Source organism: Rhinatrema bivittatum, chromosome 3, assembly GCF_901001135.1.
Source record: "Rhinatrema bivittatum chromosome 3, aRhiBiv1.1, whole genome shotgun sequence".
Lineage (NCBI taxonomy): Eukaryota > Metazoa > Chordata > Amphibia > Gymnophiona > Rhinatrematidae > Rhinatrema > Rhinatrema bivittatum.
Genome location: NC_042617.1, coordinates 290394533 through 290647667, shown reverse-complemented (window position 1 = coordinate 290647667; position 253135 = coordinate 290394533). Strand labels below are relative to the sequence as shown.

At 46.2% G+C, this 253135-nt stretch overlaps 4 protein-coding genes and 1 long non-coding RNA gene across 10 annotated transcripts; 3 read left to right on the top strand and 2 right to left on the bottom strand.

Annotated features, from left to right (window-relative positions):
- The first annotated feature begins 20873 nt into the window (after positions 1-20873).
- Positions 20874-101169, top strand: AVIL (advillin). 3 transcript variants are annotated; one of them, XM_029594935.1, is made up of 21 exons: positions 20874-21174; positions 29570-29660; positions 49856-49972; positions 57819-57893; positions 61204-61400; positions 61906-62014; positions 62242-62352; positions 62477-62682; positions 62788-62866; positions 63750-63848; positions 64011-64164; positions 65699-65799; positions 68338-68475; positions 69345-69503; positions 70963-71142; positions 72732-72877; positions 82006-82150; positions 83259-83447; positions 85132-85200; positions 99708-99842; positions 100419-101169. In XM_029594935.1, the coding sequence occupies exons 3-21, from the start codon at positions 49907-49909 to the stop codon at positions 100530-100532; spliced, it is 2472 nt and encodes an 823-aa protein (XP_029450795.1). In that variant the 5' UTR covers positions 20874-21174; positions 29570-29660; positions 49856-49906; the 3' UTR covers positions 100533-101169. The 3 variants fall into 3 exon arrangements, with proteins under 3 accessions (XP_029450795.1, XP_029450796.1, XP_029450797.1); XM_029594936.1 differs by having other exon boundaries at positions 20875-21174; positions 29570-29638; XM_029594937.1 differs by lacking the exon at positions 29570-29660 and having other exon boundaries at positions 20875-21174.
- Positions 101170-102151: 982 nt separating this feature from the next.
- On the bottom strand, positions 102152-120041 carry TSFM (Ts translation elongation factor, mitochondrial). Its single transcript, XM_029594939.1, has 6 exons — positions 119878-120041; positions 119350-119502; positions 108502-108630; positions 104495-104617; positions 103545-103629; positions 102152-102689 (listed from the first exon to the last, which is right to left on the bottom strand). The coding sequence occupies exons 1-6, from the start codon at positions 119914-119916 to the stop codon at positions 102244-102246; spliced, it is 975 nt and encodes a 324-aa protein (XP_029450799.1). The 5' UTR covers positions 119917-120041; the 3' UTR covers positions 102152-102243.
- Positions 120042-120229: 188 nt separating this feature from the next.
- Positions 120230-133807, top strand: LOC115087567. Its single transcript, XR_003855540.1, has 3 exons — positions 120230-120437; positions 129772-129846; positions 129959-133807. It is a non-coding gene; the product is annotated as an uncharacterized LOC115087567 (long non-coding RNA).
- A 9652-nt stretch (positions 133808-143459) lies between these two features.
- Positions 143460-156089, bottom strand: EEF1AKMT3 (EEF1A lysine methyltransferase 3). Its single transcript, XM_029594934.1, has 3 exons — positions 155898-156089; positions 146825-146936; positions 143460-145832 (listed from the first exon to the last, which is right to left on the bottom strand). Exons 1-3 carry the CDS (start codon positions 156042-156044, stop codon positions 145447-145449), a joined length of 645 nt encoding a protein of 214 aa, XP_029450794.1. The 5' UTR covers positions 156045-156089; the 3' UTR covers positions 143460-145446.
- A 47932-nt stretch (positions 156090-204021) lies between these two features.
- On the top strand, positions 204022-251224 carry METTL1 (methyltransferase like 1). Of its 4 annotated transcripts, none has more exons than XM_029594933.1 (6): positions 204022-204088; positions 206099-206265; positions 223102-223286; positions 236297-236410; positions 236838-236939; positions 237506-238880. In XM_029594933.1, exons 2-6 carry the CDS (start codon positions 206118-206120, stop codon positions 237674-237676), a joined length of 720 nt encoding a protein of 239 aa, XP_029450793.1. In that variant the 5' UTR covers positions 204022-204088; positions 206099-206117; the 3' UTR covers positions 237677-238880. The 4 variants fall into 4 exon arrangements, with proteins under 4 accessions (XP_029450793.1, XP_029450791.1, XP_029450790.1 ...); XM_029594931.1 differs by lacking the exons at positions 204022-204088; positions 237506-238880 and adding exons at positions 204214-204450; positions 251091-251224; XM_029594930.1 differs by lacking the exon at positions 204022-204088 and adding an exon at positions 204218-204450.
- The last annotated feature ends 1911 nt before the right edge of the window (positions 251225-253135 follow it).

Genomic DNA, 253135 nt, shown 5'->3' with positions numbered 1-253135 from the left:
CCTTTAGGGATCCACAGTGTTTACTCCATGTCCCATTGAAATCTTTCACAGTTTTGGACTTCACCACCTCCTCTGGAAGGGCATTCCAGGCATCCACCACCCTCTCCATGAAGAAATATTTCCTGATGTTGGTTCTGAGTCATCCCCCCCCCCCTGGAGTTTCATTACATGACCCCTAGTTCTACTGATTTCTTCCAACGGAAAAGGTTTGTTGATTGTGCATCAATAAAATCTTCCGGGTATCTGAAGGTCTGTATCATATCTCCCCTGCATCTCCTCTCCTCCAGGGTATACAAATTTAGGTCCTTCAACCTCTCCTCATAAGTCATTTGATGGCGACCTCCCACCATTTTGGTCGCCCTTCTCTGGACCACCTCCAACCTGTCTTTGTCCCTTTTGAGATACGGTCTCCAGAACTGAACACAGTAATCCAGGTGAGGCCTCACCAAGGACCTGTATAAGGGGATTATCACCTCCTTTTTCTTACTGTTTTTTCTTCTCTATGCAGCCCAGCATTCTTCTGGCTTTAGCCATTGCCTTGTCACATTGCTTTACCGTCTTCAGATTGATAGATACTATCACCCCAAGGTCCCTCTCTTGCTCTGTGCACAACAGCCTTTCACCCCCATCACATACAGCTCTTTTGGATTACCACACCCCAGATGCAGGACTCTGCACTTCTTGGCATTGAATCCCAGATGCCATATCTTTAACTACCGTTCAAACTTCCTTAGATCATTTCTCATTCTTTCCACTCCTTCTGGCATGTCCACTCTGTTAATCTCATTAGGATTTATATGTAAACTCCAATTTATCATTGTAAACCATGACCTAGAGCCATCTAATAATTCCAGCAGGAATGAAAATATATTTAGAAAATGTAGCTGCCAGTGCAAATATTTTTCTTACTTTTTTCTGGCTTTTTTTGCGCTTTTTTTTGTTGTTTTGCTCTTTTAGCTTAACTTTTAAAAAATATTTTTTTGCCTTTCTGCATTTTAGGTTCAGATGCCAAATTTTAGGTGCCCAGGTGACTTGGCTCTCACAACTGTAGTTTTCTAGAAGCTGTTTAGATGTTGTAAGAAGTATAACGGGGGTTCCATAACAGTTCTGTTTTTTTCACAAGAAGCCCAGGCACTATATTTCTCCCTGAGATCTTGGAAGGGCCTATTGAATTTTATACCAGAAGTCTTTCCCCACCCCCTACCCCCATCCCCAAGCAGGGCAAAATTTTAACTAATGGAATTAGATGGAAATATTTTATTTTGGAGGAAAGGTTTGCCTCGTCCAAAGGAAGGGATGGGGCGATATTTTATGTTTTATAAATCTAAAGAGTCTGTCTGTACATACTTTATGGACTCTTCCCTAAGCAAACATGGAAAAAGGCTGAAACTGTCCTTATCTGATATTTGCATTATTGCCTCCTTAGAAAGAAATAAAGTTTTTTTTCCAGGACAGTTAAAGAATCCCTTTTATTTTACTCCTATCCCTTGCATGAGATGGAGTAATCGGCATTTAAATTGATATTTTGATAGACTTGTGTGGTGAGAAAGATTTCCGTAAATCCCATTATAATACATAGGATTGGAGAGTTTAGTTTGCTTTTCAGTGCAGGGTGAAAAACATAGAAATGTGATGGCAAAAAAAAGACCATGCAGGCCTATCGGGTCTGTCCATCAACACCGACCGCTCACTTCTATAATCCCTACCACTCCCTCAGAGATCCTCTCTACTTATCCCCTGCTTTCTTGAATTCAGATACTGTCCTTGTCTCTACCTCCTCCACTGGGAGGCCGATCCAGGCATCCACCACTCTCTATAAAGAAATATTTCCTTAGATTACTCCTGAGTCTGCCCCCTTTCACCCTCATCCCATGACCCCCATTCCAGAGTCTCCTTTCCATTGAGGCAAATTGATCTTTTGTAACCAGAGTATGGGACTGTCCCCTGCAGTTTCAGGACCATTATCTGACATTATGAAGCTGGCCATACTGACATGTATCTTGTCCAGATACTGACCCTGATCTTTCCGGGATGAGTAGTGTGCAGGCCTGCCTCAAGGACTTCAGAAGAGTAGCATTAGGCACATTCCTCCAAATGCTGGTCTTACTCAGCTCTGTACTTTTTTTCTGTCCGTCTTATTCTAAGGTCGTTTCTTTTGGGGGGGGGGGTTTAAAATATCTGTTAATTTTTTAATTTAAAAACAAGGCAGTCTTTGCCTATATGCCCTTTTCCAAAGTATTGTTTGCTGTGGTCACTCTTCAGCCCTTCTTGACGTATCTGGGTGCTGCTGTTGCCTTCCTTGACGTCGCTCTTCGGTTGGGTCTTGATGTTCCTTGGTGGTGCTTCTTTTGAGCTGCTCCTTCTTCAGGTGTATAAAATTTGGGCTAGTTCAAGTTTCTGGCTGACAGTAGCACCCAGAGTCCCTTGGAACAACAACGATAGGAGCTTTCAGGAACTTTAGAGGTTTATTTCTCAGGAGCAAAATAAACTAGGAAAATCTCATCAATGTTTTTGGTCTAGTTGTCAACTGAATTTCTTGTATTGTTTTTTTTTTTTTACTTCTGTAGTATAAATCTTTTCATGTGATATTTTGCTGAATTTATACCCATTGAGTTAGGATACGTTCTTTGTACTCTTCTTGCAAAGATGTCACATTTTCCTTTCTCATTTTCATTTTGTAGGATAATAGAATAATAGATGGACTAGGGGGCATTCCATGAAGTTAGCAAGTAGCACATTTAAGGCTAATCGGAGAAAATTCTTTTTCACTCAACGCAATATTAAGCTCTGGAATTTGTTGCCAGAGGATGTGGTTAGAACAGTTAGTGTAGCTGGGTTCAAAAAAGGTTTGGATAAGTTCTTGGAGCAGAAGTCCATAAACTGCTACCAATCAAGTTTACTTAGGGAATGGCCACTGCTATTAATTGTATCAGTAGCATGGGATCTTCTTAGTGTTTGGGTAATTGCCAGGTTCTTGTGGCCTGGATTGGCCACTGTTGGAAACAGGATGCTGGGCTTGATGGACCCTTGGTCTGACCCAGCATGGCAATTTCTTATGCTCTTATGTTCTTTCTTATGATAGCGATAGGAGCTGTCAGGCTCTGTGAGCTGTGGTTAAAATCCCAGTGGCCCTAAGAATAAACAATTTGCCACCTTCTCTGCCTTCAGTCCAGGTTCAGAAGAGCAGAGTCTGGTGTTGCTGTGATTAGAAGCCCTGGTGATGACCATAAAAGTTTTCAGTCATCAGAAGATACCCATTTAGCTGTTTGTCTTAACATGTTCCCACTTCCAAATCCCATATCTGGGTGACCAAAGGCCACCAGTTTCCATCAAGTGACCAGCAAGTTTTTAGAGGAGACACCTGCTGGCCCTAAAGCAGTGACTTGGTCACCACTTTTCTGTCATGGGATAGCTATGCCTATGTGGTCACCAAGCTTCAGAAGCTTCTTTCACCGGTCCAGTGCTTTGCAAAAGTGTGGCTACACTGAAAATAAATATGGCTACTAGTTTGCATCTGTTCATGGCCAGGTATGTTTTGGCATTGTATCCCTGGTAATGGCCATATATAATCTAAACTAATAGAGGAGGAGATTTCCTGTCCACGCTCTTACCCGTCGAGAAGCGCTAATTCACTGGATTCTTGTCCTCCTGCACTTAAGTTATCAAGAGCATCAGAAATATCTTTCTGCAGTGGCGGTCTCTTGGTTTGGAAGGGGCTGTCCCATTGAGTTGTCTTATTTAATTGTTTTATTTTTATTACATCGCCCTGTTGGGTGCCCCCCTCCCCCCAAAAAGGGTGTGTTTTTCAAAGTGCCATTAGAACAAAAAGGGGAAGTCCAGTGTATGCTGGACGAGCCCGGTGTGAATGGCCACCTGCAAACTCTAACACTGGTGCTGTATATTTTTCTTTCCATGCAGTTTGAAATGTGGGCTTTTTATTTCCTGACAAGGTTGTCAGGAGATGTATTCTGTCTTTTTTATTTTTTTTTTTAAATAATCTTTATTGAAGCAAATTAACAGAGACCAAAGAAAAAAACCAAAAACCCAAGCAGATACAAAATTTTTCCCCAACTTCTTCTCCAAAATAAAAAAAACATTCTTCATTGAACAAGTCTTACACATCAAGCTATATCCTAAACATCTGAACCATAGTGAGGTGTAAATAGAAAAACCCAAGATATTCTTACCTGTGGCAGATTAAATGGCCTGCTTCATTGCTTCTCAACCCCGTCCTTGGGACGCACCCAGCCAGTCAGGTTTTCAGGACCATCCACAATGAATATGCATGAGATGGATACGTTTTAATTCTTTTTTTTTCGGAGCAGACAAGCCATCCTTGTCTTGTGTGGCTGCACTTGCAGAAAGCGAACAAAGTTTTTCAAGGCGCACCGAAACAAAGCCAAGAGGACTGTGTGAAACAGATCTTATGGAATTTCCGCCTACGTGTGTCGGGCCCTGTCTCCTCCAATGTGTTTCTTATAGAATAAAAGACGCATTTTTCTTCTTTCCATTTGAAGCCTTTTTTTTTTTTTTTAATTCATTCATGGAGGGGGGAAAAATGACTTTTTTTTTTCAGTTTTAATTTCAAAAATGAAGTTATTGCCCAGTGCCACTGGCTGGTCCTCTTCTCCAGCTTGGCAGAAATGAGAGAATTCACAGAAATTCCTGCAGGGTACAGGCATGCTATTTTTTTTATAGATAGATAGATAGATCTGAGATAAGCCATGGAAAGTGATGCAGTGTCATGTGATAACATTCCTAATAAAATAGTCCTTTCTTTTTCTTCTGCTAGATTTTTCATTTTTTGTTTTGGTCCAGCAGTTTCTTCTTGCTCCTTTGGGGTGCCAGTTTAATCAGAACTGGCCTCTGCTGGGCTCTGGCACCTTGAATCTTCATCTGCAACCACATGGAGTGTTTTCTTTTTTTTTTCACCTACTTCCCTCTCCCACCTAGCCCAGCCGTTGCTGCAACGGTCCTTATCTAGGGCCCAGAGGACCACAGCTCCCTCCCGAACCTGGCACGTGTGCATCCTGAGGCTGGCCACTAGGTGTCGCCATTATGCTATGGCTAAGACTCCCTCCCTCCCCCCCCCCCCCCCCCCCCCCCCCCCCCCTCACCTCAAAAGAGGCTGTGAGCACTGCCTCCACAGCATCCCCAGCCACGGGTGTGCACAAAGGCCGGGCATAGGAACTGAAGCCAGATCTATGTGGCAGCACCCACCACTGCCACTGTGCCATCAGCTCAGCCCAGTTTATCTGTTATTTGTCTGGTTGATAGCAAAACTGGATATTGTTCAGCTGTATGTGACAGTGGATCTTAAATTTGCACAGACGACATCTTAAATTTAAGATTACCAACTGCCTGCAATTCTTTATTTCCCAGAGCAAGCTGATCCAGTCCTGGTTTCACCTTACTGCTTGCATGACTGTACCTCTGCATGTGCCAGAGATAAAACCAGGAATGGATCAACCTGTGAAACAGTGAACTGTATAATTGCATGCTTCCAGAGCATGTTTTTACATTGAATGATTTGTTCCAGTTTTCTTTGCAACATCCTTGGGTGCAGAGCACCTTGGAAAGCTGTTTTGAGAGTCCTCATGGGGAACGAATGCTCATTGCTCTAGGGAAGGGTACAAAGGAATCAAGAATTTTCCAGATTGTTGACCAATATTCACAATATTTTGGTCGGAGTCTCCTCATGCTATTAATTCTACATAAGCTGGAGATATGGACTGTGAGTCAGGGCAGCTCTTGAGTAGCAAGTTCATATTCTCCTTAAGACTGACTTGGTGTGGCCTTGGGCAAATCACAATACCTCTGTGTGCCTTATTGTACCCAGCTGCAACCCGCCTTTTTCCTCTCACCCTTGTGAAAGCATTTGTGCAGCAGAAACATGCTGCCTGGCCATTCACCCTAGAGATGGCTGCATACTTTGGAAGTGCTCCATATTTCTTATGCAATGGCTTTAGGACAGCGGCTCTAGAAACAAAATTCAAAAATTCAAAACATAGTCAGAGCCCGTTTGGACAGAGGTGCCAGATTGTTAAAAGCAAACTACCTGATATTATTGAGATGTTAGTTTGGCAGACTTGACTTCTGTAAATTGAATGTGAACACAACTGGCTCAATATCAGTTAGGCACCCCGATCAAATTGTATGTTTCAACGAATCTCTCAGTGAACAGAAGCTGACACAACCTCTGCATGGCACAAAGCTGAACATAGCATCTCTCTGCATATTGTAATGCATAATTGCTCTTTATTGGTAGTTTTTTTTTACAGATTAACAATAAGAAACTTGTGAATATGGTACATGCAAACATTTAGACACCATTCTAGTCTGTACTTTCTAACACCTCCTTTGACAACAATAACAACTTCCAAACATGGCCTGTGGCCCAGCCAAGGGCCTGATTTTAAAAAGCATTTAACTCGAGTAAAGCTGGGTTTTACTTCAGTAAATAGCTTTTGAAAATCGCTACAATATATGCCATTGAATTGTTCATAGGATTTACTCGAGGAAGTGCCTTTTACTCCAGTAAATGGCTTTTGAATATGTTACATTTAAGCGTGTAAATCCTTTGAAAAATTACCTCCTAAGTCTTTCTAGGCTTGGATTTGGAATTTTTTTCTCACTCTTTTTTTTTCCTTTTTATATTTAATCTTTATTATTTTTCAATATTAAAGTAAGACAAAAACTTACATCAAGAAAAAAAGATACAGCCTTATTAGTGATTTACCAAATTATATATATATCTCAAAACAATATTCATAAATTTGGCTAATCCTCTTTACAAAGAAAACTGAGGAGAAAAGGAAAATTTAGGAGCATTAATCAAAATTACATCATTCCATATTACATAGAAAATGGTTAGCATTATGGTAACTGAACATATATCTAGATCCCACTTAGTGTATACTAGGAGATATCACAGGGATAACCCTAGCATTAACAAATGACTTTAGTTGCTCTGGGTAATAAAACACAAAACATTCTTCTTTTCGTTGGATAATGCACCTGCTAGGATATCTCAAAACATAAGAGTAACCCAGACTTTTAACCTGTGTTCTGAATGTCAGAAAATTCTCTTCTCCTTTGCTGTGTAACACGAGCAAGGTCTGGATAAATCCTCACCCCAGCTCCATAGAAAGGAGATGAGATGTTTTTAAAGAAATTCTTCATCACAACACCCATATCATACTCTGTAGCAAATGTAACTAGAAGAGTTGCTCTATCACACAATTCTACTGATGAATCTTCCAGATATCCAGTCAAATTTTCCATAATCTCAGCCTCAGCCTTATTTTCAACACGAGATCTAAACCCTTGTGAAGATTTTAAGAAAATTTGCTTAGTGATACAGGGCAATCCTTGTTCACTAAGCTTTAAATTTTCAAGGAAATATTTCTTAAGAGTTACCTCTATTGTTTGACCCACAATCCTCGGGAAATTTGTAAATCTGAGGTTGAGATGTTTGGAATAATTTTCGAGATATTCAATTCTACGTGAAGCTGAAGTAATATCTTTAATTAACTTGGTTTGAACATTAGTATTTTTATCAAATTCAGCTTCCAACTTATTTATTCTGGATTCACTTTTTCCTAATTTGTCTTCTATTTTTTCCATCTTAATGTTAAGAGCTCCCACATTTGCATTTGTCTCAAAAAGAGCTTTACTCAAGCCAGCCACTAAGTCCCATAATGAGTCCAGAGTCACAATTGCTGGCTTTGCTGGTATCGAAAAGTGGGCTAACTCGTCCATCTTTTCAGCCATACTTTTCTCCACCATCATCAGCTTTCCCGTTCCTTCTCCCACCCCTTTCTCTGGGGTTGATGTTAATGTTACCACTTCTATTCCTCCAATTGCACCTACTTCGGCACCTTCAGGAGGGTCTGGTAGGCTGAGAGGCTCTTGCCCGTGTTCTACTCCTGCCATCACAGTTAAAGCCCCTTCGGCTATCTGCTGTCCGGCCAACACGGGAGAGCTGGTGGGTGACATCATTATTAGGCGACGGGGATCAGGAGGAGACAGAGTCACTTCCCCAAACGGCAAAGGAGCTCCTACCTCCAATGCCGTAGCGGGGATATTCTCCTCAGTAGCAGTTACCAACGCAGGGGTATAAGAAGTTATTAAACGCTGGTTTGTATTCGGGGGGGGGGCTTCGGGGGGGTAGACCCGAACTCTCCCCTTTCTTTTCGGAGGCATTTTTTTTTTAAAGGAAACTCTTTTACATTCAAACCGCTTCCTCACTGCGTATATAGCTGCCTTCTATCTCCTCTTTGGCGAGCTGCGTTGTTTCAAGAGCCTGTCCGCTCCACTGCTCCGGACTAAGCCGGAACAAGCCGGCGCGCCCCTTGTGCGCGCGCGGCTTGGCGGCACGCCGGCGTCGACGGAGCGCCGCACAGGTGCCGGTTTTATGGGCGTCCGGTCCCCTAGTAGTGACGTCAGGGGCTTCAGGGGTGGAGCCGATGTTCTCCCGGGTGCCGCGGAAAGCCCCTCAGTGTGCAAGCCAAACTCCACCGAGGGCTAGATGGATTCACCGCTCTCCGGCCAAGTCTCTCTGCCGCCAACACAGCCGCAACACCAACCTCACAGGTGCCGGTTTTATGGGCGTCCGGTCCCCTAGTAGTGACGTCAGGGGCTTCAGGGGTGGAGCCGATGTTCTCCCGGGTGCCACGGAAAGCCCCTCAGTGTGCAAGCCAAACTCCACCGAGGGCTAGATGGATTCACCGCTCTCCGGCCAAGTCTCTCTGCCGCCAACACAGCCGCAACACCAACCTCACAGGCGCCGGTTTTATGAGCGTCCGGTCCCCTAGTAGTGACGTCAGGGGCTTCAGGGGTGGAGCCGATGTTCTCCCGGGTGCCGCGGAAAGCCCCTCAGTGTGCAAGCCAAATTCCACCGAGGGCTAGATGGATTCACCACTCTCCGGCCAAGTCTCTCTGCCACCAACACAGCCGCAACACCAACCTCACAGGCGCCGGTTTTATGGGCTCCGGTCCCCTAGTAGTGACGTCAGGGGCTTCAGGGGTGGAGCCGATGTTCTCCCGGGTGCCGTGGAAAGCCCCTCCGTGTGCAAGCCAAACTCCACCGAGGGCTAGATGGATTCACCGCTCTCCGGCCAAGTCTCTCTGCCGCCAACACAGCCACCCTCACTCTTTAGCTCAGAACTATTCGTAGGTCATCCTTCCATGAACTGCAAGCTTGAGATCGTCCCACAGATTTTCAGTAATATTCAAGTCTGTGGACTCTTAAGGCCATTCCAAAACCTTCATCTTTCTTTCCTGTAAGTATTTCATGGTTGATTTTGAGGTAGGTTTTGGATCATTGGCTTTGAAAAATAATCAACCTCTTCTCAGCTTCAGTTTCTTTGCTGACGAGGGGATATTAGTTGAATCTATTCTTCCTTTCACCTGTACATTCGTTTCTGTGCTACTGGCTGCTACTCAACCCCAGATCATAATCCATTCCTATGCTTAATGGTTGGCAAGGTGTTGTTTTTTCCAAATATTTCATCCTTTTTTTCTCCAGTATCTCTTGTGTGGTTGTGACTGAACAGTTCAATTGTATTTTCAGCAGTCCAAAGCACTTTGTTCCAAAAGATTCAGGATTATCAATGTTTTATTTTGTATACTTTAGATGTTGACTTTTTTGAAAGTTCTTTCTGACAGCTCTTCCATGCAGAATGTTGTGTAAGCAACATTGTACTGTGGACAGCTAATTCAATGCCAGCTAAACTTTTCAGCAGCTCATTTGCAGTGATCTGTGGGTTCTGCTTTACAGGTCTGACCAGTTTTCAGGCAGTTCTATCAAAGATTTTTCTTGGTCTTCTAGATATTACCTTGACCTCAAAAGTTCCATGTAACATCCATTTTTTAATAATGCTTCTGACAGTTGAAATTGCTAGCTGGAAGAATTTAAAAAGGCTTCCCCCTGCTTTGTAAGAATTAATTATCTTCATTTTCAAATATTCAAGCATGTTTGTTGAAAGTCGACAGAATAACAATCAGAATGAGAGTATTTGTTGAACTGTGGAATTGTCTTCATGTGACTAATTGAAGACCTAAGGAGTCAATCAACGTTTTAATAATAACTTTAAAAAAGTTATTGAATCAATTGGAAAGGTGTCTAAACCTTTGCACGTACCATATTCACTTTTTTATTATTTTCAATGTGTTAAAAATAGCAAATAGCAATTTTGCTTTAAAAATTACAAAAAGGTATCTTGTTTAACTTTGTACCATATAGCCACTGCTTGTTACTGGCATTAGTGGCATGGGATCTATTTAATGTTTGGGTACTTGCCAGGTATTTGTGATTTGGATTGGCAACTGTTAGAGACAGGATGCTGGGCTTGATGGATCCTTGGTCTGACCCAGTATGCCATATCTTATGTTCTTATAGAGGTTGTGTCTGCTTCTGTTCATTTAGAGATTCATTGAAATATACAATTTGACCAAGGTGCCTAAACTTTTGAACATAACTATTTAAGGTATGGAAAATATGTGAGGTAAAGCCAAAGTGCAGATTTTGGAATCTGGGTGGATTTTGATTTTTTTAATTTTTCCCAATGTGTCCCATTGGTAGGACTCAGATAATATATAAAAGTAAACATTATCTGTTTCACATGGCTAGATGAGAGCACCTGTTCTGTAATGTCAGAGATAAATCAATATTAAATAATTAATCAATATTCCTGATATCGATTACAATTATTCCTGATATTGATTACAATTATGAAGAGGGTCCAGTGTTCTGACCTGGAGCTGTCAAATAACCTTTGTCCCCAGCACTTCCAAAATGTGTCAGATCCAGTAGCCCTTAGAGGATTTCAGTTTGAAGGTGCTGCAGTGCTATCTCAGCAGATCCCATAATTGCTTTGGAAAGGGTGGGATCATACAGAAATGCTGGCTTTTAGGAAACCTGGGTCTTAACACCCTTGACATGTGTCAGAGAGAGTGCGGCCAGCAAGTTCTAGGTCATCAAGTGCCAAGCTGAGTCACTTCTGAATTTACCCCCTGGCCTCTCTGGACTTTTGACAGCCCATAGAGATGCTGAGGGTAAAGCCAGGCCTGACTCAAGTCGGTCACTGATGAGCTGGAGCCGACTGGCAGTCCTAACCTATAGTCAGGGAAAAAGTTTACATGGGAGACGGTGGAAAAAAATGAATGACCTATTTTTGAGCAAGAAAAAGGAGTAGGTTGCAATCAGTAATGACTAAAGGGTCTGTACAACCATGACAAGATGAGCTCCATGATTGGTTATTGGGGGACTGGGAAATCTTTTTGAGATATATGCAAAATTGTAGTTCTCTTTTGTCTTCAGGATTTCTTAAAAAATAAATTCTGCCCTTGAAACCCCCCCCCCCCCCCCCCCCCCAAACAATCCAGAATATCAGAGGCTGGATAGCCATGGTCTCATCAAAAAGATGTTCAAGCTGGAAAGCAGAATTGCATGGAAACTATGAGCTACCAAGTGACCCAGTTCAAGGAGCCAGTTTCAGTCCAGTCCCGGGCTTCTGACAGCCCCCATCCTGATGCATTCTGGTACCGGCAGCACTGATTTCAAAAAGGCATTGGACTGTAAATCCAAAAACCAGGACTGGCCAGAAAGTCTCCCTCCTTGAGCTGGCTCGGCAGCTCTGCGTGCTTCAAACAAATGTGGAATGCTTGAGATGTCTGGCGGCCCGGGCCGTGCCTGCTTAAACCCAAGTATAGTTTTGTGTAGAAACGCATTAACCATTACCCCCCTTCTCTTCTGCCCAGACGCTGTGCGGCTGAGAACAGGTAAGGAAGAGATGTAAGCAAGAGTCGCCAACTGGCTCCATTTTACTTATCTGGACAGCCTGGTCCAGTCCTGGTTTTATTCTGTCTCCTTCCCGCCTCTACCTTGCTTGCAAGGAGATACAGTTCCTGTTTTTCCTTGAAACCCCCGAGCACAACGAGATCAGAGACGCATTGGAGGTAAAAAACCAGGCCTGGCCCAGCCTGCTCCGGTTACAAATAAAACAGAGCCAGCTGATAACTCTGACCACACCAGCAGACAAGGATGGACCAGACCCAGGCAGTGAGCATGCTAGGAACCCTCCATCCTGGCACTGGTTTTATAGTTTGCTCCTGTCTCTGCTCCGTACTGTACGGCACTGCCTTTTGCTACAGAATTTCCCTCCCCACCCCTGCAGTTTATTTTCCTGTTTCTCTTAAAGAGAAAAAAAAAACCGAGGCTTGAAATGCAACGACTGTAGTATTTGTATTATATTTTTGGAATCTTTGTATTACTTGCAATTTCAAAGGAAAAAAAATAAAATAAACGTGGACTGACTTATTAATGCAGCGTTTGATTGCTTTTCTTATAACTTTTGGAGGGTAACCTGGGATAGCACTGATCAAAATGTGAGACTTCTACAAAAAAAAAAGTTATTACACAGTGTGTGGCACCTGAAATGGATGTGTAGGTTCTTTTTTTTTTTTTTTTTTTTGACCTGGTGCTTTCCTCCTGCCCTCTTTATACTTCCGGCTCAGTTGGAACTGGGGCTGGAATCTGGTGCCATGAACCATTCCCTCCCCCCCCCCCCCCCCCCATCTTATCTCCCCTCCCAACTCACTTTGAGTCCTGTCCTTGCACTGACAGTCCTGGGCCGGGTGGGCATGCTCCGAGGCTCCTTCCAAAAACCCTGCAATCATGAACCTGAAATCTAGCCACTAGATGTCACCATTGTGTGATGTCCATAACGACCTGCAATCACCTATCTGTCCTCCCTCCCCACCCCCACCACCTCCCAGTAGCTGGAACACTGCCTCCAGCCCGGTTGGCTTCCTCTAGGCTTCTCTGATATTGCCCCCCCTCCTCCCCCCTCTCTGTTGCTGCTATAATTTGTTTTCAGCAGCTTCTAAAAATTCATGCTTGGCTGTATGTTGGCCAATAGCTGAGCACTCATAAATGTGTTGTAATAAGGTTACCCAGCTAGCCCCAGATCATCAGGCACAGGCTGAGCCAGTCCTGTTTTTTGTGCAACGTATCCAAGCAAGCAGGAACTACAAGTCCAGAGATGCAATAGTGGTAAAAACCAAGACTGTGCCTGGTGCCATCTAATAACCTGCAGAGGGGCGGTGGGGACCTTAAACTCTGCCTTCTCTTCCCCTCTCAGAAAGCAGTCAGGTCCACATTTCTGTTTGACCATGATTCAAACACAAAGCTATGGATTTCCACATCACCCCAGGTCAACCAAACAGGCTGATTCCGTCCTGCTTTTGCCATATTGCACACAAGGGCTTGTACTTCTGCTTTTGCTATTGATTTCCCTACCATATTAATGCAAGGCAAGTATCCATGGAGGTGGGGGGCTTTCAATGCCGTGCTTATTCTAACACCTTTAAATAGGTCCTGTAGAACACCAGACCTCCTTATAAGGCTGATCACAGACCTTCTCTCTAAAAGAGGGAAGCAGGTCAGAGTAGTAGCTTGGAAAATCCTCCCTCATTAAAGATTATTGGAGTAATCGTGAAGCAATCCTGTCTCTGAGTTTGGTGAGAAGGCCCCAAACTCTGTTTTTAATCGGTCAGAATTGTATTCCTCTGTGGCCACCCCCCACAGAATGCACGGCTGTACTTGTGGCAGGGGCTGCCGTCGTCAGGCCTTTGCCACGTTTGGGTTTACACAGGACAGGGGGCTTCCTTTGGCAGTCTCCTGCCATCTTTAGCTAATGGCTCTGAAATAGATCTCTTATATCACCAGCACTACAAGTCCCTGCATGCAGTGGGGCAAAACCAGGCCTGGATTAGCCTGTTTGGCTGACCTTGGGTGAGATTGCAATCCTGATAAAGCTCCAGAAATTGTAATGACAGCGTAAGGGGATGGGTCAGAGCAGGAGGGATGTAGGTGCTACCCCCACTCCTGCAACCCAAACACACTTCAGCCACTGCTTACCTCAGTTCCCGCTATTATCTCATAAAATTGAAATGGTTGCTTTCTGTCCCCCTCTCCTAGAAATGCTCCCTCCCCCATATATTCCCATGAAAAAGGCCCCTCTCTCTTGCTCCTGAAAACACTCTTTGGGACTCCACTTTCCTGTTACTGCTCTTGCCGGATTCATGACACCTCCCTGGCGAGGTGGGACTCTATTGAATGCAACAGTCCAATGCTGGAAAGGGAAAGCATCAGTCATGAATCTTTGGGAGACATCAGTGGATACAAAAAGAATTGGAACCTTAAAGGCAGGTGTCTTCACTTTATCTCTGAGAAAGCACACAGTAGATAATTTAAACCCTTGGGCTCTAGATCCTTGATCCTAATAAGTCTCCTCCCTACCCTCCTGCTAATCCCCCCAGTATTGACACTGCTCTGCATTGTTAGCTAGTATCCTGGTTGTATATAAGTGCTACATATACATTCGAGCCGATACAGTAAAAACGCGGGAGCCCGCTCTCCCATCGCGCGCACAGGCCACTCTCCTGTGCACGCAATTCAGTATTATTATTTATTTTAATTAGGGCCGGCGGTAAAAAGAGGCGCTAGAGACACTAGTGCGTCTCTAGTGCCTCTTTTTTGACAGGAGCGGCGGCTGTCAGTGGATTTGACAGCCAACGCTCAATTTTGCCGGCGTCGCTTCTCGAGCCCGCTGACAGCCACGGGTTCGGAAACCAGACGCCAGCAAAATTGAACGTCCAGTTTTCGGCCCGCAAGCTGCGAGCCCATTTTAAATTTTTATTTTTTTTATTTTTTACTTTTTGTAACTTTTGGGGCCTCCGACTTAATATCGCCATGATATTAAGTCGGAGGGTGCACAGAAAAGCAATTTTACTGCTTTTCTGTGCACTTCCCCGGTGCCAGCAGAAATTAACGTCTACCTTTGGATAGGTGCTAATTTCTTAAAGTAAAATGTGCGGCTTGGCTGCATATTTTACTTACTGTGTCGTGCGGGAATACCTAATAGGGCCATCAATATGCATTTGCACGTTGAGGGCGCTATTAGGTTCGGGGGGGGTTGGACACGCATTTTGGACACGCTATTACCCCTTACTGAATAAGGGGTAAAGCTAGCGCGTCCAAATGCCGGCTAACAGTGCACTCCATTGGAGCGCACTGTACTGTATCGGCTCGATTGTTAGCTAGTATCCTGGTTGTATATAAGTGCTACATATAAAGAGTACTCTATATTTGACCCATGGCACAACCAGTATATCCTTGTTAAGTTGATTACGCTAAACCTCTGCCTCTGGCTCTTTCAGTTTCCAAGTTCACACGACCTTGTTTTATTGTAACTTTGCTTCTTCTTCAGTATTAATGTTATATCTCCCCTGTTCCATGTGAACCGATATGATATGATCTGTATCATGAATGTCAGTATAAAAAAAGAGTTAAATAAACAAATAAATAAATAAATAGATGGGGGCGGAGCAGGCTGCTCTGATATGGAGCCTGCTACGGGGAAGAGCAGTAGAAACTGATGTAAGGTTTGGGATGTATGGTAACTTTTTCAGTTTTGTTTAGTTAGAGGGCATGTTAAGAGCATAAGAACCACCATACTGGATCCAACCGAGAGTCTATCAAGCTCAGCATCCTGTTTCCAACAGTGGCCAATCCAGGTCACAAGTACTTGGCAGGATTCTAAACAGAAGCTAGATCCATGCTACTTATGCCCAGGGATAAGCAGTGGCTTTCCCCAAGTCTAGTTGGTTAATAACAGTTTATGGACTTCTCCTCCAGGAACTTGTCCAAACCTTTTTCAAACCCAGCTAGGCTAACCGCCTTTACCACATTCTCTGGCAATGAATTCCAGAGCTTACATGTGTATTGAGTGAAAACTTATGTTCTTTGATTTGTTTTAAATGTGCTACTTAGCCAACTTCACTCTGTCCCTTAGTCTTTTTATTTTTTGAAAGAGTAAACAACTGATTTGCATTTAACCGTTCTCCTCAACTCATGATTTTATAAACTCCTGTCATATCTCCCTCCGACTTAATATCATAGCGATATTAAGTCGGAGGTCCCCAAAAGTAAAAAAAAGTAAAATAAATAAATAAATAAATAAAATTTGAATTCGGCCTGTGGCTGTCGGGCCGAAAACCGGACGCTCAATTTTGCCGGCGTCTGGTTTCCGAGCCCGTGGCTGTCAGCGGGCTCGAGAACCGACGCCGGCAAAATTGAGCGTCGGCTGTCAAACCCGCTGACAGCCGCCGCTCCAGGCCAAAAGGAGGCGCTAGGGACGCGCTAGTGTCCCTAGCGCCTCCTTTCCCTCGTTTGCACCGCGTCGCCTAATTTGCATGCTGGAGCATACTGGATAGCTCGCACCGGCGAAGGGCCGGTGCGTGCGCCGGGAGAGCGGGCGTTCGTCCGCTCTCCCGCGGTTTTACAGCATCGGGCTGTATATCTTTTTTGACCAGAATTGCAGAACCTCACCCAGATGCAATCGCACCATGGAGCGATACAGAGGCATTATGATATTCTCCATTTTATTTTCCATTCCTTTCCTAATAATTCTGTTTTATTAGCACATCTGAATGTAATGGACTAGCAAGGACTTTGTAGAAAAATTCAGTGTTCCTGTAACAGATCTGCCATGAAAGAGCAGGGACCGTGTAGGGCTGAGCTGAAACCAAGGCATATTCTGTGCCAGCACTAGATGATTTTAAAAATACCCATTACCCAGCTCCTAAGTTGCAAGATATCGTTTGCTTTTAGCGGATTGATTTTCTTTTGGCCCTCTAGAAGTAGCTTATAACTGAGGAGAGGAGAAGGCTCCTGGTTTTGCAGGCTAAAACAAATGACATCAGCGAAAACGTGTGCTTGGCCCTTCTGTGTGATACAGAATGTACCACAGTGAAATCAGTTGATCACTTTGGATTGAGAATTATTGACTATTACTCTTTCTAATATGGCCCACCAGGAAGAAAATTCATCTTGTGCCAATGAAACTTTCAGCTTGCTGGTGTCTGTTTGCACTAGGAGGGGGCATACAGGACAAAGGGAGGGAGGGGGTGTGTGAAAATACCGAGAGAACTCTAGGAAAATACAGGGTACGGGCTGAAAATACTGGAGGAAACTCCAGCAAAATTCAAAACATAGGAAGTGAAAATATCAGAGGCAACACCAGCACAATAGACTGATAATGATGGCCGTGACTGGGTGATTCCTTGGCTCCCTGCTTGGATGCAAGGTGCGCTGTAAATCCCAGACTGCTGTTCTCCGCTGGAGGAGCATATGATGACTCCTAATGTGTAAGCGTGTGAGTGGAGGAGTAGCCCTAGTGGTTAGAGCAGTGGGCTACGAACCAGGAGACCAGGGTTTGAGTCCTCGTGACCTTGGGCAAGTCACTTTACCCTCCGTTGCCTCAGCAAGCTAAAAGATGAGGAGCGGGGGGCTGGCAGCGGTCGCACCGTTGCGGTGCGATCCCTGCCGGTTTTGCACCCAATAGCGCCACCATAGGAGGTGTAGCTATTGGGAGTGAAATAGGCAGCGAAAAGGCACCTACCTTTTTGCTGTCCGGGGCGTCGGCACAGAGTTGGCCCCGGTGACGCCCCGACTCCTCCTCTTCCGGGGCCGACTCCACCCCCATCCTGGTATCGCACGCAATAAGGGACTTTTCGCATGCGAAAGGTCCCTTATCGCGTGCGAGCGGCTTGGAAAATGAGGCCCTTAGATTGTATCCTAGGTATTTCCCTATCCCCTGGGAAATACCTACAGTACCTGAATATAATCTGCTTTGAAGTGCTGAAAAAAGTGCAATAAGCGGAATATAAAGATAAGGTAGGAATCAGATGAGGAAGCAGCCAGGGAAAGATAAACAGAATGTAGAGACCTTTGGCATAGTAAACCGGCCTCAGACGCCTTCCCCTGGGTGCGTCTTCCTACTGCTGGGAAACGCTAAACTCATCTTTCCTCGGAACTGGACGCAAGTCCAAACGGCTTCACCTGGAAGACGAATCATTGGCCCTCGCCGTTCATTAACCTCCCCCTTCCCTGGTTTGCTGTGGGTGGGGGAGGGGTGCAGCTCTTCATTCTGAGCACACTGGCTTTTAATGCACATCTGTCTACATTACCGTTCCATATCCCCCTCGTGAATTATTGATTGGGCTCGGGATATGTGCTTTAGAAAAATCAATGGGAGCAGGGAGTGTGCTCCCTGGCTAGCGCTGGAGAAAGAGGCGGAAATAAAAGGGAGTTTTGAAGAGCCAGATCCTATCATTTGCCTGTTTTGAATTTGAGCGAATGGATGATTTCCTTCTCATTTGACTAGGCCCAAGCAGCGCACTCAGATGAACAGGGATTGGTCGGGGAGGGGAGGGGGCTTCTGAAAAAAAAAAAAAAAAGTAAAAGAGAGTGCAAGTCCGATGCAAACATAGGCAAATTCAGTGTAACCAGTACCAGGTCAGGGCAAAGGGCCGGGCATCTCTAAGGAGCTGTGCTGATATCTCTGCCTGACTTCTGTTAGTGCTAACTCCTGGAAATATTGGAGCCACAACCAGCAAGATCAGGTAGGTTAACTCTTTGTTGTTCTGCTTGTGAGGCTGGAGAGTTAGAGACCAGCGGATCTTCATCAGTCCACCAGTTCCAGGCTGACCCTGGGACTCTGTTCTAGCCAACTCCTGGTGCTGTGAGTGCCCACCTACTACTTTCCAGCACACACAGTCCAGCGGAGAAACAGAAAATAGGGTGGCAGATGGCTGCTCAGTCTTTCTTCACCAGCAGGAGGGTCCACTCTGTTGCCGGCCTTAGTAACATCTGCAAAAAAAAAAAAAAAAGACAGAGCTCTCCTACCAATTCTTTCGCAATGTCAGATTATGAAAATTTTGCAGTGGGAGCCCCCATCAGTAAACTGGGAAATTGTGAGGGGGTGCCCAGAGCGCCTCTCACAGGTTCACCCCTGAAGCACAAGCAGCTCTGAGAAGGAAGGGAAACAGCTGGAGAGCAAACAGTTTTTTTTTTGTGTTGGAGTGGGATGCAGAGGGGCAAACCCAGAGCAGAAGGGTGAGCTACCCTCCTTCCCTGCCAGTGTGAAACTTCCCGCTGGTTGCGTTCGTATTTGCTTACTGGGAGGAGGACGGGCAGCAGATGAAAAGAGCAGAGTTAGCATTATCACACCTGTATGTTTGTTAAATGGGCGGCTGCTCACTTGGAATCCATTGTTTATTTTATTTTCTTTGGCCTGGCTGGGCTCCTCCATCTTCTTGGGCTTCTAGCCCCAAAAGAACCTGCCTCAGGCCTGCTCAATGGTTTTTATGATGTTAGGAGGAAGACTACAAGCTTTGGGGCTGAGACACCATAGACCTTCATAAGGCCACCAGGATGTCTGTCTTAAATGAACTCCCTCCTTCCACCCCAGTTCTCACATCAGAAGCCTGCGGCCAAGGCTCACAGCAGACCACAACTCACTTTGGAGTTTATTACAAGTGCCTTCTCTGTGGGTCAGCCAGTTGACTGCGAAGACCAGTGGTCTCTCCGTCTGTGGTTGTGGTGTTGCCTCCATAGTAGTCAGGACTGTACCTCAACTCTGGAACTCACAATCGTGTTTGCGTTTTAAAAATATATTCAGAATACCGCATTTATGACATGCCCCTCCCCCCTATACAGTACAATAATTATTGCCTCTTGCTAAAGGATGTTTAATGAAGATTAAATAATTGCAGATAAATTGTTGTCAAATAGGGTTGAAGGGGCAGAGGGCATCGAGTCTAGTACCGGGGGAGAGCGTACTTACAACACTTGCTTGGATTCCATGAACTCTTGGTCTTCCTTCAACCTAACACATTACACAGCTAAGAAACTAGACCTTGAGGGCACTGCAGAACTGATGTCTGCCCATCAGGAGGGACGGTACAATATGAGGGTGAAATATCCTGCTGACAGCAGACTCCCTGAAGCTAACCACCAGCAGACTTAAAACAAACTGTAGAAGAGATTTCTCACTCCGTACACAATCAGGCTACGGAGTTAGCACAGCGAGGTTTAAAAGAGTTCGGACAGATTCCTGGAGGAAAGGTCCATAAACCCTCATCAGCCAGGTGGACTCGAGAAAACCATTGCTTATCGCAGTGTGAGGTGATCAACAAGAAATAGATCTCAGTTTTTTTTGGTTTCTATTGGGAACTTGCGACCCAAACTGGCCCCCCCCCCCTCAGAGACAGGAGGAGGCTGGGCTCGATGGACCTTGGCCTGATCCAGGATAGCACATCTTACGTTCTTATGGCTAATTCCATTGAAATCCATGTGCATGATGCACTGAGGAGGTAAAAGAGCAGATACGCTAAAAGCTGTTTTCCATGTTATTTCCATGGGGGCTTTCTATTTATTTATTTATTGGTTTTTATATACCGGTGTTCAATATAGAATATCCCAAAAGAGTGAGGCTCCAGCCTCATTTTAGAGTAACCAGTTGGCTGTTATTGGAAGGGCCAGGGACACTCCCCCAACTTTCCCCCCCTTCTCTAAAGTGCTTCAGTGAGGTAGGAAGACCAGACCTTCTTTCTCACTGGCCCCAAACTGCCCCTGAGAATAGCACTGGAACAGTAAGCACCATGCTCTCCAGATGTGGGCCACAGGGGAGGTTAGGGGTGGTCCTCAAAGGCAGCTGACAGTGATTAGTGCCAGGATGACTATGTCCCATGGTTGACAGAACAAAGCCGTATTAACATTTCTGTAGGGGTAAAATATATAGGCAGCATTCCTGAGATCTTTCTCTGTTTCTAACAGCACTAACAGTGCATGCAATGCTCAGCGAGCTCCTGTGCTCCTGGGGGGGGGTTCAGCCAAAGACTTAAGTGTATAATTTTATAGGGTAGAGACAAGATTTGCCGGCCACAATAAGCAGCCTCCACCCTGGTTAGGTTACAGAGTACATCTCCCATGGCTGAAGAGTGGAGTTGAAGGAAGGGGGAGGAGAAGGAGGAGGAGGAGAAGGTTGTGGTTAGGCTAGGACTGGAGAGAGAGAGACTTTCTAAGCCCTCTGGGTTGAAAGTATTGTGTGCTCTTGGCTTCCTCTCGGCGAGGAAGCCTCCAGGCGTGGGACCTGTGCCACGGAGCAGCACTGCGACCCCTCCCCACCCCCCACCCCCTGTGCTGCTGATGGGGAAAGAAAGAGGTCGCATCAACTCTCACTGATAACTTCCCGAAAGCCAGCACTAAGACCGGGACCTCAGACATTCAAGCTGCATCCTCGTCCTCCCGGAGACTCACACCGTGTAAGTATTTCTTTCATTAACCTCCAGTCTTTGATGGAGAGGGAGATTGATTATTATTATAAAGTGCTCTTACTAATGGGGACGCTGGGTGCAAAATGATTCTTGATTACCAGGCAGAAAAAAACATACACACACACACACACAAAAAAAAAAACCTCGACTATTTTTGCCTGAATCTGTTTTGTTTTGGTTGAAGCCTATACTTTGATAATATCCTGGGATTTACAGCACAGTAAAAGCCAGCGAAACAATGAGCTTTCTGTGCTCTCCTGCCAGAGTGGGCTGTGATTATGCGCTGCTCGCATTCCATGTGTTTGCTGTACTTTCTGTTGGGGAGGGGGCGCAGATTATATTTTGCTTACATTTCTGGCGCTTTGTGCATATCCATTTCTTAGTGGTACATTTTTTACTCCCCCCCCCCCCCCCTTTCCAATCCAGTCGGATATCTTGGCTTTCTAGCGTCGTACAATGCCCTGAACCCGCCTTTGCTTTGTCAGGCTGGAGGCTGCTCTGGGTAGTAAATCCGAAGTGCGGCTCCGGCGATTCGCACATCCGCGGTGGCTGCAGACTCGGGGGGTCTGGAATCGGGGGAGGACCCGCCTGCCTGAGCCGAGGACTCTCGCGGATCTCCCCCCCCCCCGGTCGCTATTAGTTTTCTAATGCTTGTGGGCTTGAATCCCCCTTTCGTGCCTTTCCTTATGTCTGAGAAGTCTGTGGGCTGGCAGAGCCGAAAACTCCGTGGGGGATCATTTGAAAGGAAAATGAGGGTCCCGGCCAAAAAAATAAAAATAAAATGCTGTGATGCTCAATTCAGCTGCAGGGGGGGGGGGGGGGGGCTGGGGAAGGCGGGGTCGCTGCCAGATCCGTGGCTGCCGTGCACGAAAGCCTCCGGCTAGCCCAATGGCAGGGAGGGATTACTGAGCCCCGAGGCACACCTTCTCCAGACCAGCATCCCCGGGACGGTTTCGTCTTTCCCTCCTCCTCGCTTCCTCTTGTGCTCTGCTCTCAAAGTCTCTTTTCTTTTTCATGCTAATGTGTTCTGTTTCATACGTCCCCACACTTTTCCTTTGGAAGGAGAAGCACGCCTCTCTTATTCCAGATACGTTCTCTGCATTTTGAAATGATCTTTCCTGCAGCCTGCCCTTCAGCTGTCTGTGCCGTACTCCTGCTTTAAGGGTACCCGCCTGAAGCCTGCACACTGAGGAAATCCGCGCGCTTCAGCTCTCCGTGCCGTAGGCACGCTTCAGGTGCCAGGGAAGCCAGGGTTCAAATCCCACTGCCACTCCTTATGACCTTGGACAAGTCACTTTACCTTCCCTTGCCTCAGGTACAAACTTAGTACCTGACTCACTAAGGGTTTTTTTTTCCATAGACCCAAAATGGGAGAAAAGCCGCTGAGGAGGATCTTAAAAAAGTACGCGCAACCGTCGCAAACAAAAGTACGCCGGATTTTATATGATCCGGGGTCGGCGCACACAAGGCTGCGCAAAATCGGCAGCCTGCACGCGCCGAGCTGCGCAGCCTGCCTCCGTGTCCCTCCACCTTCCCCTCCCTTCCCCTATCTAACCCACCCCCAGCCCTACCTAAATCCCCCCCCTACCTTTGTTGGGCAAGTTACGCCTGCTTGAAGCAGGCGTAACTTGCGTGCGTCGCCTCGCATCCCCCGGCACAGGCCGCAGTGCCAGGGGACTCGGGACCGCCCTCCCGGCCCGCCCCTGAACTGTCGCCATGCCCCTGGACCCGCCCTGGACCGCCCCCTGACCCCAGACATGCTCCCGGACACACCCCCGCCCTGCTGACATGCCCCCCCCCCCGGACACGCCTCCTTCCGCCCCTTTTACAAAGCCCCGGGACTTACGCGCATCCCGAGGCTTTGTGTGCGCCGGCAGCCTATGCAAAATAGGCTGCCGGCACGCGAGTGCCCTGCGCGCGTAAATCCAGCAGGATTTACGCGCGCAGGGCTTTTAAAATCTACCCCTTCATGAATATGGCCCTTAGACGGGGAGCCCTCTGGGAACAGGGAAATACCTACAGTACCTAAATGTAATCCGCTTTGAAGGGAATATAAATCAAATAAATACATAAATTAGGTACACCAGTGTGAAGCCTGCATAGAGCTTTGATGAAAATCTGCACTTCAGTTGTCTGTGCTGTTTGCATGCTTTACTCATCTCAGCGTGACCCCTACATGGGGTTCTGATGAAGATTCACTGTAAGTTGTCTGCGCTGTATTCATGTTCTAGGCATATCAAGGTGATGCCTGCATTGTGCTCTGATGAAGATCACTCTTCAGTTGTCCGTGCAGTATTCATGTTTTATGTGTATCAATGTGACACCTGCTGGATGCTGTGACGAAGATCTGCTCGTCAGTTGTCCATGCTGTGTTCATGCTTTTCAGATCTCAGTACATTGCCTACATGGAGAGGGGAGAAGGTTCTGGTGATGATCAGCACATTTGTAGCCCCCTTTTACTTAATTTTCGAAGAATGGGATCGGCTAAGTAGGAAGAACCTTAAAGAAATGTAAATGCTGAAAGTTGTTGAGGCATTCAGAAATAAGCAGCAGAATAAATGATTTTACAAGTCAACTGAATCATTTAGAAAGCATTTCTTTTGATGGTTTCTTCTACTATAAGAACATAAGAACATGCCATACTGGGTCAGACCAAGGGTCCATCAAGCTCAGCATCCTGTTTCCAACAGTGGCCAATCCAAGTCACAAGTACCTGGCAGGATCCCAAGGCGTAGACAGAGTCCATGCTGCTTATCCCCAGAATAAGCAGATAATTTCTGCAACTCTCCCTTAATAATGGTTAATGGACTTTTCCTCCTCCAGGAACTTGGCCAAACCTGTGGGGGTGCAAATGCTTAGAACTAGCTCCCCCCCTGGTACACCTGGCCCTGCTCTGCCCGCTGGCGTGGTGAGTGCTGCAGGCTGCTCCCTGCCTTTCTCAGCCAGGTATTTATTCTTCTTTACCGCTTCCTCAATTCCTTCTTGCTTCATTGTGCTTGCGGCAGGCCGAGAAAGAAATCAAGAAATTAGGCAAGGTCTTTCTGCTTTTATCTGTTTGTGCCGTGGAGCAGAAATCCATTCTGGGAAGTGTTGGAGTCACAAAAACTGCCCCAGGCCAACAGGATTTAAATTTTGCAACTGGGATCAGATCTGCTGTTTTAAAAAGAGATGGTTTTAAGTGTCTCTTCACTGAGAGATCACCATATAAAAATAACTTTTAGTTCCTCAGTGACTTCTACTTTTGATGTAATAAGTGCACTGGTTAAAATCACCTTCTTTTTATTCCCCCATGTACTCATTTACTGCACAGGGGAAAGAGAATCCAGGACTCAGGTTGTGTTTTGCCTGTAGTTGGTTAAAAATTCCAGCAAAATGAAGTACATGCGTGCCTCGAGTATATAATTATCGCTAGTGTGAAATTTCCATGTTGTGACACAGGGATATCCCTAACAAATGAAAAGATCAAACAAAAACCTTTGTTAGATCCCTGTTACACATTCGGTAGCCATGCATTAATCTTTCTGGCTTGGAGACTTAGTTATTTATAACCTTGATTTTGAACTAGATCATTAAAAGTTTAATTACAGACTGCAATAAAAATAATTAAAAATAACACTGAAAATACGAGGGTGTGGCTTTATTTTGGATCCCGACTGCGGAGATCCAAAAATTGGCACAGGCTATTCTGTCTTTTGCCACGTTAAAACCACATACATATTAAAATAAATAACTAAAAGTATTTTCTTTAGTAGGCACTAAAACCATTAGCCGCGTGAGAAATGCAATGCTGCTTTAGGCAGTAAATGCATCTACAAATAGAATGGAAAGCCAAGTCATGCAGCAGAGTCAAAGGTTTTTATGATCTTTTTTTGTTGTTGGAGGAATGTGAGTGTGAAGCATCTAAAGCAATTTCCTTCTACTGAGCTCTCATCAGTTTGTGAATTCTGCTGCACACCTCCTCACTAACCTGTGACAAGGACATGATGAGAAAAAGAGAGACCGTGGAGGATTGAGGCACTTTGGGAGGCTTGAGGAGGGGGGGGGGGGGGAGTACCTCAAGGAGTTATTAACTGGACGAGATAAGCTGGGGAAAGTCGAAAAGCAGTAAATAAAACTAAAAGGGGATATTGCAAGAGCAACAAACCCTTGTTTATTAGGGAAGTAAATAAAGGCAAGAGGAAAAAGAGGCCACTTGTTTTTCTAAAGAAGTGGCTGAAAAGGTAAGGGGGAAAATGTTAGCAGCCCTAAACTACAAGAGATCACAGAAAGGGGAAGACAGGCAACAATATCTGGAAAAGCTAAGAGAAGCTGGGAAAGTAGTCAGGAGAGCAAAAGCAGAAATGGAAGAAAAATAGCAAAATCAGTGAAACAGGGGGACAAGACTCATACGAACATAAGAACATAAGATATGCCATATTGCAGGGGTCGGGAACCCATGGCTCGTGAGCCAGATATGGCTCTTTTGAGGGCTGCATCTGGCTCGCAGACAAGTGTCGCCACACTTTCCAGTCCCCCGCTGACCCAGCTGCTCCCCGGTCCTCCTCCGCCCGGGCTTAAAATGCTGTCAGCCCGGGCGGAACGCGGCAGGACAGTTGGAGTCAGCGGCACCGGCGTGCTCTCTTCTTCCCGCCCCCACCCCCTGCGCCGCCCGGAAGATGAAGTGGTGAGCATCGGGTGTGTGCACGGGAAGTAGAGACCACGCTAGTGTGGACTCTTCTTCCCGCCCCCCCCCCCCCCCCCGCGGCCTGGAAGAGGAAGTGGAGAGCATCGGGTGCGTGCGCGACGAAAAGAAGACTGCACCGCGGCTCGAAGGAAAATGAAGAGCTTCAACCGCGGCCGATGGGACTCCGCCTCCGCGAGGGCTGAAAATGAAGGAGGTTAGCGTTGAGAGGAGGCTGCTGCTGCCGCGAGTTCCTGGGGTGGGGGAGAGAGAGAGTGAATGAGCGAGCAAGCATGTGTGTTTGAGATCCTGTGTGTGTGAGTGAGAGATTGCATGTATGTGAATGATTGAGAGCCTGTATATGTGAAAGAGAGTATGTCTGTGATTGAGAGCCTGCCTGTGAGAGAGAGAGCATGAATGTAAGTTTACCATTGGGAACCTGTATGTGTAAGTTTGTGATTGAAAACCTGTTTGTGTGAAAGAGTATGTGTGTATGATTGAGATCCTTTGTGTGTGAGAGAAATCATGTGTATGTATGATTAAGAGCCTGTGTGTATAAGTAAGAGAGAGCATGTGTGTCTGTGTGTGATTGAGAGCTGGTTTAGGTGATGGAGCATGTGAGTATGTGATTGAGAGCCTGTGTTTAAATGAGAGAGAGAGACCATGTGTGTCTGTGTGTGATTGAGAGCTGATTTAGGTGAGGGAGCATGTGAGTATGTGATTGAGAGCCTGTGTGTCAATGAGAGAGAGAGACCATGTGTGTCTGTGTGTGATTGAGAGCTGATTTAGGTGAGGGAGCATGTGAGTATGTGATTGAGAGCCTGTGTTTAAATGAGAGAGAGAGAGAGACCATGTGTGTCTGTGTGTGATTGAGAGCTGATTTAGGTGAGGGAGCATGTGAGTATGTGATTGAGAGCCTGTGTGTAAATGAGAGAAAGAGAGGACATGTTTGTAAGCATGTGAATGAGAGTCTGTGTGTGTGAGAGAAAAAGACAGCATGTATTTATGTGATTGAAAGCCTGTGTGTGTGTGTGTGTGTAAGCGTGAAAAGATAGACAGCATGTGTGTAAATGTGTAATTAAGAGCCTATATACGTGAGAGAGAAAAAACATGTGTATATGTGAGTACTGAGAGCATGTGTGTATAGGTGTGTCATTGAGAGCCAGTGTGAGAGAGCGCTGGTATGTGACTGAGAGAGGAGAAAGTTCCAAGCAAACCACCCCGCCTCCTGCTAATTCAGAACAATCTCAGGACACCTGGATATCAAATGTTCCCAGGTATGCAGAGCAAAAAAATTTTTGTATCCTTATTATTTTTCATTACTGGGTCTTTGTGTCTGCTATTTTGAAATATTTTGTTGGTATCTGGAAATGTTTTATATGAGTTTTTAATTATTGGATATTCCACTTATCAGCTGTTTCGAAATATGTTCTTTTTGTTAGTACAGTTTTACTGCTGATGATTTTATATTTCTTGATTTGTTTTATAAGGATGGGTGATGTTTCTTTTTTCCTTTGTTACACTGCATACAGAGACTCCGGCTTGTTGCAGTTTCCAATTCAGTTTTTTCTGCATGCTTCTTGTTATGCGTTTTGGTCTCTTTATTCTATGTTAGGTGAGGGACAGCACGTGATTCAGGTGAGGTTTTCTGCTGGCGTGTAGTTTCTGTGTAGGACTCTATAGCAGCCTGACTTGGTCCGTTTTCCTAATAGGAGATGTATTGGTGTCTTAAGGCCTGGTGTAATATTTTCAGAGACTTATTGTACTTTAAAAGTGTGATCTTACATAAAATGCACACATTTACTTGTATTTAGTTTTAAACATATTGTATGGTTCTCATGGAATTACATTTTAAAATATGTGGCGTTTATGGCTCTCTCAGCCAAAAAGGTTCCTGACCCCTGCCATACTGGGTCAGACCAAGGGTCCATCAAGCCCAGTATCCTGTTTCCAACAGCGGCCAATCCAGGCTACAAGTACCTGGCAAGTACTCAAACATTATATAGATCACAAGTTACTATTGCTTATTAATTAATAGCAGTTTATGGATTTTTCCTCTAGGAACTTATCCAAACCTTTTTTAAACCCAGTTACACCAACTGCTGTAACCACATCCTCTGACAATGAATTCCAGAGCTTAACTATGCGCTGAATGAAAAATAATTTTCTTCGATTTGTTTTAAATGAGCTACTTGTTAACTTCATGGAGTGCCCCCTGGTTCTTCTATTATCTGAGAGAGTAAATAATCAATTTACATTAACTTGTTCAAGTCCTTTCATGATTTTGTGGACCTCTGTCATCTCTTCTCCAAACTGAACAGCTCTAACTTCCTTAGCCTTTCCTCATAGGGCAGCCATTCCATGCCCCATATTATTTTGGTAGCCCTTCTCTGCACTTGCTCCTGTGCAATTATATCTTTTTTGAGAAGCAGCGACCAGAATTGTACACAGTATTCAAAATGAGGTCTCACTTTGGAACGAAACAGAGGCATTATGACATTCATCATTTTATTCGCCATTCCCTTCCTAATAATAACATTCTGTTTGCTTTTTTGATTGCCACAGCACACTGAGCTGACAATTTCAATGTATTATCCACTATGATGCCTAGATCTCTTTCTTGGTTGCTAACTCCTAAGATAGAACCTAACATTGTGTAACTACAGCAAGGTTATTTTTCCCTATATGCAACACCTTGCACTTATCCACATTAAATTTCATCTGCCATTTGGAAGCCCAAACTACCAGTCTTGCAAGGTCCTCCTACAATTTATCGCAATCCACTAAGATTTAACTACTCTTATTAGATAGAATTAAGCATAAAACCCTATGTATGATCCATAAGAGCATACATGGAGAAAAAACTGACTGGCTGAATACTACCATTAAATTACATATGCCCCAACGTGAGCTTAGGTCATCTAATAAAGGACTATTATCGGTACCCAATGTTAAATCAGCACATTTGAGCGAGGTGAGAGAGAGGGCTATTTTGGTTGCGGGACCGAAGCTTTGGAACGATTTACCATTAGAACTGAGAGTGCAGGATGACCTGAAGCGATTCAAGAAAGAATTGAAAACGTGGTGCTTTCAACAAGCATATGGAACCAATGCTCAGGACAATACATAATCCTGCAATCCATTTTGATAAGTTTATTTTTATATTCTTAACTTTATTAATCTTATCTTTACTGTTTAACCTGTTTTTAATTTTTGCTATGAATAGTTTTTAACTATTTTATTATTTTTATTGATATTTTATTGTATTTATTCCGTTTCCTACTATTTATTACTTGTATTATGTAAACCGTAAAGATAGAACCGTGTGTTCTGAACAACGGTATATAAGAATTGCATAAATAAATAAATAAATTGCATAAATAGATAAATTTAATGACTCTTATTAGACATATTAGTGACGGGAGGGGGCAATAGAGGGATTCAAAAACTGAAAGGTGAAAAGAGAGAAGGGGAATATGAAGAGAGCAGAATTGCCTAACAAATATTTCTGTTCACTGAGGAAGGTTTGAAGTAGGACTGCTGTTAACTGCCACAAATAGGAATGGAAGTGAAGTAGAGCTCAACCAATTTGCAGAAGACTCTATTCACGAGGAGCTAGCAAAGCTAAAAGTAGATAAAGCAATGGGGCCGGATGGCATACATCTGGTGGTATTAGGGAGGTTCTGGCAGCTCCACTGGCTGATCCTTTCAATGCTTCTTTAGAGTCGGGAGTAGCTCCGGAGGACTGGAGACAGGCAGAAGTGGAAGTAAAGAGGAGTCTGAGAACTACAGGTCAGTTCATCTGTCCTCAGTGGTGAGTAATGGTTTCATTGATTTGATATACTGCCTCATCATGTAAAATTGGAGCAATTCACAATAAAAGTTATAAAATACACATCATGGCAAAACAACATCAGCATAAACAATAGGAACTATATATTAAGAAAGCACACACTATAAGCTATAATAAATATATACAACAGTTATCCCTCTTAATCTTACTTACATCAATCCCTGTAGCTTCAAATTCAGTCACTAAAAACTCATAGACACAAGCAGCTTTATTGCATGGTCTTTCATCTCATCTGATACGACAGCTTCAGCTGGTTTAGAACACCGCTGCAAAGCTAATACTTGGAAGGAAAAATACAATCAAGATACTTCTTTGAGAAAAGATTTACATTGGCTTCCTCTTTCTCCAAGAATACAATTTAAGATTGGGTGCTGCAATGTTCCCTCCAAGGAGTGACTAGGTATATGCCAATTTTTTTTTCATGTGATCAACAATTTTTTTAAAACCAGCACTTTTTGAGCACCAGTATTAGCATTGCATTTCTGTATATATCACAAAGAAAAATGCACGTGAGCGACTATGTAAATGTACGTGCAATCGCTCACGTGCTCAGTTTAGAGGGAACTTGGTGCCTAGCCTTCCAAGCTCTTCGGCGGTGCACCTCTCCCATACATTGCATCTCACGTAGTTACTTATCGGCCTGGTTTCCAGCTTCGTTCAGCTCAGCAAGAGTTCAAGGTCTTACCATCTCCAAGGAAAATAAGACTTGAGAAGACAAGAGAGAAGCTTTTCGTACTTAGCACCTAGCCTGTGGAATTCCTTCCTGTTAGCCATTCCTCTTGAAAAAGGCTATTTCAAGTTTCAGAAAGCCTTGAAAACCCTTTTCTTTTTGAAAGTCTACGAGCCTGACAAACTGGCAGACCTGTTAGAACTATATTGGCATCTGGTCTATATACCTTTATGAGAATTTTTTTTTTTTTAAATAGAATCTGGTCTCCTTAGGAGTGCGTCATTTATATTATGCATTGTTTTATTTTCTTATCGTTCTTAATACAGTATCATGTTATCCTGTTATTATTATTATTTTTGTTATTTGAAGTTTTATTGAAGACACAATAATACACATTCAACATGTAACATTAACCCGTGGTATAAACATAGTACCATCCTCTCAGGGAAAACCTAATATACATCATATGAATCCCGTATAAGAACATTGGTAGCAATAGCTGTGTAACAACAAAGATGTATATTGGTGAAATAAGTTACAATAAAAGATCGATTAACAAAACAGTGTATCGTGTCATTTTTCTTCATGTTTTCCCATGAGCCCTCCCCCCCCTCTTCCCCCTATCCTCCCCTCCCCCGTTCCCTCTCTTTACTAGCCCTGAGGTGGTAGAAATGGGGCATTGCATCGCCACCCACGAGGTGGGTGTGAACATTGGGACGTAATGAATGTTGACCGCTATGACATTCCCTCTCTATGTTCCTGCCTTCCATGTGCAGTAGGTCTGCCAAGTTCTCTGGAACCGCCCAAGGGTTTTCTTGATATGTGCAGTGATTTTCGCTAATATGTATATTTTCCCAAGTTTGTGTTGAACTTCAACCAATGTGGGTGTTTGGGGCGATTTCCATTTCCGAGCAATTTTCAATTCTAGTTTCTGTAAAAATATAGTTTTATTTATTTATTTATTATTTTTATATACCGACATTCAATCTGAGATATCACATCGGTTTACATTCAGGTACTGTAGGTAGTTCTCTATCTCCAGAGGGCTTTACAATCTAAGTTTTTGTACCTGAGGCAATGGAGGGTAAAAGTGACTTGCCCAAGGTCACAAGGAGCAACAATCTATTTTCATACTCCCTAGTCGGAAGGAGAGAGATACCCAAGAGAGCATGGTGTGGATATATCGCCAAGGAGGCTCTGAATAACTGACTGAGCCATGCCTCAGTATTGGTCCATAGAAGTCGGATCGGTACACAATCCCACCCCATATGTAAATAACTACCTGCTATGGGACACCCTCTCCAACATTTGTCAGTTATATCAGAAATCATTCTATGGAGTCTTGCTGGATAGTAGTGCCATCAAAACAGCAATTTTAGGGAGTTTTCAATCCTATAGGCCGCAATCAGCCCTTTTACCCAGTTGTCTGAAAATGTCTTCCCATTCCCGTTGGGAGAAGCTTTTATGTAGGTCACGTTCCCAGACTAACATATGTGTGGACTTCATGAATAATTCCTGCCCCAGCAATGTATATACGATCGAAAGCAATTTAGTGGCGTGGTCAGCTTTACGACATAACATTTCAAAATCTGACTTTCCTTGTTGCAAATGACCTCTGATCATGGAAGCAGGTGCAAAAACGTCGTAGTTGGAGGTAAGGGTGTGTATCAGAATCCGCCAAGTCGTGTTTCCATTGCAGGTTCCTGAAAAGGAACCAGATCCTTAGTTCCCCACACATGCTCCCAGGTTCGTATTCCCTTTAATTTCCAAACCCTGAAGGCAGGGTTCCCATACCCCGAAGTACAAGCGCCATTCGCATACAGATGCATGCTATGATGATATTCCCTTGTTCCTAAAAGTAAGTGGCCTTTACCTATCCAAAGATGTAGAGGGGGTATCATAGAGGGAGGGGGTAGGTCCCGAGGTTGTATGCTCCACGTTTTCTTAGACTGCCATGGTACACTGGATAAAGGTACGTCTCCTAATAATTGTTGGCTGAAGTGAACCCAGGGCTTAGGATTGCTCTGCCTGTGCCAAGCCACTAACATTTTAAATTGTGCCGCCATATAGTACCTTTCCAAACGGGTCACTCAAGCCTTCCTGCACTCTAGATTTAAACATAATACGCCGAGCTATCTGAGGTCGTTTTCCTTCCCCCAAATATAGGTCATTATTCTCTTCTGCCAGTAAACCAAACCGCTTTCGAGGGATTGCAGTCGGCAAGGTTTGGAAAAGATATGGCAATTTGGGCAGAACTGTCATTCTAACAGCGGCGATCGGGCTCTGTAATCATCATCAAAATGTCACCTGCAAACAGTGACAGTTTCGATGAGTATTGCCCCACCTCTGTGCCCTTAATATCTGGATTATTCCTCACATGAGTAGCAAAGGGTTCTAGAAAGATGGCGAATAAAAGCGGTGACAAGGGGCAACAGCTCCCTTTCCAAATTTAAGGTAATTTATTTCAAGCTGCAATTCCAAGGGCAGTGTGTGTTCTACAATGCAGGAACTGGATACACAAAGGCCGTATGACACGTACCCACTAACCTAATTTATTCATGAGAGGGTATGCTCAATAGTTCATGTTGAGAGGAGCAAAGGGGTCTCACTGACATATAGGGTGGAAGTAAATCCCCCGGATATTGAGGTCGATCCCTAGAAAGGACTTTAAAGGTCAGGCAAAGACCTTTAAATTTGATCCTATAACTAAATGGTTAGCCAATGTAAATCTTTCATTGCAGCTGACGCATGATCAAACTTTTTAAGTCTCAAAGCCATCCTCGTTGTATTTTACAGCAATTGTAGGAGTCTCTTTAGAGACATTTAAAATGCCAGGATAAAGAGTTATGATAGTCTAGTCTTAAGTATAAAAGCATACCTTGGTGAAAACAAATCCACTTTTGCTAAAAAGGGTATCATCCGGCAGATAAAAAGCAGTGAAAATAAAATAGAACATGTCACTCCAGAACAATGATTAAATGTGGTCAATTTGGAATCAAACTTCACCCCTACAATTTTTCCTGATTGTTTAATAGGAATGTCACAACCTGCCATCCGGGGAATCCAAGTCACAGAATTACTCTTCCTGCTCACCCAGGGCGCGAACAAGAGTACGCGGGATTTTAATAGATATGCGCATAGCCATTAAAATCCGGGGTCGGCGCACGCAAGGCTGCCCAAAATCGGCAGCCTGCGCGCGCCGAGCTGCGCAGCCTGCCTCCGTTCCCTCCGAGGCCGCTCCGAAATCAGAGCGGCCTCGGAGGGAACTTTCCTTCCACCCCCCCGCACCTTCCCTTCCCTTCCCCTACCTAACCCCCCCCCCTACCTCTGTTGGCGCTTCCAGCAGGCGTAACTTGGAGCGCAGGAACATGGAGCGCAGCAGCCAGGCTGGCTGCTGCGCTCCATGTTCCGGTCCGGGGGCTGGTCCAGAGGCCGCGGTCACGCCCCCAGAAAGCCCCCGGGCTGAAACCACGCCCACGGCGCCGCCCCTGAAACGGCACGTCACTCGCGACACGCCCCCGAAACGGCGCGTCACTCCCAGCACGCCCCTGACACGCCCCTCCATGCAAGCCCCGGGACTTATGCGCGTCCCGGGCTTGCGCACGCCGCCAAGCCTATGCAAAATAGGCTCGGCGCTCACAGGGGGGGGGGGTTGGGGTAGATTTTCAAAGGGATACGCGCGTACCCCTTTGAAAATCTACCCCTTTGAGTCTATGCCATGAAAGTCACTCTGAAATTTGGTCTAGACAAATATTACATTTCCCCATCTCTTTACTTGGATCTAAAAAATAAGCCATGATTTTAATATCATCAGCATATTAAAAAAAACCTGTATATCCTAAATTAATTAATGGAATCACAGCTAAAACAGAGGGCAGTGCAATTTCTGGAACTGAATGGATTACAGGATCCAAGGCAACATGGATTTGTCAGATGTGCTGCGCTGGAGGTGGACCCTTGGCCTGATACAGGATTGGTACAGCCCTCTGGTCGGACTCAGAGAGCGCCTGCCACCAGGAGGTGGAGCACACAAGGAGATAGAGGCTAACGAGCTTCGCCAATAGCAGTCCGGGCTTTCCGTAGGTTGGGCCCTTAGGTACCCGGACCGCCTGGATTTAGGTGGGCCTCTGAGGGTCTCCCAGAGAGGTAGCGGAGAGGTGTGCCCATCGCGAGCAAAGGTGCACGGCTGATGAGGCAAGGATGAACTAGACCCGAACAAGGATCACAGGAAACAGGAAATTAAAGTCCTCCAGGCGAGATAGGCAGCGCCTAGGGGTCTAGCAGGCTGGTCTAGTGGTCACAGGAGGAGCGAACAGAGTATCCGAGTGGAGTGCAAGGGTCAAAGCCAGGGTTTCCGTCCGAGGGTGGTCAGCCAAAGCAAGGGTCAGTTCCAAGATCAGTCTGAGCGTAGTCAAAGGCAAGCAAAGGTCAGCTCCAGGCAGCGGTCAAGCATAGTCATAGGCAGGCAAAGGTCAGTTCCAGGCAGCGATTAAATGTGGTCAGGCAAGCAGAGGTCAGTACCGTGAATCAGTCCGAGAAGGTACTATGAGAGGAGGAACGTGGAGCAGGAATCAAGACAGACACTGGGTCACAGAGAGGACCTCGGGAACACGGGAACGCAGGAGCACCGGAACAGAAACTGGATCAAGGAACGCAGGAACAACACAGGATCAAGGAACGTAGGACAGCAACTAGCTACAACCGGAGGTGTCGACCAGATTGCCAAGGCGAGGTCCTGGGGACAGGGCCTCGCTTTAAATAGGAAGTTCAAGCGTCGTCATCAGGGCTCGCCGCGGAGGGAGTTCCCGTCGCGGACCCTTTAAAGGGCTGCGGGATCCGCGCGTGCGCGCGCGCCTAGGGGCGTGGTCTCGGCACGGGAGGACGCCGAGGCCCTGCACAATGCCCGCAGGGTGGCCTGGGAGGTCGAAGGCTCGGAAGAGGCGGACGACGCCGACGCGGAGCGCTGGGGATGGCGGTGACTGCCTGCAGCAACGGGGGACACCGGACTGGGGACTGACGGAGCGCGGGCCAGGTGAGCAGGGCCGTCAGCGGTGGAGCCACGGACGGAATGCGCAACAAGATGGAGCTCTTGTCGGACAAATCTAATTAATTTCTTTGAGTGGGTGACCAACAGAGAGTTAGATCAGGGGAGAGAACTAGATGTATTATGCTTGGATTTCAGCAAGGTCTGTGGCATGGCTGTGCCCTAAAGTGACTGACTGGGTAAAAAAAACTGGTTGAGTGATGAGTTCATTCCGAGGAGATGGGGATCCCAACAGTGTGCTGCAGAGATTGGGCCAGTTCTGATCAATATTTTCATTAGCAGAATCGGGAATTTGAAAAAGGTTTGCCTTTTAGCAAAGTCTGCAACAAGGTAAACATGAGGAGGGATCTAGTGAAGCTTGAGGAATGGTCTAGAGTCTCGACAGCTAAGAGTTAATGCTGAAAAAGGTGGTGTCATGCATTTAGGATGCAAAATCCCAAGGCAGCAGTACAGCACAGAGAGTGAAGTTCTGTGCACAAACTAGAGCAGGATCAGGGGGGTGATCATATCTGGTAATCTCAGGGTGACCAAACAAATAGACAAGGCAATGGCAAAAGCCAGAAGAACGCTTGGCTGCATAGGGAGAGGAATAAGCTGCAGAAAAAAAGGAGATGCTATTTCCTAAGTCTCTGCTGAGACCTAATTTGGAGTACTGGGTACAGTTCTGGAGACTGCACCTTCAAAAGGATATAGAATGGGCCCAGAGGGCAGCCACTGAAATGGTCAACGATCTTCATCATAAAGCATATGGAAGCAAACTTAAAGATCTAAATATGTATATTCTGGAGGAAATGGAGGTAAAAACTTTAAATATGTCCAAGAAATAATGGCACAGGAGTCGGGGCCACTTTAGCAGAAAAGAGGTTCTAGAATAAGGGGGGGGTCATAGGCATATCTGGGAGCTCTCTGGATTTCACCCAGAAACCCAGGTAATTTGCATCAATTCTTGGGTCTCTGGAGAAACTACACTAAACTATAAGGCTCCGGGCCTCCAGCTGCTCAAGCTTCAGTAAGCCTGCAGATCACAGGAAAGGAAGGGCGAGCCTGGAGCGTGTGGGGAGAATGGAGAGGGGGGGAGTGCAACGGACTCAACTCAGTCTGCAGCTGAGGCACCGAGCTGAGGGCAGAGCGAGGGCGCACGAGTCGGACAGCGGAGACTTATAGGCTGCTGGGAGCAAAGAGGGGGAAAGAATGCTGAGATTATCCCTGGAAGGAGGGAAACCAGTAGGAGTGGTGGAGAGAGAGCGCGAGAGAGAGTGTGGATTAGCAGGGCGGGGATGGAACAGAGAAAGTTGATAGGAATTATTCCTTCCTTTTTGTCCCTGCTTCCCCCTTCCACCCGCGAATCAGTAGCAGCCTCATGATGACCACAACTCAGGTATGGTCATGGGATGAGGAAGAAAGGAGGTAGGGCTCGGGAGTAATTTCAGAAAGTATTTCTTTACAGACTGGGTGGTGGACGCATGGTGGAGGTGGTAGAGATAAGGACAGTATCTGAATGCAAGAAAGCTGGGGATCTCTGAGGAAGGGAAAGGGTCTATGGAACGGAGCAGAAGATGTGGGTGGGAAGACTAGATAAGGTGTGTGGTCTTTACCTGCCAGCATGCTCTCTATATACCACCCCCCCCCCCCCCGCTTGGTCTGAAGACTGAATTCAGGGGCCCCACCGTTCCCAGAGCCAATCTCAGTACCATGGACTTTTCACTCTTCTCTCAGGCACCGTTAGGCACTGGGGCTCTGCCGGTGGGGAGGAGGTATAAACCTCTGGGGCTCTTAGTGCAGTGGGGAATTCAAAATTCAGTCAATCGCTCTCAAACAGCCTTCCAGTCTCTGTCCAGACGGCACTCACATAGGAAAGAGGTCTCATTGAGTTGAACCACTGGGAGAAACAGATCCAGCAGTCCAGTGATGGCATTCAACAAAAAAAACCCAAAAAGTTTTACGTCAGCTTAAAAAACAGAATCCATGTCAAAATAGAAAAAAAAAAAGATCATTAAGATAAAACCAAGAATCACAGCTCTTAAGGGCTGCAGTTTCTTTGCCCATAGTGCTCCTCCTCTTGACTCTTCTCCTCTGATGTGAATCAATGTCCAGTATGCCTTCCCCCTTGCAGGATGGGAAAAGTTATCCTCTCTCAAAATGGCAAGCAGGAGATAAAAATGGAAAAACCCTCCTGACTTCCAAAGCGAAGTACAAAACTTCTCCCAAGCCAGCAGTCTCTGTCCCCACTGCTAACCGGTGGCAGGTGCGAGGTAACTGGGAAATCCAGCCCTTCCAGCAAGGGGGTACTGGCCCTACTGTCAGGGAAAACAGGTCAAAACCACAAAAAAAAAAGCTCCCAGACTATCCACAAAATATCCAAGTCTCTTCACTTGGCGAGCCGTGAGGCCTCCCAGGAACCCCAGCTCCACAAAAGAACCTTCCTTGCTTCAAGATGGCCTCTCCTCGAGAGCTTGCGCTCAGCCTGCTCACCCGGGATATAAAGGGCAAGGCCCATCCCGAAAAGGGAAGGGAAAAAGGGTGGGGAGTGGGATTCAAGTAGGCAAAAAATCCCCAGAAGGCCGTCACCAGGGGAAAGTTTAATGACTACTACTACTACTACTACTAGTACTTAACATTTCTATAGTGCCACACCACATACGCAGCACTGTACAATCATACCAAGAAAGACAGTCCCTGCTCAATAGAGCTTACAAACTAATGAGACAAAACATTCAGGACAAGAGACTTGGGGTAGTTCATAAAACAAGACAACGGTTAAAAAGAAAAGAAAAGAAAGTTGGTTTACCAAGACTAAAAGCAGATAGTCAGGCATAAGATTTAAAAGCGGTTTCAGAAGGGTGCAAAGCCACTGTCACGTATGCTTCTGCTTTCTGTATAGAGAGGGGGAAGTGGAAGGCTGATGATGTAATGATTTTTCTGTCCCGGTTGACCAAATGATGACGTCATCAGCCCGACAGCAGTCAACTCTTTTTGGACAACGATGGGGGAATGGGGAAAAGCGAGGCTGCTGAGAGACCTTTATTGATTTATTTTACCAGTTAAAGAAGCTGAATTTCCTAAGCTTTTTTTTTTTTTCTCATAGGCACTGAATGGGGAAAAAAGTCTTAAGTAAATCAGGCACAAAATGCGTTTTCCTCTCCCTCCTTCCCCTCTCCTGTACATCAGAACATACCAAGACCTGGTGAGCCAGTCCTGGGTTTTTCGGTTCTTGCTCCTCAGAGTTGCTGCCTCACCACAGGCCAAACAAGCAGTCTGATTCAGGCCCGATTTTCTCCCATTGCATGCATGGATTTGTAGTTCTGATTTTCTTAGGTAAATCAATGGGAAAAATCAAAACTATGAAGCCCTGCAAGTACCGGGGCAAAAGTAGGACTGGATCAGCCTGTGTTTTATTCCATGATTAGAGTCCTTCGTTTTCAGTTTAAACAGATATTCACCCTAATTTTAAGGCTGGTTAAAAAGCTGCTCCAGAGCTGATGTGCTTCAACACCTTCAGCCACAGCTGGAAGCCAGAGTGGGCGAAAGTGCAGGCGTCCCATCCCCACCAGTGAAAGCACTCACCCTCCAGTGCCACCCATGCTGTGCTTCAAGTCCGGTTTCCTACCCCCCCCCCCCCCCAAGCAGCCAAAGTGCCTGCTGTCTGATGCCACAAATGCATTTGAAGCAGGCCCCGTCTCACCAGAGGCACTTCCCAGCAGGGTCCTTGGCTCTGTACAAAAGCAGAAATGCAGTGCTGCAGTGTTGCGTTCGGCAGTCCGCAGGGCAGGCCCATGGACAATCCACCCTTACCTGCAGCCACGAGCCCAACGCATCTCTCTCAAACACCGGGGAAGAAACCTGGAGATTTGCCCGGCCTCTGCTGTTCCTGCTGCGGCTGCTGCAGGGCCCCATTGTGGATGCACATCAGGCTGCTGCCTTCTGCCTGCTTCCAATGCCGCAGCCTCCTCGAGCTCTCCTAAGGTGCACGTGTGCCCGACCCTGTGCTTCCTAAGGGGCCAGCGGCGGGAAATGACCAGTGGCGCCTGGTGATGACATCATTACCTTGGGCCTATGAAAAGCCCACTTTAACATTTGCTCCTTGCCTCGGCAATAGGTTGACTACCCCTGGTAGAGAGAATTGCCTCAGCGTATTCCTGGTTTTAGTTCCTGTGCTCCTGGTCTTCGTCCCTGCGTTCCTTTTCCTTGTCTTGGCAGTACCTGGTCTTCCTCCCTGAGTTCTTCGTATTCATCCTGTGGTCAGTCTTCAGTTCTTCAGTGTCTTTTCCTGCTTGCCTGTGCTGTTCCTTGCCTCCCTGTCCGCCTATTCGGCTTGACACTTGACTATGATTGAACTCTGCCTGCTACTGACCACTGCCTGAGTCTCATCCACGATTGAACTCTGCCTGATTCTCATCCACGATTGAACTCTACCTGCCTCTGACCTGTGCCTGATTCAAGACCTTGCCTAAACACCACCTGCCTTGACCACTGCTCACCTCTGACCACACCTGTACTCAGGCTGCCCCTGACCCATGACTCAACTGCCTCCATGGATCTCCATCTCAGCAACAAAGGCCCACGCCTGAGGCCTGCCTGCCCCAGCACCCAAGGGCTCAACCTAAAGGAAAAGAGGGCTGGTATTGGTGAAGCTCCAGTTGGGCCTCTGTCACAGCCAGCTCCACCAGCCAACGGTGGAGACCTGCACGGCTCCTCCCTGCAAGTTGCACCAATTCTACCTCATCCCAAGGGTCCAGGCCTGCAACAGATTGCCGAGCCCACGGACTTGGTGGATGCCACAGCCCTCTAGGCCATTCCGGGCCTTGATCACAAACTCCAAGAACAACAGCGGTTCCTTGAACTCTTAGCAGCACCCCGGTATGCTGGGGTCCTGAAACAATGCTGGGTGTTTCTTAATCAATGCTATATTAATTTCTCGCTCCAAGAGGCACTTTTCCTAGAGGATACCCTGAAGACAACCTTTATTCTCTCCCTCTTTGATGGTAAGGCTTTGGCCTGGGCTTCTCTGTTATGGGAAAGAGTGGATGCACTCCGCCAGAACCTACAGCAGTTTGCGAGTGTATTCAAGATCATATTTGATAAACCAGGCCAGCTGGCCAACGTGGGTTCCAATCTTCTCCATTTGTGCTAGGGCACCCGGTCCCTAATGGTCTCCGCCATAGAATTTTGGACCAAGCTCAATTGGAGAGAGGATTGCCTCCACGGCATCTTCTTGGAGGGCTTGTTCTCCAAGGTGAGGGATGAACTGGCCACCCAGGAGCTTCTGGAGTCCCTGGAGGGGCTCATTGACCTGGCTGGAAGGATCGACTGCTGCTTCCAACAATAGGTCAGAGAGCTCTGCCCTCATCAGAGGACCATCATACTGGCTCTCTGTTTCCAGCACTCACTTACACCGCCAGCGCCAGTCCCATCTCCCTCCAGGCACTTGGATGAACCCATGAAGCTTGGACAAGATCACCTTACACCCAAGGAGAGACTCCGTCACCGCCAGTTTGGCCTGTGTCTTTATTTTGCCAGCACAGGGCACCGGCTTGCTCAATGCCCAGTTAAGCCAAGAAACTTCAGAGCCTAGGATCAGGTGGGGAGGTGATCCTAGGCTTCACAATACCTGCTCTTCAATTAGCTCTTCTAGTGACAATCACTATGGATAACCAGGACTTTGCCATCCTACTTTGGTGGACTCCGGTGCTGAGGGGAACTTCCTGATGAAAGCTCTGGTAGATAATCTACAACTTCCCACCGTTCCTAGGAAGACCCCCTTAATCATCTCCTCTTGCGGGGATCCATTGCCAGGTTGGATCACCCTTGCCACTGCATCTTTAACCTGTGTATCTGTTTTCTCCGCAAGGAACGTATCGTTTTCCACATCATAGGCTGGGCCATCCATCCAATTGTCCTGGGGCTTTCCTGGCTCCAGTTGCATTCCCCACAATTTGACTGAGCCACATTGCAACTCATTTGCTGGGGTCCACAATGCCATGATTCGTGTTTGGAAGGGGTGGAACCCCTGCTCCACTTATCCCTGGCTGCTACACTTCCGGGCATCCCTCAGCAATAAAGTGACTTCAAAGAGGTGTTTCAAAAAAAGAGATCTGAGGCACTGCCACCCCACCGGGAGTATGACTACAGACTTGAGCTGCTGCCTGATACCAAGCCACCACAGGGTAGGGGATACTCCATGTTTCTCCCTGAGATCAAGGCTATGTAGGAGTACATCCAGAAGAACATAAGAAATTGCCATGCTGGGTCAGACCAAGGGTCCATCAAGCCCAGCATCCTGTTTCCAACAGAGGCCAAACCAGGCCACAAGAACCTGGCAAGTAACCAAACATCAAGAAGATCCCATGCTACTGATGCAATTACTAGTAGTGGGTATTCCGTAAGTAAACTTGATTAATAGCAGTTAATGGTCTTCTCCTCCAAGAACTTATCCAAACCTTTTTTGAACTCAGCTTCACTAATTGCACTAACCACATCCTCTGGCAACAAATTCCAGAGCTTAATTGTGCATTGAGTGAAAAAGAATTTTCTCCGATTAGTCTTAAATGTGCTACTTGCTAACTTCATGGAATGCCCCCAGTCCTCCTATTATCCAAAAGTGTAAATAACCACTTCACATCTGCTCGTTCAAGACCTCTCATGATCTTAAACACCTCTATCATATCCCCCCTCAGCTGTCTCTTCTCCAAGCTGAACAGCCCTAACCTCTTCAGCCTTTCCTCACAGGGGAGCCGTTCCATCCCCTTTATCATTTTGGTTTCCCTTCTCTGTACCTTCTCCATTGCAACTATATCTTTTCTGAGATGCGGCGACCAGAATTGTACACAGTATTTAAAGTGCGGTCTCACCATGGAGCGATTATAGAGGCATTATGACATTTTCCATTTTATTAACCATTCCCTTCCTATTAATTCCTAACATTCTGTTTGCTTTTTTGACTGCCGCAGCACACTGAGCTGATGATTTCAAAGTATTATCCACTATGATACCTAGATCTTTTTCCTGGGTGGTAGCTCCTAATATGGAACCTAACATTGTGTAACTACATCAAGGGTTATTTTTCCCTATATGCAACACCTTGCACTTGTCCACATTAAATTTAATCTGCCATTTGGATGCCCAATCTTCCAGTCTTGTAAGGACCTCCTGTAATGTATCACAATCCGCTTGTGATTTAACTACTCTGAATAATTTTGTATCATCCGCAAATTTGATAACCTCATTCGTCGTATTCCTTTCCAGATCATTTATAAATATATTTAAAAGCAGCAGTCCAAATACGGATCCCTGCGGCACTCCACTGTTTACCCTTTTCCACTGAGAAAATCGACCATTTAATCCTACTCTGTTTCCTGTCTTTTAACCAGTTTGTAATCCACGCAAGGAAATTGCCTCCCATCCCATGACTTTTTAATTTTCTTAGAAGCCTCTCATGAGGGACTATGTCAAACACCTTCTCAAAATCCAAATACACTACATCTACCAGTTCATCTTTATCCACATGTTTATTAACCCCTTAATAAAAATGAAGCAGATTTGTTAGGCAAGACTTCTCTTAAGTAAATCCATGTTGACTGTGTTTCATTAAACCATGTCTTTCCATATGCTCTACAATTTTCCACTATTTTCCACTATTTTTCTCAGCACTGAAGTCAGGCTCACTGGTCTATAGTTTCCCGGATCGCCCCCTGGAGCCTTTTTTAAATATTGGGGTTACATTGGCCACCCTCCAGTCTTCAGGTACAATGGATGATTTTAATGATAGGTTACAAATTTTAACTAATAGATCAGAAATTTCATTTTTGAGTTCCTTCAGTACCCTAGGATGCATATCATCTGGTCCAGGTGATTTGCTACTCTTTAGTTTGTCAATCTGGCCTACTACATCTTCCAGGTTCACAGTGATTTCGTTCAGTTCGTCTGACTCATCACCACTGAAAACCATCTCCGGAACTGGTATCTCCCCAACATCCTCATTGTAAACACAGAAGCAAAGAATTCATTTAGTCTTTCTGCAATGGCCTTATCTTCCCTAAGAGCCCTTTAACCCCTCAGTCATCTAATGGTCCAACTGACTCCCTCACAGGTTTCTTGCTTCATTCGATGATGAACATCCCCAGTGGGGGACGGCTTCTTCTTTTTGACCAATAAAGATGGCTCCCTCAGGCCTTGTATTGACTACCATGGAGTAAACAGCATCACCAAGAAGGATTGGTATCTTTTACCATTAATCTCGGAACTCTTCAACTGTCTCCAAGGGACTAGGATTTTTAAGAAATTAGATCTCCGAGGAGCTTATAACTTGATTCAAATTAAACCTGGTGATGAATGGAAGACTGCGTTCAACACTCGGGGTGGCCATTACTAAAATTTGGTAATGACCTTCAGGCTATGTAACGCTCTGGCTGTCTTCCAAAAAATGATGAACGAGATTTTCTGGGATCTTCTCTATGTTTGTGTTGCCATATATCTTGATGACATCCTCATTATCAACAAGGATTTCAACTCCCACCGCCATGATGTACAGCAGCTGCAAGAAAACAATCTATACATGAAACTTGAGAAGTGCCTATTTGAAAAGGAGAGGGTCCCCTTCCTGGGGTATATTATATCCAGAAAAGACTTCCCTCTTGGATCCAGAGAAGGTTAAGAGCATCCATGACTGGCCCCAGCTAGTAGGACTGTGAACTGTACAAATGTTCCTGGGCTTCGCCAACTATTACTGCCACATCATTGTGAATTCCTCAAAGATTGTAGCCCCTCTCATGGCCCTCCCCCATAAGGGAGCTAATGTAAAGGTTTGGCCTCCCAAAGCCATAGCAACCTTTCAGGAACTAAAGGATGCTTTCCAGATCCTGCATGCCCATTCATCTTGGAAGTGAACGTCTCCACCGTGGGTGTAGGGGCTGTATTAAGCCAGTATTCACCTAAGGGGGTTCACCTAAGGGGGTTCTCCATCCTTGTTCATTCTTCTGAAAAATATTCTCATTGGTTGAGTGCAACTACAGCATTGGGGACAGAGAGCTCCTTGCAATCAAGCTAGCAGTGGCAACATTGCTTAGAGGGTGCTCAACACCGTATTGCTATCTACATGGATCATAAGAATCTGGAACACCTCCTTCATGCCCAATGACTGAATGCATGACAGGCTCCCTGGTCCTTGTTTTTTTACGTGCTTTGATTTTGAGCTGAGGTATCGTCCGGTTCTCAAAAATTATCTGGGCAGACGCCCTCTCATGCTCCTTTCAGACTAAGGACATCTCAGAACCTCCCAGGCACATAATCAATCCAGCCAGGATCCTCCTAGATGTCTCCATGACTGTGTTACAACTGTTGCCAGCCCCCAGGGAACCCTGGACCCACTTGTCCATTTGTCGAACCTCTCAGATGACACCACTGCTATTTGGATGGTCATTGACCGCTTCTCTAAGATGGCTCCTTTTGTCCCACTTCCGGATCTCCCTTCTGCCCTGGAGCTAGCATGCTTTTTCACCCTCCATGTCTTCCATTTACACAGACTACCCAAGCACATTGTATCTGACCGGGGAGTACAATTCATGGCGAAATACTGGTGTTCACTGTGTAAAATGTTTGATATCAACTTGGACTTTACAACTGCATACCATCCACAGGGAAATGGCTAGTCTGAGCATACAAACCGAACCATCAAGACCTTCCTCCGGGCCTGCACCAATGAATGCCAGGATAATTGGGCTTCCCTTTTGTCTTGGGCAGAATCCTCTCACAACTCGCATGTCTGTAATGCCACTGGATCATTGCCATTCCAAGTAGTCTTTGGAGAACAACCCTTGCATCCTTTGCCTCTCCCCATGACAGTGCCGTAACCAATGGCTCAGCTATCTGTCCAGGAGCTCCAAAAAACTCTGGACCCATACCAATGACATGTTCCAAAAGGTAGCTGAAAAGGCCAAAAGGACCACCGATGCACACAGGAGGCCCGCACTTCACTTTAAATCGGGCGCCACATATGTCTCATAATGCCATCCATGTGCCGTGCCTCATGGTACATCGGACCTTTTCCCATCCTTTGCCAAATAGGACCCATGACTTACCAGTTGAGACTATCACATACCTTGAGTATACACAACGTTTTCCATAGTACTCTCCTGGCTGTCCAGAGCACCACCTAAACGCAAGAAGTGAGCAGTGAGGGGACAGCATGATTTATGAGATAAAAGAAATTCTGGATTCCTGACAAAGAGGCAAGAGGTGAGAATACTTCATCTCCTGGAAGGGGTTTGTCCCCAAGGAAAATACATGGGAACCTGCTTCCAATATTCTGGGCACCAGCCTGCTAAAAGAATTTCACGCCTTGCACCCCAAGAAACCTAAACCCTTAGGGAGGGGGTTTAAGAGGGGGGTACTATTGCGTTCGGTGGTCCGTGGGGCAGGCCCATAGGCTGTCGCCCTTACCTTCATCCCTGAGCCCAGCGCATCTCCCTCAGATGCGTTGCATGGCAAGTTGCCACATTCTTCCGGCCTCTGCTGCTCCTGCTTACGCCGAAACAGGCCCCGCTCTAGATGTGTGTCAGGCCGCCACATTCTGCCTGCCTCAAACGCTGCAGCCTCCTCAAGCCCTCCTAAGCTGCGCATGCACCCGCTTCTTAAGGGGCTCGTGGCAGGAAATGATCAGTGGTGCCCATTGATGACATCACTACCTTGGGCCTATAAAAAGTCCACCTCAGCACTTGCTTCTTGCCTCGGCAATAGATTGACTACCCTGGTAGAGCGAATTGCCCCAGCGTATTCCTGGTTTTTGTTTCTTTGTTCCTGGTCTTCGTTCCTGAGTTCTTCATTTTCATCCTGAGGTCAGCCTTCAGTTCTTCGTCTTTGTCCTGTGATCAGTCTTCAGTGTCTTCTCCTGCCCGCCTGGCTGTTCCTTGCCTGCATGCCCGCCTGTCCATCTGTCTTCCCTCAGACGGCTCTCTGGTTCTGACTTCGGCTTGACACTTGACTACAATTGAACTCCGCCTGCCACTGACCACTGCCTGACTCGTGACCGTGCCTGAATGCTGCCTGCCCTGACCCCTGCTCGCCTCTGACCACGCTTGTACTCAGCCTGCCCTGGACCTTGGCCTTTGACTCATCTGCTTCCATGGATCTCCATCTCAGCAACCGTGGCCCGCGCCTAAGTTCTGCCAGCCCCAGCACCCAAAGGCTCAACCTAAGGGGAACGAGGGCTGGTATAGGAGAATCTCCAGTTGGGCCTCTGTCACAGCCAGCTCTGTCACAGCCAGCTCCACCAGCTGACAGTGGGGACCTGCAGGGCTCCTCACTGCAGTTTGTGCCAACTCCACCTTGGCCTAAGGGTTCACACCCGCAACATGCAGAGCACGGGAGCCTCAGTAAGCATGATGCCAAAGGAAGAGAGGAAAAGCCTGAAGCCACCACTAGTAAAGATGAATGCTGTTGTAGTGTGGAGGAGCTGGGGGAGAAGGAGATTTCTTGGTAGGGTTCAGGCTGGGGAGAGAGAGGGGCATGCTAGGTAGGGGATGGGGGTTGAGATGGGGATGCTGCAGAGTAGGTGAGCAGGAGAATCTGCTCAATATTGTTTTATGGTCCTGGCTTCTGTCCCCCAAAATAAACTCCGAAATTTACCCAGAAAATGTAGTCATTTTTTTTCAACTGATTTTCTCTTGTTTTTGATCTTGTCATAATAAACCCTGAGAAATTCCCTGGAAAAATAAAGAACAATAAAGAGAGAGCAACCCTGCAAGTGTGTCAGAGCATTCTGGGAATTCCTTCTCTGCACCACAATCCCCCCAGCCTCTAAAAAAGGAAGTGGATTAAAGTGGAAATTGGTAAAAAACAGGATGGACTGAACTATCTGATTTGTTTTTTTTATGACCTGGAATCTGGGTGTCATCGAGTTTCTCCATAACTGGGAAATTATTGCTCATTTGCCCAAAGTGCCAGACAGCAACTCTCATCCTGATGTATTTTGGTCTGTAGTTCTCCTTCCCCATAGAAATGGAGGACCATGGGTACCAGAGTCTGTTGGGATGTGAGTTATAAAGCTAGGACTAGGCCATAACCACTCATGGAAATGAAGTTGTGCAAGTGCCAGACTGCATTGGGATGGGAGGTTAGTGAACCAAGAATGTTCTAGTACTCCAGGAAAGGGATAGAATGTTGGATAGAACCCATAAAAATGAATGAGAGGCCAGCCCGGTAGCTCAGTGCACGGCTATGCAGCAGATCCCTGCTTTGATCCCCGGATTGGGTCTTCTACTCCCCGGCTTGGGTAGGAGGCCATTTACCAGGGCTCCCTTGGGAGCCCTGGTAAATGGCCTCCTACCCAAGACCATTATTGTGGAGACTGAACTAATCAAACTATGGAATGTATTGCCAAAGAGTGCAGTGAAAGCGTAGCAGGGTTTGTATTAGCAATGTAGATTTGGAAAGAATGACTGGATCTATTCTTTGGGATCTTGCTGGGTACTTGTGACCCAAAGTGGCCACTGTCAAAAAAGGATGCTGGGCTTGATGGACCTTTGGTCTGACCCAGCACAGCACTTTTTATAAGGTATGTTGGGGGGGGGGGGGGGGGGGGGGGGGATGAAGGAATATATAGAAAACTCCCTCAGACTAGCTTAAAAGACCAGGCACAGCTGTCTTACCTGGTCCTTCTTAAAATCCAGACCTACAGGGAATCCTGGGTGAAGGAAGGAGCCCCTCACCAGAGTTTAAGAACTCAGGGCCTGGAAGGGTTAAGAGAGGCCCTGGGGATCAGTTGAGACTTACCCTTAAATTATGGTGAGCTGCACTGTTTGCTTAATTTTGGTTTTCTCACTGAAAATAAACTGCACTTAAAGAACAGCCAGATCTGCCTCTTTATTTCCCTTGGCTGTTTTCTCAAGTCACAGCCATGTTACCATGGTGGCAGAAGTGGGATCTCTTCTTAAGTGGGAAGCACAGGCTACAGCCCACAGCTGCAGCAGCAGAAAGAAAAAACCCCTCTTTTCCTGGGACCTCCCAGTTCCACCCAGCAAGCAAGCTAGCCCACCTGTCTAGTCTGGGGTCAAGCAGTGAATAAGGGCTAGACAAGCCAGCAGGATTTTTTGTTTTCTTCCCCTCTCCTTTCTTCAGAGAGATACCTAGTTTGAAGGCAGCTCAATAAGCAGGGAAGATGGAACAAGTGATCCAAGTCTTTGCCACAGGGCAGCAGCAATTACAGAAGACCTTACAAATGCAAATTGATCAGCAGCATTGCAAGAGCAGGTAGTGCAGCAGCATATGGTGTTAACTCAGATAGCACAAGCTGTGTAAACCTCCATAACTAGTCCACCTCACATGACATTGACACTACTTAAGATGACTCTAGGAGAAGGCCCCAATGGTTTCCTGAAAAACTTTGAATGTACAGCACAACTGGCAGGCTGGCCAGAAAACAGTTATTCACTAAATTAATTTATTTAAATTAGGGCCCGCGGCAAAAAGAGGTCCTAGAGACACTAGCGCGTCCCTAGCGCCTGTTTTCGGACAGGAGCGGCGGCTGTCAGCGGGTTTGACAGCCGACATTCAATTTTGCCAGCGTCGGTTCTCAAACCCGCTGACAGCCACAGGCTCAGAAACCAGATGCCAGCAAAATTGAGGTCCGGTTTTCAACCCGCGAGCCGCGGGCCAATTTCAACATTTTTTTTTTAACTTTTTGTAACTTTCGGGACCCCTGACTTAATATCGCCATGATATTAAGTCGGAGGGTGCACAGAAAAGCAGTTTTTACTGCTTTTCTGTGCACTTTCCCGGTGCCCGGAGAAATTAGCGCCTACCTTTTGGGTAGGCGCTAATTTCTTAAAGTAAAATGTGCAGCTTGGCTGCACATTTTACTTACTGAATCGCACGGGAATACCTAATAGGGCCATCAACATGCATTTGCATGTTGCGGGCGCTATTAGGTTTGGGGGGGTTGGACGCGCGTTTTGGACGTGCTATTACCCCTTACTGAATAAGAGGTAAAGCTAGTGTGTCAAAAATGCGCGTCCAAATGCCGGCTAACAGTGCGCTCCATCGGAGCCTACCCCTGTCCTTAGGACCCACTCTGTCATTGCATGAAAATCTATTTTGTACCTATTCATCATGGATATCCTGAAAACCTGGCTGGCTGGGCGGGTCCTGATGACCGGCTTGAGAACCAATGGATCTAGAGAGAACAATGATGTCGAATTCTAGTCTTTGAGGGCCACAAAAGGAACCGCTTTTCTGGATATCCAGAATTTGTTAAACTAACCAGAGTCTAGAAACCTGCCATCTCCAAATAAAAGTCATTAATACTCAGTGATGATATCCTGAAAACCGGACCCATCAGTGGTTCTCCTGGCTGGAATTTTGACATTCCTGGTCTAGAACTCTTTGAAAGGTTCCCGAGGTTCCACAAAAGCTGGAAGGTCTCCTGAGCTTCTCCTTTCCTGTTCTCTCTAGTGTCTTCTTGGGATTCTCTGCTGAGGCTGGCCGAGTGTAGCAGGAGCAGTCATGTCCCTAAGTAGTGCGTTCAAGGCTGTCAACAATACGCCTGGAGTCATCATATGGAGGATTGAGGTAAGAACAAAACCTTAGTTTTCTTAATTTTGCAAGGACTTAGCAATCTTCTGCCATCCAGACGTTTGCTGTGAAATATGTGGGGGAACCCCAATTTTGTGTCCTGTTCTAGTTTAGCAAGTAGAAGATATTTTGGGTGGGAGAGCCCCTGGAGGTTTCATTGTACAAAACGTTATGTACATACAACAGCAGGGCTTACCTATTCATAAACACCAAGGTTTTTTTTTTAGAAAAAAATGAGTGAAAAAAACAGCTGATTCATACAAATACTAGAGTCAGCGATGTTTCAAGAAGTAGTGTATAAAAAGTAATCATTATTAAGCCATTAAAACACACACAAAAATAAAATGTATCATTTATTCAAAAACAAGATGTAGGATTTCTAAAACCCAAAACTTGCTTCAATATTAGTAGAAGTCAGAAAACGTTAGCTAAGATATTGTAAAGGTATATGTCAAAACAAGCCCCAACAGAGCTATAGCTTATAATTGTTTTTGAATAAACAAATTTTTGAATAAATAATACATTTTCTTTTTTAGTATTGTTAATGGCTTAGTAATGATTACTTTTTTAATAAACTACTTCTTGAAACACCACTGATTGGATGAACCAGCTTTTTTTTTCCCTAAAATATTTATCTTATGTATAGGCAAACCCTGTTGTATGTATTATTTATTTGAGTTGCCTTAATGTATTGAATTTTTTTTTTTTGCATCAAAGCTTTATTTAAAATGTATAAATGTTTGAACCTTCAGTACTGTTGAGTAACCATTGGATGGCATTTGGTGTGATGTGGCTCAATGGGAGGGGGGTCTCTGGGATATTTTAATGCCTCTGATGTTAAGGTTGTCCCCTTAAGAGAATGGGAAAGCAGGATTGGTGAGAAAGTATCCTAGGAAGGTATAAATGAAAGGTCATGTTGGTGGGAGTTGCCCTTTCTAAGTTGGAGGAGAGAGGGGGACCTCCAGGTTATAGGGAGCCTGGAGTGGCTGAGGAGGCCCAGAGGCCCCTCCAGTATGACAGGCAGAGGCGGTCATAGGGGCTGGAGTTTCACGGAGGCCCCCATTAGTAAGGCATGTAAACTCTACGTTCCACAATGGGAGTCTGGTGTTTAAAAGGAAGAGGAGTCTGAAGAGTGTGCTTCACCTGTCCCTGGTGATGGACAAGCTTGTGCATGGGAAAAAAAGGGGTACCTGAAGGACGGGGAACTTCTGGGTACTGATGTAAGCCTGCTAAATATTGTTTGGAGAAAGTTAATGGAGTAGTGGAAGGCAGGGGTATGGAAACTTCTAATGTCTGGTTCAATGTGGACTGGGAGGATGGTGCTCTGACCGTAGGGAGCCCAATAGTGTTAGTATAGTGCATGCTGTTATTCTGACAGTGTGATTTATTCTGCACTGAATGTTTTAGAATGTACAGAGTTGCTGGCTGGAAGATCCAGAAAACAAAGTCAGGGGTTTTGGTTAAGCCTGTGAGTGGCATGACCGTGTTTTGAGCCGTTGTTTATGGAGAAATAGGGGGACCAGGTTCATGGAGGGAAGAATAGGTGAAGCCCTCCCTGACTGGCTAGAAATTTAAAAAAAAAAAAAAAAGGTAATCTGCGCCCCCTGCTTCTAACAGGGTCCACTTCTCCATCTGCATGATCCCCAAATTGTCAAACCCTCCAAATAAATCAAAGAGCCTGGCCTTCATTATGATGGGTCAGCGCTTCTCAGCATTTCATGTGCCCGGTAATTGGGACTATAATTCATTTTCTGAAGCCAGGAAATATCTTGCATTTCTGATCTTCCAGGAGTCAAAATAGCATTACAGGAAGTCCTCACACTTAACTCACAATGAAGTCAAAATGACTTGCGTCGAAACCGAATTTCCTATAGGAAACAATGTTATACAACACCAAGGCCGTGACCCCACCTTCACTTAAAAATAACAGAATTTATTACTGAAAATAAGTTAAAGGCATACAATTTTAAGACCTAACTTGTGATGGTGAGATAGGCACAGGCGGCCACAGGGTCTGGCATTTCACAGAGGCCAGCTTGAGGAAATTTCACAGGAGTAAGACACTAAAATGCTGGAAATGTGAGAGGAGAGAGAACCAAAGGCTTTCACACGTACTGGCATTTCAATTTTTACATTCACTTTCTAAGGAGAAAAAGAAAGGGTGTTGTGAATGAGCTGGAATCGCGAGAGATTTAAAGGGAGAGAGGCACTGCTGCGTTCCACCCCGAGAGCTGGCTTTTTAAACGACCCGGGCCCAGCGGCAGGGTCCAGGTTGGAACGCGCTGACGTCAGGAGCAGCATCACCTGGAACCGTGCCCTGCTTCAGATGAATCAGAGGTCCGGAGCTGGGTCCAAATTCCTGATGGATGCAAATGGGGAACATTGCAACTCAGGCCATGTAACCGTGAGGATGTTCCATATGCAGTTGCCAGTTTTAGCTGGAAGGAGCTTTTATAGCCCATTGGGTGCACTGTCAACATTGTGGGCTGCGTGGCTAGTAGGAACTGGTCAGTCCTCCTTTATAGCCACAGACGGGTCTTATAGTAACCACATTTTCAGATGCCAGCTCTCCTTTGGATGAAGAAATATCTTCTCAAGTTTGTACTGGAGCTGGCCTCCAACCTACCTAGTGTGATCCCCCTCCGCCCCTCAGTTTTGAATTTTCTGTTGGGTCAGTGGCCACATGCTCCCTGAGAATGTTATTGCTCATAATAGCAACTAGAACCAAGTCTTCTCTGAGTCGTCTGTTTTCTAATCTAGGCTAAATGGGTCCGGTTTGTCTAGTCATGTCTTACTGTTGCGCGTCTGCATTTGTAGTCTCATTCTGGTACTCTTCCTTTGCTCACTGCCAGAGCGAGCAGTATTCCAGATGTGGACAGACTAGTGCCTTGTTACTGAGGATTCAATCATCTCTTGCTTCCCTCAGATACATCCTAGGACCTTCTTGTCTGCCTTTCTGGGCAGCCTCCAAGCATCATCATCGTCATCTTCAACAGCTTTGAGAATTCATCATTCAGAGTGTCAGGGCCGGTTTTCGGTAGGGGGAGGGCGACTGCCCAGGACCCCAGCAACCCAAGGGGACCCCCTTGGCAAAGATGAATTGATGTGATTGAGAGGGCCCTAGCCGAGCCCATGCCTTAGTTTCTGCTTGGGCCCTTGTTTGTCGTAATGTTGGCCCTGCAGAATGTGCTCTTTCTTATTCTCATTTGCCATCTTTCAGGCCGATGCAATATAGTGCGCTCGGCTGAGCGCGCGACTTTACACGCGCTCGGACGCTCTTTTTGGGCGCGCGTCCAAAAAACCCCCTTATGCAATAAGGGGCAGATTTTAAATACTTGCGCGAGCGCGTACAAAAGTACGCTGGATTTTTTGGACGCGCGCCCAAAAAGAGCGTCCGAGCGCGTGTAAAGCCGCGCGCTCAGCTGAGCGCACTATATTGCATCGGCCTGAAAGATGGCAAATGAGAATCAGCTCGGTGCAGCTGAGAAAGAGCACATTCTGCAGGGCCAACATTACGACAAGGGCCCAAGCAGAAACTAAGGAGTGGGCTCGGCTACGGCCCTCTCAATCACATCAATTCATCTTTGCCAAGGGGGTCCCCTTGGGTTGCTGGGGTCCTGGGCAGTCGCCCTCCCCCTACCGAAAACTGGCCCTGACACTCTGCTGGAAGCAGGCGTAACTTTGCGCGCGTCAGCAGGCAGCCCCGCTCCGTCCTCCGGTCCTGGGGGCTGGTCCGGAGGCCTCGACCACGCCCCCGGGCCGGCACCATGCCCCCGGGCCCGCCCTGGACACGCCCCCTCCCGTCCCTTTTCGAAAGTCCCGGGACTTACGCGCGTCCCGGGGCTTTAAGCGCGCCGGCGGCCTATGCAAAATAGGCCGCCGGCGCGTGCGGGCCTTTGAAAATCCGCCCCTAAGGGGATTGGCGCGTCCAAAACGCCAATAGCGCTCATCAGATGTAAATTCATGTCCATGAGGCTATTAGCTATTACCCTCCATACAAAAAAACAACAAAATGTGCGCCCGACATGCACAGCTTTACTCTCAAAAATTAACATCTGCCCTGGAGCAGGCATTAAGTCTTGAGGAGCCCCATAAGTTAACAGAAAAGCAGAAATTGTGCTAGGGATGCACAAAAGAAAATTAGGTCTTACCTTGGTTAATTTTCGTTCCTGTAGTACCACGGATCAGTCCAGAGTCCTTCTTCTGTCTCCATCTGCTAGAGGGGGGGCAAAACCCAGGAGTCTGGACTGATCCGGGTACGTACAGGGAACTTCTCCTAGCACTTCCTTTTTACCGCAGCAGCCCGTTTAAATATTAAATCAGACGCCCGGGAGAGGCGGATTGATGCGCACTTAAGAGAGTGGGTGCTCAGTCATGAGCGCCTGTTTAACGTGCGCTGATATTACACCGGCCTGAATGATCAATAGGTCTGTATCACCTGCAGGCGCTGACACCCTGTTTGTATCCTGCTTTAAGTCATTGGTGTGCAGGTCAAATGTTGACCCCCTGAGGTTACTCCGCTTATTGCATCCTTCGACCAGAAATCCAAAGCCATTTACAATGACCCTTTGGTTTCTCCAATGGAGCCCAGTCAGCCACCCGGCTAATGGACTCTCACATTTCCATTTTCTTTAGTGATCGGCTGCCTCCCGTGAGACCCTGTATCAAAAGTTTTGCTGAAGCCTAGCAGACGCTCATTGATTACATTAGTCTGGCATGATCTTCCTTCCCTGAGGCCAAGCTGACTGTTCTCATTTAGTCCAAATTGCTCACTAAGAGCTGTTATCTCACTCACTGCTGATTGTTTCCAGACCTGGCTGAATTCGCTGCTGAGGCATAGTGGGCTGTCTCTGTGGTTTCCACTGGACATTAGGGCAGGTTTTCTGTAATTGTGTCATGTTTGCTGACTTCCAGTCTCTTATTCCCTTTCTTCCCCTTAGTAATTAGCTGGAGGGCGTAGTGAGAGGGTTTCTGTCGGCTTTCTCGGCCACCTTAGTCGGAGCCCCTCTGCTCCTTACGGTGCAGCTGGGTTCAGTCCCTGTAGAATTTTGCTCACGGTCTCTTCTGAAATGTTGCCTTCCTTCGCCATATTATCCCACCAGCCAGACTCTTTCAGTAACTCATCGCCCATCCCCTCTTTTCTGGAGGCAGGGCAGCTTCTAGGTTTGTCAATGAGCTCCAGGTCTCCAGGTGCAGGCAGAAGGTCCTTGCATCTCTAGACTGGGGAGTTCACCGAATCTAAGAAGGATTGGACAATACCTACAGATGCTTTGGGGGTAAAACCAGGACTGGCTCAGCCTACCCCTCCTGACAAGGGAGCCTGTTAGTGGCCCCAGACAGAGAGAGAGAGAAAAATCAAAACCCCACCCTAGTTTGTAGTTAGTTAGATGGGTTCCTGATAGGCTTGTTGCTTCTCCTGAATTACAGCAGCACAGATCTGGAGAGAAAGGAAAGGGCTAGTTGATGTCATAATGTGCCCGGTAAGAGCCTGATGTCAGTTCATAACACTGTCTGATGACCGTGAGGTGGCAGAGTTACTGCAGACGGCTGGAAACGGCAGAAATCTCATAAAGCTCAATTTACTTGGGGAGAGAGAGAGCGACATTAAAACTGTTTTACAGTATTGGAAGAGATTTTGTTGATAGCGGGACCGGAGTTATTAAAAAAAATAAATAAATCCCTGTAATGATAAGGCATTGTGTAAAGAGGAGAGCTGCAGGCAGCCTCTTCTCTTGTGCCACTCTCAGCTCAGCATGGCTCCCGATGCTGCTTAAAATCTATTTTTTTTTTGCACCCTTCAGTTACTGCAGAGAGGAAATGGCTTATGAAGCTCTGCCTGTGTTGTGTTGTTGGGGTTTTTTTTTTGGGGGGGGGGTTTAGCTTATGCAGTTCATAGCCCTGTAATTAGAAATCTCTTTGGCATAAACATGCATGAATTGCCTTATAAAAATGATATTTTGTTGAATAAGTAGAAATCCAGCACATTCACTTTCTTTTCCGATTAATCTGAGAATTTGAGGACGTTCAAGTTTAAAACCATTTGGACCCTACCTGCTGGTCCCCGTGTGAGGGAGAGTGCCCAAGACACAATGCCAATTTTGGCAATTGGTAATTCCTCCAGAGATCCAGGGGGGGAGGCAGGGGCTGGCGTCCAGAGGGACGCTACCTCTGCCTCCTGACTCCAGGCCAGAAGGAACAGGCCAGGAAGTTCCAGCTCAAGAAGACCTCTGGCCACAACATCTCCCATGAGCATTTCGAAGTGGGACTGTCCCTAACGACCTGTCGGCGGCTCCCAAAATATAGTTTCAGAGACACCCCCCCCCCCCCGATCTGGTTTCCAGCACATCCGCGCTGAAGAGTCAGGGTACTGCGTGCGCGCGCCTTTGCTTACAGGCACCCAAGCTGATCTTCACATTTTTTCCATTACTTAAAAAAAAAAACCCCCCAAAAAACAACACCCCCCCCCCCTCCTCCTCCCGCCAGACCTGGCTAGGGGGAGTCTGAAGGAATGGGGGTGGGAAGCACCGACCCGGGCACAGGGGTTCGCGCCCTTAAACCCACCCTGGCGCGTTGGAAAAAGTCCTTCCCATGGCTGGCAAGACCGACAACCGTAGCTGGAAGCAGACAGCTTTGTTGCTGTTTATCTCATGAAGGTTTCTATAGAGAAGGGCCTTGCTAGGGGGGGGGAGGGGAGGAGGGTAAGCGAGGTCCCCTGCTCCCCACCCCCCTTCCCTGGGTACTCGGCCACCTGCTGTTCATCAGGCATCAACAGTGAATAAACAATCCTGGGGCAGAGGGAGGCGGAGGAGCAGCCGCCGCGGGGCCTGCCGGGCTTCCCTGCTGACGGCTCCTTTCCGACAGCATCCCGGCTTGTGCTTTCCAGCTTAATGCCGCGGCCTATCAGCGCCTTGCTGGCAGCAGGGCCTGGGGGGGAAAGCTGCGATGATGATATTAGGAATGAGGACACCGAGTGGGGGGCCCAGGGTCCCACGGAGCCAACGGCAGAGCCGGGCGTTAGGATCTGCGCCCCCCTCGGGCTTTCTCCTGACCCCGAGCACGTCCACGGCCCCTGGCATCTGCCTCCTCGGGGAGGACCCACGTGCAGGTTTCCCTTTCCAGAAAAGGATGCAGGGGGGGGGGGGGCCGCGGAGTCAAACAAACCCGCGCACGTGGCGCCTGTGCGCCAAAAAAAAAAACAAAAAACGTGCCCGCCTGCTCGGTGAGAGCATCCTCCCTTAGTCCCAGAAAACGAAACTGAGCGTGCCAACCTCCTAGTGGCTGGGGATTAGCACTCGAGAATGGGCAAGGATCAAAGCGGGTGCAGCTGTGTCAACACAGTTCCAGAAAATATACCTTAAAAAGGGGGGAAGTGCAAGAACCGAAGGAAAGCCCCGGAGGGAAGAGGGCTGCCAGGCCACGTAAAGACAAAGCTTCTGCGGGTGCCTCCCACGTCCGAGGGCCGCGGCTTTGCTTCCTGTATCGCACTTGCTACACGTCTAACCCGGCAAAAATTGAGGAGGAGGTGACAGGAAACGCAGGGAAGAAAAGTCAGGCACATTGCGATCGCGCCACAGCTGCCCCGGGGGCGCATCCACACCTGCACTGCAACAATTGCTTACCTTCAGTATCAAAATCCTGGGCATGATGGGCTCTGTGTCCCTGTGCCCACCCCCTGAGCCATCCTGTCCTAGAGGTAAAAAGCTCTGTACCCCTCTGTCCGTCTCCTGAGCCGTGCAGTCCTAGGCCCTGGTAGCCCTGAACCCATGGCCGGCCATCCAATCCTAGGGGTGAAGACGCGACAGTTTCTTTGTAATGTTTTTTGTTTTTTGTTTCTCTCCTTTAGAAAATGGACATGGTGCAGGTGCCTCAGAAAGCATATGGGAACTTCTATGAAGGCGACTGCTACGTGCTGCTGTCTGTAAGCAAAGCATTTTTTGTATGGCAATTTTTTTTATTAGCTCTATTTTTAATCCAGTTCCTGTTTTATCAGTATCTGTCTGCAGTTCATTCTGTGTTTGACATTCCATGTGTTCTAGTTCAGCCTGGAGCTTTCTAGCTTGATCCTGGTGCATAGTGCTGAGACAGGCAGGCAGAAAACGTGTGTGTGTGTGTGAACGCAGAAATACAGATTATATGTCTTTGTGTCTTTTATCAACAGTTAATGGATACTACACACAGGACTCTCCAATCCTGGTCTTGCCCTGTTGCAGGCACGGAATTATTGTTCTGTTCTCCCTAAGAAAATAAGAATTATAAACGCATGCCTGCAACAGGGCAAAACCACAACAGGTTCGGCCTGTTCAGTCAACCTGGCATGAGGTAGCAACCCTGCTGCAGCCCCGTACCCAGCTCCCTGACCTGGAGGAACATGTGGACGATAAGGCAAAAGTAGAAATGCTGAACAAATATGTCCGTTCAGTGTTCACGAAACGGATTGGAGGAGGGCCGCTGAGTGCTGGCAGGAATACATCTGGGAGTGGCATAGACGCTGCACCAAGGATGGAACAGAATTAAGGAAACTTGAAGTGGGCAGAGCCATGGGGCTGGATGGGACACATCCTATGGTGTTCAGTGGAGCTCAGAGAGGTTCTGACGAGTCCACCGGAGAATCAGTTCAGTAGATCCTTAGAGACAGGAGTTGTTCCGTGGGATAGGAGAGGGGGTGAATGTTGTCCCTCTTCATATGAATGGTGAGGTGGTGGGAAATTACAGGCTGGTTTAGCCTCCCCTTGGTGGAGGGTAAATTAATAGAGAATCTGCTAAACAACAGGATGGTGAAATATCTTGAATCAAGCAGGATGCAGGGTCTGAGACAGTACGGGTTTACCAAAGGGAGATCTAATGGATTTCTTTGATTGGGTGACCAGAGAATTGGATCAGTGGCATGCCCTGGATGGTGGGGGTGCTTGGATTTTTTTTTTTTGCAAAACCTATGATACTGTCCCCCACAAGAGGCTCATAGATAGACTGAGCAGACTGAGGCTGGCTCCTAAGATGGCAGGCTGGGTGAGAAACTGGTTGAATGAGTGACAACAGAGGGTAGTTGGTTAATGGCATTCCCTCTGGGGAAAGAAGGGCGCGTAGTGGAGTGCCTCAGAGACCTGTTCTCTTCAGTATTTTTTGAGAGTGAGATTGAGAGGGGTAGGAAGGAAAGGTTTGCTTTTTTTTTTTTTTGCAGACGGCACTAAGATCTGCAACAGAGTGGACCTCCCCCTGAGGAGCCAGAGAGAGTGAAAAGTAATCTTAAGAAAGTTCAAGGAATGGTCAAGTGCTTGGTGAGAGCTCATCTGGAATATTGTGACCCGTTCTGGAGGCCATAGAGAGGGGGCAGGCAACACAGAGGCAACCAGAGCGGGGCAGGGTCTGCACCAAAAGCCCTGTGAGATGAGACTCGAGGGCCTAAATGCGCCTACCCTGGAGCAGTGTTCCCCAAACAGTGTGCCAGGGCCTTTAGACCTGATCGGCTGTTTCCACAGAAGAGTCACCACGGCCTGGGCTTTGTCCTCAGCACCTCACGGCAACAGGAGTCGCCTTAAACATGTAGGAGCTCCTTTCTGAGAAAGGTGTGTGTGCTTTCTCTTCCTCGCTGCAGCCCGAGCCCTGGAGCGTGGCGATTAACGAACGGCAGCATGCAGGGCAGGGAGAACCAGGCCCCGCTTCGTGCAGCCACAAAATTGGCGGGAAGGAAAAGAAAAAACCCCCCCCATGACAGTCCACCTAGCAGTGCTCACAAGGGTCCTTTAATGCTGGAAACCAAGGCAAAAACAAACAAATACTTCCTGACTTACGGCTGTAGGTTGGGGGGAAAACTCCCCGACATAGGAAAAAGGCACAGTTTCCCTGACCCGCTAGCAGAGAGAGAGAGAGACCCAGACCAGCTAACAGTCCTTCTGGTACTGCTTTAGTCCAACACTCACTGCAAGTAATCAGGAGAAGTGCTAGCCATGGCACTTGCTTGAGGCTATTCCTTAAGCCCAGTTGGGGAACTGGAGTGAGTTTACTCACAGTCACTGGGCCTGGTTATCCCTGCCCTGCATGCTGCTCATTAATTACCACACTCCAGGCCTAGCCCCGCCCCGTACCCCCAAGCTAGCATAGCTCTCCTGGCAGGGCTCCCAGCCCACCCACCCCCCACGCAAGGGCCCAGGGTTCAAAACCCTGTGGTTCCTTACAGCAATGTACACAGCACCTTCTCATTGTGGCAGCCTTCCAGCCTGAATGAAATGGGGGGGGGGGGGGGGAATGTTTACAGAGCATTGGGAGTAGCAGCTGTGGCAACCACATCCGGCAGTCAGTGTGAGTGGCTGGCCACAGCCCGCTGCTTTCCCCCCTTCTCCTGAATTTGCATGTAGAGGGAACAGGTTCATACCTGTCTCTGCCTTTGTTTTAAAATTTGGTAGGGTTTTCCTAGCTCTTCTTTTGTCCATGTCCGTCCTGCCTGCTTCATGGAGGCTGGTGTCCCCCCACAACAATTTTATGAGTGCAGGTGTGCCTCAGTGTTGAAAAAGTTGGGAAACCCTGAGCCTAGGGGAGAGGAGATACAGAGAGAACATGGCAGAGACATTTTAAACACCAGAAGGGTAGTACTATTCCCACTCTTTATCATTTCTATAGTGCTACTAGATATCAATAATGCACAGGAAGTACATTTTTTGCATAGGAAAGAATGCTGCAGAATAAGGGGTCATGGTACAAGGTTCCATCCAAAGGAGTAGATTCAAGAACAACATTAGAAAATATTTCTTCAGGGAAAGGGTGGCGGATGCATGGATAAGCAGAGAAGGACCATAATTGCAAAGAAGTGAGAAGAAAGATAGAAATCAATGGGTCTATGGCATAGCACCAGGAAGAAAATTGGGCAGATTAGATTGGCCCAGTGGTCTTTATCTTCCATCACATTGTAAGTAAAGTTTAGAGGGACAGGTATAAGCCAGCGGGCGTCCAGGAAGCAGAGAGAGCTTGCATGGAACAGCCATAACATTAACAACAATGGCCATGGTTTGGACATGCCTGCCTACAGAGCGCATGGGGGTTGCTGGTATTGTTTTGGGTGTTTGGATTCTGTATGCTCATCTACCCAGGGGGATAGAAAGGGAGCGAGGAGGACCGCTGGGAAGACCCTATAAGTGAATTGGTCTTCATCTGCTGCCATTTCACTCTATTTCAATGACCCGTCCCTGCTGGATTCCTCACTCCGCTGTGCCCTTCTGTCTTGTAAAACACCACAGACCAGGAAGTCAGGCAACACCCTGTCCTATGACATCCACTACTGGATCGGAAAGGACTCCTCCCAGGATGAGCAGGGTTCTGCGGCCATCTATACCACCCAGCTTGACGACTTCCTGGGAGGAAGCCCCGTGCAGCACCGAGAGGTCCAGGGCTATGAGTCAGACTCCTTCAAAGGCTACTTCAAGCAAGGCATTATGTGAGTGAGACGTACGACGTACGGTACCAAGGTAATCAGACGGGTCCAGGTCATCAAGGCCAGGCTAAGTCAGTCCCATTGCAGCTTCTGCTTTTCTTAGATGCAATGGAGGTAAGACCAGGAGTGGCTCAGCCTGTCCCTGCTCCCCCTCCAGCCATCTGGTAACCCTATCACATGCGCGCCTGAAAACGTCACTCCTCATGGCGCCCGTGGCTCCAGGGACCCGAGGACTGGCTGGTCTGGACCCTTTCCCCCACATTTGGTCTTTAAAACATTCTCTTGATCTGTTTTAGTTCAGATCAGGAGTAGGTACTTTGCCTTTGCCCGTTCCTAAGTGCTGATCTTTGACCCTTTGCTGGTCAGAATGAAACCACCCAAATGAGTAGCTCGTTAATAAAAAGTTAATTTGCCCTGTTGCATCCCCCCTCTTGGGGTGCCACTCTAGGGGGATTATTTGCAATAGTCATAGAATCTGACTCTGCTGACTCTCTCCCTGTCTATTCAGCTACAAGAAAGGAGGTGTAGCCTCGGGCATGAAGCACGTGGAGACTAACACGTACGACGTGAAGCGTCTCCTGCACGTGAAGGGCAAGAGAAGCGTGACAGCCACAGAGGTAGGTGCTGCTTTTGGGGAGGAGGCTCCCTCCTGGCCCCGAACGTTCCCGGGGCTGCTTTCCCCATCATGACTTTGCGATCACCGGCCTAGCTCATCCAGGTCCTGCTGCATTGCGCTTGAGTCTCTGTGGCTGCAATTGCTTCCGCATCATGATCGGAAACGAATATCGTCCCTCCTGGGTGGGTGCTGCCTTAACTACCCCTCCCATCGCTCTCCTTTTTTCAGGAGGAGATGAGCTGGAACAGTTTTAACTTGGGAGATGTGTTCCTGCTGGACCTGGGCAAAGTCATTATTCAGTGGAACGGACCAGAGAGCAACACCACAGAGAGACTGAAGGTATGTCTGCCAGAGATGGCTCCAGCCTGAGGCACCGGCACGTCTCCTTTCCACCATACGCTGACCTCCACCTGGGGGTTAAAGGGCGGCTCTCCTCTGTGACCTGCTCTTGTGTTATTCCTAGGGAATGCTGCTTGCCAAAGACATCCGTGACCGGGAGCGTGGCGGGCGGGCGGAGATTGGGGTGGTGGAAGGGGATGCAGAACGAGCCTCCCCGGAGCTAATGAAGGTTCTGGTGAACATGCTGGGGGAAAGGAAGCAGCAGCTCAGTCCCCCCACACCTGACGAGGTCGCTGACCAGCAGCAGAAAGCTAACCTCACACTGTATCAGTAAGTGAGACCCCCTCGCATGGGGTCAGTGAACTGGGATTGTGTTTGAATGGCCAATGCTCTGCCCGCTTCCTGAAATGATTGATATCATTTCTCTTTGCTCAGTGTGTCGGACTCCGCAGGACAAATGCAGGTTAAAGAAGTGGCCACAAGACCTCTGGTCCAGGATCTGCTGAACCATGATGTAAGTGTTGCATTTCTACTTGCATGCCTCATTACAGCTACCTACACCTACCTACCTACTACCACACCTGCTCCCAACCTGGAAAGTGACTCTTTTATCCCTGCATAAATGCACGCTTGTGTACACCTAAGCTCCAAAAGCCTTTATATTCTTCCCTGAGGCATTTGTCCGTGATCAGGGTTAATGCAGTGCCCTCTGTTGAACTGGTGTGCGCACTGTGTTGAACTGATGCTTGCTCGGTTTCCATGCTTGCACTGGGTTGGGTGGGGTGTATGCGATGGCGTTGAGTCGATGTGTGATACTGTGCTGAAGTGATTCACACTCTTTGTCAGTGCTTGCAACTGGGGTTGGGTGGGGATATCCATGGTAAGTCTCCTTCCATGTTCCTGCTCTTGCTGATCTCCCGGCCCCTCGGTAACATAAGAACATAAGAAAATGCCATACTGGGTCAGACCAAGGGTCCATCAAGCCCAGCATCCTGTTTCCAACAGTGGCCAATCCAGGCCATAAGAACCTGGCAAGTACCCAAAAACTAAGTCTATTCCATGTAACCATTGCTAATGGCAGTGGCTATTCTCTAAGTGAACTTAATAGCAGGTAATGGACTTCTCCTCCAAGAACTTATCCAATCCTTTTTTAAACACAGCTATACTAACTGCATTAACCACATCTTCTGGCAATAAATTCCAGAGTTTAATTGTGCGTTGAGTAAAAAAGAACTTTCTCCGATTAGTTTTAAATGTGCCCCATGCTAACTTCATGGAGTGTCCCCTAGTCCTTCTACTATCCGAAAGAGTAAATAACCGATTCACATCTACCCGTTCTAGACCTCTCATGATTTTAAACAACCATGATTTTAAACAACCATCTCTGGTTCCTTCAGGACTGTTACATTCTGGATCAGGGGGGGACCAAGATCTACGTGTGGAAAGGAAAAGGGGCAACCAAGACCGAGAAGCAGACGGCCATGTCCAAAGCACTGGTAAGTCAACAGGTAGCCTAGCCCCCCCCCACTAAAAGCAATAGGCAACCAATTAGAATCTGACTAACCTTCTGTTCTACCTAAATGGATCTTCTACAGGGGAGGCTATAGCTTCTTACTCCTGCTGACTCTTGTTCTCTGCGCTGTGTTTTGGGGATCCAGGAATTTATAAAGATGAAGGCGTACCCCCGCAGTACTAATGTGGAGACCATGAACGATGGTGCCGAATCCGCCATGTTTAAGCAGCTTTTCCAGAAGTGGACAGTGAAGGACCAGGCAACAGGGCTGGGGAAGACCTATAGCGTCAGTAAAATTGGTAAAGTGGATTTTGCACTATGAAGCTCCATAAATATCATCGGGGGCCCCTCAGTGAACTGTAAGGATGGGCAAAATTGTACTCAGATTTGCTGATGCTCTTAAATGAAAATCCCAAGGAAAGATTAGAGCAGTGATACAGCCCCCAAACTGTTTAATAGTCTTTATTTTTATATTAACACACTTGGTCACAGAAAGTTGCAGTGCAACATATAATAATTTATTTATTTTTTTTTAGACTTCTTTGGCCAACAGTGAAAACAAGCAAAATCAATGACTCCACCTTTATCTTTCTGATTTTTTATTTATTCATGAAGTAAATTATTTATTTAAAACATTTTAAACCTGCTCTATCTATAGTGTACAATAGGACATACACAATAAAATATATTAGGACAGGCCAAAGGAGGCCTAAGAATGAGATGGAAAGAGTGCAGCAATGCCAAGAGATCCCTCAGTCCTGGTATAGGTGGGACACGCACAATTGGAGTCTCCACTTTGGCCACACGGTGGCACTGTTGCACTATAGATGGCTTCTCAGTTTCACTCCCGTGAAGGAAGGTGCCGTGAAACTTGAGTAATTAGGGATGCTGACGAACGTTGGGCAACTAGATTTACCAAATATCGGGGCCGATTGATGTAATTACTTGAGTATTAAAACTGTGCGCTGAAATTCAGTGCACAGTTTTCTTAATGCATAAACTATTTTTTTTTTAACTCCCGATGTAATAAGCTAATGGTATGCTAATGCATCAGGAGTTGAAAAATGCACACAAGCCAGAAAATGTGCGCAGAGAAAAGGCTTAGCACACAGAAAAACGTGATTTTGTGTGCATAAATCATATTTTATTTGCAGAAAACATGGTTTCTATGCACAAATCATATTTTCTGCACATAAGATCGTGCTTCTACCCATAGACTAACACAGTCGCTGGAAACTTTACTGACTGCTAATAAAATCTTGAGTTAAAGCAGCGCCCCCTCTCTGCATTGGGGGGTAATAGCTAATGGCTTCATTAGCATGGGATTTCTATGCGAGGGCATTAAGCAGGAAGCACATTTTTTTTTCTGCTCAAAATTCCTTGCTGCATCGGGAGTAACATTTGTGCATAAAAACCGAGCACACAGCTGTGGGTAAAACTGTGCTCTGCTGAGCCCACCTTAGTACATCGGGCCCATAATTTTTTAGGTGGTGGGAAGGGAGTGGAATCCAATCTTGGCAGAATTTTATCTGCACCTCCTGCCCCGAAAATATGTCAGTGTCTCCTTGTACAAAGGATGGGTAGCAGCTAGTTTAATTAGTTCAAGCTGGCCGATGCAGTGCGGGCTGCACCCCATTGCAATAATGGAGATTTAGTCTTGTGCTTCAAATGGAACCCAGATCTCCAAGCCCACACATGTTGTGGGGTATAAAACTAGGACTGAATCAGCATGCTCTGAAAACAAACAAATAAACCATAACTGGTAACTCTAGTCTAAAACTCTATCTCTAAATGAGCGCTGATCACTTACACATGTGCTACCTCCTCTTCCAGCTAAAGTCTCACAGGAGAGGTTTGATGCCAGTGTGCTGCACGCCAAACCAGAGGTGGCTGCCCAAGAGAGGATGGTGGATGATGGGAGTGGGAAACTGGAGGTAAGAAACAAGATGGCTACCAAGAACCGAAGTCATGGTTAATGCACCCGTGAACCATTTCCTACATCCCTATTGGCTGAGAATAGTCAAGTGACATTCTATTTACCCCCGCCTTCAGAAAGCAGCACTAGTGGAAGCTCCACCAGCTCACAGGGCTTAAACATCCGGGCAGCGTGACGTCATATCAGGGGGACGCCCCTGAGGTTCGCGCCAACGTGGAAATAAAGATGAGGGCGGTGTGCGCGCGCACGCCCTAAGGTACCTTGGCGAAGCATGGCAGGAGGCAGCACCAAAGCTAGTCCGGGAACGCCAGGGAGGACGGCAAACAGATGCCGCAGCAGCCAGTAGTCTGAGGTGAGCGGGAGGAGCCGCAAGTAGTGAGAGGTAGGCAGGGCGAAGCCTTCAAAGACCGACGGTCGCAACACTGTGAGAGAATCAGTTGGACCGTTAGATGATCGAGGGGTTAAAGGGGCAATTAGAGAAGATAAGGCCATCGTGGAAAGATTAAATGATTTTTTTGCTTCAGTGTTTACTGAAGAGGATGTTGGGGAGATAGCTGTATCATAGAAGGTTTTCATGGGTAATGACTCCAATGGACTGAACCAAATCACGGTGAACCTAGAAGATGTGGTAGGCCTGATTGACAAACTGAAGAGTAGTAAATCATCTGGACCGGATGGTATACACCCTAGGGTTCTGAAGGAACTCAAAAATGAAATTTCAGACGGCTTCTAGGAAAAGTAAAAAGTCATGGGATAGGTGGCGATGTCCTTTCGTGGATTACAAACTGGCTAAAAGACAGGAAACAGAGAGTAGGATTAAATGGACAATTTTCTCAGTGGAAGGGAGTGGGCAGTGGAGTGCCTCAGGGATCTGTATTGGGACCCGTACTTTTCAATATATTTATAAATGATCTGGAAAGAAATACGACAAGTGAGGTAATCAAATTTGCAAATGATACAAAATTGTTCAGAGTAGTTAAATCACAAGCAGATTGTGATAAATTGTAGGAAGACCTTGTGAGACTGGAAAATTGGGCATCCAAATGGCAGATGAAATTTAATGTGGACAAGTGCAAGGTGATGCATAAAGGGTAAAATAACCCATGCTATAGTTACACAATGTTAGGTTCCATATTAGGAGCTACCACCCAAGAAAGAGATCTAGCCGTCATAGTGGATAACACATTGAAATCATCGGTTCAGTGTGCTGCGGCAGTCAAAAAAGCAAACAGAATGTTGGGAAATATTAGAAAGGGAATGGTGAATAAAACGGAAAATGTCATAATGCCTCTGTATCGCTCCATGGTGAGACCGCACCTTGAATACTGTGTAGAATTCTGGTTGCTGCAACTCAAAAAAGATATAGTTGTGATGGAGAAGGTACAGAGAAGGGCAACCAAAATGATAAAGGGAATGGAACAGCTCCCCTATGAGGAAAGACTAAAGAGGTTAGGACTTTTCAGCTTGAAGAAGAGACGGCTGAGGGGGAATATGATAGAGGTGTTTAAAATCATGAGAGGTCTAGAACAGGTTATTTACTCTTTCAGATAATAAAAAGACTAGGGGGCACTCCATGAAGTTAGCATGTGGCACATTTAAAACTAATTGGAGAAAGTTCTTTTTCATTCAACGCACAATTAAACTCTGGAATTTGTTGCCAGAGGATGTGGTTAGTGCAGTTAGTGTAGCTGTGTTTAAAAAAGGATTGGATAAGTTCTTGGAGGAGAAGTCCATTACCTGCTATTAAGTTCACTTAGAGAATAGCCACTGCCATTAGCAATGGTAACATGGAATAGACTTAGTTTTTGGGTACTTGCCAGGTTCTTATGGCCTGGATTGGCCACTGTTGGAAACAGGATGCTGGGCTTGATGGACCCTTGGTCTGACCCATCCTCTGATGTCACATAAGCCTGCCTGTTTCATGCTTTGGATGGGCTGGTAGGTTATTATATGCTGTAGTTTAATAAACTGGATGAGGTTTCAACTCTGAACTTTTGGTATAATTATTGAGCAGAGGATAAGTTAGAGTCTTTCAAATATCAATATTCATTTTTTTGCTTCCTGGGATCTTATTCCTGGCTCTCTTATTTTTTTTTACCTAAATATATTTGATTTCTTACGCTCACACACTTATTTAAGATAAAAGGGTGTGCAATCATTTTTTTTTTTAAATCTTGCCCAGGTCCCTTCTTCAGTTGTCCGTGCTCTATTCTTGCTTTACACATAATCAGTGGGGGATGTCTGCATGGGGCTCTGATGATGATCAGTAAAGCTCCACTCCCAATTTACCTAGATTCATGACACTGAAAGTGATTAAGCTGTCTGGTAGTACATACACAATCTCCTAAGGAATGAAATAACCTTAAGTATGAAAAAGATAAGATTCTTAAATTATTTTAACTGCTCTTACGTATCTAAAGATACATTTGCCTGGTACTGCTGTCTCAAGGTGTTGGTGGCAGCTGGGCATTGTCTGCTATGGCCTGAAAGAGACATTGATGCTAACCCCATGACTTCTCTCTGCGCCTGTTGCTAGGTCTGGAGGATTGAAAACCTGGAGCTGGTTCCGGTAGAAGCTGAGTGGGTTGGATTCTTCTATGGCGGGGACTGCTACCTTGTGCTATACACCTATGAAGTGAGCCGCAAAGCTCACTATATCCTCTACATCTGGCAGGTGAGTGGGTGGCCAGCTTCCCAGAGACTGAGACACTTCTTTGTTGTGACCTCCTGCCCCTTTGGGTTTCCAGCTCAGTCAGGACCAGCCTCTGATGGGCTGTAGTGCCACGAGCCTTTGTTTGCAGTTACTGGGGGATATTTCCCCTATTTTTACAGTTTCCTCTTGCCTCAGCCCAGCCATTGCAGCGATAGTCCCCAGCCAGGGATTACAGACCACAGCTCCCTCTGAACTTCAGCTAATGTGGATCCTAAGTCTGGTCACTAGGTGGCGCTGTTGTAAAAAAGACTGGGCTTCCCTCTCTTGCCCCACCAGGGGTTGTCAGTGCTGCCTCTGCAACATCCCCAACTCTGGCTGAACCAACGGAGCAGAAGCCCAGCCTGGGCATCAAACTCAGATCTTCCACCGAGGCTCTTCTGATACACTTTTACTACACGTTTGGTGGAACTCTGTCAGAATGGGTAAAATGGAAGTCTGAAAATCTCTGGTATCTGATTGCCCATGTAGTGCAGCAGTGCAAATGTGCAACATTTCAGAAACAGGCTTGGCCCATTGTGCCGAGTCAGTTCCTGCTCTGCTGTCGAGCTTCTGCAACTCTTGATTTTTGTATTCCCTACTACTGCATCCCACGTGCCAGCACACTGCAGCTCCAGATCTTTCCAATCTTTATTAAAAAGGTGAAAGCTAAAAGAAATGCAAAGCATAAGGAATTAACATTGGTATATCCAGCTTCACCTTGGACAGCTTTACTGAGCCTGACCCGTTCTTGGGAGCTGAGGCTGTGCCGTGGCCTCTGTGGCATGAGTGGGTATAACTAGTCCCCAATCTCACCTGCTCAACACCACCTCTTTTCCCATCTCTTCTGCCAGGGTCGTCACGCTACCCAGGATGAACTGGCAGCCTCCGCGTACCTGGCTGTGCAGCTGGACCAGGACTTCAACGGGCAACCCATGCAGGTGCGAGTGGCAATGGGCAAGGAGCCCCGTCACTTCATGGCCATCTTCAAAGGCAAGCTCGTCATCTTTGAGGTAGGTTTACCTGGTTTACTGGTTAACAGTCTTCCAATACCTTTTTCTTTTCTACTGAAGTCAGAGATGTAGAAGCTATTGTAGACTCCCAGTTCTCATTAAAATCTCAGATAAGGAATGTGGTGAAAATCTCCTTTTATAAACTTCGATTGATTAAGCGACATAAATATATTCCTTTGGAAAAAAAATGACTTCTGAAACTTGGTCCAAGCATTTGTTTTAACAGTGTTAGTCTATTGTAATTTAAAATTCTGCAATGTGAAAGACACAGTTATTTAGTTACTTTGTTAGTAACATACGTACCTGGTCATACCTTCCGTTCCACTAATAAACATCTGCTGATTGTCCCTTCTATTAAGGACATTCACCTAACAAGCCTTCTTTTTGTAGGACCAATGCTGTGGAATGTTCTTCCTGATTGCATTCGAGACATTCATGATTATAAACATTTTAGGGAAAATTTAAGGTCTGATAATTTTCAGAAAGCATGTTCTTATATTTCTTGATGGCTACCTTTTTTTTTTTTTTTTTAATTGTGTTCATTTTAATTAATGATTGATTGTCATTTAGAGAATGCTATTATTAAATGTATTTATGAGGTTTGTCTTGTACTGACATTACTTACTGTTCAGTGTTCTTACCTGCTGTAGTTTGCTTAGAAAGATAATGTTTCATTATGAGCAAAATACAAGAATGTTAAAAAAAAACCAACCCCAAAAACAAAGTTAAATAAAGCAAGGGGATTTCTCAAGGTGTGTGACTTCCATCCTCAAAAGTATTCAGAATCTTTTTTGTATGCTGAGCCTGCACGCTAAGGACATCAGTGTCCCAGCATGTAATCTTACTTCCCTATTTCAGTCCTTTTTCATATCACTTCCCTATGAAACACACGCGGCAAGGGTCCCACGTTCTCGCCATCTCTCCCCAGTGGCACACACTCTGTCAATTTCTAGTTTGCATTCTTGGGACTTGAATGTGCAACCTTCTGACAAAAGAAATCAATCATTGAGTCACTGTTCTGCTCTGAGCTGATGCCATTATATAAGGAAAACATCTGCTGACATAATTTTAGGAATGAGTCACAGGTTGAGCTTTCTGTTCCAATTACTCTCTATAGTAACAAAGTGTGTAAAAAAAAAAAAAGCAAAAGTAATGACTTTGAGCAGTAAATATGACAGGCATAAGCCTGAAGGTCTCATTGTTACATGAGTGCTCCATAAGAATGTAAGTATTAGCCATGCTGGATCAGACCAGGGTAGATAGAGCCCAGCTTCCTGTCTCCCACAGATGCCAATCCAGGTCACAAGTACTTGGCAGATCCCAGGGTTAGCGATGGCTTTCCTCCATGACTGAGTTACTTGATTGCCTTACATGGTTTATTCTGGGTGTCGCTTTGTGACTCTAGGGATTCTGGCGCTCAGTAGTGCATGCCTGTGTTCTCTTTTTCTGTTATGGCTAGGGTGGGACTTCAAGGAAAGGGAACCCAGAGCCAGAGCCTCCGGTCCGGCTGTTCCAGATCCATGGCACGGACCATTCCAACACCAAGGCAGTGGAGGTGCCTGCGTTCGCTTCTTCTCTCAACTCCAACGACGTCTTCCTTCTCAAGACGCACAAACAGTACTTCCTATGGTATGGCAAGGTGAGATGGCCTGGCCCGTGCCAGGCACTAGCGTGGAAGTGTTAGGGTTCTCCCAGAGGGGCGGATTTTAAGAGCCCTGCTCGCCTAAATTTGCCCAAATCCGGGCGGATTTAGGCGAGCAGGGCCCTGCGCGCCAGTGAGCCTATTTTACATAGGCCTACCGGCGCGCGCAGAGCCCCGGGACTCGCGTAAGTCCCTGGATTTTCGGAGGGGGGCGTGTCGGGGGCGGGACCGAGCGCAGCGGCGTTTTCGGGGCGTATCGGGAGCGTTCCGGGGGCGGGCTCGGGGGCGTGGCTATGGCCTGGGGCGGTCCAGGGGCGTGGCTGCGCCCTCCGGACCCGCCCCCAGGTCGCGTACTGGCGCGCTAGCGGCCTGCTGGCGCGCGGGGATTTACGTCTCCCTCTGGGAGACGTAAATCCCCCGACAAAGGTAAGTGAGGGGTTTAGACAGGGCCGGGCGGGTGGGTTAGGTAGGGGAAGGGAGGGGAAGGTGAGGGGAGGGCAAAGGAAAGTTCCCTTCGAGGCCGCTCCGATTTCGGAGCGGCCTCGGAGGGAACGGAGGTAGGCTGCTCGGCGCACGCCGGCTATACAAAATCCATAGCCTTGCGCGTGCCGATCCCGGATTTTAGCGGATACGCGCGGCTACGCGCGTATCTACTAAAATCCAGCGTACTTTTGTTGGCGCCTGGAGCGCCAACAAAAGTACGCCTATTCGCGGTATTTGAAAATCTACCCCATAGTGTGTGTGTGTGTGTGTAGAACTTGGAGGGCAGTGGTGATAAAACCCTGAAATTACTGAGCAAATCAAGTGCCACATAGTCACATCTGGTGCACAGCTGGGAGGTGTACTGCAGAGAGGGTCCTATACTGCCCTTACAGTGACACTCAGAGGTTAGGCACACATCTTAAGATTTGCAGGTCAGTGCCCATGCAGTTGCAGCGTAAAAAAAAATAAATTTAGGGATTTTAACTAGTGAATGTAGTGCTGTGCTCAGTACTGCAAGAGGTTCTGAGAAGCTGCATCCCACTCTCATGACCACTAGAGGGCGCTGCTGAACGAGTGCCTGTGAGAATGGCGATTTTTTTTTTTTTTTTTTTTTTTTTAATGGAGTTTAGATTTAATTATTAAGCCTTTCCAAACCTGAGCTCAAGGCAAATTAAATTCAGGTACAATTGGTAGGGCCCCTCTTCCCAGAGGGCTTACAATCTAAGAGCCTGATTTATTAAGCTGTTTTTCCATAAACACAGAATGGAAAAAAAGGACTTGGTGAATCAGGCCCTACCTGAGGGCAATGCAGGGTGAAATGAGTTGCCAAGGTCACATTATATGTCAGCGGAAGAAGGGGGATTTGATCTCCGGTTTCCCCTGATTCTCAGCCCACTGCTTTAACTATTGGCTTACTGATGTGATAGAAGGGAGTAGAGTGAAAGGGGTAGGGGAAGCTTATCCTGGTGCACTACACAAAGAGGTTTATTATATCACAACTCACTTTAGCTCCCATTGTCATGTAAAAATGATACAAAGCCCTGTGCAATCAGTTCCTTCTGTATATGCAGTGTAATCAGCCCCCTCTCCTGCTTTCCTTCCAGGGCTCTAGTGGCGATGAGCGAGAGATGGCCAAGCAGCTGGCTGGGATGCTGTCCAGCGGTGCCGAGGAAACCCTGGCAGAAGGACAGGAGTCTGTGGAATTTTGGGAGCTGCTGGGAGGCAAATCCCCTTATGCCAATGATAAAAGGTATCAGCTCCTAACTCCTGGTCCAGAAACAGGAGACCTTTCTTAGTACCGGGTCCACCTTTTACTCACATCTCTTCTGTTCTTTGGGAGATGGGGAACAAGATCACCTTCCTCCCGCTCCCAGCTCTGATCACAACTTTTGGGAGCTTAAAGCTGCGCCTCTCAGTCGGTGTGTGGGGAGCGACACCGTTACGCCCTGGGGAAGTCGGGCTCATTCCTTTCTGAATGTTCTTTTCAGGTCTCAATGGAAAACCCCAAACTTCATTGTGGGCACCCATGAACGTGGGTGTTCCCCAAGGGTCGTCACTTCTTTTAAATATCTGCATCGCCCCTTTTTGTAAAACTCTTTCCAATCTTTGTGCAGGCTATAACATTTACCCAGGCGACATTCACATTTTTGTCCGTCTCCAAAATACATGGGCAGCCACAGAGATCCTTTTGAACATTTGCCAATCCGCTATCCATAAATGGCTTTCTTTTAATAAATTGTCATTAGGCAAAACAAGTTTTTTGTTGATTCAGAGAGAATTCTCAGATTTCCAGCCTAAACACATCCCTATTAATGATACCGTGTTTCCAACTGAATCCTGCATTAGCTGCCCCGGTCTCCAGCTTGATTCAAGTTTGCCTTTCTGTCCACACATTAAACCCATAATTTGTTCAAGGTTTTACAAGTTACGTGTTCTTTTCAGTTTAAAATGTCTGCTTGATGATAATGATTTCGTATTTTAGTACAGGCTTCTGTTTTGCCCCTTATTGACTTTTGTCATTGCATCTATTTGGGCTTGCCTTCTTCAGTATTGAGACCATTGCAGCTCCTGATAAAATCTGCTGCCCATATGATCTCCAGTTTAAACCGAAGAGAACACTGCTTCAGTGCTCGCTGATCTGCCCATCTCTGGCTCACTGTTGCCCATCCAGCAGCATATTCATTACAAGGTTGCTATGACGGTTTTTAAACTGTTGGCGCCAAAATTTGACCTCTGGGGCCTGTACCATCTTGCGAGTTCACCAGCTCACATGAAATTTAAGATCATCTCCAACGAGGTTTTTTTTTTATGTTCCATCACTTAAACAGGCACGCCTTGCCTTAGCTCATTTTCAGTGGCAGCCCCGTCACTCTGGAATTCTTTTCTGAAGTTTTGCATCAAGAAGAAAATTTGAAATCTTTTTAAGACAATGTTAAAGACTCAACTTTTTAGACAGGCATGTTTGTAACATTTTATCTAGCAGGTATTTTTTTTTATTTTTTCGCTCAATACTGTTTTGTCCATTTTATTATTTTAATTTTATTCCTTTTGGTTTTATGTTTTCATTTGACAGTGTGTATGTGACAATTTTGTACATTGCTTAGGACTTTTCCACTTAAGTGATTCATATATTTTAATAAAGATGAAGAGAAAGGTTCAGGTATCCCCAGAATGATCCACCTTCCTGGGCTCCGGCCCTGATTCTGTTGGACAGTGCCCCAACTCTCCTGCTTGCTGCTCCAGCCCACCCTCCTGTTCGCACAGCAAGCAGACAGCAATGCAGAAGACTGGAAGGGAGTGGCAGGAGGAGATAATCCCCACAGCTGCAGCGAATGGCAGAGAAAAACCTCTGCTTCCTGCTCCAGCCCCTCCACTCCCCTCCTCAGTGCAGTAGCTAATGTTAGAATCCTGCTGCCGTCCCCAACTCCCCGGCTTTGGATGCTCAATGTGCGGCAGGGAGCACCCTGACATGTACACGCCTAAGAGCCAGGGAAGGAATGCACAGGCATACATGCGCATCGGCACACACGGTTCTGTGCGCATTGGAGGGCGAGCTGGGTATTCGCCCTGATGACGATGCCACACATTCCAGACTACTTAGCCTGCCTGAAGTTGGACTCTTTGCCTTAGCGACAAGTTTCTTAGCCTGTTTGTGGTTCTTGTCTTGCTCACTGTGTGCCTGGTTTTTTGGATTCTGCCTGCTTGCTTCCTACCTTGACCTCAGACTGTTCTGGATTCAGCCTGCCTTGATGGTACACTGGTTACTGGATTCTCCTCGCTTGCTGTCTGCCTTGACTTCGGATTGTGTTAGATCTCGCTTGCCTTCTGTTGAACTCTGCTGCTGCGTTCTTCAGTTCGGCTTGGTTCCTGTCTCCAGCTCAGCCTGGTTCTAGTCTTCAGTTCTGCTCCTGTTCATCCGTGCATTGTGCAAAGCCATCAGCCTTGTCTCAAGCTATCAGCCTTGCCCTTGCTAGTTCTCTGCTTCAGCTGGTCTTTGTCAAGCCTTCAGCTGTACATCCTGCCTTCGTACCTACTCGTGGACTCTGTCTGATTCATGTCAGGACGTGCTCGCCTGCCATTGGCATGGGCCTTGCCATGAGATTGTGCAGCAGCACAGGAGCTCACTCATTCGCTGTTCCTGGTCATCAGTCCAAAAGGGCTTCGGAGTGGCCGGAGGGCTAAGTCTAGGAACCAGCAGAGGGCTACCCAGCCCTGACAGCTAGCCTGTGGCCAATATGGCCACTGCTATACACACCAATCACCACGGAGCACCTATAGCCATGGCTGACAAGGTGCCTCACCTTCTCCTGATACAACCTTTGGTCTTCAAGAGCTCTGCCACACCCGGAAGGAGAAGATGAACTGCTGCACATACTCTTGGTGTCCCCCGTCCTCTCCGGTCCTTCCTTGAAGAGGGAAGGAGCAAATCAGAACAAATATATCAACGCTGCCGCTCAAGTGGTCTGCGCACAACCCGCCCCCCCCCCCCCCTTGCAGTCAGGAAATTTTTGATAAGATGTAACATTTATAATGTCTCCATTTAGGCCTACTATGATCCTACTTGCTGAAGGCCCAAGGCCTGAACAGAACCTTACCCGCATTCTGATCATGGCTGCTTTGGCATCTGAGGGGGCAGTAAGTGAAATATTTTAGCGGAGCATTTGCAGCAGACTCGACACTTCCGCAGTCCCACCCTAAACAGCTGCAGTTGCAATGAACAAGGCACGTCCACCCCCCCCCGACCCTTGCGGGGACGAGAGAAGAAACATCGGCCTCCACTGCTCCAGTCATGAGTAGGAAGAGCAGCACAGCCTGTCACAGGGAAGAAGATGCATTGGTCTCCCCTCCAGTAGCAGTTGGAGCAGCGTGCCGCTCCTGCCAGAAGAGTAGTAGTCTTCCACTCTTGCCTCACAATCAGAAGCAGAAGGAGCAGCACAGCCCACCGGCCAGAAGATGCAGCTTCAATCAGGAGCAGGAACAGTGCTGACTTGAGGCTAGAAGGAGGGTCTAGTGGGCCTTGGGAATGGAGGCTGCTACTGCTCCTGCTCCTTGTGCTTCCAGAGCGGGGAAACAAGAGTGAGAGGTGTGTGTATGTGTGGGTGTTTGTGTGACTGAGAATGGCACAGTGAGAGCATTTGAGTGTGTGATTGAACATGGCAGAGAGAGAGCGCATGTGTGTGATTGAGCATGTTAGAGAGCAAGTGCATGTGTCTGTGTGTGACTGAGCATGGCAGCAAGTAAGAGTCTATATGTGCATGTATGATTTGAGTATGGCAGAGAATGAGTGCGCATGTGTGTGAGATTGAGCATGGCAGAGCAAGTGCGCGTGCATGTGTATGCATGAAATTGAATGAGGCAGAGAGCGAGTGTTTACGTGTCTGTGTGTGTGTGTGAATGAGATTGAGCATTGCAGAAATCGAATATGTATGTGCATGAGTTTGAGCATGGGAAACAGAGAGGTGAAATTTTGTGTGCAACAACCCTCTACTTTCCCCCTGTTAATCCAATACAGTATCAGGGCATATGGAAATCAAGTTCCCAGGTATGGAAAGCAGAGGATTTTTAAAATATCCTTATATTTTTTAATAATTGGGTGTTATTTGATGTGTCTGCTGTTTTGAAATATTTTATTGATGTTTGAAAAAGTTTTATGAGTTTTTACTTATTGAATGTTCTATTCATCAGCTGTTTGAAATATTTATTATTTTTATTGGTATGGTTTTACTATTGTGATTGTTGTTTTATGTTTCTTGATTTTATACTTTGATTTATGATGAATGGTGATGTTTCTATTGTTCCATTGTTGCACTGAATACAGAGTCTGGCTTGTTGTGGTTTCCAGTTCACTTTTTGTCTGCATGTTTCTATTTATATTTTATGGTCTCTTTATTCTGTATTTGTGAGTCTTTGTGTTCTACACGTATAACTAAGATGAAGGATTCTGCTAGCTTGTTGTTGCTGTGTAGGGATCTGTAGTACCTTGGCTTGTTCTGTTTTCCTACAGAAGGTGTATTAGTGTTCTAGGACCTGGTGTAATATTTTGCAGTGTTGTCTTTTCACAGGTAGGATTGTTACTTTTTGAGTGTTGGCATTTAATGCTGTTTTGGTATGGTAGGCTTACTGTATTGAAATTGTAATTTAGTATACTCTTAGCTCTCTCAGAGCCAAGCCCATACTCAACATGCATTACAATAGATAGAATACCATATGGGTCACAAGTGTCTTTTTTGCAGGATTGGCACCACAGTAGAATGTGTAACTCTAATATACATGTTGTAAGTGATATTTTTGCCTCATGAGACTGGACTTTGTTCTTTCTCATGTATTCTAATGCATAATTTTTAATTATGTGTGTGGGGAGGGCTTTAAGGGGAAGGGTGAAACCAAGAAGCAACATGCTGGGATTATTTTGAAATGTCCGCAGGTGCTTTATGATGGCAGGTACAAAGTCTGTGGGTGTGCAAGGACTCATGGTTAAGGCTGTCCCATCTTGTCCTCGTAATCCTCTCTTCAGTCCTGGCTGGTAGAAGCAGCAGTGCATAGTACCATGTCCACATCCTGTGTCCTAATGCCCTTTGCCCCAAGAATTTGCGCGCCTCCTCATCTCCCCCCAGCGTTCACCACCTTTTGCATTTCTCCCCACAGATCTGGCCTGACTGTAGCTCTGAATGTCTCCCTCTTCCTCTGCCCTCAGCAGAGTCCCGGGTCCATCATGCAGCACAGATATCTGAAGCTTGGGCAGCGACTCTCCAAGCAGACATATAGCACAGCAGAAAAGAGCCCTGTGCTCCAGGCAGGAGGCTGGGCTGGGGAAAGCACAGGAGGGGCAGTGCTGTAGCCAGGCCATTCGGCACCTAGGGCCAAGGGGACAAAGTGCGCTCTCACCCTGAGCACAACACCACGAGCTGGGAGACCCTGGTAAATGTAGGGGGCTTTTGATTTTAAGTTTTTGTTTGATCCAGTGGTTTCCTCCTGTTCCCTTGGGTTTCCAGCTCAGTCAGACCCAGTATGGGGATCCTGGCATCATGAACTTTAATTATTTATAAAAATCTATAACCTGCTCTGTCTACAGTTCTAGGCAGGGTACAAAATTAGTTATATACATATTAAAACTTATAACCATCAAAAGATTCACAAACAAGACAAACAAAACTATGTATATAATCCATGCATCAAATATTATTAGTTAGGTTTCTATTGTTGGAATAATGAGCATGGAAAATAATTTTATCTGTATCTTACAGATAGATGAGAGGCTTCAGTATCATCAGACATATCCAATGTTCCTAATGTAAGAGGCTGGTAAACTGCCCACGAGGTTTCTCTTTATACAGACACAGACACACACCTGAAGGGTATTCATTCACCAGACAGCCTCACTGCCAACCAGCGGCTCAAAGCCTCCATTTTATGGGGTAGATTTTATAAAACTAAGTACGCCGGATTTTATAAGATACGCATGTAGCCGTGCGTATCTTATAAAATCCGGGGTTGGTGTGCGCAAGGGGGTGCACATTTGTTCACCTTGCGTGCACCGAGCCCTGCCCGTTCCCTCCGAGGCTGCTCTGAAATCGGAACTTTCCTTTGGCCTTCTCCCACCTTCCCCTCCCTTCCCCTACCTAACCCACTCTCCCAGCCCTATCTACACCCCCCTCTACCTTTATTGTGAAAGTTATGCCTGCCTGCCGGCAGGCCGCCACCACACAATTCCCCAGGGCAAAGGGCAGTCGATGCCATTTTGATTACTGGCAGCCGACGGCCCTTTGCCCTTACTATGTCACAGGGGCTACCGCCGCCATTGGTCGACCCCAGTGACATAGTGAGGGCAAAGGGCCGTCGGCGCCATTTTGACTACTGGCAGCCGACAGCCCAAGTCCAGGGGATCGCTCCCGGACCGCTCCTGGACCCCCGCTGGACCTCCAGGGACTTTTGGCAGGTCTTGGGGGGGGGGGGGGTCAGGAGGGTGGGGGTTGTAGTAAATTAATTTTGGAGGTCTTGGGGGCCGTCAGGAGGGTGGGGGGTTTTGTTAAGATTTTTACTTTTTTATTAAAGATTTGTCTGCGAGGCAGATGCAGCCATCAAAAGAGCCACATCTGGCTCGCGAGACATAGGTTCCCGACCCCTGCCATAGTCCATTCAATTCCTGGGATGAGAGTTGAGCCGCAGACGAAGGAACTGTCATGGGTAGTGGTAACGGAGGCAGAAGTTGTTTCCCATAGACCAGCTAGAAAGGGGAAGAGCCAGTTGCGGAAATGATGTGATTGTTATGGGAGAATTCAACCCAAGGCAAGAGAACGGCCCAGTTGTTCTGGTGCTCATTGACATAGGAATGGAAAAAGATTTTAAGGGTTCGGTTCATAAGTTCTGCTTGCCCGTTCCTTGTGTGTGGTAGGCCATTGTATAGTTGAGTGTGATTCCAAATATTTTGCAGAGTGAGTGCCACTACATTGCAGTGAACTGAACTCCTCTGTCTGATAGTATGTGCTTTGATAAGCCATGTAAGCAAAACACATGGAGGATAAAAGATGTGCCAGCTCTGGAGAAGAAAGAAGATCCAGTAATGGGATGATCGTCGCCATCTTGGAGAAACGATCAGAGACTGTGGCTGGAAGTGCATCCTGCACTGGTTGAGAAATTCCCAACAATGCTTAGGATCCCTGGCATACAGAGGAGGAGCTGGCAATTGGGGAGCCAGCTGAGCAAGCACTGGAGGAGGCAGTTGTACTGGCACCACTGGCAGCATGGCAGCTGGCATGGTCAGGGCATCCAAGTGAGTGGTGAGCCAGTCCATTGCTGTGACCAGGAGCTCCACCTTGTTGGTCTTGCAGCCTGAGGGCTATGCCAGGGATGGCCTGAAGTGAAGTCCTCTGAGTCCATGGCCTCAGCAAACTGAGTCTGTGGCTCCTTGGGCCAAGATGATATTGACTCTACCTGCAGGGAGGAGCCCTGCAGGTTCTCACCGTCGGCAGGCGGACCCAGGCGAAACAGAAACTGGTCATGACCTTCACCTATAGCAGCCCACATTCCCCTTAGATTGAACCTTTGGGTGCCGATGCTGGCAGGACTTAGGTGGGTCTCTGCTGATGACAGATGGGGAAAAACCAATGTCAGCTAGGGTTGAAGGTAGGCGGCAGTCAGGTGTATCCAGTGTCCAAGCAGAGGTCAGGGGCAGACAGTGGTCAGGGATACCCGAAGTCTAGGCAGAGATCAAAACCAGGTATCCATCCAAAGGAAAGGAAGAGGGACAGATGGGCTGGCAGGCAAGGGCTGGAACAAGCGGGCAACGAAGAATGGCACAGACTGGATCAGAGGCTGGAATGGAGGCTGGAGACAGGCTGGAACGAAGATTGAAGAAAGGCTGGATCAGCTGGGAAGCAACATGCACTACCAGGCAGTAGCTAGACCTGTTGCTGAGGCATCGGGTAAGCGTCTGGGCTGGCCTTTTATAGGAAGCACTGTGTGATGTGATCTAAGGGCGCCATGGGGGTTTTCCCCGCCGTGGGCCCTTTAAATATCACCGCATTGGTGTGCATGCCTTTGGAGAGTCATTAGCATCCTTGTCTGCTGGCAGGAGATGGCATTATGCGGCTGTATCAAAGGAGGAGACATCAGCATCCTGACATGCTGGAGCGGGTTGTGGCTGGTCCAGCCTTGGAGGTGAGAGTGGTGGTTCACGGGAACAGGCTGTGGACTGCCAAGCATAACAATTTTGTGGTAAGAAAATATATAGAATGTTCTTTGAGGTATATTCTGAGAGTGGATCAGTACAATTTTCTGTGGAGACAGTCCACCAGACCCTGTCCCCCTACCCAGTCACCACCAAAATGAACAGCTTACTCAGTGCTAGCACTCAGGGAACCAAGACCCACCCGAAATCTGGTAACCTTGCCCTGCCTTCCTCTCTCCTGCTGGCAGGAGAGCAGAGCTTCTTACCTGTGCCTCCTCTGCCAGTTTCAATCTGATGTTTGAATGCGTGGGGCCCTGTAATCTTGCCGGACTCACTGGCCTCACACACAAAGAGTGCTGCTCGTCTCCTGCCGATGGGAGGGAGAGGGCGTGAGAATCGTGCAAGATTCGATTCTGCCTCCCTGAGGATGGAGCAAGCATGAGGGTGCGCCACGAAATATTAACAAAAGGCTGAGAAGCACTGGCTTAAAGGAATAATGCTATCAGGCTGTGCATCCTGGAGGTGGCTGTGTGTTTGTTTCTAAAGGTTAAATTGTAAAGCGTATTTGTTTACCATGGAGGTGAAAGGGGCTTTATGAATTCGAGTTATTGCTCTAACACCTTTAAATGGTGATACCAGTTCCCTCCCAAATAAGGCTGCATAAGAAGCAGATAAAAATCGCAAATTGAATTGGCCAGGCTGGATTGTGTATGTCTTTGGTTTGATTGGTGGAAATGAGCTGAAATCCAGTGTTGGCGGTGATTCAAGACATTGCAAAGCAGTCTGACAGTGACAGCCAAAACCAGGTCAGCCTGAAGCAGTGACGTTATAGAGTTCATGCGACAGTCATTTAAACAAAGTACTGCTTTGGAGACAGGTTTTATTCTCACTGCTCACTCGTGAGTAGTTTCTGTGGCTTGGGGGCTCGTGAATTATAGAAGCTCCCGAGATCAAGGCCTACTGGTCTCTGTATAACAGCAGCATTAAAGTGAGAATAAAATCCTCTTACATGTGCCAATCGTCTTCTGCCCATCTGAAGTGAATGCATAGAAACAGTGACCTTTCAATGATTGCCTGAATCTAGAACCACGTCTCCCTGCATGCAACTGGGCAAAACCAGGACTACCTCGGCCTGCCCTTGGTGACCTGCCATCATTGGTAAGTCTCAAAAATAAACCTCCTCCCCCCCCCCCTTTTCGTGTTTTCTGTAGACTGCAACAGGAAGTGCCCGACTTTCACCCTCGTCTTTTTGAGTGCTCCAATAAGACAGGCCGATTCCTAGTGAGTGAGGTGACCAACTTCAACCAGGACGATCTTAATGAGGGTGATGTCATGCTGCTGGACACTTGGGACCAGGTGAGCTGGCTACAGAGTGCCATGTAGATCACTATCTCTCAGGAACCCGATCCTTTCCCCAAATTCTTTTCCTCCTACTGCTCCCCTGCTGACCTCAGAAGCCAGTGCTGGCATTGCTGCTCTGGTGGGAACTGTCAGCCCGTGGCCCTGCTCTCACAGGCAACACGGTGGCCCCGTCCCACTCTGGTCTATGTTTGAGGGCTGACAGTCCCCACCAGAACAGCAGTGCTAGCACTGGCATCTTATTGGGGTGGGGGTTGGGCGTTGCTGGTGGTAAAGAATCAGAGGACTCAGTGGGGATGCGGAGGGGGAATTATGGCAGGAAAGAAATCAGACAACTAGGAGAGTGGGGGTGGTTAAGGGTGGGATTGGAAGCCTGCAGGGCAATAGTGGAGGCCAAGAATTTTGCCAGCTCCTCTGTTTTGCTACCCTAAACACAATCGTAGTACGCTTGTGAGTAAATTCAGGCCTGGCAGAGGAGGGTGGACAGGGTGTGTGGGATAGAAGTGAGATTTAAAGCCAATTGAAAATCTTCATTGCAGTAGGTTTAAAAGTGCTCTGAAGACCAGCATAAAGAAGTATTATAGCCAATATTGTTTTTCGTTTGTAAATAATACGTTTAACAGTGATATTCTAGTGATATCCACAGTGTGACTCTCCTGCAGTTTGTGACATTCAGGAATGGGGAGGAGGGTCAAGGCCTGAGGTGAACTCACTTGTCCCTCTGCAAGTCATTCATCCACCAGGAAACATTTAACCAAGGGTTACTTAAATGATCTGTATGATGCCTTCAGTGCAGACAGACAACTAGGCATCTGGGGATTAGAATGGAGGTGGCAGGAGATAAAAGATCAGACGTGCTGAAGGGATATTTCTCGTTTTATGTCTATGAGAAACGTTCTTTAGTACACCTGGCCCAAAGCAGCAGATTTGGGATTAGATTGCTGGAGTGTTTGTGACTGAGGTTGCATGCAGATTTGTTCCCTCCAAAAAAATACCACATTTGGTAACGTTTGTGTTTTTTCCATTCTGCTTATTAACTACCAAAGGCGCCAGCAGCTGTAGGCGTGGCTCTGCAGTCCTTCAGTTCTCACGCTCTGCTTTTCAGATATTTCTCTGGATCGGCATGGACGCCAATGAAGTTGAGAAGAAAGAAGCGCTGGTGACGGCGCAGGAGTACCTCCGCACCCACCCCAGCGGCCGAGACGCTGACACCCCCATATTGATCATTAAGCAGGGCTTTGAACCCCCCATTTTCACGGGCTGGTTTCTGGCCTGGGACCCCCAGAAATGGAGCGTGAGTAACAGGCAAAAAGTCTGTCGTGTTGTGGGTTGGGGGTAAATAGTTTCCCATGCCAGATCCCCATAATGTTCCCATAGAAGGCACGAATAATGCACAAGAAGTAAACATTTGTCATTGGAAAGGAAACTCTAGAACATATGAGGCTCAGAGGGGCCAGACTGAGGAGGAAATATTCTTTCACAGAAACAGGCTGATGCAATATCAAGCACGAAAAAGCATGAGTCCAAACTGGGTGCGTGTTCTTTCGATGCACGCACATCTCCCTCTCCTGGGCCCCTGACGCAATAGGCAAATGAGCTGCCGCGCCAAAAAGGACGCGCTGGGGATAATGAGCGTGCGGTTTCCTCGCCCGCACACAGCCACGGGTTAGGAAAACGGACACTGGTAAATTGAGAGTCCATTTTCTAATCTGTCCGCCCTCAAGATTTTATTTTTTTTTTTATGCTGTTTGCTGTGGTTGATACTAAGTGGGAGGAACCACAGAAAAGCAGTATTTTGGGCTTTTTTTTTTTTTTGGTGGCGGCTTGGAAGGCGTGAAGATTTAACGCCATCCCCGGGGCTGGCGTTAAAACTTGCAAGCCGGGCGCATGGTGATTTTTTTTTTTGCATCGGGTAGTAGCTGATAGCCTCACCACGGCATTTACGTGGGGTGAGCACTATTAGCTACGTGCTGGCTTGGACGCTCTAATCCCATTATTGCATGGGGAGTTATTCTAGCGCGTCCAGCCACCCGGCAAGCTGCGCGCTGGGCTGAGCGCGCTGCATTGCATTGGCCTGAACATGTGGTGGGCGCATGGAACAAACTCCCAGAGGAGATGGTGGGGGCGGTATTGGAATTCAAGAAGGCCTGGGATAAGTACAGAGGAACCTTGGCAAAAGCAGTGGGGGAGTGAAGGGGGCAATCAGGAAGAGTGCGAGGTCTGGCCGCAGGCAGGGAGGATGGGCAGAGGCTGGATGAATCCGCTGCCAGTTTTTACAGTTTTTCTGCTCGCCTCCTTCACCGTTTTCCTTCTCAGAAAGAGAGCCGGGTTTGGGAAGCTTTTCCTCACCTGGCAGCCTCTCCCTCCCTTCTCTCAGATTTTACTTGCCCTGCTCCGCACCTTTATTTAACTCTTCGATATGGATCAAGAGCCAGTCTCAGAACCGTAGCCTGCACTCCAGATGTTTCTGATCGATTTCCTTACATGAAGACACCAAGAGGTTAGATTAGCCCAACTCAAGCCTTTTAGGTGCTTTCTATCATGTGTCCAGCCGGGATTTTGAACCATTTCTATATCCCCTCAGTTCTGCCTCTCCTCCTATTCTCCCGCTGAAAGGCATTGAAAGTGAGCAAAAAGTAGAGAAGCCAAACCTTTTATTTTGGCCATGTTAGAGGGAGTCTGCTGCTTTTGTAAAGCAAGGTGGTAAGTCACAATAACCAATACCGCTCGGCCTATGATCCTCTGCCAACCTGAGAGCCCCCTGATCTGTCCAACAGCTTGCTTCTCAAAGTGAGCGTGCACAGAAGTGCCCGTGAGACCGCAGTATCTCCATCTCCACACAGGGCCGTGAATGTTTCCACTGCTAACAGCACCGTAACCACAGAATTATTCAAGGTTTCTGTTTTACCTCTTTTGTAGGGTAGGGGGGGTTCTTGCTTTCACATTTTAACTCTTTCCTCCCTCACTTCCCACCCCAGGGAGGAAAAACCTATGAGCAGCTGAAGAAGGAGCTTGGAGATGCCACGGCCATCGTCAAGATCACATCGGTAAGCAGGCTCTCTCCTTCTCCTGTGTGAGGTTATCACAGCAGCCGCAGTGCCCCACAGCCTTAGAGCTGGGGGAGTGGACTCCGGTGGTGCAGTGGCTTAAGCCGTTCCAGTTTTGACTCGATGCACCTGAACAGATAAGGAGCCCTGAATTGTACTTCTGCAGGCCAAATCCAAAACAAATAATCAGGCTGGTTAAAAGCTTGATAGACTAAAGGGGGTTTCCCCGCCCCCTCCCCATTTTGTCTATGGGGGGAAAATGCTGAGATAGTACATCTGGCCCCCAAACTCCAAGCTCACACTGCTAATACATGGGAGCCGGGAAATATTTCAGGCCTTTACAACAAATCTTGAGCCTCACAGGTCAATATTTGGAAAAGCCATGAGCAAACAGTTTACCCAGATATTTAATGTGGATTTTATTTACATTCCAACTCTCGTGATTGGTCAGCCACTTCAAGGCAGATTACATTCAGGAACTGTAGGTGTTTCCCTGTCCCCAGAGGGCTCACCATCTGTAAGGTGAATTTTCAAAAGTGTCCCGTGCGTAAAAATCGCACGTACGTGTACAAGTAGCACGTATGCGCGTACATGTGGTCACATCAACGCTGAGAGCATGTGCATATTTTCAGTTTTGCGCGTACGTTTTACCAGGGGAAAAGGGTATTCCAGGGCAGTAGGCGCGACAGGGGCTATCGTGTAAGAGATATACGCATGGACATTATCAAACATGTTTGTACAACTTTTTTCAAAACTGTATGGGCCGGATTTTAAAAGGATTACGCACGTCGGGCCTATTTTAAAAAGGCCCGGCGGCACACGTAAAGCCCCAGGACGCTTGTAAGTCCCGGGGCTTTACAAAAGGGGTGGTCCGGGGGCAGGGCCAGAGGCCTCCGACAGAGCAGCCATTGCCGCTGTGTCGGAGGATCGCGTGTCAGCAAGCTGCCCAGAGGTAGGCGCAAAAGGTAAGATAATAATTTTGGGGGGGGGGGGGGGTTAGAGTAGGGGGGGGAAGGTTAGGGGAAGGGGTGGGAAGGTTAGGTTAGGGGGAAGGGAACGGAGGAAGGCAGCACGGCTCGGCAGGCGCAAGGCGCACAATTGTGCACCCCCTTGCTTGCGCCGACCCCAGATTTTATAAAATGCGCGTGCGCCAGGTAGCGCATGCATATGTAGGCCACGCGCGCTTCTTTTAAAATCTACCCCTAAATGCGCACTTTATAAAATGCCTGCCTCCATGGGTAATTTGCGCATCACGATTATTCTATGCATAAATTACACATGTGTATGCTTATAAAATGGGAAGAGAAGGTTTGCATTGCTCCCGCCACTCAGTTTATAAAATACCAGCATAAACCTCCACGTATCTGCTTACATGTGCAAATGCTGTACCGTGGATGGGTTTGAATGTTGGGCTCCCTGAGGTAATAGAACATGAGCAGGAGTTGAACTCTGGTTTTTAGCAGACTAAAGTCTTACCCAGTTAAGTGAAAGGTGGTCAAACTGGCGGGATTTTCAAATCCTGACTTTTGTCCAGCTAAATGCCAAATTCAGCTGGACAAATGCACTGAATGTGTCCCCACAGAATACTTATTCTAGTCTTCAGATTCTGTAGTTGCAAGTGCTCCCACCACCATCCTGCTTTTCCCCTACATATATGTTTATAGGTATTTCCATGTATATAGTTATGCTGGTATTAATTCAAACTATTCACTCCCGTGGGGATAGGACACCAAAGTGATGGGTTTAAATTTCATCAGTGGGGATTGAGGTGAGTCATCAGCATGACCTTTCTTCCAGTGAGGGTGGGCAAGCAGTGGAGCAGGGAGGTCACCCAGCGAGGAGGTGGAATCTCCAGCACTGGAGAATTTTAAGAGCAGGTCAGACACACACTGGTCTGGGATGGCATAAGTTCAGTGGAGCCTGGCGGGAGGTAGAGGATGAACTGGATGACCTCTTGAGCTCCTGTCCAGCCCAGTCTATTATTCTAGATGACCCCCGGATAGGGTCACCAACTCTGACTGAACCTCTTCCTGGAGGTTTCATCATTTGATGTCCTGACTCTAAGGACTGGACTTACTTTATTATGGAGAGAGCAGATTACTTGCAGTTTGCTCCCAATGGAAAGTAAAAAGCAGTGACTGCCGCCTGTTACTCAAACACCATTTGTCTGAAGCAGCAGCAAAGGTTGAGACGAGAAATGAACTTGAGAAACAATATTTTTCAGCAAACTGGCTGGACTAACATGGGCAGCCCTCTGGCCATCTGCTCGTCTTTTGCTATTCTGGGGCACAATGTTGTGTACCGCTCTGGGCCCAACCGTCTCATATAAAACTGGTTGATGTGCGTTCAAATGAAGCCAACTGAATTGTGGCTGGAGCGCTCTGCACCCTGTTCCACTCCTTGGTGACTTGTGCTTTCCACCATTGCATCGCCCAATGTCAGGAACAAACCTGTGTCAGCACAGCTTAGCACCATTTTTGCCATTACATTTAGACATGTTTCGGCTGCCTGCTAGTTATCATCTCGTCATTCTGTTTGCCTGTCCTTGCTTTCGTCTGCCCTTAGTGTAGAGGCAAGATGGAGAGAGGCCTGGTTAGCTAATTTCCCTCTAAATTCTTTTTTTTTTTTTTCTTGATAATCCAACAAAGCGCTTACCAGGCTTTGATTCGCCATGCCATAAGTGAATGTTACTTGACTGCTTTAGGACAAGTATCAATCGGTTAATGATGGGATCATCATGATAACCCCCTGTACACCTGTGGATAATTGCCCACTGGCTAAGAGGCTGATAAACTAAGCAATGTTATTTTGCATGCAGTAATCAGCATTTTTTCATGCCCTATTTTTCTACAGAGGATAAATGCAAATTAGTTCCAGAGAAAAGCAGCATGCAAAATTTGGCTATAGGAAATTTCACAACAAAAATATCTGCATCTCACTAAGCAAAGTTTGCACTTCATTTATCTACATGTTAATAGTTAATGAGATGAGCTCCTCTGAATGATTTTGTATAGCATCAGCTAATCAACTATTTAAATAAAGTTGTGTATGTGTAAAACTGTGTGTGAAAATATACTATTTGAAATGAGACAAAAGGATGTTAAAAGGGGCACTAAGGTTGGACAAGGCCATAACAGAGAGATTAGATTAATTCTTTGCTGTGGTCTTTACTGACCAAAGAAGGTACCCATTACAGAAGTGATATTTAAAGCTGATGATGCAGAGGAATTGAAACAAATCTCAGGAACCTGGAAGAAGTACTAGGGCAAATTGACAAATTAAAGCATAGCAAACCACCTGGACAAGATGGTATTCATTCCAGAGTGTTGAAAGAAATGAAAAATGAAATTGCAGACTTACTGTTAGTAATTTGTAAACTATAATTAAAATTAGCTATGAAACCTGAAAACTGGAGTGTGGCCAAAAAATGCCAGTTTTTAAAAAGGAGTCCAGTGGTGATCCAGGAAACTACAGACTGGGGAGCTTGACATCAGTGCTAGTAAAAATGGTGGAAACTATTACAACAAAATTACTGAACATATAGACAGGCATAGTTTAATGGGTCAAAGTCAACATGGACTTAGCCAGGGGAAGTTTTGCCTCACTAACTGCAACATTTTTGAAGGCATGAATAAAAATGAAGTGAGCCAGTTGATAGATATATATATCTAATTATTTTTTGTGGGTTGTTTTTTTTTTTTAGAAAGCATTTGACAAAGTACCCCATGAGAAATTCTTGAGGAAATTAAAAAAATCATGGGATTGGAGGCAGTGTTCTATTGTAGACTGTGAACGGAGAGTTAAAAGATAGAAAACAGAGTAGGGCTTAATGATCAATTTTCTCAATGGAGAAAAGTGAACAGTGGAGTGCTCCAAAGATCTGTACTGGGACTAACAAGTGGGATCAAATCTGCTTATGATACAAAATTATTCAAAGTTGTTAAATCACAAAAAGGTTGTGAGAAATTGCAAGAGAACCTTGAAAGACTGGGAGACTGAGCATTCAAATGGAAGATGATATTTAAAGTGGACAAGTGCAAAGTGATGCACGCAGGGAAGAGCAACCCAAATTGTAACTACACAATGCAAGTTACCACCCAGGAAAAGGATCTAGGCATCATCATGGATAATATATTGAAATCCTCTGCTCAGTGTGCAGTGATAGTTATCTCTCCCTGCGATAAGCAACATGGAATCTATCAACCTTTTGGATCCTGCTGGGTACTTGTGACCTTGATTGAGCACTGCTGGAAACAGGATACCGGGCTTGATGGACCTTAGAATGGCAAATCTTTTGGGTTTTTTATGCAATATTTCCCATGTTAGCATGCAAAGCTGATTTTGCTAATTTTATCTCCCCTTAGTACATTGGTTTCCAAGTTTGAACTTGGGCTGGCAGCATGTGTGGCTGCTTTGGCACGGCTTAGCCAAGTTAACTGCCTCTGCTAGGGAGAAGTGCGTGGGTGTGGGTGTCAGATTTTTCAGAAACACGCAAAAATCCAAGTATGTTACAGAAAGAATACTGAAAAATTACTAGTAATTCTGTGATTCTTATGTTTAAAAGGGTGATGGGATGGAGTTTACTTGAATGGTGAATTTTATCATCAATATATGCTTGGCACTGTTTATTATTGATTATGATTTTTGTACAATAGATGATTTTGGAGAGTTTCAGGGTGCAGAACCCTGTAGAATAGGCACGAGTGTTGTGTTATGTTATGTTGTATTACATTTCTAAACTGCTTTCCTTGGACTTAGTCCAGTCCAAAGCTGTTCACAAAACATAATATAATATATAGCAATACATCAGAAATACAATACCAAAACTATTCAAATGTGCAAATGAATACAATCCTTAAAAATATATCCTAAATCATACATCAATTCTTAATTTCTAATCAAAATAATAAGAAAAATAAAACAATAAGAAAACCCCCATAGCCTCCACCTGATTCACACTCCCTACTCTCACTAGGGATTGAAAGAGCTGGGATGCAATTTATAAACATAATACAAGCACTAAGTTATAAACACAAATTTCTTTACATCCAGTCAGATGAATCCAGAACAAGTGGGTTATGCACTTCTAGCAGCAGATGGAGATGGAGCAAACTGATGTCACAGTAAATATACACTCCTGCAGTGATATCAACCTGCCAGTATTCTCTGTCTCCAGCAGATGGTGAATGTGCATCTCCCTGCTGGGGACTGCTTCATTTTGAAAAAGGAGAATTAAGGATATTACATTCGCTTTGCTTTCCTGCGGTGATAACAAAAGGTCCTCCTTCAGTTGAGAATTCCTGAGGTGATTTCCATAATCCCTTAGAGGAGTGCCTTGATCCGGAAGCTGGTTTTTCAGCCAGCATGGATTTAGCTGCTTAAGTAGCTGAAAGGCAGCGGATGCAGGAAGCCAAGCGAGGCGGTGACAGCATATGCCCTCTCCCCCCGCAGCCGGAGACCCTGTTCTTAGCCAGGTAAGGCTGAGCTCAGGTAAGTTTAAAAAAAAAAAAAGAGAAAAAAGAGAAAATATATATATTTACAGAGACGTAAAAAGGAGGCTTTTGTAGCATAGGGCTTCCTCATTTTTTCCCACTCTCTGCTCGACACGCCATTCCAACGTTTGTCCACTCTGTGGGAATTTGAGAAATGTGGGCAGCTTGGAGGGTTGCACAGCCTCTGTAGGATAGGCCCCACTGAGGCTTTTTCACTACCCGCCGTGTGGTAGGCCGCAATAGCATTTTGTGCACTTTCTTAGGCTGCCCTCTACAGGATTGTAGGTTCGGCATAAATCTAAAAAATAAATGTGCGTCTAGCAATGTGCCCAGGTTGTGCGTTCTGTTTTTGGTTGCCTACTTGGGCTTTGTATTACGTGCATCTAAGTTAAGCGGTGCCTTAAGTGGCCGCACGCTTACCTGTGCACACAAGTTACATTGTGCGCTTAAATTGTTCTTACAGCGCTTATTTTTGGAACACCTAAGTTTTGGATGCCTAGTTATGAAATGCCTAAGTGTTGGAAGCCTAATTGTTGGACGCCTAGTGTTTTTGGACATAAAAAAACAAAAACCAGCTAGACGCATGCCTCTGTCCACCGCTCAAGCGCATGTTGGCCATTATGGCTCCTATGCCTCTGAAGCCTAAGCACCTTTCTCTTTGCGCTGCTTGTCACACTCAGGCATCTCAGCCAAGAGTGCCCGCTAACTTGTGACAGCACTAGTTGGAGGCTCAGGGAGAATTGCCTTTTTCTGATTTCACTAAGCCTGGCTCTTCCCAGCTGGATATAAGCCTGGGTACAGCTGGCTCAAGTGGGGCGCCTGATTTTGGAACTCCCCTAACTGGTTCCTCAGTGAGTATGCCTCAAGTACCTCCTGGATTGGATGCTTCCACCTTTTTGTGGGTAGAAGTTTTTCAGGCTTGCAAGCCTTTCTCCAGGCGCAATCTTCAGCCCTCTCTATTGCTCCCAGAGCAGTCACAGGTAGGAACCTTGCCAGTGTTAAGCACCGGAGTACTGCTAGAACGGCAGCAGTGAAGGTCCTGATGGTATGGATGATGATGCCGCTCCTGCCACCCTTGAGGAAGGTGAAATTCCTCCAGGATTAGAACCGTATAGAATTATGTTATGGTTCTTTCATAACAGCTCTGATGTCAAGACCTTAAAAATGCTCGGAGTCCCTGGAGCAGACACTGTGACTGAGCGAAGCAAAATCCCATTTTGGTTTCCTTGTGTAAGGCCTCTGTTTTATTTTTCACCATTCAAGAATTTTTCACCATTCAAGAATTAATTGATCTTAAGTGGGGCGCCCCAGAGGCTATTTTCAAAGGGGGGTCAGGTTTTGGAAGGCCTGTAGCCTCTGGCTCCAGTGGTGAGAGCGTTTACATTTTCCGAAGGTAGATGCACTTGTGTGTGCAGTCTCCAAATGGACCACTATTCCCCTGGAAGGAGAAGCGGCCTTGAAGAATGCTCATGATGGAAGGATTGAGACTATCCTTAAGCAAGCATTTGATGCAGTGGCAATGACTTACAGATCGCTTCTTGTTGTTCCCTGGTGGCTCGATCTTGTTTACTTCTCTCCCAGGAGGTCGATGACTCTGGGGTGAACTTCAGGGCAGTTATGGAGTCAGCTGCTGTCTTTTTGGCAGATGCCGGGCTGTGATTTGGTCCACCCTTCAGCCAGAGGAGCGGCTTCCATATTAGTGGCCCGGCGTCAGTTATGGCTGAGAAATTGGTCGACCAATGTGACCTTCAAGGCTAACCCTACCAAATTGCCCTTTAAAGGCTCGCTATTATTTGGGAGCAAGTTAGAAAAATAGGCCAGTAAGTGGGGCGAATCTTCGGTTCCTCCTTTGCCAGAGGATAAGAAGCAGACGCCACGCTCTTTTAACATGAGGACCCAGGCGTTTTCATCCCTATAGAATAATGACCCTTCAGAGAGCTCGACCTTTTGGTAGGTCTCAGTCCTTTCAACCCCAACAGCCAAGAAGGGGCACAGGTTTGGGTAGTGGAACTTCCTGACCCTCCCAATGAAGGTTTGCCGACCCACCCCCGGTTACAAGAGATAGAAGAGAGAGAGAGAGAGAGGAGTCCCGCTATTAGAGGTGGGTAGAGATCACATTGGCTCAATGGATCCTGGAAGTGATACAGGATGGATATGCATTGGAGTAGCGCAGTGTTCCTCGGAACGCTGTCATGGTGTCTCTCTGCCACTTACCACAGAAGGCGGCAGCAGTGGAAACTACATTGGCAAGGCTCCGCAGTCTGAGGGCTGTGGTTCCAGTGCTCAAATCAAGAAAATAAGGGTCAATATTCCATTGTGCGCCCAAGAAGGTGGGTTCCTTTCGACCCATCCTGAATCTCAAAGGTGTCAACTGTCATTTGCGAGTGATGCATTTTCGCATGGAAACATTGCACTCTGTAATAATCGCCATGCAGTCAGGGGAATTTCTGACCTCTTTGGATCTGTCTGTGACGTATCTTCATATTCCCATCCAACTAGAGCATCAACATTTTCTGCCATTTGCAGTTCTGGGATGCCATTATCAGTTTTGGGCCCTTCCCTTTGGTCTGGCCACCGCCAAAGGATCTTTTCCAAGGTAATGGCGGTAGTAGCGGCAGCACTGAGAAAAGATGGGATCCTTGAACACCCATATTTGGACGAATAGCTGATTCAGGCCAAATCGCTGGAAGAGAGCTGCGGAGTGACCTGCAAGGCGATTTCCCTGTTGCAGGAGCATGGCTGGGTGGTGAACCTGGCCAAGAACAGTCTTCAGCCAGCTCAGTCATTGGAATACCTCGGAGTTTGGTTCGACATGAGGCAGGGCAAAGTTTCCTGCCAGAAGCGTGCATTCAGAAGTTGATGACACAGCTCCGTCTGTTCTTGAATAATCTGCGCCCAACCATATGATCACACCTTCAAGTACTTGGCTTAATGGCAGTGACCCTGGAAATGGTCCTATGGGCAATGGCACATATGTGTCCTCTTCAGCACGCTCTGCTGTCTCAGTGGAACCCGCAATCTCAGGCCTATTCGATTCGACGACTCCTGCTGATGGAAGTCTCCTTCCAACTGCAGTGGTGGCTGCAGGTGGATGATCTAAGGAAGGGAATTTCTCTAGCATTAAACTGGCTTGTACTGACAACAGATGTGAGCCTCCTTGGTTAGGGAGCTGATGGCACAAGGGCGCTGGAATACAGCGGAGTCTCTCTGGAACATCAATCGTATGGAAGCCAGTGCAGTCCGGTTGGCATGTTTGCAGTTCAGCGACAGGCTGCAGGGTCAATCAGTCTGGGAGGAACCAAGGGCCAGCAAGTATCGTAGGAAATAGATCAGCTTATGGAATGGGCAGAAGTGCATCTCCAGATGATCTCTGTCTCACACATAGCAGGAAGAGACAATGTAAGAGCAGACTCTCTCAGCAGGAAGAGGCTGGACCCAGGAGAAATGGCCTTGTCGGATGAGGCATTTCAGCTGATTCTAGATCACTGGGGTCCTCCATTCCTAGACCTCCTGGTGACTTCTCACAATGCTAAAGTTCCTCAATTCTTCAGCTGTAGGAGAAATCCAAAGTCATTGGGGATCGATGCCCTAGTGCAGGAGTGGCCGGAAGGCAAGTTGCTGTATGTCTTTCCTCCATGGCCCATGTTGGGCAGATTGATCCGAAGGATCGAGCACCTCAGAGGGATGGTGCTCTTAGTTGCTCCGGATTGGCCCAGGAGGCCATGGTATGCAGACTTGCAGTGGCTCCTGGGGGTCTCACCCCCTTCAATTTCTGGCACAAAAGAACCTGCTAAGTCGGGGTCCAGTTCTTCGTGAAGATCCGACTCAGTTTTGTCTTACAATATGGCCCTTGAGAAGGCTTGATTGCTGAAACATGGATACTCAATGGCAGTGATTTCCACTTTGCTTAGAGCTAGAAAGTTTTCCACTTCCTTGGCCTATGTGCAAGTTTAGCGAATGTTTGAGGCCTGGTGTAAGGAGCGAGGTACTCTTCCTCATTCAGCCAAGATCCCGTTCATTTTGGAATTTTTGCAGGATGGCTTGAACAAAGGTTTGGCCCTTATTTCCTTAAAGGTACAAGTAGTGGCTCACGCCTGTTTTCAGAGGTCAGGTGAATGGTGGTTCCTTGTCGGCTCATCCTGATGTGGCCAGTTTCTTGAAAGGAGTGAAACATTTTCATCCTCCCTTGTGGTTTTCGGTACTCTTATGGAGTCTAACTTTGGTCTTGACTTTCTTAGCAGGTCATACGTTTAGACCGATGCATAGCCTGTCCTTGCAGTTACTGACCTTGAAATCAGTGTTTCTTGTGGCAATTTGTTCTGTGCAGAGTTTCCGAGCTGCAGGTCTTATCTTGCTGGGAGTCTTTCCTCCAAGTGACTCCAGGAGTGATACAGCTGTGTACTGTTCCTTCTTTTTTACAGAAGGTGGTCAGTGAATTTCACTTGAATCAATCCATCTCCCTGCTGTCCCTGAACAGAGAGAGAGAGATGTAGGGAAGTATCATCTGTTGCGCCCCTTGGATGGCATGAGACATAATCATCCGGTATCTGGAGGTTAGTGAGCCTTTACGGAAAATAGATAGCCTATTTGTTCTTCATAGTGGTACTAAACAAGGGGAACTGGCCTCGCAGGCTATAGTTGCCTGCTGGTTAAGGAGGTAGTCATGGCAGCCACACGTTGACGTTAGCAAGCCGTTACCTAGTCAGGTTAGGGCTCATTCCACTAGGGCTCAGGCAGTGTCATGGGTGGAAGTTAGATTGCTGTCTCCTGTTGACATTTGCCGGTCAGCAACATGGTCCTCCTTACAGACCTTTGCCAGGTTTTATCGTCTGGATGTGCAGGCCTGGGAGGATGCAGCCTTTGCATGTGCCATTTTGACAGGACCACAGGCAGCCTCCTGTCCTATTTGGAAGTAGCTTGGGTACATCCCCACTTGTTCTGGATTCATCTGACTGGACGCTAAGAAATGAGAAATTACTACTTACCTGATAATTTCTTTTTCATTAGGACAGTCAGATGAATCAAGCTTCTCTCCCTTGGCTGCCGAATGAGGTACTATGATCCTCCTGTGTGACTACATATTACAGGGATTACTGGTGTTTGTCCAGTCCCTAGCCTGTTATTAACTGTTTTTCTACAATAATAAGACAGGTCTTATATTTAATTTTTGCTCCAAAAAAAAGGTTAGGGCTTATTTTCAGGGGATGTAATTTTTTTCCATGATGAGGACAAGGCTAAACCCGCCTCCTCTTTCATTCACCAGTCAGATTCAATTTTTGGCCAAACCTTTTGGTTTGGCCTTTATCAGCCCGCCACAAGAAATGTCATTTTCCTGCCCTTCGGGCCGATTTTATTTCGGCTGCCCCACCCCACCCCTTCAAATTTGATTAATTAAAACCAGGTTTGCAAGATAAAAAAAAACCAAAACAAAACAAACCCAAAAAAACCCAAACCCACTCCAACCCTTCAAATTTACTTCATTGCAACCCCCCCAAAACTTGCCCAAATTCCCTGGTGGGCCAGCGAGGGTCCTGGGAGCGATCTCCTGCTCTCAGGCCATCAGCTGCCAGTATCAAAATGGCACCAATGGCCCTTTGCCTTTACTCTGTGACAGGCTATCGGTGCCATTGGCCGGCCCCTCTCATATGGTAGGAGCAATGGGCTGGCCATCCAGTCAAAAGGTGATACTTCTTTACTGGTCTACTTTACTACATCTGTGGTAAGATGTGGGCAACTTTGCTTCCTCCATCAGACTAGCTCAATCTTCTTTTGCAGGGTCAGAAGCGGGTGTGTGCAGCAGGACCCCATATGCCCCCACGAGAAGCACTTGCTGCAAAGCAGAAATGACTGAACTCTATGGCAGCATACCAGGATTCTTTATTTAAGAAAACATTTATTTTAAAAATTTGCCATATCATTAAAATTCTGAGTGGCTTACAAAAATAACATATACACTTATAAATACTTAAAATAAAATCATTAAAATCATAAAACAAGACAAACTAATACAATAAAAACAAAATCAGCATCTATTCATACATATTAATACCACATCCCAAAAATATATTTAAAAATAAGCCAAGTCAAACAAATGTTTTCAGTTTGTTTTTTTTTGTTTTTTTTGTTTTTTTTTTAAAAGCACCTGCTTCCATAATGAAAGCGGAAGTTTATTCCACATCTCAACTCCAGCTACAGATAAGCTGTCTCAGGTTTCTAAGAATCTGCTTATTTGATGATTAGGAATATCCAAAAGGCACTAACTTTCTGATTCCTTCCAGGATGATGAATCATTAAGAGAATATTAATAATAAAGCATTGTGTATTAAAATTAAAATTTTATTCCGAACCCTAAAGTCAATTGGTAGCTAAATGCAATGATTTTAAAACTAGTGAGATCTGTTCGTTCTTTGAAGTGCTGGTCAAAATCCTTGCAGCAGAATTTGGATCATGTGCAGAGATCGTAAAACATATTTTGGCAACCCAAGAAAGCATTACAGTAATCAAGGTTTGCAAACATTACAACTTGTAAAACCTTAAGAAAATTGGAGGAGTCTAAATATGGTTTTAAACTTCGTAACATACAAATTTCCAATAAGATGTTTTGACTAAAGATTTGATATGCAACTTGAATGAGAGGTTTGAATCAAAAAGAGCACTAAGATTTCTTACTTCATTAATAGGTATTTATTTATTTTTATATACCGACATTCAAACCAAGATATCACATCGGTTTACAGAAAATAAATGAAGCTGCTTACAATGATTTCACAATATTTCTCAAAATAAAACTTAGAAATAAATAAGATTAAAAGTAGAAATGACATCACCATAATAAATGTTTTCATCTAGAATAAATAAAGCTATATAATAGCAACTTTATGGATATAATCAAATCTCATTGAAATGCTTTCATACAAGTTTCAAATATGTAGATAGTATAAAACCTTCAGTAGCTGTCAAGCATCATAATGTTGTTGCAAAGGCTTTCTGAAAAAGCCATGTCTTTAGATTTGTTTTGAATGTTTGTATCATAGATTCCATCTATAACAAAATCCTGAAAACAATGTATGAGAAAGATAGTCCTGAATGCCTATTCAAATTTCCCCAGATTAAGAGTCAATCGATTATGAGCTAGCCATGTGGCAAAGGCAGTGAGATATATATGTAAACCCAGAATACCTTTGACATGGCTCTTACAAGGAATAAAGAACTGTAGATAATTAGTGAACACCAAGTCTAGGCAAAAGCTTGACAGAAAAACATTGTATACAGACTTCATGGTTCTCTACAGCGATTGCACTGGGGTGGATAAGGGAGACTCCCCTCACTGGTATAGGTTACATCCTATCTAGGTAGACCTTATAGTCCAATTCCCCCCATGCAGGGTCAGGTGACATAGCTGGGGAATGTTAACCTCTTGCCTGGTCTGGAGGATGACCTTTTTTGCTATTTGTCCACCAACAAGGAGGAGGTTACCAGAATACAGAAGTAAATTACAGGTTGCAATACAATGGAGTTGTTTAGAAACACCAATAAAAGGTTTTACATCACCTAGTAGGCAAAGTTAGGTGTGTGAATGCAGGGTGCTGGAGGAAGCACTGGCCTGTGGTTCCCAGGCAAGAACTGTTGCTGCTAGGGCTGGGCTAAGTGAGGTAGCAGACTGTGCTTATATATGAAGGCCTTGAAAGAATTCCACCCAAAAGAAGGCAGCCAGGTCCATGCCTAGGCCCAGGAGATACTGGGATAGGTGCCGCTAAATTTCCCTCTCCCATGGATGACCTAGTCCCGGGGTTACTCAAATCCAGGGTACTTCCTGAAGGCTGTGGCTAACCCATCCTCTGAATGGGAGCAGCCAGGCTTAGCAAAGTCTGGGGAGGCCAACTCTCCCTGGGCTCCCTTCACAGTGCTGACATAAGCAAGAATCCAGGTCAGACTGTGCAGCCCTAATATCACAAGCAGCGCATAGAGAAAGACACTTATGTTTCTTTGCTGCTGGAGACATTCGTGACGGTAACTGCATGTTTAGATGGCTTGCACTTAAAATTTTATGCGTACAGATTTCGGGTCCCTACGCAGGTCGCAGATAGGCGCACGAAAAAAATGTGTGCCCAGCTTTATTTGTATTCTGTTCCTAGAAAGTTGTGCGCATACGTACAAACGTGGCATTATGTGCGCAGATCCAACAGGCACTACATGAACCGCTCTATGGCGGGTAATATAGGCTCAAAAACACGTGCAAGATGGTGCAACCGCGGTCTACCACCTGGTGTGCCGACCAAGCCTAAAGTGGGGCCTAGCCCACTGGGGGGCTGCTCAACAACCTTCTTCCCCTTACCCCAACGGGATCAGGAATGACGTCGGTACAGTGCGCCAAGCAAGGAGACCGGGGAAAATCTTACTGAAACCCCTCCAAATCTGGAGTAAATGCTCTTCATTTTTGTTTTTTCTTACTTACCTGGGCTCAGTGCTTACCGGCCGAGTACAGAGATGGTCTCCAGCTGTGGGGGGAGATGGCTTTGGCCATCACTGCCACGCTCTGCTTCCTGCACCTGCTGTCTTTCAGATGCTTCAGCAGCAAAGTCCATGCCGGAAACCGGCTACCAGACCAAGGCACACCTCGGAGGGATCTCGGAAATCACCTCAGAATTCTCAACTGGGGGAGGGACCTTTTGATATCACCACAGGAGAGCGGGGCTCAATCTTTTCTCCAATTTAAAAGTAGAATTTCTTCCAAAAGGTAGAGCAATTCCCATAGGTAAAGCATGTCCGCATCTGCTGGAGACAGAGAAATACCAGAGGGCTGAGGTCACTGCAGGGGTATATCTAGGGTGACGTCAGCTTTGAAATCTGACTCAATCTCCATCTGCTGGCAGGGGAGCATAAATCCATTGGTCCAAGTCCATCTGGCTACACGCTAGGAAATCTTTTTCTACTGGCAGCAGCTCCAGCCAGGTGATTCGAGTGGTTTGCACAGTTCTCACCTGAAAATCATGAGTTTTGTTTTCTTATTTCTAGGATCTGAACAACACTTCACTCTCCTTGAGCCCCACTGTCCAGAGCAGCAAAAGCCATCAGTATTACCCTCTAGATGTCCTTGTGAGAAAACAGAAACATGAGCTGCCTGAAGATGTTGATCCAGCCAAGAAGGAGGTGAGCTGGGGTTGTTTTTCCCCTCCTTTAAGAGACTATTTCTGAAGTTCATTGCCTGTTTAAAAAAGGGGCTGCTGCCACCCTGCTTGTGCAGATGTTTTATAGAACTGGGTCTCCGAAAGAGAGAGAGATCTGGAACCAAGAATGGAAATTAAGTCCTGAATACGCTCCCTGGCATGACATCATCTAGGATATAATTTTCCAATTGCAATTGCACGAAAATAAAAATCCCATCCCTTGTCAGGAATCTGGCTGAAGATGGGAATCGGTTTGGTAGTTTCTGTGGAAGCAGAATGGCCCCCCCTCTGTTGGCACATTAAATCAACCAATACCTCCGACATTTGGGACCAGGCTGTGTAACACTGTGGGGAAGTGCACGGCTAGTACCCTGCTGCTCCTGGATCAGATCCGTCACTCCCCCTGCAGCAGCGAGAGGCATTTAGCGTAGAGTGGAAGCTCCTATGGAAAAAGGATATCACCCCCCCCCCCCCCGTGTGTTCCCTTTTAAAAGCAGAATTCATCAACGTCGTTTCTACATAACATCTTTGCTTTCTTTGGTTTTCCCCTCCCTCCCAGAATTATCTCTCGGATAAAGACTTTGCCCTGGCGTTTGGCGTAACACGGGGAGAATTTGCCGCCCTTCCCGCTTGGAAGCAGCTCAATCTGAAGAAAGAGAAGGGGCTGTTTTAAAGGCAAGGGAGAAAAGCAAGCCGACCAAAACCAAAGAACCAGGAGGGCAGTGCACACTTCCCATTCAGTGCCAAGTAATATTGTAAGAAAGGTGCGCGAACCTCCAGGGCACTTCCATTCCGTCGCATGTACTGGAAGCAGCAGGGAGGCAGAAACCCAGACTGGAGATGGGTTTATTCTTGCCAAGTCAAATAACCTGTATTGTATATTGTAAGATTTCTCTATAAACGCAAATGAATTTCAAATGTTATAATCTTCTGTGTATCTTACATACCCTTTTGCAATAATCTGGGCATGGTCTTTTGCATACTCGACGGGGAGGGGGACCATGGATCCAAGAAACCCCAGAAAGTGTGATCAATGCACAGGAGAAACAAAACCTGCTACGGCTTTTAGAAGTAGCAACCTACATGTTGCCATTTCATTATCATAAAGCTGCATATGTAGCACTCCTAGACAACTTAGTGTGTCTTGCAGGAGGTAGTGTCTTATAAACAATTACCTACTGCTTGTACGATTATGTTAAAATTACAAACAGAAAGAAAAAAAAAATAGTTACCTTCTGTGTAGTCGAGGACCACTGGGGAAGCAACCCCTTCACCCAAACTGATAAATCAGAGAGTTACTTCTTTCCCGACGTGCTGATTTTTCATTTGTGTTTTATGAAAATTTAAGTTAAATTCTGCTGCGAAAAAGCAGCCCCTGCTCTGCTGCTCTTCTACAAAAGCTTTGTAACACCCAAATGGGGAGGAAGGGGGTAGGTGGGGCAAAGCTGGACTGGCTGAATGCTGCGTTGCATTACAATAATCTGAGCAGTCTCAATGCATCCCACGATTGTATTAGGCTGGCACCGTTAGCCCCCAGAAAACTATTTCCTGCATGAACTGTCCGGTGGTTCTTACGGCTATAAAGAAGCTAACTGCCCACACGCTCCAGATAACCCTGCTGTCAAAAGCAGGTTTTCAATCCAAGGAGTATGGGAGCGTTAGGCAAAGAATCTTTGCTTTGAAACAAATGGGGGACCTGTCTGACTGCTGCTTCCCCAGGCTGGACTCTGCCCTCTCTGCTTGGATTAGCAGTAATTTGGCTCCCACATGTCCCAAAGAGCACCTAGAACATGCCACCAAATCCCACTTTCCCCCTAACGTTGCTATTGGGAGTTCAATTTTAAAGCCATTTTTGTTTGTAAATTCAAGATTACTTTACAGTAAAAGGGAAACAAGCTAGGGAAATGCCAACCTTAAGTGAAAGTACTACAGAGCAAGCAGAGAGCAGCACTCACGGAGTCGCTGCTGTGGAGGAGCAGAACAGGTTGTGTGTGAATTAAAGGTGCCATTCCCCCGGGTGCTACCAAGCCTCCTGCTACAACATCACAAAACCAGGAGCCATGTTTGTGACAGCATCATACAAGAGTGAGTGTGAGAGAGTGTGTGTGTGTGTGTGTGTGTGAGTGAGTGAGTGTGTGTGTGTGTTTGCTTTCCTGGAGAATTAGTGAAATCATTTAAAAGAAAAAGAGGCTGTTTGAGCTCACCATGCAGACCTCAAAGGCTCTTCCACCAGGTACAGGTGGAGCTTCTAACTTTTTTCCTTTGCTTAATAAAAACCAGAAGCTACCAAAGTTGTCCCATGTGTAAATCTTCCATGGTCTAGTTTTATTTTACATTTCTCTACACCGTAATGTTGTAGCCTAGCGTGTCCATGATCCCAGATGTTAGCTTTCTGCCGAGTGCCGTGTGGGTTCGATATCTAGCGCCTCGAGCTCCTCTCCGCATTCAAAGCGCAGGAAATCCACCACCGCCATGCCCTGGGGCTGCAGGTACTGTCCCACGCTCACGCTGGGATCCAGCAGGAAGGGCTGTGCTAGCATCTTGGTTTCCATGTCCCCTCCAGGCTCGTCCTGCAGGGAGCCCAGCGAAAGAGGAGCCATGCCCACCACATGCTGCCCCAGCCTTCGGCCCAGCTCTGCGACGCTGCTCCTTGGACTCTCTTCCAATGGCTGGCAGATCACCAGGGCACCGTACTTCCCGAAGGCGGTGGAGGAGGAGGGAGACAGCGCGTCAGAGAGCGCTGCCCCATGTACGTAGGACCCGATAAAGAAGTTTGGTGGCACTGCCATCCAGGCAGCTCTCCTTAGTGTCATGTTCTCTCCCAACTTCCCTTTAAAGACAAATTGAGAAAAAATAAAAATCATACAAACCCTTGAATCCAGAGCCCCACTGAAGCCCCTTTCTCCCATCCCAACCTTCTTTTTATGTCATCGATATACATCCTGGTCCCTCAGGCGTTCGTGAGTCTCAGCAAGCCGTACTGAACCGTGATGATCATTTCACGTTCCACAGTGACTCCATTTGATTTTAGACAATTTTCAGCCTGTGTCTTAAAAGCCACACCGAGGGCTCCAAGAACCCAAATGCTGAGTACCACCTTGAGCTGGACAGCAGGAGGGCCCCTTCTCAGTTTATCGCTACCCTACAGCTTCCATCCTTCAGCACCCCTGCCTCCCGCACCTCCAAACCACAGCCAAGGCTTAGTGCACTGTGAAAGCAGCACTCAGCACTGCGGGCAAGAAATAGCCAGAAAAAGTGCTTTAGCAGAGAGAGCCTGGGAGACACCTTTGAACATGGCTTGTACTCTACCCGAAGAGAGAAAAAAAAAAAAAATACTTGCCTCATCCTTAAATTCTGGAAAAACAACTAGATGAGAAATAACTAAAATGCACTATCGATAGGAAAAAAAAAAAAGTTGAAGCTGTGAGGTCATAGGTCAAGTCCTCAAATATCCAACAGAAGCTGCAAATTCCACACTACTGAGCGGCGATACAGGTTCCTTTATATCCTGCCCCTAAGCCCAGATGTTTCTGCTTACGTAGCTGCTCAGGCAACTTGACAGGGCAGTGGGTCCCTGCTCCTGTCCTAAAGCCTCACCTAGCAGGTCTGCTTTCCAGAGATGGTGCATGAGATGCCACAGTGTGGGGCATAAAAATGGCAAACAATGAAAGGGCTGTATACCTACCTATTGCTAGTGCCAGCTGGTCACTTAGCAAGGTGCCGTCAGAGCTGGTCTTCAGCTGGGAAAGTTCACCTGCTCCAAGGAAACTCTACAGCAAAAAGCAGCAACAAGTCAGGATATTATACAGGGTGTGCCCCTTGCAACAGAAAATAATTCAAGATGGCGACAGAAGCAAGTACGAAGGCAAAATGAAGGTCATGTCCATATCAGAAACCCACATAGATGGCTGCTTTCCTAGCCTTTGCCATCAGAGGCTGGATGGATGGCCTAGTTAGATGCCAGCGTGTTGTGTTGCCAACTGGGTTCAGCACCTGATGCAGGATAGCTGGGGGAAGAAGTGAAGTAGCACTGAAGGCTCCCACAAGGGAACAGCAAGTACTGCTCTTACAGCAACAGCAGGCGGTCAGCAAAAAAACACAGCAGAGAAAGCGCCCATGGTGTCTGTGCAAGCTACAAAGGCTCTGCACCACAGCTTACCTTGAGGAAGGAGTCAACAGGAGGGAAGGTGCAAGAGGAGAGGTCATGCGAGGCAATGATTTCAACATGCAGAAGAATGGATTTTTTCCTGACACCAAATGGTTGAGATGTGCTGTGCCTGCTTGACTGACCAGTGTTAGCCCACACACCGTAACGCCATGGCTTTAGGAGAACTGGACCCCCCCCCCCCCCCCATTATCAACATTTGAACCAATTCCCCAAAACAGAGGAAAAACCTGACTGCAGGGTTGGGAACCTCGGTGCTGACCGCATCAAAACTAGGATTCCCCGCCCCCCCATCTATGTGAGTGCACTGCCTCTGTGACATGGCCACACCCAGAGGAGAAAGAACAGCTGCTCCATTTCATCCGGTGCCCTCCAGCTGTTTGTAAAACAGACTTGGGTCTCTTGGATGGGTCTCCATGCACCTTTCCCCACCGAGGTTTACTATCACCAAACAGAAGGAAACCACACACCTTAATGTAAGTGGCCAGGTTCTCCTGCTTGCCCTGGTGATACATCATGGTCCCCAGTGCCGCCTGCTGCACCAGCTGCTGGAAGTTTGCATTTCTGGCAACAAAATCCGTCTCACAGTTTACCTGAAGTAGAAACAAAAAAAAAAAGCCCAGACTGCATTATTTGAAAGCTAACAGCAGGATGTCGTCTTCAGAGTCTGAGGTGGGTGGGGCTGCATTGGACAAGCGAACAGGTCATCACCGTGATCATGGCTGCTTTAAATGGAGAGTAAAGTGGATGCAAACATTTATTTATTTAAAATATTTCTAAGCTGCTAAAATCCACAGAGCAATGTGGCTTACATAAAAAAAAAACTCTCGTAAAGTTTAACACACAGAGAGATACAGACCAATCAGCACACTGCTCATCCATGAGCAACCTCAAATTACATTACCACCCAGAGAAGAGCTTCCCTCGATAAATCAGCAGGACATTGAGGAAAAGGCCTGTTGAAAGACATAGGTTTTAAGTAAGTTCTTAAAATGTCTTTGTGCAAGACATGAGCTGAAGACGGCAAGGGCAGCAAGTTCCATACAACTGGCCCAGCGACGGTGTTTCAGGAAGCCGAGCGGGCCGCGACGGCGGCACAACCAGCAAGCCTCTCTGGGAGGACCTCAGGGACGGGCGAGGGCTATAAACATGCAACACTGCAATCCTCCAGGGAAGTGCACCCTCCCCCCCACCCCAAGCATTTGTATATTTGATCCGCCGGCGTAAATCGTGTAACCCGGGGGAGTAATACGCGCCCTCCAACCCTGGCCAGAAAGCGCTTTGCAGGAGCTCATTCGCAGGCATCCCCAGTAATCCAGGCTAGAAAGAACCAAGGCCTGCAACCCTCGGGCGCCAAACTAAATTTATAGGACAGGGGAGAGCATGGCTGGGGTGTTTTTTTTTCCTGTTTCTGCTATTGAAATTTTGCTTTTCTTTTCTCTGCTTTTGATTATTTTGCTCCAATTGTTTGTTTGCTTTCTTTGCTTGTTTTTTCAAAGGAATTTGCTCTTTTGGGGGGGTTGTGATACTTTTAGTAAAACCTTCATTTTAAAACCTTTTTTTTCTTTATTTCTTCTGTTTTGCTTTCCCTCCATTGTCCTGTTCTTTGCAAACAACATTTGCTGCTTCTTTTGCCTCCCTTTTCCCTTGCAATTCTTTTCATGATGGCCGAGTCGTCTAAGGCACTGAACTTAAGTGATCTTTCTTCACTGTGCTGGTTGATCTGGAGTCGTGGGTTTGAAACCCACTTCTGACATGCTCGTCCTTCAACGTGATACCTTAATCTTTTATTTCTTCACGGAGAGGATGGTGGATGCCTGGAATGCCCTTCCGGAGGAAGAGAGGAAGACTAAAACTGTGAAGGATTTCAAAGGGGCATAGGATAAACACTGTGGATCCATAAAGGCTAGAGAGGATGGGCATGAAGAGAAGAGCCATGGGGGTGGAGTACTGGAGTGGAGGCTACTACCTGGTGATTACTATCCTTACTCAATAAGCCTTCACATGGTTAATGCAACTCCAACATTTGCTCTCTGCTTCAACGGCAAGGGGGAATGTGGAAAAGAGGATTAGCATTCAGACAACAACCAACAAGGACTGAATTTCACAATCTGGGTAAACAAATAAGCGTGGGGGTAGCTTGCTTATTACGGCGGTTACTACCCTAAACCAATTAAGCCTGATACATCATTTTGAATGCATATATATAGCCATTGCTCTCTGCTTCTATGGCAGGGGGAAATGTGAAAGAGGATTTGCATTCAGACAACAACCAACAAGGCATTGATCTGTACAATCCAGGTAAACAAGCATCGGGGGTAACTTGCTTGATGCGGCGGTTGCTACCCTTAACCATTAAGCCTTATGCTCACCTTTGATGCAACTCCAACATTACTCTCTGCATCAATGGCAGGAAGTTTGAATCAATTACCAGCTAGGGCCCTGAACTTGGTAGTCTGTGAAACAGATAAGTATGGGAAAATAAGTGTGGGAGCTTGCTGGGCAGACTGAATGGGCCAATTGGTCTTTTTCTGCTGTCATTTCTCTGTTTTCCTTTTACTCTATTTTTGTTACCATCTTTTTCCATTTCATTGTATATGGTTTGTGTATGTACGTATTTCCTCTTCAGTCTCTTTCCTATCCCTTCCTCTCCTGATTACCCAATGCTCTCTCTTCCAGAGTAACTTTCCATCCCCTCACCCTTACCTCTCACAGTCTCTTCCTTTTTTTTTTTTTTTTTTGCGAGCCAGCAATTTCTGCCTCCTCCTTTATGCTTCCAGCTCAAATGGATCCAGGACCAGGATCAGGCACCAGGAGCCTTGATTCACATCTAGCCAGAGATTTTCCCCCTGATCTATAGACTTTCCCTACCCACACACACCTGGCCATTGCAGTGATGATCCTGGATTGGGGGCCATGCATCAGAGACCTTCTCCTTTCAGAAGCCTGCAATCCTGGGCCCTGAAGCCAGACAACAGATACCACACCCTTCCACCCCCCGCCCCCAGGGGCTAAGAATGCTCCCTCTGCAGCATCCCCTGCCCCAGCTGATATGGGAAGCAGAAGTCTCAACCCAGAGACTGAACCAGGGACCTTCCCCTCTTCCTTGGACCTCCCAGTACTGGGAATCTGGCACCAGGACCCTTTGTTCACAAATATAAAACAGGGGGAAAAAAAGTTCACAGACATCCTCCCCCTCCCATTCACCCCTGCCCCTCCCCCACAAGTTACCTAGCCCAACCATTGCAGTGAGTCCTTGGACAGGGGCTACGTACCAGTGCTCCTTCTAGACCCCTACAGTTCCAGGCCCGAAATCCAGCCACTAGGTGTCATCTATAGAGGAATGACCATACCCCTTCCTGGGGCTGCGAGTGCTGCCTCTGCAGCAGACTCCTGAAGACGAGACTGGACCTCTCCTTTTCTAAAATGCATCAGCAGCTCTCTTTTCCTGAAGTGGCTCTCTTCCTTTGGCTCTGTGAGGCAGGCCCAGTGCCAGTAGCTCCTGCTTTTCTGCCGTAGCTCTACTTCTATTGCCTGGCAGTGCTACCCACTTTTCTCTTTCTGCAGTCTAGAAGGGTGGAAGCGCCTTTCCTGTGGGCCGGCAGGATGGGTCTTGCAGGACCTCGTGGTGGCTCCGTCTCGTCTTCAAAGCAGGATAAGTTCTGCTGGGCACAGCAAGGGCTCCCCCCCTCAGTACTTGCATCAATTCCCAGGTTTGCTCCAAAGGAGCCGGGATTAAGGCTGCAGTCTGGACTTTACGTGTTCAGATCTGCATTCATCTTCTCTGCATAACTACAGCTACAGTGTATATTTTATTTGCATTGGTCGGATATTAAAAAAAATTCACCTAAGCTGCCCAACTCACGTAATTACCATTAAGCCTTTGGGTATCTGGATGGGTCTAATCCTTCCCTTCCTTAAAACAGCCATGCAATCCCTTCTCTTTCAATGCTCGGTTACCACAGAGAGAAAACTGAAATGACATTCTCGTAAACAGCATCTGGCAGGGTGCTACAGTCTGACAACATATATTATGCAAACACATTCTGAGCTTAAGAATGCCATTTTCTCTATACATATTTTTTTTTTTTTTAGAGTAGTAAATTGAGTAGAAGTGAACTGGAAGTCACTCAAATATCTGAATGTAATTTAGGAATAGCCTAGTGGTTAAAGTTGCATTCTCAGAACCAGGGCAGGCAGGGTTCAAATGTCACTTCTCCCACTGATTCAAACTTAGGGCCCTATTCACTAAGCATTTTTCCCCATAGACAAAATGGGAAAAAAAAAACAAAACACTTTTACTAAATAAACTCCCTAGATTTTAAGCTCACTGCAGCTGGGAAATACCTACTGTACCTGAATGTAACTCGCCTTCAACATCTAAAAATCCAAGTCCAGCCTCGAAGTGGACACTTTCCTCCAGGCTCCCTGAGGAACTGCTCACCCTAAACGTACCCTTCCTAACTACAAGACTCACCTCCACCATCACGGCGCAGTTCCCCTCCTGCAGGAGGCCGATGAGACCTTCCACCGTCTTTCTACCTTGCAGCTTGGATGCTTTGCTCCATCCCTCCTTCTGAGCTTCCTCATTAAGCCAAGCCTCTGCCTGTGAACCATATAGGGGAAAGAAACAACACCCCAGTTCAACTGAAATCGGGGGGGAAAAGTTACAAACAATGGCAATGGAATGAAAGTGAACAAAAGTAAATATTTCCTTGAAAAAATGATGCTAATCCTTCTTGGCTTGAAGTACCCTTTCAAAGAGAATATGGTGAACGTAGGCGTTACCTGCTACTTTCCTTTCGTCCAACCAGATCAGTCCATTCCATTCCTCCCACCAGTAGATAGAGGCAGAAAGAGAGACTTGTCCCTGACATTTTCTCTATATAGCCTGGTGCAGCAAGAGATTCCTCTCAGTAGCTTCTTGCCCAAGCCAATACCTGAGCCTTTTGGCATAATTTAAAAAGGGAAAAAAAGAAAGAAAGAAACTTCCCTTTTTTTAAATTATCTTTTGGAGGGTCAACCCAACAAATCAGAGGGAAAAAAAAAGAAAGAATTGAGTCCATTAGTCTGCTCTTCCTTCAGCCCTAGAAATGCTCTCCATTTGGAGCTGGTCCACCTTCTACTTTTTTCTTTTTTGTAACCACATAAAATTCTCTATATCTTATGTCTACAGTGAAAGGCTTGCTAAATCAAATGAAATCTCTTTAATAAATGCCTCAACTTTCTTACCTTGGGGTCCTTCAATGTTGAACCCTCTTCTATCAAGATGGTTTTCCTTGTGACCGCTGCCACTGGCACCCAACCTATCTTCCCATGCCTCCGAGCCATCACAGGACAATAAAATAAGCCGGCAACACAGCATTGCTACCTGCCCTGCCCTACAGCTTCTACATTTCCTCCTGTATTCCAACTTGCCTGTTCATCTGCGATGAGGAGGAAGGCTCAGATGGGAGGTTGTGAAAAGTCTGAGCTGCCTGCTATAGGCCGCCTGTCCACGCTGAATGTCAGTCTTGTTCTGTCTGCAATAGTTTCTTTAAATGTGCTGTGCTCCACATTTTTTTTAAATTATAGTTTATTTGTTCATGTCTTGGAGATGATGATGATCCTTCACAGAGATGTTGCTGTTGACCAGGATCTACAGGGCCTGAAGATACCCTATCCTCAGGGAGGAAAGATCAACCTAGGCTGTTGTCCATTCCCAACTTGGTCCAAAATACATGCGGGAAATCAGTTTGCTCAGATGTTACCCTATTTCCACTCCTGCTGCACCTCCAACTTCCATATGCTGAAGGCAAAGAACTACTGAGGGAGTCCATTGCTACACCAGGCTATGTAGTGGAAGACACCATGGTCAAGTTTTGTTCTATGCCTCCATCTGCTGGTGGGGAGGAACGTTCCCACATGTCTGGATTGGTCTGATGGATGCTAAGGAATGTATTGTTAATCCTTGACAAGAAATTCAGTAACACAAACTTTGTTGTTGGGTTTTGTTTTTTTTTACAATAGTACTATCATATACTATTTCAATAGTTCACCTGCTTATCAATGTGCACTTTGTAATCAGTACAAATGTTTTTTAAGCTATTATTGTCTTTTAAATTACCCCTTGTGAGCAACTGTTTCAGAAGCACTGCAGACTATCTCAGACACTGGAGCTGTCTGGTCAATGAAAAAAAAAAAATTCACATCACACTAAACTATAAAGCATAAAAAGTGTTGAAGAAATTAAAATGTCCGTCCCCCCCCAAAAAAAAACAAAAAACAATCATTAGGCTTAATATTTGTTACTCCATGGATGTGATATGACTTCATATACTCACATAAATTTCCTCATTAGTGGTCTAATGTTTAATATAATTTGAAAGTATTTTGCAGTGCAACAGTGTCTAAAACAAAAACAAAAAACTAAAGTGCACTAAAATTACTTCTCTTGGTGATGAGATAAAAACCTGTAGTCTGTATTGCTCAGGTCAAGAATGTACAGAAACTGCAGAATGAAGATATTGCAGACTGTTGAGACATTTTGTAGGACCAGTTCAATACAACACTGGTCTATAGTTTCTGTAGACCCTGGGCTCAGGTGATACTGACTATATATTTTTATCTGCTTGCCAAGAGAAGTAATTTTAGTGCACTATAGTTGTTTTTTTTAAGGCACTGCTGTACTTTAACATAATTTGAATGTTTTACTAAATGGACACTAGGATTGTTTATCTTTATCAAGCATTTATAAGATGCCTATTCCAAGGTCCTGAGCAACATACAAAATGTACAATCATAATAAAACACATACAAACAGAGCACACCAGACAAATATGAGAACAGATTATAGAAATGATGGCAGAAAAGGACCAATAGTCCATCAAGTCTATCCAGCAAGTTTTCCGTGGTATCTGCCGCGCCGTGCAGGTTACGTCAAGTTTTGCTTGACATGCTTTACTTATGGACTTGGCCGTAGAAGCAGCCCTGTGTTTTTTTCCTTAATATAAGAAAATTGGTTCTTACCTGCTAATTTTCATTCCTGTCCAGTCCCGTCCAGACTCCTGGGTTTATTCATCCCTGCCAGCAGATGGAGACATAGAAAAACCGCGCTGACACTGCTTGATAAGCCCTGGTGCCACCTGCAGTAGTTCAGTATTGATCTGTACCCAAGCTGAAAACAATGTGTGCAAAAAAACTGAATAGAAATAACGTGACAAAAACTTGTCAAAATTTGTAAGTTATGAACAACCAAGATCAGAAGTTTGCTGAAAGATTATAGCTGAGCGGAAGACTCTCCCCTTTCAATCCGGATGGGTTCTGGACTGATCCGAATGAGAAGATAAGGAAAAACCCTCAATCTTCTCTTGTAAGAAGGCTAGCGCCGCTACCTGCACCCTAAGGAAATTAAAGGCTAGGCCTTTAGCTAAACCCTTCTGTAGGAAAGACAAGACTTGAGAAATCAAGGCATGAACCGCCTGTATCCCTTGGTCGGTACACCAAGCTTCAAATACTTTCCAAACCCCAAAATAAGAGAGGGAAGTAGACTGCAAAAGCGTAGTGATCACCAGCTCTGGATATCCTCTCTGCCTTAAGCAACGCCTTTCAAAAGCCAAGCCGCTAGACAAAAGCGACCTGCCTGGTCGGAAAATACGGGATCTTGACGGAGAAGATCCGGAAGAGGACTGAGGCGCAGTGGACTGTCCACCACTAGATTGACGAGATCTGCGAACCACGGACGATGCGGCCATTCTGGAGCTACTAGGATCACTTTTCCATGGTGCCTCTATTCGGTGCAATACTTTGCCCATCAGAGGCCACGGAAGGAAAACAAAGCAAGATTCTCCAAGGCCAAGGCACTACTAGAGCGTCTATTCCCTCGGCCCCGTACTCCCTCCTGCAACTGAAAAACCAAGGAGCTTTCACATTGAGCCGAGTTGCCATCAGATCGACGTGAGGACAACCCACCCTTTTTCAGATGAGCCGCATCGTGGACTCTGCCAACTCCCACTCACCTGGATCTAAGCTTTGACGGAGAAAATCCGCCTGAATGTTGTCGACACCCGCTATATGAGACGCCGCTAACTGAACCAAGTACAGCTCCGCCCATTGAAAAGCTCCTGAGCTTCCAGTGCCACCCCCTGACTCTTGGTGCTGCCCTGACGATTGATGTAAGCAACTGCTGTGGCATTGTCCAACAGAAACCTGACCGAATGACCCTGCACGATGGGGAGAAAGGTTTGAAGTGCGAACCGCACTGCCCTGGTCTCCAACCGATTGATAGGCCATGAGGCTTCTACCGGCAACCAAGTGACCTGGGCCGACTGCCGCTCGCAGACCGGCCCCCAACCAGAGAGACTAGAATCGGTAGTGAGAATTACCCACTCCGGAACCTCGAGACTGACACCACACTGCAGATTGGATGACTGTAGCCACCACGATAGGCTGCTCCACGCCCTCGCATCCAGTAAGGCTGGTAAATGAAATGCCTGCGACAGAGGATTCCGTTTCTCCAACAGGGTTCTTTGGAGTGGATGCATATGCGCGATGGCCCATGATACTAACTCCAGTGTTGAGGCCATCGATCCCAGAACTTGCAAAAAATCCTAGGCTCGGGGCACCTTCAATGCCAACAAGCGGCGAACTTGTGACTGTAGCTTGAACATTCTCTCTTGTGAGAGGAACACTCTGCCTTGCCTCATGTCGAAACGAGCTCAGAGGTAGTCTAGCATTTGGGACGGCTCTAGATGGCTCTTCGCCAGATTGTCCATCCAGTCGAGAGATTCTAGCAGACAAATAACTTCTGGACCACAGAATGGCAACCCTCCAACGATTTCACCCGAATCAACCAATCGTCATGATAAGTGTGCACCAACACTCCCTTGCGCTGAAGAGCTGCCGCCACCACCACCATTCACTTTGGTTAATGTGCGAGGAGCTGTGGCCAGTCCCAAAGGGAAGAGCTTGAAATTGGAAATGCTGACCCATAACCAAATCTCAGAAAATGCCGATGATCCAGGTGAATGGGAATATCCACATACGCCTCCATCAGATCCAGGGAGGCCAAAAACTTCTGAAAGCGCACCTCGCAATCACTGATCGTAAAGTCTCCATTCAGAAGTGTGGTATCTTTAAAGACACGTTGACAGACTTGAGGTCCAGGACAGGCTGAAACGTTCCTTCCTTTTTCGGCACCACAAAATAGATGGAGTAACGACCCCTGCCCCGTTTGTGTGGAGATACTGGGATCACAGGCCCCAAATTGCGTAACCTGCGCAAAGTCTCCTGAACTGTCCAATGTGTTGCCGAGAACCCGCAAGGGGAGACTAAGAAGAGATTGCGAACGGGATGTGCAAACTCTAAAGCGCAACAGTCTCTTACCACCGAGAGGACCCATTGATCCTGTGTAATCTTGGTCCACTCCCCATAAAAAACTGCCAGCCAATAGGGAATGGCGGAGTGGACCGGCTTCCCTTCATTGGGAGGACTTGACCGGAGCTGCTCCCCAAGCCGAGGGAGCCCTGAAAGGCTGTCGTCCGCTGCGGAAGGAACTGCGCTGCGGAAGGAACTGCGCTGCGCTGCGGAACTGGACCAAGGAGAGCCGCGGAGGAAGATCTCCCTCCCCTTCAAAAAAAGGCGGTGAATCCAATGACAAAATGGCCACCACTCCCGTCTCGAGGGAGCCGGCAGACCCAGGGGCAGCAGGAGTCTGCAAAAGCGGCCTGACTGCGGCAGCCGCTTTTGCTTACAGAAGCATCGATGTTTTGAAACCCCAGGGAGGAGGAAGGACCCTTCCACCTCCCCCCCTGAAACGCACCCGGAACAAAGACCCGACTGACTTAGGTGCGCCGGGAGCGCCCCATATGCGTTGTAAGCCGAGCCGCGATCCATGCCATCAAAAACAAGAAACTAAAATAAAAATCAAAGAAAAAAGCAAAAAAGCACAGGTGCAAACCACGGGGGTGGGGGTCACCCCGGAGCCTTACCCATCAGCCGACTTCCTTCTTATATGTTTAACTTTTTTTTTTTTTAAACTTTAGCAAAGTTAACAAAAAGTAACAGAGCTTCTCTCCTAGAGCTGAAAGGAGCTGTCCAGCTCAAGTCAGCTACTGAATCAAAAGGAGAGACATTCTTTGACAAAAAAGAAGAGCTGAAAGCCGCACGGCCAGCCTCGTGAGGAGAGGGATCTGGACCACCAGATTTACATCCCATGAAACAACTTGGACCTCAACCGAGCAGAAAATGGTTCCCCAGGAAACCAGTCCCCCCCTGGGAGGAAGGCTCACCCGAAAGAGAAAAAAATCTAGAAAAAACAAAGGGTAAAAAGAAGCACTGCAGGTTTATGCACCAGCCATCTGCTGGAGACAGAGAAATACTGAAGTACTGCAGGTGGCACCAGGGCTTATTCAAGCAGTGTCAGCAAGGCTTTTCTCTGTCTCCATCTGCTGGCAGGGATGAATAAACCCAGGAGTCTGGACTAATCTGGGTACGTACAGGGAACTGCGCATCAGTACCTCGGACGGTAAGAGAGTCATGGCTCATTTTGGTTGTCTCTAAATCTAAATGCCTCTTCCTTCCACCCCCCACCTTAGAAACAGAAAGAAATGTTGCAGTTGCATCAAAAAGTATCAAGGCTTATTGGTTAAAGATAGTAATCCCATGCTGTTAAAAGGTAGTAACTGCTGCTCTGTGCAGGTTAACCCCATGCTTATCAGTTCCCCAAACTATAGAAGTCAGGGACCTCGTTGGTCGCTGTCTGAATCCAATATCCCTTTTCCCCTGCAGTTGAAGTAGAGAGCAATGTTGAAGCTGCATCAAAATTATGAAGGCTTATTGGTTAAGGGCGGTAACTGCTGCACCAGCAAGTTACCCCCATGCACGCTTTCTTCGTTTCCTTTAGGACTTGGCAGCAGAAGCAGTCCTGTGCTTGCTGCCCTTATGTCTGTGTATCACTATCCCAGACCATGGAAGTCGGGGCCCTCTGTTGTCATTTGAATCCAAGTCCTCTTTTCCCCCTATTGTCTAAGCAGGGAGCAATGCTGCATTTACCTTAAAAGCCTCCAAGGGTAGTAACCACTGTACCAGCAAGTTACCCTCCTGCATGCTTATCTCATTTCTATCCTCTACCCCAGTAGTTCTCAACCTTTTTCCCCATCGTGACACACCTGACAGACCACACTCACATGTATGACGCTGCTCATTACAATTCATGCGGAAATAAAAAATAAAAACGTCCAGTATTATTTTTATTGTTAAGAATGAAACAAGGGAAAGACAAGTACTCTGTCTGAAGAGAAATTGCATTAATAGTAAACATCTCATACCAAAACACCAATTTCCAGCACTCAAACAGTAACCACCTTACCTAAGAAAAGGCAACACTGAAAATATTACCAGGCCTTAAGACTCCAATAGGAAAACAGACCAAGCCAGGCTGCTACAGAGTCTTACACAGAAACTACACGCCAGCAGAATACCTCACCCAAAAGAATAAAGACCATAATGCATAACTAGAAACATGCAGACAAAAACTGAACTGGAAACCGTAACAAGCCAGAGAGACTGTATGCTGTGTAACGAAGGAAAAAGAGATAAATCACCTCAAAACGAATCAAGAAATATAAAATCAATAGCAGTAAAGCCATACTAACAAAAAGAACAGATTTCAAGATAGCTGATGAATGGAATACCTAATAAAGACTTATATAAACAATTTCTAGATACCAATAAAATATTTCAAAATAGCAGACACAAAGACCCAATAATGAAAAATAAGGATAAAAAATGCTTTGCTCTGCATACCTGGGAACATTTGATATCCAGGTGCCCTGAGATTGTTTTGAATTCGCAGGAGGGGGGATGGTTTGATTGCAACTTTCTCCTCTCTCTATCACACACATGTACACATGCTTCTCTCTCACTTTTATAGGTTCTTAATCACACATTTACATACAACCCACCATACAATCCAGCAACCCACCCCTCTAATACTACCCCCACTAAAGCACTGTTATCCATTCCGCATACCATCGCCAAACCCTTAGCCAACATAATTAACTGTTCCCTCACCCTTGGCAAAATCCCTGACACTCTAAAACAAGCTGTGGTCAAACCCCTCCTTGTCCCTAAGGATCCATTCAACTTCCGTCCTCTCTCTAACCTGCCCTTTATAGCTAAAATCATGGAGAAGGTGGTTAATGCCCAACTCACGGATTACCTTGACACCCATAATATTCTTCACCCATCCCAATTTGGTTTCCGTAAGCATTTTAACACAGAAATTCTCTTACTCGCTCTCTCAGACACCCTCCTCCTTAAAGGCACAGACAGAGGTCAATGTTATATCCTTGCCCTCCTTGACATCTCCTCTGCGTTTGACACTATCAGCTACAACCTCCTCCTTTCTCGTCTATCAGACATAGGCATTTCAGGTTCTGCCTAACTCTGGTTCAAATCCTACCTAGCCAATAGACAATATTCTGTAAAAATAGGAAATTCTGAATCCTCCCACATCCCCCTCTCCCAAGGCGTCCCACAAGGCTCTTCACTTTCCTCCACTCTCTTCAATATATACCCCGTTACCCCTCTGCCATCTCCTCTCTGACCTAGGCCTCAAATTTTTCATATACGCCGATGATGTCCAAGTCCTCATACCTATACAAGAATCCATTACCAATTCCCTAAAACACTGGGAGAAATGCCTCTCCTCCATAACCACCCTCCTCACGAACCTCCAACTATCACTCAACACTACTAAAACAGAGCTGCTCATCATATCAAATCCACAGAACCCTAGGCTTGCCCTCTCAAGCAACCTGTCACTCAGCTTGACCTCTATACAGCCGTTTGTACATGATCTCGGTGTCATGATTGACCAACAACTGAACTACAAAAAACACATCAGCACAGTCCTAAAATAAAGTTTCTATAAGCTCCATGTTATGAAGAAATTCAAACCCCTACTCCATACACATGATCTCCGCACAGTAATACAAGCGACCATCTGCCTAAAAATGGATTATTGCAACTCCCTTCTTCTGGGCTTCAAATGTTACAGAATGCGGTAGCCAGAACCCTCACCAATTCCCGCAAATCCAACCATTTAACCCCCTGTACTCAAAGAACTTCATTGGCTCCCTATACCCTCACGTATCCTCTACAAAACCCTCACTATTATCCACAAAACATTATACAACTGTTAACGCCAACTGGCTTGAAGAGCCACTGCATTTCATCCTCCACAAGCACCCCACTAGAACAACCCACAAAGCTACCCTCCACACTCCCTCTCTCCAGAATGCTCATCTCACCTCCACGAGGGAGGGAGCGAGCTCTTTCAGTTGCAGGACCCACCCGTTGGAATGCTCTTCCCCCTGAACTCCGCACCGAGCCCTGCCAGTACAAATTTAGGAAAAGCTAAAGACCTGGCTCTTTAAGCAGGCATTCCCAGCATAGGTCCCCCAGCTCCTCCTTGCATTCACTCCACCATGTTATCATTATGCTAACTACTATTGTTATGTTTATTATTCTACACTACACTATATAATCTTATATTTCATGTTATTTGCAACCATTTAACCAATTACACCTTATGCCCTTTGCCTTGTTAATCCCCCCTCTTGTTTCACCCCTCCCCCCGTTCACTGTATTTCTCTTAGTTCCTTGTAAACCGATATGATATACCAAGGAATGTCGGTATAAAAAGTTAAATAAATAAAATAAATACATGCTGTCTTTTCACACTTACACACAGGCTCTCAATCACACACAGATGACATGCTCTCTCATTTATACACAGTCTCTTAATCATACATACACATGTCTCTCACAAATACAGGTTCTCAATTACACACTTACACATACAGGCTTTTAATCATTCAATTACATAATTGCTGTCACACACAATCTCAAACATATATGCTTGCTCACTCTCCCCCCCACCACCGAACTAGTGACAGCAGCAGCCTTGAAAAAGAACTCCCATCCGCGGCGGGGGCTGACGTTGCTCCTCTTTTGCTCCATGCCGCACTGCTCTTCTTCAGGCCGATACTGCACACACTAGCATGGTCTCTTCTTCCTGCGCACATGGCCTCTGCACACCACTTCTTCTTCCAGGCTGCGGGGGAAGGCGGGAAGAAGAGACCCTGCTGGTGCCGCTAACCCCAGGCTCTCCTGCTGTGTTCTTCCCAGGCTATCAGCATTTTAAGCCCAGGCGGAGGAAGAGATCCATTTTGATGGGGGGAGGGGGGGCAACTGGATCAGCGGGGGACTGGGAAGTGTGATGACACACCTGTGTGGGCCTGGTGACACACTGGTTGAGAACCTCTGCTCTAGCCCATAGAGATCAGCAAATAAAACCAAAACTACTGGATACAAAGTCTAACTACAGCTTCCTGACACCAGGCTCTGCATTATCCAAAAGCTTGCTGAAATAGAAAGGTCTTCAGTAAGGTTTTAAATGTCTTTGCACAAGTTGTCATGTGAAGGCTCTCAGGCAAAGAAGTTCCATAATTTCATTTTGCAGTAATAAAAGTGGCTCTTTCTTGTGTTTCAGCAAGATGCACTTGTTGCACTGAAGGTACATCCAGCAAGCCATGTTGAGAGAAGCATAATGAATGTGTGGGATTCTAAACCTTCACCATGGCATTTGCCCACAGGCAGGATTGAAGAGCCAACAATTTATGAACAAGAAGGGCGATTTTAAATTTAACACATCACTGTAAAGGCAACTAAATACAAATTGTATAAAACAGGAGTAATATGGTCCTTCATCCTCCTTCCAGAAATCAACTGTATTGCAGCATTTTGCAGTATCTGGAAAGCTCTAAGGGCATAAGATATCAGTCACATAAAAAAACAAATTGCAGTAATCAAAAACAGGATCTAAAAATCAGAGGTCTGGCAATTAAAATTGGATCAATGATGAAATAATTGCTTTGCAAGTATATGATATCATACACCTGACTTATGAGGGCCAATCACATACATATAGTAATAAATATTAGGCCTAAGTGTTGCTTTTCCAACCTCTTCCCCCCAAAATGATGAACTGCTCTCATAGCTTTTCTGCTCAATTATAATAAATATCACCCATGGCATACACCAATTGGATACCATTCATCTGCGACACCCTTCTCAATATGGCCACACATAGTAGCAATAAGTTAGTTAATATTTGATTTCATTATACCCATTTTGTTACAAGTATATTTTCACTAAGAAACGATCAAAACAAACAGCTCTATACAGTTTCGAAAATAGAAAGCAAAATAAGGGGGGGGGGGGGGGGAACCCAGCAGAGGGAGGTAAGCTTCACCTGTTTTTTTGGCCAACCAACACATACCTGTTTGGAATCATTGTTGAATTTATCCAGAGCCCGCTTACAATTCACAAAAGAATATCCAGTTCGTTTTCTTAGTTTTATTAACAGATTTTTATCTGTAGCCAACAGGCTGGTTTCAACATGAAAGCATCTAGCCTGATGCAAGGAAGACACCTATAAAAATATATCCAGAGATAAATTATACAGTAGAAATGCGGGAAAGCTAATAAAAGGGCAAAAGAAAAGGCCCTAATCACGGGTAAAAACGATTTTCAGATTTTAAAAGGTCTGGTCTAATGATTAGTGGATTGAACCCTGATTCACGTGACGTAGTGGGCCGCGAACACTGCATTATTACTGTTGGATCGCTGAATTACATCACTAGTGCTATTTTATGATTACTCCAGCAGCGTATCGCGGCATTGCTGGTTACTAAACTCCTAGGCGCAAGTGACAGTTACTGAAATCTTTAAACCATTAGCTGAGCATCCGCGAAGCTTGGGTAGAGGATTGGATGGGGAACGTGAATAAAAGTCCACTTGGACTCACCTTGGCTCGCAGGAACCCGATCAGCTCCCTCGCCGCCATACCGATCCAGCAGTACCAAGGCGAAGAGGCGCGCAGCGATGACGTTCCAAAGTCACGCGGGAGGAAGGCGCGCAGCGATGACGTTCCAAAGTCACGCGGGAGGAAGGCGCATGTGCAATCAGACGCAGTGATTGCCAACCTCGCTTATTTACCGCGAGATTGGGCTTCTTTTCCTAGTCATTCGCGGTTTGTTTTTTTTCCGATTCGCTGGTTGCTTTTAATTGGGCTATTTTTTCTGCCAGTCGCGTTTTTTTTGGGCTTGTTGGGCGGGACTTGTGCTCTGATGTTACAGTGATTGGCTGCTGCTGCTGCTGCGATGAAGCCTGTCCATAGCAGGCACACCCTATCCCTATATTGCAGCAGTAAGCCAATCAGAGCAGGATTCAAATAGTGAGCTGCAAGCCTTGTTGATGGATACCTCGCGAACACATTTTTGTTGGCAGACCTGGAACGGGAAGGCCAGCAGCAGGGCATTGGAGGGCAACAGCAAAGGAATCTTCAGACTGTGCGGCTACAGCCAGGTATCAGGAGGGGAGGAATTAGTATGTTGGGAGGGGGGAATGAGAGTGTGGGGGGCCAGAGATGTGCTTGGAGAGGGGTGGGGAGAGGGGAATGAGTGAGTGTGTGGGGGCCAGGGATGTGCTTGGAGAGGGGTGGGGAGAGGGGAATGAGTGAGTGTGTGGGGGCCAGGGATGTGCTTGGAGGGGAATGAGTGAGTGTGTGGGGGCCAGGGATGTGCTTGGAGGGGGGTGGGGAGAGGGGAATGAGTGAGTGTGTGGGGGCCAGAGATGTGCTCGGAGGGGGGTGGGGAGAGGGGAATGAGTGAGTGTGTGGGGGCCAGGGATGTGCTCAGAGGGGGGAATGAGTGAGTGTGTGGGGGCCAGGGATGTGCTCAGAGGGGGGAATGAGTGAGTGTGTGGGGGCCAGGGATGTGCTCAGAGGGGGGAATGAGTGAGTGTGTGGGGGCCAGGATTGTGCTCAGAGGGGGGGAATGAGTGAGTGTGTGGGGGCCAGGATTGTGCTCGGAGGGGGAAATGAGTGAGTGTGTGGGGGCCAGGGATGTGCTTGGAGAGGGGAATGAATGAGTGAGTGTGTGGGGGCCAGGGATGTGCTTGGAGGGGGGTGGGGAGAGGGGAATGAGTGAGTGTGTGGGGGCCAGGGATGTGCTTGGAGAGGGGAATGAGTGAGTGTGTGGGGGCCAGGGATGTGCTTGGAGAGGGGTGGGGAGAGGGGAATGAGTGAGTGTGTGGGGGCCAGGGATGTGCTTGGAGGGGGGTGGGGAGAGGGGAATGAGTGAGTGTGTGGGGGCCAGGATTGTGCTCGGAGGGGGGAATGAGTGAGTGTGTGGGGGCCAGGATTGTGCTCGGAGGGGGGAATGAGTGAGTGTGTGGGGGCCAGGGATGTGCTTGGAGAGGGGTGGGGAGAGGGGAATGAGTGAGTGTGTGGGGGCCAGGGATGTGCTTGGAGAGGGGTGGGGAGAGGGGAATGAGTGAGTGTGTGGGGGCCAGGGATGTGCTTGGAGGGGGGTGGGGAGAGGGGAATGAGTGAGTGTGTGGGGGGCCAGGGATGTGCTCGGAGAGGGGAATGAATGAGTGTGTGGGGGCCAGGGATGTGCTCGGAGAGGGGAATGAATGAATGAGTGAGTGTGTGGGGGCCAGGGATGTGCTCGGAGGGGGGAATGAGTGAGTGTGTGGGGGGCCAGGGATGTGCTCGGAGAGGGGAATGAGTGAGTGAGTGTGTGGGGGGCCAGGGATGTGCTCGGAGAGGGGAATGAGTGAGTGAGTGTGTGGGGGCCAGGGATGTGCTCGGAGAGGGGAATGAGTGAGTGTGTGGGGGCCAGGGATGTGCTCGGAGAGGGGAATGAGTGAGTGTGTGGGGGGGCCAGGGATGTGCTCGGAGAGGGGAATGAATGAGTGAGTGTGTGGGGGCCAGAGATGTGCTCGGAGGGGGGAATGAGTGAGTGTGTGGGGGCCAGGGATGTGCTCGGAGAGGGGAATGAGTGTGAGGGGCTGGTATCTTTTTTATTTCCTAGCGTGTAGCAGATGGACTCAGGACCAATGGGTATAGTGTACTCCTGTTAGTAGTTGGAGACGGATCAGATTTCAATCTGACGTCAGCCCCTAGTACATATACCCCTGCAGGAAGTGCAGCTCCTCAGTATTTTCCGTCTCCAAAGCAGTTAGGGACTATCTGCACGCTCTCTGAGTGTTAGAACCAAAATTCAAGGAAAAACCCAAATTTGAGAAGAAAAGTTTACCTGAAGACTAGCCCCGCTCTCCTGCGGTGATACCCTCGGGTCCCTCCCCCAGTTGAGATTCCTGAGGTGATTTCCGTGGTCCCTCAGAGGTGAGCCTCGGTCCGGTGGCCAAATCTCAGCAGGGACTTAGCCCCTGATTTCGAGCACGGTTGAGAGGCAGCGGGTGCATTCCTCGAGCGCGGCGATGAAGGTATTTGCCCTCTCCCCCCGCAGCCGGAGACCGCCCGGGACGAAACCGGGAAGCGCCGAAGACAAGGTAAGGTAGAAATCTTCTATGTAAACGGTCTCCGAGGATCGAAGAGGAGCACAGGCTGCCGATCGGAGCCAGTGCCGCTGGGTTGATCCGCCCTAGCAGGGCTAGGCCCCGGCTGTTCCCGAGGGTCTACCCACGTGGAGACCCTCCGAGGAGGTCGCCATCTTGACCCGACTCGCCTCGCCGTTCAACTCGAGTGCACAAATTGAGCTAGGCGCACAAGTCCCTTGTGCGCATAAACTTAGGCGCACATAATACCTCACGAGCATAAGTTGCGCGCACGGAACAAGGCGCATATCTGCGGCTAGGCACACATCTCAGTGCACATCTCCGCGCATATCTGAGGCGCACTGGAGCGCACAAGAGCTCACGCGGCCACAGTCATGGCACCTCCAGAGTCGGGCATAAAAGCGCAAGGCCTCTGCCAAGCATGCCACGTCAGAGCCGCACAGAGCGAGGAGGCCGACGCCCTGTCCGCACAGTTGGAGGAGGCCCTGGGAGATCCAGGCCAGGGTCGATCCAGCCAGGGCCCAATGCTAGCTCTTCAGTGGGCACCCCGGACCTAGCAGGCCCCAGGGAGTCCACCCCGCACTCGGGGACTCCCAGAGAACCGGCGCCCCTCAACTTAGACCCAGCTTCGATATCCTGGGTGGAGCTGTTCAAGGGGATTCACGCCTTTGTCAGGATGCAAACTGAACCCCGGGAGGTCCAGCCACAGGCGCCTCCGGAGGACCCTCATGCCCTAGGACCCTCTAGGCCTAGGCACAGGTCCACACCGTCCAGAAGTTCTGCCTACGAGGACACAGACCACTCTGAAGAGGAAATTGAGCCCCTGGAAGAAGGGGAACTCCCCCCGGGAACAGAGCCACACCGAACCATGAGACCCTTCTTCACAAAGGATGAGCTCCCGGACCTAGTATCCCAATGTCTAACGGAACTCGCTATCCCGGGCCAAGGGCCCTCAGGGGAACCTAGAATGAACCCCCTGCTGGAGGGCCTTCGTCAGACGTCTCGCATTTTCCTCTCTTACAGGCGGCACAACAGCTAATTGACCTAGAATGGAATGCTCCAGAGTCCTCATTCAAAGGGGGTCGAGCATTGTCGGCCATATATCCCCTGGACCCAGCGACCAAAGAACTCCTGGCGTGCCCTAGGGTGGACGCCATGGTCTGCGCGGTCGCTAAGCGCACTACCATCCCAGTGGAGGGAGGAGCGGCGCTCAAGGACGCTCATGACCGGCGCCTAGAAGCCTTGCTAAAGCAGTCATTCGAGGTTGCAGCTCTGTCCCTTCAGATTGCGGCCTGCTGCACCGTGGTGACGCGTGCCTGCCTATCTCAAGCCAGGAACAGCACCCCGGGAGAGGACATGGAATCAACTCTGTCCTTTCTCACCGACGCAGCTTCCGATCTAGTGCGTACAACAGCCAGAGGAGTCTCGTCCACTGTGGCAGCCAGAAGACAGCTCTGGCTCCGAAATTGGTTGGCAGACTCCTCTTCCAAAGCGAGTCTATCAAAGATGCCCTTCAAAGGATCCCTCCTCTTCGGCAGCGAACTAGAGAAACTGGCCAACAAATGGGGTGACTCCCCATTACCGCGCCTGCCGGAAGACAAGACGAAGAGAAACCAGCGTCCCTTCCACAGATCTGCCAGAGGCAGAAGCTCACAGCGCTTCAACCCTTTCAAAAGCAACTATCGAGCACCCCGCCCTACGAGCAGGAGCCAGTCCTTTCGGAACAAGCACACCAAGAGAGGAACCAGTGCGGGTGCAGGCTCCGGCCGCACCCCACAATGAGAATCAGCCGACCCATCCAAGGGAAGATGCTATAGGGGCAGACTAGCCTTATTCTACCGCATATGGGTCGAGATAACTACGGACAAATGGGTCCTGGCCATCATCCGAGAGGGGTACTACCTGGACTTCATTCGAACTCCCCCCCCCCCCCCGACAAATTCGTGGAATCTCCCTGCCACGACCCCCTCAAGAGGGCGGCAGTGGAAGCTACACTGAACAGGCTTCTGACCCTCGAGGCCATAACCCCAGTACCTATACGGGAAATGAATACTGGACATTACTCCATTTACTTCATCGTACCCAAGAAAGAGGGCATATTCAGGCCCATCCTGGACCTCAAGTCGGTCAAACCGCCACCTAAGGGTTCCCCGCTTCCGCATGGAAACCTTACGATCAGTCATACGGGCAATACAACCAGGAGAGTTCCTCACATCCCTGGATCTGTCGGGGGCCTACTTACACATCCCAATGCATCAGGAACACCAGCGCTTCCTACACTTCAAGGTCCTGAATCGTCACTATCAGTTCCGGGCACTACCCTTCGGGTTAGCCACAGCACCCCGGACGTTCACCAAGGTAATAGTGATAGGGGCCGGCTTCAGACCTTGCTGAGCGTTCCTCGTCCCACAGCATGTGATTACCTGCAAGTCCTCTGACTGATGGCGTCCATGCTGGAAGTAGTGCCATGGGCGCGAGCACACATGAGACCTCTACAGCGCTCACTTCTAACGCGGTGGAGTCCACGGTCCCAGAACTACACCGTACGCCTTCCACTCCCGGGCAGCGTCCGGACCCAGCTACGGTGGTGGCTGCAGAACAGCCACCTGAGCCGGGGATCAAGCCTATCCTCCCCAACCTGGACCCTGCTCACCACAGATGCCAGCCTACACGGATGGGGAGCACACTGCGAAGAGCTGACCACCCAAGGGCAGTGGAACGCAGAAGAGGCGGGATGGAACATCAACCACCTAGAAGCGTGGGCAGCCAGATTAGCCTGCCTGCGGTTTGCCCACAGACTTCGAGGCAAAGCGGTCTGAGTGATGTTGGACAACGCCACGACGGTGGCCTACATCAACCGACAGGGCGGAACCAGAAGCCAACAGGTGTCCCTAGAAATAGACCTCCTGATGGCATGGGTGGAAGCAAATCTCCAGGAGATCTTGGCCGTCCACATTGCCGGGAAAGACAACATCGCGGCAGACTTCCTCAGCAGAGAAAGTCTAAACCCAGGAGAATGGAAACTGTCATCCACAGCCTTCCAAATGATAGTGAATCGGTGGGGGATCCCAAACATGGACCTTCTGGCAAGCAGATCCAACGCTCAAGTACCCAGATACTTCAGCTGCAGACGGGACCCGCAATCCCAGGGGATCGATGCCCTGGTACAGCCCTGGCCTCCGGGGGACCCTTCTATACGCCTTCCCACCGTGGCCCTTGCTGGGCGCAATCATTCACAAGATACAGCGACACAGGGGACTAGTTCTCCTGGTGGCCCCGGATTGGCCAAGAAGACCCTGGTACGCAGACATGAGAAGACTGCTGGCAGGGAACCCACTACCCCTGCCGCCGCACAGAGACCTGCTCCAACAAGGCCCGATCCTTTCCGAGGACCCGACTCAATTCTCGCTTACGGTCTGGCCATTGAGAGGGCTCGACTGAGGAAGAGCGGATACTCGGGGGCAGTAATAGATACTCTCCTCCGAGCACGCAAGTTCTCCACATCTCTAACGTACATAAGGATTTGGAGAGTCTTCAAGGCCTGGTGCGAAGACCACAACGTCAAGCCACGTCCCTCCAGAGTTCCCGTGATCCTGGAATTCTTACAGAATGGGCTACAGCAGTGTCTGTCCCTCAATTCCATCAAGGTACAGATAGCAGCATTGTCATGCTATGGCTCCAGGAGCGAGGGCAACAGCATAGTCTAGTACCCGGATGTATCACGCTTCCTGAAAGGAGTCAAACACATTCGTCCACCTCTAAGATGGACGGTACCTCTGTGGAACCTCAACCTCGTCTTGGAGTTCCTAGCGGGATCCGCCTCAGACCCCTCCGAGGCCTATCTCTCCGTCTGTTAACCTTAAAGACTGTGTTCTTGCTGGCCGTGTGTTCGGCCCGCCACATCTCTGAGCTACAAGCACTGTCCTGCCGTGAACCGTTCTTCAGATTCACCCCGGGGTCCATCCAACTACGCACAGTTCCCTCCTTCCTCCCCAAAGTGGTCTCACACTTCCACCTCAATCAAACCATCGCACTACCAACGATGGACGGCGTGAAGAACTCGGGAAAAGACCGTAGCCTACGTCACCTCGACATCGGCAGACTCCTAGCCAGATATTTGGAAAGGTCGGAACCGGTACGAAAGACAGACCACCTTTTCGTCCTTCACAGCGGAAAGAGGCAAGGGGAAGCGGCCTCGCGGACAACCATTGCCCACTGGATCAAAGAAGTCATTAAGGCGGCCTATGTAGAAGCAGGAAAACCACCACTTCTACAAGTCAAGGCCCATTCAACCAGAGCCCAGGCGGTGTCCTGGGCAGAGACTAGAATGCTGTCACCTGCGGACATCTGCAGAGCGGCAACGTGGTCCTCTATCCACACTTTCTCCAGATTCTACCGTCTGGATGTACAGGCTCAGGAGGACACTGCATTTGCAAGGACAATTCTAAGTGGACCCCGGGCAGCCTCCCACCCGATTCAGGAGTAGCTTTTATACATCCCATTGGTCCTGAGTCCATCTGCTACAAGCTAGGAAATGGAGAAATTACTTACCTGATAATTTCGTTTTCCTTAGTGTAGACAGATGGACTCAGCATCCCACCCTGGGCTGCCCTGAGGCATTGTGCCAATGAGTTACGGGTAAGCCATGTCTTTTTATTTACCTAAGACGTCCACCCTGCCCGGTGTCGACGCTTTCCGGTTGAGTACACTGGCAGTCTCCAGCTATAGTCAACCAATCAGTTCAAGTTAATCAAGTTTAATCGAGTTTAAACATTCTAACAAGTTAGTTAAGTTTAACCATAATATGAAGTTAATCAATCAGTCAGTCACATATATATCCACAACGCTTTTCAAGGAAGAATACTGAGGAGCTGCACTTCCTGCAGGGGTATGTGTACTAGGGTAGTGATGGCTAACCTATGACACGCCTGTCAGAGGTGACACACCGAGACGTTTTGCTGACATACGCAGCCTTTCGTGGACTATCCGGAATTTTTTTTTTAATCTGCTGTGCCGAGCCTTTAAAACTAGTTTTTTAGTATCCCCCCCACCCTCCAGACCCCTCCACCTCCCCAATGCCCCCGGGCGCAGCGACAGGCAGATAGGCAGGGCCACGGCCCGAAGAAAAAGATCATGTTTAAACACGCTGATGCTCCTCCTCCTTCCTGCCTCTGCGGCCCCGGAAGTAAACGTTGCTGGAGCCACGTGGGCTGGAAGGAGGTGAAGCATCGGCGCGTGCAGAAGAGGAGCAGCACTTGCGTTTACGGGCAGCCGCGAATCCCAAGTTGCAGCGACCCGAGAAGAGGAAGAGGCCTGGTAGCAGGGCTGCCGCAGAGCCCATCCTGTGACGACCCTCGAAGAGGAGTCCCAGAGGTGAGAGAGAGGCTGAGGGTCTGTAGAGGGTGTGTGCGTGTATGAGATGAGTTGAGAGATTGTGTGTGAGAGTGAGGACTTGAATGTTTGCAGAGACAGCATGTGGGAGTGAGAGAGAGCCTGTGTGTGTGAGAGTCAGACAGCATGTGCCAGTGAGAGCCTGTGTGTGTGTGTGAGAGAGAGAGAAGAGCATGTGAGAATGAGAACCTGTGTGTTTGAGGGAAGAAGATGGAGAGAAAAGAAACAGAAAAAAAGACAGTATAAAAGGAATTGGCAAAACAAATAAGAAAGGAAAGGTGGGGAAAAAAAGCCTGTGACCAACCAATTAGAAAATGAAGATCAGACAGCAAAGGTAAAAAAAATAAATTACTTTTTAGTGATTGGCACATGTAATCTTTGGGAATGTGCAAGAATAGCACTTTTCTATGCGGATCTCACAATGTACGAGATCAGCATGGAGGAACTGGAAGCCCGCGGGCCTGCACAGAGGAGGCAGCAGAATGGGCTTCAGTGTCAGTAGCAGCAATCGGCGCCTCCCCAATAGCCATGTGGCAGCAGTGACAGTGGCAGCAGAGGAATGAGAGAGGCTCTGAGGTTGCTGGCAAAAGAGAGGGGGGTCTGCCTTTAGTGTGTGCATGTGTATGAATGGGACTCTGCATGGGGGTGTATGTGTGTGAATGCATGGGTGCCTGCATGAGAATGAATTGGTGCCTGCCTGGAGGATGGAGCGGGAGTGGTGTGAGAATGACTGGGAGCCTGCCTGGGGTTCAGTGTGTGTGTGTGTGTGTGTGAGTGTGGGAGCATGAGTGTGTATGAGAAAATCCAGGGGAGTGAGAGTTTGGTCGAGGGGGAGAGAGTGTTTTAATTGAAGATTTAGCCAATGAAATTCAGCAGAAGAAAGTCACTAAGCAGGTAAGGTAAATAATTATTTGTTTTTGCTTTATTAATAAATACAGAACATATATTAAAATTAAAACTTTTTGTTATTAATATTAGAACATAAGAACATGCCATACTGGGTCAGACCAAGGGTCCATCAAGCCCAGCATCCTGTTTCCAACAGTGGCCAATCCAGGCCACAAGAACCTGGCAAGTACCCAAAAACTAAGTCTATTCCTTGTAACCATTGCTAATGGCAGTGGCTATTCTCTAAGTGAACTTAATAGCAGGTAATGGACTTCTCCTCCAAGAACTTATCCAATCCTTTTTTAAACCCAGCTACACTAACTGCACTAACCACATCCTCTGGCAACAAATTCCAAAGTTTAATTGTGCATTGAGTAAAAAAGAACTTTCTCCGATTAGTTTTAAATGTGCCCCATGCTAACTTCATGGAGTGCCCCCTAGTCTTTCTACTATCCGAAAGAGTAAATAACCGATTCACATCTACCCGTTCTAGACCTCTCATGATTTTAAACACCTCTATCATATCCCCCCTCAGTCGTCTCTTCTCCAAGCTGAAAAGTCCTAACCTCTTTAGTCTTTCCTCATAGGGGAGTTGTTCCATTCCCCTTATCATTTTGGTAGCCCTTTTCTGTACCTTCTCCATCGCAATTATATCTTTTTTGAGATGCGGCGACCAGAATTGTACACAGTATTCAAGGTGCGGTCTCACCATGGAGTGATACAGAGGCATTATGACATTTTCTGTTTTATTAGAGCTACAAATATCACAAAATTATGGATTTTTCTAGAAGTGACACACCACCCGAGTTATGCTCTGTCTTTTTATGAATTTTGACACACTGAGTGCAAAAGGTTGGCCATCACTGTACTAGGGGCTGACGTCAGATTGAAATCTGATCAGTATCCAGCTGCTATCAGGAGTACACTAAACCCATTGGTCCTGAGTCCATCTGTCTACACTAAGGAAAACGAAATTATCAGGTAAGTAATTTCTCCAATTTGTTCTACTCCACTTGATTTCATCTATTATTTTTTTTTTCTCATTTCTTCCCTGTAGCTGATCACCTTTTATTAAAAAAACAAAACCCTTATTTTGACAAAAAGAAAGCTTGTCCATACCTGCTGACTACAGGTAAAAAAATGTGATATGGAAACTTGTAATGCTATTTTTCTTATTTTTCTACACCACTTTTGCTTTCCTCTAATTTTGCCTTTTTTTTCTCTTTCGTTTCTTCTCCCTGCAGAAGATCACCTCTGTAAGAAAGCCAGTCTATACCTACTGTTTCCGTCCTTGGCTGCTACACTACTAAATGGTTTTGATCTACTATGGCTACAGTAAAGAACTGGGCTAAATACAGTAAAAAGTACTGCAAAGCATGGGAAGAGGAACGTGAACTAAAAGCATGGATTCAGCCTGTTTTCAGCAATGAGAATAAGGCTACGTGCAAATTTTGCAAGTGTGACATTCGTGCACATCATGCAGACCTTCTGCAACATGCTAAACAGAGAAACATGCAAAAAGCTAAGCTCCTTTGTCATCTATGCGACTCACAGACATTGGTGTTTCAATTTCACGTGTTTTGGGCTTTTTTTGGAAAAAAGTGCTTGTTCTTTCATGAAAACCTGGCAACCCTGAATCAGGGCGTACCAGGGTGCGTGTGATAATGGCGTCACGAGAAGCTCCGAAGCGACGGAGAGAACGCGCAGCCAGGTCGCATCCAAGTCAAGGCGTGTGACTCTTTGGGAACGCCCATCTAGCTACGGCAGCCCATCGAGGACAAAGGGTGTTGCATCGTGTGAGGCCAGGGAGCTGTAGAGAGTGAGAGTTATTTGTCCTCAGCAGGGCGTGGGCGTATGAAGGAGAATCGAAACGTCCCACACCAGGCGAGTATGTGCCAGCTGAGAAAGAAGAGCCTGGTTCCATGCTGAATAGAAGTGGAGAAGATCCTTTCTCCTATAGCGAATGTGAAATCCGTACGCTATTAATGATGATCTATTGTCCTTCCGTCCATCCCACCAGTTGGAGAGAGCTATCCAGAACTATTTTTGTTTATGATAGTACATGTGTGGCCAACTCTGCTCCTGGAGAGCCACAAACAGGTGAAGTTTTCAGGATCTCCACAATGAATATGCATGAGAGAGATTTGCATATAATGGAGGGTGTTTATGGAAATCTAATGCAAATTCATTGTGGAGATCCTGAAAACCACCTATTTGTGGCTCTCAAGGATCAGAATTGACCACCCTTGTGCTGGTGGATCAGGGTGGCCAGATTTTGTCCTCAAGAGTCACAAACTGCTGTTTTTTCACACTATCCACAATGTGGAAAGCCTGAAAAACAGGCCTGTTTGGGGTTCTTCAGGACTGAAGGTTGGCTACCCCTTGTAGTAGAGGACTAATCGTACTCGGGTGGCAAAAGGTTGGTGGGACCAGTGCTTCTCAACCCAGTACTCTGGGCACACCTAGCCAGTCAGGTTTTTAGGATATCCACAAAGAATGAGATTTGCATACACTGCTTCCACTGTGTGCAAATCTATCTTGTACAAATTCACCTTGGTCTGTACCAGGACCTTGCTCCTGTCCTCATTTTGGATTATGGTGCCTCAGGCCCGCTAGTTGCCCTGATTTTCATTTTGTAAGGTATCAGAGTGTACGGGGGGGGGGGGGGTATCCTTTCCACTTAAAATGTATTTTTTTATCATTTGAATCTAGGGGGCTACCGAACAGAAATATTTGGTAAACAAATTTAACTTTTTCCTCATCTACCTAGTCTTCTCCTTCACTTCCTAGTCTAACATGTCTAAAAAAAAAGTCATTATTGTTTTAGCAGAGGTGCTAGTTTTCTTCAGCTGCCATCTTTCCATTCCCTACTACTTCCTCAGCTTCCCTTAGTCTCCCTCTGTCCAATCTCTTGTACTTTATGAATGCTAACATTTTTTTTCTTACAGTTTTCGCTGCTGCTTTAAAAAACCATAGCGACCTCTTTTTCCTCTTCCCTTTATTTACTTTCCTAAGAAAAAGGTTAGTTGCCCTTCTAACATCCTCTTTTAGTTTTGTCTACTACGCTTCTACTTCCCCCTAGATCCAAGCTGGGGTTCGCGAGACCAGCCCAGGGAGTCTTCCAGAAGGGATGCAAGAAAATTTAGCTGGGGAGAAAATGAGGGGGCTGCTGCTGTCTGTGATTAGCTGAGCTGCTGTCACAGGCCAGGAGCGTGAGATTAGGGGCTGTTATAGCCCTGAAAACCTCACCCCCACATTGCTGCAGACCAGGAAGAGGAGGGGCAGAGAGGCGCTGTTCACCCACTTTAGAAGCCTCAAACTGCAGTACCGCATGCTTGGTAGAGGTGAGGAAGACATGGACTGATGCAGCCCTCAAGAATCATAAACCCCATTGCTGTACTTTGTGAGGATGTGGGGAAGAGAGGGGCCAAATACAGCTGTCAAAATTGCCCTCCCTACAAATTCAGTTCACATCAAAGTTTTATGCATTAGGAATGACTGGAGTGCATATCATTCTTGTTATGGCATGCAAACGTTAAAGAGGTGTGTGTGGTGGGGGGGGGTCCTGCAAAACTTTTTGAAATTGCAAAGGGGGTCCATATTCCCTAAAAGGTTGGGAACCTCTCTCCTAGATTTCCCATCCACCTAATGGCTCCTTAAGGTCCCCCCTCCCCAATTTTAACAAAATTAGTTTTCCTGAAGTTTAGGATCCTCGCCTAAAAGTGCCTGACTTTGCTCTTGCTTAAAGGGCCAGTGTTGCGAACAGGCAAACGGCAACCATTGAACACATCACCACTGGAGGACTATTTTAATGTTACTGCTGCACTTGCCCCTTGCCTTGGCAATAGGTCATCTCCCTAGAAAAGTGCTTTTCCTCAGCGTTCCTGGGTCTTGACTTCTGTTCCTGATTCCTGCTGTGTTCCTGTGTCTTGTTCTGAGTTCCATTTGCAGTCTGGTTCATCTTGAATTCTTGTCTTCCTGGTCAGTCTTCCTCGTCTGTCTTCAGTGTCCCTTCCTGCTCCCTGTGGTCCCTCATCCTCTTTGTTCCTTGTCCCCTTGGATTGGATTTTAATGCTGCTTGACCTCTGCCTGCCTCGGACCACCGCCTGTTTACCGTTGTTTGACAGAACTCCACTTGGCCCGACTTCAGCCTGAACCTCGACCCTAAGAGAACTCTGCTGCCTTGACCATAGCCTGAACAGACTCTGATTGCCTACCACCTGCCCTGACCATTGCTTGACCTGACTCATTTCCTCTGTGCTGACCTGCAACATCTTCCACATAATGGATCCTCACCTCCACAGAGTTCCACTCCTAAGTCCAGCCGGTCCCTGCACCTGAGGGTTCAACCTAAGGGGAACGAGGGCTGGTATTGGTGAAGCTCCATTTGGGCCTCTGCTTCAGCCAGCTCCACCTGCTGATGGTGGGGGCTTGCAGGATTTCTCCCTTCAGGTTGCATCAATGCCCCCTCAGCGGCGGATTCCCAATGAAGAGCAGCCCAGGGATTCGCTGCCCAGGAGATACCACGTGGTCTGCCAAGCGCGGCTCGATCGGCAGACCACGTGACTAGCGTGACCGGCCCACCGGGGGATGCCCAATCCCCCGATAGGCCAATGCGCCCCTGGGTCCAGTTCTGCAACACCTAAGACATCTAATTGACCTATTTCTTTTAATTTTGGTCAGGATTAATTTTGCACTTATTTGTATAAGGCCACTAATTGATACTGTTATACACAATTATCCCAAATCCCCTTATAAAATGGACCAACTGTTTCTTTGAAACTTAGTCAGTGTCAATTTTGTACTTGTGTGAAGTCATATTTTCCTGATTCTTTAATTATGCAGTTGATTAGAGGCTGGGGTGGGTGAGAGTTGGGATAGGAGGCAGGGAGAAAGGGAAAGATTTCAAATGTTTGTCACAGTCAACCAGAATTGCCCTTCTGACTTCACACACAGATCTCATAAGGAGCAATGTGTAGAAAAATTCAGTCAGAATTTCTTTTCTAGTTTACCACACAGATGCACAAACAAGGCATCCCTGCATTGCTTCCTCTAAGGAATACCCAAATAAACAGACTTGCCAATCCAAAATGGTTCCAGAGTTGTCTGATTTATTTGCACTCAGTGGTATAACACAGGATACACTTCACAATGAATTCCACATTCTTCAGCTCTTCCTCAGTCTATATCTCATTATCTTCAAACGGTAAAAGAGAACTAGTCTACTTTCCCTATAGTATTAGTATTCAAGAAGAGGCTTTTTCAGCATTTCTGGAATAGCTAGACTTCTTACTCTACCAAAATAGGAAAGTGCCCACTGTACTCCAATCATGGATTTTCACACAGACGTTGCCACAAAAGAAATTCCATAATCCTCCCAAACAGGCGCTGACAGCCAGACCAGGGAGCTAGCATGCTTCTAGCTAACACAAGGTATTTGCTCTGTCTCTCATCTGTATACATTTGCAAGTGAAAACCCCGGGCAAAATCACTAGGGGCTGTTGTATGAGTGTTTAATGGGCCATACCCTTACATGTGGGCTACATGCTATTTTTGTTCTCAAGTTTTATTCCAGCCCTGTAGAGATGAGTGTTTAGACTTTTTGAAAGTTCCAGCAGCTTAGTGGCTCCCCATCATTATGAATCATCCTGGAGGTACTTCTCTACTGATCATTATCAGAAGTGCATGGTGGCATCACATGGATCCACATGAAATGTAAATATGGAATGAATGACTGAAGAGCAGCCTCAGGGAATGAGATTTTCTAACAACAGTGTGAAAATGCATGAAATAACATATTCGGAAAAGAAGAAATGCACTTTAGGGAATAAGATCAAAATAAGCAAATAATACCATGTAGTAAGGAAAGTTTTATTGATGTTTATTGGAGTCAAAGACAAGGGACAGAGAGCAAGCATTATTGGGGATAAAATTCTCTAGTTTAGGCACTTCTAGCTCCGTAGCTTAGATTCAATCCCAAATCACCCCTTAGGTCATACACGTACTCCTATATTTATTTGAGCATTTATAAACACCCCCTAAATGAGGGCACTGACTAATTACATATTGCATCATTACACGTACCCCCCTCCAAAAAGATTATACTTTTAAGTGAGTACTGAGGAAACAGGAGCTGAAGTAATTTATTAAGATCACAAAGCGCAACAGCTGGAGGAGCAGGACTTAAATCCAGCACTCGCCATTATGCAAACCAGCAGGTTAGCCGTTCTGAACACTAATAAAAGTTCAACAGATTACCCTGCCCCTCCTTGTGACCTTGGGCAGGTCACTTCACTCTCTGTTGCCTCAGGGACAGACTTACAGGGTCATTCATCGAGCTGCGTTAGGGCCTTAACGCATGGAAAATGAGGTCTAACGCAAGATCTTTATTCGACACGAGGTTGTATGCAAATTTGATGTGTATGCAAAAAGCTAGCTTTTTATGCAAATGAGGGACTCCTGCCGGCTGTGAAAGTTTATCGCACATTAACGCAGGATTTCGCGTCGGAAATAACACCTTTTTAGGGTGCATTAGAGGGGAGAATTGGTTTTGATATGGGATAGGCGCCGTTATCAAGGATTGAGGCTATAACAGCAGCTAATTTCAGGAGTGCTCAAACGAGAGCTTTCATCCCAGTGGAGCTAGAATTTGAATTTCATCAGCATAGCTAAATATATCAAATCCAAGATCTTGAACCATTCTGCCCAGTGGTGCCAAAAATATATTGAATAAAATAGGGGACAATGATGAGCCCTGTGGTACCCCCGGTCTGTAAATCAGTACACACAGATTTGTTTTCCTTGCCCAAATGAAAAATACCACAGATGATGTATGGCAGGAAAATATAGAACCTCAAAACGAATCCCTCATAATGAACTATAGCTATTTATATTTGTACTCCTAAATCCTCATGAAAAGAGTGAAAAATTTTTTAATCTATTAGCAAGAAAATTTTTTTTATGGAAGGAGAGGAACGTTTCATATGCATGATCATAAATCCCCACCAGGGGTAATATGAATATCAATTGTAATCATAAACATCCCTCCTCCGACCAATGTGTACAGTTCATGTGCAAGCAGTGCTACAATCAAAAAACTTTTTTTTAAATAATTTTATATCGTATTGCTCTAAAACATTTCACATTTCAAAAATGGTGAAAAAATCACTCCACATATTCAAAATGCTGTCAATTCAACGCTCCACGCAGCCTTGTAAACTAATCCCAACGAAGGGTATAAATCTTGAAAAAGCCGCTGATGGCGCGACCTAGATAGGCTTAACCGGCAGTCTCTTATGGCTTAAAATAAGCTCATACAACACCCCGACTTATCTGATGGTTTAGCGGGTCACCGACGTAGCCACGTTTCAGGTCCACACTGGGGCCTTTCATCAGGGAATTAATCCTCTTACGATGTCTCGTCGGTCAGTGTTGAGCCATTGCCTGCTAGGTTCATAGCATGGGTCTTGCGACTCTATCCAAGGCTGACAACGCTGTAGGCTAACGGAAGCGTCAATTTAAACTGCCTATCGGGCTAGCTGTGCGACCAATCTCCATCAAGCTCTGAACAGATGACGTGTACAAAAAAATCACCCAATCAAAAAGTAGAAGTCAAAATGAAAACAGACTCCATACGATACGCAATCGTTCCAGATTATATGATCACAAAATTGAGTTCCAATCTAACAGTTCATTCAACCCTGCAGGCGCTTGTGATTGCAGAGTAAAAATCCAAAAAGCTTCTCGCTTATTCAGGAGTCGAGTCCGATCGCCCCCGCGGGGAGGTACTGGGACTTGATCCAAGATAGTCCATTTCAAATCTGCAAAAGCATGGCTTCTCTGTATACAGTGCGAGACAATTGGTACAGCTAAAGTTGCAGTATGCAATTTGGACTTATGTTCATTAAGACGAATTCTGATTTTCCTGACCGTTCGGCCGATGTATACCTTAGGACAGGTGCATGCAATGGCATACACCACATGATCTGATTCACATGTGGTGTGAGTCTTGCGATAAACTTTATATTCTGTAACAGGATCAATCCATGTGTCCCCATTGATACTCTGTGCACAATGGGCGCAATGACCACATTGATTGTGGCTGCCCCCTGATTCACGACTGCTACTATGTGTCACTGCATGTATCAATGTATCACGAATATTCTTGCCACGTGTCGTGACTATTAATGGAAGATCTTTAAAAACTTCATGAAGTTCATGAGATTGGAACTCAATTTTGTGATCATATAATCTGGAACAATTGCGTATCGTATGGAGTCTGTTTTCATTTTGACTTCTACTTTTTGATTGGGTGATTTTTTTGTACACGTCATCTGTTCAGAGCTTGATGGAGATTGGTCGCACAGCTAGCCCGATAGGCAGTTTAAATTGACGCTTCCGTTAGCCTACAGCGTTGTCAGCCTTGGATAGAGTCGCAAGACCCATGCTATGAACCTAGCAGGCAATGGCTCAACACTGACCGACGAGACATCGTAAGAGGATTAATTCCCTGATGAAAGGCCCCAGTGTGGACCTGAAACGTGGCTACGTCGGTGACCCGCTAAACCATCAGATAAGTCGGGGTGTTGTATGAGCTTATTTTAAGCCATAAGAGACTGCCGGTTAAGCCTATCTAGGTCGCGCCATCAGCGGCTTTTTCAAGATTTATACCCTTCGTTGGGATTAGTTTACAAGGCTGCGTGGAGCGTTGAATTGACAGCATTTTGAATATGTGGAGTGATTTTTTCACCATTTTTGAAATGTGAAATGTTTTAGAGCAATACGATATAAAATTATTTAAAAAAAAGTTTTTTGATTGTAGCACTGCTTGCACATGAACTGTACACATTGGTCGGAGGAGGGATGTTTATGATTACAATTGATATTCATATTACCCCTGGTGGGGATTTATGATCATGCATATGAAACGTTCCTCTCCTTCCATAAAAAATTTTTTCTTGCTAATAGATTAAAAAAATTTTCACTCTTTTCATGAGGATTTAGGAGTACAAATATAAATAGCTATAGTTCATTATGAGGGATTCGTTTTGAGGTTCTATATTAGCATTATAAGGATCCTTCTTAAACATCTTTGGTGCCTTTTGATAATTCATTGGCAGGAAAATATGACATAGCAGGACAAAGGCTATGGAAATCAAGAGAGGAATGGAAAAGGCATAAGGAGAAAGTCCATGAGTGATAACCTCCTGGAAAGGAGAAAGAGAAAATGCTGTGCAAGAAGACTTCCTGTAAGAGACAGGCTGGGAAAGTGGGAGCCTATTCTAACATGACGGACTTCCCCTTCACTAGAGTGGAACCAGGCTGCTAGCATTAACTTTTAAACCAGAGATAGAACAGGTTTTAAACTAGAACATGGGGGAAAGCCAACAGTTAAAAAGCAGTGCATGGTTTGGAGGGAGGTATCTTCAAAGGATACTGGCAAAAAAAAAAAAGCCTAGATGTATTTAAATACAGATCATTCAGATAAAAATGACTCCAAACTGGTTTATTACTTTATTTATTTTATTTATTTATAGATTCTTTTATACCGCGGTACGTATAATTATACATCACCTCTGTTTACAGTGAAACAAATTAGCAACAGGCTTTACATATAACAGTTTAAACAGTAGAACATTTAACCGCTACAACCTTTACAGACTTGACAATAAGCAGGCTGTAGGCACATATAAAAATAGAAAGGCAAATAAACCTACTTTAAAATGTGTATATGTGAATGCAGAAGTCTTATTTTTCAGACTGGAGAGTCAATGTATGACGCTAAAGGAAAATATAGACAGACATCTTGGAGACCTGATATAAGGAGGATAACCAATGGGACAGTGTGATACCAGGGTACAAATTATATCAACATGACAGGGCAGATAAAAATGGTGTAGGGGGCACTATATGTGTTATTATTTAGGAGAGTTGTGGGTGGATCCTTGGAACAACCCGAGAGGGACCACCGGTCAGGCTCAGAGTTAGGAGACAGACACACACTAGTTCTTTTATTAGACAGTATACTGAACCACCAGAGGTGGCAGTAGTGAGCTGGAATGCCAGGCTGGGCTGTAGTCTCTCAGATACTGGAACAGCGATCCCTGGAGGCTGAGCTGTAGAGAAACTGAAATATTAGTGAGTAGGCAGGGTATGCAGAGTTCATGGACAGAACCTGATGGTAACACTCACACAATGTCTCATAGAAGCCCAGGAGCTGGAATGAATTAGGCGAGTACCTGGTTCCAGGGAAAGCTCTGAGAGAGCGATGGTAACTCACAGATGTAGTAGGCAGCGATGACTTCCAGACAGAAGTGAATTCCGAAGAAGTCCAGGAACGAGGGGCCTCGAGGAGCGAGTACTGGTTCCAGACTGCAAGCTACAAAGTAAGAGAGAGAGCGAGGCCCCCGAGGAGCGGGTACCCCTGGTTAGTCCGAGGAGGCAGAGTAGTGTAGATAAAACGAATCCTTATCCTTATCAGTTATCCTTGCTAATTCGAGTTGTTAGCAATTCAGAGACCTTTAAATATCTGAAGTGTATGACGTCATCTCAGGGGGACGCCCCTGAGGTTCGCACCACTTCTGGTACTTGAGGCAGGGCCGCTGGATGAGGACGGCTGAAAGACGCCGCGGCAGCCAGCCTTCCATCAACCCCGGAGGGAGTCGCCAATGCGGTAAGGTGGGCGGAGTGGAGAAGTCAGGCAGCGACGGTCGCAACAATATGTTAAGAATGGCATAGAGTAAAGCAGAATAAAATTTTTACAAGAAACAAACTGCACTGGAATCCTTATGGATAGAAATTGCAAGGTAAAAGGGAAGAGTATAATAGTGGATATACATTACCCCCCGTCTGGCCAGGATGAGGAAACAGACTGCAAAATGCTAACAGATTAGACTGGCTAGTAAAATGGGCAACACAATAAATTAGGAGATTTACATTATGCAAGTGTCAACAGCATAAGTGCCACATGCAATGGAGGCAAAAGTTCCTAGATGCCAGCGACTGTTTCATGCAGTAGTTTGTCATGGTACAAACTATATTAGACCTGGTTCTCAGTGAAACAAAGAACAAGAGATAAAGTTGCTGGATCCACTTGACAACATTGATCATAATGTAAATTTAATTTGAAATAATCACTAGAGGCATTAATACTAAGGAAAACTACTGCAGCATCATTTAACTATAAAAAGGGAATCTATGAGCAAATGTGTTGCGAATTCCCTTTAGTTTTTTCCCCCCCAAGGGTAAAACTTGTAGGAAGCGTGGACATTGTTTAAAATTAAAATCCTTGAGGCCCAGACAAAATGTATTCCGTGTACTAAAAAGAGAGTGAAGGAAAGCGAAACGACTGCTGGTGTGGTTTAGAAGTGAGATGAAAGAGGCAATTAAAGCCAAAACTGCGTCACTCAAAAAATGGATGAAATGGGAAAAATAGGGAACAGCATAAGGAAGTTAGATATAAAAAAAGAAATTAAACAGGCTAAGAGAAAATCTGAAAAGCTTGCCACAGAGGTTAAACAAGTAATAGAAACTTTTTCAGGTACATCTGAAGCAAAGAGGCTTATGAGGGAGTCAATTGAGCCATTAGATGACCGAGGGTAGGAGGCGGTCAGGGATGACAAGGAAACAGCCTCTGTCTTTACTGAGGATGATGTTGGGATCATTCCCACAATGGAAACTTTTTTTTTGATGGTGGTGACTGAGTGACTAAACTAAATCATTGTGAAACTGGAGGATGTAATAAATCAGATTGACAGACTAAAGAATAGGGCAGCTATTTGAGAGGTACCTAGTCCTTAGTGGAACACAAGATTTGGTGTGAAAAGTAATGCTTTTGGGGCCGCTTGGCAATAGTCATCATAACATGATCAAATCTGGCGTGCTAATTGGAGGAAGGACACTAAGAAAGTCTACTGCGATAGCATTTAACTTTCAAAAAGGAGATTATGATAAAATGAAAATGTTTAACCCCCTTTTTCCTTGGAGTCACCTTCAGAGCTGCAGAGGGATGTGAGTATCACTGCTGCAACCCTTAGAACAAGGAAAGTCCACCAGGGATTGCCAATTGGGGACCAGACTGTCTCTGGGAGGCTCAAGGGACGACTTAACCAAAACCCAAAGTCCACTGTCCACCCTTTTAGTTGGCTCCAAAACAGAAGAATTTATTTTGTAAATTTAACTGAAAATCAGGCAGAGTTTCAAGAAAAATGGTTCTTCAAATGATAGCAGTGGCTTATAGTTCAGGAAACTCAAATAATAGCAAACACTTCTTCCAGTATTTCTTTGCAGAATAAATCTCAACAGGCAAACTTCAGCCCCAATGCCTTCAGGGCAGCATTGCGCCAACAGTAGCAAACTATTCTTTTTCCTGAAGCTTCTCCAGCAGGAATTCCACCCTTTCTCTTAGTCATCCAGAGGGAGGAAATCCTATCGGAACTCTTCAATAATTTCAGGGGCTTCAGACTGCTTAAAGCTCAGGAGCCCTTGCACTCCAAAATACTCCTCACTCTTCTTGTTTTTTGAAGATGCCTCTAACAGCATCCTAAATAGCTTTTCACAAACTATTCCCTGTGTAAAGAAAATACCTTCCCTATACATCATCCTAATCATCTTCATGCATCTCTCACTCTTCAAACAAACATTACCTCATCCCAATACAGAGGATGCTTGCAGGGTGAACCTTGGATAGCACGAACCTTCCAGAAACATTTAGAACACATGAAGCTTGTTAGTGACCCAGCGTAGGGTTACAAATAGGAAAAAACTGAAAGAAGGAGCAGTCAAGAGTTTGCAGCAGGCATGGATGTTGTTTAAAAATACCATCTTGGAAGCCCAGAACAGATGTATTCCATGCATTACAAAAGGTGGAAAGAAGGCTGAATAACTATTGCCATGGTTAAAAGGTGAGGTTACAGAGGCTATAATAGCTAAAAACATCTTTCAAAACTGAAAAAGGGGATCCAAATGAAGAAAACAGGAAACAGCATATGCACTGGCAAGGTAGATGCAAAGCATTGATAAGAAAAGCAAAGAGAGAATTTGAAAAGAAGCTTGCAAAACTCTTAATAAAAACTTCAGGTATATTTGACACAGAAGGCAGAGTCAGTTGGACCACTAGATGATCAAAGGGTAAAAGGGGCACTTAGGGAAGAAAAAGCCATAGCAGAGAGACTAAATACATTATTTGCTTCATTCTTTACTGAGGAAGATAAGGGAGATACCCATGCCAGAAAAGATCTTTAATGGTGACAATTCAAATAATTTGAAACAAATCTCAATGAACCTGGAAGATATAAGGCAGCAAATTGACAAGCTAAAGAATAGCAAATCACCTTGAATAGTGTTTAAAAAAAGTGAAAAACTGAAATTTCAGACATACTATTAGAAATTTATAAACTATCTTTATAATCATCTATAGTACCTGAAGACTGGAGAGTTGCCAACATAATGCCAAGTTTTAAAAAGGGTTCCAGGGTGATCCAGGAAACTACAGACCCATGAGCTTGACATCAGTGCTGGGCAAAATGATAGAAACTATCATAAAAAACAAAATTACTGAATATATAAATAGTCATAGTTTAATGGGATAAAGCCGGCATGGATTTGCTGAGGCAAGACTTTCCTTAACAATCTGCGACATTTTTTTGAAGATGTAAATAAACATGGATAAAAGGTGAGACAGTTGATATAGTGCATCTGGATTTCCAGAAAAAGTTTGACAAAGTCCCTCATGACAGACTTCTGAGGAAGTTAAAAAGTCATGGGATAGGAGGTAATGTCCTACTGTGGATTAGGATTTAGTTAAAAGATAGAAAACAGAGCATAAGGATAAATGATCAATTTTCTTAATGGAGAAAGGTGAATAGTGAAGTACCCCAGGGATCTGTTCTAGGACCACTGCTTTTTAACATATTTATAAATGACCTGGAAATGGGAACAACGAGGGATGTGATAAAATTTGCAGATGACACTAAATTAATCCCAAGAGGATTGTGAGAAACTGGAGGACCTTGCAAGACTGGGAGATTGGGCACGCAAATGGCAGATGACATTTAACGTGAAGAAGTGCAAAGTTATACACAAAGGAAAGAGCAATCTAAAATACAGTTATACAATACAAGGTTCCACATTAGGAGTCACACTTAGGAAAAGGATCTATGCATTGTAATACATTGAAATCTTCTGCTCAGTGTGCGGCAGCAGCCAAGAAAGCAAGTAGAATGCTAGGGATTATTAGGAAAGGAATGGAGAATAAAACAGAGAATATCATAATGCCTCTATATCGCTCCATGTGTTGAGTATAGCGTCTACTTTTAGTCACTGTATCAAAAAAAAAAATAAAAAATAGCAGAATTACAAAAAAAGCTACAGAGAAGGGCAACTAAAATGATAAAGGAGATGGAATGATTCCTGTGAGGAAAGGCTAAAGAGGTTAGGGCTCTTCAGCTTGGAGAAGAGACGACTGAGGGGAGATACGATAGAGGTCTATAAAATCATAAGCGGAATGGAACAAGTGAACATAAATCAGTTGTTTACTCTTTCAAAAAGTACAACGACTAGGGTACATGGAATGAAGTTACTAAGTAGTACATTTAAAATAAGAGAAAATATTTGTTCCCTCAATATATAATTAAGCTCTGGAATTCATTGCCAGAGGACATGGTGAAAATTGTTAGTGTAGCTGGTTCCCTGGAGAAAAAGTCCATAAACCATTATTGAAGAAATCCACTGCTTATCCCTGGGATAAGCAGCATGGAATCTATTCATCTTTTGGGATCCTACCAGGTACCTGTGACCTGGCTTGGCCACTGCTGGAAACAGGATACTGGGCTTGATGGACCTTTGGTCTGACCTAGTATGACAAATCATATGTTATTATGTACTTATTTAAAACAGCCATGATACCAGAAGATTGGGGGGTGGCCAATGTGAAGCCAATTTTTAATAAGACTCCAGGGATGATCGGGAAAACTATAAAACCAGTGAGCCAGACAATGGTGCTGGGAAAAATGGTAGAAATTATTCCTAAAAACAAAATTACTGACCACATTGACAGACATAGTTTAATAGGGGAGAGTCAACATGGTTTTGGCAAAGGACGTCTTGCCTTACCAATTTATTAGATTTTTTTAAAGATGTAAATGAGAATGCACATAAAAGCAAGCTGGTTGATATAGCATATTTGGATTTTCAGAAGGAATTTGACAAAGTCCATCATGAGAAACTCCTCAGGAAATTGGCAGGTCATGGGATCGGAGGCAGTGTCCTATTTTGGATTGGTAACCGGATAAAAGACAGGACACAGAGGGTAGGTCAGTTTTCCAAATGGAGAAAGGTCATTAGTGGAGTGCCTCAGGGGTAGAGATGTGTATCTTTTTTTTTTTTGTTTGTTTGTGGTTCGGTTCAGGTCCCCCACACATAATTTTGTTTTTTTCCGCAGTTCGGGGATTTTTTTTCGTGGTTCCAGAATCTTGTGTTAGTGCATACTAACACAGAATACGAATTTTTCCAAAATTTTGGAAAAATTTCCTTTGTTTCGGAACACTCCCGAACCATGACGAATTAGACAATTTCGTTGAAATTATCTAATTCATTTTAAATGAACGCACGTCTCTAGTCTGTGCTGAGACCTGTGCTATATAGGATATTCATAAATGATCTGGAAAAAGGAATGGGTGATATGACCAAAAATTGCAGCGGATACAAAATTGTTTCAAGTTGTTTAAACAGCAGCAGATTGTGAGGAACTGCAGAAGGACCTTGTGAGACTAGGAGACTGGGCATTTAAACAGCAGATGCAACTTAATGTGGACAATAGGAAAGTAATGCACGTAGGGAAAAATAATTCCAACTACAGGTACACAATGTTGAGGTCCATATTAGGAGTCACCACTCGGGAAAAGGACCTTGGAATCCTTGTGGACAACACCTTGAAATCTTTGGCTCAATGTGTGACAGTGGTCAAAAAGGCAAATAACATGTTAGGAATTATTTGGAAAAGCCTAGAGAACAAAAGTGATAATATCATATCTTTGTATAGATCCATGGTGTGACCACATCTTGAGTACTGTGTACAGTTCTGGTTGGCTCATCTCAAAAAAGACATAGCGGACATAGAAAAAGTACAAAGAAGGTGACAGAAAGAAGGGGAAATGAAAAGCTTCCTTTTGGAGAAAGGTTAAGTAGATTTGGGCTCTTTAGTTTGGAAAACAGACTACTGAGAGGGGATATAATTGAAATTTATAAAATCATGAGTGGGGAGGAACAGGTAAATAGGGAATGGTTATTTACCCTTTCAAACACCACCACCTGGATTAGGGGACACTCCATGAAACTAACAACCGTCAGATATAAAACAAATCATAGGAAGCTTTTTTTTCACTTAGCGCACTATCAAGCTATGGAATGTGTTGCCAAAGTATGCAATCAAAGCAACTCGCACAGTGGGCTTCAAAAGGACTGGACAAGTTCCTGAAGGAAAAATCCATAAACAGTTATTAGCCTGGTAGACTTGGGAAAGTCAGTGTTTAGCCGTGGAAGTGAAATGCAAGCAGTAGATCAACTATTGAGGATTTGCCAGGTGACTTGAAACTGTCAAGAGACAGAACCCCGTGCTTGATGGACCTTGGCATTGCACTTATTTTCTTAAGATGAAAGTCTCCATATGTCGACTTCCTGATAAGAGCTGGATGCGAAGGATAAGGAGAGAAGCTCTCGCTCTCTCTCTCAGCTGTTAGCCGTTTCGTGTGACTCTGTAAATATTGACATTTTCACTATCGTTTCTGTATACCAGCTCAGACAGAAAGTGCTGTGGAAGGATTTCCTCATAGAAGCTGACAGTCCCATGCTCCTGGCGCATTTTTGAGGAGAGATATATGGTGCACTGTGAGCCGCAGAGGTGCCGCAACGTCCTGATTAGCAAGGGGTAGGTCTCCTTCAGATAGACAATGTCTGCCCCCAGGATGAAGTCATAGTCTGTGGGAAAACTGTCCTGGTCTTGGCCCCAGGCCAGGGCACAGACGCGTGGCTGTGCTGGATAATGGTAGGGGACATTGCTCAGCACGTTTTCTTGGATTTGCTTCAGGGCGTGAGGGAGATCTGTGATCGTCACATTTCCTCCTGTAAGAAATGAAGACAGTGCACCTCAGAAGAGGAAGAGAGAGGCTGTGCGGACGGGCTCCCTGATGATAGATGGCAAAAAAAAAAGAGAGAGAGGCAGAGGTCATGCAGTAGGGACTCCCTGCCCTGATGAGAGCTGGATGGGAATGAGTAAGCAGAGAAGTCCTCTGTGGTAACATAAGCAATAAAATAAAAAAAAGGAACACCACAAAAATAATAATAATAAAAAGCATTTCATATTTATGCTTCTCTTTTTATCTGTTAGCCAGTGACAACTGTATAAAAGCTTCTCCAACATCTCCCAGTCACCTTGTAGCTTAGCCACTCCATCAGCTCATGCAGGACGCTGGCCACCTGCACTAAAGGGGTAATTTTCAAAAGGAGATACGCGTGTAAATGTAACTACTAATGTAGTTATTTTCAAAAGTCAGTCAAGTGCACTTGCGCAAGTAAATCCTATGGTCAATTCACTGGCATCTATCGTAGCAAATTTTCAAAAGTACATTTGCTCCAGTAAAACCCAGTTTTGTTTTGGTTTTTAAAATCAGGCCCCTTTGGGAGTTCTCCCGCTTAATAAAAAGCCACCACGCATATCCAACTAACAGCCCCACATTTCACTGCTTTAATTCTGCAATGTTCTCTCCTTGCAAACTCCAGCTACTATTTGGTTTGACTTTAATCAACAAAACAAAAAAGTTTGTTTACAAAGAACACATTACTTACCACACAAGGGTTTGAAGTATTCAAGACATGGAGGGATAACCAGAATGGACACACTTTTCAGGCATAATTTTTTATAGGGACTTTTGCCTTTTGTCCACTTGACTGCTATGGATTTCCTTACGATGTGCCTAGTATGTTTCTGGTGATCACATTTCTGGGAAAGGCACCTGAACTCTACGCTCCTTTCCTCCTATGGACAGTGACACACCTACACCCTCCCATCCATCCACCAGTGGGGCATTTAAACTGCGTACCTGAGCCGCACCTACCCAGTAACACTGCCAGGATCCCCACAATTCCTGTTCCAGCTCCCAGCTCGATCACCTTTTTCCCACTGAAATTCATCTTCTCTGCTTCAAAATAACCACAGAGGGTTAGAGCCTAAGTAAAAGCAGAAAGAGAGAGAATAAAAAAAAAAAAAAAGAGAGAGAGAGTTAGTGATGATCCAGTCTTTAAAGTTTTTTTTTTCTTCTAATGGCAAAAATAATTTATAAAGGATTTGCAATATAGTTAAAAAGGAAGAAAGGAAAGTCTGAAACAAATCTGTGCAGTTCTTTTATTTTTTTGACCTGGCAGTTACCTCTGGATTTCTTTACGCTTTCAAGCTCACTCAGAACTGGCCTCCATTAAGGCATGCTGCCATAAACTCTCATTTTACATCCCGTCTTAACAGCAACAGTCCTTGGTTGGGGGCCACACACCAGAGCTACTTCCAAAACCCTGGAATCATAAGCCCTAAATCCAGTCACTATGTGTCACTTTTAGACAGGACCTGGCTCCCTCCTCTTACCCCTGATCACCCAGAGAACAAAAGACCTGCCTCAAGCATTTAACTCATGTGCTTGACAGGCGCAGCAATACCACCGAGCCAGCCTCTGTGTATTCCTTGAAATCAGTGCTCTCGGGGAAACTGCATAAGGTGAAATGTAGATGTACTTGTTAATCTCCTTTTCTTAAATCCTGACAGACTACTCCAGATGCATGGGTTATGCTCAGTCAACAGCAGATGGAGGCAGAGAACACAATTTTACCTAGATAGCATATCCTCTATATAGCCCAGTATAGAAGGAAAACTTGGCAGTAACCTCCTGCCCAAGTGACAAATATATTAGAATTAATCCCTCAAATAAAAAAGTTTATATATGTTATGCTTCTGAAGGTGGACCCTTGGTCCGAGGTAGAGTTGGCACTACCTAAGAGAGTAAAACCCTCTCAGGTCCCTACCGTCGGAAGGCGAGGCTGGACTCAGGTGGACCCTTGGAAGACAGAGAAGAGATCTGGATGCAGGCGCCCCCAGCAGGTCGAAAGTCAGTCCAGGAGCCGAAGCTCAGAGAATGGTCAGAAATCGGTCCAAGGGTCAAAGCCTGAAGAATGGTCAGAAGCCAGTCCAAGGGTCAGAAGCTGGTCCAAGGGTCAAAGCCTGAAGAATGGTCAGAAGCCGGTCCAAGGGTCAAAGCCTGAAGAATGGTCGGAAGCCGGTCCAAGGGTCAAAGCCTGAAGAATGGTCGGAAGCCGGTCCAAGGGTCAGAAGCCGGTCCAAGGGTCAAAGCCTGAAGAATGGTCAGAAGCCGGGCCAAGGGTCAAAGCCTGAAGAATGGTCGGAAGCCGATCCAAAAGTACAGTCCAAAGGAATCCGACCAACTGGGAGAGAAGTAGAGCCAGTAACTGAGAAGACAGTAACTCGGAGCACAGGAACACACCAACTAAGGGCCAAGAAGCCAAGGCAAGGTCTGAGGAGCAGACCTTGCCTAAAATAGCCAACTGGAAGGTGGAGTCCACAGGGAGGAGCCGCGACCATTTCCTGTCGTGGCCCCTTTAAATGTAAAGTTTCTGCCATGCGCGCGGCTCTAGGAAGGCCAGAGGGGGAAGAGTCAGCCCGGCCGAGAAGGGAGCCATGCGGCCGGGCCCAGCAGCCGCAGCGACAGTGCTAAAGAGACCTGCCTGTTTCTGCGGGATACCCAGATGCGGCCCGACGCCTCAGGTAAGTCTTCGGCCCCGGTCCCGGACCACCGCGGCCGGCAGCCATAACAATATACTCATCCAAATACAATAAACAGGTCCTCCTGATCTTCCTTTTCTGGAGCCCTCCTTTAATCTACTCAGTAAAAAGTCACTGAAGACTACCTTTATTAATATTTATTATATTATGTAGATAAGTATATTTTCATCTCCTATAATACCCTGACTTACTAATTCTCTTGCTATAGCTCCTGGATGGATTCTGGACTAGTCTCTCAGGACATTAACAAATACACCTAATTCCACCTTCCTTATCATCCTGCCAGACCAGTGCAGATGCGTGGTACATACCAAAGCAGTGCTTAACCCAAGTGGTAAGAAGCCAGAGTAGCTTCCAAGGACCACATCCTCTTTGGTGTGCAGGTCCAACCTATAATGTTTGACAAACAAGTGCAATGAAATGTATGTCACGGACTTGCAGATCTCCTGCGGAGAGACTAGCCTGCACTCTACACAAGACAAGGCCTGCACTCTTAGTCGAGTGTGCTTTCAATCCCTCTGTACCCTTTCCAAAATAGGCCAAGGCAATTGTATCCTTAATCCACCTCACAATGGAATGGATGCCTTCGACCCCATGTCCCTTTTTGATGGCTGCTAAACAAAATGAACAGACTATCTGACCTCAGGAAGGCATTAGTGACCTTCAAGTAAGAAAGCAGTACCCTCCACATATCCAGGAAGTATACAAGAGTATATAGCAAGGAGTCATAGATCACCTTAAGAGACCAGCTTCAGGTATCTGGCCTGGTCCACCTTAAGACACACACAGGAAGGGAGTCTTGGTCCTGGGGTATTTAACTTAGAAGGGAATGAGAAGCCCCAGACAGGGGAAGGAAGCAGGAATTATGCCAGAACTGCTTTTGTGTAAACTGCTACATTTGTGTTTGAGTACTGCTAAGGTAAGCAGGCCTTTTTCTGTTCATTTTTAAGCTACTCAATGGATATCAACAAGGGAACGAACACTTTCAATTGCCGGTCCCACCCTATGGAACAAACTCCCTACAGAACTAAGAACAGATCCTTCCACCCAATCGTTCAAGAAAAATCTTAAAACATGGCTATTCCGCAAAGCTTTTCCAACAACAAACATGAATGAACCCCAAACCAGGCCCTAACCCCTGCAGTCATGGAGAAACCCCACCGCTACCACAGAATCATCATCCACTTCTATATCCTACCCCCCGATCTCCTATCTAACCTCTCCTCAGTAACAACTTTCATCATTAATAACCTTCAGTTCCTGCAATATCTTCTCCACTGATCTATTAGCTAACTGCCTACATGTCACAGACATGATGGTGAAGTGATGCCTAGGGTTACTCCCCCCGTGAAACCTAGGCTTTGTAGTTTCCCGGACGTGTAGGACAGCCCACAATGCGATGACCCGACCCTCTACAATATAGACAGAGGCCTGCCTTATGATGTCTTTGACGTTCTTCCGGTGAGAGAGGACCTCTTCCCAACTGCACTGGTTCTTCGACGATCCCCTCTCTCTCTGATGGGGATATGCAGATACATGTTGGATAAATCTATGGAAGTGAGAAACCCTGCATTCCTTACGGCCACGATCACCAATCTCAGTGTCTCCATGCACAAATCGGGCACCAACAGAGCCCTATTGTGCTGTTTTAAATCCAGCACTGGATGAAAGGAACCTTCTTTCTTTGGGACCACAAAATAAATGGAATAATACTTTTTTGGATTTCTGCTGCAGGGACTGGGCCTATTGCTTCCAGCTGTAGCAGAAGACAATCTACTGTTGCTTGAATGGTGACCATCTTTGTGGCTTAATTGCACAGGAACAAGATAAGTGTCTGGAATAGTGGTGGCCAATTAAAGGGCATAGCCCTGCCAAATTATCTCTAGGACCCATTTGTCCTTGGTAATATGGGTCCACTCCTCATAAAATGTCTTCAAATGGCTGCCCACCAGAGGAAGCGAGGAATGGACCTTTGAAGAATCATTTTAATCTTCTAGGTCCAATGGAAGCCTAGGACCTCTCTTCTCAGCCCCTTCTCTGGCTCCCCCAAAGTTTACAGCTGCAATCTAGCAGGTAGCCTGGTTTTCTGAATATTAAAAGGACTTGCCCAGTCAATACTGCTTGGATTCTTTCAGCTGACTCCAAGATCCTCTTGATGTCCCTCTGCATTTGTTTTCCAGCAGTCTCTGGAGCTTGGATTCCCCCAAGTCTTTCCTCAGCTTCTCTAACTCTTCCCCAAACAACGAACATCTACTGAAGGACAACATACTCAAACAGGCTTTGGAAGCCAAATCTGCAGACCAGTTTCTCAGCTACAACCATCTTCTGACCATCACTGCCATTGCTACCTGCTTGCAAAAGTCCTAATCAGTTCATAAAGCTTGTCTGTCAAGAAGGCTGCCCCTGACCCAACCTGGCAGCCTCTCTGAACAAGGAGCGTGCCTGCTACTCCTCCAAATCTGGCTGCCACTGCCTGACCCACTGAATAAGTACGCTGTCTACAGCAGACAGTTGCCTGCTACTGCCGCATCCTCTCCTACCACAGATATCAGCTTGCCTTCTTCGGTCTCATCCATGGACTCCTGGGTCACCTTTCCTTCCTCCAGGAAACCTCTCTGAAGATTAAGCGCAGTCAAGGACCCTCTCTCAAGCTCCAACCGGGGTTTCTTTGAGACAGGATCCTACAAGGGGCGCTATGATCGCGCTCGATCCTGAAGCTGCAGACCCTGCGTTGCCCCTTGCTGCTTTTCATCTCATGCCTTCAGCACGAGGACAAATTCTAAGGAAACTTTCCTGCTCAGCTGCAAGGAACTGCTCTGTAGGCCTTTGTGGATGTGACTGAGACAAAAAAAAAGAGCCTGCTGATGAATGGCAGGAGTGGTCTTTGGCTCCTCCTCGGACGTGAGCCCAGCCAGAAACATGGAAACCACTCCCACTAGGGGCTTCAATAGAGCAGTCTAACCCAGCGGTTCTCAACCGGTGCGTCGCGACACACCAGTGTGTCGCCAAGCACCGGCAGGTGTGTCGCGTGGCTCCCGGTCCCTCCCGCTGCTCTTTCTTCCCTGCTGCCGTTGCCGCCGGGCTATCAGCACGTTCAAGCCCAGCGGGAACGGCAGCGGTGCAAACTGTGGCATCCGCAGCTGGCATTTTCTTCTTCCCGCGCCTGCATTCCACCCCCCGACCCGGAACAGGAAGTGATACGCGGTGCGCGGGAAGAAGAAAGGCCGTGCCGCGGGAATTCTTCCTTCTTGGCCGCCGGCGGCCGAAGAGTGAAGAGGACTGTGCGCCGCCGCCGGCGGCCGAAGAGTGGAGAGGCCCGTGCGCTGCCGCCGAAGAATGGAGAGACCCGTGCACCACCGGCGGGACTGAAGTCAAGAACGAAGAGACCTTAGCTGGAGGCTAAGCCGGAGGGACTGAAGAGCGGAGATTCCCGGCGCACCCCCGGAAGTCAGGTCAGCGGCAGCTGATAAGCGGAGGCCAGGCTTATTGGGGAAAGCAATGAGAAGAAACTCCGTGTGTGGTAGAATGTGTGCCTGGGTGCAACTTTGTGTGTGTGTGGTAGAATGGGGGTGTGTGTGTGTGGTAGAATGGGGGTGTGAGTGCAGCTTTGTGTGTGTGTGTGGTAGAATGGGGGTGTGAGTGCAGCTTTGTGTGTGTGTGTGGTAGAATGGGTGCCTGAGTGGCAGCTTTGTGTGTGTGTGTGTATGGTAGAATGGGTGCCTGGGTGCATGAGTGAGAGCTTGTGTGTGTGTGGTATAATGGGTGCATGAGTGGCAGCTTTGTGGGTTGTGGTAGAATGGGTGCCAGGGTGCGTGAGTGGCAGCGCTTTGTGGGTTGTGGTAGAATGGGTGCCAGGGTGCATGAGTGGCAGCTTTTGTGTGTGTGGTAGAATGGGTGCCTGGGTGCGTGAGTGGCAGTTTTTTGTGTGTGAGGTAGAATTGGTGCCTGGGTGCGTGAGTGGCAGCTTTGTGGGTTGTGGTAGAATGGGAGCAAGAACATTTGTATGTGATTGAGAGAGAGACTGGTCAGAGGTGGTGTGTTTCTATGAGAGAGAGACAGACTGGTCAGGAAGATGACTGGTGTGTGTGTGTGTGAGAGAGAGAGAGACAGACTGGTCAGGGAGGTGACTGGTGTGAGTGTGAGGAAGAGATACTAGTTAGGGAGATACTGGTCTGTGTGAGACAGAGACTGGTTGTGACTGGTTGTGGGCCCTAAGGAAGAGGACCGTGAGGACAGAGCTTCAGCAGCCACTGCTGCTTCTGGTGAGTGCTATTGGTCTGCAAGGGAAAGGAGTAGGAGAGTTGCTGGAGAGGGTAAGTAAAGGCGGCTTTTTAAGTTTATTTTTCTTGATTGACTGCCATTTTAATTATTGGGTATTATGTGATGTGTCTGCTGTTTTGAAATATTTTATTGATATTTGGACAATTTTTAATAATTTTTATGAGTTTTTAATTGTTGGATGTTATTCTGTTCATCAGTTGTTTTGTAACATTTATTAGTATAGTTTTACAATTATTTCTAAGTAGGTATCTATCTATAGCAGCTTGGCTTACTCTGTTTTCCTAATAGGAGGTGTATTAGTGTTTAGGGCCTGGTTAAATATTTGTAGTGGTAAATTACTCTCTTTTCATAAGGAGGGGTATTGTGCCTGCCAGTAAAGAGAGTTTGTTTTGCTTTTACTGAGATGTCATCAGAACCAGAATATATTTTTTTGTATGGCGAGTTGTACAGGGTAATGCCCTAGATCTGCTTTGCACCCATTTTTGGGGGTGGAGGGGATTCCTGAGGATGCAGAATGTATATTTACATTTTGCCCCTTGACGGTCACATGTTCAGTGTGTCACGCATATGAGAACCATCTGTCAGGTGTGTCCCGGCCGAAAAAAGGTTGAGAACCACTGGTCTAACCAATGTCCTCCTGTTTACAGATCTCTAATGCATCCCCTCACTCTGATCTTCCCCCATTACCTCTCAAGCCAAGTGCAGCATCTGTGCTACTGCCAGGCTCACTGCCCTGTCACAGGGCCCGCATAACGAGCCTGCAATGCTGCTCTGCTGCCGGTTCCTGCACCAGTTAATACTTTCTTCCCCTCTCAGCCATACCTGCACGCAGAAGAGGCCATCTGTGGCACTGGAGCCTGTGTCCTTCTTTCTCCTTCTTTTCCTTCCAACTTTACACTCCCATGGCTGCTGATCCGAGATCCATTTAATACCAGGCCCTAAAAGGAACTGGATTTGCCAGGGAAGGAAGATCAGCCAGACCTGACCATCAATTAGCCCTCGACTCAGTCCTGACTCTGCTAGGAAGAACAGCTCAGACGGCCCGACTACAGACACCTGCCATACTGGCCCAGCCACCACCACCACCTGCTGGACACCTTCTCCTGCTACATCAGAATATATGGAAGAAGATGTATCCTCTGTCTCCATCTGCTGGTGGATGACACCACAAGTCTGGACTAGTCTGGGAGGATGACAAGGAAACATAGGGGTTAATTAGTAGTAGTATTTAGTAGTAGTATTCTATGTCGGTGGAAAAAAATGCTCAGTAAATAAGTCCCCATAGATTGTGGAGTGAAAATATAGCTGAGAAAGAGTCTGCTTAATAAAGTAAAGCACATCTTTTCTTACAGGTAATATTTGTCAAATTGTGGTAACCCATTTTGTTGGTAAATTTTCCCTGTAAATAGTTACCCAGTTTCCATATGTTCATGTTTTTCTCTTGTATGCATAGTTTACTGTTCTATGTAATGGCACTGCCAAAAAGTTTTTAAGTTATCTGTAAACCGACACAATGTGCAAATGGTTGTTGGTATATAAAAACCTATAAATAAATAAAATAAATAAAAATAAATCCCTTTAATCTTAGTAAGGCTTATGTATGAAAATAGACAGGCCGATTCAGTAAAGTCCGCAGGAGAGTGGATAAACACCCGCTCTCCCGGCACGCGCACCGGCCACTCCCCGGTGCGCACGATACAGTATGCAAATTAGATGGTGCAGTAGAAACAGGCAAAAGGAGGCGCTAGGGACACTAGCGCGTCCATAGCGCCTCCTTTTAGCCCGGAGCGGCAGCTGTCAGCGGGTTTGACAGCTGATGCTCAATTTTGCCAGCGTCGGTTCTCGAGCCCGCTGACAGCCACGGGCTCGCCGTGATATTAAGTCGGAGGGTGCACAGAAAAGCAGTTTCTACTGCTTTTTTGTGCACTTTCCCAGTGCCGGCAGAAACTAGTGCCTACCTTTGGGTAGGCACTAATTTCTTAAAGTAAAAAGTGCAGCTTGGCTGCACATTTTACTTTCTGTATCGCGGGGAATACCTAATAGCGCCCTCAACATGCATTTGCATGTTGAGGGCGCTATTAGGTGCCGTGGGTTGGATGCGCGTTTTCCGCCCCTTACTGAATAAGGGGTAAGGGAAAACACGCGTCCAAGAGCAGTACTGTATCAGCCTGATAGTGAGGTGTGTTGTTAGTAAACAGAGCCCTTAGTTTTGTAAACTTTATGGAAGAGAGAGCAGTCCTCAGTGTACTTTTGATGATCACCAGGGTACTGGGTTACCCATCTAATACCAGTATAAAGAAATGCAATAAATACACACACAGAGGTTTAGCCCTCTGTGTCTGGTCAGGGTCCCTTTTTTGTGTCCCCAGTTGGGTGGAGTATCAGGGCATTAACCTGCCTCTCCCCCATACTGGTCAGATTCTCAATTTCAGCCAAAAGACCATCCAAAGGATTCTCAGTTCATGGTTCAGATCTTACACTTGGATCTTAGTCAAAGACTTTGGGTCCATAAAATCAGGAAGCCATGAATTTGAGAAAGCAGTTACACAGTCTCTAAACTGCACTAAACCATCGTCTACGATACAGTCTTTCTTTTCTGAAGTGGCTTTAGATACATTTTTTGGTTTATCAGCTTTGAAACATTCCTTGCCAAAAAAAAAAAAAACAAAACTGTCTGCAACATTATTATTAAATCTGCAGTCAAGTAGCATTACTCCTCAAACTGATCAATGCAGCTATGCATCCTTCTCTTGCATGCACCGCCTGTAAACAAGGCAAAGCCCAGAGCTCCTCCTTCTGCCCTGTTTGCCAGTAAAATGCAAACTTTGTCTTAGCAAAAAGAAAAAAACAATCCCCCAACCATAATCTTGCCCCCCACCCCGGGACGGTGTAATGGAGATGGGATCTCCGGCACCCTCGCGAATTTTGCAAACAGCGGCAGCGGCGGCAGTGTCGTGATCGGGGATTTTGAAGTCTCGTTGCTGCTGATCGCTCCACTTCAGCGGGCAGCGGGGAAGGGACAGGGGGGGGGGGGGGCAGCCTCGGGCCCGCCGCACACTCACCGCCTCCCACACGGGCGCCGCCACCCCCAGCCGGGCGCCGAACGTCTGGCTGATCGTCAGCTCCCGGCCGCAGAACTGGTAGCGGCTCTCCTCCGTGTACGTGTCCGAGAAGAGCGCCCGCTCGTCCCGGGGGAAGACATCCTCCATCTCCCCCTGTGCGGGGCTGGGCGCTACCCGCCACGCCAGCCCAGCCCGGGGATGACGCGGCTGCACGGAAACGTTTTCGTTTTTAAAGGGACCGTGCAGTGCTGGCGCTACTGGCAAAAAACACAAGCGAAATAAAGGACGTAGACACAAATTTGTGCGTGTGTGTGTGTATATGTGTACAATTTTTTGTCTACGTCCTTTATTTCGCTTGTTTTTGCAATTAATTAGTGGCTATGGGGAAAATGGTTAGTGCATCATCAGACCCACTTAGGTTGTAAATAAAAAAACAAAAATGAAAAAAAAAAGAATTTTTAGTTGAAAATAAACTTTTAGGTTACAAATTAAAAATGGTATGTCAAATCACCAAGGCATAGCCAAAAGTGTGGTACATGCCTAGTTCAGAATACCGAACATCATTTATAGCTAACAAGGTATATATACCCCACCACTTTGTTTTCGTATTATTTACTCACAGATGGGGTGTCCATCATAGGAGGCAATTCCATCTTTGCGGGGCAGATTCCTAATCCAATATCCATGAGTTGCTGCTTAAAAGTTTGTGCATATTTGTGCGTATTTGTATATATTTACAAGTTTTAATAGTCTCCAGTCATCCCCACTTGGCAAAATATGATTAATAGTGGGGAATACCACAGCAAGTCCAACCAATTGCGACCCATCACCGAAAGTCCTGCTATGGCTTCTTTCTCTCTATTGCAGGGTCGGAACAATGACCACCAAAGGGCTTGAGAAATACCAAGGAAGCGGGATGAGATTTGGTGATTCAAGAACGACTGGGGGAATCAAGAGAAGTGGATGGCTCACGATGGAGGATCACTAGGGAAAGAAGAGGAGAGTTAGCAAGAAAGGGGGACCCTGAAGTTTGAGCACTAGTAAGCAGAGGTGGAAGCAGGGGATGGAGGACCACCAGGAGAGTGAGACAGCAAGGATTTATAACCCATCAGTAAAATCTCTGTGTGAAACAGTGCATGTGTGAGCGAAACTAATAATACTCAAATATGTGGTTCATGAGGTCATGTGATGTGATGTGAGCCGCAAGACACATCTTGCTTCACTTCGGGGCCCTACTCCTCCTTACCGGCCAAATTGCCTGACTCAACGTGATTTTGAGCTGCTTACTGGGCGTGACATGCTTTTTCTACCTGCCTGTAACCCTCTTGTGCACTGAGCAGAATTTTTGAACATCAGATGGCCGCTAAACCGGCCCGAAAAGACAAGGGTCGCCTGCCTCCCAAGATGGCAACGGGCGCCAGTAATCCTCCCTCACAGGCAACCAGCAACGGAGACCCCAGCGACATGACCGGCACGGTTCTTCAGGCCCTGGATGAAAAAAATGGGCAAGATTCATGAACGCTTTGACACTCGGCAATCTCTTTTAGCAGTGAACACAACTAGGCTGGGGGAAGTGGAAACCCATTTGACCGACGTTGATGAGTGGGTGAGGAGCCTAGGAAACGCCCTGGATACTGCTACAACATCACTGGCGAGGGTTTCCAATCAGCTCGAAGACTTGGAAAATCGATCGCGTGGGGCAATTTGCGTTTCATCGGGCTGCCGGAATCCATCGCAGATCGGGACCTTTACATTGTCTTGGAAACCTGGCTTTCCCTGGATTTGCACTGGATTTGCCTACCGCGCTGGGGCCTGTAGCTGTTGAGCGCACGCACAAGTTAGGTGGGAGACCCCCTAGTTCAGGTCGGCCCCAGCCAGTAATCGCAAAATTCCTTAATTTTGTACATAAAGATGAGATACTGTGCAGTTACCATAAGCAGGGGGACCTAAAGTATGAAAATAACTCGATCCTGCTGCTCGCTGATTATTCGGCTGCTGTTTCTGCAAAGTGAAGAGAATATGCTTCGGTCTGCTCACTGCTAGTGAAGCACCGAGTCCGATTTACTCTGCAGTTCCCAGCGAAGTTAAGGGCGACATTTCAAAACGCCTCTCACACCTTCGAATCTGCTGCTGAGGCACAGGCTTTTTTTTACCTTCAGCTGCGAGATTCTGTTTTGCCTGCAGGAGCTGCATTTCAAGGGAAACATCATGGATGTGCTGTTTATGTTGTTTAAACATGGGATTGGGGTGGGATTTTGGAGGGTACAGCGGGGGAGGGTTTCTTTTTCATGGTAGGATCCTGGAAGGCTTGTGGGATTTCTTTGGGCTCCCAGATTTTTCATTCTCTATGTTTCGAATGGTGCTGGGGGACCCAGACCCAATATGTGTATTCATATTATCCATTTGATTATATCTTCTCCCAGTTCTTGCTCTGACGCATCCTGCTATCCGATGGTAATAGCAGCTTAGGATGTGTTATTAAACGTTATAAATGTCTTCAAGCTCTGAGTCATTGGAATGCACAGATGGCTATGCTACAAGAGACGCAACTAGATGCCCAAGAACATGCTAAACTGAAGAAACAGTGGGTGGGGGCGGTATATTCTGCACAGTCGGGTACCCGCAAAGCAGGGGTCGCTCTATTAATTGGGAAACAAGTCCCCTTCAGTGTTTTTAGAGGACTCCTCAAACAATGTAATAAGTTGGGGTACATTGTTAGTATCCTTTTATTCCACAGTTGATGTTAATGTAGTAATGAAAAGATACTTTAACAAATTTCCGATTTCCTATCTTCAAAAACCAATAAAAGTCTTTCCAGATTTAGCTTTTTCCACCCAAACAAGACGAAAAGCCTTTCTGGCCTATCGTCAGGATGTAATATCATTAGGATTCTCATTTCAATTACGTTTTCCCTGCAAATGTATTGTAAAAAGACAGGATGATGTATTTATCTTTTTTGTTCCTGACCAATTAAAGACATTTCTAAATCAGATGAGACAATCTACCTCTACCCCAGCCGCCAGTTAAGAAAGGAAAAGAAGGCCTAGGATATGCTAATTCTGTTTTATAATATGTTTCCTGATAATTCTCTCCCATACTAAAACTAAAGCCCCTCCATTTGTTTGATAAGAAAATAGATGGGTTAACAAATTTTCTTTTCCTTTGTTTTTTCCTTTTTCCTATTTCTTCTAAATTAGTATCTGATATGTTTATTTGTTAATCATTTATTGATATTTCAATTATGCAATTCTTGTTTGATTGTATATTAAAAACTGATAAATAAAGAATTTAAAAAAAAAAAAAGATTCTCTCATTTTGATTTGTGAGACCGCCAAAGTCGTATTACGGGGTGATATTATCTCATATGTTGCTGCTCGTAAGAAAACTCTAACTATATCGATACTTGCACTTGAGAAACAACTCTTCATTACCAAGCGTAAAATGGAAGCAGACCCCCACCCCAGAACATACAGCTGCCTTCCTATCAGTGCGGGACTTGCTTAACACACTCTTACACCAGAGGGCAAAAAAAGGGGACTATGTATTATAAATTTAAGTTATATCAATTTGGCAATAGAATAGGGAAACTGTTGGTAAACTTAGTGAAACAATGGTTGGGGCACAAATTTATCCTGGTTGTTAAGGATCCTATACACGGCACAACCTGTAGATGAACAACAGATTCAGACTTACTTGCAGCCCATCTTCCTCACAAAGTCTCTCCTGAGCAATTGGCCCATTTGAACCAACCAATACAGCTACAGGAAATCCTAGATGCCATTAAAACCACTAAGCTATCTAAGGTGCTGGGACCCGATGGCTTTCCCTCAGAATTTTACAAAGTTTTGGCCCCACAAATAGTTTTTACATTGGGAAAGATGTTTAAAAAGCTGATTGAACTGGAGAACTTCCCGCTCACGCCGAATCAGTCGATGATTACGGTCTTGCCTAAGGTGGGTAGGGACCCACAGCTTCCTACTTCATAACACCCAATATCTCTTCTAAATTTTGATTGTAACTCCTGGCCAAGATCCTGGCCACCCACTGGCTAAGATTATCCCCACCCTCATTGGGTCAGATCAAGTAGGATTCGTTCCTGGACACTATAATGTAACCAATATCTGTAGACTTCTGGCATCTATGGAATGAAGTCGACAACATCAAATGCAGTCTCTTCTATTGAGTTTAGATGCAGAAAAGGCCTTTGATAGTGTTGCGACCGTCACTGCTTGACGTCTCCACTCTGCCCTCTTTACCTCTTTGGCGACTCCCTCTCCGCTCGATGGCAGTTTGGCTGCCGCGGCGTCATCCTGCCGTTCTCCTTCGGCGTCCCTGGACCGGCTAGACGCTGCACACCGCCATGTTCCCAGAAGCATAAGGGCGCGCGCACGGCGCGGCCCCGACTGAAGTACCAGCAGTGGCGCGAACCTCAGGGGTTCCCCTGAGATGACGTCATCCGCACCGGATATTTAAGGTCTCTGAAATCGCTAACTAATTGAGTTAGCAAGGGTTACTCTACCCCTCGGACTTACCAGGGGTACCCGCTCCTCGGGGGCCTCGCTCTCTCTTTGCTTTTCAGGTCGCAGTCTGGAACCAGTACTCGCTCCTCGAGGGCCCATGTTCCCGGACTGGTTGCTGAATACTTATTCTGCCTGGAAGTCACCGCTGCCTACAACACCAGTGAGTTACCTTCTCTCTCTCAGAGCTTTCCCTGGAACCAGGTACTCGTTCCTCGAGGGCCTACTTCATTCCAGCTCCTGGGCTTCTATGAAACTATTGTGTGAGTGTTACCATCAAGGTTCTGTTCCTGAACTCTGCTTACCCTGCCTACTCACTCTATTCAGTTTCTCTACAGCTCAGCCTCCAGGGATCGCTGTTCCAGTATCTGAGGGACTACAGCCCTGCCGGGCAATTCAGCTCTCTACTGCCACCTCTGGTGGTTCAATATACTGTTTAATAAAAGAACTAGTGTGTGTCTGTCTCCAAACTCTGAGCCTGACCAGTGGTTCCTCTCAGGATCTTCCCCCAGGATCGTGGTCATCAGCCACCGGCCCAAGGATCCACCCACAACTATCCCAAAAATGGTTTACCCCCTTGTTTATTGTAAGACGGTACGATAAGACCTGGTCTTGAGCATCGGTATATTAAAAGAATTTAAATAAATAAATAAAATTATTGATGTGTAGTAATAGTTTACTGTATGATAGCCAGCTTCTTATTGTTGATAGGCATAATGATATGATGTGATTGACCATGAGGAGTGTAATGGAAAAATACCTGGATGCCATTGGCATAAAGTCTATGAGAGAGACCTAGCACAGACAGAAGTGCACAGTGTGGTGCAAGGTATAATTTAAAGAGGACAGCGAATAAGGGGGAGCCTTGAGGCATTCCAGTGGGAACAGAAGGTAGAGAAGAGGAGGTGGCATTTTTAACAATTAAAAAAAAAGGTGGGTTTTTTTGTTTTTTTTTAGTTTAGCCGATTCTAGTATACAGTGTGTCATGCATATGAGAGTCATCTGTTAGGTGTGTCACGATGCAAAAAAGGTTGAGAATAACTGTCTTAATCTATACCTTGTGTACCTAAGTATCCTTGAAGCCACTGAAGCAGGTTGATGATTAAAAAAATAAATGAAGGATAAACTGGGGATTCAGGACAATATCTGGGAAATAAGAGTTTATTCTGATGAATGGATGCAGCAACACAAAGTCTTTCTGGACAATGGAGACAGCCTGATAAAAGGGATAGTCACCACGCAACATGAGTGCCCCTTCAAGCAGGCTTCAGCCGTATGCACTGCAGATTTCATCTTAGCAAGACAAATGAAGCTTTGCTGAAAACATTTCTTCATTGGAGATGTTCTCAGAATAGCATTTTTTTTTCATGTAAATGCTTTCCATATTTGCTAATTGCCCATGTTCATTTTTGTGAATTTGTAATTTTAAGTGGAGCAGACATTCCCAGCTGTGGGAACATCTGCTCCACTGCACCCTCTTGAGATCAAGACTACCAAATATCCAGTTTTCAATCAACCAATCTGGTTTTGGGATGCTCTCCTTCTGGTTGCGTCTTCTTTGGTGGGGTGAATGCATATGCTATTTCATGTACTGGCAGGTCCACTGTCCTCCATTTATTGGTGAGTGGAAAAGGGATGGCTCCATTTCAAATAATGCATTTATATTTAATTAATTTCTCTGGCTTGTTCCAACTTAAAATTATATGTTTGCAAATATACATATAGAAAGACATGGTTTAATGGAACAAAGTCAGCATGGCTTTACCCAGGGCAAGTCTTGCCTCACAAATCTGCTTCACTTTTTTGAAGGAGTTAATAAACATGTGGATAAAGGTGAACCGGTAGATATAGTATACTTGGATTTTCAGAAGGCGTTTGACAAAGTTCCTCATGAGAGGCTTCTAGGAAAAGTAAAAAGTCATGGCATAGGTGGCGATGTCCCTTCGTGGATTGCAAACTGGCTAAAAGACAGGAAACAGAGAGTAGGATTAAATGGGCAATTTTCTCAGTGGAAGGGAGTGGACAGTGGAGTGCCTCAGGGATCTGTATTGGGACCCTTACTGTTCAATATATTTATAAATGATCTGGAAATAAATACGACGAGTGAGATAATCAAATTTGCAGATGACACAAAATTGTTCAGAGTAGTTAAATCACAAGCAGATTGTGATAAATTGCAGGAAGACCTTGTGAGACTGGAAAATTGGGCATCCAAATGGCAGATGAAATTTAATGTGGATAAGTGCAAGGTGATGCATATAGGGAAAAATAACCCATGCTATAATTACACGATGTTGGGTTCCATATTAGGTGCTACAACCCAAGAAAGAGATCTAGGTATCATAGTGGATAACACATTGAAATCGTAGGTATAGTGTGTTGCGGCAGTCAAAAAAGCAAACAGAATGTTGGGAATTATTAGAAAAGGAATGGTGAATAAAACGGAAAATGTCATAATGCCTCTGTATCGCTCCATGGTGAGACCGCACCTTGAATACTGTGTACAATTCTGGTCGCCGCATCTCAAAAAAGATATAATTACGATGGAGAAGGTACAGAGAAGGGCTACCAAAATGATAAGGGGATTGGAACAACTCCCCTATGAGGAAAGACTAAAGAGGTTAGGACTTTTCAGCTTGGAGAAGAGACGACTGAGGGGGGATATGATAGAGGTGTTTAAAATCATGGGAGGTCTAGAACGGGTAGATGTGAATCGGTTATTTACTCTTTCGGATAGTAGAAAGACTAGGGGGCACTCCATGAAGTTAGCATGGGGCACATTTAAAACTAATCGGAGAAAGTTCTTTTTTACTCAACGCACAATTAAACTCTGGAATTTGTTGCCAGAGAATGTGGTTAGTGCAGTTAGTATAGCTGTGTTTAAAAAAGGATTGGATAAGTTCTTGGAGGAGAAGTCCATTACCTGCTGTTAAGTTCACTTAGAGAATAGCCACTGCCATTAGCAGTGGTTACATGGAATAGACTTAGTTTTTGGGTACTTGCCAGGTTCTTATGGCCTGGATTGGCCACTGTTGGAAACAGGAGGCTGGGCTTGATGGACCCTTGGTCTGACCCAGTATGGCATTTTCTTATGTTCTTATGTTCTTAGGTTTGGGTGGACCCTTGGACACTGTGGCAGCTGACCACGCCCATGGGGGGAAGTCCCGTGAAGGGCCACAGGTCAGGCTCAGCTTAGGACACACAAACACAGAGATTGATCTTTTATTAGACAATGTGGTGAAGCCACCAGAGGTGGCAGTAGTGAGCAGCAGAAGTAGCCCAGCTGGGCTAGTATCCCTCTGGCGCTGGAACAGCGACTCCTCCGGTAGCAGTGCTGTAGTGGAAAGAAATGAGAATAATGAGTACAGTGGAATATGCACAAGCCCCAGTATGGAGAACCCCACGATAGAGAGAGCAGGCCCTCGAGGAGCGAGTACCAGATCCCTGAGAGCTGAAAGGCTTGAAGGTAATGTACTCACACAGCGGTTCCACGTAGGAGATGGCACTAGGGCTGGAACGGAGGCAGGCCCTTGAGGAGCGAGTACCTGGTTCCAGGGAACAGCTCTGAGGTGAAGATGGTACTACTCACTGGTGTTGAAGATAGCGAATCCTTCCAGGCAGAAGAGAAGGTAGGAGCAGGCAGCGAGTCAGGGAACATGGGCCCTCGATGAGCGAGTACCAGTTTCCTGATAGCGACCTGAAAAGCAAGTGAGGCCCCCGAGGAGCGGGTACCCCGTTAGCGTTAAGAGTCCAATGGGAAATTGGAGAGGCAGAGTAGCTGTGTATGGAGAGCGAATCCCATCCGTAAGAATCCTCCTTGCGAACTCAAAGGCTAGCAAACATCGTAGGCTTTAAATATCCGGGCAGCGTGATGTCATCACAGGGGGACACCCCTGAGGTTTGCGCCAAGTAGGAAATAAGAGAGAGGGCCAAGCGGCGCGCATGCCCTAAGGTACCAGCGGAGCATGGCGGGAGGCAGCGCCCAAGCCGGTCCGGGGATGCCGGAGAGGACGACAGGCAGATGCCGCAGCAGCCAGGCGTCCATCCATAGTGAGAGGAGGTGCAAAGAAAGAAAGGTAGGCGGAGTGAAGTCTTCGGGAAGGGACGGTTGCAACAGTACCCCCCTTCAAAGGACGATCACCTCTGCAGGTACCAGGTTTTGGTTTCCAAGGATGTGAGAGATGAAACTGATGTAGCATCTCTTTGTCAAGGATATTATTAGCCAGAGGCTCCCAAGAATTTTCTTCGGGGCCAAAACCTTCCCATGAGAGAATGTATTCCCAGGTTTTGCCTCGTTTGCGGACATCAAGAATGGCTTCGACCTTGTATTCTAGGTCATCTTCTGCATTGATAAGAGATGGTTCCTGAGATTTGGAAGAGAATTCACTGATGATGAGTGGTTTCAGAAGTGAAACATGAAAAGCGTTTTGGATGTTCAATCCTGGTGGTAACTTCAGACTGTCGGTAACATTGCCAAGACGTTGGAGGATTGGAAATGGTCCAACGTAGCGAGGAGCAAATCGAGAGGAGGGTAACTTCAGTCTAAGGTGCTTAGTGGATAGCCAGACTTTGTCACCAGGTTGAAAGACAGGCGCTTTGGAATAATGAGCATCATAAAACCTTTTGGCTCAATCACTCGCTCTGAGTAGCATTGCTTTCGTCTGAGTCCATAATTGATGGATTTCTTCAGCAGTGGATTGAGCTGCTGGGGACGTCACTGAGAGCTTCAGTGGAAGTGGCGGTGATGGGGAACGTCCATATACCACTTCAAATGGTGTTGATCCAGTTGATGTTGCTGGATGAGAATTAATGGCGAATTCAGCCCATGGTAACAATTCGGCCCAGTTATTCTAATGGCAACTCACATAGGCCCGAATGAACTGTTTCAGGGTCCTATTCATCCGTTCTGTTTGGCTATTAGATTGAGGATGATAGGCAGATGTATAGTCTAGAGAGATGTCGAAGGGTTTGCACAGGGCCTTCCAGAATCTTGCCGTGAACTGTGATCCTCGATCCGAGACTATGTGCTTCGGTAGGCCGTGGAGGCGAAAGATATGGACTATGAAGAGCTTCGCAAGATCCGAGGCTGAGGGTAAGCCAGGTAATGCCACGAAGTGGGCCATCTTGCTGAAGTGGTTGACTGTGACCCAGATGGTATTCATACCTCCAGAAAGGGGAAGATCAACTAAAAAATCAGTAGCAGTATGTGTCCAGGGCTGTTCCGGAGCTGGAAGTGGTTGCAGCAGTCCCCACGGTTGGCTAGAAGTAGGTTTGTGCTTGGCACAGTTGGCACAAGATGCCACATAGGAGAATGTATCTTCCTTGATAGTTGGCCACCAGCAATACTTCTGTAGCTTCAGCAGGGTATGGCGTTGACCAGGATGGCCAGCCAGCTTGGAATCGAGCGCCCAATAGAGCACTTTCTTTCTGAGATGCTTTGGCACAATAGTTTTACCAGTGGGCACAGAATGAGTAGCCGCTAAGACAACTTTCTTCGGGTCGATTATGTGCTGTGGCTCTTCCGGAATATCCTCCAAGAGAAAGGAGCATAATAGGGCATCAGCTCTGGTATTCTTGTCTCCGGGGCGATATCTGAGCACGAAGTCAAAGCGGTTGAAAAATAAAGATCATCTAGCTTGTCTATGGTTAAGATGTTGCACATGGCGGAGATACTCTAGATTCTTATGGTCCGTAAACACGGTAATTTGATGTTGAGCGCCTTCAAGCCAAGGCCGCCTTTCCTCGAATGCCAACTTAATAGCCAGGAGCTCTTTGTCACCGATCGAATGCCAACTTAATAGCCAGGAGCTCTTTGTCACCGATCCCATAATTCTTTTCTGCTGGAGAGAAACGTCATGAGAAGAAAGAGCAGGAACGTAAGGACTTGGAATCTCCAGTCTGGCTCAGAACAGCTCCCACACCGATGTCAGAGGCGCCGACCTCTACGATGAATGGCTTGTTGGGGTCCGGATGACATAGGCATGGTTCCGCGGAAAAGGCAGTCTTTAAATCTTCGGATGCAGAAATGGCATCCACAGACCATTTAGAAGCATTGGCCCCTTTCCGGGTCATAGCAGTCAAGGGCACTGTTAAAGAAAAATAGTTCTTTATAAAGCTTCTATAGTAATTGGTGAACCCCAAAAATCATCTCAGGGCCTTCAGGCTGGTAGGTTGGAACCAATTATTGATACTTTCTAATTTTTGGGGATCCATCTGGAAGCCATCTTTAGACACAATGTAGCCAAGAAAAGGCTTGGAGTCTTTATGGAATTCTCACTTGGATAAATTGGCATAGAGTTGGTGTTCTCGGAGTCTTAGTAGAACTTACTTGACATCTTCTAGATGAGTAGACAAATTCTGAGAAAATATCAGAATGTCATCTAGGTACACTACGACACTCTTGAACAACAAATCCTGCAGAATGTCATTCATCATGTTCTGGAACACAGCGGATGCATTGCACAGGCCGAAGGGCATTACTAAGTACTCAAAATGACCATCCTGAGTGTTGAAAGCCGTTTTCCACTCGTCACCACTGCGAATCCGGACTAAGTTGTAGGCTCCCTTCAGGTCAAGTTTCGAAAATATCTTGGCCCCCTGAAGCCGGTCAAATAGCTCTGAAATTAATGGCAGGGGGTAACGGTCTTTAATCGTAATCTTGTTCAGACCTCAATAGTCAATACAAGGTCGTAAGGTTCTGTCCTTCTTCCCCACAAAAAAGAATCCTGTGCCAACTGGCGACTTTGAAGGTCTAATGAGACCTTTCTGTAAATTCTCTTCAGTGTACTCGGACATAGCCTTATTCTCTATTGCAGAGAGTGGATAGACACGTCCTTTAGGAGGTTCCGTGTTTGGTTTCAGCCGAATGGCACAGTCATAAGATCTGTGTGGAGGGAGGATGTCAGCAGCTTCTTTGGAAAACTCATCACTGAATGATCCATATTGAGGCAGCAGTCCTGCCATCACTGGAGTTGTAGGCATGCAGAGAACAGGAGAAACTTCCTTGATGCAACTGCCATGGCAACCTGGGCCCCAGCGAGAGAGTTCCAAGGAGGACCAGTCGAACTGAGGCTGATGCAACTGCAATCAGGATAACCCCAGAACGATAGGGTGCATGGACCTCTCTAACACAAAGAAGGGAATTGTCTCCGTATGGGGGGCCCCGGTGCGAAGAGTCACTGGTTCAGTGCAACAAGTCACATCACTGGGCAAAGGCTCTCCATGGATGGATGACAAGAGTAGTGGAGCTTCTAAAGTAACGAGGGGATTCCTCAAATGTTCCACTAGGCGTTGAAGTATAAAGTTGCCTCCTGCCCCCGAATCCACAAGGGCAAGAGTTTAGATTGTAGACGGTCCGCAAGTCAGGGAGACTGGTAGAGAGAGCAGAGGAGAAGGCGTGGTAAGGCCTAAGAACAGTCCTTCTGCAGGACTTAGGCCCGTCCGTTTCCCAGATGAAATAGAGCATGTTGGGACATCGTGACCAGCTTGTCCACAGTATATACATAGGCCATGCCTCTTCTGGAATCTTCTCTCTTTTGATGTCAAATGACTGCGACCAAGTTGCATCGGTTCTTCTCCACTGGCAACAGGTACTGCTGGAACCATCCGAAGTGCAAATTTAGCACGAGTCTCCTTCTGAACGGTCCTTTAGTAGGCTTGAGTTCTTTCCCCTTATCACGAAGCCGGTGGTCAATTCTAGTAGCCAAAGCCACTAGTTCATCCAGCGAGTCAGGTGTCTCATGAGCGGCAAGCTCGTCCTTCAAGCGGGTATTCAGACCTCTGAAGAAGAGAGTTTTCAGGCATCTAGGTTCCCAGCATAATTCTGTAGAAAGAGTCTTGAACTCTATTGCAAAATCAGCCAGCGGTCGGTTGCCTTGCTTTAGGTCCACCAGGTCAGAACCAGCAACAGTCACTTGATCAGGATCATCAAAAACAGATTTAAAAAATTCTAGAATTCCATCAATATCCTGCAGGATTGGATCCTTACATTCCCACAGCATTGAAGCCCAAGACAAGGCCCTTCCATCAAGATAAGATAGAATATAAGTAGTCTTGGCGTAGGCTGTGGGGAAGTGCAATGCGAAATGCATGCAGCATTGGTTTAGGAAACCTCTAGTACTTTGAATCTCTCCAGAGAAACGAACTGGAGCAGCCAGAGGTACCATAGTCTTTATAGCTACTTCAGATAACTGACCTTCATTACTGGAAGTAGCGCCTTGCGTCTTCTGTGCTTGTAGCTGATGAAACGCTGAAGTGAGTTTCTCCAATGCGTCTTGTAGTTCAGCAGTGCATAAGGCCAGGCCTGGAATGGCCTGCAAGGCATTGAGCTGTACCGGATCCATGGAGTTAGCAATCTGTTATAATTAGTGAGGTTTGAGTGGATCCTTGGACACTGTGGCAGCTGACCATGCCCATGGGGGGAAGTCCTGTGAGGGGCCACAGGTCAGGCTCAGCTTAGGACACACAAACACAGAGATTGATCTTTTATTAGACAATGTGGTGAAGCCACCAGAGGTGGCAGTAGTGAGCAGCAGAAGTAGCCCAGCTGGGCTAGTATCCCTCTGGCGCTGGAACAGCGACTCCTGCGGTAGCAGTGCTGTAGTAGAAAGAACTGAGAATAATGAGTACAGTGGAATATGCACAAGCCCCAGAATGGAGACCCCCAGGATAGGGAGAGCAGGCCCTCGAGGAGTGAGTACCAGATCCCTGAGAGCTGAGAGGCTTGAAGGTAATGTACTCACACAGCGGTTCCATGTAGGAGATGGCACTAGGACTGGAACGGAGGCAAGCCCTCGAGGAGCGAGTACCTGGTTCCAGGGAACAGCTCTGAGGTGAAGATGGTAGTACTCACTGGTGTTGAAGATAGCGAATCATTCCAGGCAGAAGAGAAGGTAGGAGCAGGCAGCAAGTCAGGGAACATGGGCCCTCGAGGAGCGAGTACCGGTTCCTGATAACGACCTGAAAAGCAAGTGAGGCCCCCGAGGAGCGGGTACCTTGTTAGCATTAAGAGTCCAATGGAAGATTGGAGAGGCAAAGTAGCTGTGTATGGAGAGCGAATCCCATCCGTAAGAATCCCCCTTGTTAACTCAAAGGCTAGCAAACATCGTAGGCTTTAAATATCCGGGCAGCGTGATGTCATCAAAGGGGGACGCCCCTGAGGTTCGCACCAAGTAGGAAATAAGAGTGAGGGCCGTGCGGCGCTCGTGCCCTAAGGTACCAGCAGAGCATGGCGGGAGGCAGCGCCCAAGCCGGTCCGGGGACGCCGGAGAGGACGGCAGGAAGACGCCGCGGCAGCCAGGCGTCCATCCGCAGCATGAGGAGGAGCAAACAAAGAGAGGTAGGTGGAGTGAAGCCGTCGGGAAGGGACGGTTGCAACAATATCAGCAATTTGAAAATGATATATAATGTGCAGATATTCAGTAAGCACAAAAACCTTCAAATAGTATTAATCCTTGCGCTCCCTAGGATGTTAGCATATAGATGCTGTTTTAACATTCAGTTTAACAAAAGAAAAAAAAATCATTCTTCTCTGGTTCCCTCTTGCTTGCCAATTTACCTTTTAACTTAGCTCTCTCAAATCTTGAAGACGTAGAGATGTTATGCAGGAAGTGGTGAACAAAAGCCACAGATTCTTTGCTGTGAATGTACGGTCGTACCGCCTTCCTGCGCTGCCTTTTAGGCCTGGTAAAAAGCAGCTTTTGAAAGCACTTGTCCTTGAGGACGCAGTGGCTTCCGAGCTTTTCTTTGTCTCACTGAAGTAGGGGATAATGGAGACAAGCTTGAAAACTCTAATGGAAGAGATTTCAGTAAACATGGTTTGGACTTGTATAATTTCATTTTCTAGCTGATGGCATGGGTACATTTCCCTGCATAAGGAGAACGAATATAAGTATATAAAAAAGTAGCTCCTAATTCACAGAGATTTTTTTTGTTTTTTGATGGTGGTGATGGTGGTGGGAGTGTGTGGGGGGGGGGGGGGGGGAGGGTTGCAGCATTGAGCTTCGTCTCCATCTCCTTTTGGTTTCCGTCTTCAGACCTCAAACATTTCTGCCGTGTTAAAAGAAGAAGCCTGACGCTAAAGGTGTCCTGGACCATTGTTTCCATGCACCTGCCATGTTGTCCCATTTCTCCTCCAAATTTGCCATCAACTGTTTCTGTAAGCAATGCGAGGAATTCTTTGAGCAAGTACTGGGTTTGAAATCCTCATCCCTAAGCTTAGTTCTAGAAAGGTTAAGTAATAGTAGTAGTATATACGGACCATTTTCAGGGGGCACGTTGATTCGGGGTGAGTTTTCAGGAGGTGGGTTGGGGTTGGGGGGGTGTTGTTACAGAGGTATCCATTGCAAAACTGACATCATTAAAGAATTTTTGACCTTATAAGTGATGATTTGATTTGATTTTAGCAGACACTGCAGTGTATATACCAACTCCTCTTGTTAGAATTCTCATCATTTATAAGGCAGAAGTGGCCAACTCTGGTCCTTGAGAGCCACAAACAGGCCTGGTTTTCAGGATATCCACAATGAATATGGATGAGATAGATTTGCATGCACTGGGTCTCAGTGTACGCAAGGCCTGTTTGTGGCTCCTGAGGACCAGAGTTGGCCACCCCGATATATGATATTCAACCCATTTTTGTCATTACCTTCAAAGAGAGCTCTCAGATGCTCCAATAGATGTGCACTCAACACTTTATTAAAGTTAGCATCCAGACCATCAGGGCCAGGTGACTTCAAATTGGGTAATTCTTGAATGACCACGGAACTTTATTGTGCAGCAATTGGTGCATTGACTATTTCTAATTCCCACAGTGGCATTGTAAGAAGTTGCATATTAGCCATGAGAAGATCCCTAACCTTTGTATTATCCAGTTCAGCTGTATACAGTTTGTTAGAGAATTCTCCACATATGTCACAGATTACAGATGGCCAATTATTAATAATTCCTTTTTGTCTTTTATAATTAGTATAAATTTAGATCCAGATTGCTTTCTTACCAAATTCGCTACCATTTTACTTGTTTTATTTCCATATAAAAAAATGCGTGTTTCAAATTCTGCAAAGATGCGTAGGCTCTTTGATGTAATAAGTTGTTTAACAGTATTCGAGTTTGGCTAAATGTATCCTTTGTTCATGCCACCTCAGGAGCTGACATCTTTTTTTTTATACATATGAATATTTAGTGTCTTCCCCAATTCTGTTATGTCCGATATCCATTTCTCACTTCCTAGCTAGGATAAAACTAGAAATTTCTTCCCAAAGCACTGCTGTCGAAGTTTCCCAAAATAGTTTAATTTCATAATTTATATTCCCTCTTTTCAAGCAATTGCAAGTACAAGGTGGATACTGGATTACTTTTAAGCTGCTCATAATGCCCCCACTTTTATTTAAAAATGCTTTAAATTTCTCATCTTGCATTTTCCAACTGTTTATCACGGCAGTCATTCTTGAGCCAGTTACTGAGGACACTGGACAGTGATCAGAGATCCCCAGTGCCTCTGTATTAGCCACCGAAAGCCTTGGAAATAAACTTTCTTCCAACAAGTTGCAATCATTTGGTGTTTTTTTCTGCTTTAGCATAATGAGTAAAGTTTCTGATGATGGGATACATTATTCATGCAGAAACACCTGCGTGTTCGCCTTCAGACCTCTGCCTGTTAGCAGATTGTCCATCCAACTGTGAATTTACTGTACAATACAAATTCTCACCAATCAAAATCAGTGCTGCCCCCAAAGATATCATTTGAGCCACCAATGTAGTGAACAGTGTTCATATTAATTAGGGGCGTAAACAAGTGCTAGAATAGTTTATTTGCCAAATATCTTCCTAAAATAATAACGAATGAACCAGCAGGATCTACGATCCATTTTCCATCTGAGAAGAGACTTTAAAAAATAAAAAAAACAACGTTTTGTTGTCCTTTTGGCAGGAAATCTTGTGCTACCCACTTTCATTTCAGCTTATTGTGTTCACTATCCAGCATCTGTGTTTTGGGCAGGAATGCTATAGGACCCTTTACCCTCTTCAGACGCATCAACATTCTTTTTCACTTAAGAGGTGCACCCAATCCAGCAACACTCCAGGTAATGCACTTAATCTGGGTCCCCATCCAAATATGGCATTAGTAAACCTTAAAGATATGTACAAACTCTTACATTCTGAAGGTCTCCAGGGCCCCGATTCAAGTAACAGCCTCCTCAGAAACCATTCAATATGTTTAACCCCACGGGATGAGGCTCCCTTATAGCTGCCAAACCCTTCTCTCTCTTCCACAGGAACCAAACCAACGTAAACCCAACACAACAAACCTGTAGGGCTCCGTAGCCCTTGCATACGATTATCCTTCATTGAGGGCAGAAGGCCCATTCATGAAATGTTTGTGTGCCTCCTGCTATATCCCTAACCGGAACCATTGCTCCAAAGCCCTCAGATATGGCTGCACAGACCCTCGGACAGGGGCAGCGCAATGCCCTTTTGGTTGTGGTGAGATCAACCAAGATCCACCTGCAGCTCTGCCCCTTGCTCCACCCCAGCTCCCACTTCCAATTTCCTACTATACGTTTACAGTTAGTCATTCTTTCTTACATACATTCCTCGCATAAATCATAGAGTATAATTATTCATGCTAGAAAGCCAAATGTAGTGGTAAAAGAGAAAATGACAAAAACAGCATTATTTATTTATTCAAATCTTTTCTATACCGACATTCATGAACAGTGTGACATCATATCGGTTTACAAGGAACCAGGGGGTATAGCTTAACAACCATTTAACAAGAGGCAAAGTTACAATAAACAAGGTGACATGAACTTGGGGGCTAAGGTAGCCGGAAAACAAAGGATAGAGGAGTTAAATAAAACATAATGAACTGTGGATTAGGCGGGGCGCCTAGCCAAGTAACGTGAAGTTTTACATTACTAACAGAAGTGGCAGTACTACTCCGTGACTATTCTATTCTGTACTAAGTGTGCATAGAGAGAGTACCAAGAAATGCAATCAGAGACCAAGAAAATGTGGTCTAAAGATACAGAAAGAGTCCTAATTATTTGGGCATCACTCGCCTGATTAAGAAGAACATCCAAGCTCGCCTCGACATGTTGCTTGTATATATTACACCACATAAGCTTCAGAAAGAAGCCGTTTGGCACAGTGCAAGTATTAAGAAGAGCACTAGCAGTAAATCTGAGACCTTGAGATCTCACCCAACATACCCTGGCGTAGGAGTGAGGTTCTTTCTTATCACTGTATGTGCAAGACAAATCCAATATAAATCCTTTCCTCCAGTTAGTTAAGGGGGAAATATTCAGTAAAGCCAGTTAAAGGACCAGTTATCTGGCTAAAGTTAGCAGAATAACTTTTCCTAGATATTCAGCAGGATAAATGCCCTGCTGAATATACTTGGCTAAATATATCTGACTACATGTAGCTGGATCACTTAAAAATCGAATTGACTACGCTTCAGTATAGCCGTTAAGGTATTTACCGTAAATTATCCGGCCTTGTGTGGCCGGGTAACTTGCTACTTATCCAGATTTCTTCAAAAGATATCTGGGTAAGCAGCACTGTTTTTTTAAAATAAAAAATAAAAATGTAAAAGCGCTCGTGGCCAATCCCCTCACTCCCCCACAAAATTTCATTATGTCCCTATCGGGCCATGCATCCCCCAGCTTCCCTAAATGTAAAATGAATGTCTTGGGGCTCGCAGTTTGGACCCCCCCCCCTTGTTCTTGTCAAAATGTAAAATCTGGCTGCCCTGCTTTCCCCCCCCTCCCCACGGATGACCCACTCACCTGCAGCCCCTATGTGCAGCGCTGCCCCCCAGACCCTCCTGGACTCCCCAATACCCTAGAATCCTCTGCCGGGAGTGAGGTGCTTCCATCACTGCTTTGTCAGAGGCTGCACTGGAAGCAGAAGCTGGGTAGCTTATATTTCCAGTGCACCCTCTGACACAGCAGCGATGGCAACGCAAGGAGCGGGGAAATGTGCACCTCACTCCCAGCAGAGGATTCTAAAGTATTGGGGTTTGATGATGATGGTGGGGGAGTGATACAGCACATAGGGACTGTGGGAGGGGTTATCTGGGGGGGTAGCTAGAATTTTCTTTTTCTAGCTGGATAAGGGGCTGAATATCTCAAAACTTGCCATTTAGTTGAGAAAAAAATTTCAAAAAAAAAAAAAAAAAGTTTTATTAATTATCAAGGGAAAAATTTATTTTTTCTCAACCATCTCATTTGGAAATTTTTTTGAGAGATAAGAGTCAGGTACGTTTGGAGAATGAGGTATCATCATTGTTAGTACATTAAGATAGTAGATTCTTTTCACCCTCCTTTTTTGATTAATATATTTTTGTATTATGGGTAGAAGGGCCCCCACATTATTTGATATGTATAGCAGTTGTGAATTTATAGAGGAATGTTTGAGAATATTTGTTTTCCCTTTTTGGAAAGTAGATCTGCTATAACATTTTGTTTGGGTTATGTTTAATAAATATGATTTTATTTTGTAATGACAATTAAAATCCAATAAAGATTAAATTAAAAAAAAAAAACAAAACAAAAAAACAAAAACTTGCCATTTAGATGGATAACTTCTAAATTGCTTTTGAATATGGACCTCCAAATATATACGCTGTATCCATAGATTACCCCCACACACATACACACACCTTCAACAAGGGGTTGGCGCAGGATATTTCCCCATACACCTCACCATACAAAAAATTTTGCTTTCATCTAAGTAACAGAAACACAAACTCTCTCTACTCACTGCTAGGCACATTATGAAATACAAAATCCTGAAAACTATACACTCAGTATATGTAGCAAATCTACCATACCACAACAGCACTAACTCACAGGATTCTAAAAGCAACAACCATACTGCAAACATTACAGCTGGTCCTAGAACACCGATACACCTCCTGTTGGCAAAACACAATGAACAAGACTGCTACAAACCCCTACTTGCTAGTGCAGGGGTGGCCCATTCCGGTCCTTGAGAGCTACAAATAGACCAAGTTTTCAGGATATCCACAATGAATATGCATGAGATAGATTTGCAATGTCTACCTGTGACATTGCGCTCTCATCACCTCCAGCAGAATGCGACTGCTTGGCTTATTTAGGTCCCTAGCATGAAGGAACATATTTCCCCAGCTCTAGATGAGCTTCATTGGCTGACAATTCAATGGTGCATAATCTACAAGATGGCAATGATGGTCCACAAATTGCTGGCACTTGATTCTTTTGCATGGGCAAACTCTATGCTTCTCTTGTGCACCTTGCGTGTGCCGAGCCCTAGAAGAGCCCTGATGGCTTTCCCTGTTCCCTCCGAGGCCGCTCCAAAATCGGAGCTGACTCGGAAGGAACTTTCCTTCCGTCCTCCCCACCTTCCCCTTCCTTCCCCTATCTAACCCGCTCCCCAGCCCTATCTAAATCCCCCTCCCCACATTTGTTTTATTATTTACGCCTGCCTCTGGGTAGGCGTAGGTTGTGCGAGCTGGCCGAGTGCCGGCACGCGATCCCCGGGCCCAGTGGCTGTGGCAAGGCCTTTGGCCATGCTCACGCCCCGCCCATTTTTTCAAGCCCCGGGTCATATGCGCGACCCGGGGCTTGCGAGCGATACCGAGCCTATCCAAAATAGGCTCGGCGCACGCAGGAGGGGTTTTGAAGGGTTACGCGCATATATTATGTGCGCAACCATTTTAAAATCTGCCCCTAACTGAGGAAGCTGAGAAACTGAGTTGATGTCTTGCATGTTTGTTTTGTCTTTAAGTTTTATGCTATCATTTATTTTTTGCTTTTGTATGCTTTTCTTTTGTACACTGCCTAGAGCCTCGGCATTGGCAGGTTATAAATACAAATAAATAGACTAAATACATAAAATGGCAAACCCAAAAAGCCAGACTGTGTATAAGAACATAAGAACATAAGAAATTGCCATGTGGTTCAGACCAAGGGTCCATCAAGCCCAGCATCCTGTTTCCAACAGAGGCTAAACCAGGCCACAAGAACCTGGCAATTATCCAAACACTAAGAAGATAATCCAAACACAATGCTAGAAGCAGAAATGCATTTTTTGTTATCCTAAGCCATGCCCCAGACTTTATTCTTGTGGGGAGTGAAAACTGTTATGTTACATAACACACCCCACAAGAAAAATGGCAAAGACAAAGTAGACCCAACATAATATCCCTCCCTCCACCACGAGTAAAACAGCAAAGGTTCAGTGACCAACATAATTCTACCAACAAAAAACAATGAAGGCTCTCTTTCTCCCCCTTTTGTTACGATTTTGTCTGCTGTGCAGCCTAATCATACTCTGATTCTATTATGATGTCTCCTCGCCTGCAGAGGCCTCCAGTGAGCTCTCTTCAGAGCTATCCGAGCCATCTCCTCAATGGCCTCCTGACTCAGCCTGACTTCCAGCCTCCTCTCCTGCAGGGGGACCTCAGCGAGCTTAATCGCCAGCCTTGCCAAGCTCCTCCTCACTGCCTGCACTACACCCAAACTCCAGCCCTACGTAACCTAGCCCTGCCATTGTATCCTTGCCTTTTCATGGAGTCACCCTTGGCTCTCTGATCTGGCCACTCTTGCTCCTTGCCCTTGCCTTGTGACCTTTGAGTCTGCTCTGTCTTGTGCCCTGCCTTGTGGCCTTCAGGCCTGCGCTGTCTTGTGCCCTGCCTTGTGGCCTATCCAAGCCTTCCTTTGGCCTAGTGGCATATGGGCCTCCAGCCTTGTTGCCTTTGGACTTCTGTGTTCTCTGTTGTCTGCCTTGTCTAAGTCCTGCCCTTGTCTGCCTAGTTTAGTCCTTGTGCAATCCTATCCTTTTCTGTCTGGTCTTTTCCTGCCTTGCCTCATCCAAGCCTTGCTCTAGTCTGCTCTGCCTTGTCCAGCTAGACTTGCTGTTATGTACTGCCACTGTAGAGACCTACTTGCCTACAGAACCCTAGGGCTCAGCCTGCGGGGAAGGGGGCTGGCTAGGCAGACAACCAGCCCTTTCCTGGCCCAGAATTCTGCTTTATTGTCCTGTACAGCTCCAGGGCTGATGTACTCTGAGACCAGAAATCCTGACACCTTTCTTCCTGCTCCCAGTCCCTTCCTCTCTCTCTCCCCTACTATAGCTTCTTCCCCCTGTTCCCATCCCCCCGTGATCTCCCCCCTTGCCCCCATCCTCTTCCCTCACCCTTGCTCTCTTTCTGCTCTTCTCTCTCTCTTCCCACCCCTTCCTCCTTTCCCCTACTCCCTCTTCTTGCTCTCTCCAGCCCCCACCTCTGCCCTCCAGCTCTCTTCCCCATCTTTTGTCCAGGATGACTTACTGCTATGTTGGTGGACTGTGGTGCGACTCTACCTCTCTCGGGTCTCCCAGGTCCAGTGCTGAAGTCAAGGTCCACCACAAGGACAATGTTGGTGGGGGAGGAGGGGGCCTGTCCCCTGTGGCCCACCCCTTTCTGGTGCCTCTGTCCTCAGTTATCGCAGATTATAAATATCCTGTTGTGAATACCCTCAGGATTTTACTCCTAAAGAGAACATTTCAATTTACTTCCCTGGCTTCTGAACCTTTGCAATAAACGCCTTTCCATTGGGAACAATCTCCAGTGCTTGAACCTTCCCATTATGGCATATTTTCAATTTAGCAGGGAACTGCAAAGCAAATTTTGCCTCAGAATTCACCAACTCATACCAAGCCAATGCAAATTCTCTTCTCCTGGCAGAAACTTGGCTTGAGAAAGCCTGGAAGATGAACATTTTGTTTGCTTGATGTGGTATTTCTTTTGTATTCTAATGCGCTTGCAAGAATATATTTTTGTGTGCCGTTTAAAAGTTTAGCAGTTCTCGTTCTAGGCCTGCTCTCCGTAGCCGTGTTGGTACCAGTTCTCTGCATATGCTGAAAAACCAGCTCTCCTTGCACTTCAGGCAAGCCCAGCGCCTGCAAAAATCTTTGCCAGCTTAGACTCCACGACATTTTTGGAAATGCTGGCAAGATGCCTTGAATAATTTTTCATATCCTTGATTTTGTTATTCTGCTTCATATGCTGCTTTTTCTAGAGCGTTTAGCATCTCTTTTAAAATCCTAGTATCTTCTTCTATGGTAGAGATCTGTGCCTCAACACCATCTATTTTCAACTACTGTATTTTGCACTTCTTGAATATGTTCATAAACGTTTGCAAACTTGCTTTCCTATGCATCAACCATCACCTTGGTCAGATCTGTTACCACTGCTTCATCAATAGTGCAGGGCACCTTCTTGTCCTTCACGTCAGCTGTTTGGCTTTCAGCTGGCCTTTTCTTTATCCTTTCTAGTGGTTTTTGTAGTCCTTTCTTCTCTGTTCTAAAAAAACAAACTTATCCATAACATGGAATTGTTTTCCCAGCTGCTACAAAACTGAGAGCTTTAGCGGTAATTCTTGGGGGGGGGGGGGGGGGGGGATGGCACTCAGAGCTCAAAAACAGTAAATCCGCCCAGGCTCGCTGCATCCCATGACTTCTCCTTTTTGCTGCAGCTAAAAGCAATATTCCCTGAAAGCTGTGTGGGAGACCACCACCTGGGTTCTAACCACCCGGGGTGCCGCAGTTGTCTCGTGGTTTGCACTGCTCGGGGCAAGCAAGCTCTGCAAGATTCCCACAGGTCTCCTTTGAGACCTGTGGGCCCCTGCACAATTGAAAACCCATGAGAAGACAACGGAAGTATGCCCAGGGGTTAGAATGCGGGTGCTGGACTCCTACACAGCTTCCAGGGAACATTAGCTAAAAGTACACGTTATAAAGGCAGAAACACATATTTTAGCTGACTGAAAATCCATTTAGGTGAATTCATCCATTCTAGCTGCCTAACCCTCCAATTTTACATGTCTAAGGGTCTGATTCACTAAGCTTTTTTCCTCATCAACAAGGCCCTAAGCCTTGGAAAATGTACTCTCAAATAACTTCTGAAGTTGTCCAGGGTCCTGACATTCACAGGGCTCAAAATTTGTCCTTCTCCACAGTATCAGGCCGACAGAGAACGCTTGGCCGAGTGCACCGTTTAGCCCCCATTTGGCTGCGCGTTTTAGACGCGCTCTTATTAGCTCTTATACTGTAAGGGGTAATAGCGCGTGGAAAACGCGTGGCCAACCCTCCGAAAACTAATGGTGCTCATCACATTCAAATGCATGTTGACGAGCCTATTAGTCAGTCACCTGAGATGCTGAAAGTAAAATGTGCTTTTCTGTACACCCTCCGACTTAATATTATTGTGATATTAAGTTGGAAGAACTTAAAATTTAAAATAAAAATAAAAAAAAAATCTAACCTGCCAGTGAGCGGTTTAGAAAAATGGATGCTTGGTTTTACCGGCATCCATTTTCCTAACCCATGGCTGTCAGCGGGCTTGAAAACTGATGCCGGTAAAATAGAGCATCGGTTGTGGGACCCGCTGACAGCCAGTTCTACTGCTAATAAGAAGGTGCTAAACCCAATATAAATTTCTTTTGTGATATTATTACTCACAAGTACAAGCTCACTATCTCAACCTTGTTACCTTTGTGAGAAGTGTGCACAATTCCCAGGCACACTGGGTCATAAATATTTGGGGGGAGGGGGGTGAAAACCCAGCTTTCCTGGAAAGTGGTAATCGCTTATATTTCCCGAGCAGCTGGGATTCTGTTACCTTTAGAAACCCATATCCTCCTCTTTGATCAGCTGCGGGGCGTAGCCCTGGGGCAAAGGCACAAGCGATTGTGCCAGGAAAACCATTTTATTTTATTGGGTGGGGACTGACCCACCGAACTTGATCTATTGGAAAACCCGGATCCACCTTCTTTGCCTTAATGAAAAAAACTGTTGAACGGATTGATATATCCGGTAAATCTTGATTATGTTTTCCTATTTGTGATGTTTATATTCATTCCCTGCCCCATAGAGCTTGCAGCTCTATACTCAATGATCTTTGTTTGCCCTCTGCCCCGAAATATCTTTTTTTTTTTTTCTGGAGTTCTTATGCTTATATCCTCCTTCCGCTAAGGGCCCGGGGAGTTGGGTGGGTGGGGGTGTGTGATTGGGCCTATTCTTCCTTACGGGCGGCTGTGAAGGTTCCACCAGCTTGCTCTCTGTTCTTTTGATGCACTACTTTCCTTGCCCGGCATATGGGATGGGAAGAGGTGGGGTGGGGATGGTGGGGTTAGTTAGAGACTCAAACGTTCTGTTGTTTAGCCCTGTTATATAGGGTATTGCTGATTGTATGGTTTTGTGAAAATCAATAAAAATATTTAAACATAATAAGAAAGCGCTAGGGACGCGCTATTGTCCCTAGCGTCTCCTTATTAGCGCAACACCTAATTTGAATAGAGAATCGCACGCCCAGGAGAGGTGCCTGGGCGAGAGTCGGGAGCGTGGGCGTGGGCGCTCAACACAGAGCGCCGGCTCTCCCGCACCTTCTACGGAATCAGCCTGTATGAAATTCAGGGCAAGTCTCAAAATTTTGCCAGATAGGAAGCAAAGACTGTTGTAATGCCTATTGCCCAGTGCTTCATTTACAGAAACTAAAATGCTGCTAAATCAAAATTCACTGAGGTGCACATGCACAACTGTGTGTGCGTCTCAGCACTGGAATAGCAGGGGGTGCTGCAAGGCAGGCTTTAGGTGCATTGGCAGAGCGGCGTATTTGTGTGTGTGGTGGTTGGGTTTCTGTACTGGAATAAGCAGTTGTATAACAGGGCAGTTACTGAGGTGCATTCCAAAGCTGTGTGGGGAAGTCTCAGTATTAGAATAGCAGGGATTGCTGCAGGGAAGGACTGAGGTGTACATGCAGAGCTGAGTATGCGGAGGTCTTAGTCCTGCATGGCAGGACTGAGGTGCACTGACAAAGCTCTATGAATGGAGTCTCAATACTGGAATAGCAAAGGGTGCGGCAGGGCAGGACTGACGTGCATTGGCAGATATGTGTGTGTTTGTGTGGGGGGGGGAGGGGGTAGGGGGAGAATATCAGTACTGGAATAGCAGCAAGTCCTGGAAGGCACTCATTTTTGCTGTCCATAAAATAAATAGATGTTACAAGAAAGATCATTTATATTCAGGCCTGTTGCACTGCTGTGCAGTTGGTGGATTCTTGAGCCGAGACGAGGTCGACGTTTCCAGTAGGAGGGCTTCCCACAGGCCCTCGCCATCGGGAGGTGGACATTGGAGATGGAGACCCAACAGGAACTTCACCTTTACCAGCCCTCGTTCCCCGCAGGTTGAGCCCTTGGGTGCCGGGGCTGGCAGGACTTAGGAGCGGGTCTGAAGACGAGAGGCAAGACAGGGTCAAACGTACTAGGGGTCAAGGCCAGCAGTGGGCAGGAGGATCCAAAAACAGGCCAGAGGTCAGGGCAGGCAGCAGACAAGACGGAATCCAGGAACAAGCCGAGTCAAAACCAGAGAAGCAAGCCGAGGGGGTAGGAGCAGACGAAGACGGAGTTGGAACTGAAGACACAGGGCTGGAACTGAAGACACGGGGCTGGAACTGAAGACACGGAGCAGGAGACAGGAACGAAAGAGCAACTAGCTACTTCAAGGAGTGAAACCTTTTGCTGAGGCAAAGGTTGGGAAGCAGGGGCTGCCTTAAAAGGTGCTGGTGGCCCTGGAGAGTGTCCAGGTCACTGGAGGCTTTTGCTGCCGCGGCCCCTTTAAGTTGGGGGCGGAGCCGCGCATGCCTAGTAGGAGCTGGGGCTGGCGGCGTGGCGACGACGTTCAGCTCCCCGCCGCGTTAGAGGAGGATGGCAGCGGTGCGGGAAGCCCCAGAGGAGACCGGGATGGCTGTGGGCGGTAAGTGCAGCCGGCCGTGAGGCCCCATGGCTGGCTGCCATAACAGTACCCCCTCCTCTAAGCCCCCTTCCCGGAGGCTTGGGTTTCCCTGGGTAGCAATGTGGAAGTCCAAAAGGAGTTTTTTATCCAAGATATTGGATATGGGCTCCCAAGAATTCTCTTCCAGACCGTACCCCTCCCAGGCTAACAGGTACTCCCACCTCTTGTTTCATTGACGAACGTCCGATATCTCCTTTACTTGATATGTCTCTTCTTCTTCCAAAGAGACCCTTTGCGGATCCAGCAACTTACGACTGGGCCAGGCCAGGATTACCGGTTTCAGTAGAGAGACATGAAAGACATTATGTACTCTTAGTGACGGAGGAAGGCGCAGTTGATAGGTAACAGGATAGACCTGTCACAGAATGGAGAAGGGGCCAACGTAGTGGGGTGCTAGCCTTATAGAGGGTACCCAAAGTCGTAGGTTGCGGGTGCTCAGCCAAACCTTATCCCCGATCTTGAATTGTGGGGCATGGCGTCGGTGCCTGTCAGTAAAGGTTTTTGCTTTCTGGGCCGCCCTGTGGATCATAGCTTCAGTCTGGGCCCATAGTGCCTGAAGCTCACGTGCTGTTAGCTGAGCGACTGGGGAAGAGACAGACAGTGGCATTGGGAGTGGAGGGAACGGGTATCTCCCGTAAACGCTGAAGAAGGGAGAAGATCCTGTAGCTGCATTAGAGCGGGAATTATGTGAAAATTCGGCCCATGGGAGGAGGTCGGCCCAATCATCCTGACGTTCATTTACGAAAGCCTGCAAAAAGGTTTTCAGGGCACAGTTAGTCCGTTCTGCTTGGCCATTGGCTTGAGGGTGGTAGGCCATAGTGAAGTCTAACTTGATGCCGAACTTGTGACAGAGGGCTCGCCAGTACTTAGCCGTGAACTGGGCTCTGCAGTCCGAGACAATGTGACGAGGTAGTCTATGGAGGCGGAAGATATGGGTGGTGAACAACTTAGCCAGTTCTGGAGCGGATGGGAGTGCCGGGAGGGCGATAAAGTGAGCCATCTTGGAGAAATGGTCAGTAACGACCCAAGTCACTCAGTTGCCACTAGAGAGGGGGAGATCTACCACAAAATTGGTAGCAATGTGAGTCCAGGGTTCCTTAGGGGCAGGCAGCAGCTGTAACAACCCCCAAAGCCATCCCACCAAGGGCTTCTGTTGAGCACAGGTGGGACACAAGTCCACATAGGCCTTCACGTCCTTGTCCACTGACAGCCACCAATAGTATAGTTTGAGCAGAGACAGGGTCCGTGCCCGGCCTGGGTGGCCGGCAGTCTTGGAGTCATAGGCCCACTTCAATAATCATTGTCATAGATGAATTGGGACCACCGTCTTTCCTGGGGGAACTACCTGGGAGGCAGCGAGCAGGATACGAGCCGGGTCGATGATGTAGCCAGGTGGGTCCAGATTGTCTTTGGGCTCTGAGACACGAGAGAGTGCGTCCGCCCTGTACTTCACTACAAAGTCGAAGCAATTAAAAAACAGAGGCCAGCGAGCCTGGCGGGGATTCAGACGTTGGGCATAGTGGAGGTGCTCCAAATTCTTATGGTCGGTGAAGTCAGTGATTGTATGTTGCGCTCCCTCCAGCCACTGTCACCATTCCTCGAAAGCCAATTTTATGGCCAGAAGCTTTTTGTCCCCAATGCCATAGCCTCTATCTGCTGAAGAAAATTTGCAGGAAAAATAAGAGCAAGGATGAAAAATGTCTTCAGCAGAGAGTTGGCCCGAGACTGCCCCGACCGCAATGAAAGAGGCGTCAACCTCCAGAAGAAAAGGGTGCGCAGAGTCCGGGAGATGGAGGCAGGATTCACAGAGGAAGGCTTGTTTTAGGTTGGAAAAGGCATTCAGCGCCTCCACCGGCCACCCTCAGGTATTGGCTCCTTTCTTGGTCAGTGCAGTAAGAGGTGCGACTAGTTGGGAGTAGTGAGGGATAAAATGTCTATAGAAGTTGGCAAATCCTAGAAACCTCTGTAGAGAAAGAAGCCCAGATGGCTGGGGCCAGTCTCAAATACAGGCCACTTTATCCATTTTAAACCCAGTGCTTGAGATGATGTACCCCAGGAACGGAAGAGATTCTGCTTTGAAGATGAATTTTTCCAGCTTCACATAGAGTTTGTGGGCATGCAGGTGCTGGAGAACTTGTCGGACATCACGACAGTGGGACTGGAGATCCTTAGAGAAAACTAATACATCATCAAGGTAGACCACTACGTTGGTGTACACTAGATCCCGAAAGATCTCATTCATCATTGACTGGAAGACCGCCGGGGCGTTGCACAGGCCAAAGGGCATGACCAGGTATTCGAAGTGGCCGTCACGGGTATTGAAAGTGGTCTTCCACTCGTCACCAGGTCTAATCCGGACGAGATTGTACGCCCCCTGGAGGTCTAATTTAGTAAAAATTTGGGCACCCTGTAACCGGTCCAGCAACTTCGGGATAAGGGGTAAGGGATACCGGTCCTTCCTCGTAATGGCGTTTAGGCCCCTGTAATCAATGCAGGGCCGGAGGGTACCATTCTTTTTGGCCACGAAGAAGAAACTGGATCCTGCCAGTGAGGTTGACGGGCGAATGAACCCCCTTTCCAAGTTCTCTTGGATATATTTGGCCATGGCCTGTGTCTCGGGAAGGGATAAGGGGGTTCACCCTTCCCCGTGGAGGTATGGTACCAGGAAGCAGATTGATAGCACAATTGAACCGAAGATGCTCTGGCAAAATTTCTGCGTTCTCCTTGGAGAATAAATCCGCATAACTGGCATATTGAGGAGGTACACCCAAGGAGGCAACAGTGATGGATACCGAGGGCAGGCGCGCAACTGGGAGGAGGCATTGATGGTGACAACGAGGACCCCATTTGGCCAACTGAAGTGTCTCCCCAATTGATCGTGGGAAAATGCAGACGAAGCCAGGGCATTCCAAGGACAATTGGATGGACGACTTTTTCAATTTCATGAAAGGTTAACTCCTCAACATGCAATCAGCTGGTCTGGAGACGTAAGGGAAGGGTGATCCTGGTGATCCACCAGGGAAGGGGATCCCCCGATATTGAGGAGACCACCAAAGAGATATCCCATAGCTTTGTCAGTAGGTTGAGATGGTCGACTAGACTTTTCATAATAAAGTCCCCCCCTGCGCCGGAGTCCAGAAGGGCCAAGGTGGAAAACTCCTCATGGTTCAAGGCCAGGGCTACTGGGAGGACAAGGTGGGGAGCAGACTTGGTGTAACCTAGAACCACCTCCCCGGTTGGTTCTAGGCCCTGGAGTTTCCTGATTTTTCAGGGCATCGAGCTAGGAAATGCCCCTTCCCAGCGTAGTTTAGTCATAGGCCTAAGGTCCGGCGACGTTGCCTCTCTTTGGGCATCAGGGGGCTTCTTCCCAATTGCATGGGCTCCTCCTGCCTGATGGTTCTAGGTGTCGGTGGAGGTGCCGACAGAGGCTTGGAAAAGGATAGTGCGAGAGGGACTGGTCTGCGAGGTCCCCGCAACTCCCGGGCACGCTGCTGTCACATGGTAGGAGCACAAGATGGCACTGGCCATCCATTGCTCCTACCATGTGACAGGGGCCGACCAATGGCACCGGTAGCCCCTGTGACATAGTAAGGGCAAACGCTATCGGCACCATTTTGAATACTGGCAGCCGACTGCCCGAGTGCAGGAGATCTCTCCAGGACCTCCGCTGGACCACCAGAGACTTTTGACAAATCTTGGGGGGGGTCAGGAGGGTGGGGGGTTGTAGTTAATTAAATTTAAAGGGTTGGGATGGGGGTTTTTTTTGGGAAACAAATACATAATGAACGGATCGGGGTCCCCTGAGAACAGATGCAACGGATTTGGGTCCCAATGAATACGAATACCGAATGGGACGAATCCGTCCCTGCTGCACATCCCTAGTTTCTAGACCCTGATTCTCCTAATAATCCCTTCTCCCTCCCTACCATCTCCCTTATTGCTTACATTATAAGAGGCACATAAAACCAGATCAAATAGCGGCATGGGATGACATTTCTTATACCAGAAAAGGCAGCTCTCTCTGTATCTATGAACTTGCATGAGCAATGTCAGCTGGCTTTTCCCATCCTCCTGGGGTACTGCTGCCTCTTGGGATGAAAGGCACAATTCCATTCTCTCCAAAAGATTGCTAAACATTAACCCTACTAGACAAACACATTTTGAGATTCATGGTGCAAAACAGCCCAGGGTTGCCCGTGTGGTTTACATAACACGGATGGTTAAACAGAGAGACCCGAGGCTAATGATCATCCAGGGTTAGTACTTTGCCTTCAGGAGTTTATGGGCTCTTGAACCAGTTCCAGCCTGAAGGTTGCATAAGCATTCCATCATCATCCTGAGAAGGGGAGGATCCTCTCCCGGAGCATCAGCAGAGGGGAGAGAAGCAAAGTATAGTGTCAGCTCCAGACAGGGCCGGTGCTAGGTGAAAAGTTACTGTGCTCCCCCCCCCACCCCACCCCATTCATTCAGTGCCTGTCCCGGGCCCATTATATAAAGCCCAGCTCCCTCCTGCCCAGAACCATGGATAAGAAAGTGTATTAAGTATCCTAGGCAAACCTTACAACCCTGCACACATGCCACCCCCTACATACACACTCCCATGACCTTTACAGACTCACACAAATTATGCATTTATAGTTTTACATGAAAAAGATCATTCAAGAGTACAGTCTTCTGATGCAAAAATAACACAACATGCATTTTATATTTCAATGCACTCCTGTGGTGCCAACCAGAAAACTGCAAAAAAGACACTTGGAGCACCTATGGAATTAGATTTCTTGTAAGGCGTTTTGGGTGTGAGCTTGGTCCTCAGAAAGCCGTGAACAAACAGAATTACCATTACAGTGTAGTAAACTTCCCATACCAAAACAACCCTAACAACCTTATCTATGAAAAGGCAACACTGCACATATTACACCAGGCCCTAGAACACCAATAAAACTCTTAATAGGAAACCAGGCTGCTATAGATCCCTACACAGAAATTACATGCTAGCAAAATACCTCTCCTCGGTCACATATGCAGAACACAGAGAGACCCTCAGCAAATACAGATTAAAGATATAAGAAAGTAAAAACAGAAACATACTAAAAAGAACTGAACTGGAACCTGCAACAAGCCAGCCTCTATATGCAGAGCAACAATGGAAAAATAGAAATATTACCATTCTTCAAAAAACATTAAATAAAATCAAGAAATATAAAACATTAATCATAATAGTAAAGTCATATTCATAAAAAGAATATTTCAAACCTGTTAATGAATAGAATATCCAAAATTTCCCACACACCAAAAAGATATTTAAAAAATCTGATGAATAAAAAATCAAATTAAAAAGTGCTCTATTTCCCCCCTCCCTCAAAGTACATATTTCATAAGAGCAGAATCATCAAATTACACCCAATAATTAAAACTAATAAGGATTTAAAAATCTGCTCTCCATACCTGGGATCTGATTTCCAGTCACCCTGAGATCATCGTGGATTGGGGGAGGTAGAGCTGCACAAATTTTATCTTCTGTCTCACACACATGCACAATAACACATTCGTTCTCTCACACACTCCCTCTCTCTAACATACACAGGCTGCCTGTCCCTCACCCTCATAGATACATTATGTCTGTATGTGTATGTGTGTGCCTGTGAGACGCTATATGTGACACACAGGCTCTCACAGGCACAAAACATACACAAACACACAAGATCTCACACAGTTACATTCACGGCTCACAGGTTCTCACACAGACACAGACACACACACACACTCTCATACACAGGCACTCACTCTTACAGGGCCTCTCACTCTCTCACAGACATTTTGGACCTCTTCTTCAGCCGCTGGCTGCAGAGCAGGCATCTTCATCTGTCGCCGGCTTGAAGGAAACGACAGCAGCACCGCAGGACATCGCTTTTGCTGGTGGGGAGTAGGAACCCCGCCAGCACATTACTTCACGTCAGTGCTGGACTTTCCCGTACTCCCCCCCCCCCTCCCCTTAGTACACCACTGTGGCCCACCAATCTTCCTGCTTGGGGGGGCAGAGGGAGCGGAAGCTGTGCACGGGTGGGCATGTATGCCTGAGCACAGCTTCTGCTCCCCCCACCAAACTGGAAGGTCAGAGGGCCATACCACAGAAGGCGAGGCTGCAGGCCACCGGCAGAGCCTATCCAGCCTGCAGCCCGAGGTCTCACATGCTGCCGCCGGCCCGCTGCCTCCCCGGGTGTGCCGCTCCATGCAAATGCACGGAATGCACACCCGGTCACGCCGGGCCTGACTCTCGAGGCTCCGTATTGTGCTTCTGAGCCTGCCGAGGTGCCCCAGAACTGAATCGCAGACTGATACAATCTATCGCTAGGGAATTCCAGTGTTCTCTTGAAATGAATTATTACAGAGCAGTTGTAGAGTTGTAAATGTGTTTGTGAAGGCTTCCTGGAAGTGAGCTGTAGGACTTTCATTCAGTATCTGAACAGATATGGGGCTGCCTCTCTGTACATGTTTGACTTGGCTTCACCCCAGTGTTTTCCATCTGGTTGTGTGTGTCTTGTTACATGAACTGCATTGCATGGACTAGATTGCACACTGTGTGATCCTCTTTCCGGGCTTGAATGCTGTGCCTATGCTGGGGAAGGAGGAGCGTTATAACAGGGGTGGTTAGAATATCCTAAGTTTGTGTCTCAAAGCTCATGAGGTCCTCAGAACTAAATCACTCGTAAAATATTCCATTTTATCTATTGCCACCAGTGTACAGAAAGCTAAACAAGCTCAGAGCAGTGATTCCAATCTCCCTTTTCTGCTTTCATTCAGGCCGATGCAGTATTGGCACAGTGCTCATGATTAAGTGCCCGCTCCTTTAAGGCGTGCCGATCCACCTCTCCTGGGTACCCGATTTAATATTTAAATCGGGTGCTGCGGTAAAATGGAGGCACCAGGGGAAATTGTGTGGCCCCTGGCATCTCCTCGGCAGTGGGGCGCCCGGGAGAGGTGGCTGTCAGCCAGTTAGGAAAATGGACGCTCAGTTTTAGAGCCATCTGTTTTCCTAGCCTGTGCACAGCCACTGGTTAGGAAAATGGACGTTCATTAATTTTCTTTTCCTAACCTGACCTCCGGCACCCAGCAGAGATGCCTTTAAACTTTATACAACAGTCTTTGTTACTGATAAGAGGAGATGTTGGCTGCAGTTGGAATCCAGGACTCCCCTTGACCGCTGAGTTTGATCTTTGGCAAGTCACATAATCTGCTGGTGCATCTGTTATCCTGCCTTTGCTGCTGCCACTCTGGCAGGCCAGTGCAGAAGGGTGCATTCAGCCAAACGCGCCTTTCTGCCTGCGCGGCAATGCATGTTTTCTGCACGCAGAACTTACTGCTGACGCAACAAGGAGCTTGGCATGCAGAAATGTGCGTTTCCAAATGGAAGGACTGCTTAGCACCCTCGCGTGGAAATCCCATGCAAATGAGGGCATTAAGCAGTAATTCCTCCCCCCACCTGATATAAAGAGACTGCATCTGACAAGCTCGCCTGTTTTAGCGCTGGAAACTTAACCCCTGGTCAGAGCTGAAGTTTCCAGCGCTATGGAAAAAATGGTTAAAAAGTTAAAATAAAAATAGTCAGAAACCCTCTGGGTAAGTGCCGGCAGCCACCACCACCGAACCAAATAATTACTAACTTATCCAGGTAAGTGTTTGCCACCACTTGGCTGGATAAATACTTATTTGTCTGTCTGGCAGTAGGAAGCAGCTGCCAGAGAACCACATAAGTCAGTACTTATCAGGCTGGTACTTATCCAGCTAAGGAGCAGCAACCCGCAGCAGACAGTCATATAAGTAATGACTTATGCAGCTATCTGGTGGCTGTTTCCCACTACCAGATAGATGGATAAATCAGAATTTATCCAGCTAAGTGGCAGCCTGTCAGGGATGCCTCCTTCCTTCTCGAGTTAAAACTCCCAATGAGTTAGCAGCATAGCATTAGCTTACTGCACTGGGAGTTAAAAAATAAATTGGGCATTGAAAAGCAGCGCACATTTTATTAGTGCCCAGATGACTGCATCGGCCTGTGTGTGTGGCCTTAGGCAAGTCACTATCTTTTTGTGTCTTAGTGTGCCAATCCCAGCTCTTCCACTGATTTTCTGCGTGATTGTGGGCAAGCTGCATTCTCTCTCTCTCTCTACCTCAATTTTATCCCCCCCCCCCACTCTATTACTGACTCTCTCCCTGTGACCATGAGTATGTCACTTAATCTCCCTTGTGCCTCACTCTTATTCCTTGACTCTGCCGCTGACTCTGGATGTATCACCTTATCTACCTCAAGTTTAACTAAAGTATTGGAAATTTACTTGCTGAGTGATCTGGATCGAGACAGGTTATCTCCCCCTGCTCAAATGTATTTCTGAAAGAGCAAAAGTATTGTTCCTCTCTACCTTTCACACATCTGAAAGTTTTTCTACAGTCCAGGAAACAGAAAGGCGACACCACACCATACATCCCAGAGGTGACTGCATGTATGTACTGTAGGTTTTTGCAATATTTTAACTGTAAAGTGCATTGTGTCTAGTTTGGATGAAAGATGCATGAATCCAAACTCTGGCTATCTTGTAATGTGTTTTCTTACTGTAGACGGGAGCTGCACTGTACCAGCTTCTGGGTACATTAAGCACTCATCAGTCTGTGCATTTAGTGTGTCTAGGGGTCAGTCCTAATCAACAAGCTCTGTGTGCAGATCGGGCAGCTCTGCGTGAGCATGAGACCAGAGTTACTGTCTAACAAGAGGGAAAAGCACTATGTCAGCAAAATCAAACCTTCCCTGCCAAGAAAGCTTATTTCTAAGAATATAAAAGCTGATCTAGGGCTGGAGGGGCAGAAAGCGCGACCCTGAAGGGATTTCTGGCTGCAGTTGTCAACTCCAATAAACCTTAGGGATACGCCGTTCCGAGAGGCAATTGCACCCAAGACCCTAAGTTTCCAGTTATTCTCTGACGTTTTCTGTCACAGAAACGTTATTTATGAACTACAGTATTTTATATATATATATATATTTTTTTTTTTTATTTTTTTTTTTTACATTCATATTTGAATGGGAGCAAAGAAAATCATTAAATATTGATTTATTTTTTTTTTACCTAGCAGTTTTCTCTTGTTCTTTTTGTCTTCCAGCTCAACTGAAATCAGGGCTGGCATCAGTCATCATGAACCTTCCTTTGCAGCTCCCTGGGGATATTCTTCCTTATTTTATAGCCCCCTCTAAACCTTATTTAATCCAATCAATTCAGCACCGATCCTAGGAGGGAGGCCACACAAAAAGGGCTCCTTCTGGCCACCTGCAAACACGATCCCTACATTCAGCCACTAGGTGTCACCATTGCACGATGACTGGAACTCCCTTCTCCTTCCACCACCCCTCTTTACCCCCCCAAAGCTTTGCTACTGTCTTTGTGGCATCCTCTGTTGAAGACCTAACCCAAGAATCAGGAATCAAAGTCTGGGCCTTCTGCATTGCACAGCATTGCCTCTGAGTTACCAGGCCAGCCCAATAACAATAGTTTTAAACAATTTCTGTTTTTCTTCCACAATATCAAGTTTAGCTTACGAAATGGCTACTATCAGCAAGCTTAGTTTATGTATTAACTAGCGGGCCGGTACGGTAAGACGCGGGGGAGAGCCGGCAAGTGCCAGCTCTCCCGACGAGCACCCAGGCCACTCTCCTGGGCGCACGATTCAGTAAATAAAGATATGCAAATTAGGGCCCACGGTAAAAGGAGGCGCTAGGGATACTAGCGCGTCCCTAGCGCCTCCTTTTTGACAGAAGCGGCGGCTGTCAGCTGAGCGCACCATATTGAATCGGCCCGTAGATTATTTGCAGGCTTTGTTACCTTTTATCGAAGCAACATAAGAATAATATGAAGCAATTGATATGCTTGAATTTTTGAGACCGCATAGGCTCCTTCTTCAGGCAGATATTAATACACTAAGCAACTTGACCAGTCATGATCACTATAATGAGCTGTGAAAATTCTATTGTAGTCTATAAAAGAATTAGTAGTTGAGAGCACAGGTGCTTGTAAATAGGCGAAAGGAATCAGATGAAGGAAAAGCGTTATGTAAACTTAAGCACTTGTTCAATGTATACATTAAACAGGAATAATGACACTTTTTACATTGAACAGTGGATAGGTCAAGACAGTCTGATCTAATTTTAAGTAGTTCTCCCCTTTCAAATCAAGAACAGCATTAAAACCCCACAGAAACATAGAGGCTGTTGTACTAAACTGAAAAATGTTTTGCAAGTGAATACTGGTTTTTGTGTAAAAAAATTTCATAAAATGCCAACACACTGCAACAACATGAAAGTGTAGGCGTTTTGCATGAAAACCTTTTCGTAAAAATAGGCTTTGTGGTGGTAAATTTTCACACACAGTCTGTTACATGCAAAGATTTACTTAAATTGCCAAGAAATGAGCTGCTGTGATGCAAAATTATGCAAAGCAATTTTGCAAAAAAAATGGGTATGTGAAAAAAACTTCACAGCCCTACACACACACACACACACACACACACACCCCCAAAACCCTATAGATCAAAGAATTGTAGTTACTTTTCTGGCTATCCTGGGGGAGCCTGCATCACATGAACTGTGCACAGGTTTAAAAGGACTACTCCTTCACCCCCATAGTCAGAATCCCTTGATAGCGCTAATGACTTCCCACCCCAAGCCTGGAGCTCCTCGTGGGTCAAGCAAGTTAAGAACATAAGAACATAAGAAATTGCCATGCTGGGTCAGACCAAGGATCCATCAAGCCCAGCATCCTGTTTCCAACAGTGGCCAATCCAGGCCATAAGTACCTGGCAAGTACCCAAAAACTAAGTCTATCCCATGCTACTGTTGCTAGTAATAGCAGTGGCTATTTTCTAAGTCAACTTAATTAATAGCAGGTAATGGACTTCTCCTCCAAGAACTTATCCAAACCTTTTTTGAACCCAGCTACACTAACTGCACTAACTACATCCTCTGGCAACAAATTCCAGAGCTTAATTGTGCATTGAGTGAAAAAGAATTTTCTCCGATTAGTCTTAAATGTGCTACTTGCTAACTTCATGGAATGCCCCCTAGTCCTTCTATTATCCGAAAGTGTAAATAACCGAGTCACATCTACTCATTCAAGACCTCTCATGATCTTAAAGATCTCTTCCCTGCACCATCGTCTCATCCACGCATTGAAACTCTGGAGCTCTGCCTGCCTCTGGGGACCTGCACGTTAATTGTCAAAGGGCTTGTAAAGCCCCTCCCCATGCCCCATTGAAATGATTTAAACTAATCGGAGAAAGTTCTTTTTCACTCAGCGCACAATTAAACTCTGGAATTTGTTGCCAGAGGATGTGGTTAGTGCAGTTAGTGTAGCTGTGTTTAAAAAAGGATTGGATAAGTTCTTGGAGGAGAAGTCCATTACCTGCTATTAATTAAGTTGACTTAGAAAATAGCCACTGCTATTACTAGCAACAGTAGCATGGGATAGACTTAGCTTTTGGGTACTTGCCAGGTTCTTATGGCCTGGATTGGCCACTGTTGGAAACAGGATTCTGGGCTTGATGGCCCCTTGGTCTGACCCAGTATGACATGTTCTTATGTCATGTGAACCATGCACCTCGCTTGAATTCTCACCCTGTTCTCGTGAGACTGCGAACAACGCAGACGTATGGGCACTGTGTGGCATCACACTCTCTGACAACCCCGTGGTGCCGGAATCCATCAGCTCTTCCTGTGTGGCATCACTCTCTTCTTCGGCGGTATTTGCATCGTTCTGGCTCTGACTGCCATCTTGTCACTCTGTTTCCCTACCTTGAAATCAACAGATATGATCACCCCATGGCCTCTTTCCTACTTTGTGGCCAGCACCATTTCACTTCTCGACATGCAGCGCTCCCTTGGATTTCTGTGCCCAAAATGTTTTTTTTTTTGGGGGGGGGGTTTGTATTTAAACATAGCTGCCAAGCAGTCACCCACTCTGAAGTCATGGCTAGCCCTCGGATGCTTGTTAGTTCCTGCGATAATGCAGTCACTGGAGTCCTTTTGCCTCCACAGCCCCACACACAGGGAAAATCTGTCCCTGAGGACTGGCATCAGATGGTACCTCAGCCAGCCCCAGCTGATCCATCCTATTGATGCCAGGGAGCGCATCTTCATCCAACCGTCTCCTTTCTAAAGGCATCCTGTGATACTGGGGCAGCAATGGCACGATGGCACAGTCCACGAGGGTTTCTTCTACGAGGGCTTCACAGTTGTCGAATAGAGCTTTGGATTCCAACCAAAAAAAAAAGTGTCGACATCAAAGAAACTCTCAATATCCAGACAGCTGTTCAGGCTCTAGTCCCAGAGCATCTACTGTGCTCTCTGGAGAGATTTAACCACATCAGTGACAGCAATGATCACCGCCATATGGCAGTAAGCAGAATTCAGGCAATCAATAACACTACCATATGCCCCATCGCTCAAAGATACTTCCACCCATTCCACTGCAAACACCCCATCCAGGCCCGGCAGCAGCGATCACTTCAGAGGGCCACAGACCAGAAGGGAAAAGGTAGGAGAGGGGCATCCAAGCTTTGATGAAAAGAGGCTACCTACTGACCTCTCTGATCCATCTCGGCCACACGTCTCTTTATCATTGGATGTGTTTGATGCTCTTTGAGGTGACATCCTCTGAGGCAGATACATACTGCCAAAACCCAGCCTATGTCAGGAACTGACAACGACCTTATCAACAGAAGAAAGGTCAGGGAAAGTATTCATTTTTGTTAAAAAAAAAAAAAGAACTTGGAAAGTAAGACTGTTTCTTTATAAATCACTGTTTATTTTTTTTGTCCAGTAAGCTCATCCTTTCTCCTTTTTCTTCCATCTCAGTAGAAATCAGGGTTGGGATTTTGGTCCTTTGAGTCTTCCTTTACAAACACCGGGGGATTTCCCCCCAGTTTTAACAGACCCACTCTCCCACTGTTTCTGGTCTGGTCATTGCAGTAACAGTCCTGAGGCCAGGATCCACACACCAGGGCTCCTTCTGCTCTATTTAGCACGGGTTCTAAATCCAGGCATTAGGGATGTGCATTCGTCCTGGTTCAGCCACCCCCGAAAAACAAAGCGGATTTTCCCGAAATTTCAGGAAAATTCATTTTTCGGGGTTAGCGCGCTAACCCCAAAATTCGGGGTGGCCAAAAAAAAAATCGGCCCGAACCACAGGAAAACAAAATTTCCTGCGGTGGGCTGATAACGAAGGCTGAACCTAAAGGTTCGGCCGAATCACATCTCTATTAGGCATCACCCTTAACAACGACCAGGACTCCTCTACAACATCCCCATCTCCAGCTGAGCCGGGGGGGTGGAGGACCTGCTCTGAGAATTGAGCTCCAAACCCTCTGCATGATAGCCTGCAGCATGGCCCCTAGCCACTGGCCAGCCCTCGATAAACAAGTTCTTAGTGCTTTCCACTTACTGCGGATATCATTTTTCTACACTATTTGGCACCAGGATATCACATATTTGAGGTAAAAATTAAAAATAAAGTCTATGATTCTATCAGTGGGGCACTGAGCCTTTAATATGCTGTGCCCAGATTGAGTCATAGGAACCCCGAAGAAAAAGAGTCATTTCTTGATTAGATAGACGTTGGCTGAGAATTTTTTTTTTTCAGTTGTCTACAACCACTTTGGTTGTATTTTTGAGGATTAGTGTAGGGTTGTTTGCTTAGCTTCTTTATCCCTTTTAAGTAGCTGCAAAAACATGATTTTCAATTTCTGATTAGTAAAAGAAAACATGCTCTTTCATATGCGACGGTTTTTCTCACTATTTTAACAGGTAAGATGTGACCTTATTTATCCTGCTAATGTGCTGTAGAATTTTAACTTTTCGAGCCCGGATTCCATACTCCTGCCTGCATGATCTAAGCGAAAGCAGCCACAGAGAACTCGGGGCCTTGCTCTTTGCTCAGGGAAGAGGTGGCTCCAGCAGGGCAGAGCAAGCACTCCAAACCTTGATCCTCCCCTTCGATCGCTCCCCTGGCCCTGCAGGTCAGCTTTTTTCTTTTGGGAGCTCCTTGGATGGCCGAGTTCTCATGCTAAAGTTGCTGAAAACCTGCCAGGAGCAAAGACCATCAGCTTCATCAGGATTCCTATTATTCGTTAACCTTTCTTCTGCACTCTGTGTGTGTGTGTGTGTGTGTGTGTGTGTGTGTGTGTGTGTGAAGGAATGTCAATCCACTCCAATTATTAATAATATCCACTGAATCCAGAAAGTAAATATAAATAAACATCACTCAAAATGGTATTATATAGGGACTCAGGATATCCAGCTGAGGACTTCTGTTCAAAGAGCGCCCTCACCTTCATTGAAAAAGTGTGATATATTGTTTTTTTCAACCATCTCAACTTATTGCATTTATTACAGATAGAACTGTTGTTGAGGGGCATGTGGTGGGGACTCCTCAGCAGTTATGACGTTCTCTGATATTGAGAAATGGTAACCACATTCAGTCATGATAACCACTTTCTTAGGGGAGGAGTAGCCAAGTGGTTGGAGCAGTAGACTATGAACCAGGAGACCAGGATTTGAGTCCCACTGTCGCTCCTTGTGACTTTGGGCAAGTCACTTTTCCCTCCATTACCTCAGGTACAAAATTAGATTATAAGCTCTCTGGGGATAGAGAAATACCTACTGAATGTAATCCATTTTGAAGTACTGAAAAAAAAGTGCAAAAAGCAAAATATAAATAAAGTTTGTTGTTATTTGAATATGTGGTATGGAAACTCTTCCTATGTTACTAGATCCCCCCTATTAGAGGGCTTTGAAACATGGTTTATGAATAGCTCTCTGTAATACATTATGGAAATTGTGATATTTAAATATCTGATACCATGTAATTTTCCCTGTACTTCAAGGTTTACTTGATTGTGAAATTGTCAAATTGATAAATAAAAAATGAAAAAAAAAAGTGTGATATATTGTGACAGTCCCAAGATCTGCGTGGGATATGCTCAAAATCAGATTAGCAGAACACCACAGTTGCTTACAAACACAAAAAAATCAATTCACCAGTTATTGATTATTGCCTGTCTTATCACATTTTTTCCGATTTGAAATGGTGTGTTTTAGATCAAGTTCTGATCCTGAACTGTAATTAAACAAGAAAGATTAACAGGTTACAGGCAGCTGGACACATTGAAGTGAACAGGAAAGTGGAATGGTACACACTATCATCTTTTAATTAGATTATGAATGCTGCGCAAGATATTATGTGCGTGGCAGCATGGAGGAAAGTTTAATTCAAATTTATTTTTTATTCAAATGAAGGTTTGGCCTTCATTATCGGCCCGCCGCGAGAAATTTCATTTTCCTGCGATTTGGGCCGATTTTTTTCGGCCGCCACGAATTTCGGGGTTAGTGCGCACTAACAACAAAGGATGTTAATATGCATAGGAGTACTGAAGAATGTTTTCGCCTATATTAACGTATTATGTTCTGCTTGCGGTTATGGTGGTCTTCCAGGAGATCCGGGTGTGAATGTTCGCCTGAAGCAGTTCATACAAAATCCGGTTTCACATTGGGATTGGACTTTCTGGAACTGGGCTTCACAATTTAAGAAGCACAATTTGGGGACCGCTTTTTGAAGTTTAAGGCTGAAATAATGAACTGTCATGTATTTCCTCTTAAAATAAGTTCTGTAACTTCCTTCACAAAATATCACATTCTTTAAATGAGATTTAATGGGACTGATGATTGATACCTTTGAATGGAAGTCTGCCACTGGGTGGATATTCTGAGTGTCCTGTTATGCTTGGCGACTTGCAGGCTCCCCCCACATGCTGCTGCACTCGCCTCTAGCCTCAATCCTGCCCCGAAGCCACCTGATGCCAGGGGAGACCGCTGAAGGAAGACGTGGCTGTCTGCTGCGTTCTGCCACCTCTGTTCCTCTTGTAATGGTGGCACAGCTCTCTCTCTGCCGGCACGACAGGCCCCCATGCTTGGCCAGCATCCGATGCCACAAGCTGTCCAGGCCCTCCCTAGGCGCGTGCGCGCACACACTCGTTCCTACCTTTCTTAAAGGGTGAGTGGCGGGAACAGGAGAGTGGTACCCATGGATGACATCACCATCAGGGGATCATAAATGGTATCAGCTGCAGTATCCCCTTGCCTCAGCAATAGGTTGACTCCGTTGGAGAAGCGCTTTGCCACTGCGTTCCTGTTTCCTGCTCCTTGCTTCCCAGATCCTGATTCCGGTATGTGTCATTCCTGCGTTCCTGTGTCCTCTTCCTGGTACCTTAGCAGTCTTGTTGCCCTCTGAGTTCATGTCTTTGTAGTAAGTCTTCCCTTCATCTGTCTTCAGCATCTCATCTTGCTTCTGTGGTCCCTCATCCTTCTTCCTTCTCTTCATACCTCATCTCATCAGATTGGACTTCTGGCTTTGACCTTGAATTGGCCTCCTGGCTTGACCTCGGATTGAATCTTGATGCTGCTTGACCTCCGCCTGCCTCTGACTACAGCCTGCTCACTGTTTATGATTGTACTCTGCTTGCCTCTGACCACTGCATGCTCACTATTTATGATTGTACTCCACCTGCCCTGACCACTGCCTGAACCATGACACTGAGTGAACTCCAACCGCCTCTGACTACAGCCTGAGCCTGACTGTTTGCTTGCTGCCTGTTCTGACTCTGCCTTCTTCACTGTACTGGCCTACAATCTCTTCTACATGACGGATCTTCACTTCCATAGAGGCCCATATCTACGTCCAGCCAGCCCTGGCACCCAAGGGCTCAACCTAAGGGGAATGAGGGCTGGTAATGGTGAAGCGCCAGTTGGGCCTATGCTCCAGCCAACTCCACCTGCTGACGGTGGGGACCTGCAGAGCTCCTTCCTGCAGGTTGCGCCAACTCCACTTCGGCCTAAGAGTCCACTTCCACAACTGATTGCTGAAGTCATGGACCCAGCGGATACCTCAGGCCTCCAGGTGATTCTAGGCCTAGCACAGAAGATTCTGCAACAGCAGCAGTTCCTAGAACTCATGGTGGTGGCAATGGAGCGGCTCTGCACCAGCCTGGATGCAATGACCACTTCAGCTGCTCCCTCACCTCCGGCCGCGACTGCATCCTCTTCAGCGGTACCTGCTTTATCCATGCTGCAGTTACCGGCTCTGCCCCAGTATGCTGGGGATCTGAAGCAGTGCTGAGGGTTCTTGAAGCAGTGTTTCATGCACTTCTCCCTCCAGCCGGCACTGTTTCCTAATGACTCTGTGAAGACCACTTTCATGCTCTCCCTGTTGGATGGGAAGGCCTTGGCCTGGGCTTCCCCATTATGGGAGTGAGGGCGACTCGTTTCTTCAGGATCTACAGCAATTTGTCAAAGCCTTTAAACTTGTCTTTGATGAACCGGGCCACCATCGGTTCTGACCTCCTCCACTTATGCCAGGAAACTTGCACCCTAATGAATTATGAGATTGACTTTCAGACTATGGCCACAGAATTGAACTGGAGAGATGACAGCCTCTGCAGCATCTTCTTGAAAGGCTTTTCCTCACAAATCAAGGGTGAGCTGGCTACTTGTGAACTTTCAGACGAACTTATTGACCGGGAGAATCAACCATCACCTCCAGCAACGGGCCAGAGAGCTCTGTCTCCCATGGAGACTGGTTGTTCTAGTCCCCTGGTTTCAGCACCCCCATTCTCCACCTCTGACTGCAGCAGCCCAGGATGGTCCTGAGGAACCGATGCAGCTCGGCCAGGGATGACTCATTCTCATGGAGAGGCAGCGTTGACACCAGATAGGGCTCTGCTTTTACTGTTCTGGGACTGGGCACAGGCTCGCATAGTGCCTAGTGAGCCCAGGAAACTACTGAGCCTAGGATCAAGAGGGGAGGTGATCCTAGGCTTCATGACCCCATCTCCTCACGATCATCTATGTGAATAACCTGGAGTTTATCACTCAGCCCCTGGTCGACTCGGGCTCCATGGGGAATTTCATAATGAAAGGCCTTGTCGACCACTTGCAACTCCATGCTGTTCCCAGGAAGACCCCCACTGGTTGTTTCCTCTATCCACAGAGATCCGCTACCTGATCGGTTTACCCATGCCATGGCACCCTTGACCATATGCAGTGGCCTTCTGCATGTGGAAAGCTTGGTTTTCCACATCATCAACAAGGCAGTACACCCCATTGTACTGGGCTTCCCATGGCTACAACTCCATTATCCACAGTTGACTGGATCTTCTTACAACTGTCCAGCTGGAGCTCTTACTGCTACAATTCCTACTTGCAATGAGTGGAACCACCTCCTCACCTGTCCTTGGCAACCATGCTAGTGGGGTTTCCCCCATAGTACTCAGACTATGCCAATGTCTTCTTCAAAAAGGAGGCTGAGACTCTGCCTTCTCACAATTTCTATGATTGTGCCATTGATATGCCGCCCAACTCCGAACCTCCTCGTGGCAGAGAGTGTCCGTTGTCCATCCTGGAGACCAAAGCAATGACAGATTACATCAAGGAGAACTTCAACTGCAGTTTCATCCATCCCTCTACCTCCTCGGCTGGGGCTGCTGCTTCCTCATCTCCAAGAAGGATGGCTTCTTGCACCCGTATATTGACTACAGAGGGCTAAATGCAATTATAAAGAAAGACTGTTACCCATTACCACTCATTGCTGACTTATTGTTATGCATCCTGGCCGCAGTAGGCCTGTGCTTGGGCCTATTCACCCCAGGAATTCAGCTGTAAGCACTGGTTCACCTTCGCTCGCGGCTGTGGGCTGGTCATCCAGGATGTGCACATACCCTAGGGTTGCTCTAGCGATACTATTGGTGGCCTACCATGGTCTCAGACATCCATAACTACATGGACTCATGTTCCATCTGTGCCCAGCAGAAGCATCCAGTAGGCTGAACCAGGTGTTGCCTGCACCTGAAGAGCCGTGGACTCATCTATCCACAGATTTTGTCATGGACCTACTGCCATCCAAGGGGAGTACGGTAATTTGGGTCATCATAGACTGATTCTCCAAGATGGCTCATTTCGTGCTGCTGCTTGCACTGTCCTCAGCCCCAGAGCTCGCATGCCTCTTTTTTCAACATGTATTTCGCCTCCATGGCTTACCCTCAGATATCGCCTCTGACAGGGGGCCTCAGTTTGTTGCTCGCTATTGGCGCTCCTTGTGTAGGAAATTCAGTATCAACATTAGCCTGACGACCACATACCATCTGCAAGCCAATGGCCAGGCCAAGCGTACCAATCGCTCTCTGAAGAACTTCCTGCGGTCTTATTCCAAAGATCAGCAGGATAATTGGGCAGAGCTCTTATTGTGGGCAGAATTTTCTCACAACTCCCATGTTGTAGCAGCCACCAGAGCCTCTCCATTCTCTGTAGTCTATGGCAGACAACCACGTCTCCCTCTACCAGTTCCGCTGTCTATGCCCTCAGCGGCAGCCCAGGCCACTGCCAATGCACTACATACCTTTTGGACTCAGACGAATAAACATCTTCACCAGGCTGCTGCACGAGCTAAGAAGTCTGCTGACTCACACCGTTGCCTGGCTCCAGAGTTCCAGCCAGGCCAAAAGGTCTGGCTGAGCACCCGTTACATCCAGCTGAAGTTACATTCTCAAAGGTTTGCACCCAGGTACACTGGTACTTTTCCAGTGACCCGGCATATTGGACCAGTTACTTACCAACTCCGGTTACCACCCACCTTGGTTATACACAACTCTTTCCACGTATCTCTGCTTAAACCAGTTATATTCTCTTGGCCTTCTCGTAAAGCCCCTGTGCCATCCCAAGTCTCTAGCAAGACCGATACCACCTATCGGGTCCAAGAAGTACTTGACGTCCGGAGAAGAGGTCGTCATTGGGAGTACCTTCTCTCATGGGAAGGCTGCAGTCCAGAGGAAAACTCCTGGGAAACGGCTTGTAACATCCTGGACAAGGGACTCCTCCTCCAGTTCACCGTGCCCATCTGGGCAAGCCCAGACCTCCAAGAGGGGGGCGTACTGTTACTCAGCCCGGCCGCGGTAGGCCCGCACCTGGGCCTACTTACCCCAGGAATCCAGCTATAAGCCCTGGTTCACCTTCGCTCGCAGAGGTGGGCAGCCGCCTCCATCCCCGAGTGCCTGCAGCCTCCTCTGCCGCTTCTGATTCCTCCACGGTTCCTCCCTGCACCCGGCGGGCTTCCCCGCGTGGGCCACAGAGAGACTCCTTTGAAATTAGTCCTGCTCATATCCTTGGGCAATCGCTGTGGCTTCAATTCTTCCAGATCTTTCACCAACGTCTGTAGCTCCTCCCCAAACAGGCGTCTACCTTTGAATGGGAATCTGCTCAGTCTGGTCTTAGAGGCAGAACGTGTTACCCAATTTTTCAACCAGAGAAGGTACCTGGCTGTCACTGTCATTGCCACTGCCTTGACTAAATTATACAGAGTATCAGTTGCAAAAGTCGCTGCTGACTGTAGCTGTACTGTCTGCATGCTATTGGATTATGACATCTCTGGCTCCTCACCCAAAGGGCTCTTGCTACATATCTTCCGCATATGGCTGTCTAAAGCGAAAGGCTACCTATTTCAAATGATCTCTTCAGTGCAGACTCCACCTTCCTATCCTGTGGGTCCTTGAATGTTGTTCCACCTGGAGGCACGTTAGGAAAGCGGGCGCTGGACACTCAGCGCCCGCTTTCAGCACATTTTTGCAACAGCCCCACTATGTGAGCACATAAGCAGCAGTATAACAGTAGCATGTCAGAGTGTTTGTTTGTCTGTGTCAAAGAGAGTGAGAGAGAGATGCACACACTCACATACACTTTGTGTGCATAGGTATCTGACACAGACACACATGCTTTCTGTGTGTGGGTGTGTCTTTGTGTCTGAGAAAGAGTGTCTTTGTGGGTGTTAGTGTGTATGTGCCAATAAAGTTTCTTCAATCTAAAAAAAATCTGTTTGTGATTGTGTGTTTGCAACTGACACTGGCTGGCAGTGTCATTACTTGCAACCGGTTCAAGAGCCAGACCGGGAATCCAGAATATATAAGAGATATAAGCAGATGTGTAGGCGGCCCAACCAATTTGTATGGATGGAATGCTGGTCTACAATGTATTCAACTTCTTAGTTATTTAGGAAAGATGAAGTTTATTTTGGAGATATTTTGGCTCAGTTCTGCTGGGTTCCAGGGTAGACTTAAGTGTGCGCTGCAGGGAAAATGCATGAGGGCATCAGCTACTGCATTGGCCAGTTTTGAAAAAATCCCCCTGACCAATATTTTCCTGCAATCTGCCCCTACCCACATTAAACCTTCTCTGTTTTTGCCCTCTTTTCATGGTGTTGAATCCTTCCCCCCCCCCCTTTCTATCCCCCTCTTGTCCTCCACCTATCCTACAGAGCTATGCTTTCTTTCCCCCCTTCCCCCAGGAAAATAATCCTCAAGCACAAAAAAAGGCTTCTTCCCTTAATCGCATTTCTCTGTTTCCCCTTCCCAGGCAGGAGCTGGGTTAGGAAGCTTCAGCAAAGTAAAATGGGAAGATCAGCAGCTTCAGGGTCAGGGCCCCGATGAGGGGAGAATTCAGCAGGGTCAAAGATGAAAGCAGAAAGCTCTCTTTAATGAAAAGCTGAGGGCAGCACGTTGGAGAAATCTGGAAGAGCTCTCCCCCTCTTCCTTCCGTACTCTGCAGCAGCCCTGCTTTTCCTATCACCTTTGATTGGCTGCTGGCTCTGCCACTGCTAGTTAGACCCGAGGCAAAGAAAAAAGCGCCAGCAACACGGAGGACTGCTAGCGCCCAGCGACCCAGTCGCCCAGCTCAAAACTAGCCCAACCCGCACAAAAGCCCACACGAGAAGACTAGAATAGGTAAATGTGACTCGGCTATTTAAATATTGCATTGCACCCCCCCCCCAGGCGAGGTGCAATATTTATTTAGCCCAATTGGGCGTGAAAGAGCCCAATCCTACCCATAACCACGCCTCCCTTTCCCTGGCTAATTCTGACGTCATCTTTCCGCGACACAGACAGAGTTGAGCATGTGGTTAGGACGGATACTTACGTAGTATTCTTTCTCGCCTGTGTTCTGATAAATTAAAATCATATTTTCCTTCATTTTGGGGGGCGTTTTCTTTTGTTTCTGCCTTCAGGATGGCGGCTTCCCTCCCTCAGAAGCGTTATTATCGGCAGAGGGCTCACTCTAACCCCATGGCTGATCATACCTTTTATTAGTGAGTCCCTCTTTTTGGTAAAATATTATCGCCTCTGCTGGAGTTTTAGCTAAACTGCAGATCTCCTTTCTACTAGATAACGTCCTCTTGTTTCAATACTTGGATAATTTAATCAGATTAAAAAAAAATATTTTCCTGTCCACATTGACTTGTTATTTGGATAATACACTGCAAAGATTATGCTGTGGTTCTGAAGTTTTTCGTTTGTGTATGCATATTTTCCATGGCTGCAGAATGATTACGGAAGAAAATGAAAGGTTTCTGTTGGAGATTTCTCTTAAAGCGTTTGTTTGTGAGCAGAAAAAATACAGATTTTACAGTTTGATACAAAGTTATTATTGATTGATTATATGTTGAAAAAAGAAGCTTTTGTGGCTGCAACCTGATTAACTGCCAGGAGTGCTTTTGTTTAACTTTGAAAAACTCTATTGTCATTATTATGCAGCAGGCCAAAGCTATTTTACATTCGAGTTTTAATGGCCTAAAAATGGCCAGGTTTTTGAGTTAAAGGTTTTCCTGATAAAGCACATACCTAAAGTATAAATATTGGCATTTTACAAAAGCACCTGCCTGAAACGCAGGTGACTTTGTAAAAGACCAATATTTACATAGGGCAAGGGGGCGCCCTAGGCCTTTACCCTGACTGCTTTAAATGTAATGGGGTGTGGAAGAGGGGTGCAAAAGTTGGTGCACTATGGGCTGGATTTTAAAATCCCTACGCGCGCTGGGCCTATTTTATAAAGGCCTTGCGACGTGCGTAGAGCCCTGGGACACGTCTAAGGCCTGGGGCTTCAAAAAAGGGGTGGGGCTAGAAGCCTCTGGCATAGCAGCCATTTGTTGCTGTGTCAGAGGATCACGTGCTGGCAGGGTGCCTGCACGTGCCTGCCTGGAGCAGGCGTAAAAGGTAAGTTAAAGGAATTGGGCGGATTAAGAATGGGGGAAGGCCGTGGGCTTTGGCATGCACAAGATACACTAGTGTGCATCCCCTTGCGCGCACGTTATAAAATCAGGCGTCCATGTGTGCGCGCCAAGTAGCACACATGGGAGGGGTGGAAGGGGTGAGGGGGGACACTATATTATTTTAATGGAATGGGGGGTGCTGGGGGGGCTCATCTATATGGACAGGTTTTATAAGGGGGGAGGGGTCATCATTGTGTGCAGTATTCTATTTTTTATTTTACATTTTTCTAGGGCCATCTCAATTGGGGGCCCTGGGGTGGGGATAAAAGGCAAATTAGACCCCCAGTGACTTTTTTTTAACTTATCATGGCAATGCCAGTTTGGTCTTCAGGACCCCCCCTTAAATCTATCGTGGAAGGATCTGGACCAGCATTAGGGTCTCATGCTCCCTTGATAGATTATCAAATTTTAAAAAGCTGTAGATAGAATTTTGTCAGTCATGTTATTTTAAGTGAGCCGCATTATTTTATTTACATAGGGTTAGGTATGCATGAGCTGCTTTCATGAATTCGCAAAATTCATGCATGTGCCATATCGCCATGATATACAGTGTGTATCACGTGATATAGCTGTTTAGCGCGTGTTATGGTCCTGTTGTGGCTTGATGAATCTTCCTAAAAATTTTGTTACGTGATGTTTTGCTCGTATAAATGTCTTTAGTAATTGCTTTTTTTTCTGATGTTCACAGTCCGGCAAAACCTGAGGACATGGATTGGGCAGAATATTATCCAGAGTTTTTCAAACCTTTTAATCCAGATTTTCGGCATGATGATGAAAAGGATCTGATAGAGGAAAGCAAGCCAAAAGCTCAAGTGGAATTTGCTGATATTGGATGCGGTTATGGAGGCTTATTAGGTATATTTTACAACACTTTTTTCATCATCCTTGTGCATTGTGTATAGAGAGAGATTTCCTCTTTTAATATATATTTTTGACCTGGCATTTTTCCTCCTGCTCGTCTGGGCTTCTGGCTTATTCAGAATCAGTCTCTGTTGGGTCATGGCACTATCAGTCTTCATTCACAACTACCCAGGGTTTTTTCCCAATTATTTATATTTATTGGTTTAAATCCTTTTCTTAAATCTTTGATCGCTGAATACAAACTATGGGAGTATAATACAGCTCAAGTGAATATGTTTTTCTATATTAAACACAGCGCTTATATCTTCCGTATTGTACAATTCTCCTCACTTGCTTTTAAAGAAAAGTTTAAAGAAACACAAAACAAGCTTCACAATTTGATGTTTTTTTTTCCCCTCTTGTTTCTTCTTGCTCTCTTCCCATTTCTTTCCCCTCTCTGTGTGGAGACCCACTTAAAGATAGGCCCCAATACACTTATACATCCTTTCATACGCTGAAAGGGAGGACAAGGTCGAGTTTAACGCTGATTGGGCTGTTATGAGGCACCAAGAAGGGACCTCGTGACTGTAAATGGGGTATCTATCCCTATTATAATAGTTTTTCCATTGTAAGCACCACTCATAGTGGAGCCAGAATTCCATTGCCAACTTTATCTGCCCTTTTATGTTTCTTTTACACTTCACCAGAAGGTCTCTGTCTAGATTTATGTACGTCAACTCCCGATAAACATCCGTGAACTGACAATCCCAAGAGTTTCCCCTGAAGGTCACTGGGAAGCTACCTGTCTGTGATTCCCTCTGAATCCATTTTATAACCTCACTCCAGTAGATTTATATTTTGAGGCAATACCAGGTGTGTGAGAATTTTCCTGCCCTATCACACCCACGCTATCGTCTACTGGATTTCCCAGCCACCATCCTCGCTAATCACACCGAGGTCTAATACCACCTAAAAAGATTCTTGTAGCTGCTTTCTTGATACATTGTAACATAATTGGCGATGGCAGCAAAAGACTTTCCAGTCTGCTCAGTTTTTTCCTGTCTACACACTAAGGATGCATCCCAGCTGTTGGCCACAGAAGCTTGAGTGACTGAAGGATAGCGCACCTATCCAAGATATTTTTTACCCTTTGCCTCTTGGTTCTGTACTGTCCTGGATCGATAAGCATGCAGAGTCCCATACTCCAGCCGCCCAGACTTGTAGGAGAGGATATGACACATTCAACAGTACACATATACATCTCAGGGTCAACCATAGGTATTATAATTCACAAGTAACATATACCACATACCTGTGTGTGTGTGTGTATATGTATATCATTCAAAATTTATTTATATCAATTGTTTTTTTAAAATCTTCACATACATATTTTCCAAACTACAATATATAAATCGCATACACATTTATCAAAAAATCACTCACGCCCCACATTCATACAATACATATCTTTCTTGTCTAAACAACAGTTTGTACTAATCTTATCAAAACAATTTATTTTAAATTTTTCTTAAAAAACTCCCTATGATCTTATGTTAAGGTTGTATCACCTTTTTGTGGAGAAATTGTTGAAAATAATGATGAGATCATAGGGAGTTTTTTAAAAGAAAAATTTAAAATAAATTGTTTTGATAAGATTAGTACAAACTGTTGTTTAGACAAGAAAGATATGTATTGTATGAATGTGGGGCGTGAGTGATTTTTTGATAAATGTGTATGCGATTTATTTTGGAAAATATGTATGTGAAGTTTTTAAAAAAAAGTTTGATATAAATAAATTTTGAATGATCCATATATACAGGTATGTGGCATATGTTACAACAGTACATCATCCATACACAAGACTGTGTTGGGCTCCCTGCCTCCTCCCTTTGTACATCTAATATTTCCCTGCTGCTTAATTTTTCTGCCCATGCAAACAATAAGGGCAGCTTCCCTCGGTCGCACAAAGAACCACCCATAATGCTTGCCTTTTTATCCCATAGAAAGCTGAACTGTTTCCACGCCCTCACAAAACAGTCTCGATCTTGCTGACATAGACATGGGGAGGCTGTGTTTTGTTTTTCTCTCTCTGTCTCTTTCATGTACACGAAATACATTTTGGAAATTTGCGCTCTGTATAAAAAAAATGCTTTAAATCAGCTGTCACCTTTGTAAAAATAAAAAACATATCTGGGAATTTATGGGTGAAAATTGGTTTAAACTGAATATGAAGGACTCTGTCCATGGAGAACACCTTTCCAATCTTGTTCTGTGTCCATTAATAGAAGAATGGATACCTCCTTCCTCACGCCTCCCCTGGCTTGGGTCAGATCCCAGATTGTTCTTATATTATCCTTGAGCTCTGTCCACTATAGGGGAGTAGGAGAGTTCCAGCCTTCCTGCTAATGTTTTTGCTAGGATCTTAATATCATAAGTCAAGAGCGAGATGAGCCTATAGGAACTGTATTTAATAGGATCATTCCCCTTCTGCTTTCTGACTGAAATGTGGCACTCGTCATGGCTTCCGGAAGTTAAAGTCTTCCTCACAAGGTCACATTACAAATTTTAGTTCATTTATGGGCTCGTTGCAACTTGTAATGCTTAGAAAAGCTCAGAGGGCCACCATCTTTCCCCTGGACATTTAGCCACCTTCCTTTACTTAACAGCTTCCCCCTCCTTCACTGTGGGGCATATAACAGATTTCTGCTATTTTTTTGTCCAGAATCCTGGACAGAATCCTAGTTGTTCTTAATGCTAAGGTGACCATAGAAAACATTCAATAATAACTACAGAAGGCACTCTTCCACTCCCTTGCTCATCTGGTATCTGTTGCTGTTCCTTACCACTCTTTAATGTATGTGCTGGAAGCCTGTTGACCTTCTGCTTTAGTTGTTGTGATGGTGCCTAGCTCTCCCCTTTTGTGCATGGTTCTGCATTCTAGTACTGTAGACCTATATTAGTAGTCACCTCTGGGGAGGGGGGATGTCACAGTAAGATTCTGATGGGGGCTTGGCTTGGGAGTCAGGTCAGGAGCCGTAGTCACCAGACCAGCTAGTGACCTGGAGCGGAAGAGGAAAAGACCATTGATGAAGCCCTCACGGCCACACCCCTGGGGTAATGGGATTGGCCAAAGCTCAGTTAAAACACATTGCTGGGAATCAAGAATTTGATGCCAGAAATCAGAAGACTAATCATCCCACTTGCTCCTGAACCTCCCGTGTGTGGTCCCTTGCAGCCAGGCTTCTCTGCGCTAGGCTGTTCACTTTGTTCCTGTTCCATGCCTTCTGTTATCTATTTGCTGCAAGTTCCTGTTTCAAGATTCCTGTTTGTTTCACTGCAAGCATCTGTTTCAGACCTCATATCATCAAGGTCCTGCTACCCGTTTCTCATTACTGGTTATTCACCACCCTGTGCAGAGGTCATCCAGTGCCTGACCTGGCTTGAGCACCCATGCCCAGCCTTGTATGCACCTAGAAGGCCGTCCCTAGTATCTAGAAGACAGACTTTGCCATTACTCCTATTGCGATTGCACATGTTGATTATGATCGCCGTACCTACTGGGATAAATTTGGCAATGTCTCTGTCTGAAGTGTTGCAATCTCCTTTTAACAACTCACCAAGTCCATTAAATTTATGCTCTACAGCTGTGCTAAAAATCCTTCGTAATTATGTAATTGATGTATTAGCAACTATGATTAATTCTTCTTTAATAGAAGGCCATGTTCCTGAGAGTTTGAAATCCAGACGTGTTAGATGACTTTTTTCAGGATCAGTCTTTCCTGATCATCCTGCCCGACCAGTGTACTCTTGGGATTCTCCCTCCTACCAGCAGATGGGGGCAGAGCGTTCGACTTCTCTCCATGACCTCAGCTGTATATAGGCTGGCCCAGCAGGAAGACGGTCAGTAGTCTTTGCCTCCAGCAGATGGTGAGAGGCACCCGGAGTTATGCTGGTCCAGCAGGAGAGACTGCTGGGCCCCAGGGCAACAGCCCTGCTTAGGGTCAATTTCCTGGGAAGCCTGGGCCGGGTGGGGGCGCACCCATGGGACAACCCTGGGCCAGAGCCAGGATGAGGCCCCTGCAGACCCAGTTGCTGGGGAATTGGTCGCCACAGAGTCTGGAGTTCGACAAAAAGATCAGATTACTACAGCAGGTCAAAAGGAGCTTGTGCTGATAATCTGACAGAAGGAACCAGCTTTCAGATCCCACCATGGATAATAGTGACAACAGATGCCAGTTGCAAGGGGTAGAGAGCGTATTGTCAGGCACAGGTAGCTCAAGGATGTGGTTAGTGCAGTTAGTGTAGATGGGTTCAAAAAAGGTTTGTATAAGTTCTTGGAGGAGAAGTCCATTAACTGCTATTAATCAAGTTGACTTAGGGAATAGCCACTGGTTTTAATCGCATCAGTAGCATGGGATCTTCTTGGTGTTTGGGTATTTGCCAGGTTCTTGTGGCCTGGTTTGGCCTCTGTTGGAAACAGGATGCTGGGCTTGATGGACCCTTGGTCTGACCCAGCATGGCAATTTCTTAAGGTTCCTATGAACCAGATCTCATCAGGAAGCAGCCTGGTCCATGAATCAGTTAGAATTGAGGGCCATGAGGCTTAAGTTATGCCACTTCTGGGGGCAGCTGCAAGGCAAGGCGAGACAGGTTCACTCGGACTACGCCACAGCGGTAGCCTATTTCAACTAGCAGGAAGGAACAAAGAGCAAGCTGCTGGCCGAGGAGGCAGCCTAATGGCAGAGGTGGAGTTTCTGGAAGTGTCAGCGGTACACATTTCAGGGAAAGACAACGTCCAGGCAGACTTTCTCTATTGCCAGATGCTAGACCCAGGAGACTGGTAGCTGGCAGAGAGGAGGCCTTCTGCCTAGTGATAAGAGCCTGGGGGACCCCGAAGTGGGCCCTGGTGGCCACAAGAAAAAATGCCAAGGCAAGGAATTTCTTAAATCTCAGGAAGGAAACAAGCTTCAGGGGGTGTAGATACACTAACGCAATGGTGGCCAAAGAACAAGCTGTTAAACGTATTCCTGCCCTGTCCAGTGGTCGGCAGGGTGATCATAAGGATAGCGCGACACCCAAGCTTTGTCTTCTAGTGGCACCAGTTTGTCCAAGGTAGATCATGGTATGCAGACACCTGGTAGGATGCACAGTGGCAGAACCCATCAGTTTGGGGGTGGTCCCAGCACATCTCAAACAGGGGACTGGTAGTGATGAAGAACCCACACGAGTTCTCACTTGTGGATTGGCTATTGAGAGAAAAAGATTCAAGCAAAGGGGATACTCAAGCCAAGTAATCACCACATTACTGAAGGCCAGGAAGAGCACTCTCTCGTTAACCTATGGATGAATTTGGAAAACCTTTAAAACATGGTGTGAAGGAAGAAGCATTGCCTCGAGAAAAATGGAACTGCCAGAGATCCTGCAGCAGGGCCTGGACGAGGGCCTGGCAATGAATACTTTAAAGGGTCCAAGTGGCAGCAGTAACGTGCTTCAGGGGATACCTCATTTTGTCTCCCCATTACAGCATTCGCTGCTAGCATACTGGTCTCCAGCCTCCTAGAACTATGACCACTGTCTCAGAGTTCCCCTGGTGGCAGAGAAGAGTCTGGGCTGGTGGTTCATACGGCTGGATGGGTTCAAAGGAATGGACCTAAAGTCACTTGACTGGGTTATTTTAACCCCAGACTCCAGCATGGTCAGATGGGGAATGCATTGCCAGGGCCATCTGTCCCAAGGGGAGTTGTTGGAAGAGGAAGTTCTATGGCCAATAAACAGATTAGAGATGTGGGCCATCAGATTAGCACTTCAGGCCTTTCTACCAAGAATAAAAGGAAAGGCAGTCTGAGTTCTCTCAGACAGTGCCACGGCAACAGCAAATATGAACAAGCAAGGGGGCACTTGCAACCACAGTTTTGAGGAAGAAGCAAACAGAATACTCAGTTGGGCAGAGAGATACCTGCCCCAGTTGTCAGCATCTCATGTTGCAGGAAGGGAAAATGTTCAAGCAGACTTCCTCAGCAGAAACAGGTTGGACTCAGGAGAATGGGCACTCAGCCAGGAGGCCATCCAGATAATAGTGGGGTACCTCCTGCGGTGGACTTAATAGCAACCCGAGTGAATGCCAAGGCCAATAAGTTCTTCTGCTAGCGGAAGGAGGCAGGATTCAGTGGGAGAGATGCCTTAATCTGACTCTGGCTAAAGGGCAGGCTCCTGTTTGTATCCTGCCTTGGTTCCTAATAGGCAAGGTAATAGAGGATAGAGGATAACCCTACAGAGGTGATACTGGTAACCAAGGATACCTGGATTGGCCAAGGAGACCTTGGTATGCAGACCTAATAAGATTTCTAGCAGGGACCCCCTGCAACTCCCCAGAAAACAGGGATTGCTATGGTAGGGTCCAATACCAAGACCCATCTCCATTTTATCTTACAGCCTGGCTATTGAAAGGGCACAGCTGTGAGGCAGATGCTATTCCCAGGCTGTAATGATGACCATGCTGAAAGCACATAAGAGCTCAATCTCATTAGCTTGTATCCAAGTTTGACAGCTATTTGAAGTTTGACAGGTGCATAAAACTTCCCCATGGAAGTCGGACATCCCACAAATCCTAGACTTCTTGCAGAAGGATCTAGACAAAAGCGTAGCACTCGGTTTGCTGAAGGTGCAAGTTGCAGCCATATCCTGCTACAGGGCCGCATTAAAGGTACCCAGCTAGCAGCACAACCAGATGTAGGGTGCTTTTTAAAAGGGATGAAGCATATGCGACTGCCTTTTGGACCCATTTTAAATTAGTGGGATCTCAACCTGGTTCTCAGAGCGCTAGTAGAAGTACCCTTTGAACCAGTAAAGCAGGTGTACATTAAAGATTACCATTTTAATAGCAATCTGTTCCATCAGGCACATTTTGGAGTTGCAGGCTTTCTCATGCAGTGAACCCTACTTAGTAATTTCAACTCGGTCACCTTCCTAATTGTACCATCATTCCTTCTGAAGGCAGGGTCACTGCCAACCTTTAGAGAATATAGGGGTAAGAAAGAAAGATTGCTCCTCCTGGATGTACCCAGTGACAAAAAAGTGACAAACCCTTTTTTTGTTTGTGCTGTTCGAAGGCCCGATTAAGGGAGAGAAAGCCTCCAAAGTCACAATAGATTAGCCAGATGGGTTAAAGAAACATACTCGATGGAAGGAAAGCCTCAGTGGTGCTCCATGCACCTACTACAAGGGCACAGGCATCATCCTGGGCAGCAGCGTCCGTGGTCTCCCCAGACTAAATTTGCATGACCACCACCTGCTCATCCCTGCACTTGTTTTCCAAATATTACAGGCTAGGGCAGATATGGTCTTTGGGTCTGGGGCCCTTAAGGCAGCTCTGTCTTCCTCCCATCCAGTCTAGGGATAGCCTTTGAAACTTCCAAATGTAAGCACTGGTATAGCAGGAGGAAAAGGAAGGTAACATTTGTTCTTACCTAATAATTTTCTTTCCTTGAGTCCTGCAGGACCAGTCCAGGCCCTACCTGAGAACCTAGAAACATGACAGCAGAAAAAAACTGTATGGCCCATCTAGTCTACCCAGCCATCTAGTTAATTTAGCTTTATAATTCCCATCACTTTCCTAGAGATCCCTTGTATTTTTCCCATGCTTTCTTGAATTCAGATACTGTTTTTATCTCCATCACCTCCACAGGGAGGCCATTCCATGCATCCACCAGTTTCTCTGTAAAGAAATGTTTCCAAAGATTACTCCTGAGTCTGCCCCCTTTCACTCTCATCCCATAACTAAAGATGTACACCCTAGAGGAAAGGCGAGATAGAGGAGATATGATAGAGACATTTAAATAGGTTTCTATACATAGGAGACAGGCCTCTTTCAATGGAAACGAGGGTCTAGAACAGAGCTTTCCAAAGTGTGTGTCGCGACACTTTGGTGTGTCGCCTGAGGTGTGCCGGTGTGTCGCGCAAGCCCGGTGCACGTGACACACCGGCAAGTGGGAGCCAATGCAGCCGCCGGTGGAGCTCATCCCACTGGCGGCTGAGCAGTAAAATATCGCTGATTGGCAAGGCCGTGGTGGAGCTCACCTCACCACGGCCCGAAGAAGAAAAAGGTCACGTCGAGACGTGCAGGTACTCCTCCCCCTTTCTGCCCATGCGGCCCCGGAAGAAAAATGTTGCCGGAGCCGCACGGGCAGAAAGGGGGAGGAGCGTCAGCCGCGTCCAGAAGAGGAGCAGCAGCGTTGTGGCAGCGGGGAGAGAAGAGGAGGAGGAGGCCCGGTAGCAGGGTCGCTGCCGCGATCGGCCCGAGAAGATCAGGGCTGCTGCAGAGCCCATCCTGCAGCGACCCGTGAAGAGGAGGCCCAGAGGTAAGAGAGCGGCTGAGGGCCCGTAGAGTGCGTGTGTGAGCTGAGTTGAGCGATTGTGTGCGTGTATGAGGTGAGTTGAGCGATTGTGTGTGTGTATGAGGTGAGTTGAGCGATTGTGTGCGTCTGTGAGCTGAGTTGAGCGATTGTGTGCGTCTGTGAGCTGAGTTGAGCGATTGTGTGCGTGTATGAGGTGAGTTGAGCGATTGTGTGCGTGTATGAGGTGAGTTGAGAGATTGTGTGCGTCTGTGAGCTGAGTTGAGAGATTGTGTGCGTGAATGAGGTGAGTTGAGCGATTGTGTGCGTCTGTGAGCTGAGTTGAGAGATTGTGTGTGTGTATGAGGTGAGTTGAGAGATTGTGTGTGGGAGTGAGGACCTGAATGTTTGCAGAGACAGCATGTGAGAGAGCCTGTGTGTGTGTGAGAGAGACAGCATGTGACAGTGAGAGCCTGTGTGTATGAATGATTGTATGAGAGAGAGCATGTGACAGTGAGAGTCTGTGCTTGAGCAAGACAGCATGTGGGAGTGAGAGAGAGCCTGGGTGTGTGAGAGTCAGACAGCATGTGCAAGAGAGAGACTGTATGAATGATTGTATGAGAGAGAGCCTGTGAGTGTGTGAGAGAGAGAAAGCATGTGGGAATGAGAACCTGACTGAATGTTTGAGGGAAGAAGATAGATGGAGAGAAAAGAAATAGAAAAAAAGACAATATGAAAGGAATTGGCAAAAAAATAAGAAAGGGGAGGTGGAACAAAAAAGCCTGTGACCAACCGATTAGAAAACTAAGATCAGACAGCAAAGGTAAAAAAAAAGAAATAAATTACTTTTTACTGATTGGCACATGTAATCTTTGGTATTTATTTATTTATTTATTTATTTATAGGTTCTTCTATACCGCGGTACGTATAGCAATACATCACCTCGGTTTATAGTGAAACATTAATTTAGCAACAGGCTTTACATGTAACAGTATAAAATAAACAGTAAAACAATTAATAGCAACAGGCTTTACAGAAAAACATGGGTTTCAAATAATATGCATAAATATCGAACAATAGAATATTAATAACCATGTATTTGCAGGAGCAAATAATCTATCTGAGGCAAACCAACGTTTCATTATATATAATAGCCTGAATTGATAAACCATGTGGGGGTGTGGAGTTGCAGATAGTAAATATTATTGTCGAGTATAAGATCTTGGAGAAGGTAAGGAATCATATGGTATTGCTGAAGGTTAGACGAGACTCATAGTGTGAAAGCTTGTTCAAACAACCAAGTTTTAAGGTTTTGTTTGAAAGTTTTGTGACAGGATTCAAGCCGCAGGTCCAACGGCATGTTATTCCAGATTTTTATTCCAGCTATGGAGAATGATCGGTCTCTGGTGGACACATGTTTGATGTGTTTTAGTGGATGGACAGTTAATTTCGCTTGGTGAATGTTTCTAATTGGTCTGTTGGAGGTGTGAACAATGAACTGATCAGAGAACCATTGCATCTCTTGGTTGTGAATTGATTTGTGGATGAGTGAGAGAACTTTAAAAGTAATTCTAGATGATACGGGTAGCCAATGTAGGAACATGAGTGCTGGAGTAATATGTTCATGCCGTCTAGTATTAGTAATTAACCGAGCAGCGGCATTCTGCAACATTTGAAGGGGTTGAATTGTGCTTTTAGGGAGACCCAGTAGGAGTGCGTTACAATAGTCAATCCTTGGTAGAATTGTGGCTTGTAACACAGTCCGGAAATCCTGAGGATGTAATAACGGTTTAATTCTTTTCAATGTGTGTAATTTGAAGAAGCCATTCTTGATTGTGGTTGAGATGAAATTATTTAAAGTAAGGTGATTATCAATCATGACCCCAAGGCTGCGGACTTGCTTCAGCTTGGTGTGGTCTGTTGTTGAGGAAGGATCAGGTTGCAAGTTTGTTGAGGTATTCTTGTGTGGCGTTATGATGAGTAGTTCGGTCTTGTTGGTGTTGATTGCAAGAAAGTTTTCCATAAGTAGATTTTTTATTTCAGTGAGTGCTGATTCCCAGGTTTTCATGGCCTTAGCAAGTGAATCCTTGATTGGTATAATGATCTGTACGTCATCGGCGTATATGAAATGACGGAGATCCAAGTTCTTCAGTAGTTTAGAGTGGAGATAGATAAACATTGAAAAGCGTTGAGTAAAGGGCGGATCCTTGAGGGACACCTTGTGACAGATTTCTCGGTTTTGACGAATGGTGTCCCACTTTGACGCTGTAAGTTCTATCTTTCAGGAATGATTGTATCCAGGATAGGGCATTGCATGTGATTCCAATTTGTGAAAGAAGAGAGAGGAGTGTGTTGTGGTTCACCGTGTCAAATGAGACACGGTGAACGGTAGCACTTTCTCTATGCTGATTTCACAATGTACAAGATCAACATGGAGGAAGTGGAAACCCACGGGTCCTGCACAGAGGAGGCAGCAGAATGGGCTTCAGTGCCAATAGCAGCGATCAGCGCCTCCCCAATAGCCATGCGGCAGCAGTGGCAGCAGAGGAATGAGAGAGGCTCCGAGGTTGCTGGCAAAAGAAAGAGAGGGGGTTTGCCTTTAGTGTGTGCCTGCCTGAGGGTGTGTCTGTGTATGAGAATGTATGGGTGTCTTCCTGGGGTTTGTATGTGTGAGAATAGGTGCCGGCCTGTGTGTGGTGTATGTGTGTGTGAGAATGAATTGGTGCCTGCCTGGGGGTCTGTGTGTGTGAGAATGAATGTGTGCATGCCTGAGGGAGTGGTGTGAAATTGAATGGAAGCCTGCCTGGGGGTCAGTTTCAGTGTGTGAGAATGACTGGGAGCTTGCCTGGGTGTGTGTGTTTGTGTGTATGTGAGGGAGCCAGACAGAGTATGTATGAGAAAATCCAGGGGAGTAAGAGTTTGTGTGGGGGTGTGTGTGTGGAGGGAGAGAGAGTGTCTTAGAGCTTGAGAGTGTGTCAGTGTCTGTGAGAGCGAGAGGTTATGGTGGGTATAAGAGCATGAATGTGTATGTATGTGACAGTATATGTGTGAGAGAGAATGGAAATGTGAGTATGTGTGAGAGAGAGAGGATAACCTCCTAATCCTTGACAATATCAGGGTGACTGGAAATCAAGAGCTCCCACGTATGGACAGCAGGGGCTTTTTAAAATCCTTATTAGTTTTAATTATTGGGTGTTATTTGATATATGTGCTGTTTTGAAATATTTTATTGGTGTTTAGGAAATTGTAAAAAATGTATATGATTTTAATGAATAGAAATTCTATTTATCAGTAGTTTTAAAATATTCTTTTATTAGTATGGTTTTACTATTATAACTGATGCTTTATGTTTCTTGATTTTATTTGTTTTATGAGGAATGATGGTTCTGTTTTTCCATTATTAATACACAGAGTCTGGCTTCTTGGGGTTTCCATTTCAGTTTTTGTCTAATTTGTGCTCCTTTATTTTGTATTCTGTATTTGGTGAGGGTCTGTCTCTGCTCTGTGTGTGTGACCATGATGAGAAATTCGCTAGCATAGGGATCGATAGCAATCGGGTTTGTTTTGTTTCCTCAGTAGGTGGTGTATTGGTATTCTAGGACCCAGTATAATATTTACCCTTGCTTTTTCACAGGTAGGGTTATTGTTGTTAGAGTCCTTGGTGTTATTACTGTTATGTTATGATGGGATTGCAGTATAGATTTTGAGTGTCTTTTTTTTTTTGCGAGGTTTTATTTTCGTTCACAATGTGCCTGGCAGTGGAAGGTGTTTGTGCTGCTGTTACTGTGAGGTGACACCAGAATTTGAAAACATCTTTTAGTATGATGAGCTGTAAGGGAAACATTCAAGCTCCATTGTTTGGGGGAATTTCAGTGGATGCACAGAGTTACAGAACTGGAGGTGCAGGATTTATATTGACATTCTGTCCCTTCCTATAAATTCCAGTCTTCACTCTCATAGCCATATAGAATTAGTTGAATGAGGCTATCAAATAATTTTATAGTGTGAAACTGGCCAGCTTTTTAAAATTACGCAGAAGACCCTTTGGACTTTCTTATTAACACCAAATATTCAAATCTGTGTTTATCCCATCAAGCTCATATATCTCATTAAAGAGGTAAATTGAATAACACAATAACTTTGTTTTATTATTGTTACTCATAAATTATAACAATAACATTAATCTTGGAATATTATATATTTTTAATAAAAATGAAAGATTTTCACAAGATAGGTTGTGTCGTGAAACATTTTATTATGTATATATTTAAGGAAACATACATAAATTGTTGAAATACATTTTGTTCGTTTAACCTTTAACCTCTGGTTTGCTAGTAGACTGAATTACTGTGTCCCGAAATTATGTTTGTCTAAAAAGTGTGTCACCAACATGAAAAGTTTGGAAAGCTCTGGTCTAGAATGAGGGGATCTTTAAGTCTATCCCCATATGCTTTAGATCAAAGACCACTGATCATTTTAGTAGCCACCCTCTGAACCGACTCCACCCAGTTTATATTCTTTGAAGGTGCGGTCTCCAGAATTGTACACAGTACTCCGAGTGAGGTCTCACCTATACAGGGTCAATATCACCGCCCTTTTTCTGCTGACCATTCCTCTCCCTATGAGGCCAAGCATTTTTCTGGCTTTTGCAGTCTCTTTATTCACCTGTGTGGCCATCTTAAGTTAATCAGATACAATTACCCCCAAATCCTGCTCTTCTTTTCTTTCTTAGAAGAATTTTACCTCCCATATTGTACCTCTCCCTTGGGTTTTTGTACCCTAAATGCATTCTTTTGCATTTTTAGCATTAAATCTTAGCGACCAGATCCTAGACCAGTGATGGTGAACTCCAGCACTCAAGTGCCGCAAACAGGCCAGGTTTTCAGGATATCTACAATGAATATGCATAGGAAAGATTTGCATGCACTGCCTCTGTTGTATGCAAATCTGTCTCAAGCATATTCATTGTGGGTATCCTGAAAACCGGGTCTGTTTGTGGCACTTGAGGACTGGAGTTCGCCATCACTGTCCTAGACTATTCCTTGAGCTTCCTCCTCATATTTTCCACACCTTCCTGGCTGTCCACCTTGTTGCAGATTTTGGTATGATTGGCAAAAAGGCAAACCTTTCCCAACAATCCTTCTGCTATGTCTCTCATGAAATGTTGAAAAGAACTGGTCCAAGAATTGATCCCTGAGGCACACCACTAATAACAACCTCTTCCTCAGAGAAAACCCCATTTACCACTGCCCTTTATCCCACTCAGCCAGTTTCTAACCCAGTCAGTCAATCTAGGTCCCATACCAAGGGTGTTCAATTTATTTATAAGTCTCCTATGCAGAATCATGTCAAAGATCTTACCAAAATCCAAGTACACTGCATCTAGCACTCTCCTTTAATCCAATTCTTGGTCACCCAATCAAAGAAATTGATCAGATTTGTCTGACAAAGTTTACATCTGGTAAAACAATGTTGCCTCGCATCTTGCAATCCATTGGATTCCCAAAAGTGCACTATCTGTTTTGGCAGCAATTCCATTAATTTACCACAGAGGCCAGACTAACCGGTCTTTAGTTCCTAGCCACCTCCTTACTTCTGCTTTTATGAATATTAACCCCATCTGCCTGTCTTCAGCCCTCTGGGATTACTCCAGACCCTAAAGAAGTATTGAAAAGGACAGCCAGTGGACCTGCCAGGGCATCTGTTTCCTTGGATGTATCCCATCAGCCCCATCACCACACTGTTCCAAAAATCGATTGTTTACCTCACTTCCAGTCTTATTTGTGTTATGTGGTCCTGCTCTAGGTCCTTCCACAGTGAACATTGAATAGAAATATGTTTTAAGAAATTTTGCTTTTTCCTCATCAGCCTCTACATATTCCTCCCCTTCACTTTTGAATCTTACATTGCCACTTTTGCACTTCCTTCTATCACTAACATATCTAAGAGAAAAAAAAAGTCTTGTTCCCTGTTTTGTTGTATTTGCTATTTTTTCTTCTATTTGAATTGTTGCGTTCCTGACTACTTTCTCAACTTCTCTTAATTTTTCTCCAGATATTGTCTCCTGTCTTCCTCTTTATGCAATCTCTTGTAGTTTATGAACATTAACCTTTTCTCCCTTACCTTTTCAGCTATTTCTTCAGAAAACCATAGTGGCTTCTTTTCCCTCTTGCCTTTATCTACTTATAATATCTCCTTTTAGTTTTGCCCACTGCTCTTCTGCTTCCCCCTAGATTTTCCCATCCAGCTAGTGACTACTTGAGTTATTTCCCCATTTTTAAGAAAGTTAGTTGTCCTGAACAGAGACCCTTGCCTTTAGAATGAACCTTCATCTCTTGTGTCCTAACTCTCTATCCGGTGGTCTCTGGTTCCCAGATGATCATTCACTACAACATCAGAGATATTGTCCCCGTCAGTAAGCACAAGGTCCAGTATCTATCCCTCCCGTGTGGGTTCTGTTACCAGTTGACAGAACAGTTCTCCTTGCAGAGAATCCAGGCTCTCCCTGCTTCTAGAAGGTACTGCAGTTAGGATATCCCAATCAATATCCGGAAGATTAAAATCCTCTAGCAATAGCACCTCCCCTTTCCTATCAATTTTGTGAATATCCTCCATTAAATCTCTATCCATCTCTTCTGTCTGCGAAGGAGGTCTGTATATTACACCAGTATAAATGGATGTTCCATTCCCTTTTTCCAGATTAACCCACAGTGCCATGCCTCCTCCCTTTTTCCTACCTGGTCCTTCCTGAATAGATTGTAGCCTAGTATAACTATATCCCAGTCATGATTTCCGTGTACCAGATCTCTATGACAACCACTATATCTAAATCAGTTTCTTCCATAACTGCCTCTAGATACAGGGCTATATTTCTCATACTATGAGCATTAGTATGAGAAATGTAGTCCTGTATCTAGAAGCAGGGCCCTTAAAGCAAAGTTCTTATTTCGTTCTCAGATTTATTTGTCTTCATTCTCCTTTAGGTCAGCCTGACCTCAAAATACCCATTCACTTATTTTAACCAGATTAGACTATTGTAAAGTTTGATTTCATGGTCTTTCTTCTGTTCAGCTTAGGCATATTCAAACGGCTCAGAACACAGCTGCTAAAATAATTGCTGGTAAGTCCACATTTGATCATGTTATTCCTCTTTTTTCCAAATTGCTTTGGCTTCCAGTATCTTTTCAAATCCAGTTTTAAGATTGACCTTTAAAGCCTTGTACTGGGGAGTACCTGCCTATCTCTCCACACTTGTTACTCCTTACAAACCCAGCGGTCCTCCCAAGAAGCACTGTTGGTGCTTCCCTCTGCAGGGAAATTCATTTTGAGAGAGCCAGAGAAATTTTGTTTCTCATACTTGGCTCCTTGTCTTTGTAATTCATCTTGAGAATAATTAGATTAATTTAGGAAGGCCCTTAAGGCCCACTTCTCCATAGCATTTCCTATCTAAATTGACTGATTTATCAGCCTTTTCCTGGATTATTTTATTATGACAATTTTTTAATGCCTTTTTAAAATTGTTTTGCTTGTTTGTTGTTTTTAGCTTTTAAATCATTTTGTTTTACTTTGTTTTATGTTTGTTTTTATGAGTTTAATGGCTACTTTTATGATATTTTTTATTGTACTTCACTTTAATTTACATTTTGTAACATGATGCGTTTAATCAAGCACCGAATAAATATCAACAGACTGTAAACAAATATTTAGCAGATTTCAGTAAGGTACCAGAAGGAAGCAGTTTCCATAGAATGAAAAGCTCAAGGACAGAGGGTCATCCGTATGAAGCTGAAGGGCGCATGGCAAAGGAATACAGAAAAGGCCAGCCTGATGACTCGGTGGCAGTGCTGTGCACTGCTGCGTGGCAGGCCTGAGTTTGAGTCCTGGGCCACATTTTTCACTCTCTGGGCTGGCCGGGGCTGGAGATGCTGCCAAGGCAGCATTCACAGAACCTGGGTGGAGGAAATCCCAGCTGTTGTGCAGCTGACACCTAGTGACCAGATTCAGGGCCCATCATTACAGGGTTCTGGAAAAAGCCCATGATCTATGGCCCCTGGCCACTGCAACAACTGGGCCAGATGATCTGACAGAGAATATAAAAATAGTGAAAAAAACCCTTGGGTAGTTGTAAATGAAGGCTCATGGTGCCAGATCCAAGGCATAGTTTCGATTGAGCTGAAAGTCAAAGGAACGTGAGGAAACTGTTAAGACCAAATAATGAGTATGAGGAAATATATCTTTAACTGAGAGAGTGGAGGAAATCTGTTCCAGGTGTCAGACAGAGTGATGAGTGCCAAATCAATGGCAGAATTCATGCATGTATGGGACAGACACAAAGGGATCTTCATGGCGGAAGGAGTACAAGATGACAAAGTGTAACTCCTGTGACAGTACAGTAAGCAAGAGCAAATGGTCCTGATCTATTTACGTCATCTGCATTGCAATGTTTGTTTTTTTTTAATTTAAGTTTATAATAATTATGTTCCGAGCTAGACTATATGTAACTCTTCCCATTTTCTTCCAGTGGAGCTGTCACCCCTCTTTCCTGACACTCTGATGCTGGGCCTGGAGATCCGGGTTAAGGTGTCGGACTATGTGCAGGACAGAATCCGATCACTAAGAGCATCCAATCCCAACAAATACCAGAACATCGCTTGCATCCGGAGCAATGCCATGAAGTATTTGCCCAACTTCTTCCGTAAGGGCCAGGTACAGGTCTCATTTCATTAATTTATTTAAAGGCGAGGTGTCTGCTACCTGCATAATAGTCTGGTATATGATGAACAATTTGGAGAGGTGAAAGTGTTCCCCATGGTACAGAGAGCAGTAACATGTTGTACTACGTCCTCCTGATGGCCCAGTGGCGGTTCTGTGCAGTAGGCCCTGGTTCCATTTTGGGCTCCTCGGGGTTGGAGATGTGGTGAGGGCAGACTTCACAGTATTGGGGTAGGGGAAGCTGTAGACCAGAGGTTCCCAATCTTTTTGGGAGCATGGACCCTTTTTCAATCTCCTAAGTTTTCGCAGACCCCTACATGCTTCTCTTACCCGCAGTTATGTGCCATATATAGAAAAGTGATTAATGTAGTAAAGAAGTAATTATATACACACCAGACTCATTGATGATATAAAACTTACATACACACACGTGCACGCTCTCTCTCTTATACACATATGCTCATACTCTCTCACACACACACGCTTTCTCTCATACCCATATGCTCATGCTCTCACACACGCGCGCTCTCTCACACACACATGCTCATGCTCTCTCTCTTTCTCTCCTACATACCTCCTCTTACTGGGCCGCCTCCTCACGCAGCCTGCTGGTGGCACCGCAGCTTGCTACATTGTTCTGCCGCCAGCGAGATGGGGTGCGCCGGGGCCTAGTGGCCGTCTTCCTTTTTTTTTTTTACTGCTGGCGAGATGGGATGCACCGGCGGCTCCGCAGCCTGCTTCGTTCTTTTGCCACCGATGAGATGGGGTGTCCCGCTGGCCCAATTCCTCCTTCTGTCGCTGGCAAGATGGAGTGCACCAGTGGTCTGCTTCCTTCTGCTTCCAGCGAGATGGGGTGTGCTGGCGGCTCAGCAGCCTGCTTCCTTCTGCCGCTGGTGAGATGGAATGCGCCGGTGGCCTGTGTGGCCTCCTTCACTCTTCGGCCGCTGCGGGATGGGGTCCTGCAGCAGCCTATTAGGCTTCTCCCTGGTGCAGGTTTTGCGGACCCCCCCTGTCATGGTCTGGCGGACCCCTAGGAGTCCGCAGGCCACAGATTGGGAACCACTGCTATAGAGCTTGTAAAACAGAGACACTCAGAGCTAGGCCACATATATGGAGTTGAGGAGGGAACTGCAGTTTCTGCTTCTTACTTGGCTTCAGGGGAGGGATTAAAAATGGGGATAAATCTGCCACTTTTACAGCATTTAGGCCCAGTGTAATATAGGCAGAAAGAGACAGGGGAAAATAACTAAAGCAGCTAGCGAAGGATAGCACCAAAAGATTCCTTCAAAACCACATCTCCCTACGCTTTCAAAGTCTCTCCCACATACACACAGATTCTCACACCCTACACACACACCTCCATAGTCGCATAGTTCCCATCTGCACACACTGCCACCCCAAGCCCCCATCATCCAAACACAGTCTGTGTACATGCATGCCATAACCCCATGCAATCCCACATTCATACACACATCTCCACTTGCTCCCAACCTATCCCCACGTACCCATACATATGCACACACCTGTCCACACAAACCCCTGTGCCCCAAACACACATACAACCTCCACCTCCTGACATATCCTACAGCTATACACCCCACTAAATACCCACAGACTTCTCTCACATATGGAATATCCCCATAGATCCCCATCAACACACACATCCCACCACTCCCCCATTCTCATGATGCAGTCTTATTTTTTTTTTTTTTTCATATTTCTAAAAGATTGAAGACACATTCTGTGCAGATGCATTGAAAATAATGAACCGTTAGCCATAGAAATTACATGAAATAATCGGTTCTATAAGGTTTCCATCTTCCCAGCACAGTCTCCAGGAAGCATTCAGATGTTTCTTTTGAAGAAAGGCCCCTAGAATCAGCTTGGAAATTTTACATGAAAAAAAAAGTGGGCAAAACACACGGAAGCTTCACTTTGGAAATGTTTTCCAAACTAAGCCATGCCTCAGTGTAGTATAGTAGTAAGTCCTAGGGAGAGGGATGGTAAGGTGATCACGTCCCACATTCAGTACTGACTGGGGGGATGGACCTTGGAGGGAGCTGTGCATTTTCCCCCTCTCACCTGCCCGCAAGGTATTGATCGGGCAGGCAAATGTTGTTCTTGGAGTGATCACCAGCATTCCAAGAGCATTATCTGCCAGCACGTCCTTCTGCAAATCTCTGTTGGAAAACATTCCCAAAACCATACCTCTGCATACCTTCCCTACTCGATGCAAGCTTATGGCGTGCAGGTTAAAAATTCCTAGTACAGTAAACATTATTGGACCAATTCACTTGAAACGCTGAAGTCCCAACATGGACACCTGAACCCAAGCGGATTTGGATTGGATCAAGAGAGAGAGCCTTTTCCATTGCCTCCCCTAAATTTTGGAACTCCCTACCAAAAGATCTGAGAACCCAACCCAACCTCAAAACACTCAAAAAAGACCTAAAAACATTGCTGTTCCGCAAATTCTACACTGACCTTCATACTTCTGAACATCCTAACTCCCAATCAAGCTTTCATCCAAAAACCTCAAAATAACTTCTCTCCAACCAGAACAAACAGACCTCCTCCCACTTGATGATACTTTCTGGACCTGAAATGTTTAACCTCTGTTTAATATGCACATTGTTATACTTTTGCACAATTGTTAAAAGAGTTACAGTTTAAATTTTGTAAACCGTTATGATGGCTTTACCGAATGACGGTATATAAAACTCAACAAACAAATAAAATAATTACTCGCCTTTCCAAATCTGAACGCAAGGTGAGTTTCAAATTCAGATACAATTGGTAGGTCCCCTTCGTTAGAGAGCTTATAAACTAGGGACCCTATTTACTAAGCGTTTTTCCTATAGACAACCTGTAGTAAATAACCCCCGAAGGTTTTGTACCTGAGGGTGTGGAGGGTGAGATGACTTGACCAAGGTCACAGAGAGAGTCAGTGGAAAGTGGGATTCGAACCCTGGCTTCCCTAGTTATAGCCCCTAGGCTCCTCCTCCAGGAGAGGACATAAGTGAGGGGAGCTTCCTACAGTAGGCAGTGGCTATATTCTCTTTGTAGGCTGATGTGGAATGGTGCGGCTTTCCCGGTACCTCAACACCTCGTCTCATGCCACGGGCTACCCTGGCTAGCAGCATTGTGCTGAGTGAGGTGGTGCTCCAGCCTTCCCTCTGAGACCTATCCTGTGATGTAATGTCTCTAGGAGAGCACACATGCTTTGCTAAATTCCCCGTCTCTCTCTCTCCATGGTAGTTTGCATGGAAACCTTCTAGGTGCGAGTTATGACCTCCCATGCTGTTCCTGAACCACCTTGCTGAGGTCAGCAAAATACAGTGGAAATGATCTCACCCAGACCCCTGTTTAGGAATGATGATGATGTCTTTTAAAAAAAAAAAAAAAAAATTAGTTTAAATGCTGGGCCGATCCGATGGCCTAGTAAGACCTGGGGGTCCATTCCTGCACCTGCAGGAGCCTTTATGATGCTGCATAGCCAGTATTTAATGTCCCCTTGGTGTGGGAGAGAGGGTGGAGGGATGGATCCATGGTGTGTGGCTAGAGAGGGAGAAAGGAGAGGGTAAAAAATGGGGAAACACTCTAGGAATTTGTGAATGAAGATTCATGGTGCTATAGCCTCACTGGAGCCTGGTTTTGATTAAGTTGAAAGCCCTAAGGAAGAGGAGGAAGCTGTCACACCACAAAACATATCGGTATCTCTTACTAATATTAACAGATGTGGGAAAAGCTGTGCGGGGGAATTGAAGAGGAAGGCTTGAACAGGGTGGGGGGGCTGTTTACAATTGCTTTTTGGCCAGTTAAGTAGGGACTCCACCCATCTGCTGAACTGGGCTGTGGATTGCAGTGGTGGGGGGGGGAAGGGGGCTTTCAGCTGGTGGTATGGTAGCTGCAGCCCTGGCACATGGATTGAATCATTTCTCAACTGTTTCTTGGTTCGTTTATTCCTTTTATCCTCTCCGTCTCCACATCCAAGGACTTGTAGAGTCTCCAGGTCCCTCTCTGCTTGTGCAGCCTGAGCCAAGCTGCTTCCGTGACGTTCACTCTTCCTCCGGGAGCTGAAGGCACAGCAGATTCTGCTGCTCCAATCGTTGGTCTGGGAATATGACCATGCGCGTTACTAAATCCTGCCTCCTTCCCTTCTTGGGCCTCCTTTTTGTCCCCTTACTGAATAAAAGGAAAGGAGGGGGAGAGATGAAGCCTGCAGGAGTAATGGAAAGAAGCAACCCATGCTGCTGCAGAATTGACTATCCCTTTCTAATCCCCTCCCTCTCCCCCATATGTTAATCCTTCTTCCTAAAAACAGGTTTACTTTTGGGCTGGCTCGGTGGGAAATGCCGTACACTGCTGTTTCCGAGACCTCTGTTCTGCTTCCCAGGATGACCGGGGCGGAGGTATACTGTGGATACACCCGAGGGGAATTCTGCACCTCTTAGCATTGCAGGATTGGTGCAGACTTGCCTTTCCTTATGGAAATTAGGAATTTGCAGTGGCCTGAGGAGTTTCTGTGTCTCTGCCTCAGCCAGTGCAGGCTGGAAAAGCGTTGGCCTGCACAGGCTGGTGGGAGCATCAAGCCCTAAGGGCTTGGAAAAGTGTTGGCATCTGTGGGCCAAAAGGTTGCTTGTCCTCATGAGCTGATGGGGGGCAACTGTGTGCTAGAAGGAGCCGGAGCAGCTGGCTGGAAGAGCATTGGTCTGCAGGAGCAGTGACCTGAAGAGCTGCAGGCCAGTAGGAGCATCGGCCTGCACAGGGTAGCAGCAAAGCGCATGACAGGAGCAGTGGCCAGGACCGGGACAAGAAGCAGGGGCAACTGCAATAAGAAGTTTGGATTTGAGAGAGAAGGAAGAGGAGAGAGGGTGACTGGGGAGGGAGTTGGGAAGAAAGGGAAGGGAAGAAGATAAGTAGAAACTGAGAAGAAGGAAGGGGTTGAGAGAAACTGTCAAAAGAGACTAGGATCAGGCAGTTCCGGGGGAAAATCCAAGATAGTGGCTTGAGAGGACGCTACTGAAGCTGCTCTGCCTCCTTGTTACCTAAAAAAGTTTTTTTCTCCTTTAAATTTAAAAGAAAATGCCGCATAAAAGGAAGGGGAAAGTTCGGGTCTATCCACTGGAGCCAGCTAGCCCCGCGGGGCAGCGCTTTATATCTCAGTATGCGGTCCCTATCTCTGAATTGAGGGCTTCCAGCCCCACTAGCGAGACGAGCCCCATTTTCACTGGGGGAAGTGACGCTGAGCCCACCTGATCCACCAAGAACCGCTGCGATCTTTTCCCCTGCGCGAGGCCGGTGGGGCAGGGTTCCCGGATGGAGATGTCGCGGGGCAGGCCCAGCGGGGTGGACTTGCCGAGGCTGGCGCAGCTGGGGTGTCCTCTCCTCCCCAGGCTGCACGTCCGGAGGCTCCTGAGAGGGGAGGATTGAGTGCAGGAGCCAGCCCCCTGGAGAAAATGGGGGATGGAGCACGTGTGGTAGAGGAAGGAGTGAACAACTTGACCCCCCTGCAGATTATTAAACCGGCGGTGATCACATTGGAGTCCTTATGGGACTTAACAGCAGGTATGACCCGACCATTCAGTGAGCAGGCCCGACGCTTGGAGAGACCAGAGAAGAAAATAGACTCAGTCAAAAAGGAACATTTATTGTTATTGCAGGAGCACTCCAATTCCATACAAGTATTGTCTAACAATGTTAAAAGCTTACAAGATTCCAACAATTCCATCATGAGTGATCGAATATCCTCTTTAAGAAGATTGGAGTCCATGGAGAATTATTTGAGACATTTAAATGTGAGATTGCTAAATTTCCCAAATGTTTTGGGTGAATTGCCCTTAGTGACCTTTAAAAGATTTATGTTAGAGACTCTTAAGATTCCCATAGAATCTGTACCAGCTCTTAAGAAAATTTTGTTTCTACCACAAAGAAAAGAGTCTTACCCAGTCATTAGTTGCTAGTGATCGGGGTGATTTTGCTAATCTTACTGAATATCTTGAAAATTCTAATATAGAGGTCACTGAGCGAGCAGTACTCTTTGTTACCTTCTTTTCTGAGTACGACATGAGTCTGTTTTATGAAATGTTGTTATTTCAAGAATTTAAACGTTCCCTTTATGGGAGGCCTGATACGTATTTATCCAGACCTCTCAAGAGCTACTCAACTGCGTAGAAAATTGTTTTTGTCAATGCGGCCTGAGACCTTGACTTCAGGTGCAAGTTTCCTCCTGCACTATCCATGCAAATGCATAGTAAAATTTTCTGGAATTTTTTTTTATGCCAGAGCAGTTGAGGATGTTCCTGAATGGGAGGGCATAGATCTAAATATGGGAAGGGATCTGTAACTATTAAGGAGTATCAGGCAGTATTGTTAAAATTTGATTTCTTATAAGTCTCCTCTCATTTCCTTTTTCCCCCCAGATATTTCCTTTGAAATCATAAAGAGGTAAATTGTTGTTTCTATGTTTGTAGACATATATATTGAATTATATGTAATCTATAATACATATTATAGATTTCTTCTCTTAGTTACATTGCAAGGAAGTTCTTTGTAAATTGTATAAAAAAGCTGATAAATTTAAAAGAAAAAAAAGGCTAGGATCAGATACTCTTGCCAACGAGGAAAAAAAAAAAAAGGGCCAGCCCTCCCTTCCTTTTCCCTCCTTTTGAGCAAGCCTGCTTGTAGTCCCCACTCTCTACTACCCCCACCTGTGGGCTTCTCATGGTAGCACTTGTATGTGGAGCATAAGGTCAAGGCCGGCATGTGCTCACAGTTCCCACAGTGCTCTGACTTCAACTTCCTGCATAAACAGGAAGTCCACGAGAGGAGTGGCAATGCAGGGACTGTGAGCACGAGCCGGCTTCTAGTACCCATGCTCAGTGAGCGAGTGCTGCTTTGGCAAAGCAGGGGAAGCTGTTGGTACCAGTTAGATCAGTCAAATACTAGCTGGTCGGCAGCCCTAGTGAGGAGGGAGAAGTGGAGATGCGCTTTGTAGGACTTGGGGGAGAGTAGTCCAGTGCTTTATGGTGTACTACAATAGTCGTTCTGTGGGAATTTGAATACAGTTCTGCACCTCTGCTTTAATTACATTTTTCTATAGCGTAGCTTAATTCTTACTCAGAAACAGTGACTAGTTTGTGCAATTTTGACAAATAATATACGCAGAATTAAAAAATATATCTATATCGAGGACAATTTTAAAAGCCATTTACCTTGGCTGAAAATGTTGGCCCTCTTCCAGACTAGAAGCAGGCACCGGCTGTCTTAGCGTATGTGCTTTGAACCGGGTTACAAAGAGGCATTCCCAGAGATGATTCAGTCAGAGGAGTGAAATGACATGTGTACATGGGGTTTTCAAATGTACACACGTTAGAGTGCCTCTGCTTGGCCATCCCACGCCCATAGCAGGTGCAAAGCAGGCAGACACACTCGCTTTTCAAAGGGAATTGACCCGGGCTATTTCCCTTTCAAAATTGGCCACAGAGTACGTGGGTTAAAAAGAGCCATGCGCTTTTCAAACAATAGGGGCTATTCAAAGTTGCCGCCATGGTATGCAGTGTTTAAAAATATGTTTGTGGCACCGAATTCCCCCAGGTGTACATGGAGGTAGAACCACTGGAAGGAGGAGGGAGCCTCTGCTGTCGCAGACACCAAGTGGCCAGACTTAGGGTCTGCATTAGCTGGCTCCGGAATGAGCTGTGGTCCGTAGCACCTGGCCAAGAATTGTCACTCTGATAGCTAGGCCAGGTTGGGAGAGGGTTTATAAAGAAATAGGAGGATTAAAAAAAACCAGATAATTGAGAAGGAGGGCTCATTTGATATATTTATAACTTAAATTTATGAAAAGCCCAATCTAAAACTGTTCTGGGCAATGTACAATAAAATAATAAAGTCAAAAAACATATACATTCATATGTACAAACAATAACTTCATAAAACAAATAGCCAAAAACATAAATCCAACATGTGATGCTTTCATACTGCCGTCCTTCACAAATATGAGCCCAGAACAATTTACATGAAAGAGAGAAATACCATGATCTGTCCAAATTGATCCCTAACATGCAGGATAGCCTCATCCCTAACATAAGAGAATAGGCCAGCCTGCAGTATAAAACTTTAGCAATAAACACTCATCCCTTCCAGGTAAGCCCACACCTGCCCAACTGAACTCCAAAATACAACATACTAAACTGCCAAAGCCCCCCCTTGCTCTTATCCTGTCGTGTTCTGAATAATACTCCCCACTCCTGACTGCCCCTGAAGGAGCTCCCCAAGGGGAGCCCAACAGATGTTTCCAATTGAGCGGGAAGCCCAAATGAATAGGAGGAGACTACCAGGTAAAAACAAAAAAAGATTTACTTTAACGAGAATAAAGAAGATGGGGTGGAAGAAGCAAGATAGCATCCTTGAGGCAGCTGCAGGGTGCTACATTTTCTTTTCTTCATATACCTGTGATTTCATGGGGACCCGCAAAGGGAGACCACAGGTGTATCCATTATGGGTGTGCATTTGTTGGGCCATTCCTTTCATTTGTTACGTATGTATCATGAATGCATGGTGCATACGTAAGAACAGATGGTACATGTGCATTTTCTTAACGAGTTACACGCATACCATACATTCGGAGGTACGCGCATACCCATGAAACGAATGGCCCAACGAATGCAGATCCCTAGTATCCGTTTGCTCCTGGAACTTCTGTGTCTGGTCCAATGGACAAATTTGCTGTCAGTCATCCAGGAGAGCCCTGCACTTATCACCACAGGGGATTGAGTGGGGTAACGTGGAGGTGGCTTCGTCTCCTGTAAAACTGCACTTAGTCCTGGTGATGGCGTCGCTGCTCTGAGGACCTTGCTGACATCATTACCCAGTGACTCGCTTGTTTGCCAGCGCTGCTGCAAATCACTGGATGTTGCTTGAGCTGGGGGGGGGACACCAGGAAGGAAAGAGAAGCTGCATCAGCCTTGCCAACTTGGAGCAGGTCTGGTGGAGAGAAGATGGATCCTTCCTCACCATTACTGCTGTGAGCATTGGAATGGAGGCTGCAGGAGCTGGGAAAGTGGCTGTAGATCCATCGGAAGGCAAGGACATGCTGAAAACAACACTGGGAGCCTAGGAAGTTGTTTGCTTGCCACCTTATTTTTACAGGTTAATCTCTACTGTGTCCTCCCCCTCCCCAAGAAGTTAAATTGTAGACATATGGAAGGCAGTTTATGCCTTGCCCTCCCATGTGTCAAATTGCACCATTTCTCTTATGGACTCTTTTCAGAAATAGGTTCTGGAACTGGACCCTCACTCCCAGTACCCATTTTGACACTTTGGAAAGCAGTGGTGAGTTTCTGCCAGGTCATCAACCTGGAAGCTTTTTTGAACTTGCTGCTGCAGGACTCTAAGTATCTTTTTTTTTTTTTTTATTAGAAAATTGCCGCTATTGGAGGAGAAGATCAAACAGCTCCAAGAAGACAAACAATAGTAGCCCTTAACAAATTAGAGCTATGGAAAACTCTTTATGGAGGAGAGAGCTCCAGGTTTTATAACTTTTTCCCAAAGTCCCATTGGTGTCTGTGGCGTTCAAACAGTACCTGGGGGAGGCCCTAAAAATTCCATCACGTGCCCTCCCTCCAACTTCCAGAGTGTATTATTTGCCTTCTATCAAGGAGAAAAAAAATGGGAGAATTGGGCAGAGCCAGGTCCCTCAAGCCTCCTCAAATACCTTAAATTTGTCTAGAATATGAATTCGGTAGCAATTTGGCATCTAAAGCTACCTTGATAGCTAGATAGAGAGACCATGAACAAATTGGTTTTGAATATTCTCTGTACGCATTCCTTGACGTTCCACGAGTCTCACAATAAGAGACAGAGTTTCTTGCAGCTGAAACCCAGAGTTTTACAGATAGGGGCACATTATTTTCCTGAGATTTCCTTATAAATTCCTTCTATTATTTTTTTTTTAATTTTTATTAATTTTCAAAAAAATATTTTCAAGCATTTAAGCATCTTGATATGAAAACAAGAGAGTGTTTAAAGAATCTCCAATTATATAAGATCTTAATATACTCAAACAGAATATATTTATACATAGTTAGCATAAAATAGAATAAACTATCTTTTTCCTTTCTATAAAGGAAAAACAACTCATTCAGCAACATTAACTTCCACCCCCATCATAGTCCTCCAGATTTACTTATAGGACCTAATTCCACAACTGCAGAAGAAATTAAGAACAAAAAACCCCAAAAGAAATTTCCTACACTACGGGGAGCATTCTTTATTACATACAGGATTCATACCAGGCTTATGGATGATCTGGCAGCATTGGAGACAAACTTCTGAAAGGAATTTGCTTATTGGACAAAAATTGGGAAGGTTGATTAGGGCAAAAAAATATGCGTATTATTTTGGTATCTAATGATACACTTACATGGAAATTTAATCAAAAAGGAAGCTCCAATCTCAATCACCCTTGGTTTTAAAAGAAGAAATTGTTTTCTCTTTTTTTTGTGTAACTCTTGAAATCTCCGGGAAAACACCAACCTTTAAGTTTAAGAATAAATCAGTGCGATGTCTAAAGTACATCCTAAGGGTCCACTGCTTGTCTGATTCTAATAGAAAAGATACAACTAGAGTTGCAGGTATTGCTGCTTTATCTTGAGACGTCTCCAGTACTTAAGTTCAAATTTAAGGATGGTGCAACTGGTTCAGTAGGAACACATTCTTGTGTTCCCTTTTGATCTTGCACGTCTTTCTTTTTGAAAGATGGGATATAGTATATCCTAGAAGTGAGTGGGAGAGCCTGCTCAGGAATTTTTAATACTTCACACGCACATTTTTTCCACATCTCTTTAGGTGGTGTATATTGGTCTTTGGGAAAATTAATAAATCGGAGATTTTTTTTACTCTAGACTGATTTTCCAGTTGCTCCATCCTTAAGGCAGACATTTGATTTTCTTTTATTAAAGAAGCATACAAATTAGATTTTTCTTTACTTGCCTCTTCAATAGAGGCTATACATTTTTTTAGTTTCTTTTACTTCTTTTTCTATTTCATTTAAACGAGAGCCAAAATTTTCCATAAACTTATATATAGGTGAAACTTGATTATACAGATTAGTGTTAAGTGTTTGCAAAGCGTCCCAAATTGAATTTAGAGTTATTTCAGAGGGTCTTACCATTTCTTCTTTTTTTTCATCTCCATCAACTTGAGTCCGTTTCCAGTTACTGGCAGGGTCTCATCCCTACTGGCAATTTCACCTGTATTCCGCTGTAAGACAGGGGAATCCATCCTCGCTTCGGTGCTTCCCACTCGCAGACCATGCATAAGGGTCAGCCGCCTCAGCGCTCAGCTGTTCTAAGAGCCTGTCTTCAGCCGGATTCACAGGTGCAGCCCGACAAGCTGGGGACAAAGTTAGTTGGTCCTACACGTTTGACCGTGGTAGCGACCATCAGGGTTCCTTAATTGCCTCTAATATGCCTCCCTCTGTGAGGAAGAGGAGGGCGAGAGAAAAGGAAATCCTGCCCGCAGGTATTATGTCAACTACGGGGCCCGATGGACAAACACGTGAAGCAGGGTGACGCACAGCTGGGAGTTAGCTCGTTGGGAGCGTGTAGGGACGAAGTTCATACAGACATCTCCCTTGAGCACCAAATTCCTTTTATTATAACAGGGTAAACACTATGGGGTTTTTTTGGTTTGTTTGTTTTTTGGTTTTGTGCTAGAGCAACTGGAAATGTTATTGAGGGACAGGCCTATGTAGAGTGTGGTTCCTCTGTACTACTGTTCTTCTTAGATTTAGCCGATAAGACAATCATTTGATTCCTTGCCTTATGATTTGCTTTCATTATTACTGCTAATGTTTCCTTTTCTTTGTGATTTGGCTCTGCCCCTCAGTTTTGTGGATCTTATTTAATACAGCGTTTAAGCTGCCTTAGATTCTAGGGCCTAGAAGATATTTTTTGATAGCTAGTTAGTTAATTTGGTTTGATTCTCTTTTGGTTGCTCACTCAAATCATTTTTTTTTTCAATTGAGATGTAATAGTTAAAACGTGCAAAGAAAAAAAAAAATTAAATATATATATATAAAAAAACAAACCCAACCCAAAAAGCGAGAGAGATTGAAATCAGGTCCTGGGTCCCTTTTAGGGAAATGCAGGCACCCGATAGGACAGAGGCACTCTTGAAAAACCTCGACGAGGATGTGGCAGCAGAACTGGAAAATGACTGTAGTTGCCTTGCTTGGGTAGAGCTGCTCAGCTCGCTGTCCTCTTGCCAAACCTGCTGTGGTGCTGCTCTTTCTCAGTAAGAGGTGCGCTGGACAGGGCACCTTGGTATGGTGGAAGGATGGCAGATGTTTAGCAATGTATAGTCCTAAGAAAACCAAGAAAGTCATTGGATAGATCAAATCTGGGTTGATAGTGCCGACTGCTTTTATTATGATGGTGTTACTTGATGTATCGTGCACCGCATTAGACAGCTGGGAAGGTGGGCAGTCGGTGTGATCAATAGCTATCTTTATGAGGCTGATGAGGGCTGTGAGTATTTAGCATTTGGAGTTGCTAAGGTCCCTCCATCAGGCACTATCCTAGAAAGAAGTAAGTCACCATCTTTAAATGTTTATTAGCCTCAGAAAGGGATCATCTCTAACCAGTTCCTTCAGAAACAAAAACACAGACGCTGAGGGGGGATAAGTATCCCCAGGCCCATCCGGTATCTGCCTATTCTCCCTCCCTGCTGCCGTACCTCAGGCCCTGTCTCACCTCTGACTTTACCCCTCCCTTCCCTACTGCCCATGAGCCTCTGTACTTGTGTATTTTTGACTATTTTTTGTAACAAATGTTATTTTTGTCAGGTTAGCGTAGTATACCTTCTCTTAACTTCCCAAATACAAGTCACAGAAGTTCTCCTTTGTCCTGGATGGCTTGTTTCTAGAGGTTACAATTCCCCTCACCCCCACTGTGGTTTTCCTGCTGCTGCCTGTAACCTATTCATCTTCTTTTCTTTAGCTAAAGAAGATGTTTTTCCTGTTCCCCGATCCTCACTTCAAGAAAACAAAGCACAAATGGAGAATCATCAGCCCTACCCTCCTGGCTGAGTACGCCTATGTCTTGCGCATTGGGGTGAGTTAAATGGAGATTTTGTGTTTATTGTGCATATTAATTCTGATTCTCAGCAATCTGATTGGCTGAAGTAAAGGGCAGAGTACCTTCTAATACCCTGCTGGGGCACTAGGTCAGTAGTGGCTCAGAGGGAAGAGTGCCCCTAACAGACCTGACGCCATTTCCTGCATCACCCTGTGTTCTTTGGTGGTCATCCCTTTTATAGGCTTGGCACATCCCTGTGCAGCTTCCTTCAGGATCAGAGCCGGAAGTGATTCGGCTGTGGGTTACTCTTTACGTGGTGTTGTAACAGCAGCAGTGCTGCTTCCCGCACATCAATAATATACTACTATATATTGGCATCTCCCTATGATCTCCACCCTCCTTTATTTTTGTGTTATTGTAATTGATTTTCTACTAATGCACAGAGAGATGCCTGTGCTTGCAGGGCCTGGTGTACACTATCACCGATGTGGAAGAGGTCCACGACTGGATGGTGAAGCACTTCCAGGAACATCCGCTGTTCCAGCCCATACCGCTGGAAGACCTGGTAAGAGGGACGCAGCATTACTGCCTCTTAAAGGGGGAAGGCGGAAATCTCAGAAAGAAAGACAGGACAGGCAAGAGGGGATGAAGAGAGGGAGGCTCTGCATGCTGAGAGCCAGATGAGGAGGAGGAGGAGAAAGGAGAGGCTGTGCTTAATAGTCTCCTGATGAGAGCCAGCCCGGTGGGAAGGAGCGAGGAGAGAGACTGTGCATTTTGGGTCTCAATGAGGGCTAGATAAGGAGGAATAAAGAGAAGGGGGGGGGGGGGGGGCCATGAGGAAGAGGGTAAAAAGAAAGAAGAAAACATTTTAAAAAACCCATAGGCACAGAAGTGACTGTTACTATTTCATTGCTGAAGTTCCAACTGTCATGGGAGTGCATTAAAATATATTTTGTTAATGTACAAATACATTTACAGTAACATGATTTTTAAAAGAAATGTAACCTAGTGTCTCCGTCAGAGCCCGTAGTGCCCAGCTAATTCTCCCGACTGGAAACCTGGTGCATGCATGTTTGCCCGGGTGAGGGCTGAGGAGCTTTGGCTAAATTGCATGCCCCTTTACTCTGGCAGAAGGACGACGTCATCGTGGGGTGCCTGGGCACTGCCACAGAGGAGGGGAAGAAGGTCCTGCGGAACAATGGCAAGAGCTTTCTGGCCATCTTCAGGCGCACGGAGGACCGAGCTCTGCATGCGACGCCGACCACCCCTCTAGAAGAGGAGACGTGCCTGCCTGCCCTTTAACTTTTTTACTCTGGCTTTAATTTCTGCTTCTGTTTTGGAGGCAAGACTTTTATCATTTTATTTCAGCTGAGCCTGGCAACCACGGTGGATGATTCACCTTGTTGTGTGCACATTTTGAGAAAAGGTGGGCAAGCAAAGCATAGCCCATCCACCTGACCCAGCTCTCTTCTTACCCAGTAAAAAGTGTTTCTTCCTGCAGCAGGCGGAACCGTAACGCAGGAGAATGCGCTAAATCCCTTATAGAACGAATCCTGTCTCTAGTAGACAGCTATTATGTATTATTGTTTTATGTTGGACTTAAATTACATTTTGTTGAAAACAATTAGTTTAAAGAAAAAAGAACCAGTTAATGCACTTCCTGTGTGAACTGCCTTAAGTGTAATGCATTGTCCGAGTGCCCTCTGGACCAGCTCCATCTGGTTTATATCCGCACGTTCAAAAGGTTATAAATCAGAGGGAGTCGATCCAGAGGCCAACTACTACAAAGGTCAATGGTCCTAGTTACAGTATAAAGCACGTGGGGACAGACTTAAAGCTCTAAATATGTGTAACCTGGAGGAAAAGGGGGAGATGGGATACAGACATTTAAATCATCCAAGGAATAAATGCACTGAAGGGGGAGACTCTTCAATAGAAAGGAGGCACTGGAGAAAGGGGTCATGGGATGAGGGTGAAAGGGGACAGACAGAAGTAATCTTAGAGAAATATTTCTGTACAGGCAGGGTGGTGGAGACATGGAGCAGGCTGCCTGTGGAGATGAGGACAGTATTAAAATTCAAGAAAACACGGGCTAAGCATAGAGGATCTCTGAGAGAGAGGAATGGATTGTAAAGCTAATCGGGAGCTGTAGATGGGCGGCCTGGATAAGCCCAATGTTCTCTAGCTACAGTCCTGGCCTCTGTTTCTGCATAAAAGCTGCCTTCCACCATCGCTGCCTTTACAATGTCGTCAGCCAGTGGGGGGAAAAAAGCGCTCTCCCCAGCCTGCTGCCTTTGCAACATCGCTCAAGCTGATTGGTGGGAGAGGGGCTGCCCCTATCCTTGTGGGCCAATCCCAGAGCAGTGCTTTAAGGTTCTAAATGCAAGGAAAGAGCACTCTAAACATATCTTCAGTAGGTTTCATGAAGGTCTTGTCATGTTTTAGCTGATAATTATTGAGCAAACACTCGGGACTGAGAAATAAAGCTGGCAATTTTCAAAAGCCATTTATCCAGGACATTAGTTCTTCTGGAAACTGCCCATCTGTTATGTGGGTAATATTCTTGGGAAATGTAGGTGACATCGGAGGCTGGGGTAAGTGAGGGGAAACATCAACGCCTGTAGTTTTTGTATTTTCAAAACTGTGTGTGTTTTTCAGGGAAATGTCCATGGGGAAAGGAAGCGCAACTCTCTGCGGGTACTTCTTCCCTAGGCACTTTCCAAATGGAGAGAATGCGTCCACTTTCTCTTTGAGAACTGATGCAAAGTCCCTGGGGAAAAGTAGCTGCGGACTTTGTAACGATCCTCATAGCTTTGAAAATTGCCGCCAGCTTAAAGAGATTGCCAGAGCTGGGGGAAATGGGTTATTTTTTTTAAATTGAAACACTTTATATTCCACTAATTCACAAATCTCAGCAGATTACAAGTAACATACACAAAAATATTTGACAGCAATAACGCATCATGAAACAGCAATTCATTACAAAACAAGTAGTCATGAGAAGAAAGACAAATATTCATTAGCCAGCGAACCTAAGCTAGAGAGAAAAAAATACTTTTTTAGCTGCTTTCTGAACCGTAACAGGTCACTGGGGGGTTGGGGGACTGGTTATGGGGACACCATGTTCACAAGTGGGAGACAGGCCCATAGCAAGCACATTGACTTTGAAGCAATATTTGCTCGGTTTGGAGGTGATCCAGGGCATTCTCATCAAAGTTGGAGCTGGGTGGGTCTGTAAAAGCATCGTGTCCGCATCCCTCAGTTCCATCGCTCTTTCCAGGGGCACACAGTGAGTGATGAGAGGGTGCCGGGACTGAAGATGTGCAGTCTGGCGGGGGAGTTCACGCGAGTCAACTGTTGTAAGTAGTGAGTGGGATTAAGCCCAGCATGACGCTTGAGGCAGCAGTATTGCTACTTGCCACGACAATTGGAGGATGTGAGGCCAGTAAGTAACGGGAAGCTGTCGAGCGGCCGCAGGTGGACCTAAGCTGCATGCTGTAATTAAGAGCCCTTTCTAGTCTCTACTGGTGAGTGCTTCTATAGCAGATTGGAGCCACAGTATTTGGCCAGAGTGGATGTATGAAACCTTGGGAAGGAGCATCCTGTCTGAGGCCAGTTGGTCAGTAAAGGAGGTTGTTGTGCTAATGGGACTTTAACTACCGTAATTTTTTCAAGTCATAATGAATAATAGTTGGTGTGCTCAATATGCATTAGGAGATTTGTACAGTGTGTGCTAATCAGGCCAAATACGTACTGATATCTGTATAGTGCATATGCCTTAGCCTAAAGTGAAATGCTTGGGTTCCAGATCTTATTGAACTTCAGTTTACAGCCTCTACTGGCATGTAAAGCTTCTTCCAATGGTGGGACCAACATAACAGCTGCTATCCATGCTTCGTGCAGTGGAAGTAAGGGAGACTTCCATTTTATTGCAATTCTCTTCCTGGCTAGGGTAATGAATATTTTGATAACAGACTGAAATTGACCAAGCCTTGTATTTTCACACAGGTCAATGAGCCCCACGTAGTCATAAATAGTTGCAAAAAATCTCAATCCAAAAATTTCTTATTGGCTCACAAAGTTAGATCATACGTGAGAAGCGACCAGCTCCATTCTCACATTTTCCACATGGGGAAGGTAACCTAGTAACAATAGTACAGTCTGCGACTCCCTTCCATGCCTTTTCCAATTGGCACATACCATTTAATTCTCATTGGTCTCTAATTTTTTGTAAGGTTGTATTCTCTCTTATTGAGCATATCATAAAACCTTTTGGGGGAGGGGGAGTCTCTTCCGAAGAGATGGGCTCCACCTTAACCAGGGTGGAACCAGACTGCTGGGGCTAACCTTTAAAAAGGAGAGCAGCTTTTAAACTTGAACAAAGGGGAAAGCCGACAGTCGCTCAGCAGCACATGGTTCGGAGAGAGGTATCTTCAAAGGATACTAATGATGGATTAGAATTAGGGCATCCCGACAGTGAGGTTCCAATAATTAGAAAAGTAGTCCAAGTGCCTGTAACTAAAAACTCACCTGAGCTAAAAAATTCTAACTTATCCCTATCAATTAAAAAGCAGAATGAAAATACAAACAGAAAACAAACTTTGAAATGTTTGTATGCTAATGCCAGAAGTCTAAGAAGTAAGATGGGAGAATTAGAATGTATAGCAGCGCATGATGACATAGACTTAATTGGCATCTCAGAGATATGGTGGAGGGAGGACAACGAAGGGGACAGTGCTATACCGGGGTGCAAACTATATCACAATGACAGAGAGGAGCACCTGGGAGGGGGTGTGGCGCTTTATCTCCGGGATGGCAGAGTCCAACAGGATAAACATCCTGCATGAGACTGAATGCACAATTGAATCTTTATGGGTAGAAATCCCTTGTGTGACTACCGTCCACCTGGGCAAGATGGTGAGACTGACAGTGAAATTAGGGAAGCTAACCAAATTGGTAGTGCGGTAATAATGGGAGACTTCAATTACCCCGATATTGACTGGGTAAATGTATCATCGGTGCATGCTAGAGATATAAAGTTCCTGGATGGAATAAATGACATTTTTATGGAGCAATTGGTTCAGGAACTGACAAGAGAGGGAGCAATTTTAGATCTAATTCTCAGTGGAGCACAGGATTTGGTGAGAGAGGTAACGGTGGTGGGGCCGCTTGGCAATAGTGATCATAATATGATCACATTTATTTAATGACTGGAAGAGGAACAGTGCAAATCCACAGCTCTCGTGCTAAACTTTCAAAAGGGAAACTTTGATAAAATGAGAAAAATTGTTAGAAAAAAACTGAAAGGAGCAGCTACAAAGGTAAAAAGTGTGCAAGAGGCGTGGTCATTGTTAAAAAAAATACCATCCTAGAAACACAGTCCAGATGTATTCCACACATTAAGAAAGGTGGAAAGAAGGCAAAACGATTACCGGCATGATTAAAAGGGGAGGTGAAAGAAGCTATTTTAGCCAAAAGATCTTCATTCAAAAATTGGAAGAAGGATCCAACAGAAGAAAATAGGACAAAGCATAAACATTGGCAAGTTAAATGTAAGACATTGATAAGACAGGCTGAGAGAATTTGAAAAGAAGTTGGCCATAGAGGCAAAAACTCACAGTAAAAACATTTTTAAATATATCCGAAGCAGAAAGCCTGTGTGGGAGTCAGTTGGACCGTTACATGACCGAGGGGTTAAAGGGGCACTTAAAGAAGATGAGGCCATCGCAGAAAGATTAAATGATTTCTTTGCTTCGGTGTTTACTGAAGAGGATGTTGGGGAGGTACCCGTAATAGAGAAGGTTTTCATGGGTAATGATTCAGATGGACTGAATCAAATCACGGTGAACCTAGAAGATGTGGTAGGCCTGATTGACAAACTGAAAAGTAGTAAATCACGGGGCCTGGATTGTATACACCCCAGAGTTCAGAAGGAACTAAAAAATGAAATTTCAGACCTATTAGTAAAAATTTGTAACATCATTAAAATCATCCATTGTACCTGAAGACTGGAGGATAGCAAATGTAACCCCAATATTTCAAAAGGGCTCCAGGGGTGATCTGGGAAACTACAGACCGGTTAGCCTGACTTCAGTGCCAGGAAAAATAGTGGAAAGTGTTCTAAAAATCACAGAACATATAGAAAGACATGGTTTAATGGAACAAAGCAGCATGGGTTTACCCAAGGCAAGTCTTGCCTCACAAATCTGCCTCACTTTTTTGAAGGAGTTAATAAACATGTGGATAAAGGTGAACTGGTAGATGTAGTGTACTTGGATTTTCAGAAAGCATTTGACAAAGTTCCTCATGAGAGGCTTCTAGGAAAAATAAAAAGTCATGGGATAGGCGGCGATGTCCTTTTGTGGATTACAAACTGGCTAAAAGACAGGAAACAGAGAGTAGGATTAAATGGACAATTTTCTGAGTGGAAGGGAGTGGGCAGTGGAGTGCCTCAGGGATCTGTATTGGGACCCTTACTTTTCAATATATTTATAAATGATCTGGAAAGAAATACGACGAGTGAGGTAATCAAATTTGCAGATGATACAAAATGAAATTTAATGTGGAGAAGTGCAAGGTGATGCATATAGGGAAAAATAACCCATGCTATAGTTACACAATGTTAGGTTCCATATTAGGTGCTACCACCCAAGAAAGAGATCTAGGCATCATACTGGATAACACATTGAAATCGTCGGTTCAGTGTGCTGCGGCAGTCAAAAAAGCAAATAATGTTGGAATTATTAGGAAGGGAATGGTGAATAAAACGGAAAATGTCATAATGCCTCTGTATCGCTCCATGGTGAGACCGCACCTTGAATACTGTTTACTATTCTGGTCCGCATCTCAAAAAAGATATAATTGCGATGGAGAAGGTACAGAGAAGGGCTACCAAAATGATAAGGGGAATGGAACAGCTCCCCTATGAGGAAAGACTAAAGAGGTTAGGACTTTTCAGCTTGGATAAGAGACGGCCAAGGGTGGATATGATAGAGGTGTTTAAAATCATGAGAGGTCTAGAACGGGTAGATGTGAATCGGTTATTTACTCTTTCAGATAATAGAAAGACTAGGAGGCACTCCTTGAAGTTAGCATGTGGCACATTTAAAACTAATCGGAGAAAGTTCTTTTTCACCCAACACACAATTAAACTCTGGAATTTACTGCCAGAGGACGTGGTAGGTGCGGTTAGTGTAGCTGTGTTTAAAAAAAGGATTGGATAAGTTCTTGGAGAAGTCCATTACCTGCTATTAATTGAGATGACAGAAAATAGCCACTGCTATTACTAGCAATGGTAACATGGAATAGACTTAGTTTTTGGGTACTTGCCAGGTTCTTTTGGCCTGGTTTTGGCCACTGTTTGAAACAGGATGCTGGGCTTGATGGACCCTTGGTCTGACCCAGCATGGCATGTTCTTAATGTATTTGCTCTGTACTATGATTTTTTTTTTTTAAATTGTAATGAGCTGTATATAGAACTGGTAAAACTACAATGTGATATTGCTGATTAAAGTATATTTTATTTGTAAATATTTGCACCCAGATTGAAAAGGTGTACTCCATGGAGTACCTGATATTTCCAAAGACATTCTTTGCCTTCAGCCATCATCAGGGATGAAATGCAGTCACCAGGTATTTCTGCCTCTCCCCTAGTAATTTCTTTTGAGGGAGGTGGGAAAAGGATAGTGGCTTTACTGGTGATTGTACACTCCCTACCCCACTCCTGTGCAGCTTTCTGCCTCATCTCCACTTTCCTGTCCACCCTGCTGTAGTCTTCCTCCCCCCTACCCCCCACCATTCTCTTTTCCCTCAGCTATAAGAACATAAAGACTTGCCAGACTGGATCAGACCAAAGGTCCATTAAGGTTATGATAGGTGGGAGAAGAATGACAGAGAGCCAGAGTTGATGGTGGGGAAGGTGGGTGGTGACAGAGAGCCAGCAGTGGTGATTGATAAGGGAAAGAGTTAGGGAGAGACACACACCTGAGTCATGAGTGGGTTGGGGTTGTGAGAACCAGAAGGGACTGATGGAGGAAAGTATATGAGAGAGAGCCAGGAAGGGTACTGACAGGATAAGGGGAGAGCATGAAAGAGGATGATTGGGTGAGAGTGAATCAGAGAGTGATGGGGGAGCATGACAGGATAATTGGGAGGGTGAGAGAATGACTGAATGGGATGGGAGAACATGAGAGGGGGTGACTGAAATGAAATTGTTGAGGGATGGTTGGAAGGGTGAGACAGTGTGGGGATGATGGGGAGTGGTAGGAGAACCAGAGTAAAGGGGGGGGGGGTGTGTTGTTGGGAGAGAAGGGATCCAAATAGGAGATAAATGGGGAAGCAACTCAATGAGATGAAGGGAGAGTTGGGGAATTGACATGTTCGTTTCAGGGGGAACTGGAGGGTAAGAGATGGTGAAGGAAAGAAGGAGAGTGAAGAAGGAGGGGGGAGTGAACTGAGAGAATGAAGAAACAGTGACAAAAGGGAGAGATTTAAAGGCAGAACATAAGTGGAGGAAAACAAAATGAATGGGAAAGATCAATGTCGGCGTGAGGCAGGAGAGGAAGTCATGAAGGCAGGAGCAAGAAAAAAAAGAATGGAAAAGGAATTAGAAGACAGGCAGAAAAAGAACCCACCTACACAATAAAGGTAGAGAAAAGCATTTTGTTTTCATTCTAGTGAGTGAAATATGTAACACGGTGATCTGGTTAGCTGCATGGCTCCTGGATTCTCTGCAGACATGAAGGCTTATATTGGAGCTGGCTAAGTATTAGCCTAAAATGTTATCCATCGCTATCGAAACCATATAATTTGCTTCATTAAGGTGTGAATAATGTCTGATGTGATATCTGAAGAAGGGACTTGTGTAGATGTGAAAGCTTGTTTCTGTTCATACCCCAGATCAGTCCAGACAAGTGGGTTTTGCATCCCGACCAGCAGATGGAGGCAGAGAATAACAACTTTTCAGGCACCGCTACTTAACCGAGAGTGTCACCTGCAGTTCCTCGGTATTTATCTGTCTCCAGCAGATGGTAGAGGTGCAAAACTGCATTCTAGAGTTTAGGAAGTAAACTAAAATTTAAAAAAATTGAGAAGAAGAGCACAACAGATTTCGTGGGAGCTCCTTGAGGTGGTAGGTTCCTTCGTGGGCGATCTCTCAGGTAAAGCAGGGGGTTGGAGATGCTCAACATCCAGAGGGGGTGACAGCCAGGGGTTCTGATTCCTTCGCTCATTCTGAGGCCTTCTCTCCCTCAGCTGGCAGCCAGAAGCAGGTAAGTATTTATTTATTTTCTTGGCTTCTTTGCACTGTTGCTTTAAAAAAAAAAAAAAAAAAAAAAGAGCAATGTGCAGAGTAGGGCTGTTTGGTTGTTTCTGAGCATTAAGGCTGGAATCGGGATTAAGAGAAGGAGCCCGCAGCTTCACAGCATCACTGGAGGTCTGGAGCAGAGTCGAGGTGTTTGTGTGCTGGCGAGAAGGCTCTGTAATCACGGCACAAAAGCATTTTGGCGGGCTGGCCGCGGCAAGCAGGAGTGATAGTCACCCGTGGACTGTGGGAAAGTTTGTTGGGTCTGCAGATTGAGATGATTGCATCTTATTGCAGCCTCATATGCTGGGAAGGAAAATCTTTGCCAAGACCAAGCAGCAAGCACTCCACCCGGTCGAAAGGGACCATGAGGGTGAGAAGATGCAAGCGACTCAGTGGCAGCACCTAGGTGCTGGGACAGCTCCGGCAGGAGTAACTGTGATCACTACTCTTGGGGAAGTTATTCTTAACACTGACCGCGGCAAAAGCATGACACCTCCCGCTGAGCACGGGAAAGTGTGTCAGGTCTGCGGAGTGAGGCGATCGCGTCTCAATAGGGTCTCATCGTGCACCAGCTATGTCTCTGGACAGGAAGGGACCTCCCTAGAGGGGTCTGGAAGTGATCATTGAATGTGTTCTTCAAGTCCTGTGCAGAAGGCTCCGGGAGGGGGGTGGGGGTTGGAGGAGATTGCGACCATGTTGCCTTCTCATTGCCTGAGGCTTGCATCTGCTAGAGAGTTCAGGGACTTCCCTGCTGTCTCCAGTGGAGCAATGCCTTGAGGAAGATAGAGAATGAGCAGAGGAGCCAGATGAAGATGCTGTGGAGAAGGGAGCCAGTGGTTCTGAGGATTTTTTCCCACAGATTGTGTTCTACTACTCTATGAAGCTTAATTGGCTAAGAGGGAAGCAGTGAGTAATCGTTTAGCCACCCAGAAGTCCCAGTGTTTGGCTAAAAAGCCTAGAACAGCTACGCAGCAAGGTCAGGGGGACTTCTTCGGCTCCTGAGTCTGGGATGCCCGTCAGGTAAAGATGAGGAGTCTGCTGAGGATTCAGAAGGTGAAAGTGTATGGGATGGTCCACAAGGGGGACCTGGACATTGATCCTGTGGACGCACTGGTAGATAATGGACCTGATGCGGAGGAGGATCCTGTCACAGAAGGGGATGATCCTAGGGTGGTGAGATTATTCCATATGGAAGAACTATGTCTTTTCATTCCCAGATGCTGGAGGAAAGGGGGATCAAGGTCATGCAGGAGGATTTGGACAATGAAGGGGTACACCCTGTCCTGGATGGGCTGCATCAGCCACCAAAGGCTTTTCCTTTACCGAAGAAGGTGAAAAAATTGATTGAATGGGAGTGGGATTCTCTGGAAGCAGGCCTGAAGATAGCCAGGGCTATGGCTAAGTTGTATCCCTTGCCGGAGGAGACCTTGGAGCTTTGGAGACTTCCGAAGGTAGATGATGTGGTGACTGAAGTGATAAAGAAGGTGACCATTCCTGTAGCAGGGTTGGCTGTGCTGAAGGATGTCCAGGATCAGATGTTGAAATTCCGGTTGAAGAGACTGAGGTCTTGGCTTTCAGCCTTTGAGATGCAGTCTGTGCTAGCCAGATGTAGACAGCTTGTTTGTGCCTGGCACAGAAAGTTCAGGAGAAGATGTCAGGATCTTCGGCTGATTCCAAGCAGGCGGCTCTGTTGAAAGTAGGCATGACTTAGTGTTGCACCCGTCGGTCGCAGACGGCTGCACCCTCTATTGCTCACCTTTTTCCTGCCTGACTCTATTCCTTTTGGGAAGAAGGTTGCCTCCACATCTCCACGCCGACTCCTCCAGCGTTCTCAGTCCGGCATGGGCGATTGCGTTTGCCATCTTTCTCCTGGAGTCACCTAGGGCACGCGCGCATGTGCAGCCCGGTCCTTTATGTGCGCCATGGCGGGAACCTCGGGGGCATCCCCACCGTATGACATCACAAGCTCTGGTATTTAAACTCCATTCATGATTCCTAATACGAGTTAGCAAGGAATCCTCTACGCTGATCTCTTTACGTTACGTTACCAGACGCTGACGCTCTGTATAGCCCCGCTCCAGGACGACTTAGGTACCCACTCCTCGGGGGCCTTGCCTCGCTCCTCTACACCCTCCAGGGTTACCTGCTACCAAGGACGCCTAAGGTAGCTGCTCCTCGGGGGCCTTATTTCGTCCCAAACCTCTGCTCCTCGGGGGTTCTCTCCTACTTCAACTGCCAGCATCAGAGTGAGTAATCTGTCCAGTTTTGTCTCTGCATTGTCTCATCTCTCTCTACCTAGATACTCTGCCTACCCCGCACCGTGGACCACTACTGGATCTACTCTCATTGGCCTTCCATCTAGGCCTGGGTTCTCAGCCTACCCTGCTTCGTGGACCACTACCAGACCCATCTCCCTCTCGGAACCTGGTGAGACTGTATGACTGCCTTGCCACTCTGCAGCTTTCAGACGGAACATTGCCATCAGAGATCTCCTCTTCTGGCTGGGATCACTGCCCGTTCCTCGGGTTAGCATCTATGTTGCAGTATAATAAAGACTACCTTTCTCTGTGTGTCTCTCTGCTTGGAGCTAGCCTATCACTGCAAGTCCCTGCAGGGCTCCACCCTGTGGGAGGTGCCATCTCGTGCAGCAACCAAGGGCCCACACCTCAAAACCATAACACCTAGGTGGCAGACTCCCTGTATGAAATGGTGTGGATGTTGACCAGGAATATGGATTCCGCAGTGGAAGCATGGAGACTTCTGTGGTTGTAAATTGGGTAGTGAATGTGTGGTCTAAAGCACAGCTGTATAATCTCCCCTTTAAATGAAAGCTGTAATTTGGAGAAGAGTTAGAACAGCTGATGAAGCATTTGGGTGAGTCAAAGGGAACAAGTTACCCGAAGATAAGACTGGCAAGAAGAGCTTTCCACCACATCCTCACTTTTGAGAGATTTCGCTGCATTAGTTCTCCCTTGTCCACGCAGAAACAAGGTTCAGAAAAGACACCAGTCCTTGTGGGGGTCACGTAGACATTCCCAAGATAATTCTGGCCAGGGGGGGCTGGAGGAGGTAAGACTTCCCAATGAAGACTGGTCCACTCTTCTCTGGAAGTCATCGTGGGGGGGGGGGAGGAGACTAGCCCTCTTTTATGAGGAGTGGACCAAGATCACATCTGATCAATGGGTTCTGGAAATGATAAGAGATGGCTATGCCTTAGAATTTTTGCACCCAGTCACAGAGGTCTATGTGGGGCCCCGTTGCGCTTCTCCTGTCAAGCAAGCAGCAATATAGGACTCGCAGTGGCTGCAGCATCTGGAAGCCATTGTCCTGGTTCCCCTAAAGGAGCAAGGACTAGGAATATACTTCGTTTACTTCGTGGTTCCCAGGAAGGATGGCACCTTTTGGCCCATTCTCAACCTGCGGAAGGTCAGTGAGTTGCTGCAGACAGTGATAGCAGCAGTTCACAAAGGAGAGTTTTTCACATCATTGGATTTAATGAAGGCTTACTTGCACATTCCCATACGTTCAGACCATCAAGAGAGGATATCATTTCCAGTTTTGAGTATTCCCTTCAGGATAGCAACAGTGCATGGTCTGTCATGAAAGGGGATGGTTGTGGTGGCAGTGAACCTCAGAAGGGAAGGGGTCTTGATACATCGGTACCTGGATGACTGGCTCAACCGAGTGAAGTCCGAGCTGGAGTGTAATCATTCAATTCAATGTGTCATGGAGCTCTTGAGGTCTCTGGGTTGGGTGATAAACCTGACAAGGAGTCACCTGGAGCCATCCCAGTCGTCGGAGAATCGAAGGGAGCATTTCGATTCCCGCTTAGGCAAGGTCTTTCTTACTTCGGAGAGGGTGATCAAGTTGCAGGCTCAAGTGCTTCAACTATTGTGACTTTCGGTGCCCAACGTCTGGGATTATTTGCAGGTCCTGGGTTTTATGGGCATTTGCTCCAGAGGGGGCTTTGCTCAAGAGGGGGATTTTATCCCATTGGAATCTGCTATCAGAGGAGTTTCAGCTTTCCTTACCACTTCAGGGAGAGTCCAGGTCCAGTCTCTTGTGGTGGCTTTCATGTCCCAATTTGGAGAGAAGACCGGAGCTGGAGGTCCTGGACTGAGTGGTAGTGACCACAGATGCCAGCCTCAGGAGTTGGGGGGTGGTTTGTCAAGGACAGATGACCCAAGGTCAGTGGTTGCCAAGGGAAGTGTCTTGGTCAATCAACTGATTGAAAACAAGAGTGGTTTGCAGGGCATTACTTGTTTTCCTCCTGCAGATTCAGGGGTGCACAGTGCAAGTGTTTTCAGACAATGCATCAACAATGGCATACAGCAATTCTCAAGTTGGGACGAAGAGTCGCCCAGTGGCTCAGGAGGCCCAGGAGTTGTTTGACTGGGCGGGGATAGTGGCATCTCATGTTGCAAGAGTGGACAATGTGCAAGCAGATTACCTCAGCAGGCAACAGCAGGATCCAGGGGAATGGGAGTTGTCAGTGGAGGCCTTTACCCTCATCCGGGACAGGTGGGGCAAGTCTCAGATTTCATGGCATCTTAAGGAAATGTCAAGGTGGACAGGTTTTTCAGTCACAGGAGGGAGTTCGGCTCCGAAGGGATCGACACCCTGGTTCAGCCTTGGCCAACAAGACTTCTATTGTACGTGTTTTTCCCCATGGCTTCTCTTGGTCGAGTGTTGGCGACCTGGCTTAACCTTGCCCAGCGAGACTTTTACTGTACGTGTTTTCCCCAGTGGCTTTTCGTAGGTCGAGTGTTGGTGTCTCATCTGGACATTGTGCGTTTTCTTAAGGGGGCGAAGCACATGCGCCCATCGATTCGTAGGATGTGTCCATCATGGAACCTTAATGGTTCTTCAGGCGCTTTGTAGATCTCCCTTTGAACCACTGAGATGGGTGTCTTTGAAGGATCTCTCCTTGAAGACTTTTTTTGGTGGCAATTTGTTTGGCTAGGTGAATTTCGGAGCTCAGGCCTTCTCATGCAGAGATCCTTTCCTACATATTTCGGACAGGGTTATCGCTGCATACGGATCCTTCCTTTCTGCCGAAGGTTGTATCCTCGTTTTTTTTTTTTTTTTTTGTACTAATAATTTTATTAAACTTTTCAGTAGGCTACAAAAAAGTGCAACAGCACATCAGTACAAAACAGCAATCACATGAGTGTCATTGTCAGTGCCGTATTTCCCCCCCACCCAATATAAATCCCACCCTTCCCACCCGACATCCATGTGCTCATATAAAAAACAACAATCCAAGTCCAGTATTTATAACAAAAGAGAAGCAAAACAGGAGGCAAGAGCAGTAGGAAAGAAAAGAACAAAAGGTGGTGCACATCAATACAAGCCTTGCAGCTCAAGGTTTGGTCCAGCTTAATGCATAGTCTGTTGTTGTTCCCAACGCAGATAAGGAGACCAGGCGGCCTGGAACTTGGAGATGTCCGCATGAAGTGTCGCCGTTATTGCCGCCAGCTGACAAGAAAGATGAATTTTATGTTGGACAACTTGCAGCGAGGGTACATTCACTGATTTCCATGCCTGGGCGATTGCCAGTCTGGTGATAATAAAAACTTGATGGCAAAAATAAGTGTGTTTCTTTCGGAGAGTAAGGGGTGGGTGATGGAGAAGCATAAAACTAGCCTTGTATAGTCCAGAGATCCCTAGAATCCTCTCCATCCAATTGGCAACTGCAGTCCACAGGTCCCTCACCTTTGGACATTGCCACCAAATGTGAAAGAAGGTCCCCAGATAACCGCAACCCCGCCAACATTGATCGTCCAGAGAGGGGTATCGCCGATGTAGAAGTTGAGGGGTAAGGTACCAGCGGGTGATCATTTTGTAACAGTTTTCCTAATAGAGGGCGGAGACAGAGCACTGACGAGCCTGTCTATAAATATAGTGCCAGTCCTTAGGAGTCAATGTCAGACCCAAATCCCTCTCCCATTGTCCCACATGTGGAAAGGGTGCCCCATCAATCTCAGCGAGGAGTTTGTAAAGCTTAGAAATCATCCCGCTAGTTTTATCAACTGCTGCACAGAGGTGTTCAAACTGGGACTTGCCCCTACGAATAGAATCCAACATTCTGGGTGTTCGAAGAAAGTGTAGCATTTGGTTGCCGGCCAGAAAATCAGAAGCAGGTAAACGATAATGAGCCTGTAGTTCTGGCCAAGTCATCAGAGTCTCACCCTTAAGCAAGTGTTCGATGCGGACGATCCCTTTTCTCCGCCAGGTTCTGAATACCCCATGCTGGCGTCCAGCTGGAAATTGCAAGTGATCATAGAGACCAGTAGAATGGTAGTAGTAGCGATCACCGGCCAACTTCACCTTCCAACGATCCCAGAGACGGAGCATAGTTGCCAGGGCCCCTGTTTTTAATCCCATCGGTGGCCAGGTGGTTCGCGGCTGCCAAATAAGAACAGTTAATGGCATACCCCCAAGGACCTGCTCCTCGAAAGCGGCCCATTGCTTAGGAGATCGTCGACTATGCAGGTCAGGAATCATCTTCAGCTGGGCGGCTACATATAGCCAAAGTAGATTCGGAACCCCGAGTCCCCCCTGATCACGAGGCTGAAACAGTAGGCGCCACGACACCCTGGGAGGGCGCTTACGCCAAATGAAGTCGAAGAGTATCTTCTGCCAGGATCGAAGTATTGCAGCTGAGATAAATATAGGGATGGTATGGAAAAAATACAAGAAACGAGGTACAACATTCATTTTAATGATGGCAACCCTCCCCAACCACGAGTGTTGTCCCCTATCCCAGAGATGGAGATCCTGCCTGAGCCGGCGCAACAACGGCATATAGTTAAGGCGAAATAAGTCAGAGAGGTTCGCCCCAAGATGGACTCCCAAATATTTTAACACTTTGTGGGTTACCCGAAAGGGGTATAGGCGCGCCAGCTCACCCATAACCGCCGAAGGAGCAGTTATGTTTAAAATTTCCGTTTTGTCCATGTTAACCTTAAATCCGGACGCCTCACTATATTCCTGCAACTCCTCCGTGACCCCAGCAACGGAAGCCAGCGGATGTGTGAGTGAGAGGAGAATGTCATCTGCGAAGAGGGAAATCTTCATAGGAGTGGGCTGCATGGGTATTCCAGTAATGGAGGTGGAGAGACGCACCCTAGTCGCCAATGGCTCCAAGAACAATGCGAACAACAAGGGCGACAGGGGGCATCCCTGTCGTGTGCCCCGGTTGACCGAAAACAATTCCCCATACTGTCCATTAACCTTAATTCTCGCGCCTGGTGCCTGGTAGAGGCAGTGAATCCAGCACAAGAACCCCGGTCCGAAAGACATTTTCTCCAGCGTGGCAAACAAAAAGTCCCAATGGACCAAATCGAATGCCTTTTCGGCATCTATAGCCATTAATACCATCGGGACTTTTGCAGTAGTGGCCCACCAGATCGCATCAATCACTTTGCGAACATTGTCAGCGGCCATCCTATGGG

Bases quoted from the DNA above. Each gene is read 5' to 3' on its own strand.
- AVIL (XM_029594935.1), top strand. From the start codon at position 49,907: ATGTCCCTAAGTAGTGCGTTCAAGGCTGTCAACAATACGCCTGGAGTC. The intron at 68,476-69,344 runs GTGAGTGGGTGG...CTCTTCTGCCAG, and splicing joins ATATCCTCTACATCTGGCAG to GGTCGTCACGCTACCCAGGA. The intron at 72,878-82,005 runs GTATCAGCTCCT...TGTTTTCTGTAG, and splicing joins CCTTATGCCAATGATAAAAG to ACTGCAACAGGAAGTGCCCG.
- TSFM (XM_029594939.1), bottom strand. From the start codon at position 119,916: ATGGCGGCGAGGGAGCTGATCGGGTTCCTGCGAGCCAAG. The intron at 119,503-119,877 runs GTGAGTCCAAGT...ATATTTTTATAG, and splicing joins TCGGGTTCCTGCGAGCCAAG to GTGTCTTCCTTGCATCAGGC. The intron at 103,630-104,494 runs GTGTGTGGTTTC...TTTTTGCTGTAG, and splicing joins ACCTGGCCACTTACATTAAG to AGTTTCCTTGGAGCAGGTGA.
- EEF1AKMT3 (XM_029594934.1), bottom strand. From the start codon at position 156,044: ATGGAGGATGTCTTCCCCCGGGACGAGCGGGCGCTCTTCTCGGACACG. The intron at 146,937-155,897 runs GTGAGTGTGCGG...GCTTTTACTTAG, and splicing joins CGGCGCCCGTGTGGGAGGCG to GCTCTAACCCTCTGTGGTTA. The intron at 145,833-146,824 runs GTAGGTGCGGCT...CATTTCTTACAG, and splicing joins GATCCTGGCAGTGTTACTGG to GAGGAAATGTGACGATCACA.
- METTL1 (XM_029594930.1), top strand. From the start codon at position 204,371: ATGGCGGCTTCCCTCCCTCAGAAGCGTTATTATCGGCAGAGGGCTCAC. The intron at 206,266-223,101 runs GTATATTTTACA...ATTTTCTTCCAG, and splicing joins CGGTTATGGAGGCTTATTAG to TGGAGCTGTCACCCCTCTTT. The intron at 236,411-236,837 runs GTGAGTTAAATG...CTGTGCTTGCAG, and splicing joins CCTATGTCTTGCGCATTGGG to GGCCTGGTGTACACTATCAC.